General features: G+C 44.5%; 1 pseudogene; it reads left to right on the plus strand.

The window, feature by feature from the left end:
* Positions 1-65694: 65694 nt before the first annotated feature.
* Positions 65695-243190, plus strand: LOC140211459 (uncharacterized; annotated as a pseudogene).
* Positions 243191-243793: the final 603 nt, after the last annotated feature.

Consider the following 243793-nt stretch of genomic DNA (forward strand, 5'->3'; position numbering starts at 1 on the left):
CTAGAAATTGATTGATGAAAGAGATACAGGGCTGAAGAAGTGGGAGTCTGATAGGAGAGGACAGAAGGCGATGGAAGAAAAGAAGGGAGGAGCACCAGAGGGAGGTGATGGGCAGGCAAGGAGATAAGATGAGAGAGGGAAAAGGGGATGGGAAATGGTGAAGGGGGGGTTGTATTATCAGAAATTCCAGAAATTGATGTTCATGCCATCATTGGAGGCTACCTAGACGGAATATAAAGTGTTGTTCCAATCTGAGTGTGGCCTCATCACTTCTCATTCCACTTCCGATATGTTATTCTAGGAGGAGGCCCTAGATTAACATATCGGAATGGGAATGGGAAGTGGAATTAAACTGGGTGGTCATTGGGAGATCCCACTTGTTCTGGCAGCACTCAGGTTGGAGGAACCTACTTGAAGCCACACTCAGGTTGGAGGAGCAACACCTTATATTCCATCTGAATAGCCTCCAACCTGATGGCATGAACATCAATTTCCCAAAAGTCTGGTAATGCCCCATGCTTCACCATTTCCCATCCTCTTTTCCCTCTCTCACCTTATCTTCTTGCCTGCCCATCATTTCCCTCTGGTGCTGCGCCTTCCTTTTCTCTATTCAATGGCCTTCTGTCTTCTCCTATCAGACTCCCCCTTCTTCAGCCCTGTGTCTTCTTCACCGGTCAACTTCACAGCTCTTTACTTCATGGTCCCATTCCAAGATTCACCTATCACCTTGTGTTTCTCTCTCCTCCTCCACACCTTTTAAATCTACCTCTTATCTTTTTTTCTCCAATCCTGCTGAAGGGTCTCGGCCTGAAACGTTGATTGTCCTCTTTTCCATGGATGCTGCTTGGCCTGCTGAGTTCCTCCAGCATTTTGTGTGCGTTGCTTAGATTTCTAGCATCTGCTGATTTTCTCTTGTCTGTGATTTCATCCATAACTCAACTGTTCCCACAATCTATGGACTCACTTTCTTCAGTTTTGTTCTGGATATGTATTGCTCATTAATCAATGATTTTGTCTTTGGTGTGCTGCAAGGATCAATTCTTGACCCATTGTTGTCCTCTCTCCACATGCCTCCATTAGGTCAGATTATTTCAAAACACAAGATGAATTACCACAGCTATAGAGACAACACACCATTGCATTTGTCCCTTATGCCAGATGATCCTATGACTCTAAACCCTCTAGCCTGGTGTCTTACTAGCATTACAGACTGGATGAATTCAAATTCCCTTAAACTAAATAACAAAAAAAAAATAGGAACTTTGTAATAAACTTATAACCATATAACAATTACAGCACGGAAACAGGCCATCTTGGTCCTTTTAGTCCGTGCTGAACGCTGACTCTCACCTAGTCCCACATACCTGCACTCAGCCCGTAACCCTCCATTCCTTTCCTGTCCATATACCTATCCAATTTTTCTTTAAATGACAATATTGAACCTGCCTCTATCACTTCTACTGGAAGCTCGTTCCACACAGCCACCACTCTCTGAGTAAAGAAGTTCCCCCTTGTGTTACCCCTAAACTTTTGCCCCTTAACTCTCAACTCATGCCCTCTTGTTTGAATCTCCGCTACTCTCAATGGAAAAAGCCTATCCACATCAACTCTATCTATCCCCCTCATCATTTTAAATACCTCTATCAAGTCCCCCCTCAACCTTCTACTCTCCAAAGAATAAAGACCTAACTTGTTCAACCTTTCTCTGTAACTTAGGTGCTGAAACCCAGGTAACATTCTAGTAAATCTCCTCTGTACTCTCTCAATTTTGTTGACATCCTTCCTATAATTCCTAGACCAGAAGAAGCTGCAGAAGATCGTGAACATGGCGCAGCACATCAGACAAACAAATCTTCCGTCCTTGGACTCACTTTACACCGCACGCTGCTGGAGCAGTGCTGCCAGGATAATTAAGGACACAACCCACCTAGCCAGCACACTTTTCGTCCCTCTTCCCTCCGGGAGAAGGCTCAGGAGCTTGAAGACTCGTATGGCCAGATTTGAAAACAGCTTCTTTCCAACTGTGATAAGACTGCTGAACGGATTCTGACCCGGATCTGGGCCGTACCCTCCAAATATCCGGACCTGCATCTCGGTTTTTTTTCACTACCTTACTTTCAATTTTTCTGTTTTCTATTTATGATTTATAATTTAAATATTTTAATATTTACTATCGATTTGTAATCCAGGGAGCGGGAAGCGCAGAATCAATTGCGCGGGAAGCGCTATGATAATTGTACGTTCTAGTGTCAATTGTTTGGCGACAATAAAGTATAAAGTATAATTCGGTGACCAGAACTGTACACAATACTCCAAATTTGGCCTTACCAATGCCTTTACAATTTTAACATTACATCCCAACTCCTATACTCAATGTTCTGATTAATAAAGGCCAGCATACCCTGGATAGAGGCGCTAGGAACAAGGAGCCTAAATGCAAGACACAGACACTGAAGTACTAGGAACTGGACTAGGACTAGAATTAAGCAAGAGAAGTGGGGAAGAAAGGACGTGAGGAAGAAGACATGACACGGGCCCTGGACAAGACAAGGTTTCAGGGCCTGGGCTAGGACTAGACTAGGATAGCGGAACCAGGACATGGAACTTGGAACTAGAAGCTGTCCTTTTGCTATTAATATAACTGTAGAAACCCTTTGGATTTACTTTCACTTTACTTGCCAAAGCAACCTCGTATCTTCTTTTAGCTTTTCAAATTTCTTTCTGAAGATTCTTTTTACATTCCTTATATTCCTTGAGCACCTCATTTACTCCATGCTTCCTATGTTTATTGTAGATATCTCTCTTTTTCCAAACCAAGTTTCCGATATTCCTTGAAAACCATGGCTCTCTCAAACTTAACCTTTCCTTTCAACCTAACAGGAACATAAAGATTCTGTACCCTCAAAATTTCACCTTTAAATGACCTCCATTTCTCTATTACACCCTTCCCATAAAACAAATTGTCCCAATGCACTCCTTCTAAATCCTTTCGCATCTCTTGAAAGTTAGCCTTTCTCCAATCAAAAATCTCAACCTGGGTCCAGTCCTATCCTTCTCCATAATTATATTGAAACTAATAGCATTGTGATAACTGGACCCAAAGTGCTCCCCAACACATAACTCTGTCACCTGCCCTATCTCATTCCCTAACAAGAAATCCAACACTGCCCCTTCTCTAGTTGGTACCTCTATGTATTACTGCAAAAAACTACCTTGCACACATTTCACAAACTCCAAACCATCCAGCCCTTTTACAGTATGGGCTCCCCAGTCTATGTGTGGAAAATTCAGAACTCCCACAAACACAACCTTGTGCTTACTACAAATATCTGCTAACTCCTTATAATTTTGCTCCTCCAGTTCTCGCTCCCCATTAGGTGGTCTATAATACACCCCTATAAGTGTTACTACACCTTTCCCATTCCTCAAATTCACCCAAATAGCTTCTCTAGATGAGCCCACTAATCTATCCTGCCAGAGCACCACTGTTATATTTTCTCTGACAAGCAATGCAACAGCTCCCCCTCTTGTCCCTCCGATTCTGTCACACCCGAAGCAACAAAATCCAGGAATATTTAGATGCCAATCACACCCCTCCTGCAACCATGTTTCACTAATAGCTGCAACATCATACTTCCAGGTATCAATCCATGCTCTAAGCTCATCCACCTTTCTTACAATGCTCCTAGCATTAAAATAGATGCATTTAAGAAATTCTCCACCTCTTACTGTTTATCACTAACAGTGCCAACAACTTTACTATCTGCTTTTTCTTCCTTCTCTCCTACATCTGTTCCCACACTGTTTCCGCTCCCCTTGTATCTAGTTTAAATCCATTGGAGCCTCTCTAGCAAACCTACCTGCAAGAATATTTGTCCCCCTCCAGTTAAGATGTAAACCGTCCCACCGGAACAGGTCCCACCTTCCCTGGAAAACTGCCCAATTATCTATAAATCTGAAGCCCTCCCTCCTGCACCATGTCTTCAGCCACGTGTTGATCTGTGCTATCTCACTATTTCTAAACCCGCCTGCACGCGGCACAGGTAGCAATCCTGAGATTGCTATCCTGGGGGTCCTGTCCTTTAACTTGGCACCTAACTCCCTAAACTCACCTTTCAGGACCTCCTTACTCTCCCTACCCACATCATTGGTCCCTACATGGACCACGACATCCGGCTGCTCACCCTCCATCTTGAGAATACTGAGAAGTCGGTCCGAGATATCGCGGACCTTGGCACTAGGGAGGCAACAGACCATTCAGGATTCTCGATCGCTTCTACAGAACCTCTTATCTGTCCCCCTAACTATCAAATCCTCTATCACTACTGCTCTCCTCTTTTCCCTCCTTCCCTTCTGAGCTGAGGGTCCAGTCTCGGTGCCAGAGACACGACCACTGCAACTTGTCCCTGGTAGGTCATCTGGCTTGATCATCTGGTTTTACAATTCAAGCCAGAAGGAAAGAATTTAGGTGTCATTATTGACTCTGAGCTAAATTTCAAATCACATATTAACCATATTACTAAGACTGTGTTCTTTCATTTAAGGAACAGGGCAAAAGTTCGGTTTCTTATAACATCTCAAGATGCACAAAAACTGTCACACACTTTCGTTTTTAGGGAATTAGACGACTGGAATACGTTCTTTTCAGGACTACCTAAGAAAGATATAAATCAGCTGCAGCCTGTTCAAAATACAGCAGCAAGAAACTTAACCAAAAAAAAAGAAAATCTGAGCTCATTACATTGGCCTATATTCTTTAGCATCAATTTTAAAATACTGTTAATTGTATATAAGGCTGTGAATAATCTAGTTCCTTGATATATTTTGGAATGTCTAGCCCCTTTTGTCCCTAATTGTAATGTTAGATTCACAAATATTGGTTTTCTTGGTGTTCTGAGAGCCAAGCATTTAAGAATTGGTGATGTAGACTTTGGCTCTTACGCACCAACAATCTGGAATACTCTACCGACTGAGATATACCGGGCTAGTACTGTGGAACATTTCAAAACACTTGTAAAAGCCTACTTTTTAAAATTTGGCCTACTTATAGGATTACTTAATATACGTGGCCTATCAGCGGCGTCAACAGAGCTCTACCAAGAGGGATAGCAGCAGTTATTTAGAAAGGGAACTTTGAGAGCATTTCTCCATTGTAGATGGCCTATCAGCAGCATCAACAGAGCTTTGCAAACTAAATAAAAGTACAGAAGGGATAAGCAGAGCGGCCATTGTCTGGAGTAGGCCTGTGGTGAGAGTGGAAGTGACAGGCTTCGGCTCAAAAGAGGTGTCGGCTCTGTGTAAAGCATCTGTTAAGGTTTCTTTTTTGTTTACTCCCTTCTCTCTTACTGTACCATTTAAATGGCTGTGGTGTGCTGTTCGTGCCAGATGTTGGAGAACTGGGAGACCCAGAGTCTCCCGGAGAACTGCATCTGAGTGAAGTGCGTCCGGCTGCAGATCCTTGAAGACTGCATTAGGGATCTGGACCCTTGGCTTGTACGGGAGAGTGAGGAGATAATTGATCAGAGTTACAGAGTTACAAAGTTGCAGGAGACGAGTAGCTGGGTGACAGTCAAGAGAAATGGAAATAGGCAGTTAAACCAAAGTACCCCTGTGGCTATTCCCCTCAGAAACAAGTATACCGCTTTGGATACTTTTGTGGGGGATGTCCTCCCTGGAAAATGCCACGGTGACCGGGTTACAGGCACTGAGCATAGGTCTGTGGTGCAGAAGGGAAAGAGGTTCAAGAAGGGAGTGGTAGTGATGGTGATAGTGATAGTGATAGGGGACTCGATAGTGAGAGGAACAGACAGGAGATTCTGTGGATGTGAACGGGACACCCGGATGGTATATTGCCTGCCAGATGACAGGGTCAGGAACGTCTCAGATCGTGTCCACAGCAACACTTTGGAGGTGGGGGTGGGGGGAGCAGCCAGATGTCTTGGTACATATTGAATCCAATGACATAGGAAGGAAAAGTAATGAGGTCCTGAATAGAGAATTTAGAGAGCTAGGTAGAAAGCTGAGAAGCAGGACCTCCCAGGTACTAATTTCTGGATTGTTGCCTGTGCCACACACCAGTGAAGGTAGAAACAGGATGATTTGGCAGATAAATGCGTGGCTGAGAAGCTGGTGCAGGGGGCAGGGCTTCCCTGTACAAAAGAGACAGGTTGCACCTGAACCTGAGGCAGACCAATATTCTCCCGGGCAGGTTAGTTAGAGCTGTTGGGGAATGTTTAAGCTAATTTGGCAGGGGATGGGAACCGGAGTGAAGGGACTCAGGATAGGACAGATGGTAAAAAAGTAAAGATAGCGTGCAGTCAGACTGTCAGGAAGGGCAGGCAGGTGATGGGTCTTAGTTGCAGCCAAGAGGGTGAATATCAAATCATTAGGGATGCAGAATCAGAAAGGATAGCAAATATGGTACTCAAGGTGATGCATGTAGTATAAGAAATAAGGTGGATGATCTTGTTGCAATATTACAGATTGCCAGGTATGATGCTGTGGCCATAACTGAATCGTGGCTAAAGGATGGTTGTAGTTGGGAGCTGAATGTCCAAGGTTACACGTTGTATCAGAGGGATAGGAAGGTAGGCAGAGAGGGTGGTGTGGCTCTACTGGTAAAGAATGGCATCAAATCAGTAGAAAGATGTGGTACATGATTAGAAGATGTTGAATCCTTGTGGGTTGAGTTAAGAGACTGCAAGGGTAAAAGGACTTTGATGGCAGTTTACACAGGCCTCCCAACAGTGGCTGAGAAGTGGACCACAGGTTACAGCACAAACTTCACTGTTGGTGAAGTGTCGTCCCTACTATCTGCCACGGGAATTCACCTCGGTCATACTGACAGTGGTCTACAATTCCCCCCCAGGCGGACGTGGAATGTGCTCTGAACGTACTGTATGCCAACATCAGTGAACTTGAGACCAGGTATCCGGACGCTTTGCTCATTACAGCCGGGGACTTTAACCAGGCCAACCTCCGTCCCTCGACCTCACTTCGGAAAATCGGACCATCGGGCCGTACTCCTCCTCTCGGCTTACAAACAGAAACTGAAGCAGGAGGTCACGGTGTCAAAAGCAGTGTCGCATTGTACGGAGGAAACGGATGAGGTCCTCTGTGACCGCTTTAAATCGGTGGACTGGTTAGCATTCGAGGACTCGGCAGCTAACCTCGATGAGTATGCCTCAGCTGTCACGGACCTTATTTGGAAATGCACAGAGGACTGTGTGTCTCGCAAGACAATCCGGGTATTCCCTAACCGGAAACCTTGGATGAATTATGAGATCAAGTCCCTTTTAAAGGCTAGAGCTGCGGCTTTTAGGTCCGGAGATACCAGTCGCTACACGGAATCCAGGCGTGAACTTCGGAAAGCCAGTAAGGGCGCCAAGAGGTGATATCGAGCCAAGTTCGAAGCCCAGGCTAACCAGAGGGATGCCAGTAGACTATGGCAGGGTCTAAATGAGATCACTGGGCGCAAAGAAAAGACTGGGAATATCAATAACTGTGGCGCTTCTCTTCCTGACGAACTTAACGTATTCTACGCAAGATTCAGAAGAGAACAGAAGAGGAGTGTCCCGCTCCCTCCGGATGAACCAGACCTGGTGGCATCGAGATTCATCGTCACCGAGGAGAACGTTAGAAGGGCCTTCCTGAAGATAAATCCAAGGAAGGCGACGGGCTCAGATGGCGTCCCGGGACGGGTTCTCCGGGCCTGAGCAAGGGAGCTAGCTGGAGTGTTTGCTGACATCTTCAACTGCTCCTTGCTTCAGTCTCAGATCCCCTCCTGTTTTAAAAAGGCAATGATAATCCCAGTGCCGAAGAAGAGCAAGGTGGCATGCCTGAATGACTGTCGACCTGTGGCTCTGACATCAATTGCTATGAAGTGCTTTGAGAGATTGGTCTTGGCACACATCGACCACAGCCTACCGGTCAACCTCGACACTTTGTAATTCGCCTACCGGAGCAACAGGTCAACAGCAGATGCCATCTCTCTGGCCCTACATTCCTCCTTAGAACACCTGGAGAATAAAGACGCATACGTAAGGCTCCTTTTCATTGACTACAGCTCTGCCTTTAATACCATCGTTCCAAATAAACTGATTCCTAAGCTCCGCAACCTGGGCCTTAGCACTCAGATCTTCAGCTGGATCTTCAACTCCCTCACAGACAGGACCCAGGCTGTAAAAATAGGGGACAAGCTCTCCTCTACAATCACTCTGAGCACCGGTGCCCCACAAGGCTGTGTACTCAGCCCCCTGCTGTACTCACTGTACACCCATGATTGTGTAGCCAAGTTTTCATCAAACTCAATATATAAGTTTGCTGATGACACAACAATTGTAGGTCGTATCTTGGGTAATGATGAGTTTGAGAACAGAGAGGAAATTAAGAACCTGGTGGCATGGTGCGAAGACAATAATCTATCCCTCAACTTCAGCAAGACGAAGGAATTGGTTGTTGACTTCAGAAGGAGTGGCGGACCGCACGACCCAATTTACATCAGTTGTGCGCAAGTGGAACAGGTCAAAAGCTTTAAGTTCCTCGGGGTCAATATCACAAATGATCTGACTTGGTCCAACCAAGCAGAGTTCACTGCCAAGAAGGCCCACCAGCGCCTTTACTTCCTGAGAAAACTAAAGAAATTTGGCCTGTTCCCTAAAACCCTCACTAATTTTTATAGATGCACCGTAGAAGGCATTCTACTAGGGTGCATCACAACCCGGTATGGAAGTTGTCCTGTCCAAGACCGAAAGAAGCTGCAGAAGATCGTGAACACAGCCCAGCACATCACACAAATCAATCTTCCGTCCTTGGACTCACTTTACACCGCACGCTGTCGGAGCAGTGCTGCCAGGATAATCAAGGATACGGCCCACCCAGCCAACACACTTTTCGTCCCTCTTCCCTTCAGGAGAAGGCTCAGGAGCTTGAAGACTCGTTTGGCCAGATTTGGGAACAGCTTCTTTCCAACTGTGATAAGACTGCTGAACGGATCCTGACCCGGATCTCGGCCTTATCCTCCAAATATCCAGACCTGCCTCTCAGTTTTTTTTGCACTACCTTACTTTCCATTTTTCTATTTTCTGTTTATGACTTATAATTTAAATTTTTAATATTTACTAATGTTTACTATTTTTAATATTTAATATTTGTGATCCAGGGAGCAGGAAGCACAGAATCAAATATCGCTGTGATGATTGTACATTCTAGGATGAATTGTTTGGTGACAATAAAGTATAAAGTATAAAATAGAAAATGCGAGTCAAAAGGACAATGTTATGGTAGTCATGGGAGATTTTAACATGCAGGTCGATTGGGAAAATCAAGTTGCTAATGGAGCTCAAGAGAGTGAGCTTGTTGAATGCCTAAGGGATAGTTTTTTTTAAGAGCAGTTTGTCGTTGAGCCTACTAGGGGATCAGGTATACTGGATTGGGCGTTATGTAATGAACCGGAGGCGATTAGGGAGCTTAAGGCAAAAGAACCCTTAGGAACCAGTGATCACAATATGTTTGAGTTCAACTTGAAATTTGATAGGGGGAAAGTAAAGTCTGATGTAGCAGTATTTCAGTGGAGTAAGGGAAATTACAGTGATATGAGAGAGGAGTTGGCCAAAGTAAATTGGAAGGAGCTGTTGGCAGGGATGTCAGCAGAGCAGCAATGGTGTGTGTTTCTGGGAAAAATGAGGAAGGTGCAGGACATGTGTATTCCAAAAATGGAGGAATATTCAAATGTGGTTGACAAGGGAAGACAAAGCTATTATAAAAGCAAAAGAAAGGGCATACAACAAAACAAAAATTAATGGGATGATAGAGGGTTGGAAAGTTTTTAAAAACCTACAGAGAGCAAATATAAAAATCATTAGAAGGAAAAAGATCAAATATGACAGCAAGTTAGCAAATAATATCAAGGTGGACAGTAAAAGTTTTTCAAGTATGTTCAAAATAAAAGAGAAATAAGAATGGATATAGGACTGCAAGAAAATGAGGCAAGAGAAATAATAACGGGAGACATGGCGACGGCTACTAAACTAAATGAGTATTTTGCGTCAATCTTCACTGTGGAAGACACCAGCAGTATGCCTGATGTTGTAGTGTGAGAAGGAAGAGAAATGGGTGCAGTTACTGTTACAAGGTACGTAAGTCACCCTGACCAGATGAACTGCACTCTAGGGTTCTGAAAGAGGTAGCGTTAGAGATTGTGATGGCATTAGAAATGATCTTTCAAAAATCATTGGACTCTGGCATGGTGCCAGAGGACTGCAAAATTGCAAATTTTACTCCATTCTTTAAGAAAGGAGGAAGGCAGCAGAAAGGAAATTATAGACTTGTTAGCCTGACCTCAGAGGTTGGGAAGATGTTATGTCAATTGTTAAGGATGAGATGATGGAGTACTTGGTGACACAGGATCAGATAGTACAAAGTCAGCATGGTTTCCCTCAGGGAAAATCCTGTCTAATGAACCTATTGGAATTCCATGAGGAGATTGCAAATAGGATAGATAAAGGGGATGCAGTGGATGTTGTGTATTTGGATTTTCAGAAGGCCTTTGACAAGGTGCCACACATGAGGCTGCTTACCAAGGAAAGTTACTAATATGGCTGATTGGTAGGAGGCAGTGATTGGGAATAAAAGGATCCTATTCTGGTTGGCTGCCAGTGACTAATGGTGTTCTGCAACAGGTCGGTGTTGGGACCGCTTCTTTTTATGCTGTATATAAATGATTTAGATGATGGAATAGATGGCTTTGTTGCCAAGTTTGCAGATGATACGAAGATTTGTGGCGGGGCAGGTAGTGCTGAGGAAACAGGAAGGCTGCAGAAGGACTTGGACAGGTTAGAAGAATGGGAAGAAAGTGGCAAATGAAATACAATGTTGGAAAATGCATGGTCGTGCATTTTGGTAGTAGAAATAAATGTGCAGACTATTTTCTAAACAAGGAGAAAACACAAAAATCTGAGATTTAAAAGGACTTGGGAGACCTTGTGCAGAACACCCTAAAGGTTAACTTGCAGGTTGAGTTGGTGGTGAGGAAGGCAAATGTAATGTTAGCATTCATTTCAAGAGGTCTATAATACATGAACAAGGATGTGATGCTAAGGCCCCATGTTGAGTATTGTGAACAGTTTTGGGCCCCTCATCTTAGAAAAGATGTGCTGGCATTGGAGAGGGTCCAGAGGAGGTTCACAAGGATGATTCCAGGAATGAAAAGGTTATCATACGAAGAACGTTTGATGGTTCTGGGTCTGTACTCACTGGAATTCAGAAGGATGAGCAGGGATCTCATTGAAACCTTTTTAATGTTGAAAGGCCTAGACAGAGTAGATGTGGAAAGGATGTTTCCCATGGTGGGAGAGTCTAGGACAAGAGGGCACAGCCTTAGGATAGAGGGGGCGCCCTTTCAAAACAGAGACACAGAAAAATTTCTTTAGCCAAAGATTGGTGAATTTGTGGAATTTGTTGCCACGTGTAGCTGTGGAGGCCAGGTCGTTAGGTGCATTTAAGTCAGAGATTGATAGGTCCTTGATTGGACCTATCAAGGTTACGGGGAGAAGGCTGGGAACTGGGGTTGAGCAGGAGAAAAAAAAGGATCAGCCATGATTGAATGGCGGAGTAGACTTGATGGGCCAAATGGCCTAATTCTGCTCCAATGTCTTATGGCCTTATGTTGATGTTAATTTGGTATATTTGATTACATTTTATTCTATATAATATTTGTCTTTTGATTTCTGAATTTTGTCTCATATTATTATAACTAAATTGTTTAATCTTTACAATTTATGTAAAGCACTTTTAATGAATGAAAGATGCTATATAAATAGTTATTATTGTGTTTTTCCCCAGCTCAAGGTACAGGCATAACCAAGCACACTCATTTCTCAACTGCTAGAAACTTTCGGACCATTCTAGTGGTGTTTAGTGTTGTGGCTTTCTGAAGGTTTACATAAGTATTGCTGTGTAGGCCTAATTGTTTAATGCTTTCACGAAGAAATCTGCAGATGCTGGATTTTCAAGCATAGAAAGTGCTGGTGAATGCAGCAGGCCAGGCCGCATCTATAGGAAGAGGTACAGTCCACGTTTCAGGCCGAGACCCTTTGTCAGGGCTAACTGAAAGAAGAGTTATAAGCTTTTGAAGGGTTTAATGCTTTTGTGTAGTGACTTTGGGATGATACCAGTTGTAGATATTGCTATTGGGACAATGTACACCCTGTTTATGTTCCATAGTCTTTCAATTTCCTCTTTTAATTCAGCATATTTCTGGTGTTTTTCACTTATTGATTTCTGTATGTTATGTGTGTTTGGAATGGCTATGTCTATTAAATAACTTGTTCTTGTTTGTTTATCCTGTAATATTATATCCGGACAGTCATTATGGATTGTCCTATCTGTAGAAATGGATCAGTCATAATATAAATTGTTGGAGTCTGATCCTAAATGTGGATCAGGGTTATAGTTATAGTAAGGTATGTGTAATGTATGGATCTATTTCTTTTAGAGTAATATGTATAGGTCGTTGTCTATGCATGTGCATTGTTTTCTCTCTCTCTTGCTGCAATGTGAATACACCAGTTAAAGCCATCTCCCGCATCTGTGCTTTTATTTAATATATATGTAGTTGTGCACAGACACAACAAATTGGCGATGAGTATGCACCTGAATGTCAGAAAATATCACAAACTGCACTGATAGTTATGCGAGTTAAACAGCACGAGAAAGCCGAAGGGCCCATGAGTAACAGTGAAAGACACGTTGAATTTCTAGTGAAAATAATGTGTTGATGGCTTCAGTCAGGAAAGTTGATGAATTTGGTAGCCCTAATGAAGGCTGGGAGGCATATATTGAGAGAGTTGATGTGTATTGTAGCCCCTATGTTTCTTATCTTAATGGGCCCAAGAATGTACAGTCTCTTACACAACCCCTGAAAAGCAAGAAAGTACAGTCTCTTACATAACCCTTGAAAAGCAAGCAAGCAAGATGTTCGATGAAATTGCTGCAATTTTACAAAATCACTTGAGCCCTAAACCACTGGTAATAGTTGAGAGAATTAGATTTTACAAAAGTGAACCAGTTAAACAATGGAAGCCTTTCTGAATGCATTGCAAACTGTGCAAAATTTTCTAATACTGTGACTTTGGAGATGGACTTTCTGATGCATTAAAGGACAGGCTTGTATGTGGCATGCATAGTCAAAGCAGTCAAACAAGGCTACTGGCAGAAGGAGATCTAACCAATGACATTGACCATTGCAATATCGGAGGCTGCAACAAAAGATGCAGCAGAGTTTCAGAAAAGGAGGTTAGAATGTGAAATGTACAAAATATCCCTGAATGGTGCAAAAAGCCAGAAACGTTACTGATGTGGCAAATCCTCCATGATGCAAATGACTGTTGGTTCAAAGAAAAAGTTTGCAGAAGGTATCACAGACAAGGTCACGTAGAGAGAATGTGCAAGGCAGACAAAAAGCACACCAAGTGAAAAGTCTCAAACACAAAATGAAGCAAATGCATGAAGTTACTGAATGTAAAACAGAATCAGACAACATAGAGCCTGGCAAAGGTGAACTGTCATGCCTAGAACTGCATAGTATAACTGAAGGAAATTACAAAATCATCTGGATTACAATAGATGTTTCCAGTGTAAAACTGAAAATGGAGCTGGATACATAGTTCCAGAAGCTGACTACAACAGACTGTTTTCTTAAATATATTAGAGAATTCCTCAGTGATGCGAAAGACCTACATAGGTGAAAAGGTGTCCCCCAAAGGCAAACTGAAGGTAAATGTGACATATGGAAGTGAAAGACAGCAATTAGAGCTTTATGTGTTGAAAACTGGAGAGCCAGCACTTTTCGTATGTGAATGATTGAGAAAAATCCAACTAGACTGGCACTCACTCAAAGCTCTCAGTCTGAGATTAACAGGCAACTGCAGCCCAAATGGTAGCACTAACCAGAGGCTGTCATAGCTGCTTAATGCTAATCAGAAGGTGTTCAAGAAGGGAATAGATGAGCAGATCGAAGACTTGGCCAAAACTTGTTCGGGATGCCAAAAAGTTGAAAGTGCAACCCACAGGCACTGTTACACCCGTGTGAGTGGCCATTGTCACCATGGCAAAGAGTATATGTTGACTTTCCTGGGCCATTCATGGACTCCATATTCCTGATTTCTGTGGATGCTCATTCAAAGCTGTCGGAGGTTATACCAGTGAAGTCAACTACCTCAGCAAAGACCGTCTCCGCTCTGAGGACTATCTTCACCAGAAACGGCTTACCAGAACAAATTGTGAGTGACAACGGACCACGATACACATCAGAAGAATTCCGACTGTTCATGAAGAAAAACGGCATCAGACATTTCAAGTCAGCTCCTCACCACTCAGCAATGAATGGGTTAGCTGAAAGATTTATCCAAACCTTCAAGGAGTGCATTAAAGCAATGGACAAGGAGGATATTTCTCTACAGTACAAGGTGGACAATTTTGTTTTTGTGTATCGGAGCTCTGTTCATGTGATGACAAATCAAACACCTGCAAAGCTGTTCATGAGCAGGAATCTGAGATCTGGCATAGACCTGCTGAAACCAGATCTACAGAGGGAAGTACAGAATAAATAGTTCGGCCAGTTGCCAAGTGAATCATCAAAGTGCTACCTTATTCCTAGTACATGATTACTGAGAAGACAGGTGGACACCCGGTAGGACAGCTACACAAACTGGATCACTAATGTACACAGCAGATCAGACATGGAGATGTCATGTGGACCAGATACTGGATGCTCAACTGAAGAACACACCAGCGTCGATTACATCCAACAAGACGGACACATTACAGTCACCAGGCTTACTGCTCAGTGATGATGTCACTGACAGCAGCGTTACACTGGAAACCAAAAACTGAGAACATTGTCTTAGACAAGACACCTACCAAAGCTGATGCCAGCCCACAGGTCCAGAGTCACGACGAGAACGTCATCATTGACAAGACACCTACCAAAGCTGATACCAGCCCACAGGTCCAAAGGCACTATCCTGAAAGTAACAGAGCGCTAACCAAAAGACTGAACGTTTAGAACTGTAAAGTTAGTTATGCACTGTTATTGTGAAAGCACATTTATTAGGAATATGGGTTTATGAAAGAGAAATTGGATGTTTTGTACATATACAATTTTATATTGCATTAATCTAAAGGGAGAGGAAGTGTAATGTATGGATCTATCTCTTTCAGAGCAACGACCTCCCCTTTAGCACTACGTATAGATTGTTGTTCTATGCATATGTATTAATCTGTCTCCACATGTGTACTGATCTGCTGTGTACACATGCCCATTGTTCTCTCTCTCTCTCTCTCGCTGCAATGTTAAAGCCATCTCCATGTGTGCTTTTATTTAATTGATACGTAGTTGTGCACAGACAACTTCTATGAGCTTGTATTTTAAAGTGAGATTTTGGTGAATGATGTTTGCCATTTGATTGTACCTGTGTAACTAATCAAATTGAGTTAAGCAGCTGCACAATCCTGAAATGTGTGACAGTGTTTCTGATTTCCCTTGGCATTTTCTGCATTTATCATCTTGAATTCATTGGCCTTTTATTGTGTAATTTTGATCATTTTTTGTGTTAACTGCCTGGTCCTGTCCGGTCAGAAGGACCCCCTCTGTTTCTGGGAAGAGATCTCCAACTCTGAGCCAGGCGTTCGATGCTTCCTTGTCGACACCTACTCTGCTCGGATCGTGGGGATGGCTTCCATGGAGGGTCATGCTCTTATTATTTTTCCTTCTTTTTGTACTCACTGAGTCTGTTGTCTTTTACACATTGATTGTTTGTCCGTCCTGTTGTGTGCGGTCTTTCATCGATTCTATTGTGTTCCTTGTATTTACTGTGAATGCCCACAGAAAATGAATCTCAGGATTGTGTATGGTGACAGACATGTACTTTGATAATAAATTTCCATTGAACTTTTAAGTGATCATCTCATCCCAAAATGAAGATAATTTTCCTAACAACTGCACCTTGTGCAAGTTTCTTAATCCATAAGACCATTAGACCTTAAGACATAGCAGCAGAATTAGGCTACTCAACCTATCGAGTCTGCTCCATGGCTGATCCCAGTTCCCACTCAGCCCCATACACCTGCCTTCTCACCATATCCTTTGATGACCCATCGGGAAACCATCAGCTTTCGCCTTAAATATACCCACGAACTTGGCCTCCACCACAGTCTGTGGCAGTGCATTCCACAGATTCACTAGTCTCTGGCTAAAAAATTCCTCCTTTAAATCTGTTCTAAAAAGTCACCCCTCAATTTTGAGACTATGATTTCTAGTTCTGGAGACCACCACCATAAGAAACATTCTCTCCACATCCACCTTATCTGGTCCTTCCAACTTTTGGTAGGTTTCAATGAGATCCTCACACGTCTTTCTAAGTTCTAGTGAGTACAGGCCCAAAAGTGCTAGGTGCATATGTAACCCCTTCATTCCCGGCATCATCCTCGTGAACCTCCTCTGGACCCTCTCCAATGACAACAAATCCTTTCTGAGATAGGGAGGGAGGGATCGTCGACTCAGGCCAAAGAGGCCAGCGTTGGGCATTTTCATCGAAAGACTGTGTGGCGTGCCACTCCTCACACAGACATAGAGCATTGTGCGGTTAAGTGCCTTGCTCAAGGATACAACATGTTGCCTCAGCTAAGGCTCGAACTAGCGACTTTCTGATCACTAGACGAACGCCTTAACCACTTGGCCATGTGCCCAATATTTCGAGACAGATATTTCAGATAAAAACAACGGCACATGCGCAGCAACTTTAATCGTCTGCTCACGAGTGCATGTATATCATAACATCCCCCTTTTTTATCAAAACAAAGAAAAGGAACAATTGTATTAACAATTAAACTCAATTTCTTTGAAGTCTACTTTCCAGTGTATTTTCATGGAATTAACTTTCAAAGCATTCATTAATCATGCCTTATGTCTCTTGTGCCTGTCACAAATACATACCACTCATTATTTCCGTTTATATGAGCATATATACAAAATATAAAACATATTCGACCTTAACTTCAAACTACAAACTACACAACCTCAAATAGGACATGGTCCTTCTTTGAGTATAAACTTGACATTAAAATGCCAAATAGTGTCACAGACTTATTGTTCAATTGTTCATGCAATTATTCAATGTCATAGTCATACTTTATTGATCCCGGGGGAAATTGGTTTTTGTTACAGTTGCACCATAAGTAATAAATTGTAATAAAACCATAAATAGTTAAATAGTAATATGTAAATTATGCCAGTAAATTATGAAATAAGTCCAGGACCAGCCTATCAGCTCAGGGTGTCTGACCCTCCAAGGGAGGAGTTGTAAAGTTTGATGGCCACAGGCAGGAATGACTTCCTATGACGCTCTGTGTTGCATCTCAGTGGAATGAGTCTCTGGCTGAATGTACTCCTGTGCCCACCCAGTACATTATGTAGTGGATGGGAGACATTGACCAAGATGGCATGCAACTTGGACAGCATCCTCTTTTCAGACACAACCGTCAGCGAGTCCAGTTCCATCCCCACAATATCACTGGCCTTATGAATGAGTTTGTTGATTCTGTTGGTGTCTGCTAACAAAGTCTTCCAGATATGGCATCCAAAGCTGTTGACAATACTCCTGAGTAGTGGCCAAAGTAGTGCCTTATAAAGCCCTAGCATTATCTCCTTGCTCTTTATATTCTATTCCCCTGGAAATAAATGCCGATATTGCATTTACCTTCTTTAGCACAGGCTCAACCTGTAAATTAACCTTCTGAAGTCTTGCACGAGGACTCCCAAGTCCCTCTGCACTTCTGATGTTTGAACCTTCTCTCCAATCAGATAATAGTCGGCACTTTTCCTTCACCAAAATGCATCATCATACATCTCTTGACATTGCATTCTCTCTGCCACTTTTTTGCACATTCTTACAATGTGTCTAAGCCCTGCTGCAATCGCATTGCTTCCTCAGCACCACATACCCCCCCACCTATCTTTGTATCATCCGCAAACTTTGCCACAAAACCATCAATCCCATTACCCAAATCACTGACAAATAATATGAAAAGTAGTGGTCCCAATACTGACCCCTGAGGAACACCACTAGTCACTGGCAGCCAAGCAGAAAAGGTCCCTTTTATTCTCACTCACTGCCTCCTGCCTGTCAGCCATTCCTCTATCCATGCCAGTATCTTTCCTGTAACGCCATAGGATTTTATCTTGGTCAGCAGACTCATCTGTGGCACCTTAACAAATGCCTTCTGAAAATCCAAGTAAATGACATCCACTGCCTCTCCTTTGTCCACTCTGCTTGTTACTTCCTTGAAGAACTCTAACAGATTTATCAGGCAAGATTTCCCTATACAGAAACCATGCTGACTTTTTCTTATTTTGTCATTATTTCCCAAATACCCCAAAACCTCATCCTTAATCATAGACTCCAACACTTTCCCAACCACTGAGGTTAGGTTAATTGGCCCATAATTTCCTTTCTTTTGCCTTCCTCCCTCCTTGAAGAGTGGAGTGACATTTGCACCACACAGATCGTCCTGCGCTGTTAACCAGTTCACACTTGTGTTACCCAAGAACTATTGCCTCTCATTATACTCTTCCTTTAGAGAAACTTTCCCACATGTATCGCACCCAAATAGAACTTATCCTGAAATTGCTTTATCTGCATAGATCCCCTTGTTTCAGTTCCTTCCTTTTGAGGGGCCCTACTTGACCTCATCTCCTTTAGCTCATTCACTATAAGTACAAGGCTGCAGGGAATGGGGTACTTTTCCCTACATTAATCTGATAATGCAAATTTTTGCATGATGACATACAGCAGAAAGTCAGAATTGTAAGTATCAAGTGCCCAGGTAACCAAATGCATAATTTTCCTGTTGAAGAACTTGACATCAGTTGTTAGACCAATTTGCTGATCTGAGCTGAGAAGTGGCAGGTGGAGATCAAACCAGAGAAGTGTGAAGTGATTCACTTTGGAAGGTCAAATTTGAAGGCAGAGTACAGGGTTAATGGCATGATTATTAGCACTGTGGAGGAATAGAGGCTTCTTGGGGTCCATCAATTTGCACACAAGTTGATAGGTTTCTTATAAAGGCATATGACGTGTTGGTCTTTGTTTGTCTGCGGATTGAGTTCAGGAGCCAGGATGTAAAGTTGCAGCTCTATAAAGTTCTGATTAGACCTCTCTTGGATCATAGTGTTCAGTTCTGATCACCTCATTACAGGAAGGATGTGAGAGCTTCAGAGATGGTGCAGAGGAGATTTACTAGAATGGTGCCTGGATTAAAGAATATGTCTTAAGAGGGTTAAGATTTATCTGCTTGTTTCCTGCGTGTTCTCTCGATTTGGCTATGCGAACTACACCTACAGCAAACAGTCACTTTTGGTCATTAGCTATCAATGCACCAACACAGTTTTGGACTATCCATTCAACTTCGACCAACTACCTCCGGAGTTAGTAAAGGACATCGCGGACCTGCATTCAACTCGCTCCAACCGGAAGGGCCCGGTGCTGGCATCGAGACCGTAAACAAAGACAGGGGAAGCGTGGAGGGTTGCATCTAGGCTAAGGCTAAATTCACACTGGCCAGCGCTATCTAGCATCTTCCTCGCCAATGTTTGGTCTCTGACGAACAAGCTGGATGAACTAAGGACTTGGACCCTCACACAAAGAAGGCTTATGGATTACAACGTCATGTTTTTTTATGGAGATGTGGCTAAACAGTGATGTCCCAAACAACGTGGTGGAACTGGAAGGGTGCACGGTCTTCAGGGCTGACAGAGCTGCAACAGCGACAGGTAAAAGTAGGGGAGGTGGTTTATGCATCTACATAAATCGATCATGGTGTACTAACTCTACCATTGCTGATACTTCAACACGAGGAAATCTGCAGATGCTGGAACTTCAAGCAACACACACAAAATGCTGGTGGACGCAGCAGGCCAGGCAGCATCCGTAGGAAGAGGAACGCAGCAGGCCAACTGTACCTCTTCCTATAGATGCTGCCTGGCCTGCTGCGTTCACCAGGATTTTGTGTGTGTTGCTCACACTTATTGCTCTGCTGATCTGGAATACCTGATTATTAAGTGCAGACCTTTTTATCAACCACGAGAGTTTACATGCCTCACTGCTGTCGCAGTTTATGTACCACCAGATGCTAATGCTAAAGTAGCCATGAGTGCTGCTATTAGCAAGCTGCAGACATTGCATCCAGACGGAGCCTTTATTGTCGCTGGGGACTTTAATCATTGCAACCTACGTACCATACTTCCAAGATTTTACCAAAATGTATCATGCACCACAAGGGGAAATAAAACGTTAGATCATGTCTACACAAATGTGGCTGATGCTTACAAAGCCACTACCCTCCCCCACCTGGGACAGTCTGACCATCTTTCATTGTTTCAGCTTCCCAAGTATAGCCCGGTCATTAAACGTGTGAAACCCACAATGAAGACTATTAAGATCTGGCTGGAGGGTGCTGACTCTGTTCATCTGGAACAGACTGGAGCGTGTTTGCTGCCACCACAGACTCTCAGTTTAACATTGACTTACGTACCAACTCTGTCTTTGAGCACATCAACAAATGTGTAGATTGAGTGACAGCACAAAAACAAATAAAAGTTTTCCCCAATCAGAAACCATGGATGAACAGAGAAGTTCGCCTCCTGCTCAAAGCCAGAGATTCAGCCTTCAGGTCTGGATACCGGGAGGCTTACAGCTCGGCCAGGGCCAACCTGAGGAGGGGAATCTCTCAGGCTAAACACACATACAAACAGAGGATCGAGGAGCATTTCAACTCCTCGGACCCCCGGCGCATGTGGCACGGCATACAGATTATTACTACTACTACTACTACTACATCAACTCAGGCCTAGGGGGCCGGCGTCGGGCACGATGATGGACTCTCCATTTCTCTCTCTCCCTATCAGTCTGTTCATTTCATCTACATTAGCCGCACCGCTGTCTTCTAGGAGCGTGTTGACCATAGTCTTGGGAGGTTCATCCTCCCATGCTTGGGCTCCCATATGATGACTAGGCTGGCAGGTAGCTCGGGGTGGCGTAGGCAGTGCTCTGCTAGTTGCAGCCTTCTCATTTAGTGGTGAGCATCGGTAGGTTGTTAGAGAGCTCGACGCTCGTCATGTGCTGTTGCCAACTCATGTCAACAGCCATCCGGAGCATTCGTGTATAGCAACCATCTAGAGACTTTCGCATAGTCTTGGTGAGTGTCCACGTTTCGCATCCGTACGTGAGAATGGACTCTATGACTGCTATGAAGATCCTCTTTTTAAGCCCTCTGGTCAGATTTGACTTCCAAATTTCCTTCATGTCATTCATAGCCCTCCACGCCAGCACCTTCCGTATCTTTATGTCCTTCTCTGAACTCATCATTCTTGACCCGAGGTACTTGTAGTCAAAGACTTTCTTAATAGAAAGTGAAATAGAAATAGAAAGATTCTTTACGGTCTTGAAAGTACCTTCGTCGCAGTTAAACGCCATATACTCTGTCTTTTTAGCGTTTAGGTGAAGTCCAACTTTATTGCACTGAATTTCCACTTTTGTCAGTAGCTGCTGTGCTTCCTCCATCTGGTCAGAGAGCAGGACTATATCATCTGCAAAATCGAGATCTGTGAGTGTAACTAGTCTGACCCTTTCGGTTCACCCTGGTTTTATGGTAAAACCAAGCTTGTCATGATCTTTGGTAGCTTGTCGCAGAGCGTAATCAAGGACAATTATAAAGATGTAGGGTGCCAGAGTGTCTCCTTGCAGCACACCAGCTAGGAGCTCGAACACTGCTGTTTCTCCCTCTGGTGATAAAGCTTTCGCCATGATTTTGGTATAGCTGGACTCGATTGCTCTCAGTAGACGGTCTGGCACTCCATAAGCTTTCAGGATTTTACCTCGGTGAATGGAGTCAAAAGCTTTGTGAAAATCAATGAAAGTAAGCACGGCCAGTAGGTTGTTCTGCTTGACTTCCTCGATGAGTCTACGGAGAGCAAGTATTTGCATTACTATTGTGCGCTTCTGCCGAAAACCATTCTGATTGAATCTTAGTTTAGGGTCAATGGCGGTGCGAATCCTGTTCAAGATCATCCGATTGTATAGCTTTGCTAAGATGCAGGTCAAGCTGATACCGCGGTAGTTATCTGTCTTCGTGAGGGATCCAGACTTGGGGACTGGGATAATGTTTGAGAGTAACCACTGTTCTGGTTTGTTGCCTTTCATCAGTGCTGTATTACATATGCTCAGCAAGATGTCGTCCAGGTCGCAGTTCTTCAGGACATCTGGTGGTATCCCATCTGGTCCAGCGCTCCAGATTATTACAGACTTCAAACCACTTGGTATTGTGCCCCCTTCCAGCTCTGCTTCCCTCCCTGATGAGCTCAATTACTTCTACGCTCGCTTTGACCGAGAGAACAAGGAGGTCGCCCTCAAAGCGGATCTCCCACCTGGTGAACTGCCTCTCTCACTTTCCACCTCCGATGTTTGCGCCACGTTGAGCAGGGTGAATGTACGGAAGGCAGCTGGTCCAGATGGAATACCTAACCGTGTGCTCAGAGTCTGTGCAGGGCAGTTGGCCGGGGTCTTCATGGACATTTTCAATCTGTCCCTGGCACAGGCAGTTTTCTCCACAAGCTTCAAGATCGCCACCATCATGCCAGTGCCGAAGCATTCCACTGCCACGGGCCTGAATGACTTCCACCCAGTTGCACTCACCCCCATTATTGCAAAGTGCTTTGAGAAACTGGTTCTATCACATCTGAAATCCTGTCTGCCCACTACCCTGGACCCCCATCAATTTGCCTATCGCACCAACAGGACAACAGAGGATGCCACCTCCACGGCACCTCACTCTGCCCTGACCCACCCGGACAGCCCCAACTCTTACGTCAGAATGGTGTTCATTGACTTTAATTTGGTATTCAATACTGTGATTCCCTCTAAGCTGATCGCCAAACTTTGCCAGCTTGGTATCAGCTCATCCCTCTGCAATTGGACCTTGGACTTTCTGACTAACAGACCCCAATCGGTTAAATTAGACAACCTCTCCTCCTCCACTCTCACCCTGAACACTGGCGTGCCTCAAGGCTGTGTGCTGAGCCCTCTTCTGTACTCCCTTTTCACCGATGACTGCGTTCCTGTACATGGTTCTAACTCCATAATCAAGTTCGCAGACAACGCCATGGTGGTTGGTCTGATCAGAGGGGATGACAAGATTGCCTACAGGGACGAGGTCCAGCACCTGGCTGAGTGGTGTACCGACAACAACCTGGTCCTTAACACCCAGAAGACCAAGGAGATGATTGTGGACTTCAGCATGCCAGGAGCAACACTCATGTCCCCATCTACATCAACGGAGCTGTAGTGGAGCATGTATCAAGCTTCAAGTTCCTCGGTGTCCACATTTCCAAGGATCTCACCTGGTCCCTGAACTCCTCCATCCCGATCAAAAAGGTGCAACAACGTCTTTATTTCCTGTGGAGCATCAAGAAAATTCACCTCTGTCCCAGGATACTGACGGACTTTTACTGCTGTACCATTGAGAGCATACTCACCAACTGCATCTCAGTGTGGTATGGCAATTGTCCCATATCGGACCGCAAAGCACTCCAGCGGGTGGGGAAAACTGCCCAGCGGATTATTGGCACCCAATTGCCCACCATTGAGAACATCTACCATAAATGCTGCCTGGGCAGGGTGAAAAGCATTCTCAAGGATGCATCTCGCCCTAACCATGGACTTTTTACTCTCCTCACATCCGGTAGGTGCTACAGGAGCCTCCACTCCCGCACAAGCAGGCACAGGAACAGCTTCTTCCCTGAGGCTGTGACCCTGCTGAACCTCACATCACAGCACTAAGCAGTATTGCACCCATATTTTACTGTCTCAGTACTTTTATATTTGTGTGCTGTAGCACTTACTTTTTATTCGCAGTTATTTTGTAAATAATACTATTCTTTTGTACTTCTGGTTAGATGTTAATTGCATGGATGGATAGAGCTCTTAAAGATAGCGGAATCGAAGGTTATGGGGATAAGGCAGGAACTGGATACTGATTGTGGATGATCAGCCATGATCACAGTGAATGGCGGTGCTGGCTCGAAGGGCCGAATGGCCTACTCCTGCACCTATTGTCTATTGTCTATTTCATTGGCTTTGTACCTGTACTCAGCACAATGACAATAAAGTTGAATCTAATCTAATCTAAGAGTTCTCTCTTTGGAGTGAAGGAGGATAGGAGATGACTTGATAGAGGTGTACAAGAGGTATAAATTGATTAGCCATAGCTTTTTCCAAGGATAGAAATGGATAATATGAGGGTCATAATTCCAAGGTGATTGGAGGAATGTATAGGGGGGGATGTCAGACCTGAAGTTTTGTTTAACTGCAGAGAGTGGTGGGTGTGTGGAACTCCATTCTAGGGGTTTTGGTAAAGGCAGATAGATTAGGGACATTTAAGAATCTCTTAAAAAAGCACATGGATATTTGGAAGATGGAGGATTAAGTGGGAAGAAATGGTTAGATTGATCTTAGAGATGGTTAAAAGATTAGTACAGTATCAACCACTGCAACCGGCTGGTGGTATAGTGGCATCAGCACTGGACTTCAAAGCAAATGGTCCTGAGTTCAAACCCAGCCATGTCCCAAACTGGGCAGCAGTATCTGCATGGAAGAAAGGCCTGGCAACCTACTTCTGTATCTTGCCATGTGGACCCTATGGTCCATGAGCTCATGAAGAGTTGAACTTGACTTAGCGACTGAACGACAAACAGCATGTACTGTGCTTTAATGCTTATGTTTAATTACCTTTCATCATTACTACGAGTGCCATTAGCTTTAAATTCAGTCCTTTGTTATTAGATCAAAGATGAAAGACATAAATACACAATAAAATGAATTCACTGCTACAAAATGTTGTTCCATCTCCTGCTGCGCAGCACGTCAGAACAAGGGTCAATAGTGGACTGACTAGAGATGCAGAAAGCTCCACACAGTATTTACTTTATACTCATTGGCTACATGATATACCCTTGTAAGGAAGAAGGATAAAGAGGTATGTGCTATGTGATTAACATAAGCAATAGAATATTTTATAGGAAACATGTAACTTCATACTTCAGACAAGCAATGTCACTTGTAATTTCATAGATTGAAGGTTAGGTGCGGGTGGCAGAAGCTACCTCGGCCTGTTTTTCCCAGGACAAAAATTGCAAATCCATTAGCTTAGATGGTTCTAAACCAGGAGTTTCCAAACTTTTTTTTTATGCCATGGACTAATTCAATTAAGCAAGGGTTTGAAACCCCTGTTCAAAACATCCTTAGAAGCTGTCCCTTCACTTGCTTCCCAAGTAGATTGATGGAACTTCTGAAGATGAATGCATTGAATTGCATGCTTAGATAGTTGCAAGCTGAGCAATAAGTTACAAAAAACTTTTCAGGTTCAAGACAAGGTTTTTGAAAATGAACAAGGCAAGTGTTCAAGGAACTAAATTTCAAACAAGCATTAATTGGAATGGGGAATGGGGAATGGGGAGCCACAGGGCAGAGGAATTTAAGCTAGATCTGTTGTTCAATACATTTATTTCTATATACATCCCAATATGACCAAATTCTCAATCATTGGACAGCTCTAGAGTGAAACAAAAAGGTATACTTGTAAAGTGCATTTAGAGGCCAGATTCAATGGAGTAGAGATAAAGTGAGAAACATCAGGGGTGTCGTGTGCCAAAACAGCAACAAGTAATAGCTTAAATTGGGAATCCCAAAGAAGCCTTCAAATATTCATCTTGAATACATTTACTGGATGACAATTTACTCTGGAGTTGAAGTAGAGAATGCCAAAATTCACAAGAAGTTCACCTCAATTATGAAGTGGACAACTTTTGCAAAATGATGTTCCATAGATCTAAATAACTCCACTAGAAAATATCCTCAGTGTCTGCTTCTTAATCACTTCAGTAATAAAGACCAAATCCATTTATATTAGTATCTAATTTGTAACTTACTCTGGACTGCCTCTGATACAAGCAAATCCTTAAATATGGAGATCAATTTTCATTTGGAGTGCTATGATCAATCTCAGAATTATCCTGAAAAGTTGCACTATAAAGTAAAGTTTCTATAACAATAAAGGCAGATATTCCATTAGCCTTAACTATGCACTGTGCATTATTTGTTTTACTATCTTGAAAAACACAAATGCTCTGAATACAGATTCCCTTTTTCAACAATCTTTGACACCGGAATAGTTCCAAAAGGCCATTTGGAAATGGAATTTTTCCAACAGCAGATGTTAGGTTTACATTTCCCATATACCTTTTCTTTTAGTATATTGACTACTTTTGGAGCCACTTTCAGGACAACCTTTTACAGTTTACCCAGTACTTCCCTACATTTTCTTCCTCTTTGGAGTCACTTCATCATGTTGAATGTTTACACATCCACTATTTAGAATTTAGACTTCCTGCTATCTCTTACATTTCAGTCTCATTCTTTAAGAAATTTAAAAAATACTTCCTTTATATACATCCAGAAGCTTTGCCTATTTCACTTGCTGGCTTGCCCCATGCATAAATTTGCTATCTACAGTTTTGTCAACGGGAAGAATCTAATGAATCTAGCAGAACTTTATGCATATCTCTAGCAAGGGCTAGGGTTGAAATGGCAAGCTTATTTGAAGAAACCACCTACTCTGTTTGAACTCAAGACATCAATGAGTTATTTCCATTTCTCAAGCCTTCAAGCTTGCTGTAGCCTTTATTAGATGAATTAAAAGCAATAGGGAGAGTATAAAACAAAGGCCATTATAACACAGAAATCCCAAGCATGCAATTTATTCCCTTTGGTGGTTAGGGCAAATATTTACTAGTTATAATGGCATTGTTTAAAACAAGCATGCAATATTGGTTTCAAACTTACTTCTAGTCTTTGAGGGAACTAGGAAGTTAATTCCTGTGATATAGTGAAAAATTAGTACTTAATCCTGAAATTAAGCATAATTTTCAAAAGTCTTAGATGGCAAATTTAATATGACTATGAATGATTAGATTGGGACAGAGGGGCTCTACTCTGTGCCTTGGGTTACAGAAACCAGAATATTTGGAAAAATACTTGTTTGGCATTTCACACTGGAAAGGTTCCACTAGGACAAGTACACTTGTAACCTCTAATGTTACGGCAGTCAAAACACACAATTGCCCTTGGAGTTAATATGTCAATTGCAATAATAAGAAAAGCTGCAAGAAAACTTGCTCCTCCACCTATACTCACACTGCCACCTCTGCATACTAATTGTGGAGTTCTCTTTGTACCAAACCAGGCTCAACACACCGAATCAATACAGTACAGGCTGTGACTAGCTAATCATTAGCATCATAACAACTTACCCAGAACATCACTTTTAGAAAGAATCAAACAGTTCGTAAATATCCCTAGGAGCAACTGGATTAACATGCACCATCCCATTCTTTTCCTCTATTCACCAGAGCTGCCACTTGAAAGACTGATTTCGACTCCCTCCGGCACTCTGCGTATTAACCCATTCATTGACACTGATTCTAATGGAATTCCCACACATGTCACATTTGTAAACAGTTAACATCAATTAATTAATTTCAACTGTTTATTTTATTCCTTTGACGTTTGAAAATCACAGGCAGTTGATTTCCGTGACCTTGATAACAATGATGTCCAGTGCTGTTTTCCTATTTCATGTTTATTTGAAGGAAAAGTTAACAATTAGTTAAAGATTACCACATCCCCAGGATTATTGGAATCATGTGCAAAGGTATCATGTGGAACTGAACTGCAGCATATATAATTACTTAAAACTATAAAGAATCAATAAATGACCTGACACAATGCAAGTTTAATTACAACAGATTTAATAATGTACATCCAAAAATTGGGTTGTGTCTTTTCTCGTTGTACTAAACTGTTGTTACCCTCAAATGCCTCAGCATTTCCCCGGCAAAAGAAAGTTTAGGGAGTGCCCTAAACTCGAGCATTTTTCACCAAGGGTTGCAGAACTCTGTCATCACTGTGCAGTTTTGGAATATCAAAGTTTGCAATATGAACAACACAGGAAAGAAGGAGATCTATTTGTTTTATTATTTATTAATTTTCAGGTTGTTGACATCACCAGTGTAGGTCTAAAGGAACTGGAAATCTGTGGAACAATTTAGCTGAAACAAATCAAGGTCAGTAGATGAGTAGACACAACAAATACAGTATCTTTGATCTTGCCAGCTGGTGGGAAAAGTAGAGGCTGTCATTTTCTGAATTAACTCTTTCTGGATTGAAGTACTTGAAAGCAGACAAAACGAAGGCCCTACCAAAAATCTGTTAATCAGAGATAATTTCCAGATAAGAAGTTATTGGTGGGATTCTCTTTGATAAGGCAGAAGAACCAAAATGGGCTTCTGAGAGGAGTAGTCTGTGTCAATGAGGTGGAGTGGCCTGAGCCCGGTGTCTGACCTGAACTGACTATAACTGGTGTGAAATGCACTGATTCAGCAAACGAGAAATGACATTGGAGCATGCAGTGAGTCAGTGCCTCCTGTACTTCTGGACCAGAGCCATCGAGGGCTGGACACATGATGGCCCGAAGAAATAGAGCCAACAGAATGAAATAGAACAGTGCAAGGGAGAGTGCGAAATGAAAATGAGATAGGACAGGAGCAGAGGCGTGAGTCAGCTTTAGGCTTGGTAGGATGTGTGGCAGGAATGTAAAAAGATGAATATAGATGTAGAGAAATGGAAAACCAGGGTCAGGATTTATGGACTCCTTTGAATGTAGTGCAGAGGATATGAGGAGAAGTTGTGCTGATCATAGCAAGTGTTTGAATGAGATAGAGACGCTCAACTCCCAACATAGAGAGGAGGGCTATGTGCGTTCCGGGGTGAGGACTAACGACGATGATAATGGTTTGGTAGGAAAGGTGGCACTGTGAACTATTGGGTTTATAATTTGGCTACATCTGAGGGAGTGGAGTCCTAAGCTCCCTGGCCCCAGTGGCATCCTGGAGACAATCGACCAGAGGGAACGGTTATGAAATAGTATTTTATTCCTTTTTACACGGCCCAGTTAGATGCTACAGCTGCAAATATACCAGAGTGTGGAGTGGGCGATGATCCTAGAGAACTCTTACAGTGTATTCAGTACTGCATGGTGTGGACAAAGGGGAGGAGCCCTTAAATGTCTAACTTCACTGATGCATTTAGCCCTGCTGGAGGAGCTGATATGAGAGCAGGGGACTCTGAGTGATTTTCAACAGGGATTAATTGGGGTGATTCAGTGGGGTTTCTGTATAAGTATAGATGTGGAAATGGGGAGCACCTATCTGCATGTGCAATGAAATTATAGCCAGTTTTCTCAAGTGCTTGCTTGCTTGCTTATTTATTTATTTATTGATTGATTGATTAATTTATTTATTGATTGATTGATAGATACAGCACAGAGAAGGCCCTCTCAGACCTTCGAGCCGTGCCATCCTGGCAACCCTTGTCAAAACCTAATTAATCCTAACTTCCCAAACACGAGGAAATCTGCAGATGCTGGAATTTCAAGCAACACACACAAAATGCTGGTGAACGCAGCAGGCCAGGCAGCATCTCTAGGAAAGAGGTACAGTCGACGTTTCGGGCCGAGACCCTTCGTCAGGACTAACTGAAGGAAGAGCTAGTAAGAGATTTGAAAGTGGGAGGGGGAGGGAGAGATCCAAAATGATAGGAGAAGACAGGAGGCGGAGGGATGGAGCCAAGATCTGGAAAGTTGATTGGCAAAAGGGATACGAGGCTGGAGAAGGGAGACCTGGGGAGAAAGAAAGGGGGAGGGAAGCCCAGAGGATGAGCGAGGAGTATAGTGAGAGGGACAGAGGGAGAAAAAAGAGAGAGAAAACAAACAAACAAACAAACAAACAAACAAATAAATAAATAAATAAGGGATGGGGTGAGAAGGGGAGGAGGTGCATTAACGGAAGTTAGAGAAGTCAGTGTTCATGTCATCAGGTTGGAGACTACCCAGACGGAATATAAGGTGTTGTTCCTCCAACCCGAGTGTGGCTTCATCTTGACAGTAGAGGAGGCCATGGATAACTTAGTCACGGAACAATTTACAATAAATAATTAACCTACTAGCTGGTGCTTCTTTGGAGTGTGGGAGGAAATCGGAGCTCCACGCTTACATACTGACTCCTTACAGAATAGCACCCGAATTGAGCTTTGGACAGACCGAGCTGTAACAGAATGGCACTAACTGCTACACTACTGTGGTGGCCCGGGCCTATGCTGGATAGGAAGAATTTGACTCAACAGTAGAGCAGAAACTCGCTTTGAACCCTGGTTTTGTACAGTGCTGAGTGATGCATTTGATCCTACAGATCCAATGCACACTGAATCATAAGTCTTTCGAAGGATGGTATGAGCTTTGGAGAAGGAAGCAAGGGAGAAAGGAAAACAAGGATATGAACTGATGTATTAATGAGATCAAGGTGTGCAGTGGCAGAGCAAGAGGAGACGGAGTGCCACCATCATGCTCAGCATACTGTATTTTCTCCTCTAACGAAGATATAGAAATGTCTTAATGGTAGACATGAAAAAAATTGTCCACACCCAGACTGGTTTGCAATGTTCAGAATTTAACAACAGCTTCATGGTCTGTGCAAAGTCCAGCATGTTACACACAATATGCTTTTGGTGTAGAAGAGACATCACGACTGTATCCAGAGTTACCCACAGGGACTCCCGGTTTGCAACAATGGTATCAGGCCTTGGTTACGTGGGTGCGCACTGCCCGGTGGGATAGTACAGGCAGACTTCCTGTGGATGGTAAGGTCGGAGGCCATCCAATAAAAATTCTTTTGGACACAAGATGCTCTCAAGTACAGTACATCCACATTTAAAGTACCAGGTAGGGAAATACGTGATACTATCCTTTAAATGAATTTACTAAACATTCACAAATGGGGGAGTACACCACTACTGAACGTACGGTTAATGTAACTGAATGTTCTCCACTCAGTTATGCTAATTGACCTGCCTGTCCTTCAGAAAGTGATTTCACCAGGAAAGTCGGCTTGAGCAGCTCAGTATCAAAGGAGAACACATATTTACAGACATTCCAGCAGGACAATGTGAGGAGAGAATAGATGGAGCTGGAGAGATGTGGATGAAGGCAAAGGACCCAGTGGCCAAACAAATTATACAGATTGCCGGTCAGTATTTGCTGAACTCAAACATGATTGTGGCAGGTTGTAAGGAGAGATGTAAGTGCAAGGCCCTGATCCAAAATTCCAGAGCCAAGATGGCTTTCTGAAACGGGCAGAGGCAGATAGAGGGAAAATTGTCTGGAGCTTGTTAGCAGATGGAGATCTTTGAAAAATAACTACGAATAATTTGCCAATATATCCAGTCCTGATGGAAGTTGGAGATTCACCATTGACTATCAGGAACTGAATGAAGTTATTCCATTAACTGCCTCTACTGTAGCTACAGGCTTTGCAAACTACAGTAGTGAAGTGGTTCATTGTACTAGGCCTAAGTGATGGATTTTGGTCCGCTTCTCTAGAAAGAATGTGTTTTCCATGTGAAATTTACCTTCACATGGAAAGGACAACAGTTTACATGAACAGTTTTGCCACAAGGGGTCCTAAAACTTGGTTTGCATTTTCTATCAGTGACTGGAAAACGGGATGAAAATCTTTCCAGCTCCCAGGTTGATGATCTACTGTTCCAGAGAGAGATTGAGGAAGAGTCCTACCAGTTGTTCAAAGAGCCATTACAGTGGTCACAGAGACTGCGTTTAAAGGTGAACCTTAAAAAACGATTCATATCGCAAAGCAGTGGATTTGTTACTCGGGAGAAGTCATTACACCTGGGAGATGAGAATCTGATAAATAATGTGTGCATGTTGTGGCAAATTTACCCCTCCCCACTGATAGGAGTGGGCTGAGGTAACCTCTGGGTTTGGCAGGGTATCTAAGGACCATATGGATAGCTTTCACACTAAGATATCTTTACTTATAGAACTATTGAAGACAGGTGTTCCATGGGAATTGAAACCAGACTTAGTAAAGCAGTATCAGATTTTAAAACTAGTCTGGCAGGAGAAACTGCTCTTTAAGACCCATAACCTTTCCAAGCCATTTCCTTTGGAAGTTGCCAACATTAGCAGCTGTGTTAGTCCAGGAGACACAGGGTCAACTAGAGCCAGTGATGTATGCATCTCAAATATTTACTCGGAGAGAAGAGGGAAAAACATTTTTATGGGTCACTTCACCATTCTGCTCATATTGTGGGACCTAATCCACTAATCATTCTAACAGACATAGCCTAATTCAGCTTTTGCTGGATGGGTTTGTTAAAGATGGGACAGGACAGTCAGCCATGATCAAGTTGCTCAGTTGTCACAGTTTGTACGGAGCTCTAACGCCATGGTTAAAAGAGCAAATAGTGCTGGCAATCCAGCCGAACACACAGAACCCCAGTGCCAATTCCCATTAACGTCAAGTGTGAGGAATACAGTTATGCAGCCAAAAGGTTTGTATGTAAGAGTATTTGTTGATGGATCATTATCTCAGTAGAGAGAGACTTAAAGAATACAGTATTTACATAGAAAGTGGGGAAGGTGTCAAGATTAATCACCTGCCAAAGGGCCTGTACTGTACTGTACTGTTTTGTCAACAGTGTTGTAATCAAGTTGCCCAGGGGAGAGCACAAGTGGCAGAACTTTCTGCTACAGCTTTTGCTAACATAGAACATACAGTAGAACATAACATTGTGCAGAACCTGCTAACAAGCAAATTTAAAACACCCGAACACTAACCCCTCCTACCTAAACCATGTCCATATTCCTCCATCTTCCTTATATCCATGTGTCTATCCAAACGACTCTTGAAAGCCTCTAATGTAATTGCCTCTACCACCACACTAAGCAGTGCAGTCCAGCACCCACCACTCTGAGTAAAAAACTTCCCCCTCACATGCTCCATGAACCTACCCCCTCTCACCTTCACTGCATTCCATCTGATATTAGACATTTCACTGCTGGGAAACAGATACACTCTGCCCACTCTATCTCTGCCTCTCAAATTCTTGTAAACCTCTACCAGATCTCCCCTCAGCCTCCGGCACTCCAGAGAAAACAACCCAAGTTTATCCAGCTTCCCATGATAACAGCTTCCCATGATAACACATACTCTCTAAACCAGGTAGCATCCTGGTAAACCTCTTCTGCATCCTCTCCAAACCTCAACATTCCTCCTCTAGCGGAGCAACCAGAACTATATGCAATACTCCAGATCATGCCTAACCAGAGTTTTATAAAGTTGGAAAGTAATCCCTTTATCTTTGGACACTACCTCACTTTTTTAATATACAGTATTTCTGTTCCTGCACTTTTTAAATCTATTCAATATATGTAATTGATTTACTTGTTTGTTTATTTTTTTATTTATTATTATTTTTATTTTATTTATCTTTTTTATTGTTAGACCATAAGACAAAGGAGCAGAAGCCGGCCATTCAGCCCATCGAGTCTGCTCCGCCAATTCATCATGAGCTGATCCATTCTCCCATTTAGTCCCACTCCCCCGCCTTCTCACCATAACCTTTGATGCCCTGGCTACTCAGATACCTATCAATCTCTGCCTTAAATACACCCAATGACTTGGCCTCCACTGCCGCCCGGGGCAACGAATTCCATAGATTCACCACCCTCTGGCCAGAAAAATTTCTTCGCATCTCTGTTCTGAATGGGCACCCTTCAATCCTTAAGTCATGCTCTCTCGTACTAGACTTCCTCATCATGGGGAAACAACCTTGCCACATCATTCCTGTCCATGCCTTTCAACATTCTAAATATTTCTATGAGGTCTCCCCTCATTCTTCTAAACGCCAAGGAATACAGTCCAAGAGCGGACAAACATTCCTCATATGTTAACCCTCTCATTCCCGGAATCATTCTAGTGAATCTTCTCTGTACCCTCTCCAACGTCAGCACATCATTTCTTAAATAAGGAGCCCAAAACTGCCCACAGTACTCCAAGTGAGGTCTCACCAGCGCCTTATAGAGCCTCAACATCACATCCCTGCTCCTATACTCTATTCCTCTAGAAATGAATGCCAACATTGCATTCGCCTTCTTCACCACCGACTCAACCTGGAGGTTAACTTTAAGGGTATCCTGTACGAGGACTCCCAAGTCCCGTTGCATCTCAGAACTTTGAATTCTCTCCCCATTTAAATAATAGTCTGCCCGTTTATTTCTTCTGTTATTTCTGTTATTATTTTAATTTTATTTATTATTTTTTTTCCTCCTCTATATTACGTATTGCATTGAACTGCTAAGTTAACAAATTTCACTTCATATGCCAGTGATAATAAACCTGGTTTTGATTTTTTTGTAATCAGTGCCTCGACTAATAAAGCAAGCCTTTTTAACCATCCTATCGACCTGTGCATCCACTTTTGAAGAGCAGCAAACTTGGATCCCAAGATCTCTCTGTTCAGCAACACTGTTAAGGATTTTGCTGTTACCAGTGTACTGTCTCCTTGTATTTGCCCCACTGAAATGCAACATCCTACATTTATTTTGGTTAAAGTCTATCTGCCCTTTCTCTGACTATATCTGCAAATGATCTATATCATGCAGTATTCTTTGCCAGTTTGCTACACAATCCACAACTCCACCAATCTTGGTATCATCCGCAAATTTACTGACCCACCCATCTACATTTTCATCCAGGTCATTTAAATACATCACAAACAGCAAAGATACAGATACAATGACACAGATCTCTGTGGAACTCCACCAATTACAGACTTCCAGCTCAAATAAGTCCTTTCAACCAATACCCCCTGTCTTCTGTGCACAAGTCAGTTCTGAATCTAAACAACCAATTCACCACGGACCCCATGCATCTTAATCTTCTGGATTAGCCTCCCATGAGGGACTTTGTCAAACATCTTCCTAAAATTCATGTAGACAACATTCACCGTCCTACTCTCATCAATCAAGGACAAATGATAGCATTATGGAATCGCATTCTATCCCAATGAATGATATGGAAAGAAACTATGGAATAAGATCTGTTTTCATCTGTAAAGAAAACCTAGGGATTGGAAGTTATGCTCACAGCATGTCAGCCAGTCCTTTCACATCTGAGATTTTTAGCGATATGGAAGCATTCAGTCCATCAGTATATCAGACCCAGATTGCTCCTGAGAAGTTGGGTTGGTTTCATATTAACCAAGTTAAGCATTTTGAAGAAAGTCAATGCTCTTTCGTAGCTGAAGTTCACAGAAACATAGAAAATAGGTGCAGGAGTAGGCCGTTCGGCCTTTTGAGCCCGCACTGCCATTCAGTATGATCATGGCTGATCATCCAACTCAGAACCCTGTACCTGCCTTCTCTCCGTACCCCCGATCCCTTTAGCCACAGGGCCCATATCTAACTCCCTCTTAAATATAGCCAATGAACTGGCCTCAACTGTTTCCTGTGGCAGAGAATTCCACAGATTCACCACTCTCTGTGTGAAGAAGTTTTTCTTAATCTCGGTCCTAAAAGGCTTCCCCTTTATCCTTAAAATGTGACCCCTCATTCTGGACATGCTGTCAATTGTATGCTTTGACTGGGACGATGATGCTTTAGTAGAGTTTTTCCAGCCAACTGGAAGTGAGGATGCTCCTCATTAAGCAGGGCAGCTACTTTCCACCTGAATCTGGAAGTTAAAAAGGTGGAGATTAAAGCTAGGCAATAGGAACAGTTGCCGATGAGGGGCAGAGACAATAGAAAAGGGAGGCAGATGGGCGACTACATTCCTCACCAGGTCGCGTGGGTATAAGCTGGTAGATAAAAGAGTTAGAACTTCGAACATAGAAATCACTTCACAGGCCCTTCGGCCCACAATGTTGAGCCAACCATGTAACCTACTCTAGAAACTGCCTAGAATTTCCCTACTGCATAGCCCTCTATTTTTCTAAGCTCCATGTACCTGTCTAAGAGTCTCTTAAAAGACCCTGTTGTACCTGCCTCCACCACCACACATCCACCACTGTGTGAAAAACTTACCTCTGACATCTCCTCTGTACCTACTTCCAAGCACCTTAAAACTGTGCCCTCTCATGTTAGCCATTTCAGTCCTGGGAAAAAGCCTCTGACTATCCACATGATCAATGCCTCTCATCTTATACAGCTCTATCAAGTCACACCTCATCCTCCACCGCTCCAAGGAGAAAAGGCCAAGTTCACTCAAACTATTCTTGTGAGGCACGCTCTTCAATTCTGGCAACATCCTTGTCTCCCCTGCACCCTTTCTATAGTTTCCACATCCTTGCTGTAGTGAGGTGACCAGAACTGAGCACAGTACTCCAAGTTGGGTCTGACCAGGGTCTTATACAGCTGTAACATTACCTCATGGCTCTTGAACTCAATCCCATGGTTGATGAAGGCCAACACACCATACACCTTCTTAACTACACTGTCAACCTGCACAGCAGCTTTGAGTGGAAATGGACCCTAAGATCTCAATGATTTTCTACACTGCCAAGAGTCTTACCATTAATATTATATTCTGTCTTCAAATTTGACCTACTGAATGAACCACTTCACACTTATCTGGGTTGAACTCCATCTGCCACTCTCAGTCCAGTTTTGCATCCTATTGATATCCCATTGTAACCTCTGACAACCCTCCAGACTATCCACAACACCCCCAACCTTTGTGTCATCAGCAAACTTACTAACCCACCCCTGTACTTCCTCATCCAGGTCATTTATAAAAACCCCAAAGAGGAGGGGTCCCAGAATAGATCCCTGAGGCACACCATTGGTCACCGTCTTCCATGCAGAATATGACCCGTCTACAACCACCCTTTGCCTTCTGTGGGCAAAATTCTGGTTCCACAGAGCAATGTCCCCTTGCTGACTATGCCTAATCAGGTTATGTCTCTCCAAATGCTCATAAATCCTGCCTCTCAGGATCTTCTCCAATAACTTGTCCACCACTGAAGTAAGACTCACTGGTCTATAATTTCCTGGGTTATCTCTACTCCCTTTCTTGAACATGGGAACAACATTTGCAACCCTCCAATCCTCTGGTACTTCTTCCATCCCTATTGATGACGCAAAGATCATCGCCAGAGGCTCAGCAATCTCCTCCCTTGCCTCCCACAGTATCCTGGGGTATATCTTGTCCAGTCCCAGCAACTTCTCTAACCTAATACCTTTCCAGAGCTCCAGCATATCCTCTTTCTTAATGTTTATGCATTCAAGCATTTTGGTTCCACTGTACATCATCCCCACAATTCCCACAGTCCTTTCACTGGTGAATACTGAAGCGAAGTATTCATTAAGTACTTCCTCCGGCTCCATGCATATGTTTCCACTCTTGCTCCAGATCGGTCCTATTCTCACACAGCTCATCCTCTTGCTCTTCACATACTTGTAGAATGTCTTGAGGTTTTCATTAATCTGGCTCACCAAGGCCTTCTCAGGGGCCCTTCTTGCTCTCCTAATTTCATTCTTGAGCTCCTTCCTAACACCCTTGTAATTTTTCAGAGTTCTAACAGTTTCTAGTACTGTCAGGACGCTGAAGCAGGGATCCAATCACAGACCCAGTACTATGCACACAGTGATATTAATTGAGTAACAAATCCCAAGGTACAAAGAAAGTCAGTGTCAAAGTTCAGGCAGAGATCAAAACATCCAGAGAAACCCAAAAACCAGAATCAGGAAACAGGCAGAGTCAATATTCAGACAGACAGACAGACAGACAGACAGAGTACAGATACAAATACTGGAAAGGCTCAGGAAAATTCACTGGCACAATCTGGCAACAAATAGGTGAAAACACAGGACTGAAATACACTGAGCAATAAACAGAGAGGCAGATGATAGGTGGAGCACAATGAGACACAAGTGGCAGCAATAAAGGTAATAATGAGAAACAGAAGAGAGATGAGTGGCGGTAATGCACCATTAAGCTGGATGCCAACCGCCGTAAAACAAGTTACAGACAGACAGAAGAGAGATGAAGTACTCAGTAACACAGGGGCCGGAGTAGAGCAGGAGTGGGACAGGAGCACATGGGAATACAAAACCACAGACTGACAGCTAGGGGGAAACACACAAAAAGCCAGAGTTCAACTGGAGGTTCTGACAGTAGGTTGGTTTCTTGAATCTTTTGTAAGGTTTTCATTTCTTCTTATCTAGATTTTCTACGTCCTTTGTCCACCATGGTCCTATTACCCTACCATCCTTTCCCTGCCTCAATGGAACATACCTATGCAGAACGCCTTGAACATTTGCAACATTTCTTTTGTGGATTTCCCTAAGAACATCTGCTCCCAAATTATGTTCCCAAGTTTCTGCCTAATAGCATTATAGTTCCCCCTACCCCAATTAAATATTTCCCAAATTATCTGCTCTTATCCTCTCCAGAGCTATGATAAAGGACAGAGCTGTGATCACTACCTCCAAAATGCTCTCCCACCAAGAGATCTGACACCTAACCAGGTTCCTTTCCCAATGCCAGATCAAGTACTCTAGTTGGCTTATCTACATATTGTATCAGCAAACTTTCCTGAACACACCTAACAAACTCCACCCCATCCAAACCCCTTGCTGTAAGGAGATGCCAGTCAATATTTGGGAAATTAACATCATCCGTCACAGCAAGCCTATTTTTATTGCACCATTCCAAAATCTGCTTCCCTATCTGCTCCTCAATGTCTCTGTTACTATTGGGGGGGGTCTATAAAAAACATCCAGTAGAGTTATTGCCCCCTTCCTGTTTCAGACTTCCACCCACAATGACTCAGTAGACAATCCTTCCATAACTTCCTCCTTTTCTGCAGTTGTGATACTTTCCCTGATTAGCAATGGCACTCTCCCACTTCTTTTGCCTCCCTCCTTGTCCTCTTGAAACATCTAAAGGCCAGCACACTCAGCAGCCATTCCTGCCCCTGAGACATCCAATTCTTTTGGAGTTCCATTTCGAAAATACTTCATTAAATTCATATGTGTAGTTACGTACAGAACTGCTTTTGGTGTTATTTTTTTCAGATATAAGAAAATAATCAGGATTTAAATACCATTGTTGATAACAGTCAAAATAATTTTAGTTCTCGCCAGGTGGTGGAAGAAGTGGAGGCTGTCATTTTCTGAATTAACTCTTTCTGGATCAAAGTACTTGAAAGTGAAATACAGAGAAAAGTAGCAGCATTGCTCCAAAAAAGAACAGTAGAATTCAGGAATTACTACATGGATACTTGTATTTAGAAACATAGAGAACATACAGCACAATACAGGCCAATCGGCCCACAAAGCTGTGCTGAACATGTCCCTACCTTAGAACTACCTAGGCTTTAACCATAGCCCTCTATTTTTCTAAGCTCCATGTACCCATCCAGGAGTCTCTTAAAAGACCCTATCATTTCTGCCTCCACCACCGCCACTGCCGGCAGCCCATTCCACGCACTCACCACTCTCTGCTTACCCCTGACATCTCCTCTGTACCTACTCCCCAGCACCTTAAACCTGTGCCCTCTTGTGTTAGCCATTTAGCCCTGGGAAAAAGCCTCTGACTATCTACATGATCAATGCCTCTCATTATCTTGTACACCTCTATCAGGTCGCCTGTCATCCTCAGTCGCTCCAAGGAGAAAAGGCCGAGTTCACTCAACTTATTCTCATAAGGAATGCTCCCCAATCCAGGCAACATCCTTGTAAATCCCCTCTGCACCCTTTCTATGGTTTTCACATCCTTCCTGTAGTGAGGTGACCAGAAATGAGCACAGTACTCCAAGTGGGGTCTGGCCAGGGTCCAATATAGCTGCAACATTACCTCTTGGCTCTTAAACTCTTATTTGATATCGTAAGTTGAAACAATAAAGATGGAAGGGGTTTGAATTAATTAGGATTTGCATGGTTCAGTTAGGTGACCAATGTAAGGGTCAACACCAGCAAGGCCAGTATTCATTACCCATCCCTAAATTTCCAGGCAGGTGAAATTTTAGGTGGTACAGTGGTATGCATAGTAGAGCTGCTGCCCTTAAGTTCAATCCTGCCTTCTGCTGTTGACTGTATGGACCTTGGAAATTCTTCATGTCACTTTCCCCTGGTCTGCTCTGGTTTCTCCGAACTTCCTGAAGACGCGTGCAACAGACACTGTTGCTGGAAGGACTCAGCAATTCAGGCATGGACAAATAAATAAATAAACAGTCGATGCTGTGAGCTGAGACCCTCCCCTCACTGGGACTGGAAAGAGGGGGTGGGGGCTGAATAAGAAGGAGTCTGATAGCAGCGGATAAAGGATTAAGGAATGAAAGGAAGGAAGAGGGGCACCAGATGGAGGTGATGGACAGTTCATGAGGGTGGAGGAGAGAAAGCGAAGGCGTGAACTGGCCACCAGAATCTGGGGGGGGGAGGGGGGAAGTTTAGAGAGGAGTGGTTATTAGACGTCAGAGAAATTGTTGTTCATGCCATTAGGTTGGAGACTACCCAAACAGAATAACAGGTGTTGCTCCTCCAATCTGCATTTGGCCTTATGGTGGCAGTGGAGGAGGTGGTGCACGGACATGTCAGGTGGCCACTGAGTGATCCTGGCTTTCGCAGTGGACAAAGCAAAAATGTTTGACAAAGTGTTTCCCCATCTGAACAGTATCAGACTGATTGCAAGGACGTGACCAGAATGCAGGCAGCTGATTGGTCACACGGAGAATTGATTGGGCTTCCTCTCTCTTTTGGCATGGGTTTTGAGTGTGAGTGTTTTTATCTCAGCAACCCAGTTCTTCACTCAGTTGCCCAGCAGTTACCGTGGCTAACATCACTCAGGAAAGCGATTAATCTTACTACTCCATTGTCATTCTTGCTCTGCACATATGTAAACCAAACTGTGTTGGTCCACCAATGTAGGGGAGGAACTTAGGGAGAAGGAATAAAGGCACAGACTATTTTCTAAATGGGAAAAGAATTCAGAAATTGGAGATGCAAATGGACTTGGGAGTCCATGGAGGTTAACTTGCAGGTTTAGTCAGTAGTGAGGAAGGCAAAAGCAATGTTAGTATTTATTTAGTTTTAGGCTCCTCATCCTAAAAAAGATGTCTCGGCATTGGAGAGGGTGCAGAGGAGGTTCACAAGAATGATTCCAGGAATGAAAGGGTTATCATACGAGTTATATTTGATGGCTGTACTCACTGGAGTTCAAAGGATGAGGGGGATCTCATTGAAACCTTTTGAATGTTGATAGGGAGAGTGTAGGATCCTTTCAAAACAGAGATGCAGAGAAATTTCTTTAGTTAAAGGGTGGTGAATTTGTGAAATTTGTTGCCGCATGCAATTGTGGAGGCCAGGTCATTGGGTGTATTCAAGGCAGAGAGTGATAGGTTCTTGATTAGACATGGCATCAAAGGTTACGGGGAGAAAGCTGGGAACTGGAGTTGAGGAGGAGGAAAAAAAGAATCCGCCCTGATTGAATGGCAGAGCAGACTCGATGGGCCAGATGGCCTAATTCTGGTCTTATGCCTTATGGTCTTATTTTAAGAGGAGTAGAATATGAAAACAAGGATATACTGCTGAGGTTTTATAAGGCACGTGTCAGATCATATTTAGAGTATTGTGAACATTTTTGGGTCCCACATCTAAGATGGTTCTGGGAGGCTCCAGAGGAACTTTATGAGAATGATCCCAGGAAAGAGGGAGCATTTGATGGCTGTGACCTGTACTTTCTGGACTTTAGAAGAACGAGAGGTGATCACATTGAAACCTACTGAACAACAACATGGGGAGAGGAGGAATGGGGCTGTCCTGTGGGTTTTGATGGGGTGTGAAAGAGTAACAACATGCGGAGAGGAGGAATGGGTTTATCCTGCTGGGTCCTGGTGGGTTTTGATGGGGTGTGAGTGAGTTACAGCCACTAATCCATCCTAACAGCCTCCCCACAATATCGCTACTTTATCGTTCCCTGCCAGTCAGAGCTTGGTGTCACTTTATGGACATACAATTAATCTACGTACATAAGCCATTTTGTTTATTTATAGTCGATGTGTAGTTTTATTATTATATTCTTTATCTATTGTTTTTTTCTTTTGCATTGGATGTGGAGTAAGAATCATTTCATTCTCCTTTACACTTGTGCACTGGAAATTACAATCTTGAAAACTTAAGAGATATAGGATTTCATTCTAAAATCAGTAGGATCTTTGGGAGCAGAAATGAAATACAAAAGGATCTTTCAACATTCAGACCCTCGACTTCTGACCACCTCCGCTACATCCCTCATGGTGCAAACAGTAGGAGGGTTTGTACAGTGGTTGTCAAGGAGCAGCCCACTATAAAAGTGTGTCAAAACTTTCAGGATCATTGTATACTGCACAAGTCAGTTACCAGATGAGGGATGGAACAAAGAAAATTGTCCCCAAATCATAGTCATAGTCATACTTTATTGATCATGAGGGAAATTGGTTTTCATTACAGTTGCACCATAAATAATAAATTGTAATAAAACCATAAATAGTTAAATAGTAATATGTAAATTGTCCCAGGAAATAAATCCAGGACCAGCCTATTTGCTCAGGGTGTCTGACCCTCCAAGTTTTATGGCCACAGGCAGGAATGACTTCCTATGACCCTCAGTGTTGCATCTCGGTGGAATGAGTCTCTGGCTGAATGTACTCCTGTGCCCAACCAGTCCACTATGTAGTGGATGGGAGACATTGTCCAAGATGGCATGCAACTTGGACAGCATCCTCTTTTCAGACACCATCGTCAGAGAGTCCAGTTCCATCCCCACAACATCACTGGCCTTACGAATGAGTTTCTTCATTCTGTTGGTGTCTGCTACCCTCAGCCTGCTGCCCCAACACACAACAGCAGACATGATCGCACTGGCCACCACTGACTCATAGAACATCCTCAGCATCGTCCGACAGATATTAAAGGACCTCAGTCTCCTCAGAAAATAGAGACGGCTCTGACCCTTCTTGTAGACAGCCTCAGTGTTCTTTGACCAGTCAAGTTTATTGTCAATTTGCATCCCCAGGTATTTGTAATCCTCCACCATGTCCACACTGACCCCCTGGATGGAAACAGGGGTCACCGGTGCCTTAGCTCTCCTCAGGTCTACCACCAGCTCCTTAGTCTTTTTCACATTAAGCTGCAGATAGCTCTGCTCACACCATGTGACAAAGTTTCCTACCGTAGCCCTGTACTCAGCCTCACCTCCCTTGCTGATGCATCCAACTATGGCAGAGTCATCAGAAAATTTCTGAAGATGACAGTACTCTGTGCAGTAGTTGAAGTCCGAGGTGTAAATGGTGAAGAGAAAAGGAGACAAGACAGTCCCCTGTGGAGCCCCAGTGCTACTGATCACTCTGTCGGACACACAGTGTTGCAAGCACACGTACTGTGGTCTGCCAGTCAGGTAATCAAGAATCCATGACACCAGGGAAGCATCCACCTGCATCGCTGTCAGCTTCTCCCCCAGCAGAGCAAGGCAGATGGTGTTGAACGCACTGGAGAAGTCAAAAAACATGACCCTCACAGTGCTTGCTGGCTTGTCCAGGTGGGCGTAGACAGGGTTCAGCAAGTAGACGATGGCATCCTCAACTCCTAGTCGGGGCTGGTAGGCAAACTGAAGGGGATCTAAGTGTGGCCTGACCATAGGCTGGAGCAGCTCCAGAACAAGTCTCTCCAGGGTCTTCATGATGTGGGAGGTCAATGCCACCGGTCTGTAGTCATTGAGGCCGCTGGGGCGCAGCGTCTTCGGGACAGGGACTCGGGGTGATGGGTTTGAAATCACAGTATGCTTCAAATGTCAATAGATAAGAAACCAAGGTAAGCTCAAGGCAATTGTTTATATCTAAGATGAGCATCTTCTAAAGTCTTACCCATACTGCTGGTGTTGCTGAGCTGGAATCTCTCTGAAGAACTATCCAGAGAACTCTTATCAGCAATCAGTCCACTAACTTAATAAAGGATTGTATTGGATATAATTAATAGAAACAGGACCTACTCATTGTCCATGCTCCACCCTGCCTTTCCCTCTCTATTTCTACCATCATAGTCGTCTATTCCTTCTCCATTGAATCTTTGTCCAGCTTTCCCTTTCACACACGTGAACATGTATCGTGCACACTTTGGTGTAATGCTTCAATACAGAAAGCAGTGAAGATATATTTGATAAAGCATTCTGTACTGAATTATATCTGGCAGTATACAGTGTAATATAATGAACTACCACTGTAGTGAGCTCACACCTTACATAATTCAACAATGTACAACAGTCAACTCAAATCATGTGCTGCCTGGTGTGATACACACGCACACCCACATTTTACACTGCATGACATATTAAATAGACATATTTTAGCATTTTGTGTGATGCATATGATTCAAAATTCAAAAGGTAAACGGAAAATTTATGCGGAAATATTTAATGATCGTTTATATGTTCTGTAGTTTAAATAATGTATGTTGGGTGACCATTATCAGACCGAGCCAAAATATTGTGATGCTTTATTACTATAGGAAAATACTTTGTATGGGTCAGACTTTAGTTGCTAAGAGGATTTGACTGCTAATCAGATACTTTGAGAGCACAGCAATAATCATTCATTCTGGGTATTGTTCCTTCAACACAGCTGGGAAATTTCATTTTGAGGAAAATGCTGACTTGTTGAAGCAAGCTGAGGCCTGCTGCTTTCTTATTTTCAGAGGATCGAGTTGCTGAGCTGTGCCTCTGAGGCTTTGCTGCAAATGATTTCATTCGTTTGAGTACCATGGTGATAAAGCAGAACAAACTACTTCAGTTCATGTTTTTGCTAGCATGATTCTCCTGTATCTTCTGCAAATTGCTAGTTCCAGAAGCGGGATTGGCTGGTTATTTTCACTTCTCAATTATTTTTTTTTATTTGCAAAGGTGGTACATCTTATAAATTGGGAACAGCAGCAGAAGACAAAAATACAATAGAAATCTATTCACATCTGGTGTATGTGTGAATGTTGCGGTGTGAATCTCTCTGCAATAACCAGGTAAGTTATGCGTTAGCTGTAAAGACAAAACAATGGGTAAGTGCGATTGGAACCAACGTTGCTGATTCTGGGAATCTGAAATAAAACAAAAAATGCTGGAAACACTTAGCAAGTCAGACAGTGCCTACAGAAGAGTAACAGACCTAAAATTTCAGCTCCAAGATCTGTTCACTGTTCCTACCATTTTTTGTCACAACAGAAACAAAGCTGTTTTAAGTCTATGGTATCTTCTAGGGAGTCATGCTAGGTTGAATGGTAAAATTAGGTTAGAGGGCAAGTTACTTCAATAGGCAAGTTGAGAGAGTAGGTAACTTTGTGTTTTTTCTTAGGCATGTATGTGAAAATGATGAAGCTATGTGCATAGTAAGTCTTTTTCGTTGATTTCTTCAGCAGTGCCAGTGTACCCTTGAAGTCCAGCATTCTCAGGGCTTCAGGAGAAGCTATAAATGATGAATTTCCTTTGGAAATTGATATATGGGAATTAAGAAATAATATACAACAGAACAGTAGCTATGTTCCTTTGAGATGTCTGCTGTACTGACTCCGTAGTGATCTAGTTTCCTCGTAACGAGCAGAACTCCTCCCTTGGCAGCACACACAAAATACTGGAGTAACTCAGCAGGTCAGGCAGCATCTATGGTAAAGAGTAAACTGTCAATGGTTTGGGCTGAGACCCTTCATCAGGACTGCTTTGCGTTTCTAGCATCTACAGATTTTCCTGTGTTTTTAGTAGAATTCCCCCTTGCTGAACAAAAGGCTACCAAATAATGCTAGAGGGAGATTTTTTTACTCAGAGAGTGGTTGGTGTGTGGAATGCACTGCCTGAGTCAGTGGTGGAGGCAGCTACACTAGTGAAGTTTAAGAGACTGCTAGACAGGTATATGGAGGAATTTAAGGTGGGGAGTTATATGGGAGGCAGAGTTTGAGGATCGGCACAACATTGTGGGCTGAAGGGCCTGTACTGTGCTGTACTATTCTATGTTCTATGTACATCAGCTCACCCTCTACTACACAAGAACATAAGAGGTAGATTTGCTGGAGAGGCTCTGGTGGATTTAAACTAGATACAAGGGGGGAGGGGAAACAGTGTAGGTACAGATGTAGGGGAGAAGGAAGAAAAAGAAAATAGTAAAGTTGTTTGCACCGTTAGTGATAAACAGAGAGTAAGAGGTGGAAAACTTCTTAAATGCATTTAACTTAATGCTAGGAGCATTAAAAGAAAGGCGGATGAACTTAAAGCATGGATTGATACATGGAAGTATGATGTGGTAGCAATTAGTGAAACATGGTTACAGGAGGGGTGTGATTGGCAACTAAATACTCCTGGATTTAATTGCTTCAATAGAATCGGAGGGACAAGGGGGGAGGTGTTGCAATGCTTGTCAGAGAAAATATTACAGAGGTGCTCTGGCAGGAAAGATTAGAGGGCTTGTATAGGGAGGCTATTTGGGTGGAATTGAGGAATGGGAAAGGTGTGGTAATACTTATGGGGGTGTATTATAGACCACCAAATGGGGAGCGAGAATTGGAGGAGCAAATTTGTAAGGAGATAGCAGATATTTGTAGTAAGCACAAGGTTGTGATTGTGGGAGATTTTAATTTTCCACACATAGACTGGGAAGCCCATACTGTAAAAGGGCTGGATGGTTTGGAGTTTGTAAAATGTGTGCAGGATAGTTTTTTGCAGCAATACATAGAGGTATCAACTAGAGAAGTGGCAGAGTTGGATCTCCTGTTAGGGAATGAGATAGGTCAGGTGACGGCGGTTTGCATTGGGGAGCACTTTGGGTCCAGTGATACAATGCTATTAGTTTCAATATAATTATCGAGAAGGATAGGACTGGACCCGGGGTTGAGATTTTTGATTGGAGAAAGGCTAACTTTGAGGAGATGTGAAAGGATTTAGAAGGAGTGGATTGGGACAATTTGTTTTATGGGAAGAATGTAATAGAGAAATGGAGGTCATTTAAAGGTGAAATTTTGAGGGTACAGAATCTTTATGTTTCTGTTAGGTTGAAAGGAAAGGTTAAAAGTTTGAGAGAGCCATAGTTTTCAAGGGTATCGGAAACTTGGTTCGGAAAAAGAGAGATATCTACAATAAATATAGGGAGTATGGAGTAAATGAGGTGCTCGAGGAATATAAAGAATGTAAAAAGAATCTAAGAAAGAAATTAGAAAAGCTAGAAGAAGATATGAGGTTGCTTTGGCAAGTAAGGTGAAAATAAATCCCAAGGGTTTCTACCGTTATATTAATAGCAAAAGGATAGTGAGGGATAAAATTGGTCCTTTAGAGAATCAGAGTGGACAGCTATGTGTGGAGCCAAAAGAGATGAGGCAGATTCCGAACAATTTCTTTTCTTCGGTATTCACTAAGGAGAAGGATATTGAATTGTGTAAGGTAAAGGAAACAAGTAGGGAAGTTATGGAAACTCTGATGATTAAAGAAGAGGAAGTACTGGAGCTTTTAAGGAATATAAAAGTGGATAAGTCTCCGGGGTCCTGACAGGATATTCCCTAGGACCTTGAGGGCAGTTAGTGTGGAAATAGCAGGGGCTCTGACAGAAATATTTCAAATGCCATTAGAAACGGGGATGGTGCCGGAGGATTGGCGTATTGCTCATGTTGTTCCATTGTTTAAAAAGGGTTCTAAGAGTAAACCTAGCAATTATCGGCCTGTGAGTTTGACGTCAGTGGTGGGTAAATTGATGGAAAGTATTCTTAGAGATGGTATATATAATTATCTGGATAGGCAGGGTCTGATTAGAAACAGTCAACATGGATTTGTGTGTGGAAGGTCATGTTTGACAAGTATGCAGATGATACTAAGATAGGCGGAGTTGTGGATAATGAAGTAGGTTTTCAACGCATGCAGAGAGATTTAGGCCGGCTTAGAATGGGCTGAAAGATGGCAGATGGAGTTTAATGCTGATAAACGTGAGGTGCTACATTTTGGTAGGACTAATCAAAATAGGACATACATGGTAAATGGTAGGGCATTGAAGAATGCTGTAGAACAGAGGGATCTAGGAATAATGGTGCATAGTTCCCTGAAGGTGTGTGCATAGGGTGGTGAAGAAAACTTTTCGTATGCTAGCCTTTATAAATCAGAAAATTGAGTATAAGAGTTGGGATGTAATGTTGAAATTGTACAAGGCATTGGTGAGGCCAAATTTGGAGTATTGTGTACAGATTTGGTAACCGAATGATAGGAAAGATGTCAACAAAATAGAGAGAGTACATAGAAGATTTACTGGAATGTTACCTGGGTTTCATCACCTAAGTTACAGAGAAAGGTTGAACAAGTTGGGTCTTTATTCTTTGGAACGTAGCAGGTTGAGGGGGGACTTGATAGAGGTATTTAAAACTATGAGGGGGATAGATAGAACTGACGTGGATAGGCTTTTTCCATTGAGAGTGCGGGAGATTCAAACAAGAGGACATGAGTTGAGAGTTAAAGGGCAAAAGTTTAGGGGTAACATGAGGGGGAAAACTTCTTTACTGAGAGAGTGGTAGCTGTGTGGAACAAGCTTCCAGCAGAAGTGGTTGAGGCAAGTTCGATGTTGTCGTTTAAAGTTAAATTGGACAGCTATATGGACAGGAAAGGAATAGAGGGTTATGAACTGAGTACAGGTCGGTGGGACTAGGTGAGAGTAAGTGTTCGGCACGGACTAGAAGGGCCGAGATGGACTGTTTCCGGCTGTAATTGTTATATGGTAAGAGCAGGAGTAGGCCATCCGGCCCATCAAGCCTGCTCCGCCATTCAATAAGATCATGGCTGATCTGGCCATGGACTCACCTCATTTCCCCATAACCCTTAATTCCCCAACTATGCAAAAATCTATCCAACCTTGCTTTAAATATATTTACTTAGGTAGCCTCCACTGCTTCATTGGGCAGAGAATTCCAGATTCACCACTCTTTGGGAAAGGCAGTTTCTCATTTCCACCCTAAATCTACTCTCCCGTATCTTGAGGCTATGTCCCCTAGTTCTAGTCTCACCTATCAGTGGAAACAACTTTCCTGCCTCTATCTTATTTATCCGTTTCATAATTTTATATGTTCTATAAGATCTCCTGTCATTCTTCTGAATTTCAGACAGTACAGTCCCAGATGACTCAATCTCTCCTCATAGCTTAACCCCTTCATCTCTGGAATCAACCAGGTGACTGTCCTCTGCACCACCTCCAAAGCCAGTATATCCTTTCTCAAGCAAGGAGACCAGAACTGCATGCAGTAATCCAGGTCCAGCCTCACCAGTACCCTGTACAGTTGGAGCATAACCTCCCTGCTCTTCAATTCAATCCCTCTAGCAATGAAGGCCAGTATTCCAATTGCCTTCTTGATAGCCAGCTGCTCCTGCAAATCAACCTTTTGTGATTCTCACAACACGCTGGAGGAACTCAGCAGGTCGGGCAGTATCCGTGGAAAAGATCGGACGATGTTTCGGGCCGGAATCCTTCGTCAGGACTGTAGGGGGAAGGGACAGAGGCCCTATAAAGAAGGTGGGGGGAGGGTGGGAAGGAGAAGGCTGGTAGGTTCCAGGTGAAAAACCAGTAAGGGGAAAGATAAAGGGTGGGGGAGGGGAAGCAGGGAGGTCATAGGCACGAAAGGTGAGGAAGGAATAGGGGAAAATACAATGGGTAGTAGAAGGAGGTGGAACAAAGAGGGAGGTGATAGGCAGCTGGGGGGGGGGCAGAATAATGACATAGGGGTAAGGGAAGGGAGTTACCGGAAGTTGGAGAATTCTATGTTCATACCAAGGGGCTGGAGACTACCTAGATGGTATATGAGGTGTTGCTCCTCCCGCTTGAGTTTAGCCTCATCATGGCAGTAGAGGAGGCCATGTATGGACATATCTGAATGGGAGTGGGAAGCAGAGTTGAAGTGGGTGGCTAATGGGAGATCCTGTCTGTTTTGGCGGACGGAGAGGAGGTGCTTGACGAAGTGGTCCCCCAATCTGCGTCGGGTTTCACCGATGCAGAGGAGGCTGCACCGGGAGCACCGGATGCAATAGATGACCCCAACAGACTCACAAGTGAAGTGTTGCCTCACTTGGAAGGACTGTTTGGGGCCCTGAATGGTGGCAGGAGAGGAGGTGTAGGGACAGGTGTAGCACTTGCACTTACAGGGATAAGTGTCAGGTGGGAGATCCGTGCGGGGGGACGTGTGGACCAGGGAGTTGCAGAGGGACCGATCCCTGCGGAAAGTGGAGAGGGGTGGAGAGGGAAAGATGTGCTTAGTGTTGGGGTCCTGTTGAAGGTGGCAGAAGTTGCGGAGGATAATGTGTTGGATCCGGAGGCTAGTGGGGTGGTAGGTGAGGACAAGGGGAACTCTGTCCCTGTTGTGGTGGCGGGAGGATAGGTGAGAGCCGAAGTGCGGGAAATGGAGGAGATGCGGGTGGGGGCATCATTAATGACAGCAGAAGGGAAACCACGATCCTTAAATAAAGAGGACATTTGAGATGTCCTGGAACGGAAAACCTCATCCTCGGGGCAGATGCGGCAGAGACGGAGGAACTGGGAATAGGGGATGGCATTTTTGCATGTGGCGGGGTGGGAAGAGGTATAGTTGAGGTAGTTATGAGAGTCAGTGTTTGTGTTTGTGTTTAACCTTGTGTTTAACAAGCACTGCCAAGTCCCTCTGCACAGCAGCATACTGCAAATTTTTACCACCTAAATAACAATCTGTTTGATTAATAATAATACTACCTGTTTGACATAAAGTGTGACAACTTAAGGAACTGGGAAAGGTAATGGTGGAGTTAGGAGTCAGCATCAAGTGCTGAAGAAATCAGAGTTGCTTCATGTGATGTTCTGATGGGCAGAATGTGGGTGAGAAACAAGGAGGACAAATATGGACAAATACTTGAGGCAGGAGCAGGGAAGGCTGGCATTGCAAATAATAGAGCAAAACGCACACAACACTGGAGGAGGTCAGCAGGTCAAGCGGCATCTACAGAAATAATGTTTTGGGTCAAGACCCTTCTTCAAGACTGCAAAGGAAGGGGGAAATGCCAGAATAAAAAGGTGGGGGCAGGGGAAGGAGGACTAGCTAGAAAGTGATGGGTGAAGCCAGGTGGATGGGAAAGGTAAAGGGCTGGAGAAGAAGGAATCTGATAGATGAGGAGAGTAGGCTGCTCCATTGCAAGTGACAACTAAACAGGATAGAAATGGGTCTAGGTGGTTGTAGACCCCTTCCACATGGATGACATGGGGATTATAGTTCATAGTTTGGTTTGAATTTGGTGGAATTTTACCACTTTAGCCAAAACTCTGAATGTTGGAGTTTATTTTGATAGAATAGAGTGTTGCTTTTTAAAAAATTTATCTTTGTTTAGGCTTGCAGACACTATGGGCACAAGTGCCAGGTCCAACTGGCAAGCTGTGTCATCAGTCCAAGCACAACCTGAGAGAGATGTCAAATTACCTGAAGCTGACAGTCATTCTGAGGTTATAAACACACCAGCAGGATTGGCTAAATCCTTTGTCACCAACAAAGTGGCACATGTTATGATAACGTGAGTAACAGCGTCAGGGGAATTGCAACAGCTATTGTTTCAAACCCAAACATTATGGTTGAAAAATGAAATGAGTGATGGTTATGAATACATATTACGCAATGAAATGTCGGTGTGAAGAGAGTCATTTCAATATGGAGTATAAGGAATTTTGAAAGCAATCAGTATATTAGATCTATTCAAAGTGAAGCACTTCATTATGAAATTGTTATTTATTAATGAGATGGTGTTCACAATTCCTCCATATGACCATGTGGAATTCCTCCTGGTAACCTAGTTTCTTCCCATCCAAAATGGCTGTTATTTGAACCCATCACTGTGGATTGCCAAGATTGTATAGGTGAGTGTATAGTTTGGGTTTACTGAATCGGGATTAGTTTAAATGAGTGGCTGATGGCTGGCACAGATCCGCTGGTCCAACCATTTCTCTTTATTATTCTGTGCCTTACAAAGATTAATTGTTTATTCAGAAATTTTGAATTGATCAGGATTTAAGGAAGAGAAGCTTCCAAATTTCTACGAATGTTTGTGTTAAGATGTGTTTCTAAGCATTACCATTAAGCAGCTTTCCCTGAATTTTTGCAGTCCTGTAGTACACTTCAGCCTCGAGAAAGTTTTTCTTTAACTGCCATATTACGTTATCTTAAAGAATGCATGTATACTGATCTTTCTACAAAGAGGGAGATTGGACGATACAATAGGCTGTTGTTGAAGAAGATTAAGTAATTACTTTCAGAAGAGAAAAGAGAATTGAACAAAATAATTAAGACCATAAACTGGATTGCTGATAGCACAAGCAGAAGCCAGGAAATTGTGAGCCTGATGTCAGTTGCAAGTTAATTATTGCAAGGAATTTTAAAGGACAGTATATATATGTTTTTTTTGGTATACAGGGCCTGATTAGGAATAGGCACTGTGGCTTTGTGTATGGTCGATATCGTCTAAGCAATCTTTGGAATGTTTCAAGGAGGTTGATGAAGGAAAGGCAGTAGATGTTGTCTATGTGGACTTCAGGAAAGCCTTTAAAAAAGTTCCACATGGATGGATATCCAGAAGGTTCAGCTGCCTGGCCAACTGAAGTAGCCAATTAGATTGGAGAAATCAGAGAGCGACAGATGGCAGTCTCTCTGACTGGAGGTCCTGGACAAGTGATCAGCCACAGGGATTGGTGCTGGGTCTGTCCTTTATCATCTTTATCCATGATTTAGATGAGCCGAATGGCCTAATTCTGCTCCTTTGTCATATGGTCTTATGATAGTGTGGTAAACTGGATCAGCAGATTTGAGGATGACAGAAAGGCTGGAGCCACAGTGCACAGTGAGGAAGACTATCAATGCTTACAGAATATTCCTGACCAGTTGGGAAAATTGTCTGAAAAATGCCAGATGGAATATAATACAGACAAGTACAAGAGGAGAGACCGTGCAGTTTGCACCCCCCCCCCCCCCCCCGCACCCAAAGGCCAAGCTCATGAAGATGAGACCCGGAGGGAGAACCTGGGAACCGAGCATGGTGCCTTCGCAGGGAGCCCTGACGGAGCAAGCGTACCCAACCGGGGGTCAGAGGGAGGCGCATTAGTCGCCTCCGTAGCGACCCACGCCGGGGAACCCAAGACGCCACCGGAGGAAGAGGAAGACCAAAGGGCCTTGACGATTTGCGCCTCAAGGTCTACCCTGAAGCTCCCCGGATACGACGGTACCAGCCGCCTGGAGCCTTACCTGGCGCAAGTCAAACTTGCCGCATGGCACAACAGATGAGCCCCACCGAGACGGCGGTACCCCTTGCCCTGGCACTGGAAGGAGATGCCCTGCGGGCCCTCATCGTCCTAACGCCGGTGAAGCAGTACAACTACAGGGCCCTACTAGCGGCGTTATGAGCAGAAGCAATGAGGGAAGAATTGTGCAGCAGACGGCGCCGTATGGGAGAAAGCCTGGGGGCGCTTGCAACAGATCTCCGCCACTGTGCTCGGCCTGGCTACCCCCAGTTCCCTCCGCGGCCCGGCCCAGGAAGAGCTTTCCCTCCACGCCTTTGTGAAGGCGCGGACGCCGGAGCATGTTCGCCTAACATCGCCATCGTGGCTGGTCGAGGCGGAGACGGCAGAAGCAATTTTAGCCCCCAAGGTATTCCAGCATCGCCCGCACGCCGCGAACCCGGGATTGTGCAGGAAACTGATGAGGAGGAGCCCGTGAGACGGGTCCGACCCCGCCGCAGGCCACGATAGCTACCGGTGCGGCGAGGCGGGTCATTTGGCCTGGGACTGCCCCGCACCCGCACCTCGCCACAGCCCAGCGCAGCCAGCGGGAAACGCCGAGCGGGCAGCGCCGCCCGAGTGAGTCCCCCAGCAGAACCTGCCTGCTGTCTGGAGAGGGGGTTATAGATGGACTGCGTGGTGGAGGGCATCAGATGCCGTGCGTTGGTGGACACGGGGTCGGTCACCACTGTCATGCTGTTTCGGTGGCGGCAGTTGTCCGATGGTGACAGACTCTTGCGGCTGGTGACTTTGGGCAGGCTGCATGAACGCTTCTACTGGCCTGGGTATATAGAAGGTAGAAATTTACAGCATATTACAGGCCCTTCGGCCCACAATGTTGTGCCGACCGTGTAACCTACTCTAGAAACTGCCTAGAATTTCCCTAGCGCGTAGCCCTCTATTTTTCTAAGCTCCTTGTACCTTCAAAGAGCATCTTAAAAAAACGCTATTGACCTGCCCTTCACCAACATCACTCGCAATGCATTCCATGCATCCACCACTGTCTGTGTGAAAAACTTACCCCGACATCCCCTCAGTACCTATTCCCAAGCACCTTAAAACTATGCCCCCTTCTGTTAGCCATTTCAACCCCGGAGGAAAAAGCCTCTGGCTATCCACATGATCAATGCCCCTCAACATCTTACACACTTCTATCAGGTCACCTCTCATCCTCCGTTGCTTCAAGGAGGAAAGGCAGAGTTCACTCAACTTATTCTCATAAGGTATGCCCTGCAATCCAGGCAACATCTTTGTAAATCTCCTCTGCACCCTTTCTATGGCTTCCACATCCTTCCTGTAGTGAGGCGACCAGAATTGAGCACAGTACTCCAAGTGGGGTCTGACCAAGTTCTTATATAGCTGTAACATTACCTCTCGGCTCTTGAACTCAATGCTATGGTTGATGAACACCTTCTTGACAACACTGTCAACCTGCACAGGAGTTTTGAGTGATATGGACACGGACCCCAAGATCTCTCAGATCCTCCACACTGCCAAGAGTCTTACCATTTATATTCTGTCTTCAAACTTGACCAACCAAAATGAACCACTTCACACTTTCCTGGGTTGAACTCCATCTGCCACTTCTCAGCCCAGTTCTGCATCCTATCGATGTCCCACTGTAACCTCTGACAACCCTTCAGACTATCCACAACAGCCCCAACCTTTGTGTCATCAGCAAACTTACTAACCCATCCCTTCTACTTCCTCATCCAGGTTATTTATAAAAATCACAAAGAGAAGGGGTCCCAGAACAGATCCCTGTGGAACACCACTGGTCACCAACCTTCATGCAGAATATGACCCGTCTATAACCAGTCTTTGTCTTCTGTGGGCAAGCCAATTCTGGATCCACAAAGCAAAGTCTCCTTGGATCCCATGCCTCCTTTTCTGGATGAGCCTTGCATGGGGAGCCTTATCAAATGCCTTACTGAAATCCACTGCTCTACCTTCATCAATGTGTTTTGTTACATCCTCAAAGAATTTAATCAGGTGCGTAAGTCATGACCTGCCCTTGACAAAGCCATGCTGACTATCCCTAATCAGCGGGAGGAGAGAAAGCAGTGCGCCATGCGTGCCAGCCCTCTGGTGAAAAATGATATTGTATCCATTAAATGGGGGCCGTGGACAATTCTGATTTGATGGAGATGGACGTGAAAGCACAGAGGAACACCTGGAAAAATTTCTGAAACGCTTGTTCGCTGCTGTCGTTATTGCATGGTCGGGAATCTTTTGGAGGGAAGGCCTCAAAATCCCCGGCCTTGCCTGCTGTTGGCGACCGAGATGGAGGTCGAATCGCTTGGATAGAGATGGTGCTCAGTACTCGGTGTCGGAGAGCTGATCAGAGCTCAAAGTTTTCGGATGACTCAGAGTCGGACCGTGGTCGGGTATGGCAGGGAGAGTTTTTCTTCCTTCTTCCATCTGCGTGAGATGTGGGACATTTGGAGAGACTTTGAACTTTTACTGTGCTCATGGACTTCTTCATCAAGTTATGGTATTGTTGCACTGTTGTAACTGTCGTACTCGATCGGACCCGATGCAATAGCAATTGTACCACAAATACACTGACACATGTCATTCTTTTCAAAACTTTATTCTCTACTTATAGCATGCTATGGGGAAAGTTACAGACTGATCTTCCAAAAGAGTCAGTCCATACAATTACGCAATTCTCCACAATTTATAACATTGATCAGGTAGCAGGAAATCTTACGATTACAAGTTTAGACAATATTAGAATCATTTCAATCACATGCTAAGATACAATTAGATGTAAGATAATCATTGGTCAGTTTGTTATAATTATTTTAAGCCAAAGCTAGCCCATCATTTCCTCATTCAGACCCCTTCCCCTTTTCTCCCGAACATTCTAGCCGTTACCTCATCCCTCCCATATTTTTAGCTATACTTTGAGCTGCTTCTGCAAGATCAGATAGTTCCTTATTTGAGCCTTTGCCTATCTTTAGAGAACAATGACTAGTACATCACTGGTTGCTGGGTAAAGCTTCTTTCTGACTTGTCCAAACTTGTTCAAAGCAGTAAACTAAGGTGATTGATTACAAGTTAATCATTGTCTTCTGTTTTTCCCCCTATTTACCTATGCCTTCATTCCATCATAACTATATGTTATAATTATCTGGTTTTGTTAGTTTTTTTCAGTCTTGGTCTGTCCTGTGTTTTGTGATATCACACCGGAGGAAATATTGTATCATCTCTTAATGCATGCATTACTAAATAACAATAAAAGAGGACTACGTGTCTTCATAATCTTAATCAGATTATGTCCCTCCAAATGCTCATAAATCCTGTCTGTCAGGATCTTCCACAACTTGCCCACCACTAAAGTCAGACTCACTAGTCTATAATTTCTTGGGTTATCTCTACTCCCTTTCTTGAACAAGGGAACAGCATTTGCAACCCTCTAATCCCCCGATACTTCTCCTGTTCTTATTGTTGATACAAAGATCATCATCGGAGGCTCAGCAATCTCCTCCCTCGCCTTCCACAGTATCCAGGGGTGTATCTTATCCGGTCCCAGTGACGTATCTAACTTAATACCTTTCCAGAGCTCCAGCATATCCTCTTTCTTAATGTCTGTGCACGCGAGCATTTCAGTTCACTGTAAGTCATCCCCACAATTGCCAAGGTCTTTTTCCCTGGTGAATACTGAAGCAAAGTATTCATTAAGTACCTTCGCTACCTCCTCCGACTCCATGCACACATTTCCACTATCGCACCAGATTGGTCCTATTCTCACACGGCTCATCTCACATGTACTTGCAGAATGCCTTGGAGTTTTCCTTAATCCTGCTCACCAAGGCCTTCTCATGTTCCCTTCTGGCTCTCCTAATTCCATTCTTAAGCTCCTTGTAAACCCTGTAAGTTTCTAGAGCTGTAACAGTACCTAGTTTCTTAAACCTTTTGTAAGCTTTTCTTTTCTGCTTAATTATCTTTTCTACATCCTTTGTACCCTACCATCCTTTCCCAGCCTCAATGGAACATACCTATGCAGAACTCTATGCAAGTGTTCCCTGAACATTTGCCACATTTCTGCCATGCATTTCCCTGAGATCATCTGCTCCCAAGTTCCTGCCTAATAGCATCATATCCCTCTACCCCAATTAAATGTTTTCCCAAATGGTCTGCTCCTATCCCTCTCCAGCGCTATGGTGAAGGCGATAGAGTTGTGGTCACTACCTCCAAAATGCTCTCCCACCAAGAGAGCATTTGACCAGGTTCATTTCCCAATACCAGATCAGGTACAGCCTGTCCTCTTGTAGGCTTATCTACATATTGTGTCAAGAAACCTTTCTGAACACACCTAACAAACTCCACCCCATTTAAACCCCTTGTGCTAAGGAGATGCCAATCAATATTAGGAAAGTTAAAATCTTCCATCACAACAATCCTATTATTATTACACTGTTCCAGAATCTGCCCCCATATCTATCTGCTCCTCGATGTCCTTGTTACTATTGGGTGGTCTATAAAAAACACCCTGTTGAGTTATTGCCCCTTTCCTGTTTCTGACTTCGACCCACACTGACTCAGTAGACCATCCCTCCATGACTTCTATACTTTTCTGCAACTGTGATACTATCCCTAATTAGCAATGCCACGCTCCCACCACTTTTGCCTCCCTTTCTGTTCTTTTTGAAACATCTAAACCTGGGATACTCAGCAGCCATTCCTGCTCCCAAGTCATCCAAATCCCTGTTATGGCCACAATGTCACAGTTCCACATATTGATCCACGCTGTAAGTTCATCTGACTTGTTTATGATACTCCTTGCATTGAAATAGACACATCTCAAACCATCAGACCGAGTGCATCTTTGCTCTAACACCTGCCTATCCTTCCTCACAAACTTCCTACAAGCTGTCTCTACTTGTGCTACAACCTCCCCATCCTCTGCCTCTTCACTTCAGTTCCCACCCCCCTGCAAATCTAGTTTAAACCCTCCCCAACAGCATCAGCAGGATGTGGAGCTGTTCGTGCACTGCTGTGATGTTTGCATGTCCTAGAAGGGGCTGGGTCACCAGTCTAGGGTGCCAATGCAGCAGTAAGTAATGGAGGCTCCAGTATTGCCACTTCCAGGAGAAGGGACAAGTCGGGAAGCCACTGGAAGGGGCTGGGAGAGGTGCTTGACCACATCTCCGATGTGGTTGCCTGAGCAGCGGAAGGCAGTTGTGCTGCACCGGGACTGGCTGGCACTGTCAGCCCTTGGCCACCACTAATCCAGCAAGGCTGAAGGAAACTAATGGCATTCTGGGCACCCTGCCTCTTGCTTCACACAAACAGGCGGCAGTGTTGACATACACCAGGGCTTTTGTATGGGGCTCAGTGGTAACTGTGAGCAGCCATGATGGAATGGTGGAGCAGACTCGATGGGCTGAATGGCCTTATTCTGCTCCTGTGCCTGATCATCTACATCCCTTTACCCTTCTGATTTTTGAATTTTCTCCCCATTTAGAAAATAGTCTGTCTTGATTCCTTTCCTCTACCAAAGTATATAACCATACACTTCCCGACACTGTATTCCATCTGCCACTTCTTTGCCCATTCTAATCTGTTTAAGTTCTTCTGCAGTCTCCTGGCTTCCTCTATGCTACCTGCCTCACCACCATCCATATCCTTTTCATCTGCTCTTTCTAGCCCTGCTTCTCATTATTTTTTTCTGATGTGACTGCCATTTGGGATTTCCACATCTATTACTATTGCTTTCTTCTCTTCCTTGTCCAACTGGTGGGTTGGTTGGCCAGTACCTGCTTATCAGTCTGTATTTGTAAGTCCCACACGATCTTAGCCCTGACATTTTCCACTACCCTCTCAGGTGCTTTCCATTTGGATTTGGGTGTGTCCAATCCATACGAAGTGCACAATTCCTGCAACTTGGTTGTGCTGTTCAGTGTATGCTATCCTTGCCTGCATCTTGCACCCTGCTACTGACATAAAGACCTGGAAACTACTAACAATACATGGAGTATTCCACCCAAAGTCCAATGTTGAGCGAATGTACACCAGGATAAAGGAGGATGGGTAATTGGAAGTGTCAAGGCCACAATCCTGGAAGAAATGCAAAACATCCGTGTGTATGTCAGAAAGATGGCTCCTAATTACGAAGCGGAAGAGTGTTGATGCTCGTCCTCCTAACTTGGATGTGAGGTTGGGTCACTCCAGGTGCTGAGCCGATTTGATGAGATCGAGAATAGTTTCAGGCTGGACAACCCAAATGTATCATGGTGCCTGGGTCTGGGTCCGAGAGCGAGGCACTACCTGGTTCTTGCACAGTTTATACACCAGTACAGACATCCTGGAAGCCCGAGTGTTAGGAGTGGAGGTGAGGGTCGGGCTGGTTTTGCTTGCCCTCCTGCAAATGTTCATTCCTCTCTCCACTGTGCCAAGGCTGTGAGTTGATCTGCCTGTTGTGCCTTTTTGCCCTGCCGGGGTGACGAATTGGTGACCGGGGCTGCTCCTGGAGTGGAACTGGTTCGGAGTGCCGTTCGCTTGCTTCTGTTTCTCTGTGCAGTGGTCTCTGGTCCTGCTCAAAAATTGTGTTATTTGGGTTTCTTGCTTTGTGCTTGCCTGTAAGCAGACAAATCTCAAGGTGTATAATTTATACTTCGTGAATAAATATGGTTTGAATTGTGACTTTGAAAAAGAAATGTCCTTATGAGGAATGCACATGCCGTTGGGAGTCTGATCTCACATGCCTGTTGCATTTCATGCCTACGACTATATGACACTCAGATTGATTTGAACATTCCCTTTCAGCATCTAAACAATATTTGTACCTCTAAATAAATGTTAAAATCTAAATTTATTCTCTGACACCTCAGTGGAGATTTTCTGCCAACAAGGGTCATTCAAACTCTTGATATTTACCCCTCAACACAACAATCAGAAAAGTACTATTCCATACAAGTATACAGCTACTTTTGCACTACAGAAACGTAACTTTGATGCCATTACAGTGGAATATGCATTATGTAATTTAATGCACTGATGGTTCTTCGAATACCAGTTAAGATACACTGATGATCGTGGAACACAAGGAAACAAATGACGTAAGGCTCTGTTGACTGTTTATGTGCTTATGAGTACAGCCATTGACATAATAAAACAATAATTACTTAAAAGTGGCCTCAAATCTCCTGGAACTTCAATTTGTTTAAAAATAATCAGAAAATATTGCAAATATTCAACATGGCCGGTTCTGCTTTAGTGCATCGCCGCATTTCAGTAAATTATCTTTATACAAATAAGGTTTCCCTTTTGCCCACAAGTATAAGCCCATAAGATATAGGAGCGGATTTGGGCCATTTGGCTCATTGAGTCTGCTCCACTGGCTCATCATGGCTGATCCAATTTTTCTCTCAGCCCAAATCTCCTGCTTTCTCCCCATATCCCTTGGTGCCCTGACAGGTCAAGAATATATCAACCTCTGCCTTAAATGTACTTAAAGTCTTGGCCTGCACAGCGGCCTGTGGCAAAGAATTTCATAGATTCACTACTCTCTGGCTAAAGAAATTCCTCCCAGCCTCTGTTCTCAAAGGATACCCTTCTATTTTAAGGCTCTTAGACTGGCCTTAGACTTTCCCACCAGAGGAAACCTCCTCTCCACATTCATTTTATCAAGGCCTTTCACCATTCAATAGGTTTCAATGAGGTCACCCCCTTATTCTTATGAATTCTAGTGAATACACCCCCAGAACCATCAAACGCTTTACATTTGACAAGCTGCTGAATCCTGGAATCATTTTTCTAAACCTCCTTTGAACCCCCTTCAGTGTCAGCACATCCTTTCTATCAGGCTACGTCCACCCTAGACTGGATAACCTTGAAAACGCCGGTTTTGCATTAAAAACGATAGGCACCCACACCAGGCGTTTTTGAAAATATCTCCATCCCATTAAAACGGGTATTTGGGTGAATCTCCTCCTACTGGGCATGCGCAGGACATATGTACAGAATTCACCTGCTTCGATGAGTACGCCCGACTCTGACAGTTTGGTCCAAGCCGCTGCGCCCACACTAGACCGGACAAATCCGTAACCGAGGTTTTTTCTCTTTGTTTTGACCCTCTGTCCACACTGAAATGGCGTTTTCCTTCCCCAAAAACTGAGCTTTTCAAAAACGCTGTCCAGAGTGAAGAAATCTGAAAACGCTTAATGGCCAGTGTAGTGTGTACGGGGTAACCGGCTCGTTTTGAAAACACCGTCGTGACGGTGGCAACAGCGCGGCATTTCATTGTTTTCTTGAACGCAACCTCCAACACCACAACAACAATGGTGGATGGCTTCATGCGTGTGTTGTTTACTTTATTGTCTACCTTAATTTCAACCCCCCACACAACCTAACAATTTCAGAACAGACGGCAACGAGACTGAAGCTAGAAGTAGAAATGTGCTCACCAAATACTTTGACCCATAACTTACTGATTACCGAATGAATACTCACTTTGCCCTGTTTTCTGTCCTTGCTTGTATGGAGGTGGTTTACCTATTTATGCAAGTACTTCTCTGACAATAGATGTGTAACAGCCTAATGTAACATTGTATGAAAATACAAGATAACACTGATGCAGACATGTTTTATACATTTAACAAGGTGCTTTATTAATGTATTGCTTGTGCAAACGTTCAATAGATGCAATTGTCACTACTTCCAAAATGTCATTTTTAAGTAGTAGCTTACGTTTGGCATAGACATGAAAATGTTAAGGCCAAAAAAGGAAAATTGTATGTTTCTCTTTTACTCAGGTAAAAATAAAATCACTTTTACCCAGTAACTCATTTTATTGCAGCTGTTAAATACAGCAAAATAATAGAGAAAGACACGGCAAAAGTAAAAGCAAACAAATGAGGTAACGGCAAATTTCACTTTTGCCCAGTAACAAGCCTTATTGCATTTAGTTGTAGCTGTTGTCCCTTTCATCGGTGAAGAGACTATGGCTGTAGGAAATGTTTCCATTGTGACCCCTCTGTGGGAGTGGGGAAGGTGTTGGTGGGGCCACCCGGGGGTCTGTGTGTCCGTATGTGTAGCTATTGTAGTGGCTGTGAGGCTGGTATTGTGGCGGTGAGAAGTACTTGGGGAGGTGGGGCAGGGAGAGTCATCATATTCCTCATCATTGCAAATCCCTCTACAACAGAGTTAGTCAGTTTTTCAATGTTTGTTGTCAGCCGGGTCATACTGTCCGTGAACTCCCTGTCGGTTGTCTCCTTACGCTCTAGAATTTGTTTTTTTAGTTTTAAGTCCTCCTGCGCGACAGCCAACAGCTGTCCGTCATTTGGCAATTTCCTTTTAAGTTTTTCTAGTCTGTAACTGGACAAACTTGCACCAAGTCTTTCACGGTGAGATTCCACATCAAACATGTCACAGCCATCACCTGCTGCTTGGTCCAAACTGTCGGAGTCGGGCGTACTCGCCGAAGCTGGTGAATTCTGTAGATGTGTCCTGTGCATACCCAGTAGGAGGAGATTCGCCCAAATACCCATTTTAATGTGGACGGAGGTATTTTCAAAAACGCCTGGCGTGGACGCCTATCGTTTTTACGCGAAACCGGAGTTTTCAAAGTTATCCGATCTAGTGTGGACGTAGCCTAAGATAAAGGGCCCAAAACTGCTCACAGTACTCCAAGTGAGGCTTCACCAGTGCTTTATAAAGCCTCAACATTACATCCTTGCTTTGATGTTCTCATCCTCTTGAAAGGAATGCCAACATTCTATTTAGAACAGAGATGAGGAGAAATTTCTTTAGCCAGGGGTGGTGAATCTGTGGAATTCATTGCCACAGGCAGTTGTGGAGGCCGAGTGTCTGAGTACATCTGAAGTGGACATTGATAATTTCTTGATTAGTCAGGGCATCAAAGGTTATGGGAGAAGGCAGGAGAATGGAGATAATAAATTAGCCATGATGAAATAGTGGAACAAAGTCAATGAGTTGAATATCCCAATTCTGCTTCTTTGTTTTATGGTCTTATTTTGAGAGTTTCATTGATATGAGTGTGCATTAGCTTTAATATCCACTCTGAGAGGAGGCAGGATGTTGTTCATAGAAAGCATAGAAAACCTACAGCACAATACAGGCCCTTCAGCCCACAATGCTGTGCCGAACATGTACTTACTTTAGAAATTACCTAAGGTTACCCATAGCCCTCTATTTTTCTAAGCTCCATGTACATATCCAGGAGTCTCTTAAAAGACCCTATTGTATCCACCTCCACTACCATCGCTGACAGCCCATTCTACATACTCACCACTCTCTACGTAAAAAACTTACCCCTGACATCTCCTCTGTACCCACTCCCAAGCAGTTTAAAACTGTGCCCTCTTGTGTTAGCCATTTCAGCCCTGGAAAAAAGCCTCTGACTATCCACACGATGCCTCTCATCATCTTATACACCTCTATCAGGTCGCCTCTCATCCTTTGTCGCTCAAAGGAGGAAAGGCTGAGTTCACGCAACTTATTCTCATAAGGCATGCTGTCCAATCCAGGCAACATCCTTGTAAATCTCCTCTGCACCTGTTCTATAGTTTCCATATCCTTACTGTAGCACAGTACTCCTAGTTGGGTCTGACCAGGGTCCTATAATAGCTGTAACCTTACCTCTTGGTTCTTTAACGCAATCCCATGGTTGAAGAAGGCCAATGCATCGTATGCCTTAGCCACAGAGTCAACCTGCGCAGCAGTTTTGAGTGTCTTATGGACTTGGACCTCAAGATCCCTCTAATCCTCCACACTGCCAAGAATCTTACCATTAATACTATATTCTGCCATTATATTTGACCTACCAAAATGAACCACCTCACACTTACTTGGATTGAACTCCATCTGCCACTTCTCAACCAGTTTTGCATCCTATCAACGTCCCGGTGTAACCTCTGACAGCCCTCCACACTATCCACAACACCCCTAATGTTTGTATCACAGCATATTTACTAACCCATCCCTCTAGTTCCTCATCCAGGCCATTTATAAAACTCACGAACAGAAGGGGCCCCAGAACAGATCCCTGAGGCACACTGCTGGTCACCAACCTCCATGCAGAATGTGACCCATCTACAACCACTCTTTGCCTTCTGTGGGCAAATCATTTCTGGATCCACAAAGCAAGTATTGGTCCACACCTCTTTGAATTTCAGACCATTTTCTGCCCAAGTACAACTTGAACCCATCTTGAATGAATTTAGAGATACCACTTTGTCACTGTAACTGGTTTATTAATAGATAATTTATTATTGTTGCTTGTGCTGAGATAAACAAAAGGCTCTGTTTGCCAGCCAGTCAGAGAAATCATTGTAGAATACATCCAAGCAGTACAAAAACAAAACCAGTAACAGAATGCAGAATTACAGTTACAGAGAAAGTGGGACAGAGTTTGTTAAACAACATGCAAGATCCGTGACAGGGTACGTTGAGAGATCAGGAGCTCTTTATGCAAGAGGGCCCTTCAAGAGGCCTTTTTAGTGGGATAGCAATTGTCCTTGAGCTTGGTGGTACTGTACATTCTCAAGTTTTTGTATCTGCTGCCTGATGTACGTGGCTGTGGGGGGGGGGGGAAGGATGACAACCTCGAAAAAGTGGGGAGAGTGGGGTGGGCAAGTGAAAGTGTAGACAGTTAATGGAGTGGAGCCTGTGATTGTGTTTTTTGTGTGAGACTGGGCTGTGTTTGCAACTTTCCCCTGAGATTTATTGTGGGCTTGTGCTGAGCAGTTACCGTGCCAAGCTGTGATGCTTTGGGGTAAGATGCTTTCAGTGGTGTATCAATAAAAATTGTGAAGGGTTATTGTAGACATGTTGAGCTGCCCTAGGCTTTGGGAAAAGTAGAGGTTCTCTTGGCTACAGCATCTACATGGCTGGACCCAGGACAAGCTACTGGCGAGGCTTTCGCCTGGTAATATGAAGCATCAACCATCTCAACCTCAGTGTCAGTGATGCACACGAGAGAGTACATTTCACCTGACTTCCTGAAGTCAATAATGAGCTCTTCTGTTTTACTGACCTCGAGAGAAAGCTTTTAGTCTTGATGCTGTGCCACTTGGCTGCCCCCCTCCTGAAAACTGTCTGATTTCTGGCCCCCTACAGTGGTGTCATCAGCATACTTTCAAATCAGGTGAGAGCAGAATCTAGCGAGACGTTGTTGCTGATCCTGACTGATACCAGTCTGTTTGTCAGGAAGTTGAGGATCTAGTTGCAGATTGGTTGCCGAGTCTGAGGTCTAGAAGCTGGAGATGAGTTTGTTTGGAATTGTGATCAATAAGTAACAGTCTATGCACTGTACATTTCTTTGTCATCCAACTTGTTCTTTAACTTTTATGCACAAAGCGCTTAGTAACATTTGGAACGCAGCAGAAAGTAAACCATGACTGTAGCTTTGAGAGGCCTTAGGTTAGTATCTGGTAGAGGTGAGTGACTATTTCTTATCAATCACTGGCCTATGTGCCATTTAATCCTCTCAGCAATATTTTCTGTTTGATCCTAAGGACTAATCTGAAGGAAGAATTTCAAGTTCACGATAACTTTCGTAAGGCCCACTATGTCACTGGCAGCATGAACGACCGTCTACCTGAACATTACCTTGTGCAGGTAAGTCCTTTCCTTTCTTAAGCTTGTTTGAACATGAAGTTTAGATATTAAATGTATATAGTCTAAAAAGTGCATTTAGGAAACCTCCATTAGTCCAACCAATAATTTACTGTCTTATCGTGGTCCCTGAAGTTCCACGTAGTAGATGTAAAAACAACTAATGACAATCCTAGAGAAATGTCTTTCATGTGGTGCAGCTGGGAACAATGTGGTACCCATTTCTGGGTGTGTTTGTGCCCATCAAGAAACTTGTATCTTAATCTTTGACAGCGTTTGCATATGTGTTAGCTACTATTTTATCCAGGCGAAAACAAAAATCACCCAAATGAGAGGCACAATAAGCTAGCAGGAGGTACCATGGTGCAGCCAGCAGAGCTGCTACCTCAGAGCATCGCGATCTGGCTTCAGTTCTTACATTGAGTATTGATTATGTGGAGTTTGCATATTCTCCTCGGTACTGCTCTATTTTCCTCCCTCATTCTGAAGGCATGTGGGTTGATAAGTTAATTGGACATTATAAATTGCCCCTGGTATGTAGGTGGATTGTTGAATCGAGGGTGGGGGGGGCGGGTTTGGTTAGGAAGTAAGGAGAATGAGAATGGGATTAACAAAACACACAGGTGCAGGTATTTACCTGCGTTGCAAGTACAAGCTTCATGGACTGCATTTCTGTAGCAAAAACCCCTTGCAATCTCCTGCCAGGAGTGCTTGGCATTAGCCACTTTGCTTGGTTGCATGAGACATGTTCTAGCCGTTACTTTCTCCTTGTGCAACTCTCAATAAGCTCTTTGTTCACCCACAGAGCATTCACAAAACACACTGGCGATATTCTGCTCAATAAACATGGGTAACAAGCAAACTGTCCATGCATCTGCAGCACTTAAACCAGGACAAACAAACAGTTTCAGTTCAACAGGAAGAGTATTTCAACTCTTTAAAGTAAATGCCACATAATTGAGCAGTGGTCCCCAATGGGCAGGCAGTGCTGACAATTCAAAACGGTGTTCAAACCACAAATACCCAGCCTGAATCAGTGACACATTGCAGATAATCCAACACCAGTTGTGATTCCAATTTCGTCAACAGTTCTGAGCCATAGATTGATGGTCGTGTGGTTTAACTAATTTTTTTGTTGACAAAATATTCATCACTGCTCACCCCCTCTCAGTTTCACAAGTATGCTGCATGGGTGATCCCCCCAATGCAGTAGTGAGTAGCAAACTGTGAGATAATCAGTCCTGATTGACTCAAATTGTCAACTGTTTATTCCTCTCTATAGGATTGCTGCCTGATTTGCTGAGTCCCTCCAGCATTTGTGTGTCTTGCTCAAGGTTTCTGGCATCTGCAGGATCTTCCATGTAAACAGTGAGATATGCAGCTTGGAATGACCGTGAGGCTAGGAAGTGGGAAGTGACTGTGATCTAGGGCTTCAGATCCAAGGCAACCAAGATACACAGCGAGGTTGCAAGTGGTTCCAGATTTTGGGGGCTGAGGTCAAAGGATGAGATTTGAGTGTTGACTCTTTAAATAACATGATTTTGAAAGGAAAAGGGTGAATAAAATCAATGTTTACTGTAAATAATTAAGAACTGTAAATGTTTCAGCAGTGATGTTAAAATGCACACTGTAGATAAATTTTGTAAGTTACATTAACATTAATGTCATAGATACAGCATAGTAACTACCAATGAGTCTGTACTGTCGATCAGCTACCCATTAAAACTAATCCTTTGTTAATCCTGCTGAAGAGTCTCAGTCCAAAACGTCGACTGTACTCTTTTCCATTGACGCTGCCTGGCTTACTGAGTTCTTCCAGCAGTTGTGTGGAGTGGACTACATTGGACTTTTTAAGGAGATCAGAAGGATTACAGTGAAGAGTTACGGGCTTATAGTTACCTGTCTAGCCGTACATTGAAGTGGCATCTTCTTTAGACACAGATTTCTTTGTTAATGCACTTTGATGCTTTATAGCAAGGTGAGAACAGGTTAATGAACTGCACTCTGATAATGCGACAGACTTTGTTGAGCAGGGGTTGGAAGAAACCATCCAGAAGTGGAACCATTCATGTATCAGTGAATCAGTCCTTCAGTCCTTCAGAAAGGAATTAAGCAGATTTTTAATCCCCCAGCTGGCTCACGTCATGGAGGTCTGTGTGAAAGGTCCTCAATTCCATGAAGGTACCGAACCTTGATGAAGAGAGTTTCAGCACAGTCTTTTGTGAAATAGTCTTTTATCAATGGTCATCCAGTTACTAAAGCATCCTCCAATCCCAATGATTTGGAAGCGTTAACACTCAACCATCTGCTGCTTCTGAAGACCCCACCATCCTTGCCACCAGGAGAGTTCCAAAAGGAAGATGTTTATCTCATCATAGATGAAAGCAAGTCCAATACATGTCAAACTTGTTTTCAAAATAGGTTGAGGGCTCAGGAGGATATGAGTTATAAGGAAAGGTTAAACAGGTTAGAATTTTATTCTTTAGAATGTAGAAGATTGAGAGGAAATTTGATAGAGGCATACAAAATTGAGGAGTATAGATAGGGTAAATGCAAGCAGGCTTTTCCCATTGAGGTTGGGTGGGACTACCACCAGAGGTGAAAGGTGAGAAATTTAAGGGGAAACTTCCTCATTCAGAGGGTCATGAGAGTGTGGAATGAGCTGACAGCATAAGTAGTGCATACAAGCTCGATTTCAATGTTTAAGTGAAGTTTGGATAGGTACATGGTTGGTAAGGGTGTGGAAGGCTGTGGTCCAGGTGCAGGTCGATGAGAGTAGGCAGTTTAAATGGTTTCAGCTGAACTAGATGGACTGAATGGCCTATCTCTGTGCTGTACTGTTCTATGACTATTTTTAAAAAAGGTTGGTCAAAGAGTTCTTACCACAGTAACAGGAATGTCAGAAATGATCTGGTATAAAACACCATACCAGGCCGTGATGCAGCCACTATACATCTGTAGAAGTTTGTCAAGGTTTTAGATGTCATGCCAAATCTTCACAGACCCCTAAGGAAGTAGAGGCTCTGCCGTGCTTTCTTCACAATTGCATTTGCGTGCTGGGTCCAGGACAGGTCTTCTGAAATAGTAACACCTAGGAATTTAAAGTTGCTGACCCTCCACACCCCTGATCTCCCAGTGAGGACTGGCTCATGACCCTCTTGGTTTCCCTTTCCTAAAGTCTACAATCAGCTCCTCGGTCTTGCTGACATTGAGTGAGAGGAGGTTGTCATGATAACACTCAGCTAAATTTTCAATCTCTCTCCTGTAGGCTGATTGTTAAAAGAATCACCCCTTGTAATAATGATCAGGGAGATGCCGAGAGAATTGGTAATTATGGGCACGTACCTTTATTGTCTCAACGGAAGAACACAAACTTGAGCAACAAAATAACTGTGTGCACATCTACTAAGTTTTCCTGACCTTCCATGAGCAGTCAAAGAATAGTGAAAATAATACCAGTTAGAAAGGAGTTTCTGCTGTTGGCCACAAGTTCCTTGTAGTCCTGTTTCAAATCTCCTGGTCTGTGGGGCAGCTAACATCCATGATGGTGAACCTCTTACTGAGTCATCACTGTAGCACAGTTGAAGTGTTTGCTTTTATACTCGTTCCTTACCAATTCAAATATTGCATTACAGGGTCATTGGCCTCAGGTCATATGTCTGACCTTTAACACCATTTTATTGGCTCTGCTCCAGGCCAGTATCCGTTTATTGCCTTCTTCCCAGCAATTGCTAACTTATGACTCTTCATTCTTCATCAGCAACCAGCTTGGGTTGCTCAGAACAGATATAGACCCCAAAGTCACAAACCTGCATGTTATATCCAACCAAAAAGCACCTCACAAATAACTTCTTATTTGGAAATGATCCCTAGTTCAGCAGATTACCTGAGGCGTCATCGTGCTTTAAAAGATTGATCAAGCCAAGTGACTTCAGCTCACAAAATAGAGAACAGTCTCTTCATAAGATGGCAGCCTGCCTCTCCTCCCTCATGGCAAGAACAAAGGCAATTGGTCTGTCTGCTTCCACTGTCCTTCATTTATTCAAAATCACTGATTTTGTAGACTAGTTCTTTCTGGCCAACATAATTCACTAGCACATTTGATATGGTCCACAACAGTGGTGTCATCAGCAAACTTGAATGTGGCATTGGAGCTGTGCTTAGCCACACATTCATAGGTGAAACATGAGTAGAGCAGTGGCCTGAGCACAGAATCTTGTGGTGTACCTGTACTGGTGGAGTTTGTGGAGGAGATGTTGCCAATCCAACTTGATTGGAGTCTGCAAGTGAGGAAATCAAACCTCCAGTTGCACAAGGAGGTATTGAGGCCCAGGTCTTAGAGCATGTTCGTTAGCTTTGAGGGAATGACGATATTAATTGCTGAACTGTAATTGATAAAGAGCATCCTGATGTATGCATCCTGTCCAGTTGTTCCAGAGTTGTGTGTATATCTGTTGCTCTAGTAGCAAGTTGGAGTGGATTCAGTTCTCCTCTCAGGCAGAGTTGATGTGTTTCATCACCAGCCTCTCAAAACACTTCATCACTGTGAATGCAAGTGCAACTGGATGACAGTCATTGATGCAGATCACCGCACTCTTCTTGGGCACTGGTATAATTGAAGCTGCTTGAAGCAGGTGGGTACCACACACTGCTAAAGTGAGCAGTTAAAGATATCAGTGAACACACCAGCCAGTTGGTCAACACAGGCCAGGTACCCTGTCCGTTCTGGATTCTTTCCTTGCATTTGCCCTGCTGAAAGTAGCCCCCTTGTCAATGTCAGATACTGGGATCAAAGGATCATCAGGAGATGTGAGAGTGTGATGGTTTCTCCATGTTCTAATGGTCAAAGCAAGCATAGAAGGAAGCATCTGGAAGCGAAGCAATGTCATCCATGTCACTTGATTCAACTTTGTAGGAAGTTATAGCAATCAAATCCTGCCACAGCTGTCGAGCAACCCTCATTCATTCTAGTTTGGTCCAAAATCTCCACTTTGCCTATGAGATAGCTTTCCAGAGTTCATACCTGCACCTCGTACAGCATTCTTGATCTCCAGACTTGGATGTCTCTGATCTGGTCCTCAGCCAATTTCAGATCTCATGGTTCACCCAGGACTTCTGATTGGGGAAGACTCCAAACAATTTAGAATGACTTACTGACCTGATCACTCTGTACTGAGCTAAGTTCTAATAACCTCTGGCCTAGAAAACTGTTACATGACTTGGCTTGAAGAACGAGGACATTTGCATAAATAATAAGATGTTTATTCCTGAAGGTTTCAGATCTCCTATGTTTGTACCATGTAGTTGTAATTATTAGGGGGTGGGATGCAGGAGCCATGTCACTAGTTTCTGTCTGTATTGTATTTTGTGTTGTGAGTTTATTATGGGTTATGGTAGTGTGTCACATGGGTTGGACATGGTAGAACCGCTGAGCATAGTCACGTATTCACACTTTCTGCAGTTAGTTTTTAGTGAGAGACTTGGTAGACAACATGGCTGCTTTTTTGTTGACCTCTTTATGGTGAATTTGGCTAATTAACTTTGCTTATTTTTCTTGTGTTACATATCTCACTATTGCTGCACTAGTTTCATTAATGTTTTATTGCTATAACGTTTGTCTTTGCTGGTTTTGTAATAAAGGATCAAGCGTACTTTTGTTGGCTTGGAACTTTGGTGGCATATCAGACAGTGTCGAGTCCTTCGCTCAGTTCTCCCAGTGGTTTTGGTTTGTTTGTCAAGAAACCACTATACATGTGATTGTTGCAGCCACTGTTTATCTGCAACTCATCCAGGTCATTCTGACCTTTAGGTCCCACTCTCACGCTCCCCCACCCTTCGTAGCCGCATCATTCATCAAGTCGCAATTACAGTACTAAGTAATTGATAAGCTGGTTTACTATTGTCATATGTACTGAGGGACAGTGGAAAAACCCTAATACATACAGATCAATTCATTACCACAGTGCACTGAGGTAGTACAGCATAAGGTAATAACAAGGTGTTACCATACAGAGATAGTGCAGGTGGATAATGAGACACAAGGTCACAATGGTGACATCGCGGGTCTACCTTAGGGAACCATTCAATAGTTAGTAACAGTGGAGTAAAAGTTGCCCTAAGCCTGGTGGTACATACTTTCAGGCTTTTTTATAATCTTCTGCCTAATGGAAGAGGGAGACGAGAGAGTATTTGGGGTGGGTGGGATGTTGGATTGTGTTGGCCTCTTGCTTGTACTGTTTCTGTCCATATATTGGAGATAGGGTGGGTGGTTCTCAGTACAGTAGGCAAGGTCCATTTATTCGGTAAACCATTTATTTAAAAAATGGCAAAGTAAAATCTAATAATATCTCCCAATCAAATCAATCCAAACCATTTAAGGTATTGTAATCACCAAGGTTGTTTGACTGGGGAATTACTTGATTGTTTGTTCTGAAATGTCATCAGAAGCAGCCTTAATCATGGCGAATGCACCTTGAATAAAGAAAACAATATTCAGTCTGCTGGAACATCTGCACAATTTTCTCCTGCTTTACATTTCTTTTTCTGAAAGTTAGGATCTGACGTTTTCGATAGCCATTCAGTGTAACCTTCTGCCCTAGTTCTCTCCCTTTGACTTCAGCTATTGGGCCAGATATTGAAAGAAAACACTGGTTTGTTTCCATTAAGACAAATTAGCATTCTGTGTCTGCTCCTGAATCCAACTCTGGTTTCTTAGTGGAAGAATCCTGGAGCCAGATTTTTTTTAAGAGTTATTTTTCTTTCTGGAGGGAATCACAATGTGGAGGGATTGACTATTATGGAGGGACTACAATCACTGTTGCGTGGGGGGCAGGGATACGTCCTTACCCAAGGAGGTGAAAGGCACTTCTACCCTCCGCTAGACTGCAGGTCACAATTGGGCAAGGTGTAACACCTGCTTAGCCACCCCCCCTCCCCCCCAGTCAAGGTCATGTGAAGCCCTGGGAACGGGTGATGGATGGTCATATGAGCGGCTGGTACATATCGCAAGTCCTGGTTATGTGACCACTAACATCAGTGAAGAGGATTGATAATGGTGGGATCACCCATTTTGTAAAGACACTGCTCAGAAGAAGGCAATGGCAAACCACTTCTGTGGAAAAATTTGCCAAAAACAATCATGGTCATGGAAAGACTATGATCGCTTACAGTATGTCATACGATGTGCTGCATAACAGATGAACTGTTACTGGGGCTCAGGCTCATGTAGTTTCCATAAATAAATCACACATTTTATTTCCATTTGAGCGCATTCAAGACAAAATTGTAAATTCATAAACTAAACCCAATACCTAATTGTTAGTATATTTGTAAAGAAGATAAAACAAGCCTTTCATGTTCTGCATTGACTTATGAGTGAGTATGATTATCTACAGTTCCATGACTAACTATTGATAGAATGCTTCATTCTGCATCATTTCAGGGGAAATACTTTATGATTAATGATCTCAATGACAAAATCGATGTTCTTCTTACGCTGAAGAGTTATGGAGCACCAAATTTTTGACCGATTCAGCTCGGCTATTCTGTATATGGCATGGGGCAAACAACACTGAATGGCTTCCAGATAGTATTACAAAAACTAAAAGAAGAAGGAAATCAGGTGAGAAATGTGTTCAGTGCTGAGTCATGTTCCTCCAGCTGGTCTAGACAGAAAAACAGAAGTCACAGATGTTTGTGTATTGACAGAATTTTGGTTGGTGTATTTAGCAGGCTTGAGATGTGAACCATCACTTGTGGTGATTGAGTGTGAGATCCAAAAAGTGTGAGATCCAAAAAGCAGGCAGGATCAGTCAGGACACTTGGCGGCACTTGAGAGCATTAGGCACATGGCAGTGGCCTTAAGAAGAAGTTAGGTTTAAGTGGTTTGGGTATTGCTGAGTGGGACAGGATTAAGCCAGAAAGAGCTTTTGGGACACTTGAAGGCACATGATTAAATAAGCCAAAGCCAGCATTCAGGGGAAATCTTGTCTGACAAACCTGTTAAAATTCTTTAAGGAAATACCAGACAAAATAGGCAAGGAAAAGTTAAGTGGATTTTGTTTACCTGTATTTTCAGAAGGCCTTTGACAAGGTGCTGCACTTTAAGAAGAGAGGAAGGCAAGAGAAAGGAAATTATAGGCTAGTTAGCCTAACCTCTGGTTGGGAAAGTGTTGGAGTCTATTTTTAAGGATGAGGTTTCGGGGTATTTGAAGACTAATGATAAAATAAGTCCGAGTCATCATGGTTTCTGGAAAGGGAAATCTTGCCTGACAAATCAATTCTTTGAGGATGTAACAAGCAGGGTGGACAAAGGAGAGGCAGTGGACGTCATTTGCTTTGATTTTCAGAAGGCGTTTGATAAGATGCCACACATATGGATGTGAATGAGATACCTGGATGGTATGTTGCCTCCCAGGTGCCAGGGTCAAGGATGTCTCAGACTGTGTCCACAACATTTTGGAGAGGGATAGGGAGCAGCCAGATGTCTTGGTACATATTGGTACCAATAACATAGGAAGGAAAAACAATGAGGTCCTGAAAAGAGAATTTAGAGAACTAGGTAGAAAGCTGAGAAGCAGGACCTCCCGGGTAGTAATTTCTGGATTGCTGCCTGTGCCACGCACCAGTTAGGGTAGAAACAGGATGATCTGGCAGATAAATGCGGGCTGAGAAGCTGGTGCAGGGGGCAGGGCTTCAGGTTCTTGGATTATTGGGATCTCTTCTGGGGGAGGCGTGACCTGTTCAAAAGTGACGGGTTGCACCTGAACCTGAGGGAGACCAATATTCTCCCGGGCAGGTTTGTTAGAGCTGTTGGGGAATGTTTAAGCTAATTTGGCAGGGTCTGGGAACCAGAGTGAAGGGATTCAGGGTAGGACAGATGGAAAAAAAGTAAAGATAGTATGCAGTCAGACTGTCAGGAAGGGCAGGCAGGTGATGGGTCTTAGTTGCAGCCAACAGGCTGAATATCAAATCATTAGGGATGCCGAATCAGAAAGGACAGCAAATATGGTACTCAAGGTGTTGTATCTAGTGCAGGTAGTATAAGAAATAAGGTGGATGATCTTGTTGCAATATTACAGATTGCCAGGTATGATGATGTGGCCATCACTGAATCGTGGCTGAAGGATGGTTGTAGTTGGGAGCTGAATGTCCAAGGTTACACGTTGTATCGGAGGAATAGGAAGGTAGGCAGAGGGGGTGGTGTGGCTCTACTGGTAAAGAATGGCATCAAAAGTAGAAAGATGTGATACAGGATTGGAAGATGTTGAATCCTTGTGGGTTGATTTAAGAAACTGCAAGTGTAAAAGGGTATTGATAGCAATTATATACAGGCCTCCCAACAGTGGCTGGGAGGTGAACCACAGGTTACAACAGGAAATAGAAAAGGTGAGTCAAAAGGGCAATGATATAGTAGTCGTGGGGGATTTTAACATGCAGGTCGATTGGGAAAATCAGGTTGGTAATGGATCTCAAAAGAGTGGGTTTGTTGAACACCGAAGAGATAGTTTTTTAGAGCAGTGACAGTTAAATGTTAGAACCCCAAAGCCCCCACAGCTCCCCTCCTCCCATGCATAAGCAGCAGCAAAGCAACGGCACCCCCTCCCCTACCGGCCACTCAAGCATGCAGCAAAGCAGTAGTAAAGACACAGACTTGCAGTACCCCAAAGACTATTTGTTCAGCTGGTAATTTGACATACCACAGGCTCCCTCTGTTCCCCTAATAAGGGAAAAAGAGGTGTCCCCGATTAGTATAAAAATGGGTGCTTGATGGTCATCATGAACTCATCGGGTGAAAGGATATGTTTCTATGGAGTATGTTTTCAAGTCTGACCATTTATCAAAACTTGTTTTTCCACAACCTCAATTTACTAGGAAATTATTTACCTCAATGTGCGAGAGGAGCCTGTCATTTTTCTTCATCAGGAGGACAAGTTTATTCCTTACACCCCATGTGACCGTGATGACCTTCAGGAAAATCTCTACAATCTGACTTCAAGAGATCAGGTGAAAAATCTGGAATTAATCATTAAAAATGAGGTATGTGAACTTGCTGAGTTTTACCAATGACACAGCGTATCTTCTGGACAGACCAGACAGTTCACTCGTTTCCATGTTGATTTCCCTTTGTATGGGAGAGAGAACCTGATGGTTGTGGTTGAACCATATCAGATCGATGTGAGAATGTGGTAAATTAGTGTGCGTGTGTCTGATCGTGTAGTGAATCAACCGTGCTTCCTGAGTGCTGAGGGCTCTCTCTCTTTCTCACGTGGGCCTTTGAGTGCATGTGTTTTTGATTCAGTGGGCCCGGTCCATCACTCTCACACTGTACATTGCCCAGTGTGTACAATGGCTACAAGGAATGCTTAATCCAGTAGAAACGTTTAATCCTACTACTCTGTTGTCATTCTTGCTTTGAGCGTACACTACGCTTGGCAATGAGAATCAAAACAAGAATGGTTGTTCTATTACAAGCACCCAATCCATTTTTGGATGTCGCTACGACAAGACTCAGAGTGGTTGGCCCAATCATTAGTTGCCAATTGTATTGGAGAGATAACTTGATTGTTGTCCAAAAGTTTGACAGGTCAGTTTGCATCTGTGGCAACAACAAATTGACTGCAAACCCTGTGACAAAAGTAAGTGCCTATCGATTACTATTGAGGGATTGTATGTAACCCTGTCGGGAGGCTAACAGTTCTCAACACTCGACCTGAAACACACCTGTTACAATCAGGTCACTCTGGATGAAGACGTTCGGGAGGTTACCACAATCAACTCACACAGAGGCCTGTTTCGATACAAACAGCTGCCATTGGGGCTGGGTTTGGCCCCTGGTATACTCCAATGACTTATTGATAGCTTGGTTAAAGAAATCCTCATGTCTGTTCCTACCTTGAATATATGTTAGTAACTGGGACATCAGTGGCCCACCACCTTGCAACATTGGACAAAGGCTTAATAGGGAAGACACCGGGTATCCAAAAGATATCATCACCCAGAACACAATGTTGGAGATTGACCTTGTCTGCCTACTCTTACCCAATAAAGTATACCCCCCAGAAAGAAAACGTGGAAGGAGACACCTGAGAAAACTTTGGGGTTATGTCAACCTCTTGTTCTCCTGACTTACAACAACTAACGATTAAATGTAGATCATTCTATTTGCCTCAGGAATTCTCATCCGTGATCCTGACTGAAGTTTACATACCACCAGTTAATACTTTGCATCAGTCTTCACTGTGGAAGATACTAGCAGTGTGCCAGAGGTCCATGAATGTCAGGAGCTACTGCAAAGGACAAAGTGCTGGGCAAACTCAAAGGTCCCAAAGTGGATAAGACACCTGGACCAGATGGACTACATCCCAGAGTCCTGAGCAAGGTTGCTGAAGGGATAACGGATGCATTGATCATGATCTTTCAAGAATCACTTGATTCTGGCATGGTCCCAGAGGACTGGGAAATTGCAAATGTCTCTCCACTTTTTAAGAAGGGAGGAAGGCAAAAGAAGGGAAATTATGGGTCAGTTAGTCTAACCTCAGTGGTCAGAAAAGAGTTGGGGAAGTATTATTAAGGAAGATATTCTGAGGTACTTGGAGACTAATGATAAAATAAGTCAAAGTCAGCATGGTTTCTGAAGGGAAATCTTGCCTTGATAATCTGTTAGAGTCTTCGAGTAAGTTCTTGGAGTATTGTCAACAGTTTTGGACCCAATATCTCAGAAAGGATGTGTTGTCGTTGGAGAGAGTCCAGAGGAGGTTCAGGAGAAAGGGGTCAACAGATGAGTGTTTGGCAACTTTGGGCCTGTACTCACCGGAATTTAGAAGAAATGCAGGTGGATCTCATTGAAACCTACTGAATGTTGAATGGACTGGGTACGGTGGATGTAGAGAGGATGTTTCCTACGGTGGGGGTATCCAGAACTAGAGGGCACAGCCTCAAAATTGAAGGGTGACCTTTTAAAACATAGGTAAAGAGAATTTTTTTTTTTTAGCCAGAGAGTAGTAAATCTGTGGAATACTCTGCCACAGACTGCATTGAAGGACAAGTCCATGGGTATATTTAAGGTGGAAGTTGATAGTTTCCTGATCGATCAGGGCACGAAACAATATGGTAAGAAGGCAGGTGTATGGGGTTGAGTGGGATCCAGGATCAGCCATGATGGAATGGTGGAGCAGGCACAATGGGCCAAATGTCCCAATTCTGCTCCTGTGTCTTATGGTCTTATGATCCTTTGGTCTCAGTGTCTGAAGATGACGTGTGGCCTGCCTTCAAGAGAGTGAATCCAAGGAAAGCATTCGGTCCATACGGAGTACCTGGTCGAATACTGAAGACCTGCGTCTGAATGACTATTGCCCGGTAGCATTTACATCCACAGTGATGAAGTGTTTTGAGAGGATGGTGTTGAAGTATATCAGCTGCTGTCTGAATGGAGACGGATCTACTCCAATTTGCCTATTGAAGCAACAGGTCTAAAGCAGATGTTATCTTGTTGGCTGTTCACACAACCCTAGAACATCTGGACAGCAAAGATGCACAGATCAGGATGCTCTTTGTTGATTACAGCTCAGCATTTAACACCATCATCCCCTCAAGACTAATCAGTAAGCTCCAAGTCCTGCGCCTCAATACCTCCCTGTGCAATTGGATCCTGGATTTCCTCATTTGTAGACCCCTGTCAGTTTGGATTGGCAAAGACATCTGTTCCGCAATCTCCATCAGCACAGCAGCACCGCAGGGCTGTGTGCTTACCCCTTCTCTACTTGCTTTACACCTATGATTGTGTGGCTAAGTACAGCTCCAACACCATATACAAGTTTGCTGATGACACCACTATTGTGGGCTGTTTCAAAGGGGGAGAAGAATCAGCGTACAGGAGGGAGATTGACAATTTGTCTGAGTGGTGTCAGAACAACAACTTCTCATTCAATGTAAATAAGGTCATAAGATGTAGGAGCAGAATTAGGCCATTCAGCCCCTCAAGCCTGCTCCACCATTCCATCATGGCTGATCTTTCTTGCCATATCCTTTCATACCCTGACTGATTAGGAAGCGATCAACTTCGATCTTAAATATATCAATGCAGTCTGTGGCAGAGCAGAAACTGATTGTAGACATCAGGAGAGGGAAACCAGAGGTTCATGAGCCAGTAATCATCGGAGGATCCCAGCTGGAGAGGGTCAGTAACTTTAAATACATTTTCCAACATTGTATTTCATTTGCCACTCTCTTGCCCATTCTCCTAATCTGTCTAAGTCCTCCTGCAGCCTACCTGTTTCCTCAATACTACCTGTCCCTCCAGCAATCTTTGTATTATCTGCAAACTTGGCAACAAAGCCATCAATTCCATCATCTAAATCATTGATATATAAAATAAAAAGAAGTGGTCCCAACACCGACCCCTGCAGAACACCACTAGTCACTGGCAGCCAACCAGAAAAGAATCCTCCTATTCCCACTGGCTGCCTCCTACCCTGAATGGTTCTTAGGAAGCTGAAAGGTCTGAAGGTAGATAAGTCAGCTGAACCTGATGGAGTACACCCCAGGGTTCTGAAAGTGACTGAAGAGATTGTAGAGGCATTAGTAATGATCTTTCAAGAATCACTAGATATGAGCCCATGGTATTACAGGAAAAATTCTAGCATGGGTAAAGCAGTGGCTGATTGGCAGGAGGCAGAGTGGGAATAAAGGGGGTCTTTTCTGGCTGGCTGCTTGTGACGAGTGGTGTTCCACAGTGGTCTGTGATGGGATTGATGGCTTTGTTGCAAAGTTTGCAGCAGATGATATGAAGATAGGTGGAGGGGCATGTAGTTTTGAGAAAGTAGGAAGGCTACAGATGGACAGAAGATTAGGAGAATGGACAAAGAAATGGCAGATGGAATATAGTGCCCGGAAGTGTATGGTCTAAATGGAGAGAAAATAGAAGAACTTGAGGTGCAAAGGGACTTGGGAGTCCTTGTGCAGGATTCTCTAAAGGTTAATTTGCAGGTTGAGTCTGTGGTGAGGAAGGCACATGTGATGTAAGCATTCATTTCAAGAGGACTAGAATATAAAAGCAAGGATGCAATGTTGAGACTTTATAAAGCACCGGTGTGGCCTCACACGGAGTATCGTCATCAGGCTTGGCACCTTATCTTAGAAAGGATGTGCAGGAACTGGTGAGGGTTCAAAGAAGGTTCACACAAATGATTCCAGATTGAATGTCTTGTCATATGAAGAGTATTTGATGGCTCTGGGCCTGCATTCACTGGAATTCAGAAGACTGAGGGGTGACCTCATTGAACCCTGTCGAATGTTGAAAGTCCTTGATAGAGTGGATGTGGAGAGGATGTTTCCTATGGTGGGAGAGTCTCAGACCAGAGGTCACAGCCTTAGAATAGAGGGGCATCCTTTTAGAAAGGGGATGAGGAGGAAATCCTTTAGCCAGAGAGTGGTAAATCTGTGGAATTCTTTGCCACAGTCAGCTGTGGAGCCCAAGTCTCTGTGTATATTTAAGGCAGAGGTTGATAGGTTCTTGATTGGTCAGGGCATGAAGGGATATGGGAAGTAGACGGAAGGTTTGGTGAGAGGAATATTGGATCAGCTATAATGAAATGGTGGAGCAGACTCGATGGGTCAAATGGCCTAATTCTGCTCCTATATCTTATGGTCTTGCATGAAGGGGTTCAACCCAAAATATTAAAGGATATATATATATAGAGAGGCTGCCTACCAATGTGTACCTCCCGTAGCTTTTTTTTGTTCCTTGAGAAGGTGACTTACTCATGGGAATGTTTCTTGAGGATAATTATAGCTACAATACTACGTATGATTAATGACGTTCATTTGACACCAATCATGCATTGCCCATGGGGTGGTCACCATGGTAACGAGGCAATGTGCAGGGCGCTATTACTGCGCAGGGCATCACAGTTTGGAGTTCAATTCCTGCGTCCTCTCTAAGGAGCTTATATGTCGTGTCTGTGGAACACAAAGGTTTTCTCCAGGTGCCCCAGTTTCCTTCCACTATCCAAAGGTGTACTGGTTAGTAGGTTAATTGGTCATTGTAAATTGACTCATGATTAGGCTAAGGTTAAATCAGGGGTTGCTGTCTGCATGGCTTGAATGGCCAGAACAGCCATGTTGTATCTCTAAATAAATAACTAATTTGGGCATTGATGCATATTGATGGTGGTGGATAAGATCTCTTAGTATACAGTTCAGTGGATGAGGATTTTGTGCTTGATGCATTGTGAGAAATGTTCTGTTAAACTGGATTCTCAGAAACTGTTTTGAATGTCAAGAAATTAGATTTAACCTCCAGCAGATTATTTGCAGTGACAGTTAAGTTTGATTTGTTTATACCAAAGAGAAGGCTGTTCTAATTGAAATACTGCTAACGTACCTGCAGAAACATGTAATAAAAATCTATCACTCTTTGAATTACCCCTGGGATGCAGAATATTGACCAGATATTCATGATGAGGAAGACTAATATTGAGATCAGAAATATACATATATGATCCAAGATGATCAACTTTAGTCAGTTGAAGTAAAACTAGAACGTGTGCCATTTAAAAAGTAAATTACGGGCTTTTAGCTTTTTCTGGCTGTCCTGTTGAGTCAACAGAGGAGGCTCCACACTGGTAGGGACAAGCATTCACGGCCTTCCATGTTTTTCAAGCAGCCCGATCGTATTGTGATTCATTAGCAAGGGCAAACAAAAATAAGGTAGGGACAGGTGGAGCAGCCTTTGTTAGAGTAGACCAGTGTTATAGTTGGGGGGGAGGGGGTGTTGGCTCAACAGCCTTAACCCGTAACATAGAAACTTACAGCTCATTACAGGCCCTTCGACCCACAATGTTGTGCTGACTGTGTAATCTACTCTAGAAACTGCCTAGAATTTCCCTAGTGCACAGCCTTGAGCGAGGTTAGTTTCTGGTAACTTTCTTCTTTATTCTTCATCTGTTTGTGCACAGTTAGTGCAGTGAGAATGGCTCCAGGAGATGCGTGTGAGATGTGGGAACTCTGGGAGATTTCCAGCATCCCAGATAACCACATTTGCACCAGGAGCCTCAAGCTGCGGCTCCTCACAGAACATAAGGATCTGAAGCTGCAGCTCAAACAACAGGAATTCTGCAGATGCTGGAATTTCAAGCAACACACATCAAAGTTGCTGGTGAACGCAGCAGGCCAGGCAGCATCTCTAGGAAGAGGTACAGTCGATGTTTCAGGCCGAGACCCTTCGTCAGGACTAACAAAAGGAAGAGCTAGTAAGAGATTTGAAAGTGGGAAGGGAAGGGGGAGATACAAAATGATAGGAGAAGACAGGAGGGGGAGGGATGGAGCCAAGAGCTGGACAGGTGATTGGCAAAAGGGGATACGAGAGGATCATGGGACAGGAGGTCCGGGAAGAAAGACAAGGTGGGGGGGGGACCCAGAGGATGGGCAAGAGGTATATTCAGAGGGACAGAGGGAGAAAAAGGAGAGTGAGAGAAAGAATGTGTGTATAAAAATAAGTAACAGATGGGGTACGAGGGGGAGGTGGGGCCTAGCGGAAGTTAGAGAAGCCGATGTTCATGCCATCAGGTTGGAGGCTACCCAGATGGAATATAAGGTGTTGTTCCTCCAACCTGAGTGTGGCTTCATCTTTACAGTAGAGGAGGCCGTGGATAGACATGTCAGAATGGGAATGGGATGTGGAATTAAAATGCTGCAGCTCGATGACTTTCAGCTCATATGGGAAATGTAGAGAAGATACATACGAGCTATAGGGAAGTAGTCACCCCAAAGTTGCCGAATTTGTTGACGATATGAAGATAGATAGAGGGGCAGGTAATGTTGAGGAAGCAGAGAGGCTACCGAAAGACTTGGACAGATTAGCAGAATGGGCAAGGAAGTGGCAGATGGAATCAGTGTTGGGAAGTTTATAGCCATGCACTTTGGTAGAAGGAATAAAATCATAGGCTTTTTTCTAAATGGAAAGAATATTAAAAAATCTGAGCTGCAAAGCGACTTGGGAGTCATCATGCTGGATTCTCTAAAGGTTCACTTGCAGGTTGAATTGATGGAGCAATGTAGGCACATATTTTGCGAGGACTAGAGTATAAAAGCAATCATGTAATGCTGGGGCTTTGGAAGGCACTGCTGAGGCCTCACTTGGAGTATTGTGAGCAGTTTTGTGCCCCTTATCTATCTAAGAAAGGATTTGCTGACATTGGATAGGGATCAGAGGATGTTCACGAGAATGATTCCAGGATTGAAAGGGTTATCGTATGAGAACCTTTTGATGGCTTTGGGCCTATACTCACTGGAATTAGAAGAATGTGGGGGATCTCATTGAAACCTATCAAAATGATGAAAGGCCTAGATAGAATGAATGTGGAGAGGATATTTTTTATAGTGGGGGAGTCTAGGACCAGAGGGCACAACCCCAGAATAGAGGGATGGTCATTTAGAATGGAGATGAGCAGGAATTTCTTTAGCCAGTGTGGTGAATCTGTAGAATTCATTGCCACAGCTGGCTGTGGAGGCCAGGTTATTGGATGTATTTAAGGTGGAGTTTGATAGGTTCTTGATTAGTTGGGGTATGGAAAGTTACAGGAAGAAGGTAGGAGAATGGGGTTGAGAGGGAAAATGAATCAGCCACGATGAAATGATGGAGCAGACTTGATGGGCCAGATAGCCTAATTTTGCTCTTAGGTCTTATGGTCTTGTATGTTGTGCTGCAGGTGAATTCAGTGTCACCACTGTGCTGTGCAGGAGTAGAATGTGGTTTGTCAAAGCTGCAGTAAATTATCGTCTCTCTGAATTTGTTTAAGCGCAAAATGAAAGAGGCAAGTAGAAGAATGATTGATGGTGGCTGATATTGCATTGCATAGACATACTAAGATCTGAACTCACTTATAATGAGGAGTGAGCCATATATTCTAGAGAAGGCCTCAGGTGATACTGTACAGCTATCAATGACCAAAGCATACTCAAATAAAAAAGGATCATAGCACAGTGCCACATACCAGAGCACATAATATAAACATTGATGAAAATTTCTGTTGAGAAGGCTACTTCCTGGACTTTAATAGAAATTTCTGTTGAGAAGGCTACTTCCTGGACTTTAAGCAAAACCACAATGCAGCTTGCTTAAATTGAAGAAGTAATTGGGCGGCAGAGTACAAGAAAGATTTTGCAGATCCATATGGCTGCTGCAGTCTTTTAAAACCATGAATAAACTCTTCTCAGGCTTCCAGCCGGGTACTGGTATCGACTTTAACTGATGTTTTAATGACAAACACGACCTTCTTCATCAGAGATGATGCGCCCATTATCCGTCCCTCCTGACTGGTTAGCCCTCATCCAATCAGGTTTCTGCTCTCCCACCTTGTTTACAATTGAATTCCAGTTCTTACTTAGAGCGAGACCTTCTGCAAAAACCACATCCTCGAAACTGATGGTATCCAGGTATGATCTTTATGTTTCAATTTTTCTAACAGGCTCAGGTTATAAGATAATAGAGACAATGCATAAATTAAAAACCCCATTTGTGAGACAGCTTTCATGCCTAACCGTAAGGTCGATTTTGCATTCTTGTAGCATCTGGAATTAATGTAATGATTCAACCAGTAAAATAGGAGTCTTCCTCAAAGCTCAGTGGCAACCAACTTGAAAAAAAGAAAAGCCCAGAAAAGCAATTAATATAATGAAAAGTTTCTGTCTAAGACCCTCATAATTTTGAATTCTTGTATTATGACTTTCTCTGTCCTGATTTATGAGGGTGAAATTTATTGTTTGATCTTGTTCGTCCACACTATCATGTACCAAACAGAATCTGCAGATTTCGCATACCCTCGCTAATACCAATATTGTTTTTCCTTTTCTGTTACGTTTAGCTGCTGGATTTTGCTGTTTTGAGCAACAAAGTATATTTTGCTTATCATGGCACAGAGCAATTTGTTGCTGAGTCTCTCCCAAAGACAATTGAGAATGTGGAAGATGTTCGTATCTCAGAGGAGGTCTACAGAGGCTATGTGTTTACAATGCCATACTTCAGGTACTTCCATTAGTATGAATTTTTACTTTTATTAATGTGGATTTTTAATAGAGATTTGGATCACTGTCAACAATTTAAAAAAAAATCACTCAGCCACTCTGTCCTTGCAAATTCCTGTCCCTTCTCCAATCTCCCTTGTTTCTCTAAAGTCCTTGATTTTTTTTTTATTATCCAAATTTATGTCTCTGTTTTGCATAACTATGTTTCAATCAGCCAGTTAGATATCCACTTCAGTGAAGCGTCTTTTATCAGAGCAGTTATGGCAAACCGTCCCATGAAAATCTGCCTCCTGTTTTTGAAGCGGATGACCGTGACATCCTCCTTAATCTACTCGTAGGATGGGAACACACTGACCTGGTTCGATTAAGAGCCATTTATTTCAAGGAGAATAGAATATAAAAACAAAGATATAATGCTAAAGCTTTCTAAGACGTTGGTCAGGCCACGCTTGGAGTATTGTCAACAGTTTTGGGCCCCATATCTCAGACAGGATATGTCGCCATTGGAGAGAATCCAGTGGAGGTTCACGAGGATGATTCCGGAATTGAAGGGGTTAACATATGAGGAGCATTTGGCAGCTTTGGGCCTGTACTCACTGAAATTTATAAAGAATGTGAGGGAGTTCTCATTGAAACCTACCAAATATTGAAAGAACTCGATCGGGTGGATGTGGAGAGGATGTTTCCTAAGGTGGGGGTGTCCAGAACTAGAGGGCACAGCCTCAGAATTGAGGGGAGACCTTTGAGAACAGAGGTATGGAGGAATTTTTTTTAGTCAGAGAGCTGTGAGTCTGTGGAATGCTCTGCCACAGACTGCAGTGGAGGCCAAGACCAGGGGTATATTTAAAGTGGAGATTGATAGTTTCTTGATTGGTCAGGGCATCAAAGGATATGGTGAGAAGGTAGGTGTATGGGGTTGAGTGGGATCCAGCATCAGCCATGCTGGAATGGTGGAGCAGACTCGATGGGCTGAATGTCCTAATTCTGCTCCTGTGTCTTATGGTCTTATTCTTATAAATTCAGGCATGGGCAGCCATCATCTACAATGACTTCTTTTCCGAACCCTGGTAGCCCATGCTCAAATCTTTGCTTCCTATTCTCATCTATAAGTTACCTTTCATCTGAAAACACGCCAGTTTTTTGTGTACACTGCTGAACCCAGGTCTGTCTAATCACCATCTTTCCTAATCTTGCCTCTGTCACTTATTTGTTTAGCTTCGGGAAAGGAGAACACTCCTCTGACGGGGAATGTCAAAGCTTCCATCTTTGGTTATTATTGTGCCCCACCCCAAATCTAGCAACTCTGTTCCTTTGTCCCCTTGCAATGTACTCCAGCCATTACCCTGGTCAGTGAGCCTGATCCTGACTATTTGCATACTTGTGCCCTGTCCTTGAGCAGAGTTTCTCCCAGCTGAGTGTCACCTATCCACGCAGCCACTTCCATCATCATTATGTTGGCAGCTGCTGACACTTTCATCCATTGTTGTGTTTTTTTTAACTTTTGTCCTTAATGAATAATGGCGTCTTCCTTCCATAAACGTGAACTTACTAAAATCTGTTACCTGTATCTTAACTCACACTGCCCAGTTACTGTGTGTTGATTGGCCCACACTGAGTTTTGAAGAGGCAATGACTCAGTTTTAAACTTTGAATTCTTGTATCTCCTCCCCAGTCACCTCCCTGTTTTTGTGATCTTCACCATCCTATACACTATTAAGATTACTGTACTCCTCTTGTTGTTCTTGTTCACTGTCAGGGTACTAACCTCTACCTTTCACTCGCTGAGCCACCCTACCTCTCACTTCTGCTTTGAGGTATACCTGAAAATCCACATTTCATTCTATTGGTCGCCCATCCACAAAAGCTCTTCCCTGAGCATGGTGCCAAAGTTTGTCTCCAGTACAGTGCCTGAGTTGAAAGCACAATCTAATCGTGGCTTTTCATTGCTGGTTTCTTTGTGTGTGTTACCACGTACTTGCTGGCTGTCTGCCTGTTAGCAAACAAATGTCTAAGTCTAAGAAGTGCTTAGTTTCCTGCTTAATCAGGAATGAGTATTGAGAACGTAATTTCTTTGCATAACGTAATAACAGACATCTGACCTCTCCCGGAAGTTCCGGGAGTCTCCCGCATATTAGTAGTGGCTCCCTGATGCCCACAAATTATATCACGGAAATCAATTTTTTTGAGAGCGAAAGAGAGAGAGTGCGCGCGAGAGAGAGAGAGCGAGCAAGAGAGAAAGCAAGCGAGAGCGCTTGAGAGCGCGCGAGCGACCACGAGAGAGAGAGAGAGAGAGCGTGAGCGAGAGCGCGCCATGGCAGAGTGTTCCAAAAAAAAACGTACGTCACCCCAGACTACACTAAAGTGTACCCCTGCCTAATAGGGGTCAAAATAATGACAGTGTTACTCACTGCACTGTTTGCAACAGTGACTTTTCTATTGCCCATGGTGGGTTAAGACTGTAAAAGACATGTTGAGGTGAGTTTAACAGGCATCATTCGTTCATTAACATAGCTAACGTTATTTAAACTAGCTGGCTAGCTACTAAGGAGCTACTCTATTGCGGATATCCCACTTCTCCTGGAAGTTGCGGGAGTCTCCTGCAAATTGATGGTGCTACCTCCCTGAAATGAGTTTTTGCAGGGTGGGATGTCTGTAATAAAGTTCCCAGCTCCCAGCTTTTAGGAAAAGAAAATTCCATGCTGTCCTGATGAAGGGTCTTGACTCCAAATGTAAACTGTTCATCTCCCTCCATAAATGCTGCCTGACTCCCTTAAATTCCTGCAACACACATCAAAGTTGCTGGTGAACGCAGCAGGCCAGGCAGCATCTCTAGAAAGAGGTACAGTCGACGTTTTGGGCCGAGACACTTCGTCAGGACGAACTGAAGGAAGAACTAGTAAGAGATTTGAGAGGGGGAGGGGGAGATCCAAAATGATAGGAGAAGACAGGAGGGGGAGGGATGGAGCCAAGAGCTGGACAATTGATTGGCAAAAGGGATATGAGAGGATCATGGGACAGGAGGCCCAGGGAGAAGTAAAGGGGTGGGGAGCCCAGAGGATGGGCAAGGGGTATAGTCAGAGGGACAGAGGGAGAAAAAGGAGAGTGAGAGAAAGAACGTGTGTATAAAAATAAATAACGGATGGGGTACGAGGGGGAGGTGGGGCATTAGCGGAAGTTAGAGAAGTCAATGTTCATGCCATCAGGTTGGAGGCTACCCAGATGGAATATAAGGTGTTGTTCCTCCAACCTGAGTGTGGCTTCATCTTTACAGTAGAGGAGGCTGTGGATAGACATATCAGAATGGGAATGGGATGTGGAATTAAAATGTGTGGCCACTGGGAGATCCTGCTTTCTCTGGCGGACAGAGCGTAGGTGTTCAGCGAAATGATCTCCCAGTCTGCGTCGGGTCTCGCCAATATATAGAAGGCCACATCGGGAGCACCGGAAACAGTACATCACCCCAGCTGACTCACAGGTGAAGTGTCGCCTCATCTGGAAGGACTGTCTGGGGCCCTGAATGGTGGTAAGGGAGGATGTGTAAGGGCATGTGTAGCACTTGTTCCGCTTACAAGGATAAGTGCCAGGAGGGCGATCAGTGGGGAGGGATGGGGGGGAATGAATGGACAAGGGAGTCACGTAGGGAGCGATCCCTGCGGAAAGCAGAGAGAGGTGGGGAGGGAAAGATGTGCTTAGTGGTGGGATCCTGTTGGGGGTGGCAGAAGTTACGGAGAATAATATGTTGGACCCGGAGGCTGGTGGGGTGGTAGGTGAGGACCAGGGGAACCCTATTCCTAGTGGGGTGGCGGGAGGATGGAGTGAGAGCAGATGTGCGTGAAATGGGGGAGATGCATTTGAGAGCAGAGTTGATGGTGGAGGAAGGGACGCCCCTTTCTTTAAAAAAGGAGGACATCTCCCTCATCCTGGAATGAAAAGCCTCATCCTGAGACCAGATGTGGCGGAGACGGAGGAATTGCGAGAAGGGGATGGCGTTTTTGCAAGGAACAGGGTGAGAAGAGGAATAGTCCAGATAGCTGTGAGAGTCAGTAGGGTTATAGTAGACATCAGTGGATAAGCTGTCTCCAGAAATAGAGACAGAAAGATCTAGAAAGGAGAGGGAGGTGTCGGAAATGGACCAGGTAAACTTGAGGGCAGGGTGAAAGTTGGAGGCAAAGTTAATGAAGTCAACGAGCTCAGCATGCGTGCAGGAAGCAGCGCCAATGCAGTCGTCGATGTGGCTAAGGAAAAGTGGGGGACAGATACCAGAATAGGCACGGAACATAGATTGTTCCACAAAGCCAACAAAAAGGCAGGCATAGCTAGGACCCATACGGGTGTTCATAGCTACACCTTTAGTTTGGAGGAAGTGGGAGGAGCCAAAGGAGAAATTATTAAGAGTAAGGACTAATTTCGCTAGACGGAGCAGAGTGGTGGTAGGGGGGAACTGATTAGGTCTGGAATCCAAAAAGAAGCGGAGAGCTTTGAGACCTTCCTGATGGGGGATGGAAGTATATAGGGACTGGATATCCATGGTGAAAATAAAGCAGTGGGGGCCAGGGAACTTAAAATCATTGAAAAGTTTAAGAGCGTGAGAAGTGTCACGAACATAGGTAGGAAGGGATTGAACAAGTGGGGATAAAACCATGTCGAGATTTGCAGAAATGAGTTCGGTGGGGCAGGAGCAAGCTGAGGCAATAGGTCTGCCAGGATAGGCAGGTTTGTGGATCTTGGGTAGGAGGTAGAAACGGGAAGTGCGGGGTGTGGGAACTATAAGGTTGGAAGCAGTGGATGGGAGATCCCCTGAGCGGATAAAGTTGGTGATGGTGTGGGAGACAATGGCCTGGTGCTCCTTAGTGGGGTCACGATCGTGGGGTAAATAAGAGGAGGATCCGCGAGTTGTCGCTGTGCCTCGGCAAGGTAGAGGTCAGTACGCCAGACTACAACAGCACCCCCCTTATCGGCGGGTTTAATAATAAGGTTAGGATTAGTGCGGAGGGAGTGGAGAGCAGAGCGTTCCGAAGGAGTGAGGTTGGAATGGGAACAAGGTGCGGTGAAGTCGAGACGGTTGATGTCCCGTCGGCAATTAGCGATAAACAGATCCAGAGCAGGCAGAAGACCAGAGCGGGGTGTCCATGAAGAGGAGGAGGGTTGAAGACGGGAGAAGGAGTCATCGGTGGGGGTGGAAGAGTCCTTGCCAAAGAAATAGGCTCGGAGACGAAGACGGCGGAAGAAGAGTTTAGCATCATGGCGAACACGGAACTCGCTGAGGTGTGGGCAAAGGGGGACAAAGGTGAGGCCCTTACTGAGGACAGAGCGTTCTGCCTCCGACAGTTGAAGGTCGGAGGGGATGGTAAAGACCTGGCACGGATGAGAGCTGGGATCAAAGGGGGGAGGTGGGGAGGCTGGGGGTGTCAGTGGAGAGGGGAGGGTTGCGGTGAGAGAAAGATGGGGCCTCTGAGGGCCCAGGAGCTGACAGTGGGATCTGAGGGAGACGGGGTTGCAGAGTGGTGGTGGGGGAAGGGGAGACAGGAGTCACAATAGCAGCACATAAAGACCCGGCCTGGAGTTCAAGGCTGGAGTCGCAGTTGGTGATTGCGCAATCGCTGTGAAGGTGTCCACGGTCGTTGCTGGAGTCCGGGTTTTGAATATGCCCTGAGGTGTTGGAGCCGGCGAGATCAATGGCAGAGGCAATCTGAAGTTCATGCCTGCTAGTTTCAGGGCCAGCAGGCTCTGCGGTCTGCAGATGGAAGATCTTGAGATCTTTGCCTAACATGACAAAGTCAAAAAAACGGCGATTGCAGGCGTGAATCCGACGGAGGATGAAATAACGGGTAGGACCATTATAGACGGCGAAGAAAGTGTCCCGAAGGTGTGGAAGGGTCTGGGATAGGAACACCAAGTACCTCCTCATGGCGGAGAGGGTCGCCTTCAGAGCTTGATGGGAGAAGCGGCGAGAGGCAGAGTCAATAAAATGTGAGTACCTGGGATCTTCAGAAGGTCCAAATTGCGAGGCTCGAAAACAAATCCTAAAGCCAACTGGAATAAGTTGGCGACGGAGGCACGTTCCAAGAAAGGATATATGGCTGTGATAGCGAGTTTGAGTCAAAATGTGGTCGAAAAGTTGAAGAGCGGAAGAAATTACAGATGGGGAGCAGTGAGAGATGGTTTCGCTGAACTCCCTTTGAATAGAAGATTTAAACTTCTTCAGTGCAGGCATCACAGAAGAGGCTTCGCAGTAGTGAATTTAAAAACGTACACACGAGGAATTCTGCAGATGCTGGAAATTCACGCAACACACATCAAAGTTGCTGGTGAACGCAGCAGGCCAGGCAGCATCTCTAGGAAGAGGTACAGTCGACGTTTCGGGCCGAAACCCTTCGTCAGGACTAACTGAAGGAAGAGCTAGTAAGAGATTTGAAAGTTGGAGGGGGAGGGGGAGATCCAAAATGATAGGAGAAGACAGGAGGGGGAGGGATGGAGCCAAGAGCTGGACAGGTGATTGGCAAAGGGGATATGAGAGGATCATGGGACAGGAGGCCTAGGGAGAAAGAAAAGGGGTAGGGGGGAAAACCCAGAGGATGGGCAAGGGGTATAGTCAGAGGGACAGAGGGAGAAAAAGGAGAGAAAGAGAAAGAATGTGTGTATAAAAATAAATAACGGATGGGGTACGAGGGGGAGGTGGGGCATTAGCGGACGTTAGAGAAGTCAATGTTCACGCCATCAGGTTGGAGGCTACCCAGACGGATTATAAGGTGTTGTTCCTCCAACCTGAGTGTGGCTTCATCTTTACAGTAGAGGAGGCCATTCTTTCTCTGTCTCTCCTTTTTCTCCCTCTGTCCTTCTCACTATACTCCTTGCTGACAATAGCTGAAATCTGAAACTGTCTCTTCAAGAATTCTAGACTGTGGCAGCTTTCCAATCTAAGATCAATAGACATTTGGAACTTTGCAGCAGTGCCAGTTTTCTTTATCTAACAGAACATCTCACATTATGATTGAATTGAATCTCTTTATAGCACAGAGAAAATGGTGTTTGGTGCAATGCAACTTAGCTGCGTTAATAATCACTAACAACAGAAATTAGGCAGCAATAGTGGAAAGAGAAAAAGACTTTGTTTCAAGTTGAGAACCTTCTGTCAGAACTGAGTAAGATAACAAATAAGTTTTAAATTTTAGAGAGGAGAGGGAGAAAGGATCAAACAAAATGAGTACCTCTGATAGGGTGCAGTCAGGGTTATTCTTGGAATAGCTTGCATTAATAACCGGCAGTTCCTCCTCCTTCCCAGATATAAACAATTGCCTTTGCCTGTTGCTGACACTCTGGAAGAAGCAGACTTTGATGCCTTCATTAGCACAGTCAGGGTAAATTAGAGGAATATGAGAGATGAACTCTGCTCTCGTCAGTTTTCACTAAGGCTGATAATAGGTGTGAAGAGATATAAAGTGCTAAAAACTTTACCAGATGTTGAAATATTAAATATCACCATATGCTTCTGGTTTCAAAAGATTGAAACTGCTCTGGGTATCACAGGCAGAAAACGATCACAATCCAACATGATGTTGTAGGAATTAAAGAGATTGTAATCCCACCAGATGTGTCTGATTGAAAGAGATTTTAAAAACCTCACCAGGTGACCCAAGGTGAAAAAGACTGAAAGCACACCAGGCTGGAAAATGAAACCTGCCAGATGTTGTAGTATGGAAGTGTTTGGTCTTGCCAGCTGTTATGTCCTGGAAGAGACTGAAACCCTCTCAGATATTCAGGTGTGTTAGAAATGAGAAATGGCAGGAAATGTATCTTCTGTGAAATAGAAAAAGTATCAGAAGAATAATAAAACCTGTATTCAAATCCAAAACTTCAATGCAAATTGCCATTTTTATTCAGGCCAGAAAGCTGATATCAGTATTGATAAGAAATTTCAGCAAGAAGACCAAGTTATTTCAGGATATAATGGTTATGGGATTTATTTAACCACAGTAGTATATGTCACCTTGCCAATCCCACTATGAACACAACTGTCACTGCTACATTGTGACTTGTTGCTGAATAGAATTAGGGTCACATTATCCCAATGACGACAAAACAGGATAGAAATGGTTTGGAGTGATAGGAGACAAACAGAGGCGTATAGGTTTAGGGTCACATTATCCCAATGACGACAAAACAGGATAGGAATGGTTTGGAGTGATAGGAGACAAACAGGAGGGTATGGGTTTAGGGTCACGTTATCCCAACGACGACAAAACAGGATAGGAATGGTTTGGAGTGATAGGAGACAAACAGAGGCGTATGGGTTTAGGGTCACATGATCCCAATGATGACAAAACAGGATAGGAATGGTTTGGAGTGAAAGGAGACAAACACAGGCGTATGGGATGAGCTTAGGTAGGCACCTATGGATCAGATGGACCAAAGGCTGCACTTACTCCATTTCTCTATAATTGTATTTTCGCCTATATTATCTATGCCAGATGCCAAAAGAATGATGGAAGTTTTTTAGTAAAATCTTTACTTAGTGAGGCTGTGGATGGCAGACCACTCCACAGTGAGAGCTATAACTTTGCACATGCTAGACCTTCTCTCCCCTCTCAAAAATCCTAACCGTGACCCCTGGAGTAAATGAGGTGCTCGAGGAATATAAAGAATGTAAAATGAATCTTAAGAAAGAAATTAGAAAAGCTAAAAGAAGATATGAGTTTGCTTTGGCAAGTAAGGTGAAAATAGATCCCAAGGGTTTCTACTGTTATATTAATAGCAAAAGGATAGTGAGGGATAAATTGGTCCCTTAGAGAATCAGAGTGGACGGCTATGTGCGGAGCCAAAAGAGATGGGGGAGATTCTGAACAATTTCCTTTCTTCGGTATTCACTAAGGAGAAGGATTATTGAATTGTGTAAGATAAGGGAAACAGGTAGGGAAGTTATGGAAACTCTGATGATTAAAGAAGTTGAAGTACTGGAGCTTTTAAGGAATATAAAGGTGGATAAGTCTCCGGGTCCTGAGGGGATTTTCCCTAGGACCTTGAGGGAAGTTAGTGTGGAAATAGCAGGGGCTCTGACAGAAATATTTCAAATGTCATTAGAAACAGGGATGGTGCCGGAGGATTGGCGTATTGCTCATGTTGTTCCATTGTTTAAAAAGGGTTCTAAGAATAAACCTAGCAATTATCGGCCTGTGAGTTTGACGTCAGTTTGACATGGTAAATGGTAGAGCATTGAGGAATGCAGTAGAACAGAGGGATCTAGGAATAATGGTGCATAGTTCCTTGAAGGTGGAATCTCATGTGGACAGGGTGGTGAAGAAGACTTTTGGTATGCTGGCCTTTGTAAATCAGAACATTGAGTATAGGAGTTGGGATGTAATGTTAAAATTGTACAAGGCATTGGTGAGGCCAAATTTGGAGTATTGTGTACAGTTCTAGTCAATGAATTATAGGAAAGATGTCAACAAAATAGAGAGAGTACAGAGGAGATTTACTAGAATGTTAGCTGGGTTTCAGCACCTAAGTTACAGAGAAAAATTGAACAAGTTAGGTCTTTATTCTTTGGAGCATGGAAGGTTGAGGGGGGACTTGATAGAGGTATTTAAAATTATAAGGGGGATAGATAGAGTTGACGTGGATAGGCTTTTCCCACTGAGAGTAGGGGAGATTCAAACAAGAGGACATGAGTTGAGAGTTAAGGGGCCAAAGTTTAGGGGTAACATGAGGGGTAACTTCTTTACTCTGAGTGTGTTGGCTGTGTGGAACGAGCTTCCGGTGGAAGTGGTAGAGGCAGGTTCGATGTTGTCATTTAAAGAAAAATTGGATGGGTATATGGACAGGAAAGGAATGGAGGGTTATGGGCTGGGTGCAGGTCGGTGGGACTAGGTGAGAGTAAGCGTTCGGCATGGACTAGAAGGGCCGAGATGGCCTGTTTCCACGCTGTAATTGTTATATGGTTATATGGAAAATTGGATAGGTATATGGACAGGAAAGGAATGGAGGTTTATGGGCTGGGTGCAGGTCGGTGGGACTAGGTGAGAGTAAGCGTTCGGCATGGACTAGAAGGGCCGAGATGGCCTGTTTCCACGCTGTAACCGGTGCATGCGCTTTAGTGCGCATGCACTGGTCGTGCATGCAGCCTGGTACAGCCGTTCCGATCTATTCTTACTTTCTTCTTCTTGCTTTTTAATTTACGTTATTTTTTGTATTTTTTTTCTCACGGTAACACGTTGAAGCTGCACCCTCTCTAACATGCTGGTAGAGAGAGTTTTATTTGGGTTTTTTTAGCGCTGGAAGTGGTTACATCCCGACACACGGGACAGAAGCAAGCTCGCATTGTGTATTCCAGGGACCAGCTAATGCCAGCCGGTTTAGCGAGCAGAGCGGCGGCCACCCCCGCTGAAATCCGGAGGAAACCACACAGAGGGGGATCACAAAGTCGAGGAAAGAGGACCGGGTCGAGACAACAGGGAGAAGAGGAGTTCGGTGGGTAATACTGTTTCGGCTGACCGGAAGTGCACTGAGAGCGGTAAGCGTAAAGGTGTTGGGTGCTTACTGTTCTGGCTAACAACGGATGGTGCAATCTGGGGCATATTACAATCGAGGAACGTGTTTGCAGACTGGATATTGAACTTTTTACTGTTGGACTTCGGCCGCATTCCACAACACTTGGCGGCACGGGAGGTCATTCCTGCCTGTGGCTATCGAACGTGCAGCTACTCCCGTGGAGGATCAGACACCTTGATCCAATAGACTGGTCCTGGACTTATTTTCCATCTGGCATAGTTTGCATTTTGTTGTTTGATTGTTGGTGGTTTTTGTATTGCTATATTTACGCTCTATTCTTGGTTGGTGCGGCTGTAACGAAACCAAATTTCCCTCGGGATTAATAAAGTATATCTATCTATCTATCTATCTATCTACCTATCTATAATTGTTATATGGTTATATAACAGAATATTGTTCAGGAAGATATTTCTATGAATCTCTTGAATTTCATTCTATTGATGCCAATATTTCCTTATATAAAAACACAGACTCGATCATATCTTTCAAAAGAGATGTGATCATTTAAGTGAAAAGCAAAAGACTTCTGGACTTTCAAGAAATTTCAGGTAAGCATAGCACATAGTAGTTGCAACCTTACAAAATACTGGTTAGGCTGCACTTGGAATGTTGTGTGCCTTTCTGTTCAGTGAACTATGAGAAGTTATACGCACAAAATCCGGCAGATGCTGGGACTCCAGAGCAATGCACACTAAATAGGATCGAAAGATGTTGAATCTTTGCAGGCTGAATTAAGAAACTGCAAGGGTAAAAGGATCCTGATGGCAGTTATATACAGGCCTCCCAACAGTAGCTGGGAGGTGGACCACAGATTGCAACAGGAAATAGAAAAGGTGTGTCAAAAGAGCAATGCAATGATAGTCGTGGGAGATTTCAATATGCAGGTCAATTGGGAAAATGAGGTTGGTAATGGATCTCAAAAGAGTGTGCTTGTTGAATGCCTATGAGATGGTTTCTTTTAGAGAATTTGTCGTTGAGCCTGCTAGGGGATCAGCTATACTGGATTGGGTGTTATATAGTGAGCCAGAGGTGATAAGGGAGCTTAAGGTAAAAGAACCCTTAAGGGACAGTGATCACAGTATTATTGAATTCAACATGAAATTTGATAGGGAGAAAGTAAAGTCTGACATAACAGTATTTCTGTGGAGTAAAGGAAATTACAGTGGTAGGAGAGAGGAGTTGGCCAAAGTAAATTGGAAGGAGATGCTGGCAGGGATGTCAACAGAGCAGCAATGACGTGAGTTTTTGGGAAAGATCAGGAAGGTGCAGGACAGATGTATTATAAATAATACAACCACGGCTGACACGGGAAGTCAAAGCTAATGTAAAAGCAAAAGAGAGGGCATACAACAAAGCAAAAATTAATGAGAAGACAGAGGATTGGGAAGCTTTTAAAACCCTACAGAGAACAACTAAAAGAATCATTAGGAGGAAAAACACAAAATATGAAAGCAAGTTAGCAAACAATATCAAAATGTTTAGTAAAAGCTTTTTCAAATATGTAAAAAAGAGAGATGAGAGTGGATATAGATCCGCTAGAAAATGAGGCTGGAGAAATAATAACAGGGACAAGGAGATGGTAGCTGAACTAAATGAGTATTTTTCACCAGTCTTCGCGGTGGAAGACACAAGCAGTGTCCCAGTTGTTGAAGGGAGTGAGGGAAGAGAAGTGGGTGCAGTTACTATTACAAGGGAGAAGTTGCTCAAAAAGCTGAAAGACCTGAAGGTGCATAAGTCACCCGAACCAGATGAACTGCACCCTAGGGTTCTGAAAGAGGTGGTGTTAGAGATTGTGGAGGCATTAGTAATGATATTTTGAAAATCATTAGACTCTGGCATTGTGCCAGAAGACTGAAAAATTGCAAATGTTACTCCACTGTTTAAGAAAGGAGGAAGGCAGCAAAGAGGAAGTACTGGAGTACTGTGTGCAGTTTTGGTCTCCAAATTTGAGGAAGGACATTCTTGATATTGAGGGAGTGCTGTGTAGGTTCACAAGGTTAACTCCCGGGATGGCGGGACTGTCATATGTTGAGAGATTGGAGCGACTGGGCTTGTACACTCTGGAATTTAGTAGACTGAGAGAGGATCTTATTGAAACATATAAGATTATTAAGGGATTGGACATGCTGCAGGCAGGAAGCATGTTCCTGCTGATGGGTGAGTCCAGAACCAGAGGCCACCGTTTAAGAATAAGGTGTAGGCCATTTAGGACGGAATTGAGGAAAAACTTTTTCACCCAGAGAGTGGTGGATGTATGGAGTGCTCTGTCCCAGAAGGCTGTGGAGGCCAAGTCTCTGGATGCTTTCAAAAAAGAGATGGATAGGGCTCTTAAAGATAGCGGAATCAAAGGTTATGGGGATAAGGCAGGAACTGGACACTAATAGTGGATGATCAGCCATGATCACAGTGAATGGCGGTGCTGGCTTGAAGGGCTGAATGGCCTGCTCCTGCATCTATTGTCTATTGTCTATTGAAATAATAGACCAGTTAGCCCGACCTCAGTGGTTGGGAAGATGCAGGAGTCAATTGTTAAGGATGAGGTTATGGAGTACTTGGTGACACAGGACAAGAAGGAACAAAGTCAGCATGGTTTCTTTTAGGGAAAATCTTGCCACATGAACCTGTTGGAATTCTTTGAGGAGATGACATATAGGATGAATAAAGGGGATGCAGTGGATGTTGTATATTTGGATTTTCAGAAGGCCTTTGAAAAAGTGCTTACCAAGTTGCGGAGCAGACTCGATGGGCCGAATGGCCTACTTCTGCTCCTTTGTCTTATGGTCTTATGGTCTTAAGAGCCCATGCTATTACAGGAAAGTTACTAACATGGTTAGAGCATTGGCTGATTGATAGGAGGCAATGAGTGGGAATAAAAGGATCCTTTTCTGGTTGGCTGCCAGTAACTAGTGGTGTTAGGCAGGGGTCAGTGTTGGGACCACTTCTTTTTAATGCTGTATATGAATAATTTAGATGATGGAATAGAATGCTTTGTTGCCAAGTTTGCAGACGATACAAAGATTGGTGGAAGGGCAGGTAGTGTTGAGGGAACAGCTAGGCTGTAGAAGGACAGATTAGGAGAATGGACAAAAAAGTGGCAAATGAAATACAATGTTGGAAAATGCATGGCTGTGAGCTTTGGTGGTAGAACTAAATGCACAGTCTACTTTCTAAGCTGGAAAAAAATCCAAAAATCTGAGATGCAAAGAGACTGGGAGTCCTTGTGCACAACACCCTAATGGTTAACTTGCAGGTAGAGTCAGTGGTGAGCAAATGCAGTGTTAGCATTCATTTCAAGAGGTCTAGAATACAAGAGCAGGGATGTGATGCTGAGGCTTTATAAGGCATTGGTGAGACTTCACCTAGAGTATTGTGAACAGTTTTGGGCCCCTCATCTTAGAAAAGATGCACTGGCATTGGAGAGGAGGATCACAAGAATGAATGGGGAATGTTTGATACCTCTGGATCTGTACTCGCAGGAATTTAGAATGATGAGGAGGCATCTCATTGAAACCTTTCGGATGTCAAAAGCCCTAGAGAGAGTAGATGTGGAAAGGATGTTTTCCGTGTTGGGCGAGTCTAGGACAAGAGCGCACAGCCTCAGGATAGAGGGGCGCCCATTTAAGATGGAGATACAGACAAGTTTCTTTCGCCAGAGGGTAGTGAATTTGTGTAATTTGTTACCACAGGGATCTGAGGAGCCCAGGTTGTTGAGTGTATTTAAGGCAGAGATTGATAGGTTCTTGTTTGGACATGGCATCAAAGGTTACAGGGAGAAGGCCGGGAAATGGGATTGGGGAGGAGAAAAAAGTATCAGCCATGGTGAAGCAGACTCGATGGGCCAAATGACCTAATTCTGCTCCTACAGTATGTCTTACGGACATATGGTCTAAAATGCTGGTGGAACTCAGTGGATCAGGCAACATCTTTAGGAATGAATAAACAGTCGATGTTTCAGACCAAGACATCGACTGTTTATTCATTTCCATAGATATTGCCTGACCTACTGAGTTCCACCAGCATTTTGTGTTTTTTTAGTATAGAGAGTCGTAAGTGATTGCACTCTCTCCTGCACAGAGGAAATTCAGCAGGATATTGCCTCTATTAGAGGATTTTGCTTATGGTCTGAGACTGAATAGGTTGAGTTTGTTCTCCCTGAATGTGAAGGAGGCAGAGCGTAACCTGATAAAGATATGTAAAGTTATCAGACGCTTAGATAGGGTGGCTAGTCAACATCTACCCTACCAAGGTGACAGGGTGAAGGAACAATAGCTGACAAGGCATGTGCAATATCGAGTCAAAATGGCAATAGAAGCTTACTTAATGTTTAGGAAGCCAGGATCAGACAAGGCTCCATCCAGGGTTACAAGGTAGCCAGGAAGGAGCTGAAGAATGGACTTAGGAGAGCTAGAAGGGGGCATGAAAGGGCCTTGGGGAATAGCGTTAAGGCAAACCCCAAGGTCTACTACAGGTATATGAAGAACAGCAGAATGACTAGAGTGAGGGTAGGACCAATCAACGATTAAAGAAGAAACATGCAACAGGGTGTGCAGGCCATTACTTCCCACAAAGCGAAACCCAACGTCATGAATGGCAGTGATGACAATCAACACAATCGACAGATGTACAATGGAGAGCATCTAACCGGCTGTATCACCCTCTGTTATGGGGGTGGGGGGTGTTACTGCACAGGGTCAAAGCAACTTGCAGAGAGTGGTAAAATTAGTCAGCTCCATCATGGGTACTAGCCTCTGTAGTATCCAAGACATCTTCAAGTAGCAGTGCCTCAAAATGGTGACGTGCATTACTAAGGACCCCTATCATGCAGGACATGCCTTCTTTTCATCTTATATCTATGATTTGTGATTTTCATAAATGACTTGGATGAGAAAGTGGTAGGGTGGGTTAATAAGTTTGAGGATGAGATGAGTATTGGTGAAGTTGTGAACCTACAGATGCTGGGAATCCAAGCAACACGCACAAAATGCTGGATGAACGCAGCAGGCCAGGTAGCATCTACGGAAAAGAGTATAGTCGATATTGCGGGCTGAGTCCCTTCATCAGGACTGATGGGTCCTGTTGAATGGTCTTGGCCTGAAATGTCAGCTGTACTCTTTCCATAGATGCTACCTGGCCTGCTGAGTTTCTTCAACATTTTGTGTGTGTTACAGTGGGACATTGCCAGGGTTCGGAGTGTGGCTGAGAATTTGGCAGGTAGAGTTCATCCTGCAGAAATATGAAGTGATTCACTTTGGAAGGTTGAATTTGAAGGCAGAGGACAGGATTAATGGCAGGATTCTTGGCAGTGTCAAGTAACGGAGGGAGTTTGGGGTCCACGTCCATAGATCCCTCAAAGTTGCCACACAAGTTGAATGTGTTGCTAAGAATGTGTACAGTGTTGTATCCTTATCAGTCTTGGGATCCAGTTTAAGAGCCATGAGGTAATGTTGTAGATCTGTAAGATCTGTAAACACCCTGGTTAGATCATACTTGAAACGTTGTGTTCGGTTCTGGTCACCTTATTATAGGAAGAATGTGGAAGCTTTAGAGAGGGTGCAGAAGAGATCTACCAGGAACTGCCTAGATTAGAGAGCATGTCTTATGAGGATTGGAGTGAAAGAGAATGAGAGGTGACTTGATAGAGGTGTACAAGATTATAAGAGGCATAGATAGAATAGATAGCGAGAAACATTTTTTCCAGGGCTAAGTAGCTAAGGAAAAATGTAGATGAGATGTCAGAGGTAAGTTCTTTTACACAGAGTGGTAGTGCATGGAACACCCTGCCAGTGGTGGTGTTAGATACATTAGGAATATTTAGAAAACTCTAAGCATGTGGGTGATAGAAAAATGGAGGGCTGTGTAGGAAGGAAGGATTAGATTGATCTCAGAGTAGGTTAAAAGTTGGCAAAAGATTGTGGGCCAAAGAGCCTGTACTGTGCTGTAGAGTTCTATGTTCTACATTTTCTGTGGGGCACTGATACCAAAAACAAAGGTAGGTAGGTTTAAGATGAGAGGAAGGAGTTTTAAAGGGGATCTGAGAGGAATGATTTTCAGATGGGGGGGGGCTTGCTGATACTTGCTGCCTGTGAAGTTAATTATTACATTGAAGAGAAGTTTAGACAGGCACTTGCATGGTAAAGAAAGAGGAATGCAACCGGAATGTGATCATTTGGATGCCGGCAATGCATGAATAGTCCATCACAGTCCACTACGATTCTGTGTGCCACACATCACTAAGAGACGGAGCGTACGTAGCAAATGAGAGGTTTCAGAAGTGAGCAGAGCAGTTCGGACATTCTGCTCACCACACATCACAAGGAAAAACTGGAGTGTGCGTAATTAGGCCCTTGACAAGGTCCAATAAAAAGAAGTTAGGTTTAATTGGAGCAACCGTTGTGAAAATGGGCCAATGTCAGAGTTTTGGATTTGGCTCATAGAGGCAAAGAGAGACTGAGGCTGTTGGTAGATACTTTTTCTTTTTTTTTTCTTTCTTACTTTCCTTCTCGTTCACAGTTAGAGCAGTTGAGATGCCAGCCAGGATAGTGAAATGCCCCTCTTGTTTGGATGTAGGAAAGCAGGGAGATCTCCAGCGTTCCTGATGTCTACACCAGCAAGAGGTGCATTCAGCTGCAGCTGCTTACCCTCCGTGTCAAGGAGCTGGAGCTGAATGAACTCTGGATCATTAGAGAGCTGGAGCTGAATGAACTCTGGATCATTAGAGAGCTGGAGCTGAATGAAATCCAGATCATTAGAGAGCTGGAGCTGAATGAAATCTGGATCATTAGAGAGCTGGAGCTGAATGAAATCCGGATCATTAGAGAGCTGGAGCTGAATGAACTCTGGATCATTAGAGAGCTGGAGCTGAATGAAATCCGGATCATTAGAGAGCTGGAGCTGAATGAAATCTGGATCATTAGAGAGCTGGAGCTGAATGAAATCCGGATCATTAGAGAGCTGGAGCTGAATGAACTCTGGATCATTAGAGAGCTAGAGCTGAATGAAATCCAGATCATTAGAGAGCTGGAGCTGAATGAAATCCGGATCATTAGAGAGCTGGAGCTGAATGAAATCCGGATCATTAGAGACCTGGAGCTGAATGAACTCCGGGTCATTAGAGAGGCTGAGGGGTTGATCAACAGGACGTACAGGAAGGTAGTTACACCCAAGGTACAGGACGTAAGTAACTGGGTAACTGTCAGGGTGGGAAGAGGATAGGCAGCCAGTGCAGAGTACTCCCGTGGCTGTTCCCCGCAGTAACAGCTATACCGCTTTGGATACTGTTGGAGGGTATGACCTAGCAGAGGAAAGCCCCACTGGTCAGGTCTCTTGCACTGTCTAGCCTGTGACTCAGAAGGGAAGGGGTGAGAAGAGGTGGGTTGCAGTGTAGGGGATTCAAAGGTTCGGTGAACAGACAAAAGGTTCTGTGGATGAAGATTCCTGGATGGCATGTTGCCTCCCAGGTGCCAGGGTCAGGAATATCCCAGATCAAGGTCACAGTACTCTTAAGTCGGCGGGTGAGAAGGGGTATGAGGGGGAGATGGGGCCTAGCGGAAGTTAGAGAAGTCGATGTTCATGCCATCAGGTTGGAGGCTACCCAGACGGAATATAAGGATATACCTTATATTCCGTCTGCTAGGCCCCACCTCCCCCTCATACCCCTTCTGTTACTTATTTTTATGCACACATTCTTTCTCTCACTCTCCTTTTTCTCCATCTGTCCCTCTGAATATACCTCTTGCCCATCCTCTGGGTCCCCCCCCCCCCTTGTCTTTCTTCCCGGACCTCCTGTCCCATGATCCCCTCGTATCCCCTTTTGCCTATCACCTGTCCAGCTCTTGGCTCCATCCCTCCCCCTCCTGTCTTCTCCTATCATTTTGGATCTCCCCCTCCCCCTCCAACTTTCAAATCCCTTACTCACTCTTCCTTCAGTTAGTCCTGACGAAGGGTCTCGGCCTGAAACGTCGACTGTACCTCTTCCTAGAGATGCTGCCTGGCCTGCTGTGTTCACCAGCAACTCCGATGTGTGTTGCTTGAATTTCCAGCATCTGCAGAATTCCTGTTGTTTGCCTGACAAATCTGTTGGATTTCCTTAAAGAAACAGCAACCAGGATAGACAAAGAAGAATCAACTACTGTTGTGTACTTGAATTTTTAGCAAGTTAAGAGCCCTTGGTATTACAGGAAAGATACTAGCATGGATAAAGCAGTGGCTGATTGCCAGGAGGCAAAGAGTAGGAATAAAAGGAACACTTTATTGGCTACTAGTGGCATTCCACAACAGGAACTGTGTTGGGAACACCTTTTTTTTGTTATGTGTCAATGATTTAGATGACAGAATTGATGGATTTGTTGCAAAATTTGTAGATGATACAAAAATAGGTGGAGGGGCTGGGGTATTTGAGGAAATAGAGAGGCTACAGAAGAACTTGAATAGATGCGGAGAATGGGCAAAGAAATGGCTGGTGGAATATGGTGTCAGGAAGTGTATGGTCATGCACTTTGGTAGAGGAAATGAAAAGGGAGACTATTTTCTAAATGGAGAGAAAATTCAAAAATCTGAGGCACAAGGGGACATGTGAGTCCTAGTCCAGGTTTCCCTAAAGGTTAATTTGCAGGTTGAGTCGGTGGTGAAGAAGTCACATGCGATGTTAGCATGGATGTCGAGAGGACTAGAATATAAAAGCAAGGATATAATGTTGAGGCCTCACTTATCTTAGAAAGGATGTGTTGGCGCTGGAGAAGGCTCAAAGGAAGTTCATGAAAGTTATTCCAGGACTGAATGGCTTGTCATATGAAGATGGGTCTGAGCTTGTATTCACTAGAATTCAGAAGAATGAGGGGTGACCTAAGTGAAGCCTATCAAATGTTGAAAGCTTTCATAGAGTGGATGTGGAGAGGATGTTTCTATGGTGGGAGAGTCTCAGACCAGAGGACACAGCCTCAGAATAGAGGGCCATTCTCTGAGAACAGAGTTGAGGAGGAATCCGGGACAGTTTCTTCCACCAGGCCATCAGACTGATTAATTCATGCTGACACAATTGTATTTCTAAGCTATATTGACTGTTCTGTTGTATATCTTACTGTACATACAATTTATTACAAATTAATATAATTTGCACATTGCACATTCAAATGGGGATGTAACGTAAAGATTTTTACTCCTCATGTATGTAAGGAATAAAGTCAATTCAATTCAATTCTTTAGCCAGAGAGTAGTAAATCTGTGGAATTCCTTGCCACAGACAGTCTTTTGCAGGAAACGTAAGGGGGATCTTGAGACTAGATCCCCTATTAGGGAATGAGACAGGGTAGTTGACAGCAGTTTGTGTAGGGGAACACTTTGCATCTGGTGGTCATAATGCCCTCAGCTTCAATGCAATTTTGGAGGAGGATGGGGCTGGTCATCATGTTGAGGATCCAAATTGGAGAAAGACCAATTTTGATATTATCAGAAAGGACCTGGCAAGTGTGGATTGGGACAGATTGTTTTCAGACAAAGGTGTGCTTGGTAATTGTGAACCCTTCATAAGTGAAAATTTCTGTGTAGAGAGTGTATGTTCTTGTCAGAATAAAGGACAACGATAGCAGGTATAGGAAAGCTTGGTTTTCAAGGGATATTGAGGCCCTGGTTAAGCAAAAGATGGAGGATAGAGGTAGGAAGGAGCAAGAACAGTATAAGAACTGTAAGAGAATACTTAGTAAGCAAATTGGGAAGGCTAAAAGAAGGCAAGATGATGCTCTAGTACTCAAGATGAAAGAAAATCCAAAAGGCTTCAGCAAAGGGATAGCAAGGCACAAAATTGGTCCTCTTGCAGATCAGAGTGGTCACCTATCCATGGAGCCGAAAGAGTTGGGGGAGATATTAAATTGATGTTTTGCAACTGTATTTACTCAGAAGAAGGACACAGACTCTAGATGATAATGTGGTAAACTGGATAAGCAAATTTGTGGCTCACACCAAGGTTGGGGGTGTAGTTGACAGCAAGGAAGTCTATCAAAGTTTGCAGCCGGATCTGGACCCACTGGAAAAATGGGAAGAAACATGGCAGATGGAATTTAATGCAAACAAGTATGATGTGCTGCATTTTGTGATGAAAGCCCAAGGTTGGACCTGCATGGTGAGCAGTAGGGCACTGAGGAGTGTGGTAGATCAAAGGGATCTGGGAATACAGGTCCATAATTGATTGAAAGTGGCATCACAGGTAGGTAGGGTCATAAAGAAGCTTCTGGCACATTAGCCTTCATATATTGAGTACAGGAGATGGGATGTTATTTATAAAGTTGTATAAGATGTTGTTGGGGCCTAATTTTTACTATTGTGTTCAGCTCTGGTCACCCACCTGCAGGAGAAATATCAGTAGACTGAAAGAATGCAGAAAAAATTTACAAGGATGTTGCCAGGACTTGAGGACCTGAGTTATAGACAAAGGTTGAATCGATTTGGTCTTTATTCCCTAGAGCGTAAGCAAATGGGGGGAGATTTGAAAGAGGTATACAAAATAATGATTGTATAGATAGGCTAAATGCAAGCATTTATTTTCCACTGAGCTTGGGTGATACCGGAAGAGAGTTCATGAGTTATGGGAGAGAGGTGAAATGTTTAAAGGTGAAGGTGTGGAGCTCACTGCCAGCGGAAATGGTATATTTGAGTTCAATTTCAACACTGAAGAGAAATTTAGATAGGTAGTGTACATGGATGAGAGAGGTTCAGGCGCAGGTCAATGGGATGAAACAGATTAATAGTTCAGCATGGACTAGATGGTCTGAAGGACCTGTTTCTTTGCTGTAGCCTTCTGAAACCCTAACTCTAAGTGTGATTGATTTTGTTCTCAAAGGTGCTGGCAACCGAATGTCCTCTTCTGGCAGTGAGATCATATTATTCTATAATTGCTGCAGCTCATTAACTATAGATTTATGGATATCTAAATTAACTTTGTTGAAAAATGGTAAGCATTTTCCCAGTCTGGTAGCCCAGCTGAGAACTAACTGATCTCAGTTTGAATGAATAGGCCTAGAAGTTTGAGACTTCACAGATGTGAGTTCAATCCAATCCAGTGTTTTGCTATAAAGCTGGAACATCAGCTGAATTGTCATTTGCAAATTTTCTCGTTATTCAGTCCTGTGTTCTGTTATCATTTTTAGGACTGTCCAAACATCATTTTCAGGACAAGTCCCAAGCCACCTCCTGCTGTCAGACAGGAATTGGACATTCTAATCTTGGAATGGTGATAGGTGCACTGATCGTAGCTCACAGAACAGCATTTCCTCAAGTGGAAAGGTAAGACTTGAAACAACTGTCACTCTGCAAGGTGATAACTAAACCATGAAGTGGTGACATTTCAGTTCATAGTAATAACAGCACAATGCTCCTAGAGCCCAATTAACACATCAGGACAGTAACAGTCCCGCACATAAAATGTCAGCCCCTCAATAACAAGTATACCACTTTAGACTGCCTACCTGGGGAGAGCTGCAGTGATGAGGTGTCTATCACAGAGTCCGGCTGTGTGGCTCAGAATGGAACGGGGAGGAAGAGGAGTACAGAGGTGATAGTCGATTCAATAGTTAGAGGAGTAGGTAGGAAATTCTTTAGACATGAAAGAGAACCCGGATGGTATACACAAAATAATCTGCAGATGATGGAGTCAAAGCAACACTCACAACATGCTGGAGGAACTCAGCAGGCCGGGCAGCATCAGTAGAAAAGATCTGTGGACGTTTCGGGCCGGAACCCTTCGTCAGGATCCGGATGGTATGTTGCCTCCCAGGCGTCAGGATAAGGGATATCTCGGATCAGATCCACAACATTCTAAGGCGGGGAGGGGTGGTGAGCAGTTGGCAATCATGATAGGTATTGGTACTAATAATACTGGTAGGGAAAAGGATGAGGTCCTGAAGAGAGAATATAGGGAACTACGTGGAGAGTTGAAAAGCAGGGCTTCAAGGGTAGTAATCTCTGGATTGCTGTTAATGTCGCGTGCTGGTGAAGGTAAGAATAGGATGATTTGGCATATGAATGCGAGGCTCATGAATTGGTTCAGGAGGCAGGGTTTCAGACATCTGCATTGTTAAGATCTCTTAAGGGGAAGATGTGACCTGCACAAAATGGAAGGATTACACCAGAACTTGAGGTGGACAAATGTAAAACTGCCAGGCAAACTCAAAGGTCTTAAGGTGGATAAGTCACCTGGACCAGATGGACTACATCCCAGAGTCCTTAGAGAGGTTGCTGAAGAGATAACGGATGCATTGGTCATCATCTTTCAAGAATCACTGGATTCTGGCATGGTCCCAGAGGACTGGGAAATTGCAAATGTCACGCCACTATTTAAGAAGGGAGGAAAGCAAAAGAAAGGAAATTATAGGCCAGTTAGCCTAACCTCAGTGGTTGGGAAAATGTTGGAGTCTGTTATTAAGGATGAGATTTCGAGGTACTTGGAAACTAATGATAAAATAAGTCAAAGTCAGTGTGGTTTCTGTAAACGGAAATCTTGCCTGACAAATCTGTTGAAGTTCTTCGAGGAAGTAACAAGCAGGGTGGACAAAGGAGAGGCAGTGGATGTCACTTACTTGGATTTTCAGAAGGTATTTGATAAGATGCCACACATGAGGCTGCTTAACAAGATAAAATCCTATAGCGTTACAAGAAAAATACTGGCATGGACAGAGGAATGGCGACAGGCAGGAGACAGTGAGTGGGAATAAAAGGGGCCTTTTCTGGTTGACTGCCAGTGACTAGTGATGTTCCTCAGGGGTCATTATTGGGACTGCTACTTTTCGCACTGTTTGTCAATGATTTGGATAATGGAATTGACAGCTTTGTGGCAAAGTTTGCGGATGATATGAAGATAGGGGAAGGTAGGTAGTGCTGAGGAAACAATGTGATTGCAGGAGTTAGACAAATTGGAAGAATGGACAAAAAAGTGGCAGATGGAATACAGTGTTTGGAAATGTATGATAATCCATTTTGGTAAAATAGTGTGGACTGTTATCTAAATGGGGAGAAGTTCAAACATCAGAGGTGCAGAGGGACTTAGGAATCCTTGTGCAAGACTCCCAGAAGGTTAATTTACAGGTTGAGTCTGTGGTAAAGAAGGCAAATGCATTGTTGGCATTTATTTCCAGGGGAACAGAATATAAAAGTAAGGATATAATGCTGAGCCTTTATACGACACTTGTCAGGCTGCACTTGGAGTATTGTCAACGGTTTTGGGCTCCATATCTCAGAAAGGATGTGTTGTCACTGGAGTGAGTCCAGAGGAGGTTCATGACGATGATTCCGGGAATGAATGGGGTTAACTTATGAGTAGCATCTGGCAGCTTTGGTCCTGTACTCCCTGTACTTTAGAAGTGTGGGGATCTCATTGAAACCTACCGAATGTTGAAAAGACTAGATAGGGTGGATGTGGAGAGGATGTTTCCTATGGTGGGGGTATCCAGAATTAGAGGACACAGCCTCAAAATTGAGTGGTGACCTTTTGGAACAGAGCTAAGGAGGAATTTTTCATCCAGAGAGTAGTGAATCTGTGGAATGCTCTGCCACAGACTTTGTTGGAGGCCAAGTCCGTGGGTATATTTAAGGTGGAAGTTGATCGCTTCTTGATCGGTCAGGGCATCAAAGGATGTGGTGAAAAAGCAGGTGTATGGGGTTGAGAGGGATCTGGGATCTGCCATGATGGAATGGTGGAGTGCACTCGATGGGCTGAATGGCCTAATTCTGCTCCCATGTCTCGTGCTTTACCCTTGCGGGCAGATTTGCTAGAGCTGTTGGGGAGGGTTTAAACTAGTTAGGCAGGGGTCATTGAGAACCAGAGTAATATGTCGGAGGATAAAGAGTTGATATATTGGTAGATGCGACATGTAGAGAGTCTGTGAGGAAGGATCAGCCATTGACAGGGCAGAATTGCAAGGCTGAGGTGTGCCTTTGTAAAGCAAGCTGTATCAGAAACAATGGTGATGAAATAATAGCATGGCCAGTACAGGAAACTATAATGCTTTGGACATTACAATATAGAAACCTTGTGGTAGAGTTAAGAAACTGCAAGGGTAAAAAGATCCTGATGGATGCTATATGCAAGCCTCCAAAGAATAACCAGGAGGTGGGATACCAATTACAATGGGAGATAGAAAAGGCATGTCAAAAGGACAATGTTATAATAGTCAACTTGCAGGTAGACTGGGAAAATCAAGTTGGTGCTGGATCCCAAGAGATGGAGCTTGTAGAATGCCTAGAAGATTACTTTTTTGAGCAGCTTGTGGTTGAGTCCATGAGCAGAAAGGCACTTCTGAATTGAGTGTTGTGTAATGAACCAGATTTAATTATGGAGCTTAAGGTAAGTGAACCCTTAAGAGCTAGTGATCATGATATCATAGAATTCATCCTGCAATTTGAGAAGGAGAAGCTAAAGTCAGGTGTATCAAATGGAGTAAAAGGAATTGCAAGCTAGCGAGAGAAGCTGGCCAGAGCTGACTGGAAGGGACGCTAGGAGGGATGGCAGCAGGTCAGCGACAGCTGGAGTATTTGGGGGTAATTTGGAAGGTACAGGACAGATATGTTCCCAAGGGGAAAGAGTTTTTTCAAAGAGAGGATGAAACAACCATGGCTGACAAGGGAAATTAAATATAGCATAAAAGGAAAGGAGATGGTATATAATATAGCAACAATTAGTGCGAGTTAGCGGATTGAGAGGCTTTTAAAAACCAACAGAAGGCAACTGAAAAATCCAGGAGAGAAAAGGTGAAATAGCCAATATCAAAAATGATACCAAAAGTTGCTTCTGATATATGAAGAGTAAAAGAGCCAAGAGTTGATATCAGACTGCTGGAAATTGATACTGGAGATGTAATAACAGGGTACAAAGAAAAGGCAGATAAACTTAAGTATTTTGCATCAACCTTTATTGTGGATGACACTGGCAGCATGCAGAAATTCGGAAGTGTCAGGTGTGAATTCAGTTATTATTACTAAGGAGAAGGTGCTTGGGAAGCTGAAAGATCTGGAGGTAGATAAGTCACCTGCACCAGAAGGACTACACCGCAGGGTTCTGTAAGAGGAAGCTGAAGAGATTGTGGAGACATTAGTAATGATGGTTCCAGTGCATTCTTTAAGAAAAGAGGGAGGCAGAACAAAGTAAATTATTGGCCATTTAGTCTGACTTCAGTGGCTGGAAAGATGTCGGCGTCCATTATTAAGGATGGAGTATTGGGATACTTAGAAGCACAGGATGAAATAACCCTAAGTATGGTTTCCTTAAAGGGAAGTCTTGCCTGAAAAAATCTGTTGGATTTCTCCGAGGAAATAATAGGCAGGATAAACAAACTGAATCTTGTTTATGCAGATTTTCAGAACGCATTTGACAAGGTGCCACACATGAGGCTACTTAACAAGGTAAGAGCCCATGGTATGTCAGGAAAGATAGTTGCATGGCTAGAAGATTGGCAGATAGACAAGAAGCAAGGAGTAGGAACAAAGGGGGCTTTTTCTGGTCAATTTCCAGTGACTAGTGGTGTGCTGCAGGGGTCAGTGTTGGTACTGCTTTTTGCATTGCATATCAATAATTTGGATGGCAGAATTGATGGGTTTGCAGATGATACAAAGATAGGTGAAGGGAGCAAATAGTGTTGAGGAAGCATATTCCTGTTAGGGAGAAGGGTAAACATTCTGAGTTCAGGGAACCCTGGCTGATATGGCATTTTGAGACTTGTAAGGAAAAAGAAGGAAGCCACATCATATTTAGGCAACTGGGTACGAATGAATCCCTCAACAAATACAAAAAGTTTAAGACCAGGAAGGCAAAAGAGGATATGAGATGGATTTAACAGGCAGTGTTAAAGATAATCCCAAGAGGTTTTTCAGCTAGATTAATACAGACCAGGTTAGACCATAAGACATAGGAGCAGAATTAGGCCATTCAGCTTAATTTCGGGCCTTCAAGCATCCTTCGGCACACTTACGTGTTTCTGGACTTTGAACGCAGACCAGAGGCCTGACCACTCAGAGGACTGAGTGTTTTCATAATCTAATCTAACTCTTCCACGTCTCTATTGCTAAACCCTAATCTGACCTCCAACTTTCCACATTAGTGCCCTAAACCCCAACCTGACCTCTATCTCTAACTCTCCTCTCTATTCCCATAATCATCTCACATAAAAGCCACAGTCTGGACCATGATCTCAACAGAAAATTCCAGAAGGTTTGTCAGGCGTGACCTCGAATGTACAAAGCATGAGAACATTAGAAAGTTTTTAGACAAGAACAGGCCATTCAGCCCAGCAAGGCTTGCCAAATTCCTGTCCACATCCTGTGTTGAAATTACCATCAGGTTTAGATTTGAAAGTCAATAAAGTACTACTCACAACTAGGTAGTTTGTTCCATGTGTCCGCAACTCGCTCTGTAAAGAAATACTTCCTGACATTAGTCTGAAATTTCCCCGAAACCAGTCTTCACCTATGGTCCCGTGACCTTGTTAATGGATTAATTTTGAAGTAGCAGCTGGCATCCACTTTACTTATACCCTTAATGATTTTGAGCAATGGAATGAAGGGAAGTTCTCATACAGGAGTAGGCAATCGTGGCTGACAAGGGAAGTCAAGGACTGCATAAAAGCCAAGAAAAGGGCATTGAAGATAGCAAAAGTGAGTAGGAAGTTGGGTGATTTGGAAGCTTTTAAAATCAAACAAAGACAACTAAAAAAGTTATAAGAATGGAAAAGATGAAATATCAGGGCAGACTAGCTAATAATATAAAGCAGGATACCAAAAGTTTTTTCAGTTATAAAAGAATAAAAGGGGGGGTGAGAGTTGATATTGTACCACTGGAAAATGATGCTGATGAGGGAGTAATGGGGGACAAAGAAAGGGCAGATGAACTTAATGGGTACTTTGCATCTGTCTTCACTGTGGAAGACACTAGCAGTGTGCCAGAGGTCTGTGAGTGCCATTGCTATTACAAAGAAAAAGTGCTAGCTTAACTGAAAGGTCTTAAGGTAGATAAGTCACCTGGACAAGTTGGACTACGTCCCAGAATCATGAGAGAGGTTGCTGAAGAGATAATGGATGCATTGGTCGTGATCTTTCAATAATCACTTGACCTTGGCATGGTCCCAGAGGACTGGAAGATTGCAGATGTCACTCCACTCTTTAAGAAGGGAGGAAGGCAAAAGAAAGGAAATTATAGGCCAGTTAGCCTAACCTCAGTGGTTGGGAAAGTGTTGGAGTCTATTATTAAGGATGAGGTTTTGAGGTACTTGGAGACTAAGGTGAATTTACAGGTTGGGTCTGTGAAGAAGGCAAATGCAATGTTAGCATTTATTTCAAGGGAAATAGAACATAAAAGCAAGAGATTATGCTGAGCCTTTATAAGACACTAGTCAGGCTGCACTTGGAGTATTGTCAACAGTTTTGGGTCCCATATCTCAGAAAGGACGTGTTGGAGAGAGTCCAGAGGAGGTTCATGAGGATGATTCCAGGAATGAAGGGGTTAATGTATGAGAAGCGTTTGGCAGCTTTGGGCCTGTACTCACTGGAATCTAGAAGAATGCGGTGGGGGGGGGGGGGGATCTCATTGAAACCTACCGAATATTGAAATGGTAGATAGAGTGGATGTGGAGAGGATGTTTCCTATAGTGGGGGTATCCAGAACTAGAGGGCACAGCTTCAAAATTGAGGTGTGAACCTTTAGAACAGATATTTCTTTTTAGCCAGAGAATGGTAAATCTGTGGAATGCTCTGCCACAGATTGTGGTGGAGGTAAGGTCTGTGTGTATATTTAAGGCAGAAGTTGATCGTTTCCTGATCAGTCAGGGCATCAAAGGATACGGTGAGAAGGCAGGTGTGTGGGGTTGAATGGGATCTGAGATCAGCTGTGATGGAATTGCGGAGCAGCCCAAACCTTGAAGCATGATGGCTGGAGACTAGTTCTGGGATTGGAGGACTGTGGGAAGGAATGTGTTTTGCTGTTGTTGTTTTGTTGCTTGTTGTGTTCTGTGTTCTGCGAGCATTGTGGGCATGCTATGTTGGCATCAGACTGTGGCAACACTCGCAGGCACATTCCTACATTGTTAAGAGAAACAATGCATTTCACTGTTTGTTTTGATGTACCTGTGATAAATATGATAAATACATTTGAACCTGATTCTAACTAAGGGGATGTATGAAGGTAGGACAGCGGAGGTTATCTAAATGCACTTTAGTAAGACCTTTGACAGGTCCTGTATGGCAGCTGTTCTGGCTACATGGGGAGATAGCGAGGTTGATTCAGAATTGGCAGAAGATGATAGTTGAAGTCATTCTCTCACTGCAGTCCTATGACTAGTGGAGTGTCCCAGGGTTAATATTGAGACCTTTGTTATTCATTCTTTATGTAAATGATTTGAATATTACTGTGCATGACACCATTATCAAGTTTGCTGATGATACTAAATTGTTGATACTAAAGCAAGTTACAATGAATTGCAAAGAAATCTTGATCAGTTCGGGAGATAGGCTGCAGAATGGCAAACATATTCCAATTTAGAGAAGTGCGAGGTGAAGCAGTTTGGACAGACGGATCAGGGTAGGACCTCTAGAGTGAATGGCAAGGCACTGATGCACATTGTGCAACAAAGGGCCTGGGGCCAGGAGTGCATAATTTACAGAAGGTGGCCAGACAAGTAGGTAGGGTGGTGAAGAAGGTGTTTAGCACGCTAGCCATCATTAGTCAGGGCGTCGATATCATGCTGCTGTTAAAAAGTCCTGGGAGGCCACTCTTGGAACAATATGAACAGCTTAGCTTGCTCTGTTATAGGAGGACATTGTGAAGCTGGAGAGGAACTGCATAGACCAGAGGGCCTGAGTTAGAGGTCAAGTTTGGTTATTCCCTGCAATGTAGAAGAATTATGGGTGACCCCATATGTTTATAAAATCACAAAAGATATGGATAAGCTGGAGAGTCAAAATCTTTTTCCCAGGGTTGGGGAGTGTAAAACTATAGAAGATAAGAGGCAGAGAGGTAACTTCTTCACACAGAGAGCAGTGAGTACTTGAATGAGGAGGTGGGTGCAATGAGCACCAGTTAAGAAACATCTGTATGAGTAGACAGTGGGGAGGGGCTTGGATGTCTATGGGCTAAATGTGGGCAAGAGTGATCATCGGGGAGGCTGCTGTAGCCTGTGTAGACCGTGTGAGCTGTTTCTGCACTGCATTGCTCTATAATGCTATGACCCTGAGCGTAAGTTATTGAGGTGCTACAGCAGAAAATTAACCAAGGGCAGGGGTCTATTTCTGAAACATTTAGAAGTTTGGAAGGCTGAGACTCAGTATGTGCAGTCACCCAGATCTCCTACATCTGCCAGTAAATGGGATGTGAATAGATACCAGTGACAGTGAGTGTGAACGTTCTGCTTTAATCACGTTGCTTAAAGGGTGCACCAAGCAAGACACAAACCCAAGGTAGGAGATGCCTCATCCCCTGGGAGGTAACTGCGCAACATTGTCTGGACCCGTTTCACTTTTGCAGAAGCAAACTGCCTGAGATGAGTGGGTGCCTGGAATGCAGCATTAGCCTGCCCTGGCTAAATGAAAGATCTTTTACACAGGGAGTGGTGGATGCCTGGAATGAGGTGATGGTCGAGGCAAATACGATGGAGGTGTTCAAAACTCTCGTAGGTAGGCACATGAGTGTGCAAGAAATGGAAGAACATTGGCTTTGTGAGGGCAGAATAGAGCAGTTTAGTTAGTATTTGATTAATTAATTTAATTAGTTTGCCACAACATTGCGGGCCCATGTGGGCCTGTTCTTGTGCTGTGCTGTTCTATGTTCGATGGGATACTTCATAAAATTTTGTTGAGGTGATATTTTGCACCATAAAAGTACTTTTAAAAACGTGCTATACAGTAGAACACAGAAGAGTACAGAAAAGGAACAGGCCAGTCAGCCCACAGAGTTGTGCTGAACCAGCTAAAGATCAAGTCAACAACACCCAAACACTAATCCCTCCTACTTGCACCATGTCCATATCCCTCCATCTTGCTTTCATGCCTGTGCTTATCCAAATGTCTCTGAAAAGCCTCGAATGTATTTGCCTGACACAGATTCCTCTCTGTCGTCCTGTCCTTTTCTCTGTCTCCTCTCTGTGGTCCTGTCCTTTTCTCTGTCTCCTCTCTGTGGTCCTGTCCTTTTCTCTGTCTCCTCTCCGTCGTCCTGTCATTTTCTCAATCTCCGCGCTGTGGTCCTCTCCTTTTCTCTGTCTCCTCTCTGTCACCCTGTCCTTTTCTCTGACTCCTCTCTGTTGTCCTGTCCTTTTCTCTGTCGTCCTGTCCTTTTTTGTGTTGTCCTGTCCTTTTTTCTGTCTCCTCTCTGTCGTCCTATCCTTTTGTCTAACTCCTCTCCGTCGTCCTGTCCTTTTCTCTATCTCTTCTCCGTCGTCCTGTCCTTTTCTCTGTCTCCCTTCTGTCGTCCTGTCCTTTTCTGTCTCCTTTCTGTGGTCCCGACCAAACATGAAGCTATCTGATACGGTTTAACCTGGCCAAACATGTCAATGTCTAATGGGTTTAACCTGACCAAATGTGAAACTGTCTGATGGGATTTAACCTGGCCAAACGTGAAACTGCCTGATGGGGTTTAACCTGACGAAATATGAAACTGTCTGATAGGGTTTAACCAGGCCAAATGTGAAACTGTCTGATGTGGTTTAAGCTGACCAAAAGTGAAACTGTCTGATGGGGTTTAACCTGACCAAATATGAAAGTTAGAATCATAGAAAATAGGTGCAAGAGTAGGCCATTCGGCCCTTCGAGCCTGCACCGCCATTCAGTATGATCATGGCTGATCATCCAACTCAGAACCCTGCACCAGCCTTCCCCCCATACCCCCTGACCCCTTTAGCCACAAGGGCCATATCTAACTCCCTCTTAAATAGAGCCAATGAACTGGCCTCAACTGTTTCCTGTGGCAGAGAATTCCACAGATTCACCACTCTCTGTGTGAAGAAGTTTTTCCTAATCTCGGTCCTAAAAGGCTTCCCCTTTATTCTCAAACCGTGACCCCCTCGTTCTGGACTTCCCCAACATCGGGAACAATCTTCCTGCATCTAGCCTGTCAAATCCCTTTAGGATTTTATACGTTTCAATCAGATCCCCCCTCAATCTTCTAAATTCCAACGAGTACGAGACCAGTTCATCCAGTCTTTCTTCATATGAAAGTCCTGCCATCCCAGGAATCAATCTGGTGAACCTTCGTTGTACTCCCTGTATGGCAAGGATGTCTTTCCTCAGATTAGGGGACCAAAACTGCACACAATACTCCAGGTGTGGTCTCACCAAGGCCTTGTACAACTGCAGTAGTACCTCACTGCTCCTGTACTCGAATCCTCTTGCTATAAATGCCAGCATACCATTTGCCTTTTTCACCGCCTGCTGTACCTGCATGCCCACTTTCAATGACTGGTGTATAATGACACCCAAGTCTCGTTGCACCTCCCCTTTTCCTAATCAGCCACCATTCAGATAATAATCTGTTTTCCTGTTTTTGCCACCAAAGTGGATAACCTCACATTAATCCATATTAAATTGCATCTTCCATGAATTTGCCCACTCACCTAACCTATCCATGTCACCCTGCATCCTCTTAGCATCCTCCTCACAGCTAACACTGCTGCCCAGCTTCGTGTCATCCGCAAACTTGGAGATGCTGCATTTAATTCCCTCCTCCAAGTCATTAATATATATTGTAAACAACTGGGGTCCCAGCACTGAGCCTTGCGGTACCCCACTAGTCACTGCCTGCCATTCTGAAAAGGTCCCGTTTATTCCCTCTCTTTGCTTCCTGTCTGCCAACCAATTCTCTATCCACATCAATATCTTTCCCCCAATACTGTGCGCTTTAAGTTTGCACACTAATCTCCTGTGTGGGACCTTGTCAAAAGCCTTTTGAAAATCCAAATATACCACATCCACTGCTTCTCCCCTATCCACTCTACTAGTTATATCCTCAAAAAATTCTATGAGATTCGTCAGACATGATCTTCCTTTCACAAATCCATGCTGACTTTGTCCGATGATTTCACCGCTTTCCAAATGTGCTGTTATCACATCTTTGATAACTGACTCTAGCAGTTTCCCCACCACCGATGTTAGGCTAACCGGTCTATAATTCCCCGGTTTCTCTCTCCCTTCTTTTTTAAAAAGTGGGGTTACATTAGCCACCCTCCAATCCTCAGGAACTAGTCCAGAATCTAAAGAGTTTTGAAAAATTATCACTAATGCATCCGCTATTTCTTGGGCTACTTCCTTAAGCACTCTGGGATGCAGACCATCTGGCCCTGGGGATTTATCTGCCTTTAATCCCTTCAATTTACCTAACACCAGTTCCCTACTAACATGTATATACCTCAGTTCCTCCATCTCACTGGATCCTTTGTCCCCTTCTATTTCCAGAAGATTATTTATGTCCTCCTTAGTGAAGACAGAACCAAAGTAATTATTCAATTGGTCTGCCGTGTCCTTGCTCCCCATAATCAATTCACCTGTTTCTGTCTGTAGGGGACCTACATTTGTCTAAACCAATCTTTTTCTTTTCACATATCTGTAAAAGCTTTTACAGTCAGTTTTAATGTTCCCTACCAGTTTTCTCTCATAATCTTTTTTCCCCTTTCTAATTACATCCTCCTCTGCTGAACTCTGAATTTCTCCCAGTCCTCAGGTGAGCCACTTTTTCTGGCTAATCTGTATGCTTCTTCTTTGGAATTGATACTAGCCCTAATTTCCCTTGTCAGCCACGGGTGCACTACCTTCCTTGATTTGCCAAACTGGAATGAACAATTGTTGTAGTTCATCCATGCGATCTTTAAATGCTTGCCATTGCATATCCACCGTCAACCCTTTAAGTGTCATTTGCCAGTCTATCTTAGCTAATTCACGTATCATACCTTCAAAGTTACCCTTCTTTAAGTTCAGAACCTTTGTTTCTGAATTAACTATGTCACTCTCCATCTTAATGAAGAATTCCACCATATTATGGTCACTCTTACCCAAGGGGCTTCTCACGACAAGATTGCTAATTAACCCTTCCTCATTGCTCAATACCCAGTCTAGAATAGCCTGCTCTCTAGTTGGTTCCTCGACATGTTGGTTCAAAAAACCAATCCTCTTCCTCAGCACCCTTACCAATTTGGTTCACCTAATGCATATGTAGATTGAAGTCACCCATTCTAACTGCTGTTCCTTTATTGCACACATTTCTAATTTCCTGTTTAATACCATCCCCAACCTCACTACTACTGTTAGGTGGCCTGTACACAACTCCCACCAGCGTTTTCTGCCCCTTAGTGTTATGCAGCTCTACCCATACCGATTCAACATCCTCCTGGCTAATGTCCTTCCCTTCTATTGCGTTAATCTCCTCTCTAACCAGCAATGCTACCCCACCTCCTTTTCTTTCGTGTCTATCCCTCCTGAATATTGAATATCCCTGAATGTTGAGCTCCCATCCTTGGTCACCCTGGAGGCATGTCTCTGTGATCCCAACTATATCATATTCATTAATAACAATCTGCAATTTTAATTCATCCACCTTGTTAGGAATGCTCCTTGCATTGACACACAAAGCCTTCAGGCTCGCTTTTACAACTCTCTTAGCCCTTATACAATTATGTTGAAAAGTGGCCCTTTTTGATTTTTGCCCTGGATTTGCCGGCCTGCCACTTTTACTTTTCACCTTACTACTTTTTGCTTCTATCCTCATTTTACACCCCTCTGTCTCTCTGCACTGGTTCCCATCCCCCTGTTGTGAACTAACCTCCTCTCTCCTAGTCTCTTTAATTTGATTCCCACCCCCCAACCATTCTAGTGTAAAGTCACCTCAGTAGCCCTCGCAAATCTCCCCGCCAGGATATTGGTCCCTCTAGGATTCAATTGTAACCCGTCCTTTTTGTACAGGTCATGCCTGCGCCAAAAGAGGTCCCAATGATCCAAAAACTTGAATCCCTGCCCCCTGCTCCAATCCCTCAGCCATGCATTTATCCTCCACCTCATCGCATTCCTACTCTCACTGTCACGTAGCACAGGCAGAAAAACGGAGATTACTACCTTTGCGGTCCTTTTTCTCAACTCCCTTCCTAACTCCCTATATTCTCCTTTCAGGACCTCTTCCCTTTTCCTACCTATGTCATTAGTACCTATATGTACCACGACCTCTGGCTCCTCACCCTCCCACTTCAGGATATCTTGGACATGATCAGAAATATCCCGGACCCTGGCACCAGGGAGGCAAACTACCATCCGGGTCTCTGGACTGCGTCCATAGAATCACCTGTCTGACCCCCTTACTATCAAGTCCCCTATTACTACTGCCCTCCTCTTCCTTTCCCTACCCTTCTGAGCTACAGGGCTGTACTCTGTGCCATAGGCACGGCCACTGTCGCCTCTCCGTCGTCCTGTCCTTTTCTCTGTCTCCTGTCTGTTGTCCTGTCCTTTTCTCTGCCTCCTCTCTGTCGTCCTGTCCTTTTCTCTGTCTCCTCTCTGTTGTCCTGTCCTTTTCTGTGGAGGAGTTCAAGAAGATGGAGGCATTGGGGATCATACGACGGTCCGACAGCCCATGGTCCTCCCCACTGCACATGGTGCCCAAGGCAATGGGGGGCTGGAGACCAGGCAGCGACTACCGCAGACTGAACGAGACTGCAACACCAGACCGCTACCCTGTGTCACACATTCAAGACTTTGCAGCAAACCTACACGGCTTAAGGATCTTTTCCAAGTTAGACCTCGTCCGGGGATACCACCAAGTCCCGGTACATCCGGACAACATCCCCAAAACAGCACTCATCACCCCGTTCGGACTTTTCGAATTCCTCCGCATGCCGTTTGGTCTAAAGAATGCCGCACAGACGTTCCAGCAACTAATGGACGAGGTGGGATGCGACCTGGTCTTTGCATTCATCTATTTGGACGACATCCTCACAGCCAGCAATAGTCGGCAGGAGCATCTGTCCCACCTCCGTCAACTCTACGTCCATCTGAGCGAATTTGGCCTTACAATCAACCCGGCCAAATGCCAGTTCGGACTCGACGCCATCAACTTCCTGGGCCACAGGATTACTAAAGACGGGGCAACCCCGCTGCCCGCCAAGGTAGACGCGGTCCGCCACTTCCCCCGACCCAATACAATCAAAGGCCTGCAGGAATTCGTGGGTATGGTGAATTTCTACCACCGTTTCCTCCCCTCAGCAGCCCGAACCATGCGCCCCCTGTTCACTCTGATGTTGGGTAAGGGCAAGAACATTACCTGGGATGAAGGGGCTGCAGCCGCTTTCGTTAAAACCAAAGAAGCCTTGGCAAACGCTGCGATGCTAGTGCACCCCAGAACGGACGTTCCTACTGACCTCACGGTAGACGCATCCAACACAGCAGTCGGTGGGGTGATGGAGCAACTCATCGAGGGTTGCTGGCAACCCCTGGCGTTCTTCAGCAAACACCTACGACCACCTGAACTCAAATACAGTGCTTTTGACCAGGAGCTATTGGCACTATACCTCGCAATCTGGCATTTCACATACTTCTTAGAAGGTAGGCCCTTCACCGCGTTTACAGACCACAAACCGCTTACCTTTGCGTTCACGAAGGTGTCCGACCCCTGGTCGTCCTGCCAGCAGCGACATCTGTCCCACATCTCCGAGTACACGACGGATATCCGGCATGTCTCGGGGAAGGACAACGTCGTGGCGGATGCACTTTCCAGACCTACCATACAGGCCCTGTCCCAGGGGGTGGACTATGCAGCGCTGGCAGAGGCACAGAGACAGACGCTGAGATCCCCAATTACAGGACTGCAGTCTCCGGTTTGCAGATCCAAGACCTCCCCATAGGCCCAGGTGAGAGGACCCTACTATGTGACGTAGCTACCGGCCAATCCCACCCCGTCGTCCCAGCAGCCTGGCGGCGACGAGTTTCCGACTCCATTCACAACTTAGCGCACCCCTCCATCAGGACAATCGTCCAGCTGGTCTCCAATAGGTTCGTGTGGCATGGGCTGCGTAAACAGGTCAGTGGATGGGCCGAAACGTGCATGCAGTGCTAAACGGCCAAGGTGCAGCGGCATACCAAGACTCCGACGCAGCGGTTCGAACCCACCCGCCGGAGGTTCGACCACATCCATGTGGATATCGTGGGGCCCCTGCCAGTATCGCGAGGAGCGCGGTACCTCCTAACTATGATACACCAGTTCACCAGATGGCCAGAGGCAGTCCCGCTCACCGACACCACCTCCGAATCCTGCGCCCGAGCACTGATTGCAACCTGGGTAGCACACTTCGGGGTACCGGCCCACATTACCTCCGACAGCGGCGCCCAGTTCACCTCCAGCCTGTGGTCAGCTATGGCCAGCCTTTTAGGATCGCAGCTACACCACACAACTGCCTACCACCCACAGTCAAACAGACTAGTGGAGCGTTTCCACCGTCACCTGAAGTCGGCTCTCACGGCCCGCCTGGAGGGGCCCAACTGGGTGGACGAGCTTCCCTGGGTCCTGCTCGGAATCCGCACGGCGTCCAAAGAGGATCTGCACACCTCGTTGGCCGAGTTGGTGTACGGCGCGCCCCTGGTCGTCCCAGGAGAGTTCATACCAGCCCCAAGGGGGCAAGAGGAAGAACCCACAGCAGTCCTGGACAGACTACGGGAGAGGCTCAGTAACCTGGCCCCCATCCCCACTTCACAGCACAGACAGAGCCCGACCTGTGTACCCAAAGACCTGCAGAACTGTAAGTTTCTTTTTGTACGACGGGGCAGACACCGGGCACCGCTACAGCGGCCCTATGAGGGGCCGTTTAAAGTGATCAGGAACAACAGGTCCACGTTCATGCTGGACACTGGGGGGAGAGAGGAGGTTTTCACGGTGGACCGACTCAAACCAGCCCATGTGGACTTGGTGCAGCCGGTCCGGGCACAGGCACCTCAGCGCAGGGGCAGACCTCCCAAACAGAGGCTGATCCAGACTGTGGACATTGGGGGAGGTATCGCCGGTTCTTGGAGGCGGGGGGTTATGTGGCGACCCACTTTCTAGCACACACGAACCGGCTCACAACCGCGCGCGCCGGCGGAGAGGCCGGCCCCAAAAAGGTCGCCATCTTCACCAGCAGGGGGAAAATCCCACGCGCGGAAAGAGTCTGGGAATATGCATTCCCCACAGCAGTCCCGCCCAGGGAGGGCGGGAGCGGGAAGGCTTTAAAGGAGGCCGCGAAGTTTGAATAAATCTCTTTTATCACAACTCCAACTCACCGACTACGTGTCGTTATTCTAACACTGTGTGTAGCACACCGCTACAATGTAATATATAAAAAGTTTGTGAAAACCTATATATATTTTATACCGAGAAAATAATTATCCTAAATCTTTGCCTGCCCTTCAATATCTTCATTAATAGCCTCATTATTATAACATAGGGCTGACTCTTAGCACAGATCTACCACCTGGTCACATTTGCCATTAGAAATTCAAGCACAAGAAGGTACCAAGGCCTTATTTTTTGTCAGTAGTGGTGAGAAGGTCCTGCACCTTATCAGTGTAACCCACAGAGAAATATTCCTGCAACCTGGCTCACAAAAATACTTGCAATAAGATTGAGAGATTTATTTGTTTGGGCCACAATCAGCCATTTATTTTTGTCACTGTACTGGAAGGGCAGCGTTTAATGACTCCCCCCGCAACTTCTCTGGAGGGTTGGCTTGATTGAGGAGCTGTCATTCACATGTTGCTGTACTGGAAGGTCCCCCCCCAACTTCTCTGGAGGGTTGGCTTGATTGAGGAGCTGCTGTTACGGCAGTACTCAAACTCTGGCAGATCTAGACTTGGTGTCAGAATTAAACTGGCGTGAGGAGATGGTGATTGTGGTGGGGGAGGGTGTTGATGTTGGGGTATAGGCAGAATTGGAGCAAGCACTTGGTCTCATTGGGGCTAGAGAATCACTTAAAATCTGAACTTAAATGTTTTAGATTGGATATAATTCTCTGGAAACAGCTGTACAGCCCAAATGTCTGTGGCCTACAGCAGAACCATAACATTTCTGCACGTTGCCCAGAGCTGCACCATCAATTTGTGGACATGTCATTGGGGACTTGGGCGTGACTGTGCTGTGTGTTGCATGTTTGTACCTTGGCCGTGGAGGAATGCTGTTTCAACTTGAACTTGGATGCCAGTGGGAATTATGTCCTAACATCTCTGGAGCAGGACCTAAGTTCATGAATATCTGAACTAATGCCAAGCAATTCTCGTAGAGTCATGAGGTCATAGAGTACACAGCATAGAAATAGGCCTTTTGGCTCAACTTGTCTGTACCAACCAAGATGTCTGACTGAACGAGTCTGAATGCTTGCATCAGGCAGGTAGGCACTTTAAACTGCTAATCCGGCGGAAGCTGAGTACACGTGTGGTTAATGTCAGTATTGCGATTTTCTCTTCCCATCCCCTGACTTTGTGCACTGTACAAACTTAAGTCACTCAAAGGCAGCAATAGCCTGCTTTTACCTCCAGGGCCTGCTTTAGGAAGTTATCCTCTTAGTCCCATAAAGAAATCCATGGCTTCCTATGCCCAAATCAAACTCCTTCCCCACACTAGGCTGAGGATATGGTTCATTGAGACTCTGACAGGAAGTTCCTCTTGTTCATATTCACTCCCCAGGATTTGCTTGGAAGATTGATAGGGGCAAAGCAGAGAAATCCATAATTACATTTCTTCTTTCTGGAAAGCGGACTGTTCACTTTTGTACCTTAAACTGGATGATTAAATGCTGTGAGTTAAAATTTGGATTTGAAAACATTAAAGCAAACTCTGAGAAGTGAAGCAAAATATAATAATGTAATTATCAGTTCTGATTTTTGCATTTTTCTTTGTATCGACAGGAATTTGATACCTTCCTTAGTGTAATAAGGTCAAATTTAACAGTAGATCAAAACACAGTGATTGTCTTAAGTTGTTGCAATGGTAAAGGAAGGGCCACAGCTGGCATGGCCATCTCCCTGCTTCTGGTCTGGCATATAAAAGTGAGTTTAAACGCTTCTACAGGACCATTTTACATTACCAATTGACTGGAGGAACTCATGGGAAACACTGACAATTCCTTTCCCCTCACAGATGTTGCTCCAGCTGCTGAGTCCCTCCAGACAAGGAGATTCTTTTGAGATACTCTTCCATTTATTTTAGGTGACGGTATGGAAGTAGAAATGCAATGCAACTTGCAGTATCTTTCTGATTTCCAGTGAAGTCTTGCTGACCGCATTTTCCTTCGAAACTCTGTAGTTTGATACGAGGTCATGGTGAAGCAGTTTACAAAAACATCAGTAAAGGATAGCCAATGAGAAAGAAAACAGCCTATCATTGAGAAACAGGGAAGTGAGGGACAACATCTTTGTAAAATGTTCAAGATTTCAGTATCTCCAGTTTGAGTGTTTAATTCCTTTAGATTTTGCTTTAGTGGTTTCCCCTATTCACATTGACATTGTTGAAAGATTGCATGTTTCGTTTATTTATTTAGGATACTGCTTGGAATAGGCCTTTCTGGCCGCTCAAGCTGCACTGCCCTGATATCCCTGCCAAACCCAATTTAACCTTAACCTTATCACAGGACATCTTACAATGTTCAATTACCCTAAACCAGAGGACCTAGAGAGTATTTCATGGGGAGGACGCACAGGGCCTCCTTACAGAGAACTCTGAAATTGAACTCCAAACTCCGATGCCCTGAGCTGTAATTATGTCACAAAACCGCTACACTATGCTTAGCATTCAACATCTGTGATATAAGTCTAGTGGCATATAATAATGTTCCTTTGCATATTGTAATAAACCTCACACCACTCAAAGTATGGGCCTTCTTCATGCACTATATTTGAGAAATACTTCCTGGTTCTGATTGGCTATGGTAGATCCTGACAGGTCAGTGTCTGCTCAATGTCAACTCGGTCAATGCTAATTTGCTTCACCGTGCAGGAAATATAATCCCAGTGTGACACTAGTGCACTGATGGAGTGCTGCATATTGAGAATGTTGATGGATTTATTGAATCTTCAACGTAAAACACCCCATGATGCCACATGAAAATGTGTTTGAACAATTTAAAGCTAAATATTACCCACAAACCTACAATCAAAACAGAAAGTGCAATACATACCTCAGATCAGGCAGTTGAATAGGGGTTTCGGGTGAATGACCATTCATTATACTTTCCCACTGGAGATTGTATTCTCTCTCTCTCTGTAGCTAATGGCCTTTTAAACAATCGCATATCCAAATCATTCCACACGTGAAAAGCCCTCTCAGTCTATTTCTTCTCACTTTCCCTCTGACTCTTCCGCTGATAATCTACACACAGATGCTTTACACACCTGTGGCCTTCATAGACTTAATGTTTTTGGCCCTTTATAGAAATTATCTTTCACTATTTGCCATTATTTCTTTCAATCAAGAATTTCTTTTATGCCAATTGTTTCTGAAAGTTGCTTAATCTTAAATCCATTGGTTCTCCCGACAGGGGTTTCCAGAACTTATTGTGGAGAATATGGTGAGCATCCCTGATGCGAAGTGTACAGGGGAATTTGAGGTAAGAATCCGTAGTAATTATAAGCTGGAAATTGAAACTCTTTATGGATGCACAGATACCATAATCTTCCAGTCACCTATCTCCTGCACACTGTTAGTGACTGACCAAAATTACTGATGGCAATGGTAAGCAATCGCTCCTTAACCTTTGATCTGTCTGTAGCATGTTAACCATGCATGGATACATAATGGATTAATATTGAATTGAATACAATGTCTTTGTATATGCACAAGGCACTAAATCATTATATTTTTAGAGGTCATGGTTTATTTGCTAGATAGCAGAGTCAAACAGTATCTGTGTTGAGACGTTAAGCTGTACTGTATGTACCTGTGCAAATATTGCTGAGTAGCAAATTAGGTACAATGTGACCTGCCTGACCAATGTGAGCATAAGTGACAAAGTGTGTACAACATGTTTATGCTTGTTGATCAAAACAAGTATCTAAAGATGCTAGAAATCTAAAATTAAAAAATAGATGTTTTTATTATTGAAAATAATAAATGGTTGATAAAGAGTCAACCAAAAAGTGCTGTGACCAGGGACAAACCCTTTTACAAAGGCCACACAAGCTTTTTGTTTGGAAGGGGGAACAACAAGGCTTTTGTGATAAAATATTTTAATGGACAACATTAAGCTTTTTGGATAGATGTGACAAATCAAATCATGTCAAAAAATGATTATATCCAGTGGAAAACCTGCTTCTACAGAATTGTAAGGAAAAGCCTTAAACCTTGATGCTGTCATCAGAAGCAAGTCGAATTCTGGTCTTCATTAGAATGAATGGGAAGATTGCAAAGTCCCTAGAGATAATTCAATGTGGAGTATCGCTGGATATCTTTTACTTGATAGCATCACCTTGAAGCTAGGGTAGTGCAGGCTTTTCACTAGCTCAATGAAAATCTAAAAATAAGCAAACTTATCATATAAATGTATAAATGAACTAAACCAAAAGAACATCATTACTTGGAACTTGGAAGATGAGTATGAACATAGGATGTGGAATCACATTCATAGATCATATTTATGATGTCATTACGACTATCTTAAGCTGGATAGTCTGAATGACAATACTCACTTCTTTTGTTCTTTGTATGAATTTGCATGCTTGGGTTGAAGCACCGTACAAGGTATTCTGTCAAGGTGCATAATGGCTTGGTTTGTCAATTGCTCTGTGCATGACTAAGAACTTCAAAGAGTTGTGGACACAGCTCAGCACACAGGAACAAGCCTCCCTTCTGTGGTCTCTATCTATACTTCTCACTGCCCCAGTAAAGTAGCCAACATAATCAAAGACTCCACCTATCTCAGACATTCTTACTAGTCCCTTCTGCCATTGTGCAGAGGACACAAAAGCCTGAAATCATGGCCAACCAGGTTCAAGGGCAGCTTCTATCCCAGTGTTATCAGACTGGTGAATGATAAGTTGGACTCCTGGCCTCACAATCTACCTCACTGTCATTTTGCACTTTATTGTTTACCTGCACTGCACTCTTTCAGTAGCTTTTATACTTTATCCTGCGTTGTTATTATTTTATCTTACTCCAGCCCAATGCACTGTGTAATGATTTGTTCTGTATAAGCAGCATACAAGACAAGCTTTTCACTGTATCTTGGTACAGGTGGCAATAATAAACCAAATATCAATATATCAGCAGAGAGATCGTATTTTAAGTACTAGCCAAACAATACAATTGTTCCGTGATCAGAAATATGAACAATGTACCTATAATTTAGAGCGCATCATTAGTCGACATTTACTGTGGGGACATTGTCTGGAGACGATCCCTTTGTTGCTGTTCTGTTTGTTTTTCTCTGAGGCAGTTCTTAGTCTGATCCGTATTCTTCCAAGCGGTGACGAAATGAAAAGGAAGTGGACAGAGCTCTTGATGCAGTGAGTGACTCAATGACTCCCATGATGCACCACTTAAGGGAGCTTATCCTCAACACTTATAAGAAGGTAATTATCATTTTTGCTTTCAAAAGAAGCTGTATTTCCCACGGTCAACAGATCATTACGGCATGTTTACTTTCCATTCACTATTATGTTGACAGTATAGGGACTCAAGTGACCGGAAGGTGGCTAAAGCAGGGATCCAAGTAAGTACTGGCAAGAAGTGGAGGGCAGAGGAAGCTGTTCAGGAGGCAGAGGCCAGGATGCATCACAGGAGGCTGGTGGGAGTGGTCACACAAGGCCGAGCTGGGCTAGGATCCTTTCCAACTCCCCAAATGGACACCAGAGGGAAGGAAAGGCATCGTCTAGTTCAGGAGGAGGTGAGAGCAGTAGTAAAGGAGACGAGAGCCTGCAAGGTGCTGGCAATGAAGCAACAGGGAGCTTGGACAAGGTGGGAGAATGCAGTTGAGAGGAAAGTGACCTGGGCTGATCTTTGGAAAGCCGAACCACACTGCATCCTTTTTCTCATCCAGGCAGTGTACGATGTGCTTCCAAGCCCATCAAACCTGCACACATGGGGCAAGGCAGAGTCATCTGCATGCCCACTGTGCTCGAAGCGAGGAACCCTGGAGCACATCCTCAGCGGCTGTGCAAGGGCACTTGGTGAGGGACGGTACAGGTGGAGGCATGATCAGGTCCTGAAGACCATCGCTGAAGCTGTCAGCGCAGGAGTTGAGTGGGCGAAGCAGTCCCGACCCTCCAAGCAGACCATTGCCTTTGTCAGAGCTGGGGAGTAGCCAATACCTGCCAAAAGAATATCTGCAGGCATTCTAACCTCTGCAAGGGACTGGCAGCTGTTGGTGGACCTTGAAGGGCAGCTGAAGTTCCCCAACCATATCGCAGCCACCACCCTGCGACCAGACATTGTCCTAGTGTCTGACTCTACTAAGCAAGTGGTGCTGCTGGAGCTGACAGTCCCATGGGAAGATCGCTTGGAAGAGGCCTTTGAAAGGAAGCTCTCCAAGTACGCAGGACTGGTCAGCAACTGTCAGCAGGCTGGATAGAGAGCGAGGTGTCTCCCAGTGGAGGTTGGTTGTAGGGGATTCGTAGCCCGTTCTTTAGTTGGAGCCTTCAGCATTTTGGGCATCGAGGGAGAGAGGAAGAGGAGAGCCATCCGCAGTACCACGGATGCGGCACAGAGGGCCTCAAGATGGCTGTGGCTCAAAAGAGGGGAGCCATGGAGTCATAAGTAGCTAGCCATCTGGACACAAGCTGGGGTCTGATCAGCCCTGGCTGGGTCACCTGGAGGAGGTTGTATGATGTTGAAAGACCCGAAACACCCGATGATTCCAGGAACATCACTGAAGATGTGTCCAGAAGCATCAATAGATGTATGTACACAGTTGACAGTTTATTCAATTCATTTATTAGACTTAATGTTCACCATGTTTGCTTGTCATTGAAACTGATCATGTGACCTGCTAGATTTGTAAGTGATCTCACACCGGGTCTCCAATCCATACAAATGTCTTCTAATGTGAACTCTCAATTGGAGGCCTTAATACCAGAGGACCTCTCCACCACTACACTGCTGGGCCACCAATATTGAAGGGAGACCCCATTTGAGTAATGTTGTTTTCCTGCTTATCTGCAGCTGGACTACAAGAAGAATGGTTTATTGGCAATTTTGTATGAGAATGGAATTATAATGGAAATAATTCATGTGCAAAAAAGAGAGAGCAAAGAATTAATCCAGCAAGGTTCAGACAATGCAGAGCAGAAGATGCATTTTATCTGGAACACAGCTATCTACATTATATTTCCATTGTCCAAGCACTCCCATGTTGCTGCCATTCAGGTAACAGGTGCTCACCCCTGTAGAGAGTGAGCAGTTTCAAGTTCCTGGGTGTCAAGATCTCTGAGGATCTAACCTGGTTCCAACATATCGATGCAGTTATAAAGAAGGCAAGACAGCAGCTATACTTCATTAGGAGTTTGAAGAGATTCGGTATGTCAACAAATACACTCAAGAACTTCTACAGTTGTACCGTAGAGAGCATTCTGACAGGCTGCATCACTGTCTGGTATGGGGAGCTACTGTACAGGTCCGAACGAAGCTGCAGAGGGTTGTAAATTTAGTCGACTCCATCTTGGGTACTAGTCTACAAAGTACCCAGAACATCTTCTATGACTGGTGTCTCAGAAAGGCAGCTTCCATTATTAAGGACCCCCAGCACCCAGAGCATGCCCTTTACTCATTGTTATCATGAGTAGGAGGTACAGAAGCCTGAAGGCACACACTCAGCGATTCAGGAACAGCTTCTTCCCCTCTACCATCTGATTCCTAAATGGACAATGAACCCATGAACACTACCTCACTTTTTTAATATATATTCTTTGTGCTTTTTGCACGATTTTTAATTATTCATTATACGTATACTGTAATTGATTTACTTATTTATGATTTTTTTTTATATTATGTATTGCTTTGAACTGCTGCTGCTAAATTAACAAATTTCACACCACATGCTGGTGATAATAAACCTGATTCTGATTCTAATAAGAAGCAGTAACTCACTCTTTACTGTTCATCACTGCCTCTTTCCTTTATTCTCTTTCCAAAATTGGATAAGGAGCCTGGTCTGGTTCCTTCTCCTGCCTGATTTATGGATAGAATTAAGGGAGGGAAGAACCTGAAACCAGTCATTAAGTTTCAGAGTCAACCTTCAATTGACCCTTTTGCTCAGATTTCCAGAATCTGCAGATTTTCTCTTGTTTGTGATTGAACCTACCAGGTGGTATTTCTTTCGACTGTGGGTGGAAGCTGGAGCAATGTACAAACTCCTTACAGATAGCGGCAGGGGCTCGTACTGTAAAGCATTGTGCTAACTGCCACATGACCATGCCACCCCAAAGAATGAAGAGTTGTGCTAATAGTTAATTAAAGACAAAGGCTCTGAATGGCAGCAGCCCATCCACTTTATAAGTTACACTCTGGGATCCAAAGCGAGTTTTTGGCTGATGCCCCTTCTCTTCTGATATCTTCCATAAAGAATTTCAAATTGTACATCCAAGGGCCTTACTGATATGGCTAAAAAGCACTATAGATAGAAGGAATGACTCTAGAGCCATAGTCATAGAAAGGTACAGCACAAAAACAGGCTCTTTGGCCCATCTAGTCCGTGCCAAACCATTTAAAGTGCCTACACCCATCGACCTGTATTGGGACCATAGCCCTCAGTACCCTTACCATCCATGGACCTCTCCAAACTGCTGTTAAACATTGAAATTGAGCTCACATGTCGCATTTGTGCTGGCAGCTCATTCCACACTCTCACAACCCTCTGAGTGTAAACGTTTCCCCTCAACTTCTCACCTTTCACCCTTAACCCATAGTCTCCAGTGGTAATTCCACCCAAAACCTCAAGTGGAAAAAGTCTGTTTGCACTAACCCTATCTACACCCCTCACAATTTTGTATACCTCTACCAAATCTGCTCTCAATCTTCTACGTTCCAAGGAATAAAGTACTAACCAAATCAATCTTTCCTTATTACTCGGGTCCTCCCGCCACGGCAACAAACTTGTAAATTTTCTCTGTTCTCACTCAACCCTGTTTACATCTTTACTGTAGGTAGGTGACCAAAACTGAATACAGTACTCCAAATTAGGCCTCACCAACATCTTGTACAACTTCAACATAACATCTCATCTCCTGTACTCAGTACTTTGATTTATGAAGACCAATGTGCCAAAAGCTTTCTTTATGGCTCTATCTACTGTGGTGTCACTTTCAATGAAATATAGACCTGTATTCCCAGATCCCTTTGTTCTATCACACTCCCCAGTGCCCTACCGTTCACTGTGTAAGATGTACACTGATTGGTCCCATTGAAGTGCAACACCTCACACTTGTCAGTATTAAAGCCATCTGCCATTTTTCAGTCCATTTGTCCAGCTGATCCAGATCCCTTTGCAAGCCATGATGGCCTTCCTCAGTGTCCACTGCACCCCCAATCTTGGTGTCATCTGTGAATTTGCCGATCCAGTTAACCACATTATCATCCAGATCTAGGGAAGTGGGCTCCGCATCAACCATCATAGCAGACCTAATGACTTTGCAAATGCTATCAGTTCAAAACATATTCACTTTTACTTATTAGATAGAAGACAATTTCTTACAATATTACACAGTTCTGTTTACTTGCTGCATTAATGTTGAGCAAAAGTACGCGTAAATTACACAACACCACTGAAAAATTTGTAGGCCAATAGCAACCAAAACAGTAAGATCTTATCATGATATTCGAAGCAACTTTATTCAGATAGACAATGTTCTGAAGCAATTAAGTTATAGTCAGGCAATCTTTGAGGGTTTTGTACATCAGTAGATGGCAATATTGTACCACAAACACTCCTTGCCTACTCAAATGTGTATGATATCTGTGAAGAGGGAAATGGAATGTTGCATGGTTGTAGACATTTCACCTTACCTGAGAGACTGGTGTTGAAGCATATCAGCTGTCTGAGAGGTGACTTGTATCTGCTCCAGTTCACCTACCGAAGCAACAGGTCTACAGCAGATGCCATCTCACTGGCTCTTCACACAACCCTGGAACACCTGGACAGTAAAGATCCATCATACATCAGGATGCTCTTTATCTACTACAGTTCGTAATTTAACACCATCACCCCTTCACAGCTAATCAGTAAACTCCAAAACTTGGACCTCAATGCCCCCTTGTGCAATTAGATCCCGGATTTTCTCACTTGTAGACCTCAGTCAGTTCAGATTGACAAAAACATTTCCTCCACAATCTCCATCAGCACAGGAGCAGCACAGGAATGTGTACTTAGCCCCTGCTCTACTTGCACCTGTGACTGGGGCTAAGCACAGCTCCAACACCATATACAGCACAAGTTTGCTGATGACTGTATCGTTGTCTGCTGTATCAAAGGGGGTGAGGGAGAGTGGAAATTTGGCTGAGTGGTGTCATAACAACAACCTCACTCAGTGTCAATAAGACCAAGGAACTGATTGTAAACTTAAGGAAAGGGAAACCAGGTGAGGGTTAGTAACTTGAAATTCCCAGATGTCACTATCTCAGAGGACCTATCCTGGATCCATCATAAAAATATAATTGTGAAGAAAACACGACAGTGCATCTACTTCCTCAGGAGTCTGTGGAGATTTGGCATGTCATCAAAAACCTTGGCAAACTTCTGTGGATGTGTGGTGGAAAGTGTGCTGCCTGACTGCATCACAGCCTGGTATGGGAACACCAATGCCTTTGACTGGAAAACCCTACAAAACGTCGTAGGTTCAGCCTGGTGCATCATGGGTAAAACCCTCTCACCCTTTGAACACATCTACATGAAATATTGACATAGAAAAGCAGCATTCGTTATCAGAGATCACCACCACCCAGGCCATGCTCTCCTCTCACTGCTGCCATCAGGTAGAAGATACAAGAGCCTCAGGATTCATAGTCATAGTCATACTTTATTGATCCCGAGGGAAATTGGTTTTTGTTACAGTTGCACCATAAATAATAAATAGTAATAAAACCATAAATAGTTAAATAGTAATATGTAAATTATGCCAGGAAATAAATCCAGGACCAGCCTATTGGCTCAGGGTGTCTGACCCTCCAAGGGAGGAGTTGTAAAGTTTGATGGCCACAGGCAGGAATGACTTTCTATGACGCTCTGTGTTGCATCTTGGTGGAATGAGTCTCTGGCTGAATGTACTCCTGTGCCCAACCAGTACATTATGTAGTGGATGGGAGACATTGACCAAGATGGCATGCAACTTGGACAGTATCCTCTTTTCAGACACCACCGTCAGAGAGTCTAGTTCCATCCCCACAACATCACTGGCCTTATGAATGAGTTTGTTGATTCTGTTGGTGTCTGCTACCCTCAGCCTGCTGCCCCAGCACACAACAGCAAACATGATAGCACTGGCCACCACAGACTTGTAGAACATCCTCAGCATCAGTCTGGCAGATGTTAAAGGACCTCAGTCTCCTCAGGAAATAGAGACGGCTCTGACCCTTCTTGTAGACAGCCTCAGTGTTCTTAGACCAGTGCAGTTTATTGTCAGTTCGTATCCCCAGGTATTTGTAATCCTCCACCATGTCCACACTGACCCCCTGGATGGAAACAGGGGTCACTGGTACCTTAGCTCTCCTCAGGTCTACCACATGCTCCTTAGTCTTTTTCACATTAAGCTGCAGATAATTCTGCTCACACCATGTGACAAAGTTTCCTACCGTAGCCCTGTACTCAGCCTCATCTCCCTTGCTGATGCATCCAACTATGGCAGAGTCATCAGAAAACTTCTGAAGATGACAAGACTCTGTGCAGCAGTTGAAGTCCGAGGTGTAAATGGTGAAGAGAAAGGGAGACAAGACAGTCCCCTGTGGAGCCCCAGTGCTGCTGATCACACTGTTGGACACACAGTGTTGCAAGCACACGTACTGTGGTCTGCCAGTCAGGTAATCAAGAATCCATGACACCAGGAAAGCATCCACCTGCATCGCTGTCAGCTTCTTCCCCAGCAGAGCAGGGCGGATGGTGTTGAACGCACTGGAGAAGTCAAAAAACATGACCCTCACAGTGCTCGCTGGCTTGTCCAGGTGGGCGTAGACACTGTTCAGCAGGTAGACGATGGCATCCTCAACTCCTAGTCGGGGCTGGTAGGCGAACTGGAGGGGAATTTCACACCACCAGGTTCAAGGATAGTTACTACCCCTCAACCAGCAGGCTCTTGAACAAAAGGGGATAACTACACTCTTTTAAGGACTCTTTTATATTGTTATTTCATGCTCATTAAACTAAATTGGCAGGGGGATGGGAACTGGAATGACAGAGCGGAGGAAGGGGAAAACAGAAATAAATCTAAGATAGTGAGCAGTAAAGATGTCAAGAAAGACAGGCAGGTGATGGGGCAAATTTGTAGCCATTGGGATGAGTTGCAGTGTAATAAGGTTGCAGTGAAATCAAAGCGAAAAGTATCAAATACTGGTCTTAAGGTGTTGTACTTAAATGCACGCAGCATAAGGAATAAGGTGGATGATCTTGTCGTACAGCTACAGATTGGCAGGTATGATATTGTGGCCATCCCTGAGACGTGGTTAAAGGATGCATGTCTCTGGGAGCTGAATGTCCAAGGATACACGGTGTAGCAGAAGGATAGGAAGGTAGGTAGAGGGGGAGCCGTGGCTTTATTGGTAAGAAATGCCATTAAATCATTGGAAAGAGGTGATATAGGATCGGAAGGTGCAGAATCTTTATAGGTTGAGCTAAGAAATAGCAGGGGTAAAAGGACCCTGGTGGTATTTATTTATAGGCCTCCAAATAGCTGCAGTAATGTGGACTACAAATTACAACTGGAAATAGAAAAGGCTTGTCAGAAGGGCAGTGTTATGATAATTGTGGGGAGTTTTAACATGCGAGTGGATGGGGAAAATCAGGTTGGCATAGGACCTCAAGAGGGAGAGTTTGTAGAATGTCTGCGAGATGGCTTTTTAGAACAGCTTGTTGTTGAGCCCACTAGGGGATCGGCTGTACTGGATTGGGTATTGTGTAATGAACCGGAGGTGATTAGAGAGTTTGAGGTGAAGGAACCCTTAGGAGGCAGTGATTGAATTCACTGTGAAACTTGAAAAAGAGAAGCCGAAATCTGATGTGTCAGTATTTCAATGGAGTAAAGGAAATTACAGTGGCATGAGAGAGGAACTGGCCAAAGTTGACTGGAAAGAGACACTGGCAGGAAAGACAGCAGAGCAGCAGTGGCTGGAGTTTATGCGAGAAATGAGGAATGTGCAAAACAGGTATATTCCAAAAAAGAAGAAATTTTCGAGTGGAAAAAGGATGCAACTGTGGTTGACAAGAGAAGTCAAAGCCAAAGTCAAAGCAAAGGAGAGGGCATACAAGGAAGCAAAAATTAGTGGGAAGACAGAGGATTGGGAAGTTTTTAAAACCTTACAAAAGGAAACCAAGAAGGACATTAAGAAGGAAAAGATTAACTATGAAAGGAAGCTAGCAAATAATATCAAAGAGGATACTAAAAGCTTTTTCAAGTATATAAAGAGTAAACGACAGGTGAGAGTAGATATAGGACCAATAGAAAATGATGTTGGAGAAATTGTAATGGGAGATAAGGAGATGGCAGAGGAACTGAATGAATATTTTGCATCAGTCTTCACTGAGGAAGACATCAGCAGTATACTGGACACTCAAGGGTGGCAGGGAAGAGAAGTGGGCGCAATCACAATTACGACAGAGAAAGTACTCAGGAAGCTGAATAGTCTAAAGGTAGATAAATCTCCCGGACCAGATGGAATGCACCCTCGTGTTCTGAAGGAAGTAGCTGTGGAGATTGCGGAGGCATTAGCGATGATCTTTCAAAAGTCGATAAATTCTGGCATGGTTCTGGAGGACTGGAAGATTGCAAATGTCATTCTGCTATTTAAGAAGGAGGCAAGGAAGCAAAAAGGAAATTATAGTCCTGTTAGCTTGACACCGGTGGTTGGGAAGTTGTTGGGGTCAATTGTCAAGGATAAGGTTACAGAGTACCTGGAGGCATATGACAAGATAGGCAGAACTCAGCATGGATTCCTTAAAGGAAAATCCTGCCTGACAAACCTATTACAATTTTTTGAGGAAATTACAAGTAGGCTAGACAAGGGAGATGTAGTGGATGTTGTATATTTGGATTTTCAGAAGGCCTTTGACAAGGTGCCACACATGAGGCTACTTAACAAAATAAGAGCCCATGGAATTACTGGAAAGTTACATACGTGGATAGAGCGTTGGCTGATTGGCAGGAAACAGAGAGTGGGAATAAAGGGATCCTATTCTGGTTAGCTGCTGGTTACCAGTGGTTTTCCACAGGGGTCCGTGTTGGGGCTGCTTCTTTTTACATTGTACATCAACGATTTGGATTATGGAATAGATGGCTTTGTGGCTAAGCTTGCTGACGATACGAAGATAGGTGGAGGGGCCGGTAGTGCCGAGGAAACGGAGAGTCTGCAGAGAGACTTGGATAGATTGGAAGAATGGATGGAGCTGTGGCAAATGAAGTACAATGTTGGAAAGTGTATGGTTATGCACTTTGGCAGAAAAAATAAATGAGCAGTCTGTTATTTAAATAGGGAAAGAATTCAAAGTTCTGAGATGCAACAGGACTTGGGAGTCCTCATACAGGATTCCCTTAAAGTTAACCTCCAGGTTGAGTCAGTAGTGAAGAAGGTGAATGAAATGTTGGCATTCATTTCTGGAGGAATAGAGTATAGGAGCAGGGATGTCATGTTGAGGCTCTGTAAGGCGCTGGTGAGACCTCACTTGGAGTACAGTGGGCAGTTTTGGTCTCCTTATTTAAGAAAGGATGTGCTGACGTTGGAGAGGGTACAGAGAAGATTCACTGGAATGATTCCGGGAATGAGAAGGTTAACATATGAGGAACGTTTGTCTGCTCTTGGACTGTATACCTTGGAGTTCAGAAGAATGAGGGGAGACCTCACAGAAACATTTCAAATGTTGAAAGACATGGGCAGAGTGGATGTGCAAAGTTGTTTCCCATGATGGGGGAGTCTAGTACGAGAGGGCATGACTTAAGGATTGAAGGGCGCCCATTCAGAACAGAAGTGTGAAGAAATTTTTTTTAGTCAGAGGGTGGTGAATCTGTGGAATTTGTTGCCATGGGCAGCAGTGGAGGCCAAGTCATTGGGTGTATTTAAGGCAGAGATTGATAGGTATCTGAGTAGCCAGGGCATCAAAGGTTATGGTGAGAAGGTGGGGGAGTAGGACTAAATGGGAGAATGGATCAGCTCATGAAAAAATGGTGGAGCAGACGCGATGGGCCGAATGGCTGACTTCTGCTCCTTTGTCTTATGGTCTTATGGTCTTATTATTTATTGCTATTTCTTTACTATCTGCACTTGCACAGTTTACAGTTTATAGTTACTGTTCTATATATTTGCTAAGTATGCCTGCAGAAAAACAATCTCTGGGTTGTATGTGGTGAGATGAATGTACTCTGATAATAAATTTTATTTTGAACTTAAAAATTAACATTGAAACCAATGTTTATTCATTCCAAATTAAGTTTAGTTTCTGAAATTACAATAATCTGATACCTCCAAGACACCTTACTGAATTAAAATGGCCTGTTAGCCTCTGTTGAACAGAAGAATCCCCACCTGTATTTTCAACTATTTCCTAAATGTTATGCATTCTCTCATGCCATGATCTTACAGTATTTGCAAGGCAGATTTTGAAGGAATTCTGGCATCTGCACATGCCATGATTTTAGAATATTCACAAGGCAGATTTTGAAGGAATTCATGGTCTTTCCACATGCCATGATTTTAGAGTATTTGGAAGGTAGATATTGAAGGAATTCGGGGCCTCTCCACAGCAGAGCATCAAATGCAAAGATTTAACTTAGTAGAGGTGGCAACCCTTTAAATAATTCAACAGTCTTGTAGACTCAATCAATCAGGTAATTCTATACAAATTTGCCAAAAAGGTAAGCATTTAAGGAAATCACTTTTTAAGAACTGTGCTATTTTTATAAGGGTAGTTAACACAACAAAAATGTCTGAATGGCTTCAGTCCCAACTTACTTTAAATTTTATTCTGGCTGTGAGGATTTCCCCCTAAAATATTTCAATGTTAGCTCACACTAATGGTGGATAAAAATTATTATGAAAATATAAGAATAAGTAGCTGAATGAAAAGGAGTAACAAGATGGTGCTCATGGGTTTGTGGACAGTTCAGAGGTCTGATGGTGAGGCGAAGAAGCTGCTCCGGTATTGCTGAGTGTGGATTCTTAGGACCCCGTACCTCCTCCCCAGTGGTAGTAAAATGAAGAGGGTTTGCAGCAGATTGTGAGGGTCTTTTGTGATGGATGCTGCTTCTTGAGGCACTGTCTCTTGATGATGCCCATGATGATGTCCTGGATGGTGGTGAGGGTTGTGCCCATGATGTCCTGGATGGTGGTGAGGGTTGTGCCCGTGATGATGTCCTGGATGGTGGTGAGGGATGATGCCCATAATGATGTCCTGGATGGTGGTGAGGGTTGTGCCCATGATGATGTCCTGGATGGTGGTGAGGGATGTGCCCATGATGATGGTGAGGGTTGTGCCCTTGATGATGTCCTGGATGGTGAAGGTTTTGCCCATGATGATGGTGAGGGTTGTGCCCTTGATGATGTCCTGGATGGTGGTGAGGGTTTTGCCCATGATGATGGTGAGGGTTGTGCCCTTGATGATGTCCTGAATGGGTATGAGGGTTGTGCCCTTGATGATGGTGAGGGTTGTGCCCTTGATGATGTCCTGGATGGGTATGAGGGTTGTGCCCATGATTATGTCCTGGATGGTGGTGAGGGTTGTACCCATGATGATTTCCTTGATAGTGGTTAGAGTTGTGCCCTTGATGATGTCCTGGATGGTGGTTTATGGTTGTGCCCTTGATGATATTCTGGATTGTGGTGACGGTTGTGCCCATGATGATGTCCTGGATGGTGGTGAGGGTTGTGCCCATGATGTCCTGAATGGTAGTGAGGGTTGTGCCCGTGATGATGTCCTGGATGGTGGTGAGGGATGATGCCCATGATGATGTCCTGGATGGTGGTGAGGGTTGTGCCCATGATGATGTCCTGGATGGTGGTGAGGGTTGTGCCCATGATGATGTCCTGGATGGTGGTGAGGGATGTACCCATGATGATGGTGAGGGTTGTGCCCTTGATGATGTCCTGGATGGTGGTGAGGATTTTGCCCATGATGATGGTGAGGGTTGTGCCCTTGATGATGTCCTGGATGGTGGTGAGGGTTGTGCCCATGATGATGGTGAGGGTTGTGCCCTTGATGATGTCCTGGATGGTGGTGAGGGTTTTGCCCATGATGATGGTGAGGGTTGTGCCCTTGATGATGTCCTGGATGGTGGTGAGGGTTTTGCCCATGATGATGGTGAGGGTTGTGCCCTTGATGATGTCCTGGATGGGTATGAGGGTTGTGCCCTTGATGATGTCCTGGATGGTGGTGAGGGTTTGCCCATGATTATGTCCTGGATGGTGGTGAGGGTTGTACCCATGATGATTTCCATGATAGTGGTTAGAGTTGTGCCCATGATGATGTCCTGGGTAGTGGTTAGAGTTGTGCCCTTGATGATGTCCTGGGTGGTGGTTTATGGTTGTGCCCTTGATGATATTCTGGATAGTGGTGACGGTTGTGCCCATGATGATGTCCTGGATGGTGGTGAAGGTTGTGCCCATGATGTCCTGGATGGTAGTGAGGGTTGTGCCCATGATGATGTCCTGGATGGTAGTGAGGGATGTGCCCATGATGATGTCCTGGATGGTGGAGAGCATTGTGCCCATGATGATGTCCTAGATGGTGGTGAGGTTTGTGCCCTTGATGTCCTGGATGGTGGTGAGGGTTTTGCCCATGATGCTGTCCTGGATGCTGATGATGATTGTGCCCATGATGATCTCTTGGATGGTGGTTTATGGTTGTGCCAATGATGCTGTCCTGGATGCTGTTGATTGTTGTGCCCTAGATGATGTCCTGGATGGTTGTTTATGGTTGTGCCCATGATAATGTCCTGGATGGTGTTGAGGTTGTGCCGTTGATGATGTCCTGGATGGTGGTGAGTTGTGCCGTTGATGATGTCCTGGATGATGGGGAGGGTTGCGCCCTTAATGATGGCCGGGATGGTGGGTTATGGTTGTACCCTTGACGATGTCCTGGATGGTGGTGAGGGTTGTGCCCATGATGATGTCCTGGATGGTGCTGATGGTTGTGCCCCTAATGATGTCCTGGATGGTGGTTTATGGTTGTGCCCATCATGATGTCCTGGATGGTGGTGAGGGTTATGCCCAGGATGCTGTCCTGGATGCTGTTGATTGTTGTGCCCTTGATGATGTCCTGGATGGTGGTTTACTGATGTGCCCATGATGATGTCCTGGATGGTGGTGAGGGTCTGCCCATGATGATGTCCTGATGGTGGTGATGATTGTGCCAATGATGATCTCTTGGATGGTCGTTTATGGTTGTGCCAATGATGCTGTCCTGGATGCTGTTGATTGTTGTGCCCTAGATGATGTCCTGGATGGTTGTTTATGGTTGTGCCCATGATGATGTCCTGGATGGTGGTGAGGGTCTGCCCATGATGATGTTCTGGATGGTGGTCAGGGTTGTGCCCATGATGATGTCCTGAATGATGGTGAGGTTGTGCCCATGATGATGTCCTGGATGGAGGTGAGGGTTGTCCCCTTAATGATGTCCTGGATGGTGATGATGGTTGTGCCCTTGATGATGTCCTGGATGGTGGTGAGGGTTTTGCCCATGATGCTGTCCTGGATGCTGATGATGATTGTGCCCATGATGATCTCTAGGATGGTGGTTTATGGTTGTGCCCATGATGATGTCCTGGATGGTGCTGATGGTTGTGCCCCTAATGATGTCCTGGATGGTGGTTTATGGTTGTGCCCATCATGATGTCCTGGATGGTGGTGAGCATTGTGCCAATGATGCTGTCCTGGATGCTGTTGATTGTTGTGCCCTAGATGATGTCCTGGATGGTTGTTTATGGTTGTGCCCATGATAATGTCCTGGATGGTGTTGAGGTTGTGCCGTTGATGATGTCCTGGATGGTGGTGAGTTGTGCCGTTGATGATGTCCTGGATGGTGAGGAGGGTTGCGCCCTTGATGATGGCCGGGATGGTGGGTTATGGTTGTACCCTTGACGATGTCCTGGATGGTGGTGAGGGTTGTGCCCATGATGATGTCCTGGATGGTGGTGAGGGTTGTGCCCCTAATGATGTCCTGGATGGTGGTTTATGGTTGTGCCCATCATGATGTCCTGGATGGTGGTGAGGGTTATGCCCAGGATGCTGTCCTGGATGCTGGTTTATGGTTGTGCCCTTGATGATGTCCTGGATGGTGGTTTACTGATGTGCCCATGATGATGTCCTGGATGGTGGTGAGGGTCTGCCCATGATGATGTTCTGGATGGTGGTCAGGGTTGTGCCCATGATGATGTCCTGAATGGTGGTGAGGTTGTGCCCATGATGATGTCCTGGATGGAGGTGAGGGTTGTCCCCTTGATGATGTCCTGGATGGTGATGATGGTTGTGCCCTTGATGATGTCCTGGATGGTGGTGAGGGTTGTGCCCATGGTGATGTCCTGAATGGTGGTGAGGGCTGTGCCCTTGATGATGTCCTGAATGGTGGTGTGGGTTGTGCTCATGATGCTGTACTGATGTTGGTGAGGGTTGTGTCCTTGATGATGTCCTCGATGGTGGAGAGGATTGTGCCCATGATGTTGTACTGATGTTGGTGAGGGTTGTGCCCTTAATGATGTCCTGATGGTGGTGAGCATTGTGCCCATGATGTTGTACTGATGTTTGTGAGGGTTGTGCCCTTGATGATGTGCTGGATGGTGGAGACGATTGTGCCCATGACAATGTCCTGGATGGTGGTGAGGGTTGTGCCCATGATGATGTCCTGGAAGGTGGTGAGGATTGTGATCATGATGATGTCCTGGATGGTGGTTTATGGTTGTGCCCAGGATGATGTCCTGGATGGTGGCGAGGGTTGGCCCTTTGATGATGTCTTGGATGGTGGTGAAGATTGTGCTCTTGATGATGTCCTTGATGGTGGTGAGGGTTGTGCTCATGATGATGTCCTGGATGGTAGTGAGGGTTGTGCCCAGGATGCTGTCCTGGATGCTGATGGTTGTACCCATGATGATATCCTGGATGGTGGTTTATGATTGTGCCCATGATGATGTCCTTTATGGTGGTGAGGGTTCTGCTCATAATGCTGTCCTGGATGGTAATGAGGGATGTACCCATGATGATGGTGAGGGTTGTGCCCTTGATGATGTCCTGGATGGTGGTGAGGATTTTGCCCATGATGATGGTGAGGGTTGTGCCCTTGATGATGTGCTGGATGGTGGAGACGATTGTGCCCATGACAATGTCCTGGATGGTGGTGAGGGTTGTGCCCATGATGATGTCCTGGAAGGTGGTGAGGATTGTGATCATGATGATGTCCTGGATGGTGGTTTATGGTTGTGCCCAGGATGATGTCCTGGATGGTGGCGAGGGTTGGCCCTTTGATGATGTCTTGGATGGTGGTGAAGATTGTGCTCTTGATGATGTCCTTGATGGTGGTGAGGGTTGTGCTCATGATGATGTCCTGGATGGTAGTGAGGGTTGTGCCCAGGATGCTGTCCTGGATGCTGATGGTTGTACCCATGATGATATCCTGGATGGTGGTTTATGATTGTGCCCATGATGATGTCCTTTATGGTGGTGAGGGTTCTGCTCATAATGCTGTCCTGGATGGTAATGAGGGATGTACCCATGATGATGGTGAGGGTTGTGCCCTTGATGATGTCCTGGATGGTGGTGAGGATTTTGCCCATGATGATGGTGAGGGTTGTGCCCTTGATGATGTCCTGGATGGTGGTGAGGGTTGTGCCCATGATGATGGTGAGGGTTGTGCCCTTGATGATGTCCTGGATGGTGGTGAGGGTTTTGCCCATGATGATGGTGAGGGTTGTGCCCTTGATGATGTCCTGGATGGTGGTGAGGGTTTTGCCCATGATGATGGTGAGGGTTGTGCCCTTGATGATGTCCTGGATGGGTATGAGGGTTGTGCCCTTGATGATGTCCTGGATGGTGGTAAGGGTTTGCCCATGATTATGTCCTGGATGGTGGTGAGGGTTGTACCCATGATGATTTCCATGATAGTGGTTAGAGTTGTGCCCATGATGATGTCCTGGGTAGTGGTTAGAGTTGTGCCCTTGATGATGTCCTGGATGGTAGTTTATGGTTGTGCCCTTGATGATATTCTGGATAGTGGTGACGGTTGTGCCCATGATGATGTCCTGGATGGTGGTGAAGGTTGTGCCCATGATGTCCTGGATGGTGGTGAGGGATGTGCCCATGATGATGTCCTGGATGGTGGAGAGCATTGTGCCCATGATGATGTCCTAGATGGTGGTGAGGTTTGTGCCCTTGATGTCCTGGATGGTGGTGAGGGTTTTGCCCATGATGCTGTCCTGGATGCTGATGATGATTGTGCCCATGATGATCTCTTGGATGGTGGTTTATGGTTGTGCCCATGATGATGTCCTGGATGGTGCTGATGGTTGTGCCCCTAATGATGTCCTGGATGGTGGTTTATGGTTGTTCCCATCATGATGTCCTGGATGGTGGTTTATGGTTGTGCCCATGATGATGTCCTGGATGGTGCTGATGGTTGTGCCCCTAATGATGTCCTGGATGGTGGTTTATGGTTGTTCCCATCATGATGTCCTGGATGGTGGTTTATGGTTGTGCCCATCATGATGTCCTGGATGGTGATGATGGTTGTGCCCCTAATGATGTCCTGGATGGTGGTTTATGGTTGTGCCCATCATGATGTCCTGGATGGTGGGGAGGGTTGCGCCCTTGATGATGGCCGGGATGGTGGGTTATGGTTGTACCCTTGACGATGTCCTGGATGGTGGTGAGGGTTGTGCCCATGATGATGTCCTGAATGGTGCTGATGGTTGTGCCCCTAATGATGTCCTGGATGGTGGTTTATGGTTGTGCCCATCATGATGTCCTGGATGGTGGTGAGGGTTATGCCCAGGATGCTGTCCTGGATGCTGATGGTTGTACCCATGATGATATCCTGGATGGTGGTTTATGGATGTTTCCATGATGATGTCCTTTATGGTGGTGAGGGTTCTGCTCATAATGCTGTCCTGGATGGTGATGAGGGTTGTGCCCAGGATGCTGATGATGGTTGTACCCATGATGATATCCTGGATGGTGGTTTATGGATGTGGCCATGATGATGTCCTGGATGGTGGTGAGGGTTGTGCCAGTGATGATGTCCTATATTCTGATGTTTGTTGTGCCCTTGGTGTTGTCCTGGATGGTGGTTTATGGATGTCCCCATGATGAATTCCTGGATGGTGGTGAGGGTTCTGCCCATGATGATGTCCTGGATGGTGGTGAGGTTTGTGCCAATGATGATGTCCTGGATGGTGATGATGGTTGTGTGCATCATGATGTCCTGGATGGTGGTGAGTGTTGTGCCCATGATGTCCTGGATGGTGTTGAGGTTGTGACCATGATGATGTCCTGAATGGTGGGGAGGGTTGTGCCCTTGATGATGGCCGGGATGATGGGTTATGGTTGTGCCCATGATTATGTCCTGTGTGGTTGTGAGGATTGTGCCCAAGATGATGTCCTGCATGGTGGTTTATGGTTGTGCCCATGATGATGTCCTGGATGGTGGTGAGCGTGGTGCCAATGATGCTGTCCTTGATGGTGGTTTATGGTTGTGCCAATGATGCTGTCCTGGATGCTGTTGATTGTTGTGCCCATGATGATGTCCAGGATGGTGGTTTATTGATGTGCCCATGATGATGTCCTGGATGGTGGTGAGGGTTGTGCCCATGATGATGTCCTGATGGTGGTGGGCAGTGTGCCCATGATGTTGTACTGATGTTTGTGAGGGTTGTGCCCTTGATGATTTCCTGGATGCTGTTTATTGTTGTGCCCATAATGACGTCCTGCATGGAGGTTTATGGTTGTGCCCATGATGATGTCCTGGATGGTGGTTTATGGATGTGCCCATGGTGATGCCTTTGATGGTGGTGAGGGTTGTGCCGTTGATGATGTCCTCGATGGTGATGAGTGTTTTGCCCATGATGATGTCCTGGATGGTGGTTTATGGTTGTGCCCATGATGAAGTTCTGGAAGATGGTGAGGCTTATGATCATAATGATGTCTTGGATGGTGGTTTATGGTTGTGCCCAGGATGATGTGCTGGTGAGGGTTGTGCCCATGATGATGTCCTGGATGGTGGTGAGAGTTGTGCCCATGATGATGTCCTAGGTGGTGGCCTATGGTTGTGCCCGTGATATTGTCCTGGATGGTGGTGAGGGTTGCCCCTTTGATGATGTCCTGGATGGTGGTGAAGATTGTGCCCTTGATGGTGGTGAGGGTTGTGCCCATGATGCTGTCCTGTATGCTGATGATGGTTTTTCCCATGATGATGTCTTGGATGGTGGTTTATGGTTGTACCTATGATGTCCTGGATGGTGGTTTATGGTTATGCCCATGATGATGTCCTGGATGGTGGTTTATGGTTGTGCCCATGATGATGTCCTGGATGGTGGTGAGGGTTGTGCCCGTGATGATGTCCTGGATGGTAATGAGGGTTGTGACAATGATGATGTCCTGGATGGTGGAGAGGATTGTGTCCATGATGATGTCCTGCATGGTGGTGAGGGTTGTGCCCTTGATGTCCTGGATGGTGGTGAAGGTTGTGCCGATGATGCTGTCCTGGATGCTGATGATGGTTGTGCCCATGATGATGTCCTGGATGATGGTTTATGGATGTGCCCATGATGATGTCCTGAATGATGGTTTATGGATGTGCCCATGATGATGTCTCGGATGGTGGTGAAGGTTATGCCGTTGATGTCATTGATGTTGAGGGATGTGCCCATGATGATGTCCTGGATGGTGGTTTATCGTTGCGCCCATGATGATGTCCTGGAAGTTGGTGAGGGTTGTGATCATGATGATGTCTTGGATGGTGGTGAGGGTTGTGCCCTTAATGATGTCCTGGATGGTGGCTTATGGTTGTGCTCGTGATGATGTCCTGGATGGTGGCGAGGGTTGGCCCTTTGATGATGTCCTGGATTGTGGTGAAGATTGTGCTCTTGATGATGTCCTTGATGGTGGTGAGGGTTGTGCCCAGGATGCTGTCCTGGATGCTGATGGTTGTACCCATGATGATATCCTGGGTGGTGGTTTTTGGATGTGTCCATGATGATGTCCTGGATGGTGGTTTATGGTTATGCCCATGATGATGCCCTTTATGGTGGTGAGGGTTCTGCCCATGATGCTGTCCTGGATGGTGATGAGGGTTGTGCCCATGATGATGTTGGATGGTGGTGAGGGTTGTGCCCTGGATGACGTCCTGGATGGTGATGATGGTTGTGCCCAAGATGATGTTCTGGATGGTGGTGAGGATTGTGCCCATGAGGATGTCCTTGATGGTGCTGAGGGCTGTGCCCATAATGCTGTAATGGATAGTGATGATGGTTGTGCCCATAATGATGTCCTGGATGGTGGTGAGGGTTGTGCCATTGATGATGTCCTGGATTCTGATATTTGTTGTGCCCTTGATGATGTCCTGGATGGTGGTTTATGGTTGTTCCTATGATGATGTCCTGGATGGTGGTGAAGATTGTGTCCTTGATGGTGGTGAGGGTTGTGCCCGTGATGTCCTGGATGGTGGTGAGGGTTGTGCCCTTGATGATGTTCTGGATGGTGGTGAGGGTTGTGCCCTTGATGATGTCCTGGATGGTGGTGAGGGTTGTGTCCTTGATATCTTGGATGGTGGTTTATGGATGTGTCCATGGTAACGTCCTGGATGGTGGTTTATGGATGTGCCCATGATGATGCCTTTGATGGTGGTGTGGGTTGGGCCGTTGATGATGTCCTCAATGGTGATGAGTGTTGTGCCCATGATGATGTTCTGGATGGTGGTTTATCGCTGTTCCCATGATGATGTCCTGGATGGTGGTTTATGGTTGTGCCCATGATGATGTCCTGGAAGGTGGTCAGGGTTGTGATCATGATGATGTCCTGGTTGGTGGTGAAGATTGTGTCCTTGATGGTGGTGAGGGTTGTGCCCATGATGATGTCCTGGATGGTGGTGAGGGTTGTGCCCATGCTGATGTCCTGAATGGTGGTGAGGGTTGTCCCCTTGATGATGTCCTGGATGATGATGATGGTTGTGCCCTTGATGATGTCCTGGATGGTGGTGAGGGTTGTGCTCATGGTGTTGTCCTGGATGGTGGTGAGGGTTGTGCCCTTGAGGATGTCCTGGATGGTGGTGTGGGTTGTGCCCATGATAATGTCTTGGATGGTGTTGAGGGTTGCCCCTTTGATGATGTCCTGGATGGTGGTAAAGATTGTGTCCTTGATGGTTGTGAGGGTTGTGCCCATGATGTCCTGGATGGTGGTGAGGGTTGTGTCCATGATGATGTCCTGGATGGTGGTGAAGGTTGTGCCCATGATGTCCTGGATGGTGTTGAGTTTGTGCCCATGATGATGCCCTGGAAGATGATGATGGTTGTGCGCATCATGATATCACGGATAATGGTGAGGGTTGTGCCCCTGCTGATTTCCTGGATGGAGGTGAGGGTTGTCGCCTTGATGATGTCCTGGATGGTGATGATGGTTGTGCCCTTGGTGATGTACTGGATGGTGATGAGGGTTGTGCCCAGGATGCTGATGATGGTTGTACCCAAGGTGATATCCTGGATGGTGGTTTATGGATGTGCCCATGATGATATCCTGGATGGTGGTGAGGGTTCTGCCCATGATGTTATCCTGGATGGTGATAAGGGTTGTGTCCATGATGATGTTGGATGGTGGTGAGGGTTGTGCCCTGGATGACGTCCTGGATGGTGATGAAAGTTGTGCTCAAGATGATGTTCTAGATGGTGGTGAGTGTTGTGCCCGTGATAATGTCCTGGATGAGGGTTTCTGGTTGTGCCCATGATGATGTCCTGGATGGTGGTGAGGATTGTGCCCATGATGATGTCCTTGATGGTGCTGAGGGTTGTGCCCATAATGATGTAGTGGATGGTGATGATGGTTGTGCCCATGATGATGTCCTGGATGATGGTGAGGGATGTGCCCATGATGATGTCCTGGATGGTGGTTTATGGTTGTGCCCATGATGATGTCCTGGATGCTGGTGAGTGTTGTGCTTTGGATTACGTCCTGGATGGTGGTGAGGGTTGTGCCCTTGATGATGGCCTGGATGGTGCATTATGGTTATACCCTTGACGGCGTCCTGGATGGTGATCAGGATTCTGCCCTTGATGATGTCCTGGATAGTGGTGAGGGTTGTGCCATTGATGATGTCTTGGATTCTGATGTTTGTTGTGCCCTTGCTGATGTCCTGGATGGTAGTTTATGGGTGTCCCCATGATGAATTCCTGGATGGTGGTGAGGGTTCTACCCATGATGATGTCCTGGATGGTTGTGAGGATTGTGCCCACGATGATGTCCTGGATGGTGGTGAGGGTTCTGCCCATGATGATGTCCTGGATGGTGGTGAGGGTTGTGCCCATGGTGATGTCCTGGATGGTAGTAAGGGTTGTGCCCATGATGTCCTGGATGGTGTTGAGGTTTTGACCATGATGATGTCCTGGATGGTGTTGAGGTTGTGCCCATGCTGATGTGCTGGATGGAGGTGAGGGTTCTCCCCTTGATGATGTCCTGGATGGTGGTGAGGGTTCTGCCCATGATGATGTCCTGGATGGTGGTGAGGGTTGTGCCCATGATGATGTCCTGGATGGTGGTGAGGGTAGTGCCCATGCTGATGTGCTGGATGGAGGTGAGGGTACTCCCCTTGATGATGTCCCGGATGGTGATGATGGTTGTGCCCTTGATGATGTCGTGGATGGTGGTGACGGTTGTGCCCATAGTGATGTCCTGGGTGGTGGTTTATGGTTGTGCCCTTGATGATATTCTGGATTGTGGTGAGGGTTGTGCCCATGATGTCCTGGATGGTGTTGAGGTTGTGACCATGATGATGTCCTGGATGGTGTTGAGGTTGTGCCCATGCTGATGTCCTGGATGGTGTTGAGGTTGTGCCCATGCTGATGTGCTGGATGGAGGTGAGGGTTCTCCCCTTGATGATGTCCTGGATGGTGGTGAGGGTTCTGCCCATGATGATGTCCTGGATGGTGGTGAGGGTTGTGCCCATGATGATGTCCTGGATGGTGGTGAGGGTAGTGCCCATGCTGATGTGCTGGATGGAGGTGAGGGTACTCCCCTTGATGATGTCCCGGATGGTGATGATGGTTGTGCCCTTGATGATGTCGTGGATGGTGGTGACGGTTGTGCCCATAGTGATGTCCTGGGTGGTGGTTTATGGTTGTGCCCTTGATGATATTCTGGATTGTGGTGAGGGTTGTGCCCATGATGTCCTGGATGGTGTTGAGGTTGTGACCATGATGATGTCCTGGATGGTGTTGAGGTTGTGCCCATGCTGATGTCCTGGATGGAGGTGAGGGTTGTCCCCTTGATGATATCCTGGATGGTGGTGAGGATTTAGCCCATGGTAATGTCCTGGATGGTGGTTTATGGGTGTCTCCATGATGAATTCCTGGATGGTGGTGAGGGTTCTACCCATAATGATGTCCTGGATGGTGGTGAGGATTGTGCCCATGATGATGTCCTGGATGGTGTTGAGGTTGTGACCATGATGATGTCCTGGATGGTGATGATGGTTGTGTGCATCATGATATCACGGATAATGGTGTGGGTTGTGCCTATGCTGATCTCCTGGATGGAGGTGAGGGTTGTCCCATTGACGATGTCCTGGATGTTGATGATGGTTGTGCCCTTGATGATGTCCTGGATGGTGGTTTATGGATGTACCCATGATGACGTCCTGGATGGTGGTCTATGGATGTGCCCATGATGATGCCTTTGATGGTGGTGTGGGTTGGGCCGTTGATGATGTCCTCAATGGGGATGAGGGTCGTGCCCATGATGATGTTCTGCATGGTGGTTTATCGCTGTTCCCATGATGATATCCTGGATGGTGCTGAGGTTTGTGCCCATGATGATGTCCTGGATGGTGGTTTATGGTTGTGCCCATGATGATGTCCTGGAAGGTGGTCAGAGTTCTGATCATGATGATGTCTGGATGGTGGTGAGGGTTGCCCCTTTGATGATGTCCTGGATGGTGGTGAAGATTGTGTCCTTGGTGGTGAGGGTTGTGCCCATGATGTCCTGGATGGCATTGAGGTTTTGTGCCCATGATGATGCCCTGGATGGTGATGATGGTTGTGCGCATCATGATATCACGGATAATGGTGAGGGTTGTGCCCCTGCTGATGTCCTGGATGGAGGTGAGGGTTGTCGCCTTGATGATGTCCTGGATGGTGATGATGGTTGTGCCCTTGATGATGTCCTGGATGGTGGTGAGGATTGTGCCCATGGTAATGTCCTGGATGCTGGTGAGGGTTGTGCCTTTGATGAAGTTCTGGATGGCGATGGTGGTTGTGCGCATCATGATATCACAGATAATGGTGAGGGTTGTGCCCATGCTGATGTCCTGAATGGCGGTGAGTGTTGTCCCCTTGATGATGTCCTGGATGGTGATGATGGTTGTGCCCTTGATTCTGTCCTGGATGGTGGTGAGGGTTGTGCCCCTGCTGATTTCCTGGATGGAGGTGAGGGTTGTCGCCTTGATGATGTCCTGGATGGTGATGATGGTTGTGCCCTTGATGATGTCCTGGATGGTGGTGAGGGTTGTGCTCATGGTGATGTCCTCGATGGTGGTGAGGGTTGTGCCCTTGAGGATGTCCTGGATGGTGGTGTGGGTTGTGCCCATGATAATGTCTTGGATGGTTGTGAGGGTTGTGCCCATGATGCTCTCCTGGATGCTGTTTATTGTTGTGCCCATGAAGATATCCTGGATGGTGGTTTATGGTTGTGCCCATGATGATATCCTGGATGGTGGTTTATGTATGTGCCCATGATGATGTCTTGGATGGTGGTGAGGGTTGTGCCGTTGATGATGTCCTAGATGGTGATGAGGGTTGTGCCCATGATGATGTCCTGGATGGTGGTTTATCATTGTTCCCATGATGATGTCTTGGATCCTTGTTTACGGTTGTTCCCATGATGATGTCTGGGATGGTGGTGAGGGTTGTGCCCATGATGATGTCCTGGATGGTGGTTTATGGATGTGCCCATGATGATGTCTTGGATCCTGGTTTATGGTTGTGCCCATGATGATGTCTGGGATGGTGGTGAGGGTTGTGCCCATGATGATGTCCTGGATGGTGGAGAGGATTGTGCCCATGATGATGTCCTGGATGCTGTTGATTGTTGTGCCCATATTGACGTCCTGCATGGAGATTTATGGATGTGCCCATGATGATGTCCTGGATGGTGTTTATGGATGTGCCCATGATGATGTCTTGGATGGTTGTGAGGGTTGTGCCATTGATGGTGTCCTCGATGGTGATGAGTGTTTTTCCCATGATGATGTCCTGGATGGTGGTTTGTGGTTGTGCCCATGATGATGTCCTGGATGCTGGTGAGTGTTGTGCTGTGGATTACGTCCTGGATGGTGGTGAGGGTTGTGCCCATGATGATGTCCTGGATGGTGGTGAGGGTTGTGCCATTGATGATGTCCTGGATTCTGATGTTTGTTGTGCCCTTGATGATGTCCTGGATGGTGGTGAGGGTTGTGCCCATGATGATGTCCTGGATGGTGGTGAGGGTTGTGCCCATGATGTCCTGGATGGTGTTGAGGTTATGACCATAATGATGTCCTGGATGGTGTTGAGGTTGTGACCATGATGATGTCCTGGATGGTGATGATGGTTGTGCGCATCATGATATCACGGATAATGGTGAGGGTTGTGCCCATGCTGATGTCCTGGATGGAGGTGAGGGTTCTCCACTTGATGTCCCGGATGGTGATGATGGTTGTGCCCTTGATGATGTCCTGGATGGTGATGTCCTGGAGGGTGGTGACGGTTGTGCCCTTGATGATGTCCTGGATGGTGATGATGGTTGTGCGCATCATGATATCACGGATAATGGTGAGGGTTGTGCCCATGCTGATGTCCTGGATGGAGGTGAGGGTTCTCCACTTGATGTCCCGGATGGTGATGATGGTTGTGCCCTTGATGATGTCCTGGATGGTGGTGAGGGTTGTGCCCCTGCTGATTTCCTGGATGGAGGTGAGGGTTGTCGCCTTGATGATGTCCTGGATGGTGATGATGGTTGTGCCCTTGATGATGTCCTGGATGGTGGTGAGGGTTGTGCTCATGGTGATGTCCTCGATGGTGGTGAGGGTTGTGCCCTTGAGGATGTCCTGGATGGTGGTGTGGGTTGTGCCCATGATAATGTCTTGGATGGTGGTGAGGGTTGTGCACATGATGCTCTCCTGGATGCTGTTTATTGTTGTGCCCATGAAGATATCCTGGATGGTGGTTTATGGTTGTGCCCATGATGATATCCTGGATGGTGGTTTATGTATGTGCCCATGATGATGTCTTGGATGGTGGTGAGGGTTGTGCCGTTGATGATGTCCTAGATGGTGATGAGGGTTGTGCCCATGATGATGTCCTGGATGGTGGTTTATCATTGTTCCCATGATGATGTCTTGGATCCTTGTTTACGGTTGTTCCCATGATGATGTCTGGGATGGTGGTGAGGGTTGTGCCCATGATGATGTCCTGGATGGTGGTTTATGGATGTGCCCATGATGATGTCTTGGATCCTGGTTTATGGTTGTGCCCATGATGATGTCTTGGATGGTGGTGAGGGTTGTGCCCATGATGATGTCCTGGATGGTGGAGAGGATTGTGCCCATGATGATGTCCTGGATGGTGGTGATGGATGTGCCCATGATGATGTCCTGGATGCTGTTGATTGTTGTGCCCATATTGACGTCCTGCATGGAGATTTATGGATGTGCCCATGATGATGTCCTGGATGGTGTTTATGGATGTGCCCATGATGATGTCTTGGATGGTTGTGAGGGTTGTGCCATTGATGGTGTCCTCGATGGTGATGAGTGTTTTTCCCATGATGATGTCCTGGATGGTGGTTTGTGGTTGTGCCCATGATGATGTCCTGGATGCTGGTGAGTGTTGTGCTGTGGATTACGTCCTGGATGGTGGTGAGGGTTGTGCCCATGATGATGTCCTGGATGGTGGTGAGGGTTGTGCCATTGATGATGTCCTGGATTCTGATGTTTGTTGTGCCCTTGATGATGTCCTGGATGGTGGTGAGGGTTGTGCCCATGATGATGTCCTGGATGGTGGTGAGGGTTGTGCCCATGATGTCCTGGATGGTGTTGAGGTTGTGACCATGATGATGTCCTGGATGGTGATGATGGTTGTGCGCATCATGATATCACGGATAATGGTGAGGGTTGTGCCCATGCTGATGTCCTGGCTGGAGGTGAGGGTTCTCCACTTGATGTCCCGGATGGTGATGATGGTTGTGCCCTTGATGATGTCCTGGATGGTGATGTCCTGGAGGGTGGTGACGGTTGTGCCCTTGATGATGTCCTGGATGGTGATGATGGTTGTGCGCATCATGATATCACGGATAATGGTGTGGGTTGTGCCCATGCTGATGTCCTGGATGGAGGTGAGGGTTGTTCCCTTGATGATGTCCTGGATGTTGATGATGGTTGTGCCCTTGATGATGTCCTGGATGGTGGTCAGGGTTGTACCCATGGTGATGTCCTGGATGGTGTTGAGGGTTGTGCCCTTGATGATTTCCTGGATGGTGGTGAGGATTGTGGCCTTGATGATGTCCTGGATGGTGGTTTATCGCTGTTCCATGATGATGTCCTGGATGGTGCTGAGGTTTGTGCCCATGATGATGTCCTGGATGGTGGTTTATGGTTGTGCCTATGATGATGTCTTGGAAGGTGGTCAGTGTTGTGATCATGATGATGTCCTAGATGGTGGTGAGGGTTGCCCCTTTGATGTCCTGGATGGTGGTGAAGATTGTGTCCTTGATGGTGGTGAGGGTTGTGCCCGTGATGTCCTGGATGGTGGTGTGGGTTGTGCCCTTGATGATGTCATGGATGGTGGAGAAGATTGTGCCCATGGTGATGTCCTGGATGGTGGTGAGGGTTGTACCGTTGATGATGTCCTGGATGGTGATGAGGGTTGTGCCCATGATGATGTCCTGGATGGTCGTTTATTGTTGTGCCAATTATGATGTCCTGGAAGAGGGTGAGGGTTGTGATCATGATGATGTCCTGGATGGTGGTTTATGGTTGTGCCCATGATGATGTCCTGGTGCTTGTGAGGATTGTGACCATGATGATGACCTGGATGGTGGTGAGGGTTGTGCACTTAATGATGTCCTGGATGGTGGCTTATGGTTGTGCCCGTGATGATGTCCTGGATGGTGGTGAGGGTTGACCCTTTGATGATGTCTGGATGGTGGTGAAGATTGTGCCCTTGATGATGTCCTTAATGGTGCTGAGGGTTGTGCGCATGATGATGTCCTGGAAGGTGGTGAGGGTTGTGCCGTTGATGATGTCCTGAATGGTGATGATGGTTTGCCAAAGTTGATGTGCTTGATGGTGGTGAGGGTTGTGCCCTTGAGTATGTACTGGATGGTGCTGAGGGTTGTCCCCATGATGATGTCCTATATGGTGCTGAGGGTTGTCCCCATGATGATGGCCTGGATGGTGGTGACGGTTGTGCCCTTGATGATGTCCTGGATGGTGGTGACGGTTGTGCCATTGATGATGTCCTGGATGGTGGTGAGCGTTGTGCCATTGATGATGTCCTGGATGGAGGTGAGGGTTTCCCCTTTGATTATGTCCTGGATGGTGGTGAAGATTGTGCCTTGATGATGTCCTGGATGGTGGTGAGGGTTGTGCCCTTGATTTCCTGGCTGGTGATGATGGTTGTGCCCAACATGATGTCCTGGATGGTGGTGAGGGTTGTGCCCTTGATGATATCCTGGATGGTGTTGATGGTTGTGCCCTTGATGTCCTGGATGGTGGTGAGAGTTGTGCCCATGATGATGTCCTGTGTGGTGGTGAGGGTTGTGCCGTTGATGATGTCCTGGATGGTGATGAGGGTTGTGCCATAGATGATGTCCTGGATGGTGATGAGGGTTGTGCGCATGATGTTGTCCATCCCCAAATCCCACGTCTTCTCCAACCCCATATCCCACGTCTTCTGCAACCCCAGGCCGCACCTCTTCTCCAACTCCAAGTCCCACCTCTTCTCCAACCCCAAGTCCCACCTCTTCTCCAACACCAAGTCCCACCTCTTCTCCAACCCCAAGTCCCACCTCTTCTCCAACCCCAAGTCCCACATCTTCTCCAACCCCAAGCTGAACATCTTCTCCAAACCCAAGTGCCACATCTTCTTCAACCTCAAGTTCCACGTCATCTCCCACCCCAAACCACACGTCTTCTCCAACCCCGTCCCATGTCTTCTCCAACCCCGTCCCACGTCTTCTCCAACCCCAAGTCCCACCTCTTCTCCAACCCCAAGTCCAACCTCTTCTCCAACCCCAAGTCCCACGTCTTCGCCAACCCCAAGTCCCACGTCTTCGCCAACCCCAAGTCCCACGTCTTTTCCAACCCCAAATCCCATGTCTTCTCCAACCCCAAGTCCCACATCTCTCCAACCCCAAGTCCCACCTCTTCTCCAACCCCAAGTCTCATATATTTGCCAACCCAAGTCCCACGTCTTCGCCAACCCCAAGTCCCACGTCTTCGCCAACCCCAAGTCCCACGTCTTCGCCAACCCCAAGTCCCACGTCTTCTCCAACCCCAAGTCCCACGTCTTCGCCAACCCCAAGTCCCACGTCTTTTCCAACCCCAAATCCCATTGTCTTCTCCAACCCCAAGTCCCACCTCTTCTCCAACCCCAAGTCTCATATATTTGCCAACCCAAGTCCCACGTCTTCTCCAATCCCAAGTCCCACTTCTTCTCCAACCCCAAGTGCCACGTCTTCTCCAACCTCAAGTCCCACGTCTTCTCCAACCCCAAGTCCCACGTCTTCTCCAACCGCAAATCCCAGGTCTTCCCCAACCCCAAGTCCCAACTCTCCTCCAACCCCAAGTCTCATGTATTTGCCAACCCAAGTCCCACGTCTTCTCCAACCCCAAGTCCCACGTCTTCTCCAACCCCAAGTCCCACGTCTTCTCCAACCGCAAATCCCACCTCTTCTCCAACCCCAAGCCGAACATCTTCTCCAAACCCAAGTCCCATGTCTTCTCCAAACCCAAGTCCCATGTCTTCTCCAAACCCAAGTCCCACGTCTTCTTCAACCTCAAGTCCCATGTCATCTCCAACCCCAAACCACACGTCTTCTGCAACCCCAAGTCCCACGTCTTCTGCAACCCCAAGCTGTATGTCTTCTGCAACCCCAAGTCCCACATCTTCTCCCTCCACACTTACCTAACCACCTAGTTATTTCTTCTCATTCTTTACCTTTCCTGTTGCCTACCCCATGCCTCGCCCACACTCTGTTTCAATCCCCTCTCCATCTGGTTCCTCATAGCCCACTCCTTCTATGTGCTACTAAAATTGGCAGTCTTTCCTCTTCCCTCTCAATCCTGATACAGGGTTTTGTTCTGAAACTTCAGCTTCCACGTTTTGCCTGCACCGCTGCTGCTTGACCCACTGTGTTCTGCCACTGTTGTGTTTTGTTTGTGTTTGCATACATTGTTCCTGAAGAGCATGGAAAAGTAAGAAGTAGGAGCCAAGTGTATGTCAAACCCATACCCTGAGCTTGCTCCACGAATGCACAATATTCCTTTCTGTTCTGATCTGAGTTTCCTGTCTTATTCTCATAACCTTTGATGCTCCAAACGCCCATATATCTGGAATTCCAATGATAAAGAACCATTCGAGAGAAGAAACTCCTCCTCATCCCTTAGCTTGACCTTGGCTTTTTCGGTACAATACTTCCCCAGCAGATGTGATCAAATATACATATAAGCTGGGAATTGCAAGTTAAAATAACTTACAGCACTTGACATTTGTTGAAAAAAAAAGTCTGTCCTGAAATGTTTATTTGCAAATCAGAACCTCATTTCTTGTGGTGGAAATCTAATTGTACTTATTCATTTTGCCTTTCAACTCAGGGATCGTCAGATAAAGCTAGTTCTGAATATGACAAGTTATCCTTACTTTTGCAGCTAATAAGAATTCATTCAGCATTCAAATCTGATGATCTTTGGTTCTTGAGTTTAAGGCAGATTAAGGACTACAGGTTGGCAAAATAAATCAAATATAACAGACCTGATCACTGAACAAGCACAATTATTTGGAGTACAGAACTGATATATGTGAAAACTTGACATTTAGTTGTTTTCCATTATTATCTTTACTGCGATGGAGTGACCATGATTGTCAAGGAATTGTGAGGAGTAACACTAAAGTAGAGGAAAATATAAGCTGCAGACTACAGATTGTAGCAAATCAGACATTTGGACTTGCAGCTAACATTTTAGCTGCTTCTCTATATCATATTTCTGTGAACATTAGTTTGAACTGTAAGCACAGAATTTGTGTGCATCTCAGTTTAGACCAGGGGTTCCCAACCTGAGCTCCACAGATCCAACGATTAATAGTAAGGGTCCACGCCATAAAAAAGGTTGGGAACCCCTGATTCAGACAAATGAAGTCGGAGAATCCATTCTCTGCACCTGAGTGAGACAGAGAATGTAAAAGATTGGATAATTGATAGTGTACAGTGGCTGTAGGGCCTCAGGACACCAAGAGCTGGGCACTTCTGAGTAGTTACAGCTTTGACTGCTTTTCTCTCATCCAACCAGTCTTCCACTTTTTCAACAGAATTATATTCGTTAATCACAATTTTCCATTAACAGATCCATGTCTTTAACCTTTCAATACCTTTCTAAGTCTTGAATCATATCACATAGTTATTAACTGTTAGATTTGGTGGCCGTTTTTGTTAATTACCATGGTGGGATATATCACAAGGAAAATATTGTTGAAAGTTATTGTGATGGCCGTACTTCTTAGTCTCACGTGAACTAAAAAAACGTATGAAAGGTTCTGAGAAAACCGCACAAACTAAAGTGTGAGGGAAAGGAATTTATTCTGGTTTTGGGTAATGAGCAAAGAGATTATGATACATCAATCAAAGAAACTTACTTAAGAGTCTCAAGGAAGACTTCTTGCAAACCATCTTGAAGGTGAGAACAACTGAACATCTATAAAAGACCACAGGAGAGCTGTTAGTAAAACTGGTACATGGTTGAACATTGATTATGCAATATTTATTAATCACTATGGATACCTTTTCAAATAATTATTTTATATTATTATTACAGTCAAAAGGAGCTAAAGATAAAGAGACTGCAGAAAGCTTACATTTGCATAGTCTGCAATACCTAGAGAGGTACATGTATCTGATTCTTTTTGACACTTATCTACACTTGGAGAAACCAGGAACATGGAAAAGAACCTTCGAAGAGTGGATGACTGAGGTAAGAGATCAAAGCTCAGCATGGTTTCTGATTGTTTGAATACTATTACTTGGTGTTTGATTTGTGTTACATCATATGAATTCCTATTACCATGACTTCAAAATGGCAATATTTTCCGACTATGATATTTGTGGTATCTGATATTCCACTTTTTGCAAATATGAAATAACAAAAATACATAACAATTCTTACTTAAAGTAGATAAATTCTCTGGGTCCAATTGCATTGCACCATGGGCTGCTAAGGAAAATATGGATGGGAATTGCGGAGTTGTTGACATGGTATCCCTAACATTCACTGGTATAGATAGGGCTTATAGAAAATTTCAAATATTATGTTTCTTCAAAATATATTGTAGAAGTGTACCAGGTAATTATAGGACAGTCAGCTTAATCTTGCTTGGAAATAACGATAAAGAACAGAATTAGAAGCCTCTTGATGAATAGTGAATTTGTTAGAGAATGTCACCCTGGCAAGTTATGTTTGGTGTAGTTAAATGAAGCATCAGAATCAGAATCGGCATCTGTTGTGAAAGCAAGGAGGCAGTGCTGAGGCTTTATAAGACACTAGCGAGGCCACACTTGGAGTATGTCAACAGCTTTGGGCCCTTAACTTTGAAAGAATGTGTTGTCATTGGAAAGAATCCAGGGGAGGTTCACGAGGATATTTCCGGGAATGAAGAGGTTAACCATATAACAATTACAGCACGGAAACAGGCCATCTTGGCCCTTCTAGTCCGTGCCGAACTCCGACTCTCACCTAGTCCCACCACCCTCCATTCCCTTCCTGTCCATATATCTATCCAATTTAACTTTAAACGACAACATCGAACCTGCCTCAACCACTTCTGCTGGAAGCTCGTTCCACACAGCCACCACTCTCTGAGTAAAGAAGTTCCCCCTCATGTTACCCCTAAACTTCTGTCCTTTAACTCTCAACTCATGTCCTCTTGTTTGAATCTCCCCCACTCTCAATGGAAAAAGCCTATCCATGTCAACTCTATCAATCCCCCTCATAATTTAAACACCTCTATCAAGTCCCCTCTCAACCTTCTACGCTCCAAAGAATAAAGACCTAACTTGTTCAACCTTTCTCTGTAACTTAGGAGATGAAACCCAGGTAACATTTTAGTAAACCTCCTCTGTACTCGCTCAATTTTATTGACATCTTTCCTATAATTCTGTGACCAGAACTGTACGCAATACTCCAAATTTGGCCTTACCAATGCCTTATACAATTTCAACATTGCATCCCAACTTCTATACTCAATGCTCTGATTAATAAAGGCCAGCATACCAAAAGCTTTCTTCACCACCCTATCCACATGAGATTGCACCTTCAGGGAACTATGCACCATTATTCCTAGATCCCTCTATTCTACAGCATTCTTCAATGCCCTACCATTTACCATGTATGTCCTATTTTGATTAGTCCTACCAAAATGTAGCACCTCACATTTTTCAGCATTAAACTCCATCTGCCATCTTTCAGCCCACTCTTCTAACTGGCCTAAATCTCTCTGCAAGCTTTGAAAAACTACTTCATTATCCACAATGCCACCTATCTTAGTATCATCTGCATACTTACTAATCCAATTTAACACCCCATCATCCAGATCATTAATATATATGACAAACAACATTGGACCCAGTACAGATCCCTGAGGCACACCGCTACACACCGTCCTCCAATCTGACACAGTTATCCATCACGACTCTCTGGCGTCTCCCATCCAGCCACTGCTGAATCCATTTTACTACCTCGATATTAATGCCTAACGATTGAACCTTCCTAATTAACCTTCCGTGTGGAACCTTGTCAAAGGCCTTACTGAAGTCCATAGAGACAACATCCACCACTTTACCCTCGTCAACTTTCCTAGTAACTTCATCAAAAAATTCAATAAGATTTGTCAAACATAAACTTCCACACACAAATCCATGTTGACTGTTCCTAATCAGACCCTGTCTATCCAGTTAATTATATATACCATCTCTAAGAATACTTTCCATCAATTTACCCACCACTGACGTCAAACTCACAGGCCGATAATTGCTAGGTTTACTCTTAGAACCCCTTTTAGACAATGGAACTACATGAGCAATACACCAATCCTCTGGCACCATCCCCGTTTCTAATGACATTTGAAATATTTCTGTCAGAGCCCCTGCTATTTCCACACTAACTTCCCTCAAGGTCCTAGGGAATATCTTGTCCTGACCCAGAGACTTATCCACTTTTATATTCCTTAAAAGCGCCAGTACTTCCTCTTCTTTAATCATCATACTTTCCATAACTACCCTTCTTGTTTCCTTTACCTTACACAATTCAATATCCTTCTCCTTAGTGAATACCGAAGAAAAGAAATTGTTCAAAATCTTCCCCATCCCTTTTGGCTCCACACATAGCCATCCACTCTGATTCTCTGAAGGACCAATTTTATCCCTCACTATCCTTTTGCTATTAATATAACTGTAGAAATCCTTTGGATTTATTTTCACCTTACTTGCTAAAACTGCTTCGCATCTTCTTTCAGCTTTTCTAATTTCTTTCTTAAGATTCTTCTTAAATTCTTTATATTCTTCAAGCACCTCATTAACTCCAAGCTGCTTATATTTGTAAGTACCTCTCTTTTTCCAAACCAAGTTTCCTATATCCCTTGAAAACCATGGCTCTCTCAAACTTTTAACCTTTCCTTTCAACCTAACAGGAACATAAAGATCCTGTGCCCTCAAAATTTCACCTTTAATTTACCTCCATTTCTCTATTACATCCTTCCCATAAAACAAATTGTCCCAATCCACTCCTTCTAAATCCTTTCGCATCTCCTCAAAGTTAGCCTTTCTCCAATCAAAAATCTCAAACCTGGGTCCAGTCCTATCCTTCTCCATAATTATATTGAAACTAATGGTATTGTGATCACTGGACCCGAAGTGCTTCCCAACACATACCTCCGTCACCTGCCCTATCTCATTTCCTAACAGGAAATCCAACACTGCCCCTTCTCTAGTTGGTTCCTCTATGTATTGCAGCTAAAAACTACCTTGCACACATTTGACAAACTCCAAACCATCCAGCCCTTTTACAGAATGGGCTTCCCAGTCTATGTGTGGAAAATTAAAATCTCCCGCAATCGCAACCTTGTGCTTACTACAAATATCTGCTATCTCCTTACAAATTTGCTCCTCCAGTTCTCGGTCCCCATTAGGTGGTCTATAATACACCCCTGTAAGCGTCAATATACCTTTCCTATTCCTCAATTCCACCCAAATAGCCTCCCTAGATGAGTCCACTAATCTATCCTGCCACAGGACCGCTGTTATATTTTCTCTGACAGGCAATGCAACGCCTCCCCCTCTTGCCCCTCCTATTCTATCACACCTGAAGCAACGAAATCCTGGAATATTTAGTTGCCAATCACACCCCTCCTGCAACCACGTTTCACTAATAGCTACAACATCATATTTCCAGGTATCGATTCATGCTCTAAGCTCATCCATCTTTCTTACAATGCTCCTAGCATTAAAATAGATGCATTTAAGAAACTCTCCACCTCTTACCCTCTTTTTATCCTTAATGGAGCAAACAACTTTGTTATCTTTTTCTTCCTTGTCCCCTATATCTTTGGTCTGAGTGCTCCTGATCTCTGTCCCCTGCCTATCTTCCCTCACAGACAGTCTACCTGCCTTCTCCATTTGTGAACCAACCTCCCCACTCCTAGTCTCTCCAATTTGATTCCCACCCCACAACCATTCTAGTTTAAAGTCACCTCAGTAGCCCTCACAAATCTCCCCGCCAGGATATTGGTCCCCCTAAGATTCAAGTGTAACCTGTCCTTTTTGTACAGGTCACACCTGCGCCAAAAGAGGTCCCAATGATCCAAAAACTTGAATCCCTGCCCCCTGCTCCAATCCCTCAGCCACACATTTATTCCTACTCTCACTGTTGCGTAGCACAGGCAGTAATCCCGAGATTACAACCTTTGCGGTCCTTTTTCTCAACTCCCTTCCTAACTCCCTATATTCTTCTTTCAGGACCTCTCCCCTTTTCCCACCTATGTCATTGCTACCTATATGTACCACGACCTCTGGCTCCTTTCCCTCCCACTTCAGAATATCTTGGACACGATCAGAAACATCTCGGACCCTGGCACCAGGGAGGCAAACTACCATATGGGTCTCCGGACTGTGTCCACAGAATCGCCTATCTGACCCCCTTACTATCGAGTCCCCTATCACAACTGCCCTCCTCTTCCTTGCCCTACCCTTCTGACTACAGGGCCGGACTCTGTGCCGGAGGCACGGCCACTGTCGCTTCTCCCGGGTAAGCTGTCCCCCCCAACAGTACTCAAACAGGAGTACTTATTGTCAAGGGGCACAGCCACCGGGGTACTCCCTATTACCTGACTCTTCCCCTTCCCCCTCTTAACCGTGACCCACTTGTCTGCCTCCCGTAGCCCCGGTGTGATCACCTGCCTGTAACTCCTCTCTATCAACTCCTCACTCTCCCTGACCAGACGAAGGTCATCGAGCTGCAGCTCCAGTTCCCTAACGCGGTCCCTTAGGAGCTGCAGCTCAGCGCACCTGGTGCAGATGTGGACGTCCGGGAGGCTTGGAGGCTCCAGGACCTCCCACATCCAGCACCGAGAACAACCAGCTACCTCACACTCATACTGCCCCTCTCCTCAAATAACAAGAAAAAATGAATACCAAACCCTCTTCGCCTCACCTGGTTCCGCCTAAGCCTGTTGAGCCGAAGCCCTTAAGCCTTCACTCTGCTCCCGGCTCACTCCGCAGCCTGCAAACTACGCTGCCCGCTGTCTAAGTGTTCCTTTTAAATCTTCTGCGCTTCACTGCCCAATGTCACACGCCTGCGTAGTCCCGCCTCTCTGAACGCCGATGAAAAAAACACGAAAAATTCAAAATTGATTCCTCCGCACTCCTGCTCCGACTCGCAGACTTCCTTCTCCGAATTACATATGAGGAGCATTTGGCAGCATTGTGCCTGTACTCACTGGAATTTAGAAGAATGAAGGGGGATCTCATTGAAACCTACCGAATGTTGAAAGGAATAGATCGGGTGGATGTGGAGATGATGTTTCCTATGGTGAGGGGTATCCAGAACTAGAGGGCACAGCCTCAAAATTGAGGGAGCACATTTTAGAACAGGAGTAAGGAGGAATTTTTTTTAGTCAGAGAGTAATGAATCTGTGGAATGCTCTGCCACAGACTGCGGTGGAGGGCAAGTCTGTGGGTATATTTAAGGTGGAAATTATCCCCTGATCAGTCAGGGATAAAAGGAGATGGTGAGAAGGCAGCTGTATGTGGTTGAATCGGATCCAGGATCAGCCTTGATAGCAGGACGGAGCAGACTCGATGGGCTGAATGGCCTATTTCTGCTCCTATTTCTAATGGTCTTATGCTGAAACTTGTTATTTTTGCAGCAGGAGTACAATGCAATACATAATAATAGAAAAAATACTGAATTGAATTAAGTATATATATGTTAAATCGTTAAATGAAATAAGTGGTGCAAAAATAGAAATAAAAAGTAGTGATGTAGTGTCCATGGGTCCATGTCCATTCAGAAATTAGATGGCAGAGGGGAAGATGCTGTTCCTGAATCATTGAGTATGTGCCTTCAGGCTTCTGTACCTCCTTCCTGATGGCATGACCTGGGTGATGGGGGTGCTTAACGATAGGCACTGCCTTTTTGATGCATCGCTCTGAAGATGTCCGGGATATTACGGAGGCTAGAACCCATGAAGGAGATGACTATGTTTACAATTCTCTGCAGCTTACTTTGATCCTGTGCATTTTCCCCCACTCCCCCATACCAGACGGTGATGCAGCCAGTTAGAATGCTCTCCAAGGTACATCTGTAGAAATTTGTGAGTGTTTTTGATGACATACCAAATCTTCTCAAACTCCTAATGAAATATAGCCATTGCATGCCTTCTTTGTAGCTGTATCAATATGTTGTGTCCAGGATAGATTCTGAGAGATATTGACAGCCAGGAACTTGAAATTGCTCACTCTCTCCACTTCTGATCCCTCTGTGAGGATTAGTGTGTGTTCTCTCATCTTACTCTTCCTGAAGTCCACAATCAGTTCTTCAGTCTTACTGACATTGAGTGCAAGATTGTTGCTGTGGCACCACTAAACCAGCTAATAAGTCTTGCTCCTGTACGCCTTTTCATCACCGTTTGAGATTGGTTGATAAAATTAAAGAAGTTGATAAAAAATATGCTATTTCTCCTAGCAAGGAGCTGTACAAACACAGAGTTGAACTCCAATTGGAACATAGCTTATTATTAACATCCTTGATCGAAAATCAATTAATGAGAACTAGAAGTGATTTTTATATTCGTAGTGATAAATCGGGTAAATTACTGGCTAACCAATTGAAATTTGATTCGGTTAAACATCAAATTACTAAGATCCGCAAACAGGATGATACTTTCACAGTTGATCATGTTAGGATAAACCAAACCTTTCAAGAATTTTATACCTCTTTATATCATTCTGATTTTCCTCATGATTCTAATTTCATGCATGATTTTTTAAGTAAATTGAGTTTTCCGAAACTATCTCCCGAAGATTGCCTATCATTAGAAACTTCCATTTCAGAGGAAGAAATAATAACTGCAATCTCATCATTAAATTCCAGTAAAGCACCCGGTCCCGATGGGTTTACAGTGGAATTTTTAAAATTTTTTTCCTCCATTCTTTCTTCTAAGTTGTCTAGAATATTTAAGGAAGCAATTAGTTTAGGTAAATTACCACAATCGTTTTATGAAGCCTCTATTTCCTTAATTCTTAAAAAGAATAAAGATCCTACGGATTGTGCATCCTACAGACCGATATCTCTTCTGAATGTAGATTCAAAAATTTTTTCAAAAATTCTAGCTACTAGACTGGAGAAGGTGTTACCTCAAATTATTTCCATGGATCAAACCGGATTCATTAAAAATCGCTATTCATCTTTTAATATTAGGAGGTTAATGAATATTGTTTATACCCCCTCACTTACTACCCCGGAATGTATTATCTCATTAGATGCTGAGAAAGCCTTTGACAGAGTTGAATGGCCTTATTTACTTAATGTTCTTGAGAAATTTAATTTTAATTTGACATTTATATCTTGGATTAAATTGTTATGTTACTCCCCGGTAGCCTCGGTCTGTACAAATAATTATAGATCTCCTTTTTTTCGTCTTTTTCGTGGTACTAGGCAAGGTTGCCCTCTTAGTCCTTTACTATTTAATATTGCTCTTGAACCTTTAGCAATTGCTATCCGTAACTCGCCAAATATTGTTGGTATTACCCATGGAAATGAAATACATAAACTATCATTATATGCAGACGATTTGTTGTTATATATTTCTAACCCGGAGAAGTCAATTCCTGCTTAGCTCAATTTAGTAACTTTTCTGGTTACAAATTGAATCTTAGTAAGAGTGAATTATTCCCTTTAAATAAGCATGTACCTATTTATGGACGTTTACCATTTAAATTGGTTACTGATTCATTTATATACTTAGGGATAACAATTACCAAAAAATATAAAGATTTATTTAAAGCTAATTTTTTACCTTTAATTGATCAGATTAAACTTTTATTTACCAAATGGTCCCCAATCTCTTTGTCTTTGATTGGTCGGATTAATGCTATTAAGATGATCATTTTGCCTAAATTTTTGTATATATTTCAATCGGTTCCAATTTTTATCCCAAAATCTTTTTTTGATAACGTGGATTCAAAAATTTCCTCATATATTTGGCAGAATAAAAATCCTAGGTTAGGTAAAAGATATTTACAGAAATCCAAGAAGGAGGGGGGACTTGCCCTCCCAAATTTTAGATTCTATTATTGGGCAATTAATATTTGATATTTAAAATTTTGGTTACAAGATTTGGACACATCTTTAAACCCTCATTGGGTAAATCTTGAATCTAATTCATTACAAGGGTTTTCCTTGGGTTCGGTTTTAGGAACTTTACTTCCTTTTACTTCTTTTAAATCATATAAACAAATGAACAACCCAATAGTTAAACATACTTTACGTATATGGTTTCAATTCCGAAGATTTTTTGGGTTTAATCAATTCATTCTAGCAAGTCCCATTATATCAAATTTTCTTTTTCAACCTTCCATGATGGATCAAGCTTACTTTGATTGGAAAACCAAAGGTATAATATCTTTTCGCGATTTATTCTTGGATAACTGTTTTATGTCTTTTGATCAACTCTCTAATAAATATAACTTACCCAGATCTCACTTTTTTAGATATTTACAGATTAGAAACTTTTTAATTACTGTCTCTCCTAATTTTCCACACCCATATCCAATGGACACTTTGGAAAAAATCTTAGACTTAAATCTTTCTCAGAAAGGTGTAATAGCAATTGTATATAATATAATTATGAATTTATGTCCTGATGCCTCTAATAAAATTAAAGCTGACTGGGAAAGAGAACTTGAGATTAATATACCGACTGAAAAATGGGAAAAAATTCTTCAGTTGTTGAATTCATCCTCTGTATGTGCTAAGCATAGGTTGATACAGTTTAAAGTAGTTCACAGGGCTCATATGTCCAAAGATAAACTATCTCATTATTACTCTTCTATTAATCCAATATGTGACAGATGCCAGTCTGAGATTGCTTCTTTAACTCACATGTTTTGGTCATGTCCCTTGTTGGAGAAATATTGGAAAGATATTTTTGATATTATTTCAACGGTCCTAAATATAGACTTACAACCTCATCCAATTACTGCTATCTTTGGATTACCAATGATAGACTCAAATAATTTAACCTCTTCATCACGAAGGATGATTGCATTTCTTACTTTAATAGCTAGAAGGTCCATCTTGTTGAATTGGAAAGAGATCAACCCTCCTACAGTATTTCATTGGTTTTCACAAACTATGGTGTGTCTGAATTTGGAGAAAATTAGAAGTGCAGTTTATGACCCTTCTATTAAGTTTGAAAAAATTTGGAGGCCATTTATTCAGCATTTTCATTTGATGTAATTTGATCATTTCCAAACTGGTTTTATTTCTCTGTACTGTTGTCGGAGGGGAATGGAGGCGTCGACGCTGAGGTTTTCTTCTTTTCCATTTTTAAGTTGTTAGTTTTGCCCAAGTCTTTTAGTTTAGTTTAGTTGTTTTTTTTTCTTTTGGGATGGGTTTTTTTTTCTTTTTTTTGTCTTTTTCCTTTTTTTTTTGCTTTATATTATCCGTGATCAGTTCTACATGTATGGGAGTTTTGGTAATTTCCACTATTTGGTTTTGCAATTACTCTTTTTTTAAATGTAACAATACATCTCATATTATCTGTATTATTGCTATGTTTTGTTTCTATATTTTGAAATGAATAAAAAGATTGAAAAAGAAAGAGATTCTGCCAATAATGGGTGTATCATCGGCAGATTTATAAATGGCATTGAGCTGTCCCTAGCCACACAGACATGAGTGTAAAGAGTAGAGCAGTGGGCTAAGTACCCATCTCTGAGGTGCTCCAATGTTGATTGTCCACGAGGTGAAGATGTTATTTCTGATCTGCACAGATTGTGGTCTTCTGGTGAGGAAGTCAAGAATCCACTTACAGAAGGAGGTTCAGAGGCTCAGGTACTGGAACTTTTTGATCAGAACCGTAGGAATGATTATGATAAACACTGAATTCTATTCAATAAACTGCATCCTGACATTGGAATTTTTATTGTCCAGCTGATACAAGTCTGCATGAACAGCCCATGAGATTGCATCTGCCATAGACCTGTCATGGTGATAGACAAATTGCAGTGGGTCTAGGTCGTGCTGAGACAGGAGTTAGCCATATGTCACAACCATGGATTCAGCAGTGCAGCAGATATAGCAATTGCCCTCGTGAATATGCACATGCCAACTAATTATTGTTTCATGATGATGGTATTTAACTCCATTCTTCTCATCGTAGTGCTTGCTGAGACTTGAGCAATCTTTCGCTGCCTGCTTGCATTCAGCCTTGTCTGTGGAACTGGGCTGTCGAGTCAACTGACTCTGAAGACCTGCAGTATTCATCTTATTTTATTCCTTTCCAACCGCAGTTTTGGCTTCATTTTCCATTTGTGAGTTTTAGTTAATGGCCCTATTTGGCCCAATGTTTATTGTTTTCCCTCTAACTTGGATTTTCAAAAGGCTTTTGACAAGGTCCCACACAGGAGATTAGTGTGCAAACTTAAAGCACACGGTATTGCGGGTAAGGTATTGGTGTGGGTGGAGAGTTGGTTAGCAGACAGGAAGCAAAGAGTGGGAATAAACGGGACCTTTTCAGAATGGCAGGCGGTGACTAGTGGGGTACCGCAAGGCTCAGTGCTGGGACCCCAGTTGTTTACAATATATATTAATGACTTGGATGAGGGAATTAAATGCAGCATCTCCAAGTTTGCAGATGACACGAAGCTGGGCAGCAGTGTTAGCTGTGAGGAGGATGCTAAGAGGATGCAGGGTGACTTGGATAGGTTGGGTGAGTGGGCAAATTCATGGCAGATGCAATCTAATGTGGATAAATGTGAAGTTATCCACTTTGGTGGCAAAAATAGGAAAACAGATTATTATCTGAATGGTGGCCGATTAGGAAAAGGGGAGGTGCAACGAGGCCTGGGTGTCATTATACACCAGTCATTGAAAGTGGGCATGCAGGTACAGCAGGCGGTGAAAAAGGTGAATGGTATGCTGGCATTTATAGCGAGAGGATTCGAGTACAGGAGCAGGGAGGTACTACTGCAGTTGTACAAGGCCTTGGTGAGACCACACCTGGAGTATTGTGTGCAGTTTTGGTCCCCTAATCTGAGGAAAGACATCCTTGCCATAGAGGGAGTACAAAGAAGGTTCACCAGATTGATTCCTGGGATGGCAGGACTTTCATATGATGAAAGACTGGATGAACTAGGTTTATACTCGTTGGAATTTAGAAGATTGAGGGGGGATCTGATTGAAACGTATAAAATCCTAAAGGGATTGGACAGGCTAGATGCAGGAAGATTGTTCCCGATGTTGGGGAAGTCCAGAATGAGGGGCCACAGTTTGAGGATAGAGGGGAAGCCTTTTAGGACCGAGATTAGGAAAAACTTCTTCACACAGAGCGTGGTGAATCTGTGGAATTCTCTGCCACAGGAAACAGTTGAGGCCAGTTCATTGGCTATATTTAAGAGGGAGTTCGATATGGCCCTTGTGGCTAAAGGGATCAGGGGGTATGGAGGGAAGGCTGGTGCAGGGTTCTGAGTTGGATGATCAGCCATGATCATACTGAATGGTGGTGCAGGCTCGAAGGGCTGAATGGCCTACTCCTGCATCTATTTTCTATGTTTCTATGTAACTCTGTTCACATTAAAGTCTGTGAACTATCGACCCCCTTCAGTGTGTCTAGCTCCACACTTGGCCATATCTGAACATGGTGACAGCAAGTCTCGACCACACAGAAATGGATCCAGCAGAGAGAGAGAGCAGCTGACCTTGGCCATGAGATTCATTGGTCAGGTAGGAAACAAGTGACAGGCAATGGAACCTGTTATCAGTGAAGTTACGGAGGCAATGAGGCAGATAATCTCGTGCCGACAAGCCCAGTCTCATCTGGAGGAACAGATACCATCCCTAGCCGCAACAGTTGAACAGCTCACCACAGACAATTGGAGTGAGGTGTGTGTGATTTCTGCTCTGGTGAACTCACTGTGGACAGCCAGCGTCAGCCGTTCACGTTCTCACCAACGCGATTCAGCAGCCTCAGTCCCACTCCCAACATCTCGCAGGTCCTCCTTTTCTGCTGCCCCGACAAACTCTGCTACTAATGCTCCCGCTCCTGCGCCCAGGCCAGAACCGACTCGCACCTTCAGACTCCCGCGTACGTGCAGAAAACACGTATTCCACCACCAGGCAGATACTCTGGTGATCCCGATGGTTGCAGAAATGTTATTACCCCGTGCGAGCTGATATTCCAAGCTCAGTATGGTCGTTTTGGTGATGATGCACAAAAACTGGCATACATGGTCAATCTTCTAGATGGACCTCCACTCAGCCTGTTCAACACTTTACAAGGATACCCTGTAGCCCAGTTGTTTCGACATTTCGTAGCGGAGTTAAGGAGGGTTTTTGATGTTCCAGTACGAGGTCAGGAGGCTTCCCGCTGAATCTTGGGTCTGCGCCAAGGCAGAGGAATGGTGAGAGCCTATGCAGTTAAATTCCGCTCGCTTGCGGTAGAGATGGGTTGGAGTGAGAGATCTCTCATCACTGCCTTCCAGCGTGGACTGAATGCAGGGGTCCAGCATGAGATCGCTGACCGGGACGAGAGGATGGTCTGGATGACCTGATTAATCTGTCTGTTTGAGTTGACGACCGGGTAACTGAGTGGCGCAGGGAAAGAATGTTTCAAACTTCCTACTGACCACTGTCTTTCCTCGCCCTCTCCCCCCCTCACCACCCAGCACCCAACCCATGGAGGAGCCTATGCAAGTGGGGCGCATGCGCCTGTCTCAGGAGGAACGAGAGTGGTGCCAGAGGACAGGTTCCTGCGTCTATTGCGGTGATCCAGGACACTTCCGGGCGGCATGTTCCAAGCATCCAGTGAAAGAGAATACCCATCAGCGGGGAGGGGAATCCTGACGAGTCGGTTCTCTCTTCAGTCAGCTTCCCCTAATTCTGTAATGCTCGCAGCTTCCTTGTCTTGGAGGTCTCAGACCTGTGAACTTAAGGCACTTATTGACTCCGGTGCAGCTGGGAATCTTATGAGCATCTCTCTCGCTCAAAGATGGGGACTTCAGACTCGGGAATTAAGAGAAAAATCAACGTGAAGGCACTGGACAGTTGACCTCTGGGCACTGGCCAGATCCACCTCACGAACGGGAGAAAATGTGCAGATGCTGGAAATCTCAGCAACACACACAAAATGCTGGAGGAATTCAGCAGGCCAGGCAGCATCTATGGAAAAAAGTACAGTCGATGTTTCTGGCCAAAAAAGCTGAGGAGTAGGTTTGAAAGGTGGGGCGGGGCAGGGGGAGGGAGAAACTGCAGGTGATAAGTGAAACCTGGAAGGGGGAGGGATGAAGCAAAGAGGTGGGAAATTGATTGGTGAAAGAGACAGAAGAAAGAAAGGGATTTCCCTTCCTCCACCATCAACACTACCCTCAGCCACATCTCTTCCATTTCATGCATATTTGCTCTTAGCCCATCCTCTCACCACGTTCCCAGGGATAGGGTTCCTCTTGTCCTCACCTACCACTCCACCAGCCTCCGCGTTCAGCACATCATTCTCCAAAACTGACGCCACCTCCAACTGGATCCCACCACCAAACGCATCTTTCCCTCTCCCCCACTTACTGCTTTCCGCAGAGATCCCTACTCAGCTCCCTTGTCCATCTGTCCCTCCCCACTGATCTCCCTCCTGGCACTTATCCTTGCAGGCAGAACAAGTGCTTCACCTGCCCCTATACCTCTTCCCTCACTACCATTCAGGACCCCAAACAGTCCTTACCAGTGAGGCGACACTTCACCTGTGAGTCTATTAGAGTCATTTACTGTGTTGGTGCTCCCGGTATGACCACTTGTATATCAGTGAGACCTGACGTAGATTGAGAGACCACTTCACCGAGCATCTACGCTCTGTCTGCTAGAACAAGTGGGATCTCCCAGTGGCCACTCATTTTAATTCCACTTCCCAGTCCCATTCCGATATGTCCATCCATGGCCTCCTCCACTGTCAGGATAAGGCCACACTTAGGTTGGAGGAACAATACCTTGTATTCCATTTGGGTAGCCTCTAATCTGATGGCATGAACATTGATTTCTCAAACTTCCCTGACCCCCCTTCACCATTTCCCATTCCCTTTGCTTCATCCCTCCCCCTCCAGGTTTCACCTATCACCTGGCATTTCTCTCTCCCCTCCCCCTACCTTTCAAACCTACTCCTCAGCTTTTTTCCTCTAGTCCTGCTGAAGGGTTTCAGACTGAAATGTCGACTGTACTTTTTTCCATAGATGCTGTCTGGCCTGCTGAGTTCCTAGAGTATTTTGTGTACTGGCCGGGCTCACCTTTCCACCCAGCCCCTCCAACTTGTGCTTGAAGGCTCCTTCTACCTGGTGGCCACTGTCACTGGTACTTGATCTTGGTTATCGCAACATAACTGACGGATCGATTGGTCTCTGAAAAGTGGGATTGGCATGCCTGTCTACCTGTCTGGGTCCAGCTCAAGCTCCATTCCATGAATCCCCTCCTGTGTCAGCTAAGGATGTGGACCTGTCTGGGATTGCGGCTGAATACGAGGATCTCCTCGAGGTCTTCAGTAAAAGGGAGGCCACCTCCCTGTCCCCACAGCAGCCATAAGACTGTGCCCTGGACCTCCTACCTGGCACTAGTCCATCCCGGGGCCAGCTCTTTTACCTCTCATCCTGAAACGGTGGCCAGAGAGGAATACATTAAGGAGGCGTTGGCCATGGGGTTTATCCATCCGTCAACCTCACTGGCAAGAGCAGGCTTCTTTTTTGTGAGCAAGAAGGATGGCAAGCTCAGTCCCTGAGCAATTATCGGCCCCTGAATAATATCACTAAGATGAACCACTACCCTCTTCCCCTGCTGGCATCTGCGTTTCAACATCTCCAGGGAGTAACCATGTTTTCCAACATTCATCTGCGCAATGCTTACAATCTGGTTCGCAAGAGAAGGGGAAGAGTGGAAGGCAGCTCCCAACACCTTTAATGGCCATTATCACCACTGCCCCACTACTGCAACATCCAGACCCATCTCAGCCATTCATCGTTGAGGTGGATGCATCTGATATGGGCATTGGAGCTGTCCTCTCTCAGCGCTCGTCTGTGGATAGCCGGCTACACCCTTGTGCCTTTCTTTCCGGTCGTTTGACTCTGGCCGAGAGGAGCTAAGACGTTGGGAACCGGGAGCTTCTGGCTATCAAGGAGGCTCTGGAGGAATGGCGACACTAGCTGGAGGGGGTAGAGCATCCATTCTTGGTCTGCACAGATCACAAGAAACTCTCCCATATTCAGGATGCTAATAGACTCAACTCTTGTCAAGCCTGGAGGGCTCTCTTCACACGGTTCAATTTTATCCTCACCTATCGTCCCAGCAGCAAGAATACAAAGGCTGACGCACTCTCCTGGCAGTTCGACGGATCTGAGGACAATGCCAATCTAGACCCATTCTTCCTCACTCATGTATTGCTGCTCCGATGATCTGGGAAATAGAGGCAGAGGGTGAGGCCCGGGTGGGGACCTCCCAACCGACTGTTTGTCCCTGATGTGGTGTGTTCCAAAGTGTTGGAATGGGTCACTGCTCCCGTCTGGCTGGACATCCGAGAATTCAACAGACTCAGGAGTTTATAAAGAGAGAATTTTGGTGGTCATCTACAGTGGCATGCAAAAGTTATGTCTCCTGTTGAATGCCAGAAGGGATTCCAGCCCCTTCTCTTCCATGATCAGGAGATCGAGGTAGGAGATCTTGCTGCTGAACAGCTGATCCAGTGTTACAAGTGCACCTGGAGACGAGCCAAAGCTTCTCTGCTGCATGCCCAGAAACAGCATTACCAGCAGGCTAATAGACTCCGTCGACAGGTAAGGCCATTCGAGCCAGGAAAGGAGGTCAAGGGATCTTCCCCTGAAAGTCAAGAGCTGCAAATTGGCTCCACGCTACGTGGGACCGTTTGTAGCGGAAAAAGCTGTCAACAAGTTGTCGTATAGATTGCAACTTTCAGCATCACTGAAGAATCACACAGTATTCCATGTTTCCCAGTTCAAGCCGGTTACTACCTCTCCCCTGGCCCCAGTCACCCCACCTCCCCCTCCTCCCCGCCTAGTAGATGGTTCCCTTGTCTATACTGTGCGGCGCCTCCTGGCATCTCGCTGGGTATGTGGTAAGGTCCAGTGCCTTGTGGACTGGGAAGGGTATGGCCCAGAAGAACGTACTTGGATCCCAGCAAAGGACATCTTGGAGAAGTCGCTGATTTGGGATTTTCAGCGGACACAGGTCTGTGGTGGCCCAGGGGCTGCGCCTACAGAGGGGGGCCCTGTCACAACCATAGATTCAGCAGCGCAGTAGATCCGGCAATTGCGCTAGTGAATACTCATGTGTCAGCTGATTATTATTTCACTGTGATAGTATTTAACTCCATTCTTTCCGTCGTAGTGCTTTTTGAGACTTGAACCCAGCACAGCAAAGTTTCGCTGCCTGCTTGCATTTGGTCTTGCCTGAGAAATTGGACTGTCGAGTCAAATGACTCTAAGACTAGCAGTATTCATTTTATATTTAGTTACTCACTTCAGCTGCAGTGTAGGCTTCGTTTTCCATTGTGAGAGTTTTCATTACCGGCCCTGTTTGGCCTAGTGTTTAATGTTTTCCTTTACCCTTTTAACTCAGTTCACATTAAAGTCTGTGAACTATCGACCCACTCTAGTGTCTCTTGCTCCGTACTTGAGCCGTATCTGTACGTAGTGACATCACAACCAACCTCTGAAAGCACTTCATCAAGGAAGATGTGAGTGCTACTGAATGATAGTTGTTAAGGCAGCTCACCTTGCACTGGTATAATTGTTGTCCTTTTGAAGCAGTTGGGAACTTCTGTCTGTGGCAGTGAGAGACTGAAAATGTCTTTGAACATCCCCACCAGTTGAGTGGCACAGGTTTTCAGAGCCCTACCATGCACTCCATTGGGGCCTGTGGCCTCTGAGACAGATTACAGTGTCTCTGGGTGCTTCAGGAATCCTCATTGATGTAGTTTTACTCTCCCTTTCAAAGCGAGCATAAAAGGTGTTGACCTTGTCACTGCCATTCACGATGTTGGGTTTCACTTTGTAGGAAGTAATGGCCTGCAAACTCTGCCAGAGTTGTCTTGCATCCAATTCTGCCTCCAGCCTCATTTGGAATTGTTCCTTTGCTCTTGAAGTAGCCCTCTGTAAGTTGTACCTGGTTTTCTTGTACAGACCTGGGTCATCAGACTTCAATACCACAGATCTAGCCCTCAGCGGACAATAGAACAGTAATAGATTTTATTTTGTTGGAGCACAGAAGGATGAGGGATGATCTTACACAGATTTATAAAATCAAGAGGGGAATCGATACGGTGGATGTTCACAGTCTTTTTCCCAAGGTAGGCAAGTCTAAAACTACTAGGCATGGATTACAGGTGAAAGGGTAAACATTTCGAAAGGATTTCTAAATCCCAGTCAGTCTCTGACTGACGAGGTGAAGGAACTGGAGCCGGATGCACCCAGAGCCATCTAAGAGGCGGAAGACTTCCTGGAAAAGTCTTTTACTGAGGTGGTCACACCTAGAGTGGAGGCTTCAGATGGTCGATGGGTGACCGCCAGGAGAAGTACGAGAAGTAAGCAGTTAGTGCAGGGTTCCTCTGGGGCCATTCCTTCAGTAAAAAGTGTACCCCTTTTGGATACTGCTGGGGGGGGGGGGGGGGTCGATGACCTTCCAGGGCACAGTGGTAGCAGCCAGGCCAGTGGCACTGTGACTGGCTCTGAGGCCCAGCAGGGAAGGGTAACGTCGGGCAGAGCGATAGTGATAGGAGACTCGATAGTTAGGGGTCAGACGGGAGATTCTGTGGCCACAAAAGTAAAGCCAGGATGGTGTGTTGCTTCCCAGGTGCTAGGGTCCAACATATCTCAAACCAGCTGCAGAGAGTTCTCAAGCGGGAGAGTGAGCAGTCAGAGTCTGTGATGCACACTGGCAGAAAGGGATAAGATGTTCTGTGCAGTGAGTACAGGGAGTTAGGGAAAATGCTGCAAAATGGGACCTGAGAGGTGGTAATCTCTGGATTACTCTCTGTGTCACATACCAGTCAGGGCAGGAGTAGAATTATGGTACAGATGAATTATGGATTATGGCTGAGGAAGAGGTGCGGGGGACAAGGGAAAATCTGCGGATGCTGGAAATCAGAGCAACACACACAAAATGCCGGAGGAACTCAGTAGTCCTGCCACAGGGTTTCAGCCCGAAACCTCGACTGTACTCTTTTCCTAGATGCTGCCTGGCCTGGTGAGTTCCTCCAGCATTTTGTATGTGTTGTTACGTGTGAAACATCCATGAAATAATTGTTTGGTGCAGATCACAAGGCAGCAAACCAAAATGCAGTGTGTGACGTGCAAGAATTATTTAACCTGACATTTCCACCACTCTTGTTAAATAAACCTTCAAGCATTATCTCTTCTTCTTGCCAACCCCCAGCCTCTAAGATTTAGATGAATGAGAAGCATACAAAATTCTTACAGGGCTTGGGATTTTTAATTATTTTATACTAATACCCCATTATGCAACTAAATAATTTCTCTAAATGCTATATAGTACAATAAATTATCCAGCAAAACAGGTGAATTTGGAGGAGCACAGGGACTGGTAGGTATTGGGAGGAGTGGTTGGATGGTAGTGAGAACCACTGGGACATACCGGGTATTAGGGGAGGTGTGTACGATGGAGGGTGTCAGCTGAGCGTCAGGGAGTGGGAGTGCAAGTGTGGGTGGGAACCCAGTGGGTGTCTGGAGGGTGTGAGGGATGCGAGGATCCAGTGTGGGTTGGGTGTGGGCTCTGTGAGGAAGGTGGGGGCCCAGTGGATGTTGGAGGAGGGGTATAGTGAGAGGTACAGAAAGGGGTTTCTGTGGCAACAGGCGAGATTTAAGGATGGTGTGTTGCCTCCCTGGTGCTGGGATCCAGGATGTCACAGACCGATTGCAGGGAATCCTCAAGGGCGAAGGTGAACATCCGGAAGTGGTGGTGCATGTCGGCACAAATGACGTGGGGAAGAAGAGGAAAGACATTCTACAGCGCGACTTCAGAGAACTCGGAAGAAGGCTGAAAAGCAGGACTTCCAGGGTGGTTATCTCTGGTTTGCTTCCAGTTCCTCGTGCTGGAGTGGGCAAGAACAGGGAGATAATGGATCTGAATGTGTGGCTGAGGAACTGGTGCAGGAAGCAAGGATTTACATTCTTGGACCACTGGGATACGTTTCGAGGTAAGGATGAATTGTACAAAAGGGACGGGTTGCACCTTAATAAGCGGGCACCAGCATTCTGGCAGGCAGGTTTCCCTCTGCAACACGGGTGTATTTAAACTAAGTAGTGGGGGGGAGGGGACGAACTGGAAACATAAGGATGGAGATAAAGGGAAAGGGAGAATAAGAAAAGTTAAGAATATCGGCAGAATCAACAGAGCAGAAAGCTCAAGAAGGGATCGTACAGTATGGCCAAGTGAAATAGGAATTGATATGGGAGGTGAGGGGAGTAATGAATTGAAAGTATTGTATATGAATGCACGGAGTATAAGAAATAAAGTGGATGAGCTTGAGGCTCAGTTGGAAATTGGTAAGTATGATGTTGTGGGAATAACAGAGACGTGGCTTCAGGTGGACGGGGCCTGGGAAATGAATATTCAAGGGTATACGTCCTATCGAAAGGACAAACTGATGGACAGAGGGGGTGGGGTTGCTCTGTTGGTGAGGAATGATATTCAGTCCCTTGCGAGGGGGGACATAGAATCAGGAGACAGAGTCAATATGGATAGAACTGAGAAATTCTGAGGGTAGAAAGACCCTAATGGGAGTTATCTACAGGCCCCCAAACAGTAGTCTGGATGTAGGGTGTAAGTTGAATCAAGAGTTAAAGTTGGCATGTCGCAAAGGTAATGCTACAGTTGTTATGGGAGATTTCATCATGCAGGTAGACCGGAGGAATCAGGTTGGTACTGGACCCCAAGAAAGGGAGTTTGTGGAGTCCCTCCGAGATGGATTCTTAGTACAGTTTGTACTGGAGTCTACCAGAGAGAACGCAATTTTAGATTTAGTGTTGTGCAATGAACCGGATTTGATCAGGGACCTCGAGGTAAAGGAGCCATTAGGAGGTAGTGACCATAATATGATAAGTTTTAATCTACAATTTGAGAGGGAGAAGGGAAAATCAGAAGTGACAGCATTACAGTTGAACAAAGGGAACTACGGTGCTATGAGGGAGGAGCTGGCCAAAGTTCAATGGAACAATACCCTAGCAGGGATGACAGTGGAACAGCAATGGCAAGTGCTTCTGGGAATAATACGGAAGGTGCAGGATCAGTTCGTTCCAAAGAGGAAGAAAGATCCTGAGGGGAGTAAGGGGAGGCCGTGACTGACAAGGGAAGTCATGGACAGTATAAAAATAAAAGAGAAGAAGTATAACATAGCAAAGATGAGTGGGAAGCCGGAGGATTGGGAAACTTTTAAAGAGCAACAGAAGGTAACTAAAAAGGCAATGCGTGGAGAAGAAATGAGGTACGAAGGTAAACCAGCGAAGAATAGAAAGGAGGATAGTAAAAGCTTCTTTAGGTATGTGAAAAGGAAAAAAATAGTTAAGACCAAAATTGGGCCCTTGAAGACAGGAGCAGGTGAACTTATTATGGGGAACAAGGAAATGGCAGACGAGTTGAACAAGTACTTTGGAACTGTCTTCACTAGGGAAGACACAAACAATCTCCCAGATATAATAGTGGCCAAAGGACCTAGGGTAATGGATGAATTGAAGGAAATATATATTAAGCAGGAAATGGTGTTGGATAGGCTGTTGGGTCCGAAGGCTGATAAATCCCCGGGACCTGATGGTCTGCATCCCAGGGTACTTAAGGAGGTGGCTTTAGAAATCGTGGACGTATTGGTAATCGTTTTCCAATGTTCGATAGATGCAGGATCAGTTCCTGTGGATTGGAGGGTGACTAATGTTGTCCCTCTCTTCAAGAAGGGAGGGAGAGAGAAAACAGGGAATTATAGACCGGTTAGCCTGATGTTGGTGGTGGGAAAGATGCTGGAGTCAATTATAAAAGATGAAATTACGACACATTTGGATAGCAGTAACAGGATCGGTCCGAGTCAGCATGGATTTACGAAGGGGAAATCGTGCTTGACTAATCTTCTGGAATTTTTTGAGGATGTAACTATGAAAATGGACAAGGGAGAGCCAGTGGATATAGTGTACCTGGACTTCCAGAAAGCCTTTGATAAAGTCCCACATAGGAGATTAGCGGGCAAAATTAGGGCACATGATATTGGGGGCAGAGTACTGACATGGATTGAAAATTGGCTGGCTGACAGAAAACAAAGAGTAGCGATTAACAGGTCCCTTTTGGAATGGCAGGCGGTGACCAGTGGGGTACCGCAGGGTCCAGTGCTGGGACTGCAGCTGTTTACAATATACATTAATGATTTAGATGAGGGAATTAAAAGTAACATTAGCAAATTTGCTGATGACACAAAGCTGGGTGGTAGTGTGAAATGTGAGGAGGATGTTATGAGAATGCAGGGTGACTTGGACAGGCTGGGTGAGTGGGCAGATGCATGGCAGATGCAGTTTAATGTGGATAAATGTGAGGTTATCCACTTTGGTGGTAAGAACAGGAAGGCAGATTACTATCTAAATGGAGTCAAGTTAGGAAAAGGGGAAGTACAACGAGATCTAGGTGTTCTTGTACATCAGTCACTGAAAGCAAGCATGCAAGTACAGCAGGCAGTGAAGAAAGCTAATGGCATGCTGGCCTTCATAACAAGGGGACTTGAGTATAAGGGGTCCTTCTGCAGCTGTACAGGGCCCTGATGAGACCACACCTGGAGTACTGTGTGCAGTTTTGGTGTCCAAATTTGAGGAAGGACATTCTTGCTATTGAGGGAGTGCAGCGTAGGTTCACAAGGTTAATTCCCGGGATGGCGGGACTGTCATATGTCGAAAGATTGGAGCGACTGGGCTTGTATACTCTGGAATTTAGAAGGCTGAGAGGAGAGCTTTTTGAAACATATAAGATTATTAAGGGATTGGACACGCTGGAGGCAGGAAGCATGTTCCCGCTGATGGGTGAGTCCAGAACCAGAGGCCACAGTTTAAGAGTAAGGGGTAGAACGGAGTTGAGGAAAAACCTTTTCACCCAGAGAGTGGTGGATATATGGAATGCTCTGCCCCAGCAGGCTGTGGAGGCCAAGTCTCTGGATGCTTTCAAGAAAGAGATGGATAGAGCTCTTAAAGATAGCGGAATCAAAGGTTATGGGGATAAGGCAGGAACTGGATACTGATTGTGGATGATCAGCCATGATCACAGTGAATGGCGGTGCTGGCTCGAAGGGCGGAATGGCCTACTCCTGCACCTGTTGTCTATTGTCTATAAGACGAGGACCTGATGGTTGTCAGCTGGGGGAGATACTGGGGACCCATTGGCTGGATGCAGGGGGGAAGAGGTGGGGAAGCACGAGACCTGGTGGGTGTTGAGCGAGCTACTGTGGTCCTGGTCAGTCGCAGAGAGTGCTGGAAAACATCACCACTGATTTTCCAAATGGTGGGAGTTTTACTGAACAGGCATTTCAAGGTCTCAAAATGCTGGTGAGGTTGTTGGTTCCCATTATAGTTCTGAGACTAAATTCAAAGCCCATAAATCTATTCCTTCTTCACGGGAATAAAACTTCTATAGACTCAGTGTAATGGAAAATGGAAAGTGCTGACAAAGTTTGGTCAACTGAAAATGTCAAGACTGTGCAATGCTTTCTTCCAAATAGAGCATTAGTAAGAGCAAAGCCACTGTCTTCATCCCACACCATGAACATATACCTTCATCACTAATTCCTCCCTCTCCTTGACCTCTTTCTGAGGCTGAACAAGCTTATTCACAGCCACATCATTTTATCTGACCCTGATCAGATGAGTGCTTCACGTCAAAAATCACTTTCTAACACCTCAATATCTGCTATTGAAGTCTTAATAATTCTTTTTTTATTTCAGGTGATTTTTTTCATGGCCTGATGACATTACTGAAATAATAGAGAGATTTGAGCACAGAACCTATGTCAGATTATTAGTCCCAGTTTATTAAAATTTCTGCATTGTTACCGAATGAGATTTATATCGTATCTTTACAACAGTATGTTGTATGTTCCTGTCAGGATTAAAGGCAAAGTGAATAGGAATAAGGAACCTTGGTTCTCAAGGGATATTGCATCTCTGATAAAGAAGAAGAGAGAGTTGTATGACATGTATAGGAAGCAGGGAGTAAATAAGGTGCTTGAGGAGTATAAAAAGTGCAAGAAAATACTTAAGAAGGAAATCAGGAGGGCTAAAAGAAGACATGAGGTTGCCTTGGCAGTCAAAATGAAGGATAATCCAAAGAGCTTTTACAGGTATATTAAGAGTAAAAGGATTGTAATGGATAAAATTGGTCCTCTTGAAGATCAGAGTGGTCGGCTGTGTGCGGAACCAAAGGAAATGGGGGAGATCTTAAATAGGTTTTTTGTGTCTGTATTTACTAAGGAAACTGGCATGAAGTCTATGGAATTAAGGGAAACAAGTAGTGAGATCATGGAAACTGTACAGATTGAAAAGGAGGAGGTGCTTGCTGTCTTGAGGCAAATTAAAGTGGATAAATCCCCAGGACCTGACAGGGTATTCCCTCGGATCTTGAAGGAGACTAGTGTTGAAATTGCAGGGGCCCTGACAGATATATTTAAAATGTCGGTGTCTACGGGTGAGGTGCCGGAGGATTGGAGAGTAGCTCATGTTGTTCCGTTGTTTAAAAAAGGATTGAAAAGTAAATCCGGGAAATTATAGTCCAGTAAGTTTAACGTCGGTAGTAGGTATGTTATTGGAGGGAGTACTAAGAGACAGAATCTACAGGCATTTGGATAGACAGGGGCTTATTAGGGAGAGTCAACATGGCTTTGTGCGTGGTAGGTCACGTTTGACCAATCCATTGGAGTTTTTCGAGGAGGTTACCAGGAAAGTGGATGAAGGGAAGGCAGTGGATGTTGTCTACATGGACTTCAGTAAGGCCTTTGACAAGGTCCCACATGGGAGGTTAGTTAGGAAAATTCAATCGCTAGGTATACATGAAGAGGTGGTAAATTGGATCAGACATTGGCTGAATGGAAGAAGCCAAAGAGTGGTAGTAGAGAATTGCTTCTCAGAGTGGAAGCCTGTGAATAGTGGTGTGCCACAGGGATCAGTGCTGGGTCCATTGTTATTTGTCATCTATATCAATGATCTGGATGATAATGTGGTAAATTAGATCAGCAAATTTGCTGATGATACAAAGACTGGAAGTGTAGTGGACAGTGAGGAAGGTTTTCAGAGCCTGCAGAGGGAATTGGACCAGCTGGAAAAATGGGCTGAAAAATGGTAGATGGAGTTTAATACAGACAAGTGTGAGGTATTGCACTTTGGAAGGACAAACCAAGGTAGAACATACAGGGTAAATGGTAAGGCACTGAGGAGTGCAGTAGAACAGAGGGATCTGGGAATAGAGATACAAAATTCCCTAAAAGTGGCGTCACAAGTGGATAGGGTCGTAAAGAGGGCTTTTGGTACATTGGCCTTTATTAATCAAAGTATTGAGTATAAGAGCTGGAATGTTATGATGAGGTTGTATAAGGTATTGGTGAGGCTGAATCTGGAGTATTGTGTTCAGTTTTGGTCACCAAATTACAGGAAGGATATTAATAAGGTTGAAAGAGTGCAGAGAAGGTTGACAAGGATTTTGCCGGGACTTGAGAAACTCAGTTACAGAGAAAGGTTGAATAGGTTAGGACTTTATTCCCTGGAGCATAGAAGAATGAGGGGAGATTTGATAGAGGTATATAAAATTATGGCAACACACATCAAAGTTGCTGGTGAACGCAGCAGGCCAGGCAGCATCTGTAGGAAGAGGTACAGTCGACGTTTCAGGCCGAGACCCTTCGTCAGGACTAACTGAAGGAAGAGTGAGTGTTTGCGTTTTTATATAAAATTATGATGGGTATAGATAGAGTGAATGCAAGCAGGCTTTTTCCACTGAGGCAAGGGGAGAAAAAAACCAGAGGACATGGGTTAAGGGTGAGGAGGGAAAAGTTTAAAGGGAACATTAGGGGGGGCTTCTTCACACAGAGAGTGGTGGGAGTGTGGAATGAGCTGCCTGATGAGGTGGTAAATGTGGGTTCTTTTTTAACATTTAAGAATAAATTGGACAGATACATGGATGGGAGGTGTATGGAGGGATATGGTCCGTGTGCGGGTCAGTGGGACTAGGCAGAAAATAGTTCGGCACAGCCAAGAAGGGCCAAAGGGCCTGTTTCTGTGCTGAAGTTTTTCTATGGTTTCTATGGTAACAGATGAAGTGGTTAGCTGTCTTACTGCTCCTTGTGAAAGCTAATTCAATTCAGCTGCTGTGATCATGTATAAGACAAGAAGTAGTTATTGACTTTTAAGTGCAGTGCGATGGCCTGAGGATATGAACTAGGCAACGCATCTGACAGGTTTTTAGTTGTTTTCTTGCTGTTTTTGTGTCGCTGCTGTGTACATAATGACTGCCACATTTTTGTGCATTAAGTGCACTTCAAGCGCACTTCAGATCTGCTGTCTGTGTCAGATGTGTAGTTAAAGTGGAATGACTATGTAGGATTTGCAGTAGACTGCACTTCAATCTTAGCACACGCAACTTGAAATCTGTTGGATGAACTGTGATCAAGTTTCTTGATGTGATGTAGGCACTCATTGTGAAACTTGATGCGTGCGGGATCGGTTCGCATGGGAACCTGTTAGATTAAAAGCCTTGTCTTTGATCAGCGTAGTCACTTCAGGTTTTGAACTTGATGCTCAAAATCAAAAATCATTCAGATAAGGCCAGTTCATGCTAATTCCATCTGAATATATCTTAAAAGAACATAACAGATATGTCTGCAGAGTAACCATTTCTCCACATAATGGCTATTCAATGAATGTGATGTGTGCAAATCACACCTGGAAGGCAAGAAAGTTGAATCATCAACTATAGAGGTAACAATCTTCTTGATTACAATTTCATCCGAGGACTCTCCCAAGATTATTTGTCCATCTTCACTGAAAACTACAGCTAAAAGCAACAAAACTGTTTCATGGAACACACATAAAAGTTGCTAGTGAACGCAGCAGGCCAGGCAGCATCTCTAGGACGAGGTACAGTCGACGTTTCAGTCTGAGACCCTTCGTCAGGACTAACTGAAATAAGAGCTAGTGAGAGATTTGAAAGTGGGAGGGGAGGGGGAGATCCGAAATGATTGGAGAAGACCGGAGGTGGGGGGGGGGGGGGGGAATGGAGCCAGGAGCTGGACAGTTGATTGGCAAGAGAGATATGAGATGATCATGGGGCAGGAGGCCCAGGGAGAAAGAAAAGGGGGAGGGGCGAAAACCAGAGGATGGGCAAGGGGTATAGTGAGAGGGACAGAGGGAGAAAAAGGAAAGAGAGAGAGAAAAAGAATATGTGTATATAAATAAATAACGGATGGGGTACGAGGGGGAGGTGGGCATTAGCGGAAGTTAGAGAAGTTAATGTTCATGCCATCGGGTTGGAGGCTACCCAGGCGGAATATAATGTGTTGTTCCTCCAACCTGAGTGTGGCTTCATCTTTACAGTAGAGGAGGCTGTGGATAGACATATCAGAATGGGAATGGGACGTGGAATTAAAATGTGTGGCCACTAGAAGATCCTGCTTTCACTGGAGGACAGAGTGTAGGTGTTCAGCAAAACGATCTCCCATTCTGCGTCGGGTCTCGCCAATATATAGAAGGCCACATCGGGAGTACCGGACGCAGTATATCACCTCAGCCAACTCACAGGTGAAGTGTTGCCTCACCTGGAAGGACTGTCTGGGGCCCTGAATGGTAGTGAGGGAGGAAGTGTAAGGGTATGTGTAGCACTTGTTCCGCTTACAAGGATCAGTGCCAGGAGGGAGATCGGTGGGGAGGGATGGGGGGTACGAATGGACAAGGGAGTCGCGTAGGGAGCGATCCCTGCAGAAAGCGGGGGGGGGGGGTGGGAGGGAAAGATGTGCTTAGTGGTGGGATCCCATTGGATGTGGCGGAAGTTACGGAGGATTATATGTTGGACCCGGAGGCTGATGGGGTGGTAGGTGAGGACAAGGGGAACCCTATTCCTAGTGGGGTGGCGGGAGGATGGAGTGAGACTAGATGTGCGTGAAATGGGGGAGATACGTTTGAGAGCGGAGTTGATGGTGGAGGAAGGGAAGCCCCTTTCTTTAAAAAAGGAGGACATCTCCTTTGTCCTGGAATGAAAAGCATCATCCTGAGAGCAGATGCGGCAGAGACGGAGGAATTGCAAGAAGGAGATGGCATTTTTGCAAGAGACAGGGTGAGAAGAGGAATAGTCCAGATAGCTGTGAGAGTCAGTAGGTTTATAGTAGACATTAGTAGATAAGCTGTCTCCAGAGATAGAGACAGAAAGATCTAGAAAGGGGAGGGAGGTGTCGGAAATGGACCAGGTGAACTTGAGGGCAGGGTGAAAGTTGGAGGCAAAGTTAATAAAGTCAACAAGCTCTGCATGCGTGCAGGAAGCAGCGCCAATGCAGTCGTCGATGTAGCGAAGGAAAAGTGGGGGACAGATACCAGAATAGGCACAGAACGTAGATTGTTCCACAAAGCCAACAAAAAGGCAGGCATAGCTGGGACCCATACGGGTGCCCATGGCTACACCTTTAGTTTGGAGGAAGTGGGAGGAGCCAAAGGAGAAATTATTAAGAGTAAGGACTAACTCCGCTAGACGGAGCAGAGTGGTGGTAGAGGGGAACTGGTTAGGTCTGGAATCGAAAAAGAAGTGGAGAGCTTTGAGACCTTCCTGATGGGGGATGGAAGTATATAGGGACTGGACATCCATGGTGAAAATAAAGCGGTGGGGGCCAGGGAACTTAAAATCATCGAAAAGTTTAAGAGCGTGAGAAGTGTCACGAACATAGGTAGGAAGGGATTGAACAAGGGGGTATAAAACAGTGTTGAGGTATACAGAAATGAGTTCGGTGGGGCAGGAGCAAGCTGAGACAATCGGTCTACCTGGACAAGCAGGTTTGTGGATCTTGGGTAGGAGGTAGAAACGGGAAGTGTGGGGTGTGGGAACTATGAGGTTGGTCTAAGGTTGTTTCTTGGACTGGAGATCAGTAACCAGCAGTGTGGCGAAGGATTCAGTGCTGGGCCCTGTGTTGTTAATTATTCATATTAATGATTTGGATGTGAGTGAATAAGCATGGTTAGTAAGTTCATGATGATACTAAAATAGGTGATATTGTAGATGGTGAAGAAGACTATCAACAATTACTAGGAATCTTGATCAGTGGGCCACAGAGTGGCAAACTGCTTTCGGTTCAGATATATCTGAAGCAGTGTAGTTTGGGAAATCAGTTACTGGTCAGACCTTGGGCAGTTGCAGAGTACAGGTACATAGGAGACAGGAATGAGAAGAAGTCATCTGGAATACTGACTTTCATTGTACAATATATTAATATATGGAACATAGAACAATACAATATAGGTCCTTCAGCCAGCAATCTTGTACCGAAGTATTAAACTCACAACTGAATACTCAGCTAAACTAATCCCTTCTGCCTAGACAATGTCCATATCCTTTCATTTCCATCACATTCATGTACCTGTGTCAGAGCTCTGGAGCTCCCCGAAATCATATTAGGATCCACTATCACCCATTCCAGATTCCCACCATGGTGTGAGAACCCCACCTTGCACATCTCCTTTGAACGGTCTTCTCACTTTGAATGCATGTCTCTTGTATTAGACATTTCACACCAGGAAAAATAATGTCTGTCCACTCTATCTATGCCGGTCATAATCTTATAAACCTCCAAAATCTCCCATCAGAATCACCACAGGAGATAAAAATCCAAGTTTATCCAACCATTCATGCCCTTAATCCAGGTAACATCCTGGTAAAACTCCTTTTACACCCTCTCCAAAGTCTCAAATCCTTCCTACAATGGAACTGCATGCCACACCTTGCTGCGGCCAAATTGAACTTTTTAAAGTTGCAACACGGATCTCTGACTCTTGATCTCAATTTCCCAGCTAATGCGCTGTGCCTTCTTAACCACTTTCAGACAACCATAAACTCTGTCTATAAATGAGGCTGTCGAGTCCTGACAGCGTCACTCTACACATTAACTTTGCTGTCATTACCAGGGTATTGTCTCCTTAAATTTCACCTTCAAAGTGAAAAAATTCATGTCTGCCCAGGTTAAACCCCATCAGACAGTTTCACATTTCGCCAGGTGAAACCCCATCAGACATTGTCACGTTTGTCCAGGTTAAACCCCACCAGACAGTTTCAAGTTTGACCAGGTTAAAGCCCATCAGACCATTTCACGTTTGGCCAGGTTAAACCCTATCAGACATTGTCACATTTGGTCAGGTTAAACCCCATCAGACCATTTCACGACTGGCTAGGTTAAACCCCATCAGACAGTTTCACGCTTCGCCAGGTTAAACCCCATCAAACAGTTTCACGTTTGGCCAGGTTAAAGCCCATCAGACCATTTTATATTTGGCCAGGTTAAACCCCATCATACATTGTCATGTTTGGCCAGGTTAAACCCCATCAGACAGTTTGATATTTGGTCAGGTTAAACCCCATCAGACAGATTCACGTTTGGCCAGGGTAAATCCCAACAGGCAGTTTCACGTTTTGGCCAGGTTAACCCCCGTCAGATGTTGTCACGTTTGGCCAGCTTAAACACCATCAGACATTTTCACATTTGGTCACATTAAACCTCATCAGACAGTTTCATATATGGTCAGGTTAGGTTCACGTTTGGTCCGGTTAAACCCTATCAGACATTGTCAGATTTGGTCAGGTTAAACCCCATCAGTCATTGTCACATATGGTCAGGTTAAACCCCATCAGACAGTTTCACATTTGTTCAGGTTAAACCCCATCAGATAGTTTCACATGTGGCCAGGTTAAACTCCGCGAGACATTGTCAAGTTTGGCCAGGTTAAACCCCATCAGACAGTTTCAGGTTTGTCCAGGTTAATCCCCATCAGACATTAACACCTTTGGCCAGGTTAATCCCCCAGACATTGTCACGTTTGGTCAGGTTAAACCCCATCGGACAGCTTCACATTTGGCCAGGTTAAAACCCGTCAAACATTGTCACGTTTGGCCAGGTTAAACCCTATCAGCCAGTTTCATATTTGGTCCGGTTAAACCCCATCAGACAGTTTGATATTTGGTCAGGTTAAACCTTATCAGACAATTTCACGTTTCGCCAGGTTAAAACCCATCAGACCATTTCACGCTTGGCCAGGTTAAACCCCTTCAGACATTGACACCTTTGGTCAGGTTAAACCCCATCAAACAGTTTCATGTTTGGTCTGGTTAAGCCCCATCAGACAGTTTCACATTTGGTTAGGTTAAACTGTATCAGACATTGTCACGTTTGGTCTGGTTAAACCCCATCAGACATTGTCACATTTGGCCAGGTTAAACCCCATCAGACATTGTCACGTTTGGTCAGATTAAACCCCATCAGACAGTTTCACGTTTGTCCAGGTTAAACCCCATCAGACATTTTCATGTTTGTTCACATGAAACCTAATCAGGCAGTTTCACATTTGGTCAGGTTAAACCCTATCAGACAGTTTCACGTTTGGCCAGGTTAAACCCCATCAGACAGTTTCACTTTTGGCAAGATTAAACCCTATCAGACAGTTTCACATTTGACCAGGTTAATCCCCATCAGACAGTTTCATATTGGCCAGGTTAAAATCCCATCAGACACTCACGTTTGGCCAGGTTAAACCCCATCAGACATTTTCACGTTTGGCCAGGTAAAATGCCATCAGACATTGTCATGTTTGGCCAGGTTAAACCTCATCAGACAGTTTCATATTTGGTCAGGTCACCTTCACATTTGGTCAGGTTCCCCCCCATCAGAGATTGTCAATTTGGCCAGGTTAAACCCCATCAGACAGTTTCACGTTTGCCCAGCTTTGTCCCCATAAGATATTGTCACGTTTCGTCAGGTTAAACCCCATGAAATATTGTCACATTTGGCCAGGTTAAAACCCACCAGACAATGTCATGTTTCGCCAGGTTAATCCCCATCAAACAGTTTCACATTTGTTCAGGTTAAACCCCACCAGACATTGTGACACATTTAGTCAGGATACACCCTATCAGCCAGTTTCACGTTTCGTCAGGTTAAACCCCATCAGATATTGTCACATTTGGTCAGTTAAACCCCATCAGACAGTTTCACATTTGGTCAGGTTAAACCCCATCAGGTCAAACCCCATCAGACATTTTCACGTTTGGTCTGGTTAAACCCCATCAGACCATCTCACATTTGGTCAGGTTAAACCACGTCAGACAGTTTCACATTTGGTCTGGTTAAACCCCATCAGACATTGTCACATTTGGACAGATTAAATCACATCAGACAGTTTCACATTTGGTCAGGTTAAACTCCATCAGACAGTTTCACATTGGTCAGGATAATCTCCATCAGACATTGTCACATTTGGCCAGGTTCAACCCCATCAGATAGTTTCACGTTTGCCCAGCTTAGACCCCATCAGATATTGTCATGTTTCGTCAGGTTAAACCGCATGAAATATTGTCACGTTTGGCCAGGTTAAAACCCACCAGACAATGTCATGTTTCGCCAGGTTAATCCCCATCAGACAGTTTCAATTTTGTTCAGGTTAAACTCACCAGACATTGTGACACGTTTAGTCAGGATACAGCCTATCAGCCAATTTCACGTTTGGTCAGGTTAAACCCCATCAAATATTGTCAAATTTGGTCAGGTTAAACCCCATCAGATATTGTCACAATTGGTCAGTTAAACCCCATCAGACAGTTTCACATTTGGTCAGGTTAAACCCCATCAGAGAGTTTCACGTTTGCACAGTTCAAACCCCATCAGACAGTTTCACGTTTGGTCTGGTTAAACCCCATCAGACCATCTCACATTTATTCAGGTTAAACCACATCAGACAGTTTCACATTTGGTCTGGTTAAACCCCATCAGACATTGTCACATTTGGGCAGGTTAAAGCACATCAGACAGTTTTAACGTTTGCCCAGCTTAGACCCCTACAGATATTGTCACGTTTCATCAGGTTAAACCCCATGAAACATTGTCACGTTTGGCCAGGTTAAAACCCACCAGGCAATGTCATGTTTCGCCAGGTTATTCCCCATCCGACAGTTTCACATTTGGTCAGGTTAAACCCCATCAGATATTGTCAAATTTGGTCAGGTTAATCCCAATCAGACAGTTTCACATTTGTCCAGGTTAAACCCCATCAGACATTGTCACATTTGGTGAGGATAAACCCCATCAGTCATTGTCATGTTTGGTCAGGTTAAACCCCGTCACACGGTTTCATATTTGGCCCAGTTAAACCCCAGTAGTCAGTTTCACATTTGGCCAGGTTAAACTCCATGAGATATTGTCACATTTGGCCAGTTTAAAACCCATCAGACAACTTCAAGTTTGTCTAGGTTAAACCCCATCGGACAGTTTCACATCTGCTCAGGTTAAACCCCATCAGACAGTTTCACATTTGGCCAGGTTAAGCCCCATCAGAGAGTTTCACATTTGGTCAGGTTAAACCCATTCAAACAATTTCACATTTGGTCAGGTTCAACCGCATCAGACAGGTTCACATTTGTCCTGGTTAAACCCCATCAGACAGTTTCATATTTGGCCTGGTTAAAACCCCATCAGACATTGTCACGTTTCGTCAGGTTAAACCCCATCAGACTGTTTCATATTTGGCCAGGTGGAACCCCATCAGACATTCTCATGTTTGGTCAGGTTAAACCCTATCAGACACTTTCATGTTTGGTTAGTTTAAACCCCATCAGACAGTTTCACATTTGGTCAGGTTAAACCCCATCAGACAGTTTCACGTTTGGTCAGATTAACCCCATCTGACAGTTTCACATTTGGTCTGGTTAAACTCCATCAGAAAGTTTCACGTTTTGTCAGGTTAAACCCCATCAGACAGTTTCACGTTTGCCCAGCTAGACCCCATCAGACATTGTCACGTTTCGTCAGGTTAAACCCCATGAAACATTGTCACGTTTGGCCAGGTTAAAACCCATCAGACAGTTTCGCTTTTGGTCTTGTTAAACTCCATCAGACAGTTTCACATTTGGTCAGGATAAGCCCCATCAGACAGTTTCACTTTTGGACAGGTCAAACCCCATCAGACAGTTTCACGTTTGGTCTGGTTAAACTCCATCAGACCATCTCACACTTGGTCAGGTTAAACCTCATCAGACAGTTTCACATTTGTTCAGGATAAGCCCCATCAGACAGTTTCACTTTCGGTCTGCTTAAACCCCATCTGACCATTTCACATTTGGTCAGGTTAAACCCCATCAGACAGTTTCACATTTGGTCAGGTTAAACCCCATCAGACAGTTTCAGATTTGGTCAGGTTAAACTCCATCCGACAGTTTCACATTTCTTCAGGTTAAACCCTATCAGACAGTTTGACGTTTGGTCAGATTAAACCCCATCAGACATTGTCACATTTGGCCAGGTTCAACCCCATCAGGCAGTTTCACATTTGCCCAGCTTAGACCCCATCAGATATTGTCACGTTTCATCAGGTTAATCCCCATGAAACATTGTCACGTTTGGCCAACTAAAAACCCAGCAGACAATGTCATGTTTCGCCAGGTTAATCCCCATCAGACAGTTTCACGTTTGGCCAGGTTAAAACCCATCAGACAGTTTTGCTTTTGGTCTTGTTAAACTCCATCAGATAGTTTCACATTTGGTCAGGATAAGCCCCATCAGACGGTTTCAGGTTTGGACAGGTCAAACCCCATCAGACAGTTTCACGTTTGGACTGGTTAAATCCTATCAGACACTTTCATGTTTGGTTAGTTTAAACCCCATCAGACAGTTTCACATTTGGTCAGGTTAAACCCCATCAGACAGTTTCACGTTTGGTCAGATTAACCCCATCTGACAGTTTCACGTTTGGTCTGGTTAAACTCCATCAGACAGTTTCACGTTTGCCCAGCTAGACCCCATCAGACATTGTCACGTTTCGTCAGGTTAAACCCCATGAAACATTGTCACGTTTGGCCAGGTTAAAACCCATCAGACAGTTTTGCTTTTGGTCTTGTTAAACTCCATCAGACAGTTTCACATTTGGTCAGGATAAGCCCCATCAGACAGTTTCACTTTTGGACAGGTCAAACCCCATCAGACAGTTTCACATTTGTTCAGGATAAGCCCCATCAGACAGTTTCACATTTGTTCAGGTTAAACCCCATCAGATAGTTTCACATGTGGCCAGGTTAAACTCCGCGAGACATTGTCAAGTTTGGCCAGGTTAAACCCCATCAGACAGTTTCAGGTTTGTCCAGGTTAAACCCCATCAGACATTAACACCTTTGGCCAGGTTAATCCCCCAGACATTGTCACGTTTGGTCAGGTTAAACCCCATCGGACAGCTTCACATTTGGCCAGGTTAAAACCCGTCAAACATTGTCACGTTTGGCCAGGTTAAACCCTATCAGCCAGTTTCATATTTGGTCCGGTTAAACCCCATCAGACAGTTTGATATTTGGTCAGGTTAAACCTTTTCAGACCATTTCACGCTTGGCCAGGTTAAACCCCTTCAGACATTGACACCTTTGGTCAGGTTAAACCCCATCAAACAGTTTCATGTTTGGTCTGGTTAAGCCCCATCAGACAGTTTCACATTTGGTTAGGTTAAACTGTATCAGACATTGTCACGTTTGGTCTGGTTAAACCCCATCAGACATTGTCACATTTGGCCAGGTTAAACCCCATCAGACATTGTCACATTTGGTCAGGTTAAGCCCCATCAGACAATTTCATGTTTGGGCTGGTTGAACCCCATCAGACAGTTTTACATTTGGTCATGTTAAGCCCCATCAGACAGTGTCAGTTTGGCCAGGTTAAACCTCATCAAAGAGTTTCAGATTTGGTCAGTTTAAACCCTATCAGAGAGTTTAGTATTTGGTCAAGTTAAACCCCATCAGACAGTTTCACGTTTGGTCAGATTAAACCCCATCAGACAGTTTCACGTTTGTCCAGGTTAAACCCCATCAGACATTTTCATGTTTGTTCACATGAAACCTAATCAGGCAGTTTCACATTTGGTCAGGTTAAACCCTATCAGACAGTTTCACGTTTGGCCAGGTTAAACCCCATCAGACAGTTTCACTTTTGGCAAGATTAAACCCTATCAGACAGTTTCACATTTGACCAGGTTAATCCCCATCAGACAGTTTCATATTGGCCAGGTTAAAATCCCATCAGACACTCACGTTTGGCCAGGTTAAACCCCATCAGACATTTTCACGTTTGGCCAGGTAAAATGCCATCAGACATTGTCGTGTTTGGCCAGGTTAAACCTCATCAGACAGTTTCATATTTGGTCAGGTCACCTTCACATTTGGTCAGGTTCCCCCCCATCAGAGATTGTCAATTTGGCCAGGTTAAACCCCATCAGACAGTTTCACGTTTGCCCAGCTTTGTCCCCATAAGATATTGTCACGTTTCGTCAGGTTAAACCCCATGAAATATTGTCACATTTGGCCAGGTTAAAACCCACCAGACAATGTCATGTTTCGCCAGGTTAATCCCCATCAGACAGTTTCACATTTGTTCAGGTTAAACCCCACCAGACATTGTGACACATTTAGTCAGGATACACCCTATCAGCCAGTTTCACGTTTCGTCAGGTTAAACCCCATCAGATATTGTCACATTTGGTCAGTTAAACCCCATCAGACAGTTTCACATTTGGTCAGGTTAAACCCCATCAGGTCAAACCCCATCAGACATTTTCACGTTTGGTCTGGTTAAACCCCATCAGACCATCTCACATTTGGTCAGGTTAAACCACGTCAGACAGTTTCACATTTGGTCTGGTTAAACCCCATCAGACATTGTCACATTTGGACAGGTTAAATCACATCAGACAGTTTCACATTTGGTCAGGTTAAACTCCATCAGACAGTTTCACATTGGTCAGGATAATCTCCATCAGACATTGTCACATTTGGCCAGGTTCAACCCCATCAGATAGTTTCACGTTTGCCCAGCTTAGACCCCATCAGATATTGTCATGTTTCGTCAGGTTAAACCGCATGAAATATTGTCACGTTTGGCCAGGTTAAAACCCACCAGACAATGTCATGTTTCGCCAGGTTAATCCCCATCAGACAGTTTCAATTTTGTTCAGGTTAAACTCACCAGACATTGTGACACGTTTAGTCAGGATACAGCCTATCAGCCAGTTTCACGTTTGGTCAGGTTAAACCCCATCAAATATTGTCAAATTTGGTCAGGTTAAACCCCATCAGATATTGTCACAATTGGTCAGTTAAACCCCATCAGACAGTTTCACATTTGGTCAGGTTAAACCCCATCAGAGAGTTTCACGTTTGCACAGTTCAAACCCCATCAGACAGTTTCACGTTTGGTCTGGTTAAACCCCATCAGACCATCTCACATTTATTCAGGTTAAACCACATCAGACAGTTTCACATTTGGTCTGGTTAAACCCCATCAGACATTGTCACATTTGGGCAGGTTAAAGCACATCAGACAGTTTTAACGTTTGCCCAGCTTAGACCCCTACAGATATTGTCACGTTTCATCAGGTTAAACCCCATGAAACATTGTCACGTTTGGCCAGGTTAAAACCCACCAGGCAATGTCATGTTTCGCCAGGTTATTCCCCATCCGACAGTTTCACATTTGGTCAGGTTAAACCCCATCAGATATTGTCAAATTTGGTCAGGTTAATCCCAATCAGACAGTTTCACATTTGTCCAGGTTAAACCCCATCAGACATTGTCACATTTGGTGAGGATAAACCCCATCAGTCATTGTCATGTTTGGTCAGGTTAAACCCCGTCACACGGTTTCATATTTGGCCCAGTTAAACCCCAGTAGTCTGTTTCACATTTGGCCAGGTTAAACTCCATGAGATATTGTCACATTTGGCCAGGTTAAAACCCATCAGACAACTTCAAGTTTGTCTAGGTTAAACCCCATCGGACAGTTTCACATCTGCTCAGGTTAAACCCCATCAGACAGTTTCACATTTGGCCAGGTTAAGCCCCATCAGAGAGTTTCACATTTGGTCAGGTTAAACCCATTCAAACAATTTCACATTTGGTCAGGTTCAACCGCATCAGACAGGTTCACATTTGTCCTGGTTAAAACCCCATCAGACATTGTCACGTTTCGTCAGGTTAAACCCCATCAGACTGTTTCATATTTGGCCAGGTGGAACCCCATCAGACATTCTCATGTTTGGTCAGGTTAAACCCTATCAGACACTTTCATGTTTGGTTAGTTTAAACCCCATCAGACAGTTTCACATTTGGTCAGGTTAAACCCCATCAGACAGTTTCACGTTTGGTCAGATTAACCCCATCTGACAGTTTCACATTTGGTCTGGTTAAACTCCATCAGAAAGTTTCACGTTTTGTCAGGTTAAACCCCATCAGACAGTTTCACGTTTGCCCAGCTAGACCCCATCAGACATTGTCACGTTTCGTCAGGTTAAACCCCATGAAACATTGTCACGTTTGGCCAGGTTAAAACCCATCAGACAGTTTCGCTTTTGGTCTTGTTAAACTCCATCAGACAGTTTCACATTCGGTCAGGATAAGCCCCATCAGACAGTTTCACTTTTGGACAGGTCAAACCCCATCAGACAGTTTCACGTTTGGTCTGGTTAAACTCCATCAGACCATCTCACACTTGGTCAGGTTAAACCCCATCAGACAGTTTCACATTTTTTCAGGATAAGCCCCATCAGACAGTTTCACTTTCGGTCTGCTTAAACCCCATCTGACCATTTCACATTTGGCCCAGTTAAACCCCAGTAGTCAGTTTCACATTTGGCCAGGTTAAACTCCATGAGATATTGTCACATTTGGCCAGGTTAAAACCCATCAGACAACTTCAAGTTTGTCTAGGTTAAACCCCATCGGACAGTTTCACATCTGCTCAGGTTAAACCCCATCAGACAGTTTCACATTTGGCCAGGTTAAGCCCCATCAGAGAGTTTCACATTTGGTCAGGTTAAACCCATTCAAACAATTTCACATTTGGTCAGGTTCAACCGCATCAGACAGGTTCACATTTGTCCTGGTTAAAACCCCATCAGACATTGTCACGTTTCGTCAGGTTAAACCCCATCAGACTGTTTCATATTTGGCCAGGTGGAACCCCATCAGACATTCTCATGTTTGGTCAGGTTAAACCCTATCAGACACTTTCATGTTTGGTTAGTTTAAACCCCATCAGACAGTTTCACATTTGGTCAGGTTAAACCCCATCAGACAGTTTCACGTTTGGTCAGATTAACCCCATCTGACAGTTTCACATTTGGTCTGGTTAAACTCCATCAGAAAGTTTCACGTTTTGTCAGGTTAAACCCCATCAGACAGTTTCACGTTTGCCCAGCTAGACCCCATCAGACATTGTCACGTTTCGTCAGGTTAAACCCCATGAAACATTGTCACGTTTGGCCAGGTTAAAACCCATCAGACAGTTTCGCTTTTGGTCTTGTTAAACTCCATCAGACAGTTTCACATTCGGTCAGGATAAGCCCCATCAGACAGTTTCACTTTTGGACAGGTCAAACCCCATCAGACAGTTTCACGTTTGGTCTGGTTAAACTCCATCAGACCATCTCACACTTGGTCAGGTTAAACCCCATCAGACAGTTTCACATTTGTTCAGGATAAGCCCCATCAGACAGTTTCACTTTCGGTCTGCTTAAACCCCATCTGACCATTTCACATTTGGTCAGGTTAAACCCCATCAGACAGTTTCACATTTGGTCAGGTTAAACCCCATCAGACAGTTTCAGATTTGGTCAGGTTAAACTCCATCCGACAGTTTCACATTTCTTCAGGTTAAACCCTATCAGACAGTTTGACGTTTGGTCAGATTAAACCCCATCAGACATTGTCACATTTGGTCAGGTTCAACCCCATCAGGCAGTTTCACATTTGCCCAGCTTAGACCCCATCAGATATTGTCACGTTTCATCAGGTTAATCCCCATGAAACATTGTCACGTTTGGCCAACTAAAAACCCAGCAGACAATGTCATGTTTCGCCAGGTTAATCCCCATCAGACAGTTTCACGTTTGGCCAGGTTAAAACCCATCAGACAGTTTTGCTTTTGGTCTTGTTAAACTCCATCAGACAGTTTCACATTTGGTCAGGATAAGCCCCATCAGACGGTTTCAGGTTTGGACAGGTCAAACCCCATCAGACAGTTTCACGTTTGGACTGGTTAAATCCTATCAGACACTTTCATGTTTGGTTAGTTTAAACCCCATCAGACAGTTTCACATTTGGTCAGGTTAAACCCCATCAGACAGTTTCACGTTTGGTCAGATTAACCCCATCTGACAGTTTCACGTTTGGTCTGGTTAAACTCCATCAGAAAGTTTCACGTTTTGTCAGGTTAAACTCCATCAGACAGTTTCACGTTTGCCCAGCTAGACCCCATCAGACATTGTCACGTTTCGTCAGGTTAAACCCCATGAAACATTGTCACGTTTGGCCAGGTTAAAACCCATCAGACAGTTTTGCTTTTGGTCTTGTTAAACTCCATCAGACAGTTTCACATTTGGTCAGGATAAGCCCCATCAGACAGTTTCACTTTTGGACAGGTCAAACCCCATCAGACAGTTTCACATTTGTTCAGGATAAGCCCCATCAGACAGTTTCACATTTGTTCAGGTTAAACCCCATCAGATAGTTTCACATGTGGCCAGGTTAAACTCCGCGAGACATTGTCAAGTTTGGCCAGGTTAAACCCCATCAGACATTAACACCTTTGGCCAGGTTAATCCCCCAGACATTGTCACGTTTGGTCAGGTTAAACCCCATCGGACAGCTTCACATTTGGCCAGGTTAAAACCCGTCAAACATTGTCACGTTTGGCCAGGTTAAACCCTATCAGACACTTTCATGTTTGGTTAGTTTAAACCCCATCAGACAGTTTCACATTTGGTCAGGTTAAACCCCATCAGACAGTTTCACGTTTGGTCAGATTAACCCCATCTGACAGTTTCACATTTGGTCTGGTTAAACTCCATCAGAAAGTTTCACGTTTTGTCAGGTTAAACCCCATCAGACAGTTTCACGTTTGCCCAGCTAGACCCCATCAGACATTGTCACGTTTCGTCAGGTTAAACCCCATGAAACATTGTCACGTTTGGCCAGGTTAAAACCCATCAGACAGTTTCGCTTTTGGTCTTGTTAAACTCCATCAGACAGTTTCACATTTGGTCAGGATAAGCCCCATCAGACAGTTTCACTTTTGGACAGGTCAAACCCCATCAGACAGTTTCACGTTTGGTCTGGTTAAACTCCATCAGACCATCTCACACTTGGTCAGGTTAAACCCCATCAGACAGTTTCACATTTGTTCAGGATAAGCCCCATCAGACAGTTTCACTTTCGGTCTGCTTAAACCCCATCTGACCATTTCACATTTGGTCAGGTTAAACCCCATCAGACAGTTTCAGATTTGGTCAGGTTAAACTCCATCCGACAGTTTCACATTTCTTCAGGTTAAACCCTATCAGACAGTTTGACGTTTGGTCAGATTAAACCCCATCAGACATTGTCACATTTGACCCGGTTTAACCCCATCAGATAGTTTCACGTTTGCCCAGCTTAGACCCCATCAGATATTGTCACGTTTCGTCAGGTTAAACCCCATGAACCATTGTCACGTTTGGCCAAGTAAAAACCCACCAGACAATGTCATGTTTCGCCAGGTTATTCCCCATCAGACAGTTTCACATTTGGTCTGGTTAAACCCCATCAGACATTGTCACGTTTGGTCCGGTTAAACCCAATCAGCCAGTTTCACATTTGGTCAGGATAAGCCCCATCAGACAGTTTCACGTTTGGACAGGTCAAACCCCATCAGACAGTTTCACATTTGGTCAGGATAAGCCCCATCAGACAGTTTCACGTTTGGACAGGTCAAACCCCATCAGACAGTTTCACGTTTGGACTGGTTAAATCCTATCAGACACTTTCATGTTTGGTTAGTTTAAACCCCATCAGACAGTTTCACATTTGGTCAGGTTAAACCCCATCAGACAGTTTCACGTTTGGTCTGGTTAAACTCCATCAGAAAGTTTCACGTTTTGTCAGGTTAAACTCCATCAGACAGTTTCACGTTTGCCCAGCTAGACCCCATCAGACATTGTCACGTTTCGTCAGGTTAAACCCCATGAAACATTGTCACGTTTGGCCAGGTTAAAACCCATCAGACAGTTTCGCTTTTGGTCTTGTTAAACTCCATCAGACAGTTTCACATTTGGTCAGGATAAGCCCCATCAGACAGTTTCACTTTTGGACAGGTCAAACCCCATCAGACAGTTTCACGTTTGGTCTGGTTAAACTCCATCAGACCATCTCACACTTGGTCAGGTTAAACCACATCAGACAGTTTCACATTTGGTCAGGTTAAACCCCATCAGACAGTTTCACATTTGTTCAGGATAAGCCCCATCAGACAGTTTCACTTTCGGTCTGCTTAAACCCCATCTGACCGTTTCACATTTGGTCAGGTTAAACCCCATCAGATATTGTCACGTTTCATCAGGTTAAACCCCATGAAACATTGTCACGTTTGGCCAACTAAAAACCCAGCAGACAATGTCATGTTTCGCCAGGTTAATCCCCATCAGACAGTTTCACATTTGTTCAGGTTAATCCCCATCAGACAGTTTCACGTTTGGTCTGGTTAATCCCCATCAGACAGTTTCACATTTGGTCAGGTTAAACCCCACCAGACATTGTGACACGTTTAGTCAGGATACACCCTATCAGCCAGTTTCATGTTTCGTCAGGTTAAAGCCCATCAGATATTGTCAAATTTGGTCAGGTTAAACCCAATCAGACAGTTTATCATTTGGTCAGGTTAAACCCCATCAGATATTGTCACATTTGTTCAGTTAAACCCCATCAGACAGTTTCATGTTTGGTCAGGTTAAACCCATCAGACAGTTTCACGTTTGGATAGGTCAAACCCCATCAGACAGTTTCACGTTTGGTCTGGTTAAACCCCATCAGACCATCTCACATTTATTCAGGTTAAACCACATCAGACAGTTTCACATTTGATCTGGTTAAACCCCATCAGACATTGTCACATTTGGACAGGTTAAACCACATCAGACAGTTTCACATTTGGTCTGGTTAAACCCCATCAGACATTGTCACGTTTGGTCCGGTTAAACCCAATCAGCCAGTTTCACATTTGGTCAGGATAAGCCCCATCAGACAGTTTCACGTTTGGACAGGTCAAACCCCATCAGACAGTTTCACATTTGGTCAGGATAAGCCCCATCAGACAGTTTCACGTTTGGACAGGTCAAACCCCATCAGACAGTTTCACGTTTGGACTGGTTAAATCCTATCAGACACTTTCATGTTTGGTTAGTTTAAACCCCATCAGACAGTTTCACATTTGGTCAGGTTAAACCCCATCAGACAGTTTCACGTTTGGTCTGGTTAAACTCCATCAGAAAGTTTCACGTTTTGTCAGGTTAAACTCCATCAGACAGTTTCACGTTTGCCCAGCTAGACCCCATCAGACATTGTCACGTTTCGTCAGGTTAAACCCCATGAAACATTGTCACGTTTGGCCAGGTTAAAACCCATCAGACAGTTTCGCTTTTGGTCTTGTTAAACTCCATCAGACAGTTTCACATTTGGTCAGGATAAGCCCCATCAGACAGTTTCACTTTTGGACAGGTCAAACCCCATCAGACAGTTTCACGTTTGGTCTGGTTAAACTCCATCAGACCATCTCACACTTGGTCAGGTTAAACCACATCAGACAGTTTCACATTTGGTCAGGTTAAACCCCATCAGACAGTTTCACATTTGTTCAGGATAAGCCCCATCAGACAGTTTCACTTTCGGTCTGCTTAAACCCCATCTGACCGTTTCACATTTGATCAGGTTAAACCCCATCAGATATTGTCACGTTTCATCAGGTTAAACCCCATGAAACATTGTCACGTTTGGCCAACTAAAAACCCAGCAGACAATGTCATGTTTCGCCAGGTTAATCCCCATCAGACAGTTTCACATTTGTTCAGGTTAATCCCCATCAGACAGTTTCACGTTTGGTCTGGTTAATCCCCATCAGACAGTTTCACATTTGGTCAGGTTAAACCCCACCAGACATTGTGACACGTTTAGTCAGGATACACCCTATCAGCCAGTTTCATGTTTCGTCAGGTTAAAGCCCATCAGATATTGTCAAATTTGGTCAGGTTAAACCCAATCAGACAGTTTATCATTTGGTCAGGTTAAACCCCATCAGATATTGTCACATTTGTTCAGTTAAACCCCATCAGACAGTTTCATGTTTGGTCAGGTTAAACCCATCAGACAGTTTCATGTTTGGACAGGTCCAACCCCATCAGACAGTTTCACATTTGGTCTGGTTAAACCCCATCAGACATTGTCACATTTGGTCAGGTTAAACTGCATCAGACACTTTCACATTTGGCCAGGTTCAACCCCATCAGACAGTTTCACGTTTGCCCAGCTTAGACCCCATCTGATATTGTCACGTTTCGTCAGGTTAAACCCCATGAAACATTGTCAAGTTTGGCCAGGTTAAAACCCACCAGACAATGTCATGTTTTGCCAGGTTATTCCCCATCAGACAGTTTCACATTTGGTCAGGTTAAACCCCATCAGACAGTTTCACATTTGGTCAGGTTAACCCCCTCAGAAATTGTGACACGTTTAGTCAGGATACACCCTATCAGCCAGTTTCACATTTGGTCAGGTTAAACCCCATCAGATATTGTCAAATTTGGTCAGGTTAAACCCAATCAGACAGTTTATCATTTGGTCAGGTTAAACCCCATCAGACAGTTTCACGTTTGGGCTGGTTAAGCCCCATCAAACCATCTCACATTTGGTCAGATTAAACCACATCAGACAGTTTCACATTTGGTCAGGTTAAACCCCATCAGATCTTGTCAAATTTGGTCAGTAAACCCCATCAGACAGGTTCACATTTGGTCAAGTTAAACCCCATCAGACAGTTTCACGTTTGGATAGGTCAAACCCCATCAGACAGTTTCATGTTTGGTCTGGTTAAACCCCATCAGACCATCTCACATTTATTCAGGTTAAACCACATCAGACAGTTTCACATTTGATCTGGTTAAACCCCATCAGACATTGTCACATTTGGACAGGTTAAACCACATCAGACAGTTTCACATTTGGTCTGGTTAAACCCCATCAGACATTGTCACGTTTGGTCCGGTTAAACCCAATCAGCCAGTTTCACATTTGGTCAGGATAAGCCCCATCAGACAGTTTCACGTTTGGACAGGTCAAACCCCATCAGACAGTTTCACATTTGGTCAGGTCAAACCCCATCAGACAGTTTCACGTTTGGACTGGTTAAATCCTATCAGACACTTTCATGTTTGGTTAGTTTAAACCCCATCAGACAGTTTCACATTTGGTCAGGTTAAACCCCATCAGACAGTTTCACGTTTGGTCTGGTTAAACTCCATCAGAAAGTTTCACGTTTTGTCAGGTTAAACTCCATCAGACAGTTTCACGTTTGCCCAGCTAGACCCCATCAGACATTGTCACGTTTCGTCAGGTTAAACCCCATGAAACATTGTCACGTTTGGCCAGGTTAAAACCCATCAGACAGTTTCGCTTTTGGTCTTGTTAAACTCCATCAGACAGTTTCACATTTGGTCAGGATAAGCCCCATCAGACAGTTTCACTTTTGGACAGGTCAAACCCCATCAGACAGTTTCACGTTTGGTCTGGTTAAACTCCATCAGACCATCTCACACTTGGTCAGGTTAAACCACATCAGACAGTTTCACATTTGGTCAGGTTAAACCCCATCAGACAGTTTCACATTTGTTCAGGATAAGCCCCATCAGACAGTTTCACTTTCGGTCTGCTTAAACCCCATCTGACCGTTTCACATTTGATCAGGTTAAACCCCATCAGATATTGTCACGTTTCATCAGGTTAAACCCCATGAAACATTGTCACGTTTGGCCAACTAAAAACCCAGCAGACAATGTCATGTTTCGCCAGGTTAATCCCCATCAGACAGTTTCACATTTGTTCAGGTTAATCCCCATCAGACAGTTTCACGTTTGGTCTGGTTAATCCCCATCAGACAGTTTCACATTTGGTCAGGTTAAACCCCACCAGACATTGTGACACGTTTAGTCAGGATACACCCTATCAGCCAGTTTCATGTTTCGTCAGGTTAAAGCCCATCAGATATTGTCAAATTTGGTCAGGTTAAACCCAATCAGACAGTTTATCATTTGGTCAGGTTAAACCCCATCAGATATTGTCACATTTGTTCAGTTAAACCCCATCAGACAGTTTCATGTTTGGTCAGGTTAAACCCATCAGACAGTTTCATGTTTGGACAGGTCCAACCCCATCAGACAGTTTCACATTTGGTCTGGTTAAACCCCATCAGACATTGTCACATTTGGTCAGGTTAAACTGCATCAGACACTTTCACATTTGGCCAGGTTCAACCCCATCAGACAGTTTCACGTTTGCCCAGCTTAGACCCCATCTGATATTGTCACGTTTCGTCAGGTTAAACCCCATGAAACATTGTCAAGTTTGGCCAGGTTAAAACCCACCAGACAATGTCATGTTTTGCCAGGTTATTCCCCATCAGACAGTTTCACATTTGGTCAGGTTAAACCCCATCAGACAGTTTCACATTTGGTCAGGTTAACCCCCTCAGAAATTGTGACACGTTTAGTCAGGATACACCCTATCAGCCAGTTTCACATTTGGTCAGGTTAAACCCCATCAGATATTGTCAAATTTGGTCAGGTTAAACCCAATCAGACAGTTTATCATTTGGTCAGGTTAAACCCCATCAGACAGTTTCACGTTTGGGCTGGTTAAGCCCCATCAAACCATCTCACATTTGGTCAGATTAAACCACATCAGACAGTTTCACATTTGGTCAGGTTAAACCCCATCAGATCTTGTCAAATTTGGTCAGTAAACCCCATCAGACAGGTTCACATTTGGTCAAGTTAAACCCCATCAGACAGTTTCACGTTTGGATAGGTCAAACCCCATCAGACAGTTTCACGTTTGGTCTGGTTAAACCCCATCAGACCATCTCACATTTATTCAGGTTAAACCACATCAGACAGTTTCACATTTGATCTGGTTAAACCCCATCAGACATTGTCACATTTGGACAGGTTAAACCACATCAGACAGTTTCACATTTGGTCAGGTTGAACCCCATCAGACATTGTCACGTTTGGTCAGGTTAAACCCCATCAGACAGTTTCACATTTGGTCTGGTTAAACCCCATCAGACCATCTCACATTTGGTCAGGTTAAACCCCATCACGCGGTTTCATATTTGGCCAGATTAAACCGCATCAGTCAGTTTCACATTTAGCCAGGTTACACCCCATCAGACAGTTTTACAATTGGTCAGGTTAAACCTTATCAGACATTTTCACGTTTGGTCAGATTAACCCCATCAGACATTGTTACATTTGACCAGGTTCAACCCCATCAGGCAGTTTCACGTTTGCCCAGCTTAGACCCCATCAGATATTGTCACGTTTCGTCAGGTTAAACCGCATGAAATATTGTCATGTTTGGCCAGGTTAAGACCCACTAGACAATGTCATGTTTCGCCAGGTTAATCCCCATCAGACAGTTTCACATTTGGTCAGGTTGAACCCCATCAGATATTGTCACATTTGTTCAGTTAAACCCCATCAGACAGGTTCACATTTGGTCAGGTCAAACCCCATCAGACAGTTTCACGTTTGGGCTGGTTAAGCCCCATCAGACCATCTCACATTTGGTCGGATTAAACCACATCAGACAGTTTCACATTTGGTCTGGTTAAACCCTATCAGACATTGTCACGTTTAGTCAGGATACACCCTATCAGCCAGTTTCACGTTTGGTCAGGTTAAACCCCATCAGACATTGTCACATTTGACCCGGTTTAACCCCATCAGATAGTTTCACGTTTGCCCAGCTTAGACCCCATCAGATATTGTCACGTTTCGTCAGGTTAAACCCCATGAATCCTTGTCACGTTTGGCCAAGTAAAAACCCACCAGACAATGTCATGTTTCGCCAGGTTATTCCCCATCAGACAGTTTCACATTTGGTCTGGTTAAACCCCATCAGACATTGTCACGTTTGGTCCGGTTAAACCCAATCAGACAGTTTCACATTTGGTCAGGTTAATCCCCATCAGACAGTTTATCATTTGGTCAGGTTTATCCCAATCAGATATTGTCACATTTGGTCAGTTAAACCCCATGAGACAGTTTCACATTTGGTCAGGTTAAATCCCATCAGAGAGTTTCACTTTTGCACAGGTCATATTTGGTTTCATGTTTGGTCTGGTTAAACCCAATCAGACCATCTCACATTTGGTCAAGTTAAACCACATCAGACAGTTTCACATTTGGTCTGGTTAAACCCTATCAGACATTGTCACATTTGGACAGGTTAAACCACATCAGACAGTTTCACATTTGGTCAGGTTGAACCCCATCAGACATTGTCACGTTTGGTCAGGTTAAACCCTATCAGACAGTTTCACTTTTGGTGAGGTTGAACCCCATCAGACATTGTCACGTTTGGTCAGGTTAAACCCCATCAGACAGTTTCACATTTGGTCTGATTAAACCCCATCAGACATTGTCACATTTGGTCTGGTTAAACCCCATCACGCGGTTTCATATTTGGCCAGATTACACCCCATCAGTCAGTTTCACATTTGGCCAGGTTAAAACCCATCATAGAGTTTCGCATTTGGTCAGGTTCAACGCTATCGGACAGTTTCACGTATGGTCAGCTTAAACCCCGTCGGATATTGTCACATTTGGGCAGGTTAACCCCCATCAGACAATTCAACGTTTGTCTAGGTTAAACCCCATCAGACAGTTTCACGTGTGGTCATGTTAAACCCATTCAAACAGTTTCACATTTGTTCAGGTTAAACCCCATCAGACATTGTCACATTTGGTGAGGATAAACCCCATTAGTCATTGTCATGTTTGGTCAGTTTAAACCCCGTCACACGGTTTCATATTTGGCCCAGTTAAACCCCAGCAGCCAGTTTCACATTTGGTCAGGTTAAACCCCATCAGATATTGTCACATTTGGCCAGGTTAAAACCCATCAGACAATTTTACGTTTGTCTAGGTTAATCCCCATCAGACAGTTTCACATCTGCTCAGGTTAAACCCCATCAGACAGTTTCACATTTGGCCAGGTTAAGCCCCATCAGAGAGTTTCACATTTGGTCAGGTTATACCCATTCAAACAATTTCACATTTGGTCAGGTTGAACCGCATCAGACAGGTTCACATTTGTCCTGGTTAAACCCCATCAGACAGTTTCATATTTGGCCTGGTTAAAACCCCATCAGACATTGTCACGTTTCGTCAGGTTAAACCCCATCAGACTGTTTCATATTTGGCCAGGTGGAACCCCATCAGACATTCTCATGTTTGGTCAGGTTAAACCCTATCAGACACTTTCATGTTTGGTTAGTTTAAACCCCATCAGACAGTTTCACGTTTGGTCAGGTTAACCCCATCAGACGTAATATTTCAGTAGATGTAATCATATTAAAATTGTTGTTCTTAAAGAAGGTACGATGGGAGAAAAACCAATAGAATTTTTTCAAAAATGTATCCCGGATGTTTTGCAAATGGAAGAGGAGGTTCGACCAATTGAAATTGAGCGGGCACATAGAGCTCTAAGACCAAAACCAAAAGATGACCAATATCCACGATCAATTTTAATAAAATTCTTAAGATTTCAAGACAAGGAAAGGATTCTACAGGCAGCTGCTCGAGCTGCCAAGGATAGAAAAGGGCCATTGATAATTAAAGGGAACAAAGTTTTTTTCTACCCTGTTATAAGTTATGAACTTTTGAAGAGAAGGAAGAAATTTAATCCAGTGAAAAAAACCCTATGGGATCATGGTTATCAACTTATACTGCGTTATCCTGCAACCTTGAAGATTTTTTTGCCTGGTGGAGAAAAAAGATTTTTTGATGACTACCAGAAAGCAGAGCAGTTTGTGCGAGATTCTCTGAATATTCACCAGATACAAGAACAAATCCAGGGGAGTGAGATAGATTGAAGATGAAGATTGGGTTAAGGAATGGACTTGTTGGATTTTTGAAGCTGGATGAATGTATAAATATATTATTAATTATACGAGGGGAGTAAGAAAGGTTAAAACTGGAGGAATATTAGTTGGGAATAGTAATACTAATTTTGCCTATATATATATATAATTTTTTTTTGTTGCGGGGGAGCTGGAAGAAGCACTGATCGATTGCTACGCTAATCATGTGTGCAAGCGTGGCTTTTGCCACGACCCGTAAAATGGAGGGGGGTAGTGTTGTGTATCTTTTCATTCACAACATTAGTGGGGGGGGTATTTTGTTTTTTCTTTTTTTGTATTTTTTCTATCTTTTTTTTTCTTTTTGCCTGGAAGTTTGGGAGGGAAACACATAGCAACATGGTGAAGTTTAAAGAGATTCCCCAAGGAACTATGAGAGTTGAGAAGATAAATAATGTTTTAGATTGGAGTAACTTTGTTAAGAATAATGACTAATTTATTGAATTTTTTGAGTTTTAATGTTAATGGGCTTAATGGACCAGTGAAAAGAAACAGAATCTTAACACATATTAAAAAAATGAAGATAGATCTAGCTTTTTTACAGGAAACGCACCTAACAGAAACAGAACATCAGAAACTGAAGAGAGATTGGGTGGGTAGTGTTGTTGCGGCTTCATTTAATTCAAAAGCGAAGGGAGTAGTAATTTTGATCAATAAGACGTTACCAATTAGAATACAAAATGTAATAACTGATTCTGCGGGGAGATATTTGATTATACATTGTCAACTTTTTTCTGAACTATGGACTTTTATAAATATTTATGCACCAAACAAAAATGATGCAAAATTCATACAAGAAGCTTTTCTGAATTTGGCAGATGCGCATGAAAAAATATTAATTGGAGGAGACTTTAATTTTTGTTTAGACCCAGTCTTAGATAGATCAACCAAGGCTGTTATAAAATCAAAGGTAGTAAATTTAACTTTATCATTGATGAAGGATTTAAATTTGATTGATATATGGAGAAGAATCAATCCTAAAGAAAGAGACTATTCGTTCTATTCCCATAGACATAAAACTTACTCAAGGATAGATTTGTTTCTATTATCAATGCATATTCAACATAGAGTGAAAAATATGGAATATAAAGCGAGAATATTATCAGCTCATTCCCCTTTATTAATGACAATAATAATGGCTGATAAGGAAGAAGTGGCTTATAGATGGAGATTTAATTCAACATTATTAAAACATCAAGATTTCTGTGATTTTATGAAAAAGCAGATTCAATTTTTTTTGGATACAAATTTTCATTCAGTGGATGATAAATTTATATTATGGGATGCGATGAAAGCATATCTTAGGGGCCAGATAATAAGTTATACATCTAAAATTAAGAAAGAATATATGGCAGAACTAGATCAATTGGAAAAAGAGATTACAAAAATAGAAAAAGAATCTCAAAAATATATGTCAGAAGAAAAACGAAGACAACTTGTCAATAAGAAGTTACAATATAATACGCTTCAGACATATAGAACGGAAAAAGCAATTATAAGAACTAAACAAAGGTATTATGAGTTAGGTGAGAGAGCACATAAAATTCTTGCCTGGCAGTTGAAAACAGAACAAGCTTCCAAAACAATAAATGCAATTAGAACAAGGGCAAATAAAATATCTTATAAACCTCTTGAGATAAATGAAACCTTTAAAAATTTCTATTCTGAATTATATCAATCAGAATCCCAAAATGATGTTAATGAGATAGAAAGGTTTTTATCACAAGTTTCTCTTCCAAAATTGAATTTGGAAGAACAGAAGGGATTAGATATGCCTTTTACATTAAAAGAAGTTGAAGAAGCTTTAGGATCACTCCAAAGTAATAAATCTCCAGGAGAAGATGGTTTTCCACCTGAATTTTATAAAAAATTTAAAGATTTATTATTTCCTCTTTTTATGGAACTAATACATCAAGCAGAAAAAATACATAAACTTCCAGAATCTTTTTCAACAGCGATTGTAATAGTATTGCCAAAAAAAGACAGAGATCCTATGAAACCAACATCATACAGGCCTATTTCTTTATTGAATACGGATTATAAAATAATAGCAAAAATCTTATCGAATAGATTATCTAAATATTTACCAAAATTAATACATATGGATCAAACAGGATTTATTAAAAATAGACAATTGACAGATAATGTAACCCGGCTACTCAGTATAATTCATTTGGTACAAAAAAGGGATGAGAAGAGTATAGTAGTAGCTTTGGATGCAGAAAAAGCATTTGATAGATTAGAATGGGATTTTTTATTTAAAGTATTAGAAAAATATGGGTTAGGAACATCTTTTATAAATTGGATTAAAACTTTAAATTCTAACCCTAAAGCTAAAGTAGTGACAAACTCTCAAATTTCAACACCATTCCAGTTAAAAAGGTCAACTAGACAAGGTTGTCCACTATCACCTGCTTTATTTGTATTGGCGATAGAGCCATTAGCAGAACTAATTAGAATTGATCCAGATATTATGGGTTTTAGAGTTAATCAGGAGGAATATAAAATTAATCTTTTTGCCGATGATGTTTTGATCTATTTAACAAACCCACAACATTCGTTACATAAATTATCTTCTAGATTGGATGAATATGGGAAGGTATCAGGTTACAAAATAAATTGGGACAAAAGTGAAATTTTACCTCTTACTAAAGGAGATTATATTCAATGTCGATTAGTAACCCAATTTAGATGGCCGGTAAATGGTATAAAGTATTTAGGTATAAGACTTGATAATGATGTAAAGAATTTATATAAATTTAATTATTTACCACTATTGAAAAAAATTCAAGAAGATCTTGACAAATGGATGATACTACCAATAACATTAGTAGGTAGAGTCAATGTTGTAAAAATGAATATATTTCCTAGATTACAGTATTTGTTTCAAACATTACCAATACAATTGCCACAGAAATTTTTTCAAGAGTTAAATAAATGTGTGAGAAAATTTCTTTGGAAAGGTAAAATGTCAAGAATATCATTGGAAAAATTGACATGTAAATTTGGGTTAGGAGGGTTACAACTTCCAAACTTTAAAAACTATTATAAAGCAAATCAACTTAGATTTATTGCATCTTTTTTCGATGATCGAAAACCAACATGGATTAAAATAGAACTAGACAAGATAGGAGAAAATAGACCTGAAGATTTTATATATAAATGGGAATCTAAATAGATACGGGAAAAGAAAGAATCTCCTATATTAACACATTTGATTGATCTATGGAATAAGATAAATGTTGATAATGAAACACAAAAATCTCTATTAGCAAGGAGACCTTTGTTCCAAAACAGACTTATTCCTTTTACAATGGACAATCAACTTTTATATAATTGGTACCAAAAAGGGATTAAATTTATAGGAGATTGTTTTGAACGAGGTATATTGATGTCATTTGAACAATTAAAGGATAAATATAAAATATCTAATAATACTTTCTTTTGTTACTTTCAATTAAGGGCTTACTTAAAAGGTAAGCTGGGTCAAACAATGTTTTTGCCAAAACCTAATGAAATTGAAATTTTAATTCAAAAAGGGAAAATTAAAAAATTTATTTCTTGTATGTATAATTTGATTCAAGAACAGACAATTAAACAAGGAACCCATAAGTCAAAGCAAAATTGGGAAACAGATCTGAATATTAATATTGATGAAACAAATTGGTCAAGACTTTGTCTTGACAGTATGACAAATACAATAAATGTTTGACTTAGATTAGTACAATATAATTTTTTACACCAATTATATATTACACCACAAAAAATAAATAGATTAAATTCAAATCTATCTGATAAATGTTTTCGGTGTAATCAAGAAATTGGTACTTTTTTACATTCTACTTGGTCTTGTTTTAAAATTGAACCCTTTTGGATAAAATTAAGAGTCTTATTGGAACAAATTACTGGAATTCAACTTCCACATAACCCTGTATTATTTCTATTAGGTGATATTGAAGGAATAAAACCGAAACTTAAATTGAATAAATATCAGAAAGAATTTATAAAAATTGCATTGGCAGTAGCTAAGAAGACTATAGCAGTTACTTGGAAATCTGATTAGTATTTAAGTATGGATCGTTGGAATAATGAAATGGCTAGTTCTATTCCACTCGAAAAAATTACTTATAATTTAAGAGATAAGTATGTAACATTTTTGAATATTTGGCGCTCTTATTTACAAAAGATAGGATGGCATACTTAAGTGCTCCAATAAAGACTTTGGTTACTTGGGGAAAGTAACGAATAATTATACCAAATTTATTTTGAATCCCATGGAGCATGTGGAAACCTTCCAACACGCAGGTGGCTCTTTTCTTTTTTTTTTCTCTTTCTTTCTTTTTAGGTAGGACTATATATGGGGGGGGGAAGGGTTAAGGGGAGGGGGGAGGGTAGATTTTATCTTTTCATGTATTCTTTTTGAAAATTTAATAAAAATTATATTAAAAAAAAGAAAGTTTCACATTTGGTCAGGTTAAACCCCATCAGACAGTTTCACGTTTGCCCAGCTAGACCCCATCAGACATTGTCACGTTTCGTCAGGTTAAGCCCCATGAAACATTGTCACGTTTGGCCAGGTTAAAACCCACCAGACAATGTCATGTTTCGCCAGGTTAATCCCCATCAGACAGTTTCACATTTGGTCTGGTTAAACCCTATCAGACAGTTTGACGTTTGGTCAGATTAATCCCCATCAGACATTGTCACATTTGGCCAGGTTCAACCCCATCAGGCAGTTTCACGTTTGTCCAGCTTAGACCCCATCAGATATTGTCACGTTTCGTCAGGTTAAACCCCATGAAACATTGTCACGTTTGGCCAAGTAAAAACCCACCAGACAATGTCATGTTTCGCCAGGTTAATCCCCATCAGACAGTTTCACATTTGGTCTGGTTAAACCCCATCAGACATTGTCACGTTTGGTCCGGTTAAACCCTATCAGACAGTTTCACCTTTGTTCAGGTTAACCCCCATCAGACAGTTTCACGTTTGGTCTGGTTAAACCCCATCAGACAGTTTCACATTTGGTCAGGTTAAACCCCACCAGACATTGTGACACGTTTAGTCAGGATACACCCTATCAGCCAGTTTCACGTTTGGTCAGGCTAAACCCCATCAGATATTGTCAAATTTGGTCAGGTTAAACCCAATCAGACAGTTTATCATTTGGTCAAGTTAAACCCAATCAGATATTGTGACATTTGGTCAGTTAAAACCCATCAGACAGTTTCACATTTGGTCAGGTTAAACCCCATCAGAGAGTTTCACGTTTGCACAGGTCAAACCCCATCAAAGAGTTTCACGTTTGCACAGGTCAAACCCCATCAGACAGTTTCAGGTTTGGTCTGGTTAAACCCAATCAGACCATCTCACATTTGGTCAGGTTAAACCACATCAGACAGTTTCACATTTAGCCTGGTCAAACCCCATCAGACATTGTCACGTTTGGTCAGGTTAATCCCTATCAGACAGTTTCACAGTTGGTGAAGTTAAACCCCATCAGACAGTTTCACATTTGTTCAGGTTAAGGCCCATCAGACAGTTTAACGTTTGGTCTGGTTAAACCCCATCAGACCATCTCACATTTGGTCAGGTTAAACCCCATTGGACAGTTTCACGTATGGTCAGCTTAAACCCCATCAGATATTGTCACATTTGGGCAGGTTAAACCCCATCAGACAATTTCACGTTTGTCTAGCTTAAACCCCATCAGACAGTTTCACGTTTGGTCATGTTAAACCCATTCAAACAGTTTCACATTTGGCCAGGTTCAACCCCATCAGACAGTTTCACGTTTGCCCAGCTTAGACCCCATCAGATATTGTCACGTTTCATCAGGTTAAACCCCATGAAACATTGTCACGTTTGGCCAGGTTAAAACCCACCAGACAATGTCATGTTTCGCCAGGTTATTCCCCATCAGACAGTTTCACATTTGGTCAGGTTAAACCCCATCAGAAATTGTGACACGTTTAGTCAGGACACACCCTATCAGCCAGTTTCACGTTTGGTCAGGTTAAACCCCATCAGATATTGTCAAATTTGGTCAGTTTAAACCCAATCAGACAGTTTATCATTTGGTCTGGTTAAACCCCATCAGATATTGTCAAATTTGGTCAGTTAAACCCCATCATACAGGTTCACATTTGGTCAGGTTAAACCCCATCAGACAGTTTCACGTTTGGACAGGTCAAACCCCATCAGACAGTTTCACACTTGGTCTGGTTAAACCCCATCAGACAGTTTCACATTTGGTCTGGTTAAACCCCATCAGACCATCTCACATTTGGTCAGGTTAAACCCCATCAGACATTGTCACATTTGGCCAGATTAAACCCCATCAGTCAGTTTCACATTTGGTCAGGTTAAACCCCATCAGACCATCTCACATTTGGTCAGGTTAAACCCCATCAGAGAGTTTCACGTTTGCACAGGTCAAACCCCATCAGACAATTTCACGTTTGGTCTGGTTAAACCCAATCAGACCATCTCACATTTGGTCAGGTTAAACCCCATCAGACAGTTTCACATTTGGTCAGGTTAAACCCCATCAGACATTGTCACATTTGGGCAGGTTAAACTCCATCAGACAGTTTCACATTGGTCAGGATAATCCCCATCAGACATTGTCACATTTGGCCAGGTTCAACCCCATCAGACAGTTTCACGTTTGCCCAGCTTAGACCCCATCAGATATTGTCAAGTTTCGTCAGGTTATACCCCATGAAACATTGTCACGTTTGGCCAAGTAAAAACCCACCCGACAATGTCATGTTTCGCCAGGTTATTCCCCATCAGACAGTTTCACATTTGGTCAGGTTAAACCCCATCAGATATTGTCAAATTTGGTCAGGTTAAACCCCATCAGACAGTTTCACATTTGGTCAGGTTATTCCCCATCAGACAGTTTCACATTTGGTCAGGTTAAACCCCATCATATATTATCAATTTTGGTCAGGTTAAACCCCATCAGATATTGTCACATTTGGTCAGTTAAACCCCATCACGCGGTTTCATATTTGGCCAGATTAAACCCCATCAGTCAGTTTCACATTTGGCCAGGTTAAAACCCATCAGAGAGTTTCACATTTGGTCAGGTTCAACGCTATCGGACAGTTTCACGTATGGTCAGCTTAAACCCCATCGGATATTGTCACACTTGTTCAGGTTAAACCCCATCAGAGATTGTCATATTTAGTGAAGATAAACCCAATCAGTCATTGTCATGTTTGGTCAGGTTAAACCCCGTCACACGGTTTCATATTTGGCCCAGTTAAACCCCAGCAGTCAGTTTCACATTTGGCCAGGTTAAACCCCATCAAATATTGTCACATTTGGCCAGGTTAAAACCCATCAGACAATTTCACGTTTGTCTAGGTTTAACCCCATAGGACAGTTTCACATTTGCTCAGGTTAAACCCCATCAGACAGTTTCACGTTTGGCCAGGTTAAGCCCCATCAGAGAGTTTCACATTTGGTCAGGTTAAATCCTCGCAAACAATTTCACATCTGGTCAGGTTCAACCGCATCAGACAGGTTCACATTTGGCCTGGTTAAACCCCATCAGACAGTTTCATATTTAGCCAGGTTAAAACCCCATCAAACATTGTCACGTTTCGTCAGGTTAAGCACCATCAGACTCTTTCATATTTGGCCAGGTGGAACCCCATCAGACATTGTCATGTTTGGTCAGGTTAAACCCTATCAGACATTGTCACGTTTGGTCAGGTTAAACCCCATCACCCGGTTTCATATTTGGCCAGATTAAACCCCTTCAGTCAGTTTCACATTTGACCAGGTTAAAACCCATCAGAGAGTTTCACATTTGGTCAGGTTCAACGCTATCGGACAGTTTCACGTATGGTCAGCTTAAACCCCAACGGATATAGTCACACTTGTTCAGGTTAAACCCCATCAGACATTGTCATATTTGGTGAGGATAAACCCCATCAGTCATTGTCATGTTTGGTCAGGTTAAACCCTGTCAGACACTTTCACGTTTGGTTAGTTTAAACCCCATCAGACAGTTTGACGTTTGGTCAGGTTAGCCCCATCAGACAGTTTCAGGTTTGGTCTGGTTAAACGCCGTCGGAAAGTTTCACGTTTCGTCAGCTTAAACCCCATCAGACAGTTTCACGTTTTCCCAGCTAGACCCTATCAGACATTGTCACGTTTCGTCAGGTTAAACCCCATGAAACATTGTCACCTTTGGCAAGGTTAAAACCCATCAGACAGTTTCACACTTGGTCAGGTTAAACCCCATCACACAGTTTCACATTTTGTCTGATGAAACCCCATCAGATATTGTCACATTTGTTCAGTTAAACCCCATCAGACAGGTTCACATTTGGTCAGGTTAAACCCCATCGGACAGTTTCACGTTTGGACAGGTCAAACCCCATCAGACAGTTTCACGTTTGGTCTGGTTAAACCCCATCAGACCATCTCACATTTGGTCAGGTTAAACCCCATCAGACTATTTCACATTTGTTCAGGATAAGCCCCATCAGACAGTTTCACATTCGGTCTGCTTAAACCCCATCAGACCATCTCACATTTGGTCAGGTTAAACCCCATCAGACAGTTTCATGTTTGGTCAGGTTAAACCCCATCAGACAGTTTCACATTTGGTCAGGTTAAACTCCATCAGACAGTTTCACATTTGTCAGGATAATCCCCATCAGACATTGTCACATTTGGCCAGGTTCAACCCCATCAGACAGTTTCACGTTTGCCCAGCTTAGACCCCATCAGATATTGTCAAGTTTTGTCAGGTTAAACCCAATGAATCCTTGTCACGTTTGGCCAGGTTAAAACCCACCAGACAATGTCATGTTTTGCCAGGTTATTCCCCATCAGACAGTTTCACATTTGGTCAGGTTAAACCCCATCATATATTATCAAATTTCGTCAGGTTAAACCCCATCAGATATTCTCACGTTTGGTCAGTCAAACCCCATCAGACAGGTTCATATTTGGTCAGGTTAATCCCCATCAGACAGTTTCACGTTTGGACAGGTCAAACCCCATCAGACAGTTTCACGTTTGGTCTGGTTAAACCCCATCAGACATTGTTACCTTTGGTCAGGTTAAACCACATCCGATAGTTTCACATTTGGTCATGTTAAACCCCATCAGATATTGTCACATTTAGCCAGCTTAAAACCCATCAGACAATTTCACGTTTGTCTGGGTTTAACCCCATAGGACAGTTTCACATTTGTTCAGGTGAAACCCCATCAGACAGTTTCACGTTTGGCCAGGTTAAGCCCCATCAGAGAGTTTCACATTTGGTCAGGTTAAGCCCTTGCAAACAATTTCACATTTGGTCAGGTCAACCGCATCTGACAGGTTCACATTTGTCCTGGTTAAACCCCATCAGACAGTTTCATATTTGGCCAGGTTAAAACCCCATCAGACATTGTCACGTTTCGTCAGGTTATACACCATCAGACTGTTTCATATTTGGCCAGGTGGAACCCCATCAGACATTGTCATGTTTGGTCAGGTTAAACCCTATCAGACACTTTCATGTTTGATTAGTTTAAACCCCATCAGACAGTTTCACATTTGGTCAGGTTAAACCCCATCAGACAGTTTCACGTTTGGTCAGGTTAACCGCATCAGACAATCACACGTTTGCCCAGCTAGACCCTATCAGACATTGTCATGTTTCGTCAGGTTAAACCCCATGAAAGGTTGTTACGTTTGGCAAGGTTAAAACCCATCAGATATTGTCACATTTGGTCAGTTAAACCCCATCAGACAGGTTCACATTTGGTCTTGTTAAACCCCATCAGACAGTTTCACGTTTGGACAGGTCAAACCCCATCAGACAGTTTCATGTTTGGTCTGGTTAAACCCCATCAGACCATCTCACATTTGGTCAGGTTAAACCATATCAGACTTTTTCACATTTGGTCAGGTTAAACCCCATCAGACTTTTTCACATTTGTTCAGGATAAGCCCCATCAGACAGTTTTACGTTCAGTCTGCTTAAACCCCATCAGACCATCTCACATTTGGTCAGGTTAAACCCCATCAGACAGTTTCACATTTGGTCAGGTTAAACCCCATCAGACAGTTTCACATTGGTCAGGATAATCCCCATCAGACATTGTCACATTTGGGCAGGTTCAACCCCATCAGACAGTTTCACATTTGCCCAGCTTAGACCCCATCAGATATTGTCAAGTTTCGTCAGGTTAAACCCCATGAATCCTTGTCATGTTTGCCCAGGTTAAAACCCACCAGACAATGTCACGTTTTGCCTGGTTATTCCCCATCAGACAGTTTCACATTTGGTCAGGTTAAACCCCATCATATATTATCAAATTTCGTCAGGTTAAACCCCATCAGATATTGTCAAATTTGGTCAGGTTAAACCCCATCAGATATTGTCAAATTTGGTCAGGTTAAACCCCATCAGATATTGTCACATTTGGTCAGTTAAACCCCATCAGACAGGTTCACATTTGGTCATGTTAATCCCCATCAGACAGTTTCGCGTTTGGACAGGTCAAACCCCATCAGACAGTTTCACGTTTGGTCTGGTTAAACCCCATCAGACATTGTTACCTTTGGTCAGGTTAAACCACATCAGACAGTTTCACATTTGGTCAGTTAAACCCCATCAGACAGGTTCACATTTGGTCTTGTTAAACCCCATCAGACAGTTTCACGTTTGGACAGGTCAAACCCCATCAGACAGTTTCATGTTTGGTCTGGTTAAACCCCATCAGACCATCTCACATTTGGTCAGGTTAAACCATATCAGACTGTTTCACATTTGGTCAGGTTAAACCCCATCAGACTTTTTCACATTTGTTCAGGATAAGCCCCATCAGACAGTTTTACGTTCAGTCTGCTTAAACCCCATCAGACCATCTCACATTTGGTCAGGTTAAACCCCATCATATATTATCAAATTTCGTCAGGTTAAATCCCATCAGATATTGTCAAATTTGGTCAGGTTAAACCCCATCAGATATTGTCAAATTTGGTCAGGTTAAACCCCATCAGATATTGTCACATTTGGTCAGTTAAACCCCATCAGACAGGTTCACATTTGGTCATGTTAATCCCCATCAGACAGTTTCGCGTTTGGACAGGTCAAACCCCATCAGACAGTCTCACGTTTGGTCTGGTTAAACCCCATCAGACATTGTTACCTTTGGTCAGGTTAAACCACATCAGACAGTTTCACATTTGGTCAGGTTAAACCCTATCAGACATTGTCACGTTTGGTCAGGTTAAACCCCATCACGCGGTTTCATATTTGGCCAGATTAAACCTAATCAGTCAGTTTCACATTTGGTCAGGTTAAAACCCATCAGAGGGTTTCACATTTGGTCAGATTGAATCCTATCAGACAGTTTCACATTTGGGCAGGTTAACCCCCATCAGACAATTTCACGTTTGTCTAGGTTAAACCCCATCAGACAATTCAACGTTTGTCTAGGTTAAACCCCATCAGACAGTTTCACGTGTGGTCATGTTAAACCCATTCAAACAGTTTCACATTTGGTCAGGTTAAAACCCATCAGACATTGTCACATTTGGTGAGGATAAACCCCATCAGTCATTGTCATGTTTGGTCAGGTTAAACCCCGTCACACGGTTTCATATTTGGCCCAGTTAAACCCCAGCAGTCAGTTTCACGTTTGGCCAGGTTAAACCCCATCAGATATTGTCACATTTGGCCAGGTTAAAACCCATCAGACAATTACACGTTTGTCTAGGTTAATCCTCATCAGACAGTTTTACATTTGCTCAGGTTAAACCCCATCAGACAGTTTCACGTGTGGTCATGTTAAACCCATTCAAACAGTTTCACATTTGGTCAGGTTAAACCCCATCAGACATTGTCACATTTGGTGAGGATAAACCCCATCAGTCATTGTCATGTTTGGTCAGGTTAAACCCCGTCACACGGTTTCATATTTGGCCCAGTTAAACCCCAGCAGTCAGTTTCACGTTTGGCCAGGTTAAACCCCATCAGATATTGTCACATTTGGCCAGGTTAAAACCCATCAGACAATTACACGTTTGTCTAGGTTAATCCTCATCAGACAGTTTTACATTTGCTCAGGTTAAACCCCATCAGACAGTTTCACGTTTGGCCAGGTTAAACCCTTGCAAACAATTTCACATTTGGTCAGGTTAAACCGCATCAGACAGGTTCACATTTGGCCTGGTTAAACACCATCAGACTGTTTCATATTTGGCCAGGTTAAAACCCCATCAGACATTGTCATGTTTGGTCAGGTTAAACCCTATCAGACACTTTCACGTTTGGTCTGGTTTGACCCAAACAGACAGTTTATCGTTTGGTCAGGTTAAACCCCATCAGATATTGTCACATTTGGTCAAGTTAAACCCCATCAGACCATCTCACATTTGGTCAGGTTAAACCCCATCAGACAGTTTCACATTTGGTCAGGTTAAACCCCATCAGACATTGTCATGTTTGGTCAGGTTAAACCCTATCAGACACTTTCACGTTTGGTCTGGTTAGACCCAAACAGACAGTTTATCGTTTGGTCAGGTTAAACCCCATCAGATATTGTCACATTTGGTCAAGTTAAACCCCATCAGACAGGTTCACATTTGGTCAGGTTAAACCCCATCAGACAGTTTCACATTTGGTCAGGTTGAACCCTATAGGACAGTTTCACGTACGGTCAGCTTAAACTCCATCAGATATTGTCACATTTGGGCAGGTTAAACCCCATCAGACAATTTCACGTTTGTCTAGGTTAAACCCCATCAGACAGTTTCACGTTTGGCCAGGTTAATCCCCATCAGAGAGTTTCACATTTGGTCAGGTTAAACCCATTCAAACAGTTTCACATTTGGTTAGGTTGAACTGCATTAGACAGGTTCACATTTGGTCAGGTTAAACCCCATCAGACATTGTCACGTTTTGTAAGGTTAAACCCCATCCGACAGTGTCACGTTTGGTCAGGTTCAACCGCATCAGACATTGTCACGTTTGGTCAGGTTGAACCCCATCAGACAGCTTCACATTTGGTCAGGTTCAACCACATCAGACAGGTTCACGTTTGGCTAGGTGAAATCCCATTAGATATTGTCACACGTTTGGTCAGGTTGAACCTCATCAGACATTGTCACATTTGGCCAGCTTAAATTACATAGATAGATTTCTGCCCATTTTACTCTATCCATTGTATCTTGTACATGATATCACTTCTAGTCTTCGTATCATCTACAAACTGACTAACCCCCATCTACATTTTCATGCATATTATTTCTGGATGTTTACAACAACACTATCATGACACAATGGGCTGAGTTATCAGCTGAGACTAGATGTAGGAGATTGAGTGGGGTGGAGTGTGGGAGACTCAGAATGTAGGAGATTGAGGTGTAGGATTGTAGGAGATTCAGGCAGATTGAAGGGGATGGAGTGTAGGAGATTGATGGGGTGAACTGTAGAAGATTGAGCGGGAGATGTGTAGGAGATTGAAGGGGTATATTGCAGGAGATTGAGGGCGTGTAGTGCGGGAGACTGAGTGGGGAGGAGTGTAGGAGACTGAGGTGGTGGAGTGTAGGAGAATGAGGGGGTGGAGTGTAGGAGATTGAGGGGGAAGAGTGTAGGTGATTGAGGGAAAGGAGTGTAGGAGATTGAGGGAGTGGAGTGTAGGAGACTGAGGGACAAGTGTAGGAGACGGGGTGGAGTGTAGGAGATTGAGGGACATGGAGTGTAGGAGATTGAGGAGTTGGAGTGTTGAGGATTGAGGGTAGGAGTGTAGGAGATTGAGGGGGTGGAGTGTAGGAGATTGAGGGACGTGGAGTGTAGGAGATTGAGGGGATAGAGTGTAGGAGATTGAGGGGGAGGAGTGTTGGAGATTGAGATAGAGGAGTGTAGGAGATTCAGGGGTGAAGTGTAGCGGATTGAGGGTAGGAGTTTAGGAGATTGAGGGGTTGAGGAGTGTAGGAGGTTGAGGGGTTGGAGTGTAGGAGATTGAGGGAGAGGAGTATAGGAGATTGAGGGGGAGGAGTGTAGGAGATTGAGGGAGAGGAGTGTAGGAGATTGAGGGGGAGGAGTGTAGGAGATTGAGGGGGTGGAGTGTAGCAGATTGAGGGGCGTGGAGTGTAGGAGATTGAGGGGAGGAGTGTAGGAGATTGAGGGAGTGGAGTGTAGGAGACTGAGGGACGTGGAGTGTAGGAGACTGAGGGGGTGGAGTGTAGGAGATTGAGGAGTTGGAGTGTAGGGGATTGAGGGTAGGAGTGTAGCAGATTGAGGGGCGTGGAGTGTAGGAGATTGAGGGGAGGAGTGTAGGAGATTGAGGTGGAGGAGTGTAGGAGATTCAGGGGTGAAGTGTAGCGGATTGAGGGTAGGAGTGTAGGAGATTGAGGGGTTGAGGAGTGTAGGAGGTTGAGGGAATGAAGTGTAGGAGATTGAGGGGGGAATGTGTAGGAGGTTGAGGGGTTGGAGTGTAGGAGATTGAGGGAGAGGAGTGTAGGAGATTGAGGTGGATTGTAGGAGATTAAGGGGAGGAGTGTAGGGGATTGAGTGGAGGAGTGTAGGTGATAGAGGGGGTGGAGTGTAGGAGATCGAGGTGGTGGAGTGTAGGAGATTAAGGGGAGGAGTGTAGGAGATTGAGGGGGGAGGAGAGTAGGAGATTGAGGAGTGGAGTGTAGGAGATTGAGGGGTGATTATTGTTGGAGATTGACAGGTGATGTGTAGGAGATTGAGGGGGTGGAGTGTAGGAGATTGAGGGGGAGGAGTTTAGGAGATTGAGGGATCCTTTGCAGTAGGGATTAATAGCAATAATTTATGATATAATTATGAAATTACAGCCAGATATATCTGATAAAATTAAAAATGAGTGGGAAAGGGAACTTCAACTTTCCCTACCTACAGAGAAATGGGATAAAATTTTTCATTTAGTTAGTACTTCTTCTATATGTGCTGAACATACTTTAATACAATTTAAACTAGTACACAGAGCTCATATGTCCAAAGATAAACTAGCTCGTTTTTATTCCCATATAAACCCTGCTTGTGATAGATGTCACTCTGAAGTGGCTTCTTTAACTCATATGTTTTGGTCCTGTCCTCTTTTGGAAAAATATTGGAAAGACATTTTTGATATTATTTCAACAGTTCTATGCTTCGATTTAAAATCCCATCCTATTACGGCAATCTTTGGATTGCCAATGGTAGAACATAGATCTTTGTCTTCTTCAGCCTGTCGAATGATAGCTTTTGTTACTTTAATGGTGAGAAGATCTATTTTGTTGAACTGGAAGGAAACTAATCCTCCAACTACATTCCAATGGTTTTCTCAAACCATATTAAGTTTAAATTTAGAAAAAATTAGAAGTGATATTTTTGACCCTTTGCTTACATTTGAAGAAACTTGGAAACCTTTTATGCAACATTTTCATATGATGTAATTTGACCTTTCTGAATCTTTTTTCTAAACTTAAATTATATGATGAGAGGAGCGGAGTTAATGACATTATTGAACGTGTCCGATACAAGCTGTTGGTCTAGCACTGTTTTGATTTTTTTTTCTTGGGGTTTTTTTTTCCCTTTTTCTTTTGGGGTATTTTTTGTTTATATTTTTTTTTTCTTTTTATTTCTTTTTTAATGTTTAATCTCATTAGGAGTTTGGAAGGCTTTTATATCTATGTTACTTAAAATTCATTTTATATATGCTGATGAACATTTTTCCAATCTCTTTGTACCAACTTTGTTATTCAGTTTATAATTTTGAAAAATTAATAAAAAGATTTAAAAAGATTGAGGGGGAGGAGTGTTGGAGATTGAGGGGTTGAAGTGTAGGAGATTGAGGAGGTTTAGTGTAGGAGATTGAGGGGGTGGAGTGTAGGAGATTGAGGGGGTGGAGTGTAGGAGATTGAGGGGAGGAGTGTAGGAGATTCAGGGGTGGTGTAGGGGATTGAGGGTAGGAGTGTAGGAGATTGAGGGGTTGAGGAGTGTAGGAGATTGAGGGGATGAAGTGTAGGAGATTGAGGGGGGAATGTGTAGGAGATTGAGTGGAGGGTGTAGGAGATTGAGGGAGAGGAGTGTAGGAGATTGAGGGGTGGATTGTAGGAGATTGAGGGTTGATTATTGTTGGAGATTGATGGGTGAAGTGTAGGGGATTAAGGGTGGGGAGTGTGGGAGATTGAGGTGGTGGTGTGTAGGAGATTGAGGGGGTGGAGTGTAGGAGATTGAGGGGAGGAGTGTAGGAGGTTGAAGGGGGAGTTTAGGAGATTGAGGGGATAGAGTGTAGAAGATTGAGGTGGTGGAGTGTAGGAGATTGAGGGGAGGAATATAGGAGATTCAGGTGGTGTATAGGAGATTGAGGGGGAGGAGTTTAGGAGATTGAGGTGGTGGAGTGTAGGAGATTGAGGGGAGGAGTGTTGGAGATTGAGGGGTTGAAGTGTAGGAGATTGGGGAGGTTTAGTGTAGGAGATTGAGGGTGTGGAGTGTAGGAGATTGAGGGGGAGGAGTGTAGGAGATTGAGGGAGAGGAGTGTAGGAGATTGAGGTGGTAGAGTGTAGGAGATTAAAGGGAGGAGTATAGGAGATTGAGGGGGAGGAGTGCAGGAGATTGAGGGGGGAGGAGTGTAGGAGATTGAGGGGTTGAGGAGTGGAAGAGATTGAGGGGGGAATGAATAGGAGATTGAGTGGAGGAGATTGATGGAGAGGAATGTAGGAGATTGAGGGAGAGGAATGTAGGAGATTGAGGTGGTGGAGTGTAGGTGATTAAGGGGAGGAGTGTAGGAGATTGAGGGGTTGAGGAGTGGAGGAGATTGAGGGGGGAATGTATAGGAGATTGAGTGGAGGAGATTGATGGAGAGGAATGTAGGAGATTGAGGGAGAGGAGTGTAGGAGATTGAAGTGGTGGAATGTAGGAGATTAAGGGGAGGAGTGTAGGAGATTGAGGGGAGGAGTGTTGGAGATTGAGGGGGAGGAGTGTAGGAGATTGGGGAGGTTTAGTGTAGGAGATTGAGGGTGTGGAGTGTAGGAGATTGAGGGGGAGGAGTGTAGGAGATTGAGGGGTTGAGCAGTGGAGGAGATTGAGGGGGGAATGTATAGGAGATTGAGTGGAGGAGTGGAGGAGATTGATGGAGAGGAATGTAGGAGATTGAGGGAGAGGAGTGTAGGAGATTGAGGTGGTGGAATGTAGGAGATTAAGGAGAGGAGTGTAGGAGATTGAGGGGGAGGAGTGTAGGAGATTGAGGGGGTGGAGTGTAGGAGATTGAGGGGGAGGAGTGTAGGAGATTCAGGGGTGGTGTAGGGGATTGAGGGTAGGAGAGTGGGAGATTGAGGGGTTGAGGAGTGGAAGAGGTTGAGGGGATGAAGTGTAGGAGATTGAGCGGGGAATGTGTAGGAGATTAAGGTGGTGGAGTGTAGGAGATTGAGGGGAGGAATATAGGAGATTGAGGTGGTGGAGTGTAGGAGATTAAGGGGAGGATTGTAGGAGATTGAGGGGTGGAGCGTAGGAGATTGAGGGGGAGGAGTGTAGGAGATTGAGGTGGTGGTGTGTTGGAGATTGAGGGGAGGAGTGTTGGAGATGGAGGAGTTGAAGTGTAGGAGATTGAGGAGGTTTAGTGTAGGAGATTGAGGGGGTGGAGTGTAGGAGATTGAGGGTAGGAGTGTAGGAGATTGAGGGGTTGAGGAGTCGAGGAGGTTGAGAGGATGAAGTGTAGGAGATTGAGGGGAATGTGTAGGAGATTGAGTGGAGGAGTGGAGGAGATTGAGGGATGATTATTGTTGGAGATTGACGGGTGAAGTGTAGGGGATTGAGGGTGGGGAGTGTGGGAGATTGAGGTGGTGGTGTGTAGGAGATTGAGGGGGTGGAGTGTAGGAGATTGAGGGAGAGGAGTGTAGAAGATTGAGGGGGAGGAGTGTAGAAGATTGAGGTGGTGGAGTGTAGGAGATTGAGGGGAGGAATATAGGAGATTGAGGTGGTGTGTAGCAGATTGAGGGGGAGGAGTTTAGGAGATTGAGGTGGTGGAGTGTAGGAGATTAAGGGAGGAGGAGTGTAGGAGATTGAGGGGTGGAGTGTAGGAGATTGAGGTGGTGGAGTGTAGGAGATTAAGTGGAGGAGTGTAGGAGATTGAGGGGTGGAGTGTAGGAGATTGAGGGGGAGGAGTGTAGGAGATTGAGGTGGTGGTGTGTTGGAGATTGAGGGGAGGAGTGTTGGAGATGGAGGAGTTGAAGTGTAGGAGATTGAGGAGGTTTAGTGTAGGAGATTGAGGGGGTGGAGTGTAGGAGATTGAGGGTAGGAGTGTAGGAGATTGAGGGGTTGAGGAGTCGAGGAGGTTGAGAGGATGAAGTGTAGGAGATTGAGGGGAATGTGTAGGAGATTGAGTGGAGGAGTGGAGGAGATTGAGGGGTGATTATTGTTGGAGATTGACGGGTGAAGTGTAGGGGATTGAGGGTGGGGAGTGTGGGAGATTGAGGTGGTGTGTAGGAGATTGAGGGGGTGGAGTGTGGGAGATTGAGTGGAGGAGTGGAGGAGATTGAGGGAGAGGAGTGTAGAAGATTGAGGGGGAGGAGTGTAGAAGATTGAGGGGGAGGAGTTTAGGAGATTGAGGTGGTGGAGTGTAGGAAATTAAGGGAGGAGGAGTGTAGGAGATTGAGGGGTGGAGTGTAGGAGATTGAGGTGGTGGAGTGTAGGAGATTAAGTGGAGGAGTGTAGGAGATTGAGGGGTGGAGTGTAGGAGATTGAGGGCAGGAATATAGGAGATTGAGGTGGTGGTGTGTAGGAGATTGAGGGGGAGGAGTTTAGGAGATTGAGGTGGTGGAGTGTAGGAGATTGAGGGGGTGGAGTGTAGGAGATTGAGGGGAGGAATATAGGAGATTGAGGGGGTGGAGTGTAGGAGATTGAGGGTAGGAGTGTAGGAGATTGAGGGGTTGAGGAGTGGAGGAGATTGAGGGGATGAAGTGTAGGAGATTGAGGGGGAATGTGTAGGAGATTGAGTGGAGGGTGTAGGTGATAGAGGGGGTGGAGTGTAGGAGATTGAGGGAGAGGAGTGTTGGAGATTGAGGGGTTTAAGTGTAGGAGATTGAGGAGGTTTAGTGTAGGAGATTGAGGGGAGGAGTGTAGGAGATTGAAGTGGTGGTGTGTAGGAGATTGAGGGGAGGAGTGTTGGAGATTGAGGGGTTGAAGTGTAGGAGATTGAGGAGGTTTAGTGTAGGAGATTGAGGGGGTGGAGTGTAGGAGATTGAGAGGTTGAGGAGTGGAGGAGGTTGAGGGGATAAAATGTAGGAGATTGAGGTGGGAATGTGTAGGAGATTGATTGGAGGAGTGTAGGAGATTGAGGGGTGATTATTGTTGGAGATTGATGGGTGAAGTGTAGGGGATTGAGGGTGGGGAGTGTGGGAGATTGAGGTGGTGGTGTGTAGGAGATTGAGGGGGTGGACTGTGGGAGATTGAGTGGAGGAGTGTAGGAGATTGAGGGAGAGGAGTGTAGGAGATTGAGGTGGTGGAGTGTAGGAAGAGATTGAGGGGAGGAGTTTAGGAGATTGAGGTGATGGAGTGTAGGAGATTGACGGGGAGGAGTGTAGGAGATTGAGGGGTGGAGTGTAGGAGATTGAAGTGGTGGAGTGTAGTGGATTAAGTGGAGGAGTGTAGGAGATTGAGGGGATAGAGTGTAGAAGATTGAGGTGGTGGAGTGTAGGAGATTGAGGGGAGGAATATAGGAGATTGAGGCGGTGGAGTGTAGGAGGTTGAGGGGTGGAGTGTAGGAGATTGAGGGGTGGAGTGTAGGAGATTTAGGGGAGGAATATAGGAGATTGAGGGGTGGAGTGTAGGAGATTGAGGGGGAGGAGTGTAGTAGATTCAGGGGTGACGTGTATGGGATTGAGGGTAGGAGTGTAGGAGATTGAGGGGTTGAGGAGTGGAGGAGATTGAAAGGGATGAAGTGTAGGAGATTGAGGGAGAGGAGTGTTGGAGATTGAGGGGTTTAAATGCAGGAGATTGAGGAGGTTTAGTGTAGGAGATTGAGGGGGTGGAGTGTAGTAGATTCAGGGGTGACGTGTATGGGATTGAGGGTAGGAGTGTAGGAGATTGAGTGGAGGGTGTAGGTGATAGAGGGGGTGGAGTGTAGGAGATTGAGGGAGAGGAGTGTTGGAGATTGAGGGGTTTAAGTGTAGGAGATTGAGGAGGTTTAGTGTAGGAGATTGAGGGGGTGGAGTGTAGGAGATTGAGGGGTTGAGGAGTGTAGGAGGTTGAGGGGATGAAGTGTAGGAGATTGAGGGGGGAATGTGTAGGAGATTGAGTGGAGGGTGTAGGTGATAGAGGGGGTGGAGTGTAGGAGATTGAGGGAGAGGAGTGTAGGTGATTGAGGGGCGGAGTGTAGGAGATTGAGTGGTGATTATTGTTGGAGATTGACAGGTGATGTGTAGGGGATTGAGGGTGGGGAGTGTGGGAGGTTGAGGTGGTGGTGTGTAGGAGATTGAGGGGGTGGAGTGTAGGAGATTGAGGGGAGGAGTGTAGGAGGTTGAAGGGGGGAGTTTAGGAGATTGAGGGGATAGAGTGTAGAAGATTGAGGTGGTGGAGTGTAGGAGATTGAGGGGAGGAATATAGGAGATTCAGGAGGTGTGTAGGAGATTGAGGGGGCGGAGTTTAGGAGATTGAGGTGGTGGAGTGTAGGTGATTGAGGGGAGGAGTGTTGGAGATTGAGGAGTTGAAGTGTAGGAGATTGGGGAGGTTTAGTGTAGGAGATTGAGGGTGTGGAGTGTAGGAGATTGAGGGGGAGGAGTGTAGGAGATTGAGGGAGAGGAGTGTAGGAGATTGAGGTGGTGGAGTGTAGGAGATTAAGGGGAGGAGTGTAGGAGATTGAGGGGGGAGGAATGTACGAGATTGAGGGGGGAGGAGTGTAGGAGATTGAGGGGTTGAGCAGTGGAGGAGAATGGGGGGGAATGTATAGGAGATTGTGTGGAGGAATGGAGGATATTGATGGAGAGGAGTGCAGGAGATTGAGGGAGAGGAGTGTAGGAGATTGAGGTGGTGGAGTGTAGGTGATTAAGGGGAGGAGTGTAGGAGATTGAGGGGGGAGGAGTGTAGGAGATTGAAGGGGGAGGAGTGTAGGAGATTGAGGGGCTGAGCAGTGGAGGAGATTGAGAGGGGAATGTATAGGAGATTGAGTGGAGGAGTGGAGGAGATTGATGGAGAGGAGTGTAGGAGATTGAGGTGATGGAATGTAGGAGATTGAGGGGTGGAGTGTAGGAGATTGAGGGGGAGGAGTGTAGGAGATTGAGATGGTGGTGTGTAGGAGATTGAGGGGGTGGAGTGTAGGAGATTGAGGGTAGGAGTGTAGGAGATTGAGGGGTTGAGGAGTCGAGGAGGTTGAGGGGATGAAGTGTAGGAGATTGAGGGGAATGTGTAGGAGATTGAGTGGAGGAGTGGAGGAGATTGAGGGGTGATTATTGTTGGAGATTGACGGGTGAAGTGTAGGTGATTGAGGGTGGGGAATGTGGGAGATTGAGGTTGTGGTGTGTAGGAGATTGGGGGGGTGAGGTGTTGGAGATTGAGGGGAGGAGTGTAGGAGGTTGAGGGGAGGAGTGTAGGAGGTTGAGGGGAGGAGTTTAGGAGATTGAGGGGATAAAGTGTAGAGGATTGAGGGGTGGAGTGTAGGAGATTGAGGGGATAGACTGCAGAAGATTGAGCTGGTGGAGTGTAGGAGATTAAGGGGAAGAATATAGGAGACTGAGGTGGTGGTGTGTAAGAGATTGAGGGGGAGGAGTTTAGGAGATTGAGGTGGTGGAGTGTAGGAGATTGAGGGGTTGAGGAGTGGAGGAGGTTGAGGGGATGAAGTGTAGGAGATTGAGGGAGGAATGTGTAGGAGATTGAGTGGAGGAGTGGAGGAGATTGAGGGGTGATTATTGTTGGAGATTGACGGGTGAAGTGTAGGGGATTGAGGATGGGGAGTGTGGGAGATTGAGGTGGTGGTGTGTAGGAGATTGAGGGGAGGAGTTTAGGAGATGGAGGGGAGGAGTGTAGGAGATTGAGGGAATAGAGTGTAGAAGATTGAGGTGGTGGAGTGTAGGAAATTGAGGGGAGGAATATAGGAGATTGAGGGGTTGAAGTGTAGGAGATTGAGGAGGTTTAGTGTAGGAGATTGAGGGCAGAATGTGTAGGAGATTGAGTGAAGGAGTGTAGGAGATTGAGGGGGAAGAGTGTAGGAGATTGAGGGGGGAGGAGTGTAGGAGATTGAGGGGGGGAGTGTAGGAGATTGAGGGGGAGGAGTGTAGGAGATTGAGGGGTGGAGTGTAGGAGATTGAGGGGGAGGAGTGTAGGAGATTGAGGGGGGAGGAGTGTAGGAGATTGAGGGGGAGGGGTGTAGGAGATTGAGGGGTGGAGTGTAGGAGATTGAGGGGTTATTATTGTTGGAGATTGACGGGTGAAGTGTAGGGGATTGTGGGTGGGGAGTGTGGGAGATTGAGGTGGTGGTGTGTAGGACATTGAGGCGGTGGAGTGTAGGAGGTTGAGGGGAGGAGTGTAGGAGATTGAGGGGAGGAGTTTAGGAGATTGAGGGGAGGAGTGTTGGAGATTGAGGGGTTTAAGTGTAGGAGATTGAGGAGGTTTAGTGTAGGAGATTGAGGGGGTGGAGTGTAGGAGATTGAGGGGGAGGAGTGTAGAGTTTTAGGGGTGAAGTGTAGGAGATTGAGGGTAGGAGTGTAGGAGATTGAGGGGTTGAGGAGTGGAGGAGGTTGAGGGGATGAAGTGTAGGAGATTGAGTGGGGAATGTGTAGGAGATTGAGTGGAGGGTGTAGGTGATAGAGGGGGTGGAGTGTAGGAGATTGAGGGTAGATTATTGTTGTAGATTGACAGGTGATGTGTAGGGGATTGAGGGTGGGGAGTGTGGGAGATTGAGGTGGTGGTGTGTAGGAGATTGAGGGGGTGGAGTGTTGCAGATTGAGGGTAGGAGTGTAGGAGATTGAGGAGTTGAGGAATGCAGGAGGTTGAGGGGATGGAGTTTAGGAGATTGAGGGGGGAATGTGTAGGAGATTGAGTGGAGGAGTGTAGGAGATTGAGGGGGAGGAGTGCAGGAGATTGAGGAAAGGAATATAGGAGATTGAGGTGGTGGAGTGTAGGAGATTAAGGGGAGGAGTGTAGGAGATTGAGGGGGAGGAGTTTAGGAGAATGAGGTGGTGGAGTGTAGGAGATTGAGGGGGTGGAGTGTAGGAGATTGAGGGGAGGAGTGTAGGAGTTTGAGGGGTTGAGGAGTGGAGGAGATTGAGGGGACGAAGTGTAGGAGATTGAGGGGGAATGTGTAGGAGATTGAGTGGAGGGTGTAGGTGATAGAGGGGGTGGAGTGTAGGAGATTGAGGGAGAAGAGTGTTGGAGATTGAGTGGTTTAAGTGTAGGAGATTGAGGAGGTTTAGTGTAGGAGATTGATGGGGTGGAGTGTAGGAGATTGAGGGACAGAGCGTAGGAGATTGAGGATAGGAGTGTAGGAGATTGAGGGGTTGAGGAGTGGAGGAGGTTGAGGGGATAAAGTGTAGGAGATTGAGGGGGAATGTGTAGTAGATTGATTGGAGGAGTGTAGGAGATTGAGGGATGATTATTGTTGGAGATTGACGGGTGAAGTGTAGGGGATTGAGGGTGGGGAGTGTGGGAGATTGAGGTGGTGATGTGTAGGAGATTGAGGGGTTGGACTGTGGGAGATTGAGTGGAGGAGTGTAGGAGATTGAGGTGGTGGAGTGTAGGAGGAGATTGAGGGGAGGAGTTTAGGAGATTGAGGTGGTGGAGTGTAGGAGATTGAGGGGGTGGAGTGTAGGAGATTGAGGAGTGGAGTGTAGGAGATTGAGGGGTGGAGTGTAGGAGATTGAGGGGGAGGAGTGTAGGAGATTGAGGGGGGAGGAGTGTAGGAGATTGAGGGGGAGGGGTGTAGGAGATTGAGGGGTGGAGTGTAGGAGATTGAGGGGTGATTATTGTTGGAGATTGACGGGTGAAGTGTAGGGGATTGAGGGTGGGGAGTGTGGGAGATTGAGGTGGTGGTGTGTAGGACATTGAGGCGGTGGAGTGTAGGAGGTTGAGGGGAGGAGTGTAGGAGATTGATGGGAGGAGTTTAGAAGATTGAGGGGATAGAGTGTAGAAGATTGAGGTGGCAGAGTGTAGGAGATTGAGTGCAGGAATATAGGAGATTGAGGTGGTGGTGTGTAGGAGATTGAGGGGAGGAGTGTTGGAGATTGAGGGATGATTATTGTTGGAGATTGACGGGTGAAGTGTAGGGGATTGAGGGTGGGGAGTGTGGGAGATTGAGGTGGTGATGTGTAGGAGATTGAGGGGGTGGACTGTGGGAGATTGAGTGGAGGAGTGTAGGAGATTGAGGGAGAGGAGTGTAGGAGATTGAGGTGGTGGAGTGTAGGAGGAGATTGAGGGGAAGAGTTTAGGAGATTGAGGAGGTGGAGTGTAGGAGATTGAGGGGGTGGAGTGTAGGAGATTGAGGAGTGGAGTGTAGGAGATTGAGGTGGTGGAGTGTAGGAGATTAAGTGGAGGAGTGTAGGAGATTGAGGGGTGGAGTGTAGGAGATTGAGGGGATAGAGTGTAGAAGATTGAGGTGGTTGAGTGTAGGAGATTGAGGGGAGGAATATAGGAGATTGAGGTGGTGGTGTGTAGGAGATTGAGGGGAGGAGTTTAGGAGATTGAGGAGGTTTAGTGTAGGAGATTGAGGGGGTGGAGTGTAGGAGATTGAGGGCGAGGAGTGTAGTAGATTCAGGGGTGACATGTAGGGGATTGAGGGTAGTAGTGTAGGAGATTGAGGTGTTGAGGAGTGGAGGAGGTTGAGGGGATGAAGTGTAGGAGATTGAGTGGAGGGTGTAGGTGATAGAGGGGGTGGAGTGTAGGAGATTGAGGGAGAGGAGTGTAGGAGATTGAGGTGGTGGAGTGTAGGAGATTGAGGGAGAGGAGTGTAGGAGATTGAGGTGGCAGAGTGTAGGAGATTGAGTGCAGGAATATAGGAGATTGAGGTGGTGGTGTGTAGGAGATTGAGGGGAGGAGTTTAGGAGATTGAGGGGAGGAGTGTTGGAGATTGAGGGGTTTAAGTGTAGGAGATTGAGGAAGTTTAGTGTAGGAGATTGAGGGGGTGGAGTGTAGGAGATTGAGGGGGAGGAGTGTAGAGTTTTAGGGGTGAAGTGTAGGAGATTGAGTGGAGGGTGTAGGTGATAGAGGGGGTGGAGTGTAGGAGATTGAGGGTTGATTATTGTTGTAGATTGACAGGTGATGTGTAGGGGATTGAGGGTGGGGAGTGTGGGAGATTGAGGTGGTGGTGTGTAGGAGATTGAGGGGGTGGAGTGTTGCAGATTGAGGGTAGGAGTGTATGAGATTGAGGAGTTGAGGAGTGGAGGAGGTTGAGGGGATGAAGTTTAGGAGATTGAGGGGGGAATGTGTAGGAGATTGAGTGGAGGAGTGTAGGAGATTGACGGGAGGAGTGTAGGAGATTGAGGGGTTGAGGAGTGGAGGAGGTTGAGGAGATGAAGTGTAGGAGATTGAGGGGGGAATGTGTACGAGATTGAGTGGAGGAGTGGAGGAAATTGAGGGGGAGGAGTGTAGGAGATTGAGGAAAGGAATATAGGAGATTGAGGTGGTGGAGTGTAGGAGATTAAGGGGAGGAGTGTAGGAGATTGAGGGGTGGAGTGTAGGAGATTGAGGGGGAGGAGTTTAGGAGATTGAGGTGGTGGAGTGTAGGAGATTGAGGGGAGGAATATAGGAGTTTGAGGGGGTGGAGTGTAGGAGATTGACGGTAGGAGTGTAGGAGTTTGAGGGTTTGAGGAGTGGAGGAGATTGAGGGGATGAAGTGTAGGAGATTGAGGGGGAATGTGTAGGAGATTGAGTGGAGGGTGTAGGTGATAGAGGGGGTGGAGTGTAGGAGATTGAGGGAGAGGAGAGTTGGAGATTGAGTGGTTTAAGTGTAGGAGATTGAGGAGGTTTAGTGTAGGAGATTGAGGGGGTGGAGTGTAGGAGATTGAGGGACGGAGTGTAGGAGATTGAGGATAGGAGTGTAGGAGATTGAGGGGTTGAGGAGTGGAGGAGGTTGAGGGGATAAAGTGTAGGAGATTGAGGGGGAATGTGTAGTAGATTGATTGGAGGAGTGTAGGAGATTGAGGGATGATTATTGTTGGAGATTGACGGGTGAAGTGTAGGGGATTGAGGGTGGGGAGTGTGGGAGATTGAGGTGGTGATGTGTAGGAGATTGAGGGGGTGGACTGTGGGAGATTGAGTGGAGGAGTGTAGGAGATTGAGGGAGAGGAGTGTAGGAGATTGAGGTGGTGGAGTGTAGGAGGAGATTGAGGGGAGGAGTTTAGGAGATTGAGGTGGTGGAGTGTAGGAGATTGAGGGGGTGGAGTGTAGGAGATTGAGGAGTGGAGTGTAGGAGATTGAGGTGGTGGAGTGTAGGAGATTAAGTGGAGGAGTGTAGGAGATTGAGGGGTGGAGTGTAGGAGATTGAGGGGATAGAGTGTAGAAGATTGAGGTGGTTGAGTGTAGGAGATTGAGGGGAGGAATATAGGAGATTGAGGTGGTGGTGTGTAGGAGATTGAGGGGAGGAGTTTAGGAGATTGAGGAGGTTTAGTGTAGGAGATTAAGGGGGTGGAATGTAGGAGATTGAGGGGGAGGAGTGTAGTAGATTCAGGGGTGACGTGTATGGGATTGAGGGTAGGAGTGTAGGAGATTGAGGGGTTGAGGAGTGGAGGAGATTGAGGGGATGAAGTGTAGGAGATTTGGGGGGAATGTGTAGGAGATTGAGTGCAGGGTGTAGGTGATAGAGGGGGTGGAGTGTGGGAGGTTGAGTGAGAGGACTGTTGGAGATTGAGGGGTTTAATGTAGGAGATTGAGGGGGTGGAGTGTAGGAGATTGAGGGACGGAGTGTAGGAGATTGAGGATAGGAGTGTAGGAGATTGAGGGGTTGAGGAGTGGAGGAGGTTGAGGGGATAAAGTGTAGGAGATTGAGGGGGAATGTGTAGTAGATTGATTGGAGGAGTGTAGGAGATTGAGGGATGATTATTGTTGGAGATTGACGGGTGAAGTGTAGGGGATTGAGGGTGGGGAGTGTGGGAGATTGAGGTGGTGATGTGTAGGAGATTGAGGGGGTGGACTGTGGGAGATTGAGTGGAGGAGTGTAGGAGATTGAGGGAGAGGAGTGTAGGAGATTGAGGTGGTGGAGTGTAGGAGGAGATTGAGGGGAGGAGTTTAGGAGATTGAGGTGGTGGAGTGTAGGAGATTGAGGGGGTGGAGTGTAGGAGATTGAGGAGTGGAGTGTAGGAGATTGAGGTGGTGGAGTGTAGGAGATTAAGTGGAGGAGTGTAGGAGATTGAGGGGTGGAGTGTAGGAGATTGAGGGGATAGAGTGTAGAAGATTGAGGTGGTTGAGTGTAGGAGATTGAGGGGAGGAATATAGGAGATTGAGGTGGTGGTGTGTAGGAGATTGAGGGGAGGAGTTTAGGAGATTGAGGAGGTTTAGTGTAGGAGATTAAGGGGGTGGAATGTAGGAGATTGAGGGGGAGGAGTGTAGTAGATTCAGGGGTGACGTGTATGGGATTGAGGGTAGGAGTGTAGGAGATTGAGGGGTTGAGGAGTGGAGGAGATTGAGGGGATGAAGTGTAGGAGATTTGGGGGGAATGTGTAGGAGATTGAGTGCAGGGTGTAGGTGATAGAGGGGGTGGAGTGTGGGAGGTTGAGTGAGAGGACTGTTGGAGATTGAGGGGTTTAATGTAGGAGATTGAGGGGGTGGAGTGTAGGAGATTGAGGGACGGAGTGTAGGAGATTGAGGATAGGAGTGTAGGAGATTGAGGGGTTGAGGAGTGGAGGAGGTTGAGGGGATAAAGTGTAGGAGATTGAGGGGGAATGTGTAGTAGATTGATTGGAGGAGTGTAGGAGATTGAGGGATGATTATTGTTGGAGATTGACGGGTGAAGTGTAGGGGATTGAGAGTGGGGAGTGTGGGAGATTGAGGTGGTGATGTTTAGGAGATTGAGGGGTGGACTGTGGGAGATTGAGTGGAGGAGTGTAGGAGATTGAGGGAGAGGAGTGTAGGAGATTGAGGTGGTGGAGTGTAGGAGGAGATTGAGGGGAGGAGTTTAGGAGATTGAGGTGGTGGAGTGTAGGAGATTGAGGGGGTGGAGTGTAGGAGATTGAGGAGTGGAGTGTAGGAGATTGAGGGGTGGAGTGTAGGAGATTGAGGGGGAGGAGTGTAGGAGATTGAGGGGGAGGAGTGTAGGAGATTGAGGGGGAGGGGTGTAGGAGATTGAGGGGTGGAGTGTAGGAGATTGAGGGGTGATTATTGTTGGAGATTGACGGGTGAAGTGTAGGGGATTGAGGGTGGGGAGTGTGGGAGATTGAGGTGGTGGTGTGTAGGACATTGAGGCGGTGGAGTGTAGGAGGTTGAGGGGAGGAGTGTAGGAGATTGATGGGAGGAGTTTAGAAGATTGAAGGGATAGAGTGTAGAAGATTGAGGTGGCGGAGTGTAGGAGATTGAGTGCAGGAATATAGGAGATTGAGGTGGTGGTGTGTAGGAGATTGAGGGGAGGAGTTTAGGAGATTGACGGGAGGAGTGTTGGAGATTGAGGGGTTTAAGTGTAGGAGATTGAGGAGGTTTAGTGTAGGAGATTGAGGGGGTGGAGTGTAGGAGATTGAGGGGGAGGAGTGTAGAGTTTTAGGGGTGAAGTGTAGGAGATTGAGTGGAGGGTGTAGGTGATAGAGGGGGTAGAGTGTAGGAGATTGAGGGTTGATTATTGTTGTAGATTGACAGGTGATGTGTAGGGGATTGAGGGTGGGGAGTGTGGGAGATTGAGGTGGTGGTGTGTAGGAGATTGAGGGGGTGGAGTGTTGCAGATTGAGGGTAGGAGTGTAGGAGATTGAGGAGTTGAGGAGTGGAGGAGGTTGAGGGGATGAAGTTTAGGAGATTGAGGGTGGAATGTGTAGGAGATTGAGTGGAGGAGTGTAGGAGATTGACGGGAGGAGTGTTGGAGATTGAGGGTAGGAGTGTAGGAGATTGAGGGGTTGAGGAGTGGAGGAGGTTGAGGAGATAAGTGTAGGAGATTGAGGGGGGAATGTGTACGAGATTGAGTGGAGGAGTGGAGGAAATTGAGGGGGAGGAGTGTTGGAGATTGAGGGGTTGAAGTGTAGGAGATTGAGGAGGTTTAGTGCAAGAGATTAAGGGGGTGGAGTGTAGGAGATTGAGGGGGTGGAGTGTAGGAGATTGAAGGGGAGGAGTGTAGGAGATTGAGAGGTTGAGGAGTGGAGGAGGTTGAGGGGATGAAGTATAGGAGATTGAGGGGGGAATGTGTAGGAGATTGAGGAGATGAAGTATAGGAGATTGAGGGGGGAATGTGTAGGAGATTGAGGGGTGATTATTGTTGGAGATTGAGGGGTGAAGTATCTATTTGTACAACAACAAGGGGGACAGGGCATCCTGTGACAACCACAGAGGCACATCTCTCCTGAGTTTAGCCAGGAAGATCATGGCCCGTACCAAACTGAACAGGATTGCACTCACCTCCTTGACGACGTTGTTTCAGAGAGCCATTGTGGTTTCATATCTAACAAGAGGGACAGTGGACATGATCTTTGCTGTTGGACAGATCCCGGAGATGTGCCAGGGACAGAACCAGAATCTCCACATCCTCTTTGTGGACCTGACGAAGGCATTTGATACCGTCAGTCGCACAGGCCTTTGGTGCATCCTTACCAAGTTAGGCTGCCCCCCTCCCCCAAAGGCTGGTCAGCACTGTCAGGTCATTCCACGATAGAATGATGGCCAGGGTCATCGAAAACGGTTGCACCCCTGACCCCTTCCGAGTAATTAATGGTGTCCAGCAGGGCTGTGTCCTTGTGCCTACTCTGTTCAGCCTGCTGTTTGCCATGATGCTGTTCTCCGCTCTCTCATAGACTGATGCAGGAATAACAATTCGCTATAGGACTGATGGATGGTTCTTTGATCTGCGACACCTCAAGGCCAAGACTAAGGTGCTAGAAGCAATAGTTATGAGACCTCTTTGCAGATGACTGCAATCTTGCAACGCACAGTGCAAGGGACTGAAGGACCTCGCTGTGGCAGCAGGAAAATTCGGCCTAACTATCAGCCTACAGATGACAGAAGTTCCTCTTCGGCCTATACCCCATTCCAACCCTGCGGATCCACAAGTGGAGATTGAAGGCACTCTGCTCAACAATGTTAATGCCTTCACCTACCTGCGAAGCTGCCTCACCTCCTCCTGCAGTCTAGATCGAGAGGTCTCAAACAGACTTGCAAAAGCTGGGGCATCCTTTGGCAGGCCATGGACACACGTGTGGGGAGAAAATGGCATCTGGCTGAAGACCAAGATGGCAGTCTACAGAACAGTCATCCTGACATCTGCTGTATGGCTGTGAAAGATGTACCTCATACCGCAGGCACATCAAGGTGCTTGACCAGTTCCACTTGCGATGCCTTCGCAAGATGGTGGGCATCTCGTGGCAAGACAGAGGTCCCATCACGGAAGTGCTATGAAGGGCCGAGAGCTCTGGCACAGAGGCACTGATCAGGATGGAAGCCAACCACCTTCCAAAGATGGTGTTCTTTTTCGAGCTGGCACATGGCACCAGAAAGCAGGGAGGCCCCACAAAGTGCTATGAAAACTGTGTGAAAGCATCCTTGAAGGCATGCAATGTTCCTGTGACTGGTTGGGACGACTTGGCTAAAGACTAGAACGCCCGGCAGTCTACAAAGGCAGCAGCACGTTTGAAGAGCAGCGTCTGAAGGACCAGGACCGCAAGGAGAGATGACCCGACCCTCCAATGGCTGTAACGTGCCTGACCTGCGTGTGCATCCGCACTTCCCAGTTCGAGCTTCGCTGTCATCAGAGGCATCACTGACGTCATCATCGTTCCCAATGGACTTCCAAGAAGCGGGGTATGGAGTGTAGGAGATTGAGGGAGGTTGAGAGATGGCCTTATAGAGGTGTTTGAAATTATACATATTATATTTTTCTCGGAAATAACAGCATCTTGATTTTCTCAAAAGTCTGCATGGATTTGGATTGTCATCTGAAACTCGGACAAATTTCAATAAGGGACAGAGTATCCTAACTGGTTGCATCATAGCCTGCTATGGAAACACCACTGCCGAGGAATGAAAAGTCTGCAGAAAGTGGTGGATTCATCCCAGTCCATCACAGGGAAAGCAGCATTCATAATCGAGTGTCAAGGATCCCACAACTCAGGTTCTCGTTATTATTTATTTATTTTATTGCACAGTTTGTCTTCTTTTGCACATTGGTTGCTTGTCAATCTTTGTTTATGCATTGCTTTCATAAATTCTTTTACAGTTTTTATTTTCCTGTAAAAGCCTGCAAGAAAAAGAAATATCTGTGGGAACATGTACTGCGTGTACTTTGATAATAAATTTACTCAAACCTTGTTAGGGAAGAAGAACTAAGAGCTAAAGGGCATTGATTTAAAGTTATTTGGATAAGTCCATAGGTAGGAGAGCTTTAAAGAGATATTGGCCAAACGTGGCCAAATGGGACCAGTTTGGTTGGCAGTGTTTCCAAATGGTCTTACTTTATGTTTTGAAGACTCCTAACTGCTCTGAATATATGATGTTGCTTTGTCTGGCTGAGTGGGCAGAAAATGCTATGGTTGGTCCTATATCTAAGGAAATATATCTAGCAGTCCAGTTTTCCCTTAGTATTACACTAGTGCCAGCTGATTCTGTGGTCAAACCTCTGGAATTGGTCTTGAACCCTATATCACCCCATGAGAAATCTACCTTCAGATTAAAGCTAACAGTAACAAGCAGCCTTCAAAGACTATAAAATGAGAGACTACTATATAACAGCAAGAGTACGCTACATGAACTGAGCTCCTTTTGCCTGATAGTTTGAGTGATAATATTTTTGATTATCACCAAAAGTGAAAGTACTGCAACTTTAAGAAAGCAGGAATTTCTTGGTAGTAAACAAATCTGTTCAACACTGCTCGTTTATGATCAGGCCTGATTTCAGACAGTCTGCTTTCAGGAAAATTTACCCTGGCAACCAGTGAAAGAGAGGCTGGGTGGGTTTTCACAGCTAAAGTAAAGAAACATATTTTGCCGTCTAATTTTCCTGGGTTTAGACAACCATTTTAGTCGCAGTTTATTTGAACTGTGTATCACTTTCATCCATGACAAAGTACACTTATGTTCTGAGCAGCAGTTCTGGTACAAGCAGTAGGCGCAAGGGGCTTAGTATATACATTCAGGGCCTCTCGGTGTTATATATCAGTCACTCAATTTACAATCTTTGAAGGCCAGCTAGAAACATCCTTGTGTCCATAACCTGCTCAGATAGAAGTAGAGTATGTCTCATTTCATTCTTTCAACAATGAATATATTTCCAGATTTATAGTGGAGTAGACCTTTACCTTACAAAGATTGATATTTGGCTGGTCAGCTGCTATTTCCTTTGTGTCAGCGATGTTTGAAGAAGAAAACTCTCAAAATATCGTGACAGATTAAAATGTGTTTTTTTAATGTTAAATAGTGTTGTGCAAATTTCATTCTGTCTGGAAAATGGTGCAGATGGTTTATATTTGTTTGGAATGTACACTCCATCTGCGTGGCAAGAGAATGTGAGCTGCCTTGCAGCTCGGCCTCATCTCCTCGATAGAGGAGGCTCTGTTGCTGAACCAATGGATGTATAAAAACTGTAGCAGTTCTGTGTTATGTGTGAAAAATACAGTAAATGCAAGATTACTTTGATTGTTATTCTAGGAAATCCAAAGGGAAACTGGCATTGGTGCCTGGGAAATGGAGGTTACATATTTAATGATTTCCCCCTGGCAAGATAAAAATCTTACAATGGCATCATTGTCCTGACCTCAGCCTTGCAACTATTTGTTTTTATAGGCGTTGGGTGTCATTGGCAAGGCCCCGTTTATTAGCTATCCCTAAATGCTTTCAAAGAAGTGGGGAGTGAGCATCATCTGATGAAGGTGAAGACCCAGCTACCTGTGTCCAGTATCAGCAGGTATTCAATTATGTTCCCGCAGTGTGGAAAGAGGGGTTAATTGTTACCGTCTAACATTGGATGGAGATTAGTTTCTCAGTGCCAAAAATAGATCCTTGATGACTTGACAGTGACAGAATGGTGTGAGGCTGGGAGACTGGGAGGGACTGGGACGGAAGCTGGTTGTGTTGGTGTTCATGTGCTGCTGCCCTGTGGTAGAGGTTGTGGATTTGGGAGTAGCAGTGGTGAATAAGTGCAATGCATTTTGTCAATTGTAATTGTTGAAGCTACTGCTGATAGAGAGAATAAATGCTTGAGGTGAATATTTAGCTCTTGTCTCAGTTAAGATTCAGAGGGATATTTCTTGATTTTAGAAACACAAGAGATTCTGCAGATGCTAAAATCTTGAGCAGCACACACAAAATACCGAAGGAACTCAGCAAGATAGGGTTAACAAACACAAAATACTGAAAGAACTCAGTAAGCTAGGGTTAGGAAACTCAGCATTGGTGGGGGGAAATAAACAGTCGATATTTCGGTCTGACATCATTCACTAGGACTGGAAAGGAAGCGGGACAAGAGGGTGGGCAAGGGGAAAGAGTACAAACTGGCAGGTGAGAGGTGAGCAGGGAAGGGGACATGAAGTAAGAAGCTGGGAGGTAATAGGTGCTGAAGAAGAAGGAATCTACCAGGACAGAGGATCATGGAAGAAAGGAAAGGAAGAGGGGAACCAGAGGGAGGTGAGGAGAAGAGAAAGGGTGAGAACTAGAAATGGAAAAAGAGAGAAGGAGGATGGGTAGAAATTACTGGAAATTAGAGAAATCATTGCTCATGCCATAAGGTTGGAGGTTACCTAGACTGAATTTGAGGTGACCGTCTCCAACCTGAGTTTTGAATCATCTAGACAATAGTGGAACCAATGGACAGACATGTCAGAATTTGAACGTGAAGTTGAATTAAAATGGGTAGCCATTGGAAAATCATGCTTTTTGCAGCAGATAGAGTGAATTTGCTCCACTAAGTAGTTCCCAACCTGTGTCAGATCTCACCAATGTAGAGGAGGCTGCACTGGGAGCACAGGATGCAATAAGTGACCCAGACAAACTTGCACGTGAAGTGTCTCCTCACCCAGAAGGACTGTTTGGGGCTCTGAATTATGGTAATGGAGGAGGTGTGGAGACAGGTGTGGCACTTGCCACGCTTGCAGGAGGGAGATTGGTGGAGAGGGATGCGTGGATAAGGGAGTCACATAGATAGCAATCCCTATGGAAAGCAGTAAGTTGGGTAAGGGAAGATGTGCCTAGTGGTAGGATCAATTGGAGACGACAGAGGTTACATAATGCTAGGTTGGATATGGAAGCTCACATAGTAGGTGGTAAAGACATGGAGAACCCTATCTCTGTTACTGACAGCGGGAGGATGCAGTGGGGGCAGATGTGTGGAAAATGGATATGACGCAGATGAGAGCAGCATCGATGGTGGAAGAAAAATCTCAGTCTTTCAAAAAAGAGGACATCTCATATGTTCTGAACAGAAAGTCTCATCCTGAGAACAGATGTGGCGAAGATGGAGGAACTGAGAGAAGGGATTAGAATTTCTACAAATGACCTTGTGGATAGAGGTATAGTCAAGATAAATGTAAGAGTCAGTAGGTTTGTAAAAGATGCCTGTCTCCAGAGATGGATTTTAGAATTATTTTGCTTCCTTCCACCTGATCTGGTTGGGATTCTTTTCCTTCATGCTTCTTTCATCTTAAAGAGGCCAGGTTTGATGACATAGAAAACTCTCTCCCTGGAGCTGCAGTAGCCAGAACTCTGAAATATGGGAGATAACTCCATGTCCTAACTTCTTTTCATAATTTGTTGCTTACAGGTGGCAGCTCCCACAGGTGTGTTTGAAATCCTGGACAAGTTGGGATTCTCAGAGTTTGAGGATCCAGAATCTACCCCAATGTGCAGGATGCATAACCGATGGCAGAAGCAGAGAGGATACAAGGTCCCTACATTTGGTGAAATGATTTGACAACTTCCAACAAATCAGATCAACATTGTCTTTCAGCATCAGAATGGTTTCCATCTGCCTACTCTCAGATGTTAAGATTTTAAATTACTTTCCAACAGTGTGGTGAGAGGGATGAAATGTCAACTCTAATAAAACTAGCTTTATCCAACATTGTAGTATTTGAGTTTCCTTAATGAAAAGATACATGCAACTTAGCTATGTGATATTTTTGGCATGTTAGTTATAATCAAATGTACAATCCCAATGAAATTGAGCATGCACTTCCCTTCAATGCTTTCCAACTGCTCTCGTTCAGGAAGATGTCTTCACATCGTTACCTATTCTTGGTGCATTGGGGATCTATTTGTTTTCATGGATCTATTCATTGTAACTCCAATTTTTGAGAGTTTTTATCCCCTCCAATTATCATCAGAGATTCTGATTTATAGTTCCAGATAACATGCAAAGCTATTCTTTCTTATTTTGCCATGAAATATTAAGCTGGACTAATGTGTTCAGCTAGCTTTTTAAGTTGTAACAAATGTCATATGCTTGTGCTTTTGGGTATAGTCTTATGTTGCCAATGATGTTCCATCATGCTTTTTCATCCAGGAAACATTGAAATGCAGGGCTGAAATGAAATGACATATGAATGCTCCACTTATATTGATGGCTTCAGCAAATAGATTATTCTACAAATGATGGCATTATTCCAGAAAAGCAGTTTCATAC

The sequence above is a fragment of the Mobula birostris genome, chromosome 17, assembly GCF_030028105.1.
Source record: "Mobula birostris isolate sMobBir1 chromosome 17, sMobBir1.hap1, whole genome shotgun sequence".
Lineage (NCBI taxonomy): Eukaryota > Metazoa > Chordata > Chondrichthyes > Myliobatiformes > Myliobatidae > Mobula > Mobula birostris.